We start from the raw sequence: 288,358 nt of genomic DNA on the forward strand, positions 1-288,358 counted from the left end.
GGTGCTCATGTTGGTAAAAGGGGGACATTATGAGGGAAAAGTACATTGGCAATGATTTTACTTTTTGGGTTCTGGTTAGCTTCAGAAGTGTGTTATTTATATCATTTTTGTATGACTATTTTAATACTCACTAAAATACCCTTTGTTAACAAATCCATCCACATAAATAGAACTAAATTAAAGTCAGGCCAATGCATGAACCAATGATCCCTGGGATTCGAGGAGGACACCAAGTATCTAATTTAACCAGGGAAAATCTAAATTGTTCTTGGTGCTTAAGATTCTTTTTTTTTTTTTTTTAATTTTTATTATTATTTTTTAAATTTCTTTTCAGTGTTCCAGAATTCAGTGCTTAAGATTCTTTTAATAAAAAGGAAGCTCAGTGTCTGAGGGGCCCTCCGCGATTGTGAGCAGCACCCCAGAACTGGACCTGAGTCGGGAGGGCTCAGGCAGTCTCTGCAGGACTGTCCCCAGGGCCCCGCAGGTGCCCGTCCTTTCCCCCGCAAAGCCCTTCCCAGTGTTGAACTGTATGTATGCATTTTCCAATGACTACTTTTATTTTAGAGAATATTGGGCACAGCTTAACACCTCCTGGTTACAATCCATTTACCTGTCATGATCCTGGTACTGTGACACCCAGCAGGTTCTCTGGGAGCCCTGGCGGCTGTCAGGATCCCCCAAACTCCCCCTAGAGGACAGGGGCACTGTGCAGATTGAACAACAACTGGACAGCCTTACAGAAGGCCAAGCCACAGCGGAGTACTGAGGGCATGCTTTTTATTTACAACTCTTGTCCAATTCCTTCTAAAGGACAGAAAAGAAAGAATTAACCCCAGGAATCCACAAAGATGGGGACGGGGAAGGCAGATGCCTCCTGAGAAGTAAATTGCCTTTCAGATTCTAGATTTGGTAGATTGTTATTTGGTCCAATATAAACACCACCATGAGAATAGCTTTTTTTTTTTTTTAAAGATTTTGTTTGACAGACAGAGATCACAAGTAGGCAGAGAGGCAGGCAGAGAGAGAGGAGGAAGCAGGCCCCCTGCCGAGCAGAGAGCCCGATGCGGGGCTCGGGGCATGACCCTGGGATCATGACCCAAGCTGAAGGCAGAGGCTTTAACCCACTGAGCCACCCAGGCACCCCGAGAATAGCTTTTGTTCTTGTAATTACACTGTTGCTGCCTGGTCCCCCTCGGTGGGGGACATCAGTGATTGAATGCATGTGTTGTAATTACCTCCGCATTCTAAAGTGAACACAGGCTTCAAGTAAATCACGTTTCCTTTTTGTTTACTTCTGTTAATATGTTAGTAGGAAAGAAAATTACTCTCTAATGACTTTTGAACTGAAAGTAATGAATAAACAAAATAAATAATAGTATTTGATTATGGAGCCATTGTGTGCTCAGACTTTTTGTACAGGCATCTGAAAAGTCATAATGAGACTTAAAATGCCTTTATTCGCTTATTTCAACAGATGTCAATTTACATTTTGGAATATACTTAACTATACTCAGAGTATGGCAGATATAATCACAAACACCAAGAATAATTTTGGAATTTTCCCAGAATAATTTATGGAAACATTAAGTCGTGCTTCTGCTGCCCACATTTCCCCTCCTCTCTTGTTATATTCTGGTAACCCAGCTCCGTCAGACGTAGCCTGGGGCCCCGCGCTGGCCTCCACAGGAGAAGCCTCAGACCCACTGTCTTCAGGAGCAACTCCAGTGTGTCTGAGGGTGAGGGGAGAGGGGAGCCATCGGGGCAGGGGACAGTGGTGGCCAAGGAGGTAACAAGGTCTCAGAAGGAATGTGGTGTGTGCACCTGCAGACAGGCACAGGGATGAGGCTCCCCGGATCTCAGCACGGGGGTTGGAGGGAACCCTGGTGTGGCTCTGGAGCTGGAAGGAATGGATTAGACAAGAAGGATAGGGGTTTCACCCTCCCACACTGGAGCCTGGAATCTCACCCAAGTGCGTTTATAGGGGGAAAAAACCCCCATAAAATGCTATAACATTTCCTATACCCTGAGCTTTGGAAGTTGAAGCCAACACCTGTGCCCCAGCCTGTGATACTCTGACTACTCCCATGCATAGTTGTCCCTCTTACTTGTCCTTGGCTTTGCTCACCTCTGCCAGCTTCCTGCATGTCACCACCTCAGAGTTGGGATCTCCAGCGCATGGGGCACCATTTCCAACATCCCCTCACTCAATATTCCAAATGTCAGCTACATTTTCTACCCTTCCAGCTCAGCTGCTCCAGTGCCCCTGCCTCAATGTCGTCTGTGTCACTGGGAAGCCAGACCCTGCATTTTGGGACTAGTTTCCAGTAGTTCTTTCCTCCTTGTTCAGGTGAGTCTCCACCATCGACAGACACTAGGATCCCTTTCTGGCATGTGCCCCCCACAGTTTAGATCCTTTCTGCCTCCCCATATTTGCCTCCCCGCTGGACTGAGCCCCACCTAGCACCAATGCAGACCTTCCTGTGAACAAAACAGGAGGAGCGAATCTAGGCACTGAGCTCACCAGACTCTCCCAAAGTGTTTTGTCCCTCACCAGCCATATTCCATCATGCTGGGATCCCAGCACACTTTCCAGCAGGCTCCTTGCTCCGTGTCTGTGACAGCTCCCTGCCAACAAGGCTCCTGCTCCCCTCCACTGGTGGCTTTACCTCCTAATTCATTTAGAAAATAGATGCACTTGGCAGATTCTCTCTCAACAGGTCCTTCTCTTACTGGCAACTGCCCACATCATCTGCCAACACTTTGAAGGATAAAGTTCCCCTCCACCTTCCCGCTCCTGCTCTGGGTCACTTAACCCCTCACCGCATCATGACCTCCTGTCTTCAATCACTTTTGCTCTGTCTGGCATCACCGGAAGTCCTCTCTAAACCAGCTTATACCCCACACAATATAGTCATGTTCTGGAATCTTCTAAAATGTCCGTTGAAAAACCACCCATTTTTAAGCCTCTACTTTCTGAATTCCCTTTCTTTTCCTCGGGAGAGTGTTTACAAAATCATCACCCATGTTTGCTTTGTCCACTCTCTCCAGCCCTTCCTAGTTCTTCACTTTACTCAGATCTGGCTGGTGTCCTGATGCTCCTGCAAAGTCATGGCTGCCCATGGCCTCTATATTGCCAGGCACAAGGGACACATTCCCGCCTCATTTCACTCAGCCAGTGCATGGGGACGCACCCAGCTAAACACTCCGGCCTTCTGAAAATGTTCACCTATCGTGCATGGAAGCAAATGAACACCAGCCAAATGAGGACAAGCTTATTATCCAGAGCTCGTGCCAGTGAGGGAGTCAGCCCCCATCGCTTGGGTCTAGCAGAGACTAAAAGGCAGATGGGCATATGGGGGAACTTTCTGGTGGAGCAAAAGGAAGGTTCAGGGTAGCCCCGAGCAGCAGCCGCTGGGGGCGGCTAACAAGCAGGTGCACATCAGGGGATGTAGGTTGGGGAGCATGGCTGGCTTTCTCTGGTTGGTCCTAAAGTGTACATGGGACCAAAAGTCAGGAAAGCTGCCAGTTACCAGTCAACTCTTGGCTGTTTTGGCTTCACCATTACAGAAGTAATTGTTGGGCTTCCTGCATTATTCATAGAGTTATGAGTCTGCCTTACAGTAGGCGGCCTTACTGGGCCAGGTAGAGAGAAGGGGCTGGCTTCCTTGGCAGGTCATGGAGGTTTGGAGTCAGTGCTTTTTGTCTACGGTCTGGCCATGGGCCATTTGAATATTTGGTCTCAGTGTCTTCAAGAGACTTGTGTGCTTCCAACTGCCTTCCCCATCTGCCCTTCTCTGTGGTCTTCCCTGCCCTTCTGTAAATAGTGAGATCTCATGTGTAGGAAGCTTTTGTCCTCCATTGATACCCCTTTCTTGGGGGCCCTCTACAATCCCATAACCTTTCACCTGAGTTTGAGAGGTTGGTGTCCTTTAAGACTGTGTTCTCTGAGGTGCCAGGGTTTATTCCTGCAGCGTCTCCCCAGAGCTCCAGACTCAGATGTGCCCCTGCCTGTATCACCTGCCTGGATGGCCTCATTTCACCTGGGAAACACCCCAGGTTACTGAGTCACTTGTCAAACTCGGACCTCGAGCTGCTTCTTTTGGTTCTTAGTCCTCTAGGTTCTCCATGACCTTTGGGATTTTCATTATTTATGAACAATGAGTGATTTTGGAAGCAATATGAGCAGATGAAAGACAATGCCAAATCATCCCAGTGTGTCTGAGAAGGACAGGCGCTCCTCCCCGCTTCCCTCGGTGCCTCCTCAGGGACACACAGCTGTGCCTCCTGCCTCAAGTCCTGGTGGCTCCTGGGTGTTCCAGGGTGATGCTTGCCCAGATGACAGCAGGCATGGCCTGGGAAGGGGCTAGGAGGGGATCCAAGGTTTCCTTGAAATCAGGGAAATCACTTTTTTTCTTTCCTGTGTATCTTTAAACTGGTGCACCTTTGGAAATATTCCTTTGAATTAAAATCACAAAGTCATACCTATTTTGAGGGAATCTCATTTAAATAGAGCTTCAGACTCCCCTTATTTTTTTTCTTTAGTAAAAATAAGTCTTTTGAGTCATCATACCTAAGTAATGACTGTCACTGGAGCTTATGCTATTGGGGGCATGGAAAAGAATCAGGCTCTTTGTTCTTTGACATGCTGCTTCCCCATTTGGCTACCCTTTCTCCCCACTTCGATTTTGACTTCCCTAATTTTAACTGAAAGCTGAGAGCCCAGTTAAAATTTCACACGCCTTGAAAATCTTTCTAGATCCTTTAAATCATGTGTTTCTCCCTAGTTATGCCCTAATTTCAGCTGTTTTGTACCTCTACAATGTTAATGAACACTATCTTCTATGTTCTGGTAGACAGCTGTCAACTCCGTTGCTCTGTGGCCTTCTTGAGGACTGGTGGGATGCCTTAGTCATCTTTGGCCCAAGTACAACACTTGTTCTGGTTCAAAATACTAAGTAGAATACATCCTTTGACTTGAATAACACTGAATCTTTGTTCGTTTAAAATTCATTTTTCCCTCATCTGAAAAAAAAAATAAAATTCATTTTTCCAGGTCTACAGGTACTAGGTGCTGGAGGGACACAATATTGTTTAGAAGTAAAAAATTGGTGAATATGCTTATGAAATCAGTCTCCTCCCAGCTTTCCCTCACTCAGAGTTGCAAATATCTCCATTTCAGGTATTTGGCTCATTCTTTATATATATATATATATATATATATATATATATATTATATAAATATCATATATATTTATATATAATATATATAATTTTATTTATTTTCAGCATAACAGTATTCATTATTTTTTTCACCGCACCTAGAGCTCCATGCACTCCGTGCCCTCTATAATACCCACCACCTTGTACCCCAACCTCCCACCACCACCCCCCCGCCACTTCAAACCATTCAGATTGTTTTTCAGAGTCCATAGTCTCTCATGGTTTTTGACGGTATCCACCAGTCAGTGCAGTTTCAATGAACTTGCTTGCAAGGGAAAGAACCCCTTTAAAGAAGATGCTGAGACTTGGAGGAGGACAGCTATGGGGAGGGGAGAGAAGAAGCAGAGGTGTCCAAGCAACCTCCCCAGGACCAGAGGGAAGAAAGGATGGTTCTCTTCCAGGAAAACAGTGGGAAGAGCCAGGGCGGGGAGGTGGTGCTGAGGGATGGTGTCCCAACATTCAGGAAAGATGGAGATCTATGCTCTAACTTTCTAGCTCACATCTCAGCTTCACACGAGAGCCCATTATCAGACCTGCACACAGAGTGCTGGGCCTTAACTACCCTAGGAGAAACAGGAGTTCGAAATTACAATGGCATACAACAAATATGGGTCTAAGAGTTTTTAACAGAGAAGCATAACAAATATGCTAGGTATTGTAAAATCCTGTCTCTTAGGAACACAGATAAAAGCAGGGAAGAGGTTGCAGAGCTCCTGCTTGAAAGTGACCAGTGATCCTGTTTGTGCATCCGTGCAGGTGACCCTCCCTTCATGCACCATAGTTTATTGACTGGCCCATGCAGTATGATTTACACTGGCTCTTTGTTAAAGTACAATTTTCAAAAATTAAACCCATGACTCTCATGCAAATATAAAATGAGTATATGTCATAGATTTAATTAGCTCATTAATAAGAACTGGCATGATGGTAATGCTGGCTGGAGAGAGCAGGTTGGAGTGGGAGCCTTTACAGGTACTGGAAGAAAGAATTCTTCTGTAAGATCATTAATTTTAGGTTAAAAAAAAACCACCTAATTTTCTGTAGTTAAAACTAGCTAAAATCCTGAACTTCGGGGGTTATTTTTTTTCTCTCTCAGAAAGGAATTTGTACCTACTGGACAAAGTTCCTTTGGATTGCAGCCAGACAAGAACCATTTCTCTGCAAGTGAGGACTGAGGCTTCCAGAGTTCTAAGATCACAGCACTGGCAATATTAAACAGCAAGACAACGAAGCAAAAGTGCATGCCTGCAGAGTCAGATAACCCTCAAGCAGACCTGGTGATCAAGTTTTAGCTTGGCCCCGAGAAACAGCAAACTGAAATCTTTTAGCTTCTCCCCAGGTGTTTGGATAGTTTTTCTTAATGCCAATTTACAAGGGGTTTTCTCTTGCTCATCTGACCCACAAGTATCTGGAGACTAAGTGTTCCTGGGGAGGGGATTCCCAGATGTATTCTCCAGCTGCCCCACAGTAACAGTGAATCTTGAAACTATTCACATGATTTAAAAAAAAAAAGCCAGACTAAGTAGGGTGTGACTCTGAGTGAGGGCAGAAACTTCTCTCAGAAAGCATGGTATTGATGAAATGTCACAGGCTCCAGGGAGCTGCATCATTGGAGAGAGTGAAGCATTTGCTGATACAAGGCAGTGCAGCACTTTCTGTCTTCTGATAATCCTGAGGCCCATGTTAACACCATACCCAAAATCCATAGGCACGATGTGCTTTCTCAAGGGTCTGCCATGTGTGCTGAGCAACCATCATGCTTAAAACATGAATTTAATGGCTTTACTTTGAACATGTTTAAAGGGAAGTATGGAAATAGTTTATTAAATAATATCTGTATATAGGACTCAGGTTGCACAAAGCAGATGATGTTCCTGGACACTGCAGCTCTCCAAGGTACCATAAAAGGCAGAGGCAAGACAAAGATACCAAGGGACCGTGCTCAGGAGAGAATACCCCTGTGACCAGTGTGATGATTTGACCAACTCCAAAGTTATTCTTATCTCACCACTAAAACACGTTTTCTCCTTTATTGCCAATGTTACAGAAGAAAACCTTTTTCTCCACCCTCTTAGACTCTGTCCCAAGGGTTGCAAATTAAGCTAACAAGATGCAGTTTAATGGGAGATAAGATGTACAATTTTTATTAATCTTTTATTATTATGAGAGTTCACAAAAAAGGAGTGAAACTCAAAGAACCAGTTAGACATGGGGGCTTATATCCATTTTTAACAAAGGAAAGGGGTTTGGGCTTTGAGGGATGACACGTGGTAGGAAAGTGCCTAGGAAATGGATGAGAGAAATATATGGCGGGTAAGAGTTGTCTTGGTAAGGTCTGTTTATGGACGTATCTCAGTGCAGACCCTCTCTTCTGCCTGGTATGGAAGCAGATATACTTTCTAAATGGAAGGTAAAGCTCTGATTTTAGGCAGAAAAGGGGAAGGAAGGTTCTTGCTGCCTCTGTTGATTTTCAACTGCTTTTAGCTCAGAACAGTCTTGATGTTAACAAGGTATATTTTGGGGGGGGTGGCATATCCTGATCCCCTTCCCTAATATTTCATCTCCTTCCAATACATGGGGAGGGAAGGATCTGTTTTCTGTCCTATGACAGGAAGGATCAGTTTTGCTCCCATTGTCAGGATTCCTTTCTGAGTGTTTATTAGTGAAGTCACATTATGTTCTTTAATTCCACCATGTGTCCGCAAAGAGAATAGGTTCCCAGATGCTGTCATTCTCAAGATATAATTCCAATGAGCTTCTTGTTTTCATTTTAGTGCTAGAATTCTACAAACTTTGTGTTTAGTGTGGTGGTTTGTTTTTCTAAGTGTAAGACAGACTCCACAGCCGCTTTTCCATTAGCACCCTGGGCTGGGTTGCTCAGGAGCCATGGGACAGACTGCTCCTTCTCTATGACACTGTTGGACGCCAGGTCTTCTCTCTCTCCTTTCATGCTATCGGTGTGTGTGTGGTGGTAGAACAACATAGCACAGAAAGAATAAGTGGGGTGTGTAACCTGGTGCCTTGAAATGTTTCTTAGGAAGTTGTTTTGTTTTCCTGCAACACAGAGGACACCTTGGAACACCTCACTGAAGAAGTACCATCTGACCATGTGCCTTTGGGAATTCCAACAGTAAAAATCATAATGCTCATTGGCTAATATTTTACATTCTCTTTTTTTCTGGTAAGAAAGTATTTCTTTTAAGCAACTTCAGTAAGGTATAATTGAAATGAACTAAGCCACATGTTTTGAAGTGTGTGATTTGACAATTTTTGATATATGTGTATATGTATAAGCATCATCTTCACAATCTAGAAAATGAATATATAACTATCTCCCCAAAGATATTTCTTGCTCCTTTATAAACATTTCTGCTCCCTGTCCTTGCCATGCTCATCAGTGGACCAGGACTGATCTACTTTCTGCGCTGTAGTTTGGTTTGTGTTGCATGGAGAATTTGACACCGAGTCACAAATACTTGTTATGTTTCACCTCATTTCTTCTACCGTGGGTGAGGATGTTGTGACTCCTCCTCTCCTTGTGCTTGTTTACACATGTATTTTTACTGTTGTGCATTCCACTGTACATACACCCCAATTTATGTACTGAGGAATACTTCGTCTATTGACAGATGTTTGTGTTGTTCCCAGGTTGGGCTAATTATAAAAAAACACAATCATTTGCTATCGTCTGAGAGAGAGAAAGCAAGAGCATGAGCAGGGGGAGGATGGCGGGAAGAGCAGGGTCCCCACTGAACAGGAACCCCGGGTTGGCTGATCCTATCATGACCTGAGCAGAAGGCAGACCCTTCAGCAATTGAGCCCTGGGCACCCCGTCATCTGCCTGTTTAGTTGTAGCTGGTACGCGTGTCTGTAAAGTAATTCCATTGTGAATGTTCTTTACATCTATCCAACATCTGTGACTCTGAGCATCTTTTCCTGTGCTAGTCAGCACTCTATCCATCTTGGGGGAAGGTTCTCTTCAAAGTTGTCCCCTTTTTTGAAAAGTTCAGCTGTTCAATTATGACTTTTTTAAAAGATTTTTATTTATTTATTTGACATACAGAAATCACAAGTAGGCAGAGAGGCAGGCAGAAAGAGAGAGAGGAGGAAGCAGGCTTCCTCTGAGCAGAGAACCCAATGCGAGGCTCGATCCCAGGACCCTGGGATCATGACCTGAGCCGAAGGCAGAGGCTTTAAGCCACTGAGCCACCCAGGTGCCCCTATTACTTTTTTTTAAAATATTTTATTTATTTATTTGACAGAGAGAGAGATCACAAGTAGGCAGAGAGTCAGGCAGAGAGAGAGAGAGGGAAGCAGGCTCTTTGCTCAGCAGGGATGCTGAGGCAGATATGGGGCTTGATCCCAGGACCCTGAGATCATAAACTGAGCCAAAGGCAGTGGCTTAATCCACTGAACCACCCAGGCACCCCGATTTTGCTTTTTTATTGAGACATAATTGATACACTTTGACCTTATATTAGCTTCAGATGTATACAAGAATGATTCAATATTTGTACTTATTGTAGAGTGGTCATCACACTAAGTCTAGTTTAAACCCACACCACACAGAGTGCACACAGTTTTCTTTTTCCTGGGAGGAGAACTTTAAAAATTTATTTACTTTTTTTTTTTTTGAGAGTTACTTATTTACTTTCCAGTGGGCGGAGGGGCAGAGGGGAAGGGAAAGAGAGAATCTCAAGCAGACTCCCTGCTGAGTGAGGAGCCCACACAGCCGCTCCACCGGGGCTGGATGCCGCAGCCCGTAAGATCAGGACCTGAGCTGCGGTCCCGAGTCAGGCGCCTGGCTGACTGAGCCACCCAGGCGCCCCTCATGAGTTGCTTTCTCAGCAACTTCCAAATCTATGACAGCATTATCGAGCAAAATCTACGTGCTGTACATCACGTGCCCGGGACTTAGTTATTTTGCACCTGGAAATTTGTGGGTCTTGACCCCTCTTTGCTCACTCCTCCCCCACAGTCCCTCACTCTGGCAGCCCCAATCTGTTCTCCGCATGCACGAGCTCCTGTTTTGGTGTCTGTTGCTTTCAGACTCCAAGGAAATGAGATCATTCATTTTTTTGCGTCTCTCTGTCGCATTTACTGTGACAGCATGGTGTCCTCAAGGTTCATCCTGTCTTTGTCAAGCTACGCTCCTTCCAGGCCCATTTTGCTGAGATGCTAATCACGAATGGATGTTGCACTGTCGCATGTTTCCGCTAGGTCTACTGGGAGGCCGTGTGATTGTCTGCCCATCACTTTGATAATGTGACGAAGCGCATGGATTGGTTTGCAGGTACTGTGCTGTCTTGCACCTTGAATAAGATCCGCTTGTCATGATGTATGATCCCTTTCATGTGTTGTTCCATTTGCTTTGTTAATTTTTTTCTGAGAATTTTTCTGTCCATATTCATCAGGGATATTGACTTCTATTTTTTTTTTTTTTTACATCCCTGTCTGGTTTTGGTATCAGGGGACTTTATTTTTTGTAAAATAAATTGAGAAGTGTTCCCTTCATTTCTGTTTTTTGAAGAGATTGAGGATTGGTATTATCCTTTGAATGTTCAGTATAATTCACCAATGAAACTGTCTGGTTCTGGACTTTGTTGTTGTTGTTGTTGGGAGGCTTTTGTATACTATTGTAGTCTCCTTACCAGAAATTGGTCTGTTCAGATTTTATTATTGAGTTTGAACAGTTATTTATGTATCAAGTTTTTAAAAAATCAAATCTGTTACTTGCGAGTATCTTTGACTGGTTCATGATTTCTGTTCCTATTTTCTTAACTGACCGCTTTTTTCGAAGAACAGACTTTTTCATCTTGGTAAAATCTAATTTATTGACTTTTCTTATATGTAATGATTTTGGTGTCATATCTAAGAAATATTTGCCTAATACCAAGGAACAGCAAATGTCAGACAAGTTGTGGAGAAAGGGGAACCCTCTTACACTGTTGGTGGAAATGCAAGTTGGTACAACTTTGGAAATCAGTGGCTTTTTAAAGGAGGTTCCTTAAAAAATTAAAATAGAGCTGCCTTATGACCCAGCAATTGCACTACTGGATATTTACCCCAAAGGTGGAGATGTGGTGAAAGGCAGAGCCATATGCACCCCAATGTTCATAGCAGAAATGTCTACAATAGCTAAAATGTGGAAAGAGCCAAGATGACCTTCAGCAGATGAATGGATAAAGAAGATGTGATCCATATACACAATGGAATATTACTCAGCCATCAGAAAGGATGAAAAAACAAATTAATCATGTACATGATGGGACTGGAGGAGATTATGTTGAGTGAAGTAAGTCAAGCAGAGAGAGTCAATTATCATAGGGTTTCACTTATTTGTGGAGCATAAGGAATAGCATGGAAGGCATTAGGAGAAGGAAGGGGAAAAAAAGGGGGAGAGGTTGAAGGGGGAAATGAACCATGAGAGACTATAGACTCTGGGAAACAAAATGAGTGTTTTGGAGGGGCAGGGGTAGGGAATGGGTTGGCCTGGTGGTGGGTATTAAGGAGGGCACAGATTGTGTGGAGCACTGGGTGTTCTATGCAAACAAGGAATCATGGAACACGACATCAAAAACCAATGGCACGGGACAAGATGGCGGGGTACTAGGAAGAGGCGTCTTTTCAGCTGGTACCCCAAAGTGAGCTGATTACCTACCAAAGAACTCCGATCACCCATGAAATCAGCCTGAGATCAGAATTATACACGTCTGGATCTCTACAGGGGCAGAAGATGCCAGTGAGCAGGTAAAGCGGAATGGGAACAGCGGACTGAGATCGGAAGATAAACAAAAGGGGGAGGGAGCCACCAGAGGCGACCGGTGCGAAAGTAATACCCCGATAGGAGCGAGAGTGCCCTGCCTCTGGGGACCAGCATTAACTTGGAGACTGGTTGAAAGCACTTCAAAAGAGCAAAGGATCGCGGGGGGGAAATTGGGGAATCGGGGCGGCTAAGGACAGGGGCTTAAGTCCCCGGTCCCAGACGGCCTCCCCGGCGCAGAGGCAGAGAGAATGCGGCGGTGAAACCAGCTCCTGGTCCCTAAGCAGCCAGCGCGCCCCAGAGCGCGTGGGTTCCGGCTCCTGTGAGGGGATGGGAGCTGCGCCGGTCTGCAGAACGCGCGCTAGCCCTACCACAAAGCTTGAGATGGGCGCGCACGTACCTCCAGCTCTCCTGGGTTTCTAAGGCCCGGGGGCGCTTCTTGACCCGCGCCATTGTTTCAAAGTCTAACCCACGCGCGCGCGAAACTCTTCCCCGGACAGAGGCGCGCAAAAGCCCAGCCTGCGGCTTACGGACCAGTGCCCTGTTCTCAGTGCCCCAGACTCGCGCCCGACCCACAGCCGCCTCTGAAAAGAGGTGCGCGCAAGCCGGGCACTCCCAGCCCGGGCCGGTGGCAAAATCTCAGTGTGCAATCGCAGCTTGGAACCTCTCTGGCGGTCAGGAGCTCCCAGACAGCTGCCACTGCCTTGGCTTTGGGGACGAGCAAAAGATCCTGCGCCCCCAGGGTCTTTAACTTGGAACCTGCACTGCCAGCGTCCAAGGGGGAATTTATTCAGCTTCTGCACCCAGACTGAGGCTTTTCTCTGAGACGGAGATCAGGAAGTGTTCCAGGGTGCACCTTGACTGCACCAGAGTTGATACATCCAGCTACATCTGTTCAGTCTTCTGCCACCAAAATGACTAGGAGGAGGAATGCCCAACAGAAGAAAAATACAGAGGATGGACCTTCTGCAATAGAGCTAATGGCTATCAACATAGACAATATGTCGGAAAGAGAATTCAGGCTAACAATTATCCAGGCAATAGCTAGGTTGGAGAAAGCCATGGATGACTAAACAGAATTGATTAGGGCCGAACTGAAAGCGACCAGACAGGATGTTCACAATGTTAGGGCGGAGCTCAAAGCTACCAGGGAGAAGGTCCACAATGCTCTCAATGAGTTCCAATCCAATCTAAACTCTCTCAAAGCTAGGGTAACTGAGACAGAAGATAGAATTAGTGATCTGGAAGACAAACAGATAGAGAGAAAGGATCAGGAGGAAGCCTGGAACAAACAGCTTAGATCCCACGAAAGCAGAATCAGGGAAATAAATGATGCCATGAAGCGTTCCAACGTCAGAATTATTGGAATTCCTGAAGGGGAGGAGAAAGAAAGAAATCTAGAAGATATCGTGGAACAAGTCCTTCATGAAAATTTTCCGAATCTCGCGAATGAAACCAGCGTTCATGTACTAGAGGCTGAACGGTCTCCACCCAAGATTATACACTCCAAAAAAACATCACGACATCTGATAGTCAAATTGAGAAATTATAATTGTAGGTATAATCTCTTGAAAGCCACCAGGGCAAAGAGGCTCCTTACTTACAGAGGGAAGCCCATCAGAATAACGTCACCTGTCCACAGAGACCTGGCAAGCCAGAAGAGGCTGGCAAGATATATTCAGGGCACTAAATGAGAAGAACATGCAGCCAAGAATACTTTGTCCAGCAAGACTGACATTCAAAATGGATGGAGAGATAAAGAGTTTCCAAGACCGGCAAGGCTTAAAAGACTATGCAACCACCAAGCCGACACTGCAGGAAATATTAAGGGGGGTTCTATAAAAGAGGAAAAATCCCAAGAATAGCATTGAACAGAAATATAGAGACATTCTACAGAAAGAAAGACTTCAAAGGTAACTCGATGTCAATAAAAACGTATCTATCAATAATCACTCTCAATGTGAATGGCCTAAATGCACCCATAAAATGGCACAGGGTTGCAGATTGGATAAAACGACAGGACCCATCCATATGCTGTCTACAAGAGACCCATTTTGAACCTAAAGATACACGCAGACTGAAAGTGAAGGGGTGGAGAAGCATCTTTCATGCCAATGGGACTCAAAAGAAGGCTGGGGTAGCGATTCTCATATCAGATAAATTAGACTTCAAACTAAAGGCTGTAGTCAGAGATACAGAAGGACACTACATAATCCTTAAAGGGACTATCCACCAAGATGATCTAACAATTGTAAATATCTATGCTCCCAATATGGGAACAGCCAATTACTTAAGAAAACTGTTAATCAAGATAAAGAGTCATATTGATATGAATACACTAATCGTAGGAGATCTTAACATGCCTCTTTCAGAACTAGACAGATCATCGAAGCAGAAAATCAATAAAGAAACAAGAGCATTGAATGATACATTGGACCAGATGGACCTCATAGATATATACAGAACATTCCACCCTAAAACAGCAGAATACTCATTCTTCTCAAGTACACACGGAACCTTCTCCAGAATAGACCACATACTGGGTCACAAATCAGGACTCAGCCCATACCAAAAGACTGAGATGATTCCCTGCATATTCTCAGATCACAATGCTTTGAAACTGGAGCTCAATCACAAGGAAAAGTTCCGAAGGAACTCAAACACCTGGAAGCTAAAGACCACCTTGCTTAAGAATGCTTGGATCAACCAGGAGATCAAAGAAGAACTGAAACAATTCATGGAAACCAATGAGAATGAAGACACTTCGGTCCAAAACCTATGGGATACAGCAAAGGCGGTCCTAAGGGGAAAATATATAGCCATCCAAGCCTTGCTCAAAAAAATTGAAAAATCCAGAACACACCAGCTGTCTCTACACCTTAAAGAACTGGAGGATCAACAACAAATCAAACCAACTCCACACATAAGAAGGGAAATCATCAAGATTAGAGCTGAGATCAATGAGGGAGAAACCAGAGATACAGTAGAACGTATCAATGAAACTAGAAGCTGGTTTTTTGAAAGAATCAATAAGATCGATAAGCCACTGGCTACACTAATCCGAAAGAAAAGAGAGAAATCCCAAATTCATAAAATTATGAATGAAAAGGGAGAGATCACAACTAACGCCAAGGAAGTAGAAACAATCATCAGAAGTTATTACGAACAGTTATATGCCAATAAGCTTAGCAACCTAGATGAAATGGATGCATTCCTGGAAAAATATAAACTACCAAAATTGAACCAGGAAGAAATCGACCACCTGAATAGACCGATATCTAATAACGAGATTGAAGCAGTGATCAAAAATCTCCCAAAAAACAAGAGCCTAGGACCTGACGGATTCCCTGGGGAATTCTACCAAACCTTCCAAGAAGAAATAACACCTATTCTCCTGAAGCTGTTTAAAAAAATTGAAGCAGAAGGAAAACTTCCAGACTCTTTCTATGAAGCCAGCATTACCCTGATCCCCAAACCAGGCAAGGACCATACCAAAAAGGAGAATTTCAGACCAATATCACTGATGAATATGGATGCTAAGATTCTCAACAATATCCTAGCCAACAGGATCCAACAGCACATTAAAAAGATTATCCACCATGATCAGGTGGGATTCATCCCTGGGCTACAAGGATGGTTCAACATTTGTAAATCAATCAATGTGATACAACAAATTAATAGGAGAAGAGAGAAGAACCACATGGTCCTCTCAATTGATGCAGAAAAAGCATTTGACAAAATCCAACATCCGTTCCTGATTAAAACGCTTCAAAGTATAGGGATAGAGGGAACATTCCTGAACCTCATCAAATCTATCTATGAAAGACCCACAGCAAATATCATCCTCAATGGGAAAAAGCTTGCAGCCTTCCCATTGAGATCAGGAACATGACAATGATGCCCACTTTCACCACTCTTGTTCAACATAGTATTAGAAGTCCTAGCAACAGCAATCAGACAACAGAGAGAAATAAAAGGTATCCAAATTGGTAATGAAGAAGTCAAACTCTCTCTCTTCGCAGATGACATGATTCTTTATATGGAAAACCCAAAAGACTCCACCCCCAAACTACTAGAACTCATACAGCAATTCAGCAGCGTGGCAGGATACAAAGTCAATGTGCAGAAATCAGTGGCTTTCTTATACACTAACAATGAAAATACAGAAAGGGAAATTAGAGAATCGATTCCATTTACTATAGCACCAAGAACCATAAGATACCTGGGAATAAACCTAACTAAAGAGGTAAAGGATCTGTACTTGAGGAACTATAGAACACTCATGAAAGAAATTGAAGAAGACACAAAAAGATGGAAGACCATTCCATGCTCTTGGATCGGAAGAATAAACATTGTTAAAATGTCTATACTGCCTAGAGCAATCTATACTTTTAATGCCATTCCGATCAAAATTCCACCGGCATTCTTCAAAGAGCTGGAGCAAATAATCCAAAAATTTGTATGGAATCAGAAGAGACCCCGAATCGCTAAGGAAATGTTGAAAAACAAAAATAAAGCTGGCGGCATCACCTTACCTGATTTCAAGCTTTATTACAAAGCTGTGATCACCAAGACAGCATGGTACTGGCATAAAAACAGACACATAGACCAGTGGAACAGAGTAGAGAGCCCTGATATGGACCCTCAACTCTATGGTCAATTAATCTTTGACAAAACAGGAAAAAATATACAGTGGAAAAAAGACAGTCTCTTCAATAAATGGTGCTGGGAAAACTGGACAGCTATATGTAGAAGAATGAAACTCGACCATTCTCTTACACCGTACACAAAGATCAACTCAAAATGGATAAAAGACCTCAACGTGAGACAGGAATCTATCAGAATCTTAGAGGAGAACATAGGCAGTAATCTCTTCGATATCAGCCACAGCAACTTCTTTCAAGATACGTCTCCAAAGGCAAAGGAAACAAAAGCGAAAATAAACTTCTGGGACTTCATCAAAATCAAAAGCTTCTGCACAGCAAAGGAAACAGTCAAAAAAAACAAAGAGGCAACCCACGGAATGGGAGAAGATATTTGCAAATGACAATACAGACAAAAGGTTGATATCCAGGATCTATAATGAACTCCTCAAACTCAACCCACACGAAACAGACAAACACATCAAAAAATGGGCAGAAGATATGAACAGACACTTCTCCAATCAAGAAATACAAATGGCTATCAGACACATGAAAAAATGCTCATCATCATTAGCCCTCAGGGAGATTCAAATTAAAACCACATTGAGATATCACCTTACACCAGTTAGAATGGCCAAAATTAACAAAACAGGAAACAACATGTGTTGGAGAGGATGTGGAGGAAGGGGAACCCTCTTCCCCTGTTGGTGGGAATGCAAGTTGGTGCAGCCTCTTTGGAGAACAGTGTGGAGATTCCTCAAGAAATTAAAAATAGAGCTTCCCTACGACCCTGCAATTGCACTCCTGGGTATTTACCCCAAAGATACAGATGTCGTGAAAAGAAGGGCCATCTGTACCCCAATGTTTATAGCAGCAATGGCCACAGTCGCCAAACTATGGAAAGAACCAAGATGCCCTTCAACGGATGAATGGATAAGGAAGATGTGGTCCATATACACTATGGAGTATTATGCCTCCATCAGAAAGGACGAATATCCAACTTTTGTAGCAACATGGACGGGACTGGAAGAGATTATGCTGAGTGAAATAAGTCAAGCAGAGAGAGTCAATTATCATATGGTTTCACTCATTTGTGGAGCATAACCAATAGCATGGAGGACAAGGGGCATTAGAGACAAGTAGGGAATTTGGGTAAATTGGAAGGGGAGGTGAACCATGAGAGACTATGGACTCTGAAAAACCGTCTGAGGGGTTTGAAGTGGCGGGGGGTGGGAGGTTGGGGTACCAGGTGGTGGGTATTATAGAGGGCACAGCTTACATGGAGCACTGGGTGTGGTGAAAAAATAATGAATACTGTTTTTCTGAAAATAAATAAATGGGGAAAAAAAACAAACCAATGGCACACTGTACGGTGACTAACATAACACAATATTAAATATATATATATATTTTTTTCTTAATTCAAGGTCATAAAATTTTTCTCCTATATTTTCTTCCAGGAGTTGTATTGTTTAACTTTTAAATTTAGGTCTATGATCCATTTTGAGCTAGTTTTTGTATAAAGTATGAAATATAAATGGAAGTTTATTTTTAAAAAGTTGACATAAGGATAAAATTGCTCCAGTACTAGTTCTTGAAAATTCCATCCCTTTTCTACTAAGTTGTCTTTATGCCTCATAATGAGCCTCCAAATCATTACTCTTATGTCATAAGATTTTCCCAAACGTAGCCAGATTCCCATCTTGAAAAATCCACCTTAAACCATTTGAGTTCACACTCCAAACCCTACAAATATACTCCCACATCCCTGCATCTGACTATGGCTAAGAGTCTGTCAAGATGGTCTTCTTGCTTGATGCTGGAGGTTTGATTAACTCAGGTGTGCTTCACTGAGAAATTACCAACTGACAAATTCCAGTCCCATCTGATAATTTCCCTATTCCATGCTGATGTAATTATTAAGGAATGTGTTTGGTTGGGAGATGTCATGTTTAGTTGCAGTTCTTTTTGTCAGGTGTTATTTCCATAGGGAATGTTTGTATCACAGCTTAGAATTTCCCATTGTGAAAAGGTCTTATAGTGGCTTCTGAAAAGTACCTTGGTCAAAATCTCACTTCTCTTTCATTTTTAAATTAGAATTCCTCACACTTTAGTAGTTAATCTACATTTCATAGGAATTTTTCTCACTTTTAATTGTTTATTCATACAAAAATACTCTTGAGGAACATCCATCTGTAACAACCAGAAACTATAGGACTGTAGGACCCAAACCCCTAACATTTTATCCTGCCGTGCCTAGGCAAGGGACACTACAGATTAGAAGCTATGGTAGGATAGATTAAATACTTGGGGTAGAAGTGGGTGACCCAAAATGTATTAGGTTATTAAATATGTTCTTAGGAGACTCTTGTGGTTATTTCTATTACTAATAACATGCATTTATGGAATTATCATTATCTTACTGGCCCTGGCCATTTTCCATGAAGAATTTTTATAAAAGACAGGTGGTTTTATTTTCACATTGGGCATGTGCCAACTGAGGTTTGCAGCACTCCAGTGAGGCCCAGAGCATGGCCCAAGGCACCATGTCAAGGCTTGTTGGACTCCGTACCATCTTTGTCCACAGAGCCCCCCTCAGGAACCTCACGTCTGCTGGAACTGATCTGGCCCTCTCTGCCCAGTGCTGACTGGCAGCTTTCTTTATTTCTTCTTGCTTCTTGTATACAATCTAGGTCATGGTCTGGAGGAGTTGCCCGAGGGGTTATTTACCATACACCTCAGGAAACCCCTCATGTGTGTTCTTCAGTCTGTGGCCATGGCACTGGCAGTGGTCTGGGCTCTCTCCTTCACTGTCACCTTGTAGCTGCTGTGTTGGGGAGCCCTGGCAGCTGCTGCACAGTCAGGCATGACAGTCTAGACTTGTTCTTGCTCTGGACACGTCACAATCTGAAAATTAAATGCACACCTCTTACAAGTCGAATAGAAATGGAATATTCTTCTCTACACACTTTATCTGCAATCTAGGTTCTCAAACCTGGGCTGCTGTGAGCCCTTTGTCTTGTTTCTGTCTGCCATCTGTACCCACGCTAGGGGGTGACTTTGGTCCCAGACTCTTCTCACATTATCCACCCACCAAGTGTCTTCAAAGATGTGTTGGTTCTGAGGAATAAAATCTGACTTCCCTGGTGGTGGGTACTAAGGAGGGAACCTATTGCATGGAGCACTAGGTGTGGTGCATAAATAGTGAATTCTGGAACACTGAAAAAAAATTAAATTTTAAAAAAAATTCACCTTTCCAAAAGTCCCAAGGAAGGAGTAGCTTCCTTTCAGCTACTCACTGGCACATTATAGACTTTGTGAGCCCAGCTTTTCTTCTCACTCTTTGGAGATTAATTCTGTAACTCCTTTATTCTTCAGAACCATAGTTATCCACGTGGGAATTCAACAATCTCTTCTTTAAGCCACTTTGAACCACATTGGGTAGGAAATATTCTTCTGAAGATTGGAAGACCTAGTTGGTGGGTGAATTGGATTTCCCTGAATCTTCCATAATATTCTCTGCTTCACTGTGCTGAGAAATAAGTTTGTGATGAGGCCATCTGGAGTTCTGAAACACAATTGTTGACATGTATAAAAATTTCTCAAAGCTGTTTTTCTTGAAGTAACCTGATTTTCTTATGATTAATTCCAATGAGTAAAACAGTATTATGTATTTAATAACCTAACAGATTTTCAGCTTCGAAGTCATGAGCATGCCTATGGAATGGAACATTTCATCAGAGATGAGAACGGTAAGTATTTAGGATGGCAGTTGTCATTTAGGGAATTTTTTCTGAGAAAAAAGTTTGGTTAACCTTTTCTGTAAAAGGCCAGATGGTAAATATTTTAGGCTCTGGAGGACATATTGTATCTGTTGTAACTACTGAATTCTGGCATTGTGGGACGAGAACAGCCCTAGACTATACCCAATGACTGCGTGTGAGTGCATCTCCAGTAAAACATCATTTTTTAATTTTTAATTTTACTTTTAATTTTTTTTATTTTTTAAAAGATTTTTTTTATTTATTTGACAGACAGAGAGATACAGTGAGAAAGGGAATAAAAGCAGGGGTATCAGGAGAGGGAGAAGCAGGCTTCCCAACAAACAGGGAGCCCAGTGTGCATATGGATCCCAGGACCCCAGGATCATGACCTGAGCTGAAGGCAGATGCCCCCAAACATCATTTTTTAAAAGATTTTATTACTTATTTATTTAGAGAGAGTGTGCGTGCAAGCAGGGGGGAGGAGCAGAAGAAGGAGAGGGAGAGCATCTCAAGCAGGCCCCCCACTGAGCAGAGAACCCAATGTGGGGCTCAATCTTAGGACCCTGGGGTCATGACCTGAGCCAAAGGCAGGTGCTCAACCATCTGAACCACTCAGGAGCTCCTCAGGAAAACATTATTAAGACAGAAGCAAACCAGATTTGGCCCTCGGGCCAGAGTTCACTGACCTTGGCCCTAGACAGAACTGTGAAGTATCCTGTTAATCTCTGATGCTCTCCATGACCTCTTTTTAAAAGATCATCTCCTCAGTACACCTGATGTAGAGTTGCCAGATTTGTGTCTAGCACACATATGTCCCCCAAACTATGTGATTCTCTGCAATTCAAATTTACATAGGTGTGCTGCATTTTCCCTGGCAGCCCTACTCCAGTGATCTTTCCTTTGCACGCATCACCCTTCCTTGGGGCTTGATGTCCTTCCCCAGACCAAAGCTAAGGATCCGAGGAGGGAGATTTTAAGGCAACACTGCCTACCTTTCAGTGAGTTGCCTTTGTTACGTGAGTTGCCTTTGTTATGTGTTCAAAACGATAACGAGGAAAAGGAAACCAGGTTTTTATCTTATGCTAAGTATTAGCAAGTCTGTGCTGAAACAAGAGATTCCAGGGTTCAGAAGTTCATTTCCATTCCCTGAAGAGAGCCCTGCTCACAGGTACCAATTATTTCTACGTAAGGTTAATCCCTTAATAATCCATGCAGTGGAGGCTGCATGGAGGGCAGTATTTCGGAGGAGAGGTCACAAAGGACAGCAATAAGATGCTTTACACATCAGCGGTGACAGCATCCCGTATGCTGCAGACGCCTTGGCAGATTCTGCCCATCACGGCCCTCTCGTCTTTAACATCCCAATTATTTTTGTTAATTCAGTATAAAAATTTCAGAGACACCCTACTTGCCTACTCTGGTTGATTAGTAACTAAGGCATTGTTGGAGACCATGTGTGGGAGAATGTAGAAGGCAGTTTGCTGATTTCACAAGATTAAGGGATTTCATAGCTCATCTTAAAGGACGTTCTGCTTTGTACTTGAGTTCAAATTCATTCCAGGCTGGCTCTGAAAGGGATAGAATTGTTTTCCAGAAAATGTTGGCAAAGTTCTGCTTGGCTGTGAGAAGTTAGTTCTCATGTTCTCTGGCGTGTGAGAGAACACTCTTGTCTTTCCCCATAAACACTGAGGGAAGGCAAAGAGGCTCGGGGGGCTTCTGACGCTGAAGGTAATGAAAGGAGCCTTCATACCTCTGTTGTTTGGCACCATTAACCTTCCTGGTAATTGAAACACGTGGAAGGGGGAGGGAAGTAAGAAGCAGAGCCTGGTGTATTTTCTGGCAGGAACAATTTCTTAAGCCCTACTTTGAGGCACCACTTTTAAATTACACCTTTCTAAATCAGCCACAGCCGCCACTTTAAAGAAAAAAAAAAAGACTCTAATGATATAATCATTTCTTTCTTCTGATATTGCCTGTGGTAGAAAGTGTGCCCAGTGCTATACAGGTGGCCATTTGTTACATAATTCATGTGACTGATATAGTCCACCATGCTGTAACAGTCCATCATGATGTAACAACAAAAAGGAGTGTATTAAAGACAGACCATGTGAGATCCATTTAGGATTCAAAGTCTTTTTAAACTGACAGGCCAGAAAAGGATTTCATTCTCCAAATATGAAGCCACTCTCTGGAAATAAGATGTGCAAACCCAGAACGAGATGCAGAGTAATGTCACAGGATAATTACAACACAAATAAAATGAACCCAGTCTTATAAGTGCGCACAAAGAAAGAGTTATCATCTGTTTCATCAGTGACCTGGTACTTTTCATCCACAGGCAAGAGCAGCGTGTGTGTGTGTGTGTGTGTGTGTGTGTGTGTGTGCGGGCTATGGGTCATTATTAACATTTTCCTATTCCAATTATTCTTTGTGCATACAGGCATGCATTTCAGTGATAAGAAGAATATTTAGAAAAGCACTTTAGCAAAAGTAGTTATCTTTGCAAAAGCTAAAATTTCCTATAATTAAAAGGCAAGTCATCAAGCTGGGCTCTCCGTAGTTTCGCCGGAAACATCTTGGCCATGAGCCTTTTTGCAGCAAACACTTCTGCCATGTTCCTAATTGGCCATGAGGCAATTTTGCCATAAAAGATAAAATCACAAAAAATCAAAGAGACACATTCATTGAAAAGGACAACACGAAACATGAAAAATCCATAGCAAAATTCAAAACACTTTGATGTGAAGTGCAAAATATTTGAATACACTTAAAATGTGTGTAGATTCATGGCAACACTGCATATAACTTACTTGATTTTCTGGATTGCACCTAAATACTTGTCTTTAACGTCTTTGTTCATACTTTTTTTTTCTTTTTTTTTTGCCTGTCATGTTGTCTCCTCATTGGGCATCACATTTTTTTTCCCACTAAAATTCTGTCCTTCATTAAGAGGAGTATCAGTTCCCAAAGACCAGGACACATATTTGTAACTGAGTTCTGTGGCATGTGTAAAAGCCTTCCACACTGTTGTTTGCTCTTGGCTTATTGCCAACGGGTCCATCGACAGACGTTCCAAAGCTCTAAGGACAATGTTGGTTCGGATTCGCGCCACTCCATGGATGGGCCACTGTGGGGGTTAAGATTTACATGCTGTGACGATGAGAGCAGCATGTCAACGGAGACATGAAACCAAACTGTCAAACCAAACTGTTATCCGACCTTTTTTTTTAGTCCTTTAAATTTTTTATGGCAAAATTGCTTCCCTGCTGGTTGTGCAGCAAAAATGCTTGCTGTGAACACACTTGCAGCCAGGACATCTGCTGCATGGATGACTTAAGGAGAAGGTACCAGACACAGTCGAGGCTCACGGCATGTACAGCATTGTCCAGGGGGCATTTCAGAGCTCGCTGTTGCAAATAGATTTGATTTGCTTTTCCATCTACCTGAATTATGTGGCTATTGTTCAAGCTGAATTATAAAAATGTTTTTTTTTTAATTTTTTTTAATTAATTTTATTTTAATGGTATGAAATACATTTTGGTTTTTAATCAGATATGTTTCATTACTTTTGAAAATAAGATTTAGCATTTTATGAGAAAGCATTTTGCAGATTTGGTTTGGTTTATTTTTTCTTTTTTTTTTTTATGTGTGTTCAGCACATATTTTCTTTTTTTTTTCTTTTTTTTTTTTAGTTTTTTTTCCCAATTTATTTATTTTCAGAAAAACAGTATTCATTATTTTTTCACCACACCCAGTGCTCCATGCAAGCCGTGCCCTCTATAATACCCACCACCTGGTACCCCAACCTCCCACCCCCCCCGCCACTTCAAACCCCTCAGATTGTTTTTCAGAGTCCATAGTCTCTCATGGTTCATCTCCCCTTCCAATTTACCCAAAAGCACATACCCTCCCCAATGTCCATAACCCTACCCCCCTTCTCCCAACCCCCCTCCCCCCAGCAACCCACAGTTTGTTTCGTGAGATTAAGAGTCACTTATGGTTTGTCTCCCTCCCTATCCCATCTTGTTTCATGGATTCTTCTCCTACCCACTTAAGCCCCCATGTTGCATCACCACTCCCTCATATCAGGGAGATCATATGACAGTTGTCTTTCTCCGCTTGACTTATTTCGCTAAGCATGATACGCTCTAGTTCCATCCATGTTGTCGCAAATGGCAAGATTTCGTTTCTTTTGATGGCTGCATAGTATTCCATTGTGTATATATACCACATCTTCTTGATCCATTCATCTGTTGATGGACATCTAGGTTCTCTCCATAGTTTGGCTATTGTGGACATTGCTGCTATAAACATTCGGGTGCACGTGCCCCTTTGGATCACTACGTTTGTATCTTTAGGGTAAATTCCCAGTAGTGCAATTGCTGGGTCATAGGGCAGTTCTATTTTCAACATTTTGAGGAACCTCCATACTGTTTTCCAGAGTGGTTGCACCAGCTTGCATTCCCACCAACAGTGTAGGAGGGTTCCCCTTTCTCCGCATCCTCGCCAGCATCTGTCATTTCCTGACTTGTTGATTTTAGCCATTCTGACTGGTGTGAGGTGATATCTCATTGTGGTTTTGATTTGTATTTCCCTGATGCCGAGTGATATGGAGCACTTTTTCATGTGCCTGTTGGCCATCTGGATGTCTTCTTTGCAGAAACGTCTGTTCATGTCCTCTGCCCATTTCTTGATTGGATTATTTGTTCTTTGGGTGTTGAGTTTGTTAAGTTCTTTATAGATTTTGGACACTAGTCCTTTATCTGATATGCCGTTTGCAAATATCTTCTCCCATTCCGTCAGTTGTCTTTTGGTTTTGTTAACTGTTTCCTTTGCTGTGCAAAAGCTTTTGATTTTGATGAAATCCCAAAAGTTCATTTTTGCCCTTGCTTCCCTTGCCTTTGGCGATGTTCCTAGGAAGATGTTGCTGCGGCTGAGGTCGAAGAGGTTGCTGCCTGTGTTCTCCTCAAGGATTTTGATGGATTCCTTTCTCACATTGAGGTCCTTAATCCATTTTGAATCTATTTTTGTGTGTGGTGTAAGGAAATGGTCCAATTTCATTTTTCTACATGTGGCTGTCCAATTTTCCCAACACCATTTATTGAAGAGGCTGTCTTTTTTCCATTGGACATTCTTTCCAGCTTTGTCGAAGATTAGTTGACCATAGAGTTGAGGGTCTATTTCTGGGCTCTCTATTCTGTTCCATTGGTCTATGTTAAATGCGACTAATATTTAAATTAAATGAGATGGAAAGAAAGCAAGACGTCTCAAAGTTCTGGATACAATTGTACGTAGAAATGGGGAGAACATGAAGGTGAACCTGGATCTGCCATCCTGGCTCTTGAATCTGCCTTTGGCTGTGAGATTTGCTTTGGTCAATGGAGTGCTTGCCAAGGTGCTGGAGGAAGGGCTTGGAGCAGACTTGCATCTTCTCCTGCATCTCCTCTTGCTTCCACATCCCATTGTAAGAGGTGCTGGGCTTGTTGGCTGGGCTTGTTGAAGCATCCCAGTTGGGGCCATTCTAGATCGGCCTACATCCGGCATCCCCAGCACCGGCGAGGTGAGACAGGAGCACCTGCTTGAGCCCACCGTGGCCTTGAGCCTGGGGAGCTCAGCCTGGCGGTGTCTCCTGCTGAGGTCTGAGGCTGTTCAACAGCATTACTAGGAGTAACGAACTGATGAGCATCTTATGGATGTTTTGTCAGTCACATTTCTGTCTGCAATCCCCTTAACTGTTATCCTCTTGTTCTTCTACTCCTTCTCCCCCCACCCAGCCCTAAGCAAGAGATAGTCTAGTTTCTGTCTCTATAGACTTGTCTTTTCTGAGAAACTCTTATCAATGGGCTTATATTACACGTGGTCCTTGGGACCGACCTTCACTTAGCATGTTTTCAGGGTTCCTCCAAACACTTCAGTAGTATTTCTTCCCCACTCAACATTTTAATGACTGAAATTCATCCAAATCAAGTTCTGTAAGTCTACTAAAGTTACAACTTTTATATCGATGAAGCTATATTTTCTTTCTTATTTTTTTTCTGGGATACAGTATGCATAACATGAAGTTCACCATTGTAATCATTTTTAGGCATGTAATTCAGGGGCATTTCATTCACGATGTTGTGCAACCCTCACCACCATACCTTCCAGAACTTTCTCATCTTCCCCAGCTGAAACTCTGTATGCATGAACCACTATATCTCTATGTTCCCTCCCCACAGCCTCTGGTGATCACTAATCTACTTTCTGTCTCTTCACTTGTCTCTTAGAGAAGTGGGATCATATCCTGTTTGGTTTCCTGGGACCGGCTTGTTTAACTCAGCATGATGCCTTCAGAGTTTTCACATGTTGGAACATACATCAGAAGTTCCTTCCCATTAAAGGTGAGATAGTATTTAATTGTCTGCATAGACCACATTTTGTTTATCCACTCATGTGTTGATGGGCGTCTGGGTTGTCTTCACCTTTTGGCTCTTGTGAGTAATGCTACTACAAACATTTGTGTTCAAGTTCGTGTGGGGGCACGTTTTCTTATCTCTCACATGTGTAGCTGGTAGTCACACTGTTATAGTCACTCCATATTTAATTACTGGAAGAACCCCCATACTGTGTCCCAAAGCAGCTGTGCCAGGTTACATTCCCACCAGGGGTGGGCAAGGACTCCTAGTTTACTTCTTCACCAGTGTTTATTATTCCCTGTCCTTCTACTATTATTATTATTATTATGGTGAGTCTCAGTATTCTTAAATTTGACACAGTTTGGAGCATGCTTTATTGTCAAAATAAGTTTCAAATACAAATTTATCAAAAATGGTAACATTTCATCACCAGTGATTACAGCAATATAAATTGCATTTATGAGCATCATTTCCTTAAAGCACATTAAAACTTTTAACAACAACAACAAAAAAGGATAGAACCAATACAATTTCTTGTCCAAGTATCAACCTAAAAGAGAAAAAAATGCAGCAATGTTCATGCTTCCTGACTTTCTGAAGAGCAAACTTTATGATTCTTGAGGGCAGGATACAAAACATGGTACAGAGGCACTATCAGGGCCTTCTGGTAGACGTCCCACTGAGACCAGAGCCAATTTTATTCTCAACTAAATTTAGAAGGTGTGTTTTATACCTGGAATTGGATGCTCAAGATGTCATTATTACTCGTCTTACCCTGTAATAAAACCAAGACTTCACACTGCCCACATTTTCTTTTCTCTTCTTTTTTCAAATTTTTTTTACATTAAAAAATATTTAATTTGTTTATTTGGGAGGGAGAGAGAGACAGTGAGGGACCATGAGAGGGGGAATGTCAGAGGGAGAAGCAGACATCCTGCTGAGTAGGAAGCCCCATGTGGGACTCAATCCTGACCTGAGCTGAAAGCAGTCACTCAATGGACTGAGCCACCCAGGCACTTTTTTTTTTTTTTTTACATTTTCTTAACTTGTTTGTGGTGACCATGATTTAGAGATTAAGTATGTGCTTCTGAAAAAAAGAATTTCTTAACTTTTCACCATTAAGCCTAACAATTTCAATAGCTAAACTCATAAAAATGTTAAACTCCCTTTTGGGTTCTATCCAAACTCTCCTCAAACTGCAGTATATTAACTGGCATCTGTTTTTGCCCTAAAAGCTCATTTAGCAATGAATCTCTCAACCCAAATGGATTCATTCATTCATGCATTCATTTATTTATTTTCACTCTCCATAATGAAAGATATGTAATTTAGAGTTTGAATATATAAAATTATATTTCAAAATCGGGCCCCCTTCAGTAGGAGGACTCTAAAAATTCTTATGCCAAGCTCAGATGTTGATTTTAATCTTAAGTGGGAAAAAAAATTTTTTTTAGATACATTCCAAGCTGCCTCCTTCCTCCTGGCCCCAGAGAAGTAAGGAAAAAAATTCAGAGGTAGCTTTCATGCCTTCTATAAAATTAGAAATTTGGTTGCAAATGTACAAATAGATCTCTGTAATTTTTTTAAAAAAGAAGAAGAGAACTGTTTGTGGAAACTCATGTCATTGACTCCGTGATTGTATCTGCCGGTGGGTTGTGATTGGAGGAAATCCTAGCATCTGCCTTCTTTCCCCAAGGGTGTGCTTTGGCTTTGCCATCCATTGGCACGTGAAGGATTGGTGTTGGGGAAGGTAGTGCCTGAACTGGGGGAGTGCTCGCTGCCTGACTCTGGGGGCCATCTTAATTTTAAGCTTCTCTGATTCCATCCAAGCCAGAACATCAGGGAAACTGTGTGTGATGATCTGGGAGTAGTCATGTGGAATGTTTCCTCACACACTCTGGGGAATACCACACAGTATTGTTTTTATACACCAAGTTCTTGGTGGGGGCTTATTTTAGGTTGTCTTAGACACCAGTGGTCGTCACAAAAGATCCTACTGGGTTGAAGCAGACTGAATTTGTAAGAAGTATGAGGTTGACTACTCTTGTAGCTGAGGTTTATGTAATCAGATGCACTTTGGCTGTTAAAACCCCGGCTTTCCAAGGACTAATTACATGGAACACAGCTCATCAGAGAGAAACTGGAAAGATACTGTGCAGTGTGCCCTATATCACATGTGGGACATTTATTCTCGCTGGAATCTGTTTCTCGATAATTGTTCTTCAGGATTTGTTGCTCAGGGGCTTATGGGAAAAATCACTCCTAATAGAAATACTATTATATTTTATTCACAGTATTCTAACTTTCAGAGGATTTAATGACAAATCTGTTCTCAATATGAGGGTAAAGTTAAATGTATTTCTAGACTTAAATAAAACATGCAGAAATAAGAATTTATAGGGAAGAAATTGCTGAATGGAGAGAGGAATTAATGGCATCATGTTTCAGTCTGTGGACAGCCTTCAGAAGAATCTTCACTGTGGTGGGCAAATTGGTCATTCCTCCGCTCAAAGACAGAGGGGACCCAGGTGTGCAGGGAGGACAGAGGACATTGGCAGGAAATGCTAGGGGTTCGGTTTCCCTTGGAGTATTTCCATAGACAGCCTGTGTGCAGTGACATACACGAGCGTCTACACCACTCCAAACGTGAGCAGTCATTTCTTATCTTCTGTTGTGACTCATGCTGAGATTAAGTTCTCTTTTGAGTTTGGTACAAACTCTGATGGCCGTGTGCATGCACAGGCTGTGGGTCTGAATCATCAGCTCTAGCAATGTGCCAGATTCCATCTCCACATTTTTTTTTCATCTTTCCTACTTAAAATAGCAAAGAGCTATGGAGAAGGGTCAGGGAATGGAATGCGTTAGCTCCCAGTTGTTGGTGGTCCCTGGGCTGGCATGCCCTCTTCTCCCAGCCCAGAGCTTCCAGCGACATGCCCGCCTGATCCAGTGCCCTCTGTGGAGAGGACCTTATGGAACAGACCAGGAGGCTGAGGCTCCCAGGTGTTGAGCAGCTGGCAAGGGCCAAGGCTGTTGCCGGGTCCCAAGGTGTCTCTGCAGCTGGTCTGCACTGTGGTCTCCAGACTTCTGTGGGGGCTTTAAACCCGAGATTCCCTCATGGTTCTAGGTCAGGCTGTGGTTCCCATGACACAAACCAAACAACTGAAAAACAAGCCACTCAGTCTCCTCCTGGAGGACACAGCCGGAGAGGGAGGAATGGACACACCGCACGGGTCACATGCTCGCAGGGCTCTGCTCTGGGCAGTGCACACCCTGGCTGCCCTTGTTCTGGGAGGTCATGCCGTGACCCCAGTGCTGATGTCCAGTCTGGCATTCTTTTATTTTTTTTAAGATTTTATTTATTTATTTGACAGAGAGAGAGAGAGAGAGAGGGCACAAGCAGAGGGAGTGGCAGAGGGAGAGGGAGAACCAGACTCTCTGCTGAGCAGGGATCCCCAGTTGGGACCTGATCCTAGGATTCTGGGATCATGACCTGAGACCAATGCAGACACTTAACCAACTGAGCTACCCAGGTGCCCTGGTCCAGCATCCTTTTAAAAAGAAAACCACAAGCCCCAAATGGAGTGATTTATGCTAGACCAAGCCACCAAACCAGGGCTTAATACCTAACCTAATCAAAGTTTCAACCTCCCCCAGAAATATAGTCTTAACTGATCAATCGGGCTTCTCTGGTCAACATAAAAAATGTATAAAGGTAATCTGTTACATGAGTTCTCTTCAACCCCCAAAGCAAGATGAAGTAACCCACCTAATAAGACCCCTTTTCCCTTAAGGAAGGTGATCCTACCCCAAATAATCCTTCTTTTTTTTTTCTTTTTCTGTTTATGACTCCCTCATCCTTAAAAAACCTTTCCCATTCTAGAGCCCTTTGGAATTCCCCTCTGGTTTGCTAGATGGGATGTTGCTGGATTCCTGAATCAATTAATAAAGTCAAATAGACTTTAAAATTTACTCAGTTGAATTTTTCTTAACAGCTCAATGCTGTGCTCTGCAGGGGGAAGGTCACCCAGGGGTCTCACTCCCTCCTGTTGCTGGGTCTCATCTGACTTGTAAAAACCCATCCTAATCCCTGCTCAAGTGATTTACCACCACTCTCCTTTCTGGATTTATTGGTATCAATTACTGAAGTTCTTACCAAGGCATTTTAAATGGGTTTCCTGTGAACCACTGAGTATAGGTTTGTTTGGTTTTTTAATTTAATTTTATTTTTTCAGTGTTCCAAATGAGTATAGTTTTCATAGGGTGACAACTTCTCCATTGCGGAGACATTGTCTCTGTGAGAAGGTGTTCTCAGAGTTGTGAACCTGGCTCCAATCCTGGCTTGCTGTGTGACTCTGGACACACCCCTAACCCTCTCTGAGGTCCAGTCTATCTGTCAACAGGGCTTAGTATTTACTTCAGAGGAACGCTGTGACCATTTATTTAGGCTAAGAATACACACAGTTACCATGCTTGGTTTATCGGTTGTTTAAAAAATGTATTAGACTCTTGATGTAAATCGTTAATTTGTATTTGCTTTACAAAGTTAGAAATAAAAAGTCCCAGTCCCAGGACTCCTGGCAGGCCCGGGGGGAAGTGTCTGATGAACGAATGAAGGTCATTGCAATGCTTGTGGCTTTTTTGCAAGGTTCTAAACACACCTTCTGAACAGGTTTTGTTGTCACCGCCTTTTGCTGGGGTCGGGAGAGGGGAGAGTGTTCCTGATTCCCAGGGTCCAAGTGAGGGTGGAGGAAGCCATAAAGTCGAGATCAGAATCTTTGTATTTGGTCTAATTCCCAGTCCTTCCAGCTGTTAATACTATTGGCAAAGCTATTTAAATTTTCCATTTCTGGTTTTGTCCTTCCCACCTCCCAGGCAAAATAACCATAAAAAACACCTTTTCTGCTTGCTGTGCTCTCAGGCAAGTGGGGGTCTGCTAAAGGTTAAAGTTCCTTTTGTATTCCAGCCACCTTGGGCGGCACAAGGATGCCTGGAGCCTGTTTCCCCATCTCAGCACATTTGTCACAAGTCGGATGTTTTAGGACCTTATTGATTTGTGACGTCAGGCTCGTAACTCCGGGATTTACACCTGCTAGGGGTCCTTTCAGGGAGGAGACAGGCCACTAAGTTGCCAACTGAGTTCCAGGTCACAGGTCTTGAAACGCTTCTCCCTCCATGGGCTTCTGTTTTTTTATCTTTATGCTGTGAAGCGCCTGCTCCCTTTGATATGCTTTTCCTTTAATACGCCATCATTAAAAAAAATATGCTCTTTGGGGAACTGTTATGAGAGAATCTGAGTGGAAAGCAACGCACATACAGTAGACAGGAGTTGTTTCAAAAGTTTTCATTCTTCAATTAAATCTATTCAGTGCACCTACTCGGTATAAATTCAGCTCGGCATGGCATTTGGAACAACATTCCCTCTGCCAAGGTGGAGTTTGTGGTTTTATCTGTCTGTCGGTCTTAGCCCTCAAATCTCCAAGCAGGGCTGTCCATAGTAAAATGCTGACCCATAGCTCAAGTGGGGAAGGGTTAAAAAAAAAAAAAAATATATATATATATATATATTCCCCCCCCCCCCCGACCTTATTGAGCTAGAAGTGGCCACAGATCCCCGCCAAAGCTTACAATGTCCATCACGGTCTGGCCTGTCTATGGAGATCGCGAGGTGTTTTTGCTTGAATCATTAAATGAGTTCAGAAGACAAGAAGTCTTCTTTACAACAGTTTTCCATACACGTAAACGTCCTCTTCCAACATGATTAGCTGTTTCTCTCTCAGCTTCACCTTTCCCACTATGGACACCCACACGCGCGCACAGGCACACCCGCGCACCCACCCCCAAGTCGCAGGAGACCCTTCCCTGGCGCTGGGGTGGACGCTCCTTGGACTCGGCGGGCCAGGCCGGGCCGCGCGGTGGCACATGAGCAAGCCGGGCTGGCGGCGGGGGCCCCAGGGTCCCTAGCGCCGCGGGGGCGTCAGGCAGGCCTGGGTCCGCGCGCACTTCCGCCCGCCGCCGCCAGGGGCGCCCGGGGCCGTGCCGGGCCGCAGCGTGGGCGCGGGTCGCGCCGGGGTGGGTGTGGCCGCAGATGGGGCTGCGGGCCGGCAGAGCGCGCGGGCCGGCAGAGCGCTCCAAGCAGGCGGTGCCACCCCGGCCAGGAGCTTGTGGGCTGGCCTGCGCGGAGCCGCCGGACGTCTCGGGAGCAGGGCGCGGGGCCATGGGGCCGGGCACGGCGGCCTTCCTCGGGATGCTCTTGGTCTGGGCGGCGCGGCCCTGGAGCCCGGCGGCGGCGGGGGAAGCTCGTGAGTACGCCTGTCCTCCGGGAACTTGCCCGGCTCTTGGGATTCGTGCTCTCCTGAGCGCGCGGGTTTGCAGAGGCACCGCTGCGGGGTGCGGGGAAGGGGCGTCCCGAGGCAGCGCGCCGCGTCCCAGCGCCCGCAGCGGGGCTCGCCGGGCTTTACCCTCCCGCCAAGTCTCAAGCACAGCTAACTGGGTATTTGCGGTGTTCCTGCAGGGAGCGGAGTCTTTTGGGGACAGCCCAAGTTCTGGCCGAGCCCAGGCCCGCTCGAGAACAGGCAGGGGGCTGGCGCCCGAGGCGGGGCAGGCCGGCGGGGCCGTGTCTCTCGGGCGCTGGAGGTGCGGGCTGTGGGAGCCAGGTCCGCGCGCTGCGGGTCCTGCATTAGCGCGTCTGCAGTGCGCGCCCTGCTGATTCCGCGCCCTGGAGCCCGCATCCCGCCCCGGACCGGCCCCGCAGCTCGGGGAGACCAGACCCCTGGCGCCCCCGGGGAGTGCAGCCTGCCTTCCGCGCTCGCGTCAGGTCCGGCTCCGCTCGGTGATGGGTGCAGAGCTCGTCGAGGCCAGAGCCTGCGGCCCCCGGAGAGCTCGGGCTGATCCCGTCCAAAGACGCCGCTGCACGTCCAGAGGCTTGGCCCTCCGTGGATTTCACTCTGAACGTCAGGAAAAGTTGGAAGACTGTTGCTCAGACTGAAATCGCCATCCGAGGCTTTTCTTCCGTTAAGGGGTTTTAAGAAAGTCCCTCTTGTCTTCTCTCCTGGCCCCTATTCCTTTCAAGAAAAAGAAAAGAAAAGAAAAAAACAAAAACAAAACAAAACAAAACAAAAACAAACAAACAGATCAGGTGTAGGTCAAGCTGGTGTGCGTTTCAAGAAAGCGCTAGCAGGCTCGTTCAGAAACTGACCTTGCTGGGGGTGTCCGGATTCAGCCCTTGCAAGGCGGCTGGCTCTGCTCTCACCGGGAAGTTGGCTAAAGTGAAAAAGCTTTGCACCTGAAGTTACTGTCCCACTCCTTCATCCGTGGATGCTGGAGGGCCGTGATGTTTTTGTGGTATCATCAGCTAGTATTAGCTCATTTAATGTCATATTGGGTATGAGTCACTCCTCAAAATGAGCCTTAATCTCTTTTCAGTAAATATTGCCCTGTGTTTCAGTCACAATTTTAATTTAGCTTGGTATGACAACTGCTCTGAATTAATTAAAATGGGGGAATTTAGGTAAAATCAGGTCCTCAGATCCTGCAATAGAGCTCTTGTCATTTTGCTAAGAAATTAAAAACGACCACTACGAATGATCCATTGATATTAGTAAATTGTAGGATGATTCACGTCCTACTCTGAAGTACCATTAAAAAGTCACTGGAGGTTACTCCTACTTAAAGGAAAAGATGCTTCAAAAATCCTTCCTGTGAGGGAGAGCAGAGTGCCGTGTTGACTTTCTCATCTCCGTGGTGCTGATTACAGCGTATTGGCAAGATCGGTTGTTGTGGTATTTATTTTCACTTAGTGTTTTACTCCCTGAAACTCACGGAGGTATCAGGCTCTATCACACTGAACATCCTTCTTCAGAATCTTGTGCTCTGGGATGTTCTGTGTCTGAATATCCATGCAGACACTTGGGTCAGAGATGAGCTGGGTGTCCAGGCTCAGCCCCCTGGGTCTCGGGCTGACTGTCCAGGTGCTGATGCTAGTCTGTGCTTTTCAGCCTGTGTGTTTAGGTATATTTAGTACTCTTATGAAAAGTTCAGTAAATTCAAGAGCGCATGTACATTTGCAATGGAAGGATGTCTTAGACACTCAGGTTAAAGTCCTTGATCAGATCACCACAGAGATGACACCTTCACGCATCGAGTATATGTTTCAATGACTTTGCAGATTTAAAGATTCATAGAGGCCATGCAGATGGCCTTTGATAATTTCTCAGTAATTTCATCTGGCCACATCATCTGTAAAAGTAGAAATAAATGGTCAATGAATCTCATGTCTAGATTCGCTAGTTTGACCAAATCAGTGTTTCTTTACTCCTGCATATTTGGGGCGTGTGTGTTGTAATGTGTGTACAAGCAAAATACATCAGCACGTATTTGCAATCCATTATTACGAAGTCAAGGTAGAGGGGTCTTTTTTGTTCTGCCCCAACATTTGAGAAATTCTCAAGGAGTTTTCCAGCAGTGTGGGGTTTAAGGTACAAACCAGAAATCTTGAAATGAATATTGCTGAAATCTTTTGTTGGCTATCCTCCTTGTTCCCCTCCCCACCCCGTTTTAGTGTTTTCAAAACTCAAATAATCCTGTCAGATAGAACTTTAAAATGAACAAACATGAAATATTCTTGAGCACTAGCTAGAAATTAATGAGAGTTGTATATGGGTAAAAAAAGACAAAGGTCTTTGCCCATGTAGACCCAAAGACAGAGTTACTCTCTTCAGAGCAAGTTGTCAGTAGTAAAGCAGCCAGCCAGGGGTCAGCCTTGGCAAGGTTCCAGCCAAACAGATCCTCTCAAGGAACAGGACTTGTTTAAAAGATTTGACATCTCAGAGATTACACATGTGCGGTACAAACATTTCTAATCAGTGAGAAATTTTATATCAGGAAGGTGATACATGGGAGGGAAAATATTTCTAATATCCATGACGTGGGCTTGTTTTGTTGCTCTGTATTCTCTGTCTTTTTGAAGATAAAACAAGCTGCATTCTGCAAAACAGGGCTTAGGACCTGAGTTTTTAAAAACGTGGACATCTCCATGGTCTGCCTTCTAGAACGCTCTGTCCTGAGATTAGTGTTCTAATACGGATCCGTCCTCTTAAATAACTCAAGAAGGAAGTTAGGATATAGATTCCAAGTTAGAGACCTGCTTTCTGGAAGTTGCTATGTAGGCTGTTGTTGGCTTCTTTACTTCCTATCAAGAGCCACAAATGGAAGAAGGTGATAGCTCTTTGCTTTAGAATTATGCTGGTGAGCCCACGATTCCTTTATGAATTCCAAGACCCTTTGGGAGGGAGAAGAGATATAATCTGAGTATGAAAACATCAACATTTGGGTTGTTGTTAACCAGTTTCTCAGATTGTGCTTCGCTCTGAAGGGTCATGTGTACGCCCTCCCCACTTGGGAACAATACAATTGGAAGGTAATTCACAGCTTAATTATTTTCCCCATGTAAGTAAAGTATAAGGTAGGGCTGACAGCTGTTGTCCCCTTTCCATCTCCACCAGAAAAGGACCCAAGCATATGTGAGAAACTTCAGTCGTTGATGGGATTATTTGACACATGTGATGACATTTTTACAGATCCAGGATTCTGTTTAGTGAGTATGACTGACTTGTTTTCACTTTGTTAAAGCTCGGTGCTTGTAATTTTCTCTAGAAGCTTCCTCTGAATCCTTCCTTTCCAAAGTGCCCTTCTTGTTGCAAGAAAGAAAGATATATTTCTGGTCCACTACAGGTGGGGTCCACACTTCTGTTCTAGGAGTGATCGTCTGAATTTGTTTTCATATACTGACACCTGTCCTCTTCCACAATAAATTCCTACATACATAGGAGAGATGTCTGACCATGACTGGGGGTGTGGACCAAGCCCATTTTAATGGCAGCCATGGGAAACCAAACCATGGTCTCCATGGGCCTCATAGTGTTGCCACCTCAGCTGGAAGATTTGTACCAGAATCCTTGGCTTCTTTATGTGCGGAAGCCGTACTGTGTCTTCCCTGATGCAGGTGTGTGAATATAATCCTGTAATAGAAATGATCACACAGTATTATCCCTTTAAAATATAAATGATCACACAGTATTATCCCTTTAAAATATAAATAATGTGTCTGATTTGGTATGATATTGAGGCCCTTGTAGTCTTCAAATCACCCTAACCTGGTGACACGATGAGCCTTTGTAATCTGGAATAAACCATATGGCTGCGGAACCTGGTAACTGGACATAATTCTACAATTACTAAGAGGTATAAAATCACAATCATGTGCTCACTTCGGCAGCACATATAATAAAATCACAATCATGTATTTATTTTTTAGAGAGAGTGAGCAGGCACACATGTGGGAGGGGCAGAGGGAGAAGCAAAGAATCCCATGCAGATCCCCCACTCAACACAGAGCCCCACGTGAGGCTCAATCCCCCAGCCCTGAGATCATGACCTGAGCCAAAATCAAGAGTTGGTCGCTCGACTGACTGCACCATGTGGGCGCCCCATGAGCTTTCATTTAAGTAAACATATTTGTCATGTATCTCTTCTCGAGGGTTTTGTTTTTCAGGAGCCTTGTTCTTTTAGTCGACATAGATTCTTGTAATTATTTGCTAAGTGTCGTTGACATTCTTTGTTACTGTCTGAGCATACATGATCTCTGGGCAGGCCGTGAGGGTAAGAGGCTCCATATGGTCTGTCAAGGCATTTCATCTTGACCAGTGTGGGCTAAACTCCTTCCAGGGTTTTCACTGGTTCTGGCTTCTCTTTGCCTCAGTAGCCTGCTCTGTGTTTGTCTGGAGGGAGCCCAGTCTTCTTCATTCATCAGCTGGGGCAGGAAGGGAGCCTGTCAGAGGGGTGCCCCTGGCGCGGTGAATGGGGCGTCCGTCCGCTCCTGCAGCAGTGAAGCGTGTTGGGCAAAATGAGCAGGGAATATATGGGGGCGTGCTGTAGCGCAGCGCAGTTCAAACAGTCTGGAAAGAGCCCGTGACAAACCAGTAAACAGACCCATATTTATAGCGTTTGAATGCACTTCCCAGAAATACTGAGGTGGTGAGGATGCTTTTGGGAAAACGGAGAAAACAAAGCAAAACCTCACACAGTCCGTGGTGATCCTCAACGCAGAGTGGTGGGCAAGAGCAGAGCCAGCTCTTCCAATTCTGGGAGACCCCCTATGCAGAACAGACAGAACGGCCTGAAGATACGTCATCAGGGATCCTCTGAGCCCTGGAAGGAGGTTTTGGGCAGAGGACTGGAGGTCATGAAAATCTGCTTTTTCAAGTTGATTTGGGGGGAAAAAACCCGAATCATTCAAAAATACTTCATAAAGGACCTATTCACTAACTGAAACCTTTCCATGAACTGAGCAAATTTCAAGTTGAATTTTCCCCATTAAATCAAAATTAGTCTTTGACTAAAAAAGTATACAATAGTTCCAACAATTTGAAAGTAGCAGAGCCAAGGGCCTCTCCCCACTAACTTTCTAGAGCCTTGAAGGCTTGGCTTCAACATACGAAATGCTTCAGAGTGACTTCTGCAGGATCCCACTCCCCCAGCCACCCATGGCCACTGTCGTGCTGCTGCTTTTGGCACAGGCTGGTTTGTGTTGAGTAACTTTTAAAGACTGAATTATTTATGTTAGCCTCTTTCTGAGAGGCATTAGACCATCCAAACAGACATACTTGTTATTCCTCGTTTGAATTCTATGGCATAGGATGACATGCTTTAAAGATGTCTTTTATCACATGTTGAGAAAAATTATACACAACTTGTAAATACTGTGGAAAGAGAGGACGACAGCATGGCCTTTGTACCGTCCCTCCGAGCATTGTTCCATAGACCCACACGATTGTCTAATTCTTCCAGATAAGGCAGCATGGCCAACTTGGTCATTTCCTGTTTGGTCAGAGCTTAGACACGAAGACCGTACATGTTACACTGATTTATTTTCAGATACAAGTGGTAACTATGAAGGTTTATTGCCCTGTCGCACTGCTGTAGGACAAGAAATGGTGTCATGTATCTCATCTGGGTGGGGTCTTTTACTACTGTTGAGTACTGTGGGTTAGACAGTTGTGGGGGATGTTTGGTATAGGTGCTGGGTTACTCATGCAGAGAAACGTGGAGAAGTCTGCTTCCTGAACTGGAGAATAAATTTGGCACTTGTTATTTTCAGGGACTATGACAAGCTGTAAGTTTTTAGCTTCCCGAGTAGGGCTTAGATGTGGCTTTCACAGAATCTATGGTTTGGGGTTCTGTCCCCGATTTAGTGGTTGTTGCCAGGGAGAAGGAATTTCCAGGCCATGCGTTCACAGGGCCACTGGGCCCGGGGCTGGTGGCCCTCATGTGGGGCTGGGGGTTGGTGACCTCCCGAAGGGCTGAGACCCAGCACTCCCCTGCTTGGTCACTGTCCTCCCCTTGTACCCTGGCTCGGTCTGCTCAGATGCCGCGGGCGTTTTCTCTGGGGCTTGTGAGCCCGCAGTTAAGTTGCCAGCTCAGATGACCGTGGGCGTGACCTGCTCCCTGGGGACATTAAATCAGGCCTTGCCTGCAGGACTGATGGCTCTAGTTAGTTCTTATTTTAACGTCTGCAAGTCCCCAGGACAACCAGAGAGCTCGACCCCGGAAGCTAAGCGCCTGGCGTGGGAGTGCTGCCCGGCCAGCAGGGGCAGCATGTCCTGCGTGTGGGTGTCGGCGTGTGTGCATGCCCGTGGGTGTGCCCATCAGCATGTGTGCATGTCCATGTGTGTGCGTGTCTGAGGGTGTGCACGTCCGAGCGTGTGCCTGTGTTGGTGTGTGTGTGACCACCCATGTGTGTGTCGGCACATGTGCACTTCGGTGTGTGTCTCCACACGTGTGCATGTGTCGGTGCATGTGCATGTCCACACGTGTGCATGTCAGTGCATGTGTGTGTCGGCATGTTTGCATGTGTCAGTGCTTGTGTGCATGTCGGTGCGTGTGCATGTCCGTACGTGTGCATGTCAGCGCGTTTGTGTGTGTCGGTGCATGTGTGTGTGTCGGTGCGTGCTTGTGTGCATGTCAGTGTGTGTGTGTGTCTGCACGTGTGCGCATCCGTGCATGTGCGTGTCCACGCATATGCGTGTCAGTATGCGCGCAGCCAACCCGAGGGTGCGGGTGGGCACGGAGCACTTCATAGCCGTCATGCGCAGAGCCTCTGTGAGCCTCATCCTCTCCCCGTGTCTGCCTGGACAGTGAGGCCAAGTGACCGCCTGGGCTGACGTGTGGGCTTGCGCTGGCCCTGGACTTCCTGTGTAGACCAGTGAGAAACGCAGCTGTCAGGACCAGGGCCCTGGCAAGCATCTTTCAGTTTCAAGTGGCAGAAAACCCCATCACATGGACTTACCCCAGGAGGGGAACTGTGGACACCCATCACTTCATTTTGGGCAGGGCTGGGGCCAGCGGATGAGGCTGTGCCTGGAGGCTTGGTCTCTGCTCCTCATCCCGCGGGGGCCCGGTGCTCTGGCGGTGCTCTTTCTGGCAGACCCACCGCCAAGGTCGGGCTGCCCAGCCACACCGCTAGGGACAACAACGCTCCACCCTGGCTGGACTCTGGCCCTCATTACTTCAGAGCAGTGTGTGCTTACTTACTTGTCCCTTGTTCCAAGCTCCAGGAAAGCAGGGACTTCTTGAGGGGACAGGGGGTAGTTCTGAGAGACAGCGGGCTGTTGAGTATGTAAACAGGCCAATGATTCACTTTCCCAAAACTTCTAGCCAAATCCCCAGATCTGACTCTCTGTATTGTCTCTGCTGGGCTGTGCCGTTCCTACCAGAGGACTGTGACAGGGAGGGGGTGGCCTTCTGACCCACCCAGGGCGGAACCAGGAAGGGATTGGGATTCAGTCCCTGACCCGGTGCTTTGCCTGTATCATCCTGTCAAGGAAGCAAAATGCACCATCCATTTAGGAAATTTGTTTAACATCTATGATGAAAGCATTGGCTTTCAGGCTCTTATCTGCTTCATATAGCAGATGGTCGCTTACATGTATGCCTCCTTCATTAGATTTTGAAATTCCTGAAAACAGAATCACATTTATTTGTCCCTACAGCTTGGCTGATGGTGCTAAGTATTTACCAAGAAAAGAAGAAATTAATACATTGAAAATATTCTATTTTGAAAGTATACAGAAGCCCTGCACCATCCTCATGGGTGCTTTATAATCATTCTTCAGGTAGCCTAGTAAAAAGTTAATTTTTACACGAGCATCTCTGAGCTCATCATTTGTCCATGGAAAGATCCCACTCACTGATTTTGAATGTTTCCTTTTCTTTTGGTTGAAAAATGCATGACAATTTCTGGCATGAGGCCAGGTATATGGTGCATGTTCTAAAAGCTGCTGGTACCCTAAGGAGACACTGAAAACGTGTCAGGGACACTACCCAAGACCAATGTGCAGGAACGAGGAGGCCTCTGGGCAGGGACCCTTGGATGAGATGTCTGTTTGTTTCTAGGGAGATCCTATATCAAGCCTGAGCTGGGCTCCATATTCGGGGTGTGAAATAGAGGTGCTTGGGAGCAGTGTGTCACTGGAGGGCCCCAGAGGCCTGGTTCACCCACTAGATGCTTGAAGCCATATGTCAGCCCAGTGGGAAAGGCTGACTATACAACACGGCAGAAGACAGGGAGGCCGACAGATGGCCCCTGCACCTTAGTGTGGCTGTCCACTGCCATCTGGGCAGCCAGGAGGCTGTGTTCATTTGAGGCACAGCTGTCTCTGGCTTGGCAGCCGTGGACTTGTGGCTAGGAACCCAGCACACCCAGAGCAAGCTCCTGTGGGGTCTCAGGCTTGACTCCCCTGGTCTGGGCTGGGGGATCTTCCCAGCCAAAAAATCCTGCTACTATTATAGAAAATGTTTATGACTCAGGGACTTGAGGGCTTGATGGTGCCTAGAGAATATCTCTACTTTCAAATGAAGATTGCTTTTGACCCTGTTTTCAGAATGACGTAGTGGGGGCACTGTTTCCGTGGAGCTGACTCCGGAAGCATCCTTTCAAGTAGCACAGAACTAAAACTTAACAGAGAGGTGTGTGGGGGGCGGTTAATTGAAGTGTGGTCGGTACCCATGCACAGCATAGTGACTGGATAGTGACTGGCTAGCTGTCTCCTTCATGCTGTGCTTACAGGGAGGGGGACGACCATCTGTCACCAGACAACCCAACTTCCATGCCACTCACTACTCCCAGGCTGTACCCTTCATGCCATGACTTACTCATTTTGGAACTGGAAGCCTCTATCTCCCCTTGCCCTGCTCCCATTTTTGCCCATCCCCTCTTGCCACCACCAATTTGTTCTTTGTATTCCTGGGTTTCTTTCTGCCTTTGTTCATTTTGTTTTTTTAGATTCCACCTAGAAAATGAAATAATATGGCATTTGTCTTTTCTGTCTGGCTTATTTCACTTAGCATAATATCTTCTAGGTCCATCCATGCTGTTGCAAATGGCATGATCTCATTCGTTTTTATGGTTTTTATAACCATAATGGATAAAGAAGAAGGGATATGATATATAGGCGTATCACCTCTTCTTTATCCATTCATCTATTGATGGACAGGAAGGTTGTTTCCATGTTTTGGCTTTTGTAAATAATGCTGGAATAAACTTGCAGGATACGTGTGTCTTTTCTTTTAGTGTTCTGATTTTCTTTAAGTAAATATCTAGTAATAGGATTACTGGATCATATGGCATTTCTATTTTTAATTTTTTAAGAAGACCTATTTATTTATTTTAGAGAGAGAAAGAAAGAGAACCCAAATAGGGGAAAAGGCAGAGGGAGAGGATCTACAAGCAGATTCCCTGGTGAGCATGGAGCCTGAGGTGGGGCTCCATCTCATAACCCAGGAGATCAAAACCTGACCTAAAAACCATGAGTCAGATGTTTAACCAACTGAGCCACCCAGACACCTCTATTTTTAAATTTTTTTTTTGTGGAGGAACTTAATACTGTTTCCATAGTGGATGCATGAATTTACATTCCCACCAACAAGGCATGAGGGTTCCTTTTTGTCTACATCCTCATGAACACTTGCTATTTCTTGTCTTTTTGAGTTTAACCATTCTGACAGGTACGAGGTGATATTTCACTGTGGTTTTGATTTGTGTTTCCCTGATGCTGAGTGACCTTGAGCATCTTTTCATGTGTCTGTTGGCCATCTGGATGTCTTCTTTGGAAAAATGTTTATTCAAATCTTCTGCCCATTTTTAATCACATTATTTATCTATTTATCTTATCTATTTAATCACATTATTTATCTTTTTATCTGGCTATTTTTTTCAGAAGTCTTCTAGGATACATAGTATCTGGCCACCAATACAGATGGTTCGACCTTTGTGATTGTTAAATGAGTGTTAGTCTCCAAGCCAGACATATCTATATGTACTTTAGGATGCAATCTCAGTTAAAGAGGGTATGAAGACACCGATGTGGACCCCTAGAGAGGGAGCATTCTGGCTTGATTCTGAAAGATTAGGGTTAATGCTCTCTCTTCAATTTGTTCCTGTTCCCTTTTCTTTAATTATTCCACTACTCACTTGTTCAAACCCTCCATGTCTCTAGAACTGATGAGCGATAGTTGTCTCCATGGTTTCCCTGTTGTCAATTTACCTCCTCCTAATCTGGTTTATTTTAGCCAGAGTAATCTTTCTAAAGATGGTCTTACTTTCCCTGGTAGAACTTCCAGTATTTTCTTATATCACACACACACACTCCTTGGAAGGTCCCTTCTCTTCACTCACTGCTTTCATCTCCTCCTTTAACTGACCTTGAACTACAGATACCTCACTGCACTGACATTCTCACCAGGGCACGAGCGCGCTCTCTCTCTCTCTCTCTCACATACACACACACACACACACACCAGTTTCCATTTCTGTATCCTGATGTCTTGTCTTCCTATTGAATGTGTTTTGCTCCTGCAATCATCTAGGCTCATGGATCCATGTCCAGGAAACACATACCTACAATAAAAATAAGAACAAAACAGCTAGAAGAAACAAAGCATCACGAGGGAGAATCAGAAGAAATGAGAAACTGCACAGATAAAAATAAATGTAGATACTGAGATCAATTTAGAATGTACAATTTGTTGTATAGGTGTAAGGAAATAAAAGATGGAGAGAATGGCGAGAATAAGGATGATCAAAATGATTGAGCAGAACTGAAAAAGAACAGTGTTGAAATGAAATTCTTTATCGTTGGTGTAAAGAATTCAGTGGCTGCTAACATGGCAAATTAGACACAGGTGGAGAGAGACTTAGCAAATTAGAAGACAGTCGTGGAATAAAGAACCAGCATATTCCATAGGGAGACAAGAAGGCAAGAAATATGAAAACCAGGCCAAGGGGCAGGGAGAACAAAAGATCTGTGTCAGATAGGAGTTCTGGAAGGAGGAGATGTGGAAAGAAGAAACACTTAAGATGTGTTTCTATGGAAAGGTGATCTATAGAGGCCATCTATAGAAATTGCCCAGAATTGAAGAGTCACCAATCTTTCGATTCAGGAAGACCTTCAAATCCCTAGTAATACAAAAATATTACCACCCACAGCTATACTTTATGTTGGAACTGTTGAACCCCAGAATAGAGAGAAGCTGGTAAAAGTGGTCTGAGAGATGAATGACAGACAATAAAAGCAGGAACATGAACTCTTAAGTTTGTGAGGGAATAATTGCCAGCCAGGAATTGTAGACTTATTGCTTTACAGTTCAAGAATGAAGGTGAGATAAAGACATGCATCAGGTGGTGGGTATTATAGAGGGCACAGATTGCATGGAGCACTGGGTGTTGTGAAAAAATAATGAATACTGTTTTTCTGAAAATAAATAAATTAATTAAAAAAAAGACATGCATAGAAAAAATGAAATCCAAAAGTATGAAAGACCAACAAAGCTTCACTAAAGAAATGTTGATGGGTAAGTTTAGCAAGAAAGGACATGATTACAGAGGGCAGTACAAGACGTGAAAATCTAGGAACTAGTGTGCAAATCTGATCACACATTTGAGTAACAATAAAGCCGTATGTACAACATCAATGTGCAGTTTTTGCAATTAAAAGAAAGAAGACAGGTCTACATGAGCAATGGAAAGCCAACATGGAAAGGAGTGATCAGACATAAGGCATTTTTATGATCCTTGCATTATTTTGTGGAGGGAATTAAAATCAGTTTGATTGTAAGCTTTGTTAAATTGTAAACTAGAGTGTAGTATAATATTTTAAGGAGGCCCACAAGAAGAATAGTAATAGGAAGTATACCTTTCAAGCCAATAGAATTTAAAAAATGGGCTAGGTGGGGGACAGATTTCAGACTATTCAAAAGAAAGCAAGAAAAGAGGGAAAGAAAAATAAGAAAGTTTTGGATAAAATAGGCAAACAAGTACATAAAATAAACTGTAATGAAGTGATAAGGATATAGAGATTTGAAGAAATTATTTCCAGCTTTTATATTTTGGGTATATAATATATTGGACAATATTATTCAGGCTTTCAACTATATATAGAATATTTACATTTTGGGGCACCTGGGTGTCTCAGTGGGTTAAAACCTCTGTCTTTGGCTTGGGTCATGTTCTCAGGGTCCTGGGATCGAGCCCCGCATCGGGCTGTCTCTGCTCAGCAGAGAGCCTGCTTCCCCACCTCTCTCTGCCTGCCTCTCTGCCTACTTGTGATCTGTTTGTCAAATAAATAAATACAATCTTTAAAAAATAAAGACTATTACATTTTTACTTGACAAAAAAAAACAACAAAAATCAAACCCAGTTTTAATAAATTTGAAAGAAAATCTTCTGCACAGCAAAGGAAACAGTCAAAAAAACAAAGAGGCAACCCACAGAATGGGAGAAGATATTTGCAAATGACAGTACAGACAAAAGGTTGATATCCAGGATCTATAATGAACTCCTCAAACTCAACCCACACGAAACAGACAAACACATCAAAAAATGGGCAGAAGATATGAACAGACACTTCTCCAATCAAGACATACAAATGGCTATCAGACACATGAAAAAATGCTCATCATCATTAGCCCTCAGGGAGATTCAAATTAAAACCACATTGAGATATCACCTTACACCAGTTAGAATGGCCAAAATTAACAAAACAGGAAACAACATGTGTTGGAGAGGATGTGGAGAAAGGGGAACCCTCTTCCCCTGTTGGTGGGAATGCAAGTTGGTGCAGCCTCTTTGGAGAACAGTGTGGAGATTCCTCAAGAAATTAAAAATAGAGCTTCCCTATGACCCTGCAATTGCACTCCTGGGTATTTACCCCAAAGACACAGATGTCGTGAAAAGAAGGGCCATCTGTACCCCAATGTTTATAGCAGCAATGGCCACAGTCGCCAAACTATGGAAAGAACCAAGATGCCCTTCAACGGATGAATGGATAAGGAAGATGTGGTCCATATACACTATGGAGTATTATGCCTCCATCAGAAAGGATGAATACCCAACTTTTGTAGCAACATGGACGGGACTGGAAGAGACTATGCTGAGTGAAATAATTCAAGCAGAGAGAGTCAATGATCATATGGTTTCACTTATTTGTGGAGCATAACAAATAGCATGGAGGACAAGGGGAGTTAGAGAGGAGTAGGGAATTTGTGTAAATTGGAAGGGGAAGGGAACCATGAGAGACTATGGACTCTGAAAAACAGTCTGAGGAGTTTGAAGTGGCGGGGGGGTGGGAGGTTGGGGTACCAGGTGGTGGGTATTATAGAGGGCACAGCTTACATGGAGCACTGGGTGTGGTGAAAAAATAATGAATAATGTTTTCCTGAAAATAAATAAATTGAAAAAAAAGTAGAAGAAATTTTCCTAAAACTGAAAAGGAATAATATTCGATTACAGAAGCTCTTGTTGTGCTGAGTTAAATAAATGGAAAACAATAATGGGAATTGTTGAATGAAGATAGTGGAAGTGGGAAAAACAGGGAAATATGGTCCTAGTTTTGGTCACCAAAGATAATGGTGTAAGCTGATTTGCTATAATGAAATGAGAGCTGGTTTGGCTTCATTGGAACAGTAAGATTAGAAGCAAAAGGAAAAGCAGAAATAAATACAAGTTATGAGGGAAAATAACTTTTTCATTGGAAATTTAGTCATGAGTAGGGAGAATGACAAGGGAGGGTAAACTTTTGCTAATGGTCTTTCGGAAATAAGTAAAATTTTGCTTGAGGCATTGTTCAAAAACTGAGAGTAAGCATTGTGTTAAAAATAGAAGGATAATCAGCAAAAAACGAATTAAATGAGATATTTTGCATGCTGTGCAACATCGTGAAATTTTTTCCTCTTTAGGAAAAAATGTTTTCTGTTTCATATTTTAATTTGGTTGTATGTCTATTCATTCATTTTTCTCTTATCTGATATTGAGAATATTCTTGATTAAACAATGAAAATGTGTTTTTGCTTGAAAGCAGGAGAATGGGATCATTTAAATGTGTGGGCTTTCATCTGATCTCCTTCACTTATGAACCGCTGTTAGGGTTACAGTGATAATCCTAAGTGTGGCTGTTGGCACCTTGGGTGGATTTGGGTGGCAGAATTTAATTCGTGCTCGTAGCACTTTACTCGTATACTTGCAATGTTATTAAGTTTCAACAATTACTGCTGATAAATTACAGAGGCATTTTTCTACAGGTGTCCGAAATCTTGAGCTATCTCTTATGTTTTAAAACAGAAAAAACATTGGATTTTATCATGCATTTTTCTGTTAGAATCTGGAGTTTTCTGAGATTAGCAGATTTGTATCTTTTATAAACTAATTTTAAGTTCTGTGATCTTATATAATGCCTAGATGATGCAGATAGAGAAGATTATAGAAGAAAAGGCAGTATATATACATAGTGTGTTTTGACACATGCTGTGAATTTTAAGTCTCTACTAGCTGCCGAACATTTCAGCATTTCCCCTTGTCTTTGACATGAGTGCTGTATCTCAGCATGGCTTGAAAGATTAGTAGAGGAGTGAAAAAAAACCCACCCTCTTCTGGTGAATTTTGAAAAGAAATGTTTGGTTGCACCCTTGGAAATAACACCAAATAGATATATTACCTTTGTAAATGTGTCTAGTGAGATACTGGAAAAAGTACCATTTTATTCAATGGTGATCTAGTTTGTATTTGCTTGATGCACACACACACACACACACACACACACACACTTCCTAAAAATGATTGGATTTTCCACTTGTGTAACAGCAGTGGTCTCTAGTTTTGAATAAACATGAACCATTAAACAAAATGATTGTTTTATGGAAATTTTTTGGGCAGAGACCCAAGTTTTTAGTGAACGGTTACTATTTAAATTCAAATAATTTTTAGTTAAACTTTACATTAAACAGCAATGCTGTCGTGTACCAGGACCTCAGTGGGCTATTCCAGAAAATATTTAGCTGTGAGTGGATTGTACTTAAACTTTCAGAATCATCAAATTCCATAATATAAGAACTTTCCTCCCCTCTATGTATCTTGTATACATTCTTGGAGCTCTACAAAGAAATTACTGCCTTGTGTTTTCCTCCCTCCAACAAAATGGGGAAAACCAGTATTTTGTGGAAGGGTCATGTACAAATATTCATGCTTGGGCTGCATTGATTGTACCTGCTGTCACCAACTGCAGACTCTTTTGAACAACTGTCCTTGTTGACTCTGTCAGAGGAAAGAAGAAGGGAGGGAGGGAGACAAGGAAGAAGGGAGGATGGGAGAGAAGCAGGAGAGAGAGCTAAAGGCAGGTGGATCTAAATGACAAAGCTTGTGACTAGATGTTCATCAGTGGTCACACCAGATTTTGAACCTCCCAGATGAGTATTTAAAGCACAAAATACATATTTCTTTGCAGTGGCATGTATTCTGTTTCTCATTCTCATGAAGCAGTGAGTCTTTAGCTTGGGAATATGCTAGTTATTTTGTATTTGTTGTTTTAAATACTTTCCAGTGAAAATGCCCAAATACTAAATATTCTTTCCAAGATAATCAGTTCGAGTCACCTAAGCCTTGTCCTAAAAAATTCAACTATTGGTGATAATATTTATGGCAAATAGGATAGGGTGGTGTTGGCTGTATTTAGTTAAAATTTGTCAGTCCTTAAAGTCATGTGGACTTGCAGGAGAAACATTCCTTAAAACATAAATGAACATCGAAATTCTTTCATGTGTCCTCATAAATTTTTTTTATCTATTTATTTATTTGACACAGAGAGAGAGATCACAAGTAGGCAGAGAGGCAGGCAGAGAGAGAAAGAGGAGGAAGCAGGCTCCCCGCCAAGCAGAGAGCCCGATGCGGGGCTCTATCCCAGGACCCTGAGACCATGACCTGAGCTGAAGGCAGAGGCTTTAACCCACTGAGCCACCCAGGTGCCCCTCCTCATAAATTTTTAAAAAATTTGTTCTGTCATTTTCGATGGTCTTACCATCAGATAGTAGAGAGGGAATGAAATAACTTTTTTTCCAAATTTTTGGTGGTGCAAATTGAGAAACTTAAAAAATTTGTCTAAAAGTTTCAAAATAAATTATGTATTCCCCCAAGAAATATTTATTAGCTGTTGCTCCATGAAGCAGCTTACGGAAGCACCATCTATAGAATGAAGCTACATGATTTAATGAGAATCACAGTATTTTGGTAACGTGTGTGAACAATGTCTGAACAAAACAATTAGGCACACTCCATTGTTCTGTGGCCATTTTAACAACATGAGTAGAGTCTGTGGGATATTAGACTCTGTCCCTCGAAATGGATAGTTCAGATTTACAGGTCACCAAGGCAGTTCTCCAGCTGGTGAGCTACAACTAGTTAAATTCTTTTTAAACTCAAGGTTTAGGGCCACATCAATACCAACATGAGTTGACAGCTGACTTTCTCAAGTGCGGCCCTCTGAGTAGGAGCAGGAGAGGGTTTCAGATTCTTGCAGTCGTGTTTCTTACCTGCTGATTCACCAGCCCTGGTTTAAACGCTACCCAGAGAACACAGCGGGGGTGCCCGGCTGCTCCGGTGACAGCAGGTGGCCCATGGAGCTGCTGTGTCCCGAAGTGAAGCCTGCAGGCTTTTCCTATGAGGACGAACTTGGTTGCTTGGGAGGCATGAGCTCAACACCTGTCAAGATGAGATATAACTTAGATATGGACTTCAGAAAGTCGCTCTCCACCTTGTGGCCCCGCTGAATTCAGCATGTTTATCAGATGCCTGCCCCGTGCTGGGCAGTGTGCTAGAAGCTGAGGAAATAAAGATAAATACTGGTTCTTTACAAGACCTGTGGATCCTCCATGAGAAGCAGGATGAGTCATTAAAAATGGTGCCAGTTGTAATGCTGAACCACAGTCACCATTGGGTGTCCATGCCTTTTGCTGACTATAAGTTCTTTGGAGACCATAGTGGATAATTATTGAGATCATTAAAATTCTGCCTTTCAAGTGGTGCAAATTGTTGGCTCTTTAGTGCGTGGAAGGAGGGCAACCCAAGGAAAACCTAGAACAGTTCTCCCCCAGGGCTGAGGTTCCTCTGAGGTTGGGAAGTCACACAGTTTTGCATGATTTTAAAACCAGGAAGGAAGAGATTTGAATTTTTCAGCAAAGCACTAGAGCAGAATTTCAGTCTTCTTGACATAGAGCTGGAATAAAATCAGTGTAAAAATGAACTGTTTGTGTCTTGTTGCAGGGAAGTTATTTGGATCACAGCCTTTATTCTTTTTTTTCTTTGAGTTTTTAAAAATTAAATTAATTTTTATTCAATTTTTACTCAAGTATAATTAATATACAGTATTCAAGTATAATAAATATGCTAACTTTAGGGGTACAATATAATCATTCAGCCCTTCCATGTATTACTCAGTGCTCATCACGATAAATATATTCTTTTTTTAAAATTTATTTTCAGCACAACATTATTCTTTATTTTTGCACCACATCCAGTGCTCCATGCATTCTGTGCCCTCTCTAAGACCCACCACCTGGTACCCCAACCTCCCAGCCCCCCACCAATTCAAACCTTTCAGATTGTTTTTCAGAGTCCATAGTCTCTCATGGTTCACCTCCCCTTCCAATTTACCCCAACTCCCTTCTCCTCTCTAGCTCCCCATGTCCTCCATGCTACTTGTTATGCTCCACAAATAAGTGAAACCATATGATCATTGACTCTCTCTGCTTGACTTATTTACTCAGCATAATCTCTTCCAGTCCCGTCCATGTTGCTACAAAAGTTGGGTATTCATCCTTTCTGATGGAGGCATAATACTCCATAGTGTATATGGACCACATCTTCCTTATCCATTCATCCGTTGAAGGGCATTTTGGTTCTTTCCACAGTTTGGCGACCATGGCCATTGCTGCTATAAACATTGGGGTACAGATGGCCCTTCTTTTCACTCCATCTGTATCTTTGGGATAAATACCCAGGAGTGCAATTGCAGGGTCATAGGGAAGTTCTATTTTTAATTTCTTGAGGAATCTCCACACTGTTCTCCAAAGTGGCTGCACCAACTTGCATTCCCACCAACAGTGTAAGAGGGTCCCCCTTTCTCCACATCCCCTTCAACACATGTTGTTTGCTGTCTTGCTAATTTTGGCCATTCTAACTGGTATAAGGTGACAGCATTTATTCTCAAGTAAATTCTCAGTTGTTGATAAAAAGAAAGCCTTTGCTTTTTAGGAAGCATTATTTTTGGAGCAATTTTAGGTTCTCAGTGAAATTATGCAATGTAAAGGGATTTCCCATATTCCCTCTCTCCCCACACATGCATGGCCTCCCCTATTACCAGTAGTCACCCCACAGTGCTTCCTTCCTTCAAACTGATGAACCTGTTATCACTCAGAGCTCATGCTTTATGTGAGGGGTCACTCTGAATGCTGTACACTCTATGGGACTTGCCAAATGTATAAATACCTATATCCACCATGACAGTGCCCTACAGAGTAGCTTCACTGCCCTAAGAGTCCTGGCGCTCCACCCTCCCATTCATTCCAGTCTACCTCTTAAACTCTGACAGCTACTGATCTTTTTACTGTCTCTATAATCTCGCTTTTTCAAAGTGTGTAGCCTCTTCAAATTGGCTTCTTTCACTTACTAATATGCACTTAAGGTTCCTTCATGTTTTTTCATGGCCTGATAGCTCACTTCTCTTTAATGCTGAAAAGATCCCCTTGTCTGGTTGTGCTACTGTTTTTTTAGCTATTTGCTGACTAAAGGACACTTTCTTTGACTTCAGGCTTTGGCCATCAGTGAGTAAAGCTGCTAGAAATGGCATGTGTGTGTTACTGTGTGGACATAAACTTTCAATTTCTTTGGGTAAATACCAAGGAGTGCAGTGGTTGGAATGCATGGAGGGAGTATACTTAGTTTTCTGAGAACCTGCCAAATTGTTTTCCAAGAAGACTGTACCATTTTGCACTCCCACCAGCAATGGATGAGGGTTCCTGCTGCCCTCTGTCCATGCGGGCATTTTATGTTGGCCCAGTTCCAGGTGTCAGCCATGCTGATGGGCTTATGGTGGTATCCCATTGTTTTAATTTCCATTTCCCAGATGACAGGTAATGTTGGGTCTCTTGTCATCTGCTTATTTGCCATCTGCACATCTTCTCTGTTGAGGTGCCAGGAAGTCTTTGGACCGATGTTTAAACGAAGTTTTTTTTTTCTTTTTAATTATTGAGTTTAAGAATTCTTTTTATATTTTGGAGAGTGGTTCTTTGCAGATGTATGTTTTGCAAATATTTTCTCCCAGTCTGTGACTTGTCTTTTCATTTTCTTGAAAGTGCCTTTTGCAGAGCAGAAAATTCTTCCATCAACACCAGCATGTCAATCCTTTCTATCATAGATCATGCCTTTGGTGTTGCATCTAGAAAGTCATTTGCAAACACAGGTCATCTGGATTTTCTCCTGTGCCATCTTTTGGGAATTTAATTGTTTTGTATTTTACAGTTAGAACTGTGATCTATCTGAGTCAATTTTTGTGAAAGGTGAGAGTCTGTGTCTAGACACTTGATGTCGCATGTAGATGCCCAGTTGTCCCCATGCCATTTGCCGAACAGCCCGTCTTTACTCCATTGGATGACTTTGCTCCTTTGTCAAAGATCGGTCGGCTCTATTGTGTGGGCCCACTTCTGGGCTTTATTCTGTTCCATTGACCCATTTGTCATTTCTTTTGCCAATACTGCATTGTCTTCACTGCCACAGCTCTGTAGTAGGTCTTGAGTTAGCTGGTGTCAGTCCTCCGATTTAATATTCTGTTGGCTGTTCTGGGTAGTTTTTCTCTCCATGTAAACTTTAGAATGGTTTGTTGATATCTACAAAATAACTTGCTGGGATTTTTATGGATTTGCCTTGAATTATAGACAAAATAGGAAGAGCTGACCTCTTGACAGTATTGAATGTTCCTGTCCTTAAATGTAGACTATCTCTCCATTTATGCAGTTCTTTGATTTATGCATCAGTTTTTTGTAGCTCTCCTCATACAGATTGTGTCCATGTTTTGTTAGATGTATGCCCAAGTATTTCATACTTTTGGATGCTCATGTAAATAGTGTTGTGTTGGGTTTTTAAAAAGATTTTATTTAAATATTTGATGTAGAGAGAGATCACAACTAGGCAGAGCAGCAGGCAGAGAGAAAGAAGGAAGCAGGCTCCCTGCTGAGCAGAGAGCCTGATTCGGGGCTTGATCCCAGGACCCTGAGATCATGACCTGAGCTGAAGGCAGAGGCTTTAACTCACTGAGCCATCCAGGTACCCCACGGTGTTGTGTTTTTAATTTCAAATTCAACCTGTTCATTGCTGGTATATAAGAAAGGATCAACTTTTGTATATTAATCTTATATCTCATATGCTGCTATAATCTCTTGCTAGTTCCAGGTTTTTGGTCAGTTCTTTTGGATTTTCTACATAGATGATCATGTCATTTGTGAACAAAGATTTCTTCCTTCCCAATCTGTATCTCTTTTATTTCCTCTTCCTGCCTAACTGCATTAATTAAGACATCTAGTCGGATATTGAAAAGGAAGGGGGAGAGGGAACAACCTTGTCTTGCTCCCAATCTCAGTCGGAAAGCTTCAAGTTTCTTACCTGTAGGTGTGATTAAACTTTAGGTTTTTGGAAGATACTCTTTTTCAAGATGAGAAAGTTCCCCTCTGTTCCTTGTTTAAGAGTGTTTACGACAAACAGGTATTGCATTTTGTCAAATACTTTCTTCTGCATCCCTTTATATGATTGTATGGTTTTCTTCTTTAGCTTCTTGATGTGGGTGATTATATTAATTGCTTTTTGAATGTTGAAGCAGCCTTGCATACCTGGGATGAATTACACCTGCTCTCTTTGTACATTGTTGGATTCAATTTGCTAATACTTTGTTGAGGACTTTGCTTCTATGTGTATAAGAGATTTTGGTCTATGGGTTTCTTGTAATATCTATGACTGCTTTTAGTATTAGAGTAATTCTGTTGTCATAAAACAAATTGAAAATTATTCCCTCTGCTTCTGGTTTCTGAAAATATTTGTAGGGAATTGGTAATATTTGTTCCTTAAATATTTGGTAGAATTTGTCACTGAAGCCATCTGGACATGGCACTTTTTGTTTTGGAAAGTTATTAATTATAGATTCAGATTCTTTAATAGATATAGGTCTATACAGATTGTCTTCCCTCTTGTGTGAATTTGGCAGATTGTTTCTTTTAAGGATTATTAGTCCATATTTGATAATTAGATTATCAAGTTTGTAGGTGTAGAATTGTCCATATTATTTTTTTTTTTTTATAATTCTTTTTTTTTTTTCCCAATTTATTTATTTTCAGAAAAACAGTATTCATTATTTTTTCACCACACCCAGTGCTCCATGCAAGCTGTGCCCTCTATAATACCCTCCATATTATTTTTTTATTACCCATTTAATGTCTGCGGGATCTGTAGTGATATTCTTTCTTTGATTTCTATTATTAGAAGGTCAGTAAATGATTTTGATTTGATTGATTTTGTCCATTGATTTCCTGTTTTCAATTTTATTGATTGGTACTCTAACAAGAAGACTTTTTCAAAAGTGATTTTGTGCTTTTGAGTTGCAGATTTTCTGGAAGATCAAAGCCAGACCATTAGTCAGGAAGTTATTTTTATTAACAAATATTTTCCCAGTTACATCTTCTCTACCATTTGGATTCAGCATTTGGAATATATTATTTTGTAGTTTAGAATTTTCTAAAAAATATATAAGACATTTTACAAATGCTTTGATCTAAAATAGGAAACACTAACAGTATGAGTTCACTCAGCCGGAGGGAACATGAGGTATTATTTAATTATAAGAACAATAATTATTTCAAATTCATACTTAATAATAGTTGCAATTAATGAGTATTAATTTGCTACATCATCCCACTAAAATTAATGGTAAATTGTTTTTGTAGTGTTACTGTTTGACTTACCAAAAAAAGTAAATCCTTTTATGCCAAGGAATAATTTTATAGACAGCATCTGGATCTAGAGCTAATCATTAAATAGCTCTCATTTAATGCAGTGAACATAAACCCAACCCGTGAAATAATTCACAACATAGGTTACGATAGGAAAGCCAGCCTAGAAGTAAAAACAAGAGTGCTTAACTTCGGACTATGCTAATGGGTAGGCAAGCACTCTCTGCATGGGTGAGATAAATAAATTAGCCAAGAACTTGGTGTAATTTGCCCTTTCTGACTTGGTTCTCACAGAGATATGACTGTATTCTATTATTGGCATGCACAACTTATTGGAACAGACAAGAAATCTGAAATCACCTCTGCTTTCCTTTAGCTGGGCTCCTAACAGTTTGGGCTTTGAGGATCATGAAACTAAGCAGCTCAAACTTGCAGTTGTTCAAACTCATGGGATGCCCAGTTGGTGCCAAGTGTATTCCCACAATGGATAATGGCCTGTCTGAGGACACAGAAGCACACATTTTCAGGGTAAGTGAGGGTGGGGGTGGCTGAGATGGGCTTGGAGAATTAGGCATGGGTCCCTAGAGCATCTTGTATGTGATGCTTACAGAATGTCCCGTCGCTTCTAGGGGGACATCACCATCACACACACATGCACGGGTGGGTGTGTGTACCTGAGGGTTGGAGACTGGCCAGTGCCCCTGAATCCTGGCCAAGGTCAGTACCACCATCCAAAGTGCTGACAGCATGCATTGGAGCCTGTACGGAGTGGGACTCTGTAAGCACACACCTTAGGAGGGGAGGCATGGGTGCCCCAGACGTTCACAGAGTTCTCAGTGGCCTTGATGGGCCACCAGGGATCGGGGAATATTGGAGCAGCAGCCTAGATCTGGACCTCATTCCTCCTGATGGAGAGAGATTCCCAGATATCTTCAGGCTTTTCTGAGTCCAGATGTCCTTGCTGGTCCAGTGGCCAAGGGGCACCCCTGTGTGGGCCTGGGCCTTGATTCCAGCTGCCCACCTGGGAGGAGCAAGTAGGGCCAGAGGTGGAAGGGAATTTAGGTCATACTCTCTGTTCCACTCCAGGGACTGGAGTCCATTGTGATATGCTAAAGGATGAAAAACAAGCAACAAACAAACAAACATGAATTTTCTGCGTTGAGGAATTTTTAATCTCATCCAGAAGATAAGGCATCTTGAAAAGACACCACTTACACATAATTGAGTACAAGCTGAATTTGTAGTGTCGAAGAAACCAGAACAAATGTATTACAGACAGCTGTGGCTAACTGACAGAGTCTGTCTGGGCTTCTTTTCTGTCTGTGGGGAAGGGTAGATTTAAGTAGTTTTAGAAGGAGATCAAGAGCTCAGCTAGAGTGGGAGGACTAAGTCAGCTCTATTTTCTCCAGTTGTGGGAAGTTCCAAATTTCTAAGATTTTACCTGGAAAAAATATATCTAATTTTAAAAAACAGAAGCTGGAATATTGTTTTATAATCTCAGTCTAAGGCTGTTCTGCTGGTAAGACATACAATAGGCTTTTTTTTTTTCCCAATTTATTTATTTTCAGAAAAACAGTATTCATTATTTTTTCACCACACCCAGTGCTCCATGCAAGCTGTGCCCTCTATAATACCCACCACCTGGTACCCCAACCTCCCACCCCCCCGCCACTTCAAACCCCTCAGACTGTTTTTCAGAGTCCATAGTCTCTCATGGTTCACCTCCCCTTCCAATTTACCCAAATTCCCTACTACTCTCTAACGCCCCTTGTCCTCCATGCTATTGGTTATGCTCCACAAATGAGTGAAACCATATGATAATTGACTCTCTCTGCTTGACTGATTTCACTCAGCATAATCTCTTCCAGTCCCGTCCATGTTGCTACAAAAGTTGGATATTCGTCCTTTCTGATGGAGGCATAATACTCCATAGTGTATATGGACCACATCTTCCTTATCCATTCATCCGTTGAAGGGCATCTTGGTTCTTTCCATAGTTTGGCGACTGTGGCCATTGCTGCTATAAACATTGGGGTACAGATGGCCCTTCTTTTCACGACATCTGTATCTTTGGGGTAAATACCCAGGAGTGCAATTGCAGGGTCGTAGGGAAGCTCTATTTTTAATTTCTTGAGGAATCTCCACACTGTTCTCCAAAGAGGCTGCACCAACTTGCATTCCCACCAACAGTGGAAGAGGGTTCCCCTTTCTCCACATCCTCTCCAACACATGTTGTTTCCTGTTTTGTTAATTTTGGCCATTCTAACTGGTGTAAGGTGATATCTCAATGTGGTTTTAATTTGAATCTCCCTGAGGGCTAATGATGATGAGCATTTTTTCATGTGTCTGATAGCCATTTGTATGTCTTGATTGGAGAAGTGTCTGTTCATATCTTCTGCCCATTTTTTGATGTGTTTGTCTGTTTCGTGTGGGTTGAGTTTGAGGAGTTCATTATAGATCCTGGATATCAACCTTTTGTCTGTACTGTCATTTGCAAATATCTTCTCCCATTCTGTGGGTTGCCTCTTTGTTTTTTTGACTGTTTCCTTTGCTGTGCAGAAGCTTTTGATTCTGATGAAGTCCCAGAAGTCTATTTTCGCTTTTGTTTCCTTTGCCTTTGGAGACGTATCTTGAAAGAAGTTGCTGTGGCTGATATCGAAGAGATTACTGCCTATGTTCTCCTCTAAGATTCTGATAGATTCCTGTCTCACGTTGAGGTCTTTTATCCATTTTGAGTTGATCTTTGTGTACGGTGTAAGAGAATGGTCGAGTTTCATTCTTCTACATATAGCTGTCCAGTTTTCCCAGCACCATTTATTGAAGAGACTGTCTTTTTTCCACTGTATATTTTTTCCTGTTTTGTCGAAGATTAATTGACCATAGAGTTGAGGGTCCATATCAGGGCTCTCTACTCTGTTCCACTGGTCTATGTGTCTGTTTTTATGCCAGTACCATGCTGTCTTGGTGATCACAGCTTTGTAATAAAGCTTGAAATCAGGTAAGGTGATGCCGCCAGCTTTATTTTTGTTTTTCAACGTTTCCTTAGCGATTCGGGGTCTCTTCTGATTCCATACAAATTTTTGGATTATTTGCTCCAGCTCTTTGAAGAATGCCGGTGGAATTTTGATCGGAATGGCATTAAAAGTATAGATTGCTCTAGGCAGTATAGACATTTTAACAATGTTTATTCTTCCGATCCAAGAGCATGGAATGGTCTTCCATCTTTTTGTGTCTTCTTCAATTTCTTTCATGAGTGTTCTATAGTTCCTCAAGTATAGATCCTTTACCTCTTTAGTTAGGTTTATTCCCAGGTATCTTATGGTTCTTGGTGCTATAGTAAATGGAATCGATTCTCTAATTTCCCTTTCTGTATTTTCCTTGTTAGTGTATAAGAAAGCCACTGATTTCTGCACATTGACTTTGTATCCTGCCACGCTGCTGAATTGCTGTATGAGTTCTAGTAGTTTGGGGGTGGAGTCTTTTGGGTTTTCCATATAAAGAATCATGTCATCTGCGAAGAGAGAGAGTTTGACTTCTTCATTACCAATTTGGATACCTTTTATTTCTCTCTGTTGTCTGATTGCTGTTGCTAGGACTTCTAATACTATGTTGAACAAGAGTGGTGAAAGTGGGCATCCTTGTCTTGTTCCTGATCTCAACGGGAAGGCTGCAAGCTTTTTCCCATTGAGGATGATATTTGCTGTGGGTCTTTCATAGATAGATTTGATGAGGTTCAGGAATGTTCCCTCTATCCCTATACTTTGAAGCATTTTAATCAGGAACGGATGTTGGATTTTGTCAAATGCTTTTTCTGCATCAATTGAGAGGACCATGTGGTTCTTCTCTCTTCTCCTATTAATTTGTTGTATCACATTGATTGATTTACGAATGTTGAACCATCCTTGTAGCCCAGGGATGAATCCCACCTGATCATGGTGGATAATCTTTTTAATGTGTTGTTGGATCCTGTTGGCTAGGATCTTGTTGAGTGAGAATCTTAGCATCCATATTCATCAGTGATATTGGTCTGAAATTCTCCTTTTTGGTATGGTCCTTGCCTGGTTTGGGGATCAGGGTAATGCTGGCTTCATAGAAAGAGTCTGGAAGTTTTCCTTCTGCTTCAATTTTTTGAAACAGCTTCAGGAGAATAGGTGTTATTTCTTCTTGGAAGGTTTGGTAGAATTCCCCAGGGAATCCGTCAGGTCCTGGGCTCTTGTTTTTTGGGAGATTTTTGATCACTGCTTCAATCTCGTTATTAGATATCGGTCTATTCAGGTTGTCGATTTCTTCCTGGTTCAATTTTGGTAGTTTATATTTTTCCAGGAATGCATCCATTTCATCAAGGTTGCTAAGCTTATTGGCATATAACTGTTCGTAGTAACTTCTGATGATTGTTTCTACTTCCTTGGTGTTAGTTGTGATCTCTCCCCTTTCATTCATAATTTTATGAATTTGGGATTTCTCTCTTTTCTTTTGGATTAGTGTAGCCAGTGGCTTATCGATCTTATTGATTCTTTCAAAAAACCAGCTTCTAGTTTCATTGATACGTTCTACTGTATCTCTGGTTTCTCCCTCATTGATCTCAGCTCTAATCTTGATGATTTCCCTTCTTATGTGTGGAGTTGGTTTGATTTGTTGTTGATCCTCCAGTTCTTTAAGGTGTAGAGACAGCTGGTACAATAGGCTTTTGATTAAAATGGCATTGGAATAGGTGCACCTAGTGAGACAAGGTTTGAGTATTTCATAAATATGGATTTATTATATCAGAATGCACATAAGGGCGTCTCTGGCACTCTGATCTGAGTCATACATAAAGCATGAACAATTGTGGTGTCTTTGTTTTTTCTCTAAAACCCATGACAATGGACCATCACTTTTCCTTTAGCATTCTTAAGCCTCTCTGAGAACCTCACTTGGAGTACATTTGAGCCACTGAAGGATGAGTGCATTTCAAAATTAAGATTATTCCATGGACTCACTCTCATTAATACGGGTGGTTATTATGAAGGGAAATAAAATTGCTTTATCTTACTTAACTGCAATACTCTCTATTTTCATATGGTAATTCTCATAAGCTTATTATTTGTACTGAACTTGCTTTTCCCTCTAAGTGATAAATAGTAGTTGTTTAAAATTGTTTTGCCATCTCACTTGTCAAAAACCACACTTTGTGAATAATTCTTGTACCTTTTTTAAAAATATTTTATTTATCTGTTTGACAGACAGAGATCATAATCAGGCAGAGAGGCAGGCGGGGGGTGGGGGGAAGCAGGCTCACCACTGAGCAGGGAGCCTGATGTGGGGCTCCATCCCATGACCCTGGGATCATGACCTGAGCCAAAGGCAGAGGCTTTCACCCACTGAGCCACCCAGGTGCCCCATAATTCTTGTACCTTTGAAAGATTTCAGGAATCATCTTTTTTTTTGATAGAAATAATATTTATCAGATTATTCATGAGAATGATACTCATTTAGTGGGATTCAAATGTTTTGTAATGCTGCGGAGAAAAAAGAAAATTAAATTGGGTCTTGACAATTTTTTCTTCAGGAATCGTGGTAGGAAACCTAAACATTTCAGGTTGAAAACAGTAGTTAATGGAGGTTTGGGATGGTTCTGGAGGCTTCACCTTACATGGATTAAATTCAGTTAGAAACATGCTGAATGCCTGGGAAACACTGTCCAAATCCTGAACCTCTCCTCTCCAGGTACCTTATAAGGATGTGACCACCTTGTTTTTGACCACACAAGTCCTTGACTTCTACTATGTTGGAGTAAATTGGAACACTGGTTTTGAAGCTTCTAAGTTAGAGTTATAAAAAATTTGTCATTTAAAAATAAGTTTTATAAATTGTTCTTCCAAAGAAAGATTATAGCACAAATGCTATTACTTCTTTTTTTTTTAATTTTAAAAGACTAAGCTTCATATGCCTTCTTTGAAGAAAGAATAAAAAAATGACAATATGGTTTGGAACGTGGAACACTGCCTTTTGCATCTCTCTATGGGGAACTTGTACTTATATCATCTTTTGAAGGAACTTAATAAGTTTTGACTTGTCTTAGCAGAGTGAGAATAATAAAAACAAATACTTTCAACCCTCAGCAGCCCTCTCAGTGTGTGAATCCCCATTGTACTCCCTGCCATGTTGCTGTGTGAGTTCCGTTGTATTATTGTGTAATGGCCCACTGTACAGTTGTGGGGGTTGACTCCCCATTGCATAATTGTGTGATATCATCACTGTCCAGTCGTGTGATTCCCCATTGAACTGAGGAGAAAACCGAGGCTTAGAGAAGAGTGAGTGACACCCAAGAGTCGGCAAGGCTGGTGAATGCCAGTCCCACCCAAGTCCATTTGCAAAATCTATGCTAGCTTCAGTGGTGAGATGACAACAGTGTGAGCAGAGGGGACTAGCATCAAGACAGAACCCTAAAGGAGACTGTGTGGGGCCAGGGCTGGGAAGAGAGCAGGTTTCCCTAGAAACACAATTAATGGGAATAGCCCTCTCTTGCCGTGAATCTGCTGTGTGATTTCAAGGTGGTGGTGAGGTCCCTGGGACCCCCTGCGTACAGGGAGACTAATGCAGGTCTGTTCTGCTCAGCGTGCTAGACTCTGAGAGACTTCTAGGCTAATACTAGAGTTAGCTCCATTGACTATGACCTGTAGATAACACCCCTCTTCTGGAATTTTCTGAAGTACTAACCATACCCCAGTCATAGGCCACCACTTCATGCTGCCTGTGCACACACCCATCATGGGGGCTTCCTAGGCCTACCTGTGCCACAGACCACTTTGGGGCTTTGCTGAAGTCTGTGTCCCCTTCTCATAGCAATGGTTATAAATGCATTATATTTTTATATATATGCCAGTTACAGTGAAGGGCTGATATCAATAAATCAGGAATTGTAATGTAATGTTTCCTTTGTTGTTAGCTCATTAAATAACAAAATCTAGTGCTGAGTCAAAAACGATTATTTGGAAGTAAGGAGGAACATAAATGATACTTCTAGATATTGTGACAATGATTGCTATAAGACGGTCTATAACTTATGATGGTAATAAACAAAAAAGCATGGGCACTACTGAGGATGCTGTGGTTTATCTATGCTCATGATTAAAGAAAATGCTGAATTTTAGCTGGAGGTTTAATGAAAATAAAGATGTAGTTTTTCTCTGTCTTCGCAGGCTCCTTAAATCATATCTGTACCCCATGTTATGAACTGCTGAGTCATGGTTCCCCAATTCAGTTTCTATGAAAAACCCTCTTGGGCCTTTGATTGGACTTCTAATGAGTCTTTAGCTCAAACTGGGGAGGACTGAGCATTTAAAAATGCTGTCTTCCTGTCTGTGATCACGGGAGTCTGTATTTTACTCAGTTTTTCTTTAATGTCATTCAGTACATTTTTTATAATAATTCCCATAAATGTTCTGCACAGCTTTGTAAGATTCATTCTTAGATACTTTGTGTATTTTGTTATTATTTGCTATTCTCGTTATCGTCGGACCCCAGCTAGAGTTTAAGATGAAGTCGGTTTTGGGGTGTTGAGCTATTAAACTGGTCACTTACTGACTTTTGGACTTTCTGCCTCTGCAGTCGTATCATCTGGAAGTGATGGCAGTTGTTTGTTTTTCTTTTTCTTTCCAAATTTTCTGCTTTTATTTCTTAAATGTTCTCTTATGTACTGATAGGACTTTGAGAGTGGCTTTCAGCAGAAGCTGTGATGCCTATGAAAGTATTCTTCCTGATTTTAAAGGAAATTCTTCTAACAGTTCTCCACTGAGGGGCAGTGGGCTGGAACCAACTTTTAGCAGCCAGCAAGAGCCATTCGTTCACTTTTCATGAATTTTGTAAGCCAGTTGTTAAAACACAGTCATTATTAAAGATTAAGTTGTATAAAGTTATAGTTAAGTAAATCATGTTAAAAACCAAGGTAAATTCTCCAAACTCACCACGTACTACTCTTTTGCGTGGCATCTCACTCTTGTCTGTGCTCTTGAGGTTATTTTAATCTCTTAATCTGCACGGTGGAAACACAGTATAATGAAGTGACATGTGTGACCCTCTTACCCTTGCGATGGTTGGTGATATCACACTGACAGCTGGGAATTGCCCGCGATGGGAGTATGTACACCCCAGAAGATGGTGAATGTTACCAATCAGGGGTTTTATTTTCTTTACCACCTACTAACACACCTCTGATCAAGACTGATGTTTGCTATAGGTTTTAGCATTTTCTTGGCCTCTTAACTAAAAGCAAGGAAAGGAGGGAAGAGAGGAGGGAGAGGAAGAAGGAAGCATGAAGGGATGGAGGGAAGAAGTCAGGAATGCCTGGAACAGGGGGTTAATCTGAATCTGGGATTTTCCACACAGATTGCTGTGATGCCCCGCTGGCGTCCACATTGCCACGAGAGTCCTTCAGCTGCTCGTCACAGCTGTCCAGGAGCCACGGCCCGGGGTTCGCAAGTCTTAATCGCAGAGATGGTGAGTCTGATGCTGTCTTGCTGTTAGCCCATGATGAGTCTTTCTCAGAGAGAGTAATGACCATTCTTACTTAATATTCATTTTGTGGCTCGAAGAGTAATTATATCGCAGTTGGATGGCAATGAAGAAGCAGGTTCAGCACTGTATTATTTCTAGCTTCCTACATCTGTAGCATTCTTCTTTTCTGTTGGTTCTGACGTTTCCCTTCCCTGCTGATGGTTGGCAAGTGGTCATAAATGAGATCCGAATCAGAAGGGAATTACTGGAGGCTCTGGATTATTGCCATCCCTTTTTAGTTTCAGAGCACCCCACAGATGGATGACTAGCAAATGTGCTTATTGTGGGTAACTAAAACAACAAACACGGGGCTCCTGGGTGGCTCAGTGATCTCGGGGTCCTGGAATCAAGCCCCATATCTGGCTCCCTGCTCAGTGGGGAGCCTGCTTCTCCCTCTCCTCCCAGCTCCTGCTCTTTCTTCTATCTCTCTTACTCTTTCTCTCAAATAAATAATCAGTCTTAAAAAAACAAAAACAAATGAAAGAGCCAATGTCACGGGCACTGGGAACACCCAGCAAGCCACTGGCTGGCACCAGTGAGATGGGAAACTGCCATGGGGTAGTGATGGGGAAACAGCCCCACCCCAGGACCTGGCCTGGAAGGAGCCGGGGCAAAGCCTTCTGTTGAAAATAGATTCCGATCGTACCCGTGGGAAGGAAGCTGAAGGCCTCCTTTCTTGAGTGGGAGGGGTGTTCGTTCATTCATTCTTGCTCCTTGACTATCATGGATGAAGTTGCTTTCACTTTTGCACAAATAATAGTTCAGCAGACTGAGTAATATAAGCACTGAAAATGCCAATGTTTTACTACCTTGGAAAGGGATAGATTAACTTTTTTGGTGAATGATCCATCCAGAAAGTAAAATTTTAAATTGACTGTGCCCCCCCCAAATTGACTGTGTCCCATGTAAATGTAAATTCTGAAGATTATTATGATGGAATGGAGCATTTGCCTCCCTTTGTTCAGTATTTCTAAGATCACAGTTTAAGTATAGCTTGAATTTTATTGTGTCCTCAAAAGTCATGTGCAGGAACCCCACAAGAGTCAAATAGACTGATAGGGCCCCTTAAGGAGACGGTGGAGGATTTTGGTGAGTTTGGGGGGTGGAGAGATCACACCGCTGAGGACCACCTTCATGACCTTTTACTATGAAGAACCATTTCTGGCCAGATATTTCCTCCTCTAGATAGTTATGAAGCATCAGTCATGATGACTTTCAGTCCTCTGGTGAAAATAGCCTCTCACTGAAGCCAGTTTTCAATTAATAATTAAATGATCAAATTTACTATTTTTGGTCTGGTGGTTCCTCTAATATCAGCTTAACATCTGAACTTTCCAATGGTTGCCCAAAGACTGTAAAAACCAAATAAGCACCATCCTTAATTAGTTTAAAGGATCCCAAGGGGCCTGTGTATTGTGTTTCTGATTTGCATATACAGAATATCTTTATGATTCAGGCCTCTGGTCCTGTCAGTGTGGTGGCACTGGGAAGTTTATAAGCATCAGAAGGGAAAATCCCAGTGTTTAAGATGAATTTATTTCCATTATACTTAATTAAAAAATTAATAACTTAGACTATCATAAGCAACCATTGTAAAATTATAAATTTCAAATGTATTTACTATAGTCAGATCACTCTTTGCAGATTTAACTTAAATTTTTAAGAGCATGGCAATCAACTGATGAGGTTCTTCCTTGTGGCTGTTGCTACTCTGATTGTATACAATACATCATTCATTAAATATTACTTCATTTTACTATCTGATTTCATACCCATTCCTAAGGCAGGATTCAGACAGCATGGCTTGTCAATGTTCCTTCTGAAGGATTATCTATGCATATTTTCTGTTGAAAGCTGGCATCCCAGAGGCATCTAGGTGGCTCAGTTGGTTGGGCCTCTGCCTTTGGTTGGGCGCATGATCCTGGGGTTCCTGGATTGAGCCCTGCACCAGGCTCCCTGCTCATAGAAGAGCCTGCTTCTCCCTCTGCCCCTCACTCCTCTTGTGTTCTCTCTGTCTCTCTTTTTCTCTCAAATAAGTAAATAAATAAAATCTAAAAAAAAAAAACAAAAAGCCAACATCTCAGATTCTTTCCTGGAATTTCTTTTGACTTTGTATATGCTGGAGAACAGATTAGTTCACTTCAGTTTAAGATATTATGATGTAAATTGTGGATTGTATAAAATATGGAGGATTATAATAATAATGATGACAATGATTCTTCCTATATAGTAGTTGTAGCTTTTTGAAAATTTGGTGCAAGATCTGGTGATGGAAGCCATGTTAGACAACTTGATTATATGATTAAAATGTCCTTGATCTATATTATGGTACCTGGAGGTTGAAAAGAAGGTGGTCTGTCTTACCTCCCTATTTTTCCCAGCAGTCTTTGAGCTTTCAATATTCTTATGGAAAAGTAGAACTATCTGAACCCTTATGGCTCCTACCAGGGATTTTGTATGTAGCTGATTGTTGCATCTACCTGATGTATAAGGTAGTAAGACAACAGTCAGTATATAAATTTTCTTTATTTTTATTATTTTTAAAGATTTGGTTTACTTATTTTAGAGAGACAGAGAATGTGAATGAGGCAAGGAGCAGAGGGAGAAGGACTAGCAGACTCTACAGTGAGCATGAAGCCCGACATGGGGCTTGATCTCACGCCCTCCAGATCATGACTTGAGTGGAGAGTAACACCTGAGAATTTGTTTAAGAAGAAAGACTGTGATTCAGATCACTTCCCTAAGAAAAGGCAGAAACACTTTATCTTTACATTGATTTTCCATCCAGCCATGTTCATCCGCATTGCCCCTCCTAGGAATTTCCTTTTTTTCTTTCCAGGGCCCCTGGCTAAGGATTCACCAGCTAAGGTGGCCTTCCTGTCTGCCAAAGTGGTGAGGTCCAGTTAGTAATCCGTCCTGAGGCACCTGGGATCCCTGATGGGTCACAGGCACCATATTGAAATTGACACGGGAGTCCTGAACTTCTCCTTTAACCTGTGACTCAGGAGGACCATAGCCAGGGACAAGGGCTGCTGGGACCTCTCCGGGCCCCCCGTGGTCAGCTGTTCTGCTGCCGTGAATGCGAAGGGAGACCTGCTTGGACTAGGCGCTGATGGGGGGATGGTGATCCCAGGGCCCCCTGTTCTCTTTCCTGCCATCCTTGCAGCCCAACTGTTGTCCCATTGCTGTGTTCCTCAGAGGAAATCGGGGGAGTGGGCTTTGCTCTGACATGTTCACGTGCCATCCTTTGAATGCACCCCCCCACTGTGCTGCTCATCACATCATGTGACGCTCAGGCCTCCCCTTTTTTGCATTCATTACGATACTCTGTTTCCTACATCAGGTAATCGGTCCACAACTCTTTTCATCAGAATCTCTCATGGCGTGATTACGAACAGTTAGGAATTAAGCCATACAGTGTCCTTCAAGAGAATGAAAATTTTAGCATCAATGGAATTTTCTTTCTTTTTCCCCAGAGGCATTTGGCTGACTGAGCAGTCACAAATGGGTGGCTAATTTAGTTGTCATGGTTTTGTCTTCTGAGTAGCTCCCCCTGCATTTCCTGACACGATCCTCCACCATACTGGATTTTTTAAAAAGGAGACATTGCATGGAGCACTGGGTGTGGTGAAAAAATAATGAATACTGTTTTTCTGAAAATAAATAAATTGGAAATAAAATAAAATAAATAGCAGAATTAAAAAAAAAAAAAGGAGACATTGCCTTGAGAGCGTGCAGCTGAGCTCCTGTCGGGAGCAGTGTACTGGACTTCCCACGGGTCTGCCACAGCAGAGGGAGGTGCTCCTGTTCCGAGGGCATTGGAGGTGATCTGATATCCTGTCTGTTCTGTGTGAGTCAGGAGGCCGCTGAGAGGATGTCCTTCTAGAATTAGGGCACGTCCCAGAGCCGCACTCCTTGTAAACACAGAGATTTCACAGGACATGAATGAGCTCAGTCACACATTTTATTCGGTCATAAATGAAGGATTTATGACCTGTTTGCATCGTGATAGGCTTGTTGGGAAATTCTTGTTCTGTTTCCACAGTGGGAAATCGGCAGAACCGTCTCATGTTTTGCCGGGGCAGAACTTCCAACGAGTTGGAGCTGAGAGCCTCCGGTCAGATCTCAGTGGGTCTCCACTACATGTTCAGGAGTCTGTGTGAGGACAGCAAAACAAAACACACAGGACTGACCCAATTTTGTCTGTTTTATGCAGACAGAGCTGCAGTCAGAACACTCTGTGCCTAAGGGCATGGAAATCTGTCCCTGGGGAGGTCACACGTGAATACCTGTAGGGCACTTTCTCTTCCTCAAGAACACTGGCACTTAAAGCAAACTCAGGGTGACAGGTGTGCATCGAGCACGTATTTTCATTTGACTTTCGAAGGGTTTACCAAGCCATTTCAGGCGTCTTTCCATTGCACGTAGGAACCTGGCTCGCACTGAGACAGCTGTGGTGAGCGTTCCCCTCCGGGTGCCCTTCGTGGGAAATTCCATCTTCTCCAGGCTGAGGCTCCTAGCGCAGTGCAGGAAGCACACAGGCAGGGGAGCTGAGGGCCCCGAGGCAGGGTTTCTGGGCCTACTCCATCCTGATCGCCGGAATGCTACTTGAACACAGCTGGTGCTACCTCTTGAGGAACCAGAGTTGCAGCAAATGCCTTAATGCCCTTGTTAACAGCAGTGTCTGACCCAGGCTTCAGCACGTTCAGCCCTAGAACCCCTGAGTGGGGAGGTCAGGAGGACCTCAACACCATCGCCAGAGCCTGTCTGCCTGCTGGCCCCTCTTTCCTGAGGATGCCCATCACCTACCTGGGAACACCTGTTGCCTTCCTGGGAACACCCATGACCTTCCTGGGGATGCCTGTCATCTTCCTGGGGCAGGCAGTGATAGGCTCCTGCTTCTCTCCTGCCCTTCCCGCTCCTGCTCGGCCCTGCTTAGAACTCAGAGTGAATGAGGAAAGAACACCATTGCTGGATGTGATCCCCTCCCAGACAATGGAGTATTGATTGCGGGGGGTGGGGGACACTCCCCTTGGCAACAATTGTAGCAGAGCCATTTACGTGCTCAGCATAGACACTCTGAAGATGGGTAGGTCTGTTCACTTTCAACTTACCCGCTTGACTTCTGCTCTGTGGGTACCTTTTCTCCCTCCAAAGTCAAGTTAGTTAACATGTAGTACAGTGTTAGTTTCAGGCTAAAGTTCAGTGATTCGTCATTGCGAATGACACCCAGGGCTCATCACATCACGTGACCCCCTTTGTTCCCATTACCCCGTTACCCCATCCCCTGCCCACCTCCCCTTCCAGCCACCCTGATTTCCTGGAGCGAAGAGTCTCTTGCAGCTGCTCTCATGCTTGCTGAAGTTTGAAGAAAGCATGAGGTTTGGTTCTTCGCCCCTGGGGTCATGTTCTCTGCATAAAGCCAACAGTTCACATGAGCATGTGTTCCGTGAGCACCAGGGGCTGTGGTCACTGTCCTCACCATTAGTGGACAGAGCAATTCAGGCCCCGCAGAGAGTTTCCTAGCCAACCTTTCCTCTCCCCAGGGAAGTGTCCCTGCCGCTGTCAGGGCCACCAAAGCGGGGGCAAGCAGTCACACAGGATTAACTAGAGACAAAAACATTCCAACAGATCAATTTAAATACAGTCTGACAGGTGGTCAGCAGACAATCTTGAATAAGTGAGGAACTGCAGGGAGATGTCTGTACAAGGGGTCGAGAGTGGAAGGGGGCCAAGCTTTCATCCAACACCCTCACAGGAACCTCAAGTGCTCTGTCTTCCTCATTGGCAGGGCAGGGACTGTCACGCTGATCCCTCTTGCTGGGTGTGGGGCTTGTGAGGTCCCACATGGGGTCCTGGGTGAGGTCCTTGGCCCATCACGCATGCGTGACAAGTTTGACTTTCTTTGCCATCTTACCTTTGTCTGGGAAGAAGTGCAGGCAACAGACCTTCAGTGATAAGGTCACTGGAAATCTCAGCACCAGGGCTGTGGCCCCTCATGCACCTGGAAGCTGCGGTGGGACGGTGGTTGTAACAGCGACTGTCATCTAGCACCTGGCAGCCCGTGGGAGGGACGACCCTGGGTGCTGCACATGTCCACCTGCCATGCCTCCCTCACTGCCACAACACACAGCTAGCACACTGTGTGGGGTGACCTTCCAGGCTCTGCAGTTTGCTCTATGCAGGTGGGGCCCCCAGATGGGTTTTCCTTGGTACACATTGTGACACTGTATTCAGGAAGGGGCAGAGGTAGGAGAGAGGCAGGTGGCGGGGGCAGGGGATGCACACTCCCCCTACACATTGGCCCTCAGCAGCGATCTGTGGCCATGGGGACCTTGTTATCCTGCTGGAGTGAACCGCCCCCAGCATAGCAGATTCTGCCGTTCCATGCCTGTCACCCCCCCAAGTTCATCAGATGGCTTGACGTGCATGCCAGAAGCATGTCCTCACCGGAGGTCAGGATGAGATGTTCAGGGTTGGTTACCTGTGGGTGGGGGAGGCTGGTTGGCAGGTAGGCAGCTGCACCTGTGGGAGAGGCTGGTCCCAGGGCAACATGCTGGTGGCATCATGATCTGTTTACTGATTTGCTTCCCCACATGAGTGACGCCATGCTGGTGATACTTCCTGGCCTCGAGAGAGGTTAAAATTCATGGGGAAAGATGGCAAATACCAGCAAGGGTATCACCAGTACCTTCTATGGAACTCTGCTATGAACTAGGATGAACCCAGATACAGAACATCAGTAGTCCCTCAGAGATCTAATGTGATCTGCAGGAAATTTCGAATGTGAAATCTCCATGTTAAAACGATCTGCTGAATGCCAACACCTAATTTTTAAGTTTATTTTTGTGACAATTATAAAAATCATGCCTGGCTGCCAGGAAATGTCCCTGGGACTGTGAGTGGCTCTCAGCTAGAATACAGAAGGACTTTCAGTCATCAGCTGCGAGAGGGGCCCTTGGACAAAGCAGCAGAACCAATCTTGTCACGAGAGGCAAGGGAAGGTGGCAGAACTGGTATGGGCTGAGGACACAGAGGAGACTCGATGTGTAAACAGCCTCGTGGTGCAGAGGAATGGGGTCAGTGGGGACACGGGAATCAAAATACCGTTTGTCATTGCATTAATACTGTACCCGTGTAAATACCTTCATCCTGATAAAAAGCCCCATGATGATGTAGGATGTTAACTTTGGGGGGTACCAGGTAAAAAGGAGACAAGAATCCCCTTTACTACATTTGTATTTCTTTGGGCAATTGGAAGTTATTTCAGAAGAAAAAGTTAAAAATGCATTATAGAACAACCCAAAATGCAGCACATATTGGATTCTGGGTCAAAAAAAAAAGCATTGTGCTTGTGGTACATTGAGAGAAAAATTTGGAATACTTGAATGAAGATTCAGTCTGGGAAATCTGGGTAGAAAGAAATGAGAAAGAATCTGGGTTCTCCTGAAGGCTGTGCTTGAACACGTGTGGTGAAGGGAGGACGTGGTGAAGAGACATCTGTGCCCACCCCCTGGGGACACCCCCAATCCTGATGCAAGTGCCCCACTTTCGTTTCCCTCCCATCCATCCTGGGACCATGTCACACACTTCCTGACATACATCCAGCCCTACAGGCCTTAGCAAACCCAGTGTGGGGGTCTGTGAGAGCCCCTCACGGGAAGACGGTCAATGCGGTCTAATGCTTTCGGCCTCATTATGAGAACCTCAAGCGAGGTGTCAGACAGTGGGGAAAATTGTTTTCCAAAACCCCTCTTATCATATTACAGGTGACTTCCATGATTTGTGTTTTCTGGACACAAATAATTGGCAAAATATCAGTTCCAGAAGGTGTTTCAAGCTTATTTTCCCATTTTTTAATTATTAATTTAAAAACCAGAAGCTTCAATGTAACGTCTAATTCCACTTTCAAAACCCACGTTTCTGGGACCTGGAAGAACAAAATATGTCCCAACACAGCCTCTGGGAGCCTACTCTGAGTCTGTGTCTCATCTGTTTCTCACTGGACATGACAAAGCCTTGTGATTTCTGCTCTGCTCCTGTTGTCTCAAAAACCTTAGAACATCCTTGTTATTTGCTCGCTCTGTGTTCTCCCTCAAGCTCCTTGCTGCCCCTCAGGCTCTCCCTTCTTGTTCAGGAAAACCTTCACGTCCACCCCTGTCACTCTGCATTTCAGATGGTTCTTCGAAATGCCTGTTTCTCACATGAACCTGTAAGCGTATTGAATGTCGGCTTTGCCATCACCACCCTTCCTATCCTGTCATTCGGTACGGTACTTCCTCATGCTGGGATTCCAGAATTAAGCTTTTCTAGTTCTACCACAGTCTGCTTGTTTTCCTTCAGGTCCAGCCAAAGGTATGTCATACATACAGGCCGGTGGAGACACTAGTCTCAAGCAGGGATGCGGTGACCTGGTGTTTGGTCAGCCACCTGTTGCCTGGGACCTCTGGACACCCGAGAGTCAGGGTTATGACCGAGAAATCAGAGCAATTCATGAGGAATGTAGGATTCGTCTCTTTACTTAACCCATGGTTTTAAGTGCGTGTGTGTCTGTTGTGATCATGGGGGGGTTATACGTTCTAGAATTTGGAACTTTGATTATTTTCGTAAGTTTTATTTATGATCTCTTTCTTCAAAGGATAATGTAGGTCTTAATGATTTCTTTCCCTTTACTATTTTCTCCTGTTTCTGTTTCCCCTCAAGGGGCCGGTGGCTGGTCTCCACTTGTGTCAGATAAATACCAGTGGCTGCAGGTCGACCTTGGAGAGAGAATGGAGGTAACAGCTGTGGCCACGCAAGGAGGGTACGGGAGCTCCGACTGGGTGAGCAGCTACATCCTCATGTTCAGTGACAGCGGGAGGAACTGGAAGCAGTACCGGCGAGAAGAAAGCATCTCGGTATGTTCCTTCCTGAGAGCCATCTCTTGGTATGATTGTGCCAGTTACTTCCTGTTGCTGCGGATCTGTCAGACTGAGCACAGAGACAGAGCTCCCCGAAGTGCTTGAGCGTGTTTCCAAGTGAATATAAGATGTGTGTGGCCCTGTATGATCTATGTGCCAAGTCAAACAGCCCTGTGCTGCAGTGAAACACTGAAAACATCTCCCCGTTGTTCCTGGACATAGTGTACAATCGAAGGGGTGAGGTCATGTGCAGCCTAGTGTAGTTTCCCTCCCAGAGCCCAGGAGTCGGTGTCAGTTGTTCAGCCAAGTAAATTCATTCTTCCAAGTCCTCCGGTTAAGAGAGATTTCTGAAAGTCTCCAGACACTGACACACAAGTCATGGGCAGTCTCTGTTTGGATGACGGCATGTTGAGGGACACATGTCTGGCTCCAGCAGGAACCTGGGCTCTTGTGTGGCCCCTTGTCATTCATGGGGGGTAGATTTCAGTGATTCTTTGGAGTCACAATGACTTAAACTCTCTTACACCAGGGACGTGCTTTCTGCTTCTGATTCCATACCCATGCTCCTTTGAGAAGAATTAAATTTCACTCACCTGACCTTCTGAATATTAAAACGTATGGACTTTACCAGATATGCAGAGTTTTAAGTCTTCAGATCATAGGGTGCTCTGAGGGAGGAGCTCTGAAGATAGAGTGGAATAAGCGTCTGCTGTGTTGCTGTTGGCCATTGGGGCAACAGAGGCAGGGCTGTGGCCTCAAGAAGATTTCTCAGGTAGAGAAAGAATTACTTTCTTCTTATTATTAAAAATATATTTGGGGCACCTGGGTGGCTCAGTTGGTTGAGCTTCCCACTGTTGATTTTGACTCAGGTTGTGATCTCAGGGTCCTGGGATCGAGCTCTCTGTTGGCTCCATGCTCAGTGGGGAGTCGGCTTGAGATTCTCTCTCTCCCTCTCATTCTGCTCTCCACTCTTCCCTGTTCCCACACACTCTGTCTCATAAATAAATAAATCTTTAAAAAAATACACTTTAGATGGTTGTCAGGAGCTAAGGGAAGGGATGAATAGAGAATTGCTGTTTAATGGGGACAACTTCAATTTAGAAGATGAGAAAGTTCTAGGGATGCATGACAGTGATGGTTGCCCAACCGTGTGATTGTTCGTGTTACACAATGGCATCCTTACAAGTGGCTGAATGGGTGAATTTTATATTAGGACAATTTCTTTTTTCCAATTTATTTATTTTCAGAAAAATAGTATTCATTATTTTTTCACCACACCCAGTGCTCTATGCAAGCCGTGCCCTCTATAATACCCACCACCTGGTACCCCAACCTCCCACCCCCCCGCCACTTCAAACCCCTCAGATTGTTTTTCAGAGTCCATAGTCTCTCATGATTCATCTCCCCTTCCAATTTACCCAAAAGCACATACCCTCCCCAATGTCCATAACCCTATCCCCCTTCTCCCAACCCCCCTCCCCCCAGCAACCCACAGTTTGTTTCGTGAGATTAAGAGTCACTTATGGTTTGTCTCCCTCCCTATCCCATCTTGTTTCATGGATTCTTCTCCTACCCACTTAAGCCCCCATGTTGCATCACCACTCCCTCATATCAGGGAGATCATATGATATTTGTCTTTCTCCGCTTGACTTATTTCGCTAAGGATGATACGCTCTAGTTCCATCCATGTTGTCGCAAATGGCAAGATTTCGTTTCTTTTGATGGCTGCATAGTATTCCATTGTGTATATATACCACATCTTCTTGATCCATTCATCTGTTGATGGACATCTAGGTTCTTTCCATAGTTTGGCTATTGTGGACATTGCTGCTATAAACATTCGGGTGCACGTGCCCCTTTGGATCACTACGTTTGTATCTTTAGGGTAAATTCCCAGTAGTGCAATTGCTGGGTCATAGGGCAGTTCTATTTTCAACATTTTGAGGAACCTCCATGCTGTTTTCCAGAGTGGTTGCACCAGCTTGCATTCCCACCAACAGTGTAGGAGGGTTCCCCTTTCTCTGCATCCTCGCCAGCATCTGTCATTTCCTGACTTGTTGATTTTAGCCATTCTGACTGGTGTGAGGTGATATCTCATTGTGGTTTTGATTTGTATTTCCCCGATGCCGAGTGATATGGAGCACTTTTTCATGTGTCTGTTGGCCATCTGGATGTCTTCTTTGCAGAAACGTCTGTTCATGTCCTCTGCCCATTTCTTGATTGGATTATTTGTTCTTTGGGTGTTGAGTTTGTTAAGTTCTTTATAGATTTTGGACACTAGTCCTTTATCTGATATGTCGTTTGCAAATATCTTCTCCCATTCCGTCAGTTGTCTTTTGGTTTTGTTAACTGTTTCCTTTGCTGTGCAAAACCTTTTGATTTTGATGAAATCCCAAAAGTTCATTTTTGCCCTTGCTTCCCTTGCCTTTGGCGATGTTCCTAGAAGATGTTGCTGCGGCTGAGGTCGAAGAGGTTGCTGCCTGTGTTCTCCTCAAGGATTTTGATGGATTCCTTTCTCACATTGAGGTCCTTAATCCATTTTGAATCTATTTTTGTGTGTGGTGTAAGGAAATGGTCCAATTTCATTTTTCTGCACATGGCTGTCCAATTTTCCCAACACCATTTATTGAAGAGGCTGTCTTTTTTCCATTGGACATTCTTTCCTGCTTTGTCGAAGATTAGTTGACCATAGAGTTGAGGGTCTATTTCTGGGCTCTCTATTCTGTTCCATTGGTCTATGTGTCTGTTTTTGTGCCAGTACCATGCTGTCTTGATGCTGACAGCTTTGTAATAAAGCTTGAAGTCCAGAATTGTGATGCCACCAACTTTGGCTTTGTTTTTCAATATCCCTTTGGCTATTCGAGGTCTTTTCTGGTTCCATATAAATTTTAAAATTATTTGTTCCATTTCTTTGAAAAAGATGGATGGTACTTTGATAGGAATTGCATTAAATGTGTAGATTGCTTTAGGTAGCATAGACATTTTCACAATATTTATTCTTCCAATCCAGGAACATGGAACATTTTTCCATTTCTTTGTGTCTTCCTTAATTTCTTTCATGAGTACTTTATAGTTTTCTGAGTATAGATTCTTAGCCTCTTTGGTTAGGTTTATTCCTAGGTATCTTATGGTTTGGGGTGCAATTGTAAATGGGATTGACTCCTTAATTTCTCTTTCTTCTGTGTTGTTGTTGGTGTAGAGAAATGCAACAGATTTCTGTGCATTGATCTTATATCCTGACACTTTACTAAATTCCTGTATAAGTTCTAGCAGTTTTGGAGTGGAGTCTTTTGGGTTTTCCACATAGAGTATCATATCATCTGCGAAGAGTGATAATTTGACTTCTTCTTTGCTGATTTGGATGCCTTTAATTTCCTTTTGTTGTCTGATTGCTGAGGCTAGGACTTCTAGTACTATGTTGAATAGCAGTGGTGATAATGGACATCCCTGCCGTGTTCCTGACCTTAGTGGAAAAGTTTTCAGTTTTTCTCCATTGAGAATGATATTTGCAGTGGGTTTTTCATAGATGGCTTTGATGATATTGAGGTATGTGCCCTCTATCCCTACACTTTGAAGGGTTTTGATCAGGAAGGGATGCTGTACTTTGTCAAATGCTTTTTCAGCATCTATTGAGAGTATCATATGGTTCTTGTTCTTTCTTTTATTGATGTGTTGTATCACATTGACTGATTTGCGGATGTTGAACCAACCTTGCAGCCCTGGGATAAATCCCACTTGGTCGTGGTGAATAATCCTTTTAATGTACTGTTGAATCCTATTGGCTAGTATTTTGGTGAGAATGTTTGCATCTGTGTTCATCAAGGATATTGGTCTATAGCTCTCTTTTTTGATGGGATCCTTGTCTGGTTTTGGGATCAAGGTGATGCTGGCCTCATAAAATGAGTTTGGGAGTTTCCCTTCCATTTCTATTTTTTGGAACAGTTTCAGGAGAATAGGAATTAGTTCTTCTTTAAATGTTTGGTAGAATTCCCCCGGGAAGCCGTCTGGACCTGGGCTTTTGTTTGTTTGGAGATTTTTAATGACTGTTTCAATCTCCTTACTGGTTATGGGTCTGTTCAGGCTTTCTATTTCTTCCTGGTTCAGTTGTGGTAGTTTATATGTTTCTAGGAATGCATCCATTTCTTCCAGATTGTCAAATTTGTTGGCGTAGAGTTGCTCATAGTATGTACTTATAATAGTTTGTATTTCTTTGGTGTTAGTTGTGATCTCTCCTCTTTCATTCAGGATTTTATTTATTTGGGTCCTTTCTCTTTTCTTTTTGATAAGTCTGGCCAAGGGTTTATCAATTTTATTAATTCTTTCAAAGAACCAGCTCCTAGTTTGGTTGATTTGTTCTATTGTTTTTTTGGTTTCTATTTCATTGATTTCTGCTCTGATCTTTATGATTTCTCTTCTCCTGCTGGGCTTAGGGTTTCTTTCTTGTTCTTTCTCCAGCTCCTTTAGGTGTAGGGTTAGGTTGTGTACCTGAGACCTTTCTTGTTTCTTGAGAAAAGCTTGTACTGCTATATATTTTCCTCTCAGGACTGCCTTTGTTGTGTCCCACAGATTTTGAACCGTTGTATTTTCATTATCATTTGTTTCCATGATTTTTTTCAATTCTTCTTTAATTTCCCAGTTGACCCATTCATTCTTTAGAAGGATGCTGTTTAGTCTCCATGTATTTGTGTTCTTTCCAAACTTCCTCTTGTGGTTGAGTTCTAGCTTCAGAGCATTGTGGTCTGAAAATATGCAGGGAATGATCCCAATCTTTTGATACCGGTTGAGTCCTGATTTAGGACCGAGGATGTGATCTATTCTGGAGAATGTTCCATGTGCACTAGAGAAGAATGTGTATTCTGTTGCTTTGGGATGAAATGTTCTGAATAGATCTGTGATGTCCATCTCATCCAGTGTATCATTTAAGGCCTTTATTTCCCTGTTGATCTTTTGCTTGGATGATCTGTCCATTTCCGTGAGGGGAGTGTTAAAGTCCCCTACTATTATTGTATTATTGTTGATGTGTTTCTTTGATTTTGTTATTAATTGATTTATATAGTTGGTGCTCCCACATTGGGGGCATAGATATTTAAAATTGTTAGATCTTCTTGTTGGACAGACCCTTTGAGTATGATATAGTGTCCTTCCTCATCTCTCCATATAGTCTTTGGCTTAAAATCTAAGTGATCTGATATAAGGATTGCCACTCCTGCTTTTTTCTGATGTCCATTAGCATGGTAAATTCTTTTCCACCCCCTCACTTTAAGTCTGGAGGTGTCTTCGGGTTTAAAATGGGTTTCTTGGAGGCAACATATAGATGGGTTTTGTTTTTTTATCCATTCTGATACCCTGTGTCTTTTGATTGGGGCATTTAGCCCATTAACATTCAGGGTAACTATTGAGAGATATGATTTTAGTGCCATTGTATTGCCTGTAAGGTGACTGTTACTGTATATTGTCTCTGTTCCTTTCTGATCTACCACTTGTAGGCTCTCTCTTTGCTTGGAGGACCCCTTTCAGTATTTCCTGTAGAGCTGGTGTGGTGTTTGCAAATTCTTTCAGTTTTTGTTTGTCCTGGAAGCTTTTAATCTCTCCTTCTATTTTCAATGATAGCCTAGCTGGATATAGTATTCTTGGCTGCATGTTTTTCTTGTTTAGTGCTCTGAAAATGTCATGCCAGCTCTTTCTGGCCTGCCAGGTCTCTGTGGATAAGTCAGCTGCCAATCTAATACTTTTACCATTGTATGTTACAGACTTCTTTTCCCGGGCTGCTTTCAGGATTTTCTCTTTGTCACTAAGGCTTGTAAATTTTACTATTAGGTGACGGGGTGTGGGCCTATTCTTATTGATTTTGAGGGGCGTTCTCTGAACCTCCTGAATTTTGATGTTCGTTCCCTTTGCCATATTGGGGAAATTCTCCCCAATAATTCTCTCCAGTATACCTTCTGCTCCCCTCTCTCTTTCTTCTTCTTCTGGAATCCCAATTATTCTAATGTTGTTTCGTCTGATGGTGTCACTTATCTCTTGAATTCTCCCCTCATGGTCCAGTAGCTGTTTGTCCCTCTTTTGCTCAGCTTCTTTATTCTCTGTCATTTGGTCTTCTATATCGCTAATTCTTTCTTCTGCCTCATTTATCCTAGCAGTGAGAGCCTCCATTTTTGATTGAACTTCATTAATAGCTTTTTTGATTTCAACTTGGTTAGATTTTAGTTCTTTTATTTCTCCAGAAAGGGCTTTTATATCTCTGGAGAGGGTTTCTCTAATATCTTCCATGCCTTTTTCAAGCCCGGCTATAACCTTGAGAATTGTCATTTTGAACTCTAGATCTGACATATTACCAATGTCTGTATTGATTAGGTCCATAGCCTTCGGTACTGCCTCTTGTTCTTTTTTTTGTTGTGAATTTTTCCGCCTTGTCATTTTGTCCAGCTAAGAGTATATGAAGGAGCAAGTATAATACTAAAAGGGTGGCAACAATCCCAGGAAAATATGCTTTAACCAAATCAGAAGAGATCCCAAATCGTGAGGGGGGATTTCTCCCCCCTCACGATTGGGTGAGGGATCTCCTCTGATTGGGATCTCCTTTGATTGGGATCTCCCAATCTCTTCTGATTGGGATCTCTTCTGATTTGGGGATAAAAAGAGGTTCAAAAAGAAAGAAAGACGAAAAATAAAAAAAGAATTAAAAAAAGAGATTGAATAAAAATTCAATCAAGAATTTAAAAAAGAATTAAGAAAAAAAAAGATTGAAGAGATTAGGATCTCTTCTGATTTGGGGATAAAATGATGTTCAAAAAGAAAGAAAGAAAAAAAAAGAAAAAAAAAGAATTAAAAAAAAGAAAATGAATAAAGAAAAGTATAAAAAAGAAAAAAATATATACATTAGATAATCTAGTTAAAAAACGTTAAAAAAGAAAAGGGTAAAAGTTATAAAAAATTTTAGCAGAAGAAGAGAAAAAAAAATGAAAAAGAAAAAAAATCAAATTAACTGCAAGACTAAAAAATCACAGGCAGAAAGCCATGAGTTCCGTGGTTTGTTTTCTCCTCCTCTGGAATTCTGCTGCTCTCTCCTTGGTATTGAAACTGCACTCCTTGGTAGGTGAACTTGGTCTTGCCTGGATTTCTTGTTGATCTTCTGGGGGAGGGGCCTGGTGTAGTGATTCTCAAGTGTCTTTGCCCCAGGCGGAATTACACCGCCCTTACCAGGGGCCGGGCTGAGTGATCTGCTCGGCTTTGCTTTCAGGAGCTTTTGTTCCCTGAGCGCTTTCCGTAGAGTTCCGGAGGACGGGAATACAAATGGCGGCCTCCTGGTCTCCAGCCCGGAGGAGCCAAGAGCCCAGGGCCCCGCTCCCCTGTGCGCCCTCAGCGAACCGCTCCTAGTAACTCCATCTGCCTAACCTCCGGCCGCGCTCCGAGCTCACCGAGCTTGCGACCGGTTCAAGGCAACTCCGAGCTGCGAGCTTACTGTCAGCTCTGTCTCTGCAGCCGGCTATCCCGTTCCAATAACCGCAAGCTCTGTGACACTCAGACACCCCCCGATCCTTCTGTGACCCCGCGGGACCTGAGGTCACGCCGATCCCGTGTGGGCTTCGCCCCGGTTTAGCCTCCAGAGCGATGTCCCTCAGCGGAACAGACTTTTAAAAGTCCTGATTTTGTGCTCCGTTGCTCCGCCGCTTGCCGGGAGCCGGCCCCTCCCCCCGGGGTCTATCTTCCCGTCGCTTTGGATTCACTTCTCCGCCAGTCCTACCTTTCAGAAAGTGGTTGTTTTTCTGTTTCTAGAATTGCTGTTCTTCTTCTCTTCGATCTGCCGATGGATTTGTAGGTGTTTGCAATCTTTAGATAAGCTCTCTAGCTGATCTCCTGCTAGCTGAGGTAGTCTCAGCCTGCTACTTCTCTGCCATCTTGACTCCTCCATATTAGGACAATTTACCCACAATAAAAAATGTACAGTTTAGGTTCCATTTAATTTAGGTAAGGATATTTCGGTTAGTCTTAAAAAAATTGTGTTGTCATGGTAAGAGGGGAAGTATCAGTGAAAAAGCCATTACTTATTAGGTGGTAGCTTGTTAGTGTATCTGTAACACTAACAAGCAACAAAATTATAATACTAGTTGGGTAACAAATTGGCCTCAGTTGAACTCCCTTAGATCTCTTTTACTTAGTATAACTTCATAGATTATGGCCTATTTAATTTTTTATCTCTGGACCTCTTTCTAGTTCATCAATAGATGCCTGGGTTGCTCAGTGGGTTGAGCCGCTGCCTTCGGCTCAGGTCATGATCTCAGGGTCCTGGGATCGAGTCCCGCATCAGGCTCTCTGCTCAGCAGGGAGCCTGCTTCCTCTCTCTTTCTCTCTCTGCCTGCCTCTCTGCCTACTTGTGATCTCTATCAAATAAATAAATAAAATCTTTAAAAAAAAGATGTTGATTTAAATTGAATTAGGAAGAACTAGTCAGTTGTCTAACACTGGATAAAAGAACAAAATAGGTGAGAATTTGTGTATAGGGGAGCAGATGACTTTAATACCCCAAACAAGCAGTTGCCAAGTATGTAATCGGAAGTACATTTCGACATTGAGCTAATTCTAGGAATGCCAGGTCCAAATCAGGGTTAAGACCAACATTAATTAAGAATGAATAACAGTTAAAAGTTAAGGAAGCATTTTCCTATATAGAGAGCATTTGTTCCAAATTAGATCTTGTTTTTCGAAATCAGGTAATGGATCGCTAATGCATGCTTATTCTTGGTTGTATTAACCAAGGTTCATATTTTTACCCCCATCCCACCCCAATACATGGATGCAACATTGTGACCATTCCGGTTTTTTAGTTAAGCGCTTTTGGGGGAACCCAAACCCAAGCCTCACCATGTGGCACCTTGTTTCAAGGAGCCCAGGGGAGTAAGGGCCAAGGATAGTGGTGTTACTGACCCTAGACCACGCAGGTGAGGATGGATGCTTGGACTCCTCGGTCCCACTGGCCGTCGCATGGTCATGACTGGTGTGGTGGCCTCCCTCCCACACCTGGGGAGCTCACTCACAGAGACCTGCCTTGGTAAATGTTTGCTGGATGAGTGCATGGGTGGAATCTACTTTCCCTTGAGGAAGGATGCTTCTCCTGCGCTCCCTGCTCTGCCCGCTTTGAGGCCTTGTCTCAGCTCAGGTCTTCTTGAAGCTCTCCAGGGCAGGAATCCCTTCTGCACTTTGGTCTCTCCTAGGAAAGGTGCTCCTCCTGGCACGTCCTTCAGCCATCCTCACAACACAAGTGGTGCTGTCTTAGCCCCAGACTGCAAACACAGCTGGCTCTGGCTGCAGTAAGTCCCACGAGCTGATAATTAAGATTTTACCCACAAAAAAAAAAAAAAAAAAACAAGGGACGCCTGGGTGGCTCAGTTGGTTAAGCAACTGCCTTCAGCTCAGGTCATGATTCCAGCATCCTGGGATCGAGTCCCACATGGGGCTCCTTGCTCGGCAGGGAGCCTGCTTCTCCCTCTGCCTCTGCCTGCCACTCTGTCTGCCTGTGCTCACTCTCTCTCTCTCTCTCTGACAAATAAATCAATAAATAAAATCTTTAAAAAAAAAAAAGATTTTACCCACAGTCTCTTGAAGATGATTGGGCAGATTTGGCTGCTCTCTGGCCCCTCTCACACAGAGGACCTGCTCTTAACCCAAAAGCACGTACCTTCCTGGAGGCCCTTTCCATTCTTCAGGTGCTATTTTTTTCATTTTGTTTTGTTTTTAAATTTCTTTTCAGTGTAACAGTACTCATTGTTTATGCACCACACCCAGTGTTCCATGCAATCTGTGCCCTCCCTAATACCCACCACCTGGTTCCCCCAACCTCCCACCCCCTGCCCCTTCAAAACCCTCAGATTGTTTTCCAGAGTCCATAGTCTCTCATGGTTCACCTCCCCTTCCAATTTCCCTCAACTCCCTTCTCCTCTCCATCTCCCATGTCCTCCATGTTATTTGTTATGCTCCACAAATAAGTGAAACCATATGATAATTGACTCTCTCTGCTTGACTTATTTCACTCAGCATAATCTCTTCCAGTCCCGTCCATGTTGCTACATAAGTTGGTTATTCATCCTTTCTGATGGAGGCATAATACTCCATAGTGTATATGGACCACATCTTCCGTATCCATTCGTCCATTGAAGGGCATCCTTGTTCTTTCCACAGTTTGGCGACCATGGCCATTGCTGCTATAAACATTGGGGTACAGATGGCCCTTCTTTTCACAACATCTGTATCTTTGGGGTAAATACCCAGAAGTGCAATTGCAGGGTCATAGGGAAGCTCTATTTTTAATTTCTTGAGGAATCTCCACACTGTTCTCCAAAGTGGCTGCACCAACTTGCATTCCCACCAACAGTGGAAGAGGGGGCTCCCCTTTCTCCACATCCTCTCCAACAAATGTTGTTTCCTGTCTTGCTAATTTTGGCCATTCTAACTGGTGTAAGGTGATATCTCAATGTGGTTTTAATTTGAATCTCCCTAATGGCTAGTGATGATGAACATTTTTTCATGTGCTGGTGCTGGTTTTTAATCTATGCTTCACTGCCATTAATTTGAGAGTGAATTTAAGATTCTAAAAACTTGGGACGCCTGGGTGGCGCAGTTGGTTGGACGACTGCCTTCGGCTCAGGGCGTGATCCTGGAGTCCCAGGATCGAGTCCCACATCAGGCTCCCAGCTCCATGGGGAGTCTGCTTCGCTCTCTGACCTTCTCCTCGCTCATGCTCTGTCTCACTGTCTCTCTCTCTCAAATAAATAAATAAAAATTCTTTAAAAAAAAAAGATTCTAAAAACTTTCCTTGAGATATTTACCCTCTTTATTAGCAGAAGAGATACTGTCATTTTCCTGGTTTTGTGCTACTCCTGTAAAAAGCGGCCAGGCTTTCAGTAGCCTAATACAAGAAAGAGCCGTTAGGTCATGATTTCTGTAGGTCTGAAGCCTGGTGCACCTGGCTGGGTCCTCTGGGTAAGCTGTTGGCTGAGCTGCATTTTCCCCCTCCTGTATGTCTGGAGATCCCTGGGATCCTTTTCAGGTTTTATGATTCCCTGGGGGGTTTCACAGGACCAACGCGTAATCATAAAAATATGATGTATCCAGGGTACAAAGCAAAAGGAGTAAAGGAAAAAGATAGATGGGATGAAGTCCGCAGGAAACCAGGCATGAGCCTCCAGGAGTCCTCTCCAAGCGGAGACATACAGTACTTGCTGAGTTCCCTCCAGAACAAATGAGAGCTGTCCTCACCAAGTGTTGTCAACCATGGAAGCTCATTAGAGACTCATCAGCCTGGACATTTATTGGAGGCCGGTCACACAGGCTCCCTCCTTGCAAGACTCTGACCAGGACGACGGGTACTGAGTGTAAATGAGCTGTTTGCACAAACATTAGGCACAGTGAGCCACTTGCATTATTAGGGTCTTGAGACTGCACCAGCCTTGAGATTTGAATCGGTCTAGGTGATTTAGGAGTCCAACCACTGTGAAGAGGAAGATTCAGGTGGTCTCGGGCTCAGCTGTACCCAGGAGGGAGGCCTGCCCCCCGCCTTCCCTAGGTCAACTACTGGCATGTTTTTCCCAGTGCAGATGGATGGGTTTGGAAGCCTGGGGAAGCGCTTGGACTTGTCTGGCTCCTGCAGAGGGGCCATCTGAGAACTCCCGTCTGTGGTTGTTGGAAGAGTCCTTGCCACAGGGTGGTTCCACCTGCCCCACACTAGGCACCAAGGGTCCTGGGCTGTGGGCAGATCCACATAAGGACATTTTAGCCACCCTAATGGGCTGCTGTGGACTAAAAAGGGAGGGATGCTGGGAGGTCCATATTTTCCAATCTCCTAGTCTTCATCTCTCTTTATGATCCTTTGCTTTTTTTTTTATATCTATCTGCTTTCCTCTGCCTGTACATTGCGTCTTTCTACTCCTGTTCTCCCCTTCTCTGCAAGAGAGAAGACCTGGATGACCATGGGCCTTACAACTCAACAGGAGGCCCACCGCCCATCAGCATCACCTGGGCTCCTGACAGAGATAATGGAGTTTCAACCCCCATCCTGGCCTCCTGGATCCCAGATCTGCATTTTTAAAAAATACTTTATTTATGTATTTGACAGACATCACAAGTAGACAGAGAGGCAGGCAGACAGAGAGGGGGAAGCAGGCTTCCTGCTGAGCAGACACCCTGACTCAGGGCTCAATCCCAGGACCCTGAGATCATGATCTGAGCCAAAGGCAGAGGCTTAACCCACTGAGCCACCCAGACAGCCAGCAGATCTGCATTTTAACAAGATTCCCAGAGGATCTCAGAAGTGCGGACTGAAAAGACCAATGTCCCATCTGCGGGAGAGGTGGTTCTGCTCCTTTAGTGACCTTACCTGCCTGGATTGCAGATTACAACCTTCCCGAGGACTCAGCTTGTCCCGGGCACCTGTTACCCTGAGCACGTGCTCCTCCCTTTAATGGGACCTTAGGACCCTCACTCCATTGTCCTTTGGCTGCAGGACACTCTCTTTCTCCCCAGTAGTCACCAACCTAGTGGAACAAAGCCCAGAGTATCTTCGCATTGCTTCTATCAACAACGACCAAATACTTAAAGTTAGTACTATCTTTGAGAAGTAGATTATTTCCTGAACCTGTATATTTTGCATTAATTAGGGCTTTTTTCTTAACTCATTAGAACTCAAGTTCAAAGATTATGTATCTCTTGGGAATTCAAGATTGGGCTATTAACCAGAACATACTGACAACTTAGAATTTAAGTGGCGTTTTCTTCCTCTGCAGGATGTTTGCATGAGAAAGGCTTAGTCTAAGGATAGACTGGTGAATGGATTTGGAGAAAACAAAACAACAACAACAACAACAAAAGAAATTATCTGAAATAAACATAGGATCTAGTATAATAGTTCTGTTAAACAGATGTCTTTTGCCTTGAGAAAATGTGTATCAGTAGGTCCTCGGGTGAAAATAAAAGAGAAATAGCAAAGAATTTGAAACTTTGTTCTACTTTGGATAATTTACAACCTGAACCAAGCAGAAAGTGTTGACTGATTAGCGAGGCTCAGTAACATGATGTGGAAAGAGATGATAACCTCGTAGTGCTCTCCAAAAGTGGCAGAGGTAACTCCAAAGGTTTGAGGTAGAAGAAATGACAGGAAAATGCTGGGAGCAACGCAGATGGGATGAGGCTGTCAGTTACTTCTGCACTGGTTCGTGTGTTTGAGGGAGGGGGTTGGCGCGCCTACAGGAAAATATTTGCTTGTGAAGTCCAGGTCACAGGCACATGTGTGTTTGTGGTTCAGGATATTTTTGAAACATGGTATCACCAGAAAAAAAATCCCAAAATATTGAATTCAGATTTAAATGAACCATGGTTACTTGGTGTAAGTAGAAAAATCATGAGACTGGTACATGATTTTAGAATAAAGAGGTATAAGAACCGTGTCCAATCATAATAAGAACAACTTGAATCAGAAATAAGGAAGTGTGTGTGTGTGAGGAAGTAGGCACTCTGCTGAGTAGGCAGCTTGGCTGGAAGCCGAAGGGAAATTCACTGGACGCAGCCCCTGGGAGTTCAGTCACTAAGTCCATGCCAGTTTATTTCAGGTCTGGGTGCACACATTTACTATTCAGTTGATGACCCGACCGAACCAAGTCCCACCTTGCGCAGGCAGTTGCAGGGTCTGCAAGGTCAGACTGGGGTCTGGGCCAATGCCAGACTCACCAGGTCCAAGTGCGGCTCTGAGACCAGTTGGTTTATAGCAGAATCGGAGCAGCACTTGACAATTCCATTATCGGTCACTTCCTTGTACTCAGCCTTGTGGGGACATGGGTATCTCCCGCTTAACTGTACTGCTGCTTACCTACAGTGTATCGATCACCATGGCAGCCCCCTCTACCCTTCTGTGTGGATGGCACTTAACCATTGTGGATGGCGATTGGATTTTCTACATGTTTCTTCCCTTCCTGGGCTCTGAGGGCCATTAGGTCAGGGACTGATCTCCAGGGAGGCCCAGGCCTATTATGCTTTCTCGATAAAGGGCTGTTGGGTTGCATTAAGGGAAAGTTGCTGTTCTCAAATAGGCCTCAACCAGATGAGTTGTTAACGATATGGAAACCTTAACCACCCGTGGGATGTGGCTTATGCAGTGGGAGGCTTTTGGTGCCAAATATGAGAGTGAGAAGTTTAACACTTCTTCCCCACAAAATTGTACAAGGGTGATGCCTATTGAGTCTAAGGTGGTCTCCCGTGTGCCCTTAAATGCAGGTCTCAGTAACAGCAGATAAATGCTGGATTCCATCCTGGAAAACTGTCCTTTTCCCTCCATCCCTCCCTCCTTGCCTCCCTCCCTTCCTACCTTCCTACCTTCTCTGTCAATGACAATCTTCCCCAACCCGAAAACCTTCACTCTATACTGAAATTGCTTGGACGCTCCGTGCATTCTCGCTCACTCCTCTCACATCTCTCATACTACTCTCGTGTCCCGCACACTACTCTCTCGTGTCTCACATACCACTCTCTCATGTTTCGCTCACTACTCTCTTTCACTCCACTCATTCATCTCATGACTATTTCACACTGGCTCTGGAGTCAGGGTCTCTGGCTTGTTTCTCTATCTTTTGTACCTACTTCATTAAAAGTACGATTTTTTAAAGTTCCTTGAAAGAGCACAAAAACAAAAATTAAAAAATCCTTTTTGTGTTAAGCAAGAAAAGTGAACAATAAAAAAATTAAGTTCTTACAGAAAAGTTTCTGCAGTAGCACAGTCATTGAATGGAAACGTCGTTGAGCCTAGTCTCAGGGAGGCAGAAGGCAGGGAAGCTCAGGGAATCTTCAGCAGAGTCTCCTGGAGATTCTTCCCAGCCCCTTAAAACTCAGGCAGTGGAGCTTCAGAGGATGTGGTAACAACAGTTGGTCTCAGATGGAGGGACCGTCAACTCTATACTTTCTACAAGTTGCAGATACTGTAAATATACAGAGTGCACAAGTGTGGTGTATACTTATGCATTCTGTATATGTACGGTATCTCTGCAAGTTGCAGAAATTGTGGCCGCCTACAGTTAGAACAGTTTTCCGCCTTTGATGCAGAGTACATTTTGTAAATTTGTATAGACAAAGGCAGCAATGAAATAAATAATAGTATTTTGCAAAAGAGGATGACAGATTTTTAGTATTTAAAAAAATGTTAATGTAGCTGGTCTTAAAACTCCCAGATGGTGAGAATTTCTGATTAGCAATCCTCAAATTTTCAGCCAGTACTGTTGGGGCATCAGTTGAGAAGCTGGAGGTCCTCTAAATACGTTCAGATTTCTCACACTAAGAGGACTGCTGGTGTGTCCCAGGGGTCTGCTAGCTTGTTCTGTAAAGGGGCAGATAACAAATGTTTTCAGTGTTGTAGACCATACAGTCTCTGTTGTAGCTCCACCCTTGTGTGAAAGCAGCCACAGGCATTGTGTAAGTGAACGAGCGTGGCTGTGTGCTAATAAAACTTTATTTAGAAAAACATGCACCAGTTGCATTTGTCTCTGGGCTACAGGTTTCTTGATCCCTGGTTTAGACCATTTTGTATCTGTCTAAGGCATGAGGTGGGGATCTGTGCTCATGGATTTTTCCAGATGGCTGCCTAGTTGTTACAGTATCATTTACTGAGCAGTGTTATGCAGGAAACAGGATTAACATGGCAATGTGAAGAAGACCAGTGTTTTTCACGTTTCTGTCATGAGGTCTTATGGGTGACTTACCTTCATAATGGGTCATCTTACTTAGGTAAAAAGTAGTCTTTCCCTTTATTGTTTGTTCATCTCCAGATTAAGTTTTAAACTTCTACATCTGTATTATTTTAGAACTTGTGTGAGAGATAATCAATCTGGGATTTCCTTTACTTTTGAGAATTTGAAGGGCTTTTTAAAAGCACTTATCCCACGTGACCTTAAAAGATGAACGTGATGGGGCGCCTGGGTGGCTCAGTGGATTAAAGCCTCTGCCTTCAGCTCAGGTCATGATCCCAGGGTCCTGGGATCGAGCCCTGCATCGGGCTCCCTGCTCAGCAGAGAGCCTGATTCCCTTCCTCTCTCTCTGCTTGCCTCTCTGTCCACTTGTGATCTCTGTCTCTCAAATAAATAAATAAAATCTTTTTAAAAAGATGAACTTATTAAGCCCTCCTTTCTAAGTCTCTAAACTTACATTCTCAAGTTATGAAGTACATTCAGATAGAGAGGGAAATAATATAAGAGGCATAAAAATTAGAAATGAAGATAAATTATCATTGTATGTTCTTGGAGAACCATAGAAAATCTCCTGGGAAATAAAAAAATAACAAAATAACTCAGCGATGTATCTCTTCATGAAAGTCATTTCCAAAATTAATTTTTCTTTGTGCCTATAAGTAACTAATTAAATGATAAAGGAACCATGGACTTCATTTATAATAGAATCACAATCAAAATTGACAAGAAATGTTCCAAAAAAATACTTAAAACACCATTAAAGGGCATCAAAGAAAAGTGAGATTAATCCTTGTTCTTGGGTATCAAGACTTGATAGTGTAATGATGTATGATATATGCTCATCCTTAACTAACCCTGAAATAAAATAAAATGAAGGCTGTCTTCCTTCCTCCCTTCCTCCCTCCCTCCCTTCCTCCTTTCCTTCCTTCCATCTTTCTTTCTATTTTATTTATTTGACAGAGAGAGAGAGAGAGAAAGAGAGAGAGACAGTGACAGAGGGAACACAACAAGCAGGGGGATAATGAGAGGGAGAGCAGGCTTCCCGCCGAGCAGGGAGCCTGATGTGGGCCTCGATCCCAGGACCCTGGGATCATGACCTGAGCTGAAGGCAGATGCTTAACCACTGAGCCACCCAGGTGACCCTAAAATGAGGTCTTTCTTTTATTTTAAAATGTTTGCATGCAGAAGTAGCCACAGCAATTGGTAAAAAGAATAGTATTAAAGGGAATTATTCCTATTAAGTTAGTAAAATGCCTTACAAAGCTTAAATGTAGCTATTTGAAACTATTTAATATTAATATTGTTTATATTAGCATATTAATGCAAAAATTAGTGAAGAAACATAATAGGGTTTGTTAATAAATATATTTACAGAATTAGCAAAAAATAAATGTGGCATTTCAAATTAGTGATGGAAAATGGATTATTCAATAGATGATACTGGGACAACCTGGAAAAAAAAATAAAGTTGGATCCCTATTTTATACCTTAAATAGATACAATTTAAAATAAGTCAGCCACAGAGAAAGGGCTAGATGCAATTAGAAAATGTTTTGTATGGCTTATTGGAAAGAGCATGCTAAGGAAAATGGGAAACCCAGATGCTACCAAAAAAAAAATTGATAAATCGGATTAATTTAAAAATGATGTGGGGAAATAAAATTGCTGTGAGAAGACACCAAACATAAATTGGGGAAAATTTAAATATATATGACAGAAAGCAAGTTTTCTTCATTTATAAAACATTCTTGTAAATAAATGAGTATGATTTAAAAAATCTTTTAAAAATGGGTAAAGAGGGACACCTGGGTGGCTCAGTCATGAAGCATCTGCCTTCAGCTCATGTCATGATCTCAGGGTCCTGGGATCTAGTCCCAAATCAGGATCCTGCTCAGTAAGGAGCCTGCCTCTCCCTCTGCCCTAGCCCCTGCTTGTGTACTTTATCTTTCTCTCTCAAATAAATAAATAAAATCTTTAAAAAAATTAAAAACTGGATAAAGATAGGGACGCCTGGGTGGCTCAGTTGGTTAAGCATCTTCCTTCAGCTCAGGTCATGATCCCAGGGTCCTGGGATACAGTCACACACAGGGCTCCTTGCTCCGTGGGGAGCCTGCTTCTCCCTTTGCCTGCTCTGCCTGTTCTGCCTGTTGCTCTCCATGCTTTGGCGCTCTCTCTCTCTCTCTCTCTCTTTCTCTCGTATATAAATAAATAAATAATCTTGAAAAGAATTGGGTAAAGATAGAAATAGGCTGTAAACAAAATGAAACAGAGAGTTTTATAAATGCATGAAAAGTTGTTCACTCTCACAATCCCTTGGAGGGCAATTTCCGTAAAATTAAGTAAAGGGGGTCCCAGACACCTGCCACGTATTTCTAAAGATGACAGTCCAGAAGGATCCTCACCTTAAGTCCCCTCAGTACACTGTCTACACCAAGTAGAAACTCCACTCCTGGGAACGAATGCCACAGGGACACATGAGCGGCACAGAATACGCCTGTGAGGACAGTCGTCACATCCTCACAGTCCGGTTCTCTGCTGCTGATGAGTGCAGAGATAAAGCATGCTACAGTGCAATATTGCGTAAAATGCCTTTCTCTGAAAAGAGGGAAGTGAATCTATTTATTGATAACAAGTTTTAGGAAATGCTGTTTTAAAATGAGGAGAAGTGATGCACACACTGTGCCCCCATCCGAAGTCCCGGAGATGAATGTGCACATACGCATGCATGTGTGCACATGCAGTAATTCTGAAAAGACACACAACAAATTAGTAATAGCATTTCTCACTCTGTGGAAGGGGCTGGGGGCTAAAAATACACAATAATTGTTATTTTTAAACTACATGTATATATTGCTATTCAATTAAATACTGGTGTTGAAAGAGCTTAAAAATACAAAAGTTAATTTCTATTGTGGAAAAAAGCACATAACATTAAATTTACTATTTTAATGGGTTTTAGGTGTTTAGTTAAGTATAATTACTGAAGATAATTATATTAAGTTTATATATTAAGTATATTCATGTTGTTGAGCAACACATCTCTAAAGGTTTCTCATCTTGTAAAATGGAAGGAGGTCTGAACACACTGAACACCAAGTTCCCCTTCCTCCTCTCCCAAGCCCTCAGAAACCACATTTTAGTAACTGTGTCTAGGACTCTGACTGCTTCAGTTGCTTCATGTAAGTGGAATCCTATAGCATGAGTCTAGCTGTGGCTGGCTTGCTTCACTCAGCATAAGGTCTTTGAGGTTCATCCACATTACAACGCAGGACATGTCTTTCCTTGTAATGGCTGCATAATATCCCATTGTTCTGATACACCATCTTTTCTTCATCTGTCGTGACGATCTGAATGTTTGTGTCCCACCTGAAGTCACTGCTCTAACCCAAACCCCTAATGGTGATGATGGTATTAGCAGGTGGGACCTTTGGGAGGTGTTTAGGTCATGGGAATGGAATCCTCTAGAAGCAGATGATGCCTTATCAAAGAGGCTTGGACACATGCCTACCCCCTTCTGCCCTGTGAGGATGCAGTGAACGTGTGTGGCCCAGAAAAGGGTCCTCACTGGTCATGTTGGCACATCATCCCCATACTTCCAGCCTCCATAACTGTGAGTGGTAATTTTCTGTCGTTTAGAAGATACCCAGTCTATGGTGTTTTGTTCTACCAGCCTGAATGGAATGAGATATCCCTTCATCCATCAGTGGCCCCTTGAGTAGCTTCTACCTCTTGGATAATATGAATAATACTGCATTGAACATGGGTGTACACCTGTCTCTTAGAGATCCTGCTTTGAAGTTTTTTGGACATATCCCCAGAAGTGTAATCACTGGATATGGTGATTCAATTTAAGTTTTTGAGGAAGCTCCAAACTCTTTTCCTTGAGGGCTGCACCATTTTGCATTCCCACCAACAGTGCACAAGGGTTTTAATTTCTCATCTACACAGTGTGTTTCTGTGGTTCTCTTACCCTTGAGCTTTGTAAGGACAGGTAATCCCCAGTGGACCCTGAGCAGCCCCACATGTCCTTGCTGGGTATGCCAGGAGCACAAGACCCTGGCTGTGGTTAATGGAGGCCATTCTCAGGCTGTATCAGAATAGCAACCCTGAGAGCTGAGGGGCTGCCTCCCCAGACCCAGTCCAGGTTTGCTTCTTCTCACTCTACATGGATCCCCCCAAGCTCTGTGCTCTTGTCCTCTAAAGTAGTAGGACACTTTGCATCTCTGTGGTTCTCAAGAAGGCATGATGAGGTGACCCCATATTCACAAAGCCATGTCTTCTCTGTTGGGTGAATGGCTTCCAAAATGGTGTCATTCCTGGCTGTTTTCCTGGATGATTGTGACTTCCATGATGCCAGTCTCTCCCTGATGGCATTTGGAAACTTCCAGTTGCTGACTTCTCTCTTCCATGGTGCTCTTCATTGGCCTTTCTCCCCAGATTACACCCTTGACATAAACTGTGTCGATTCTAAGGTCTACAGGCTAATGGCTACAAGGCATATCATATCATTTGTGCTGTTATTATTACACATAAAAAATAAAAATATGCTGGCTATTTATTTGAGATTTTCAGCTGAAATGAGGATTTAGGCTTGAGTGTCCTTTGTGTAAATAGAATCTTAAGTCATCTCCACTGTGACTATATTCCTAATATAGGCTTTTTGATACGATAGTATAGTAAAAATATTCTACTATATATATACTCTACTATAAATACTATTAGGTGATTTTCATCTTGCATGTAAAAGGGCAAGCTGACTCTGGAATTATGGTACAGAGGCCCTTGTGTATGGAGATGAGCGTGTCTGCCTGTCCACCAGCTGAGCTCCACACCCAAGACACCAGATCTCCTGCCATTCATAGTCACTGTGATGCTGTGCTGTGCTCAGAACTCTTTTTACTTTCTTAATGACATAATCTTTTTTCTCATGCCCTTGAGGAAAAATCAGTTAAAACTATCAAAACAGCCCAGTTTTGAAAAAGAGTCCAAGGTCAGACACCTTTTCCAGGAGGAGCGGTAGCAAGAAACAAGAAGGGTAGGCAGCGGATGTCCCCGAAATTTGCCTCGAGTCACGTCTGTGACCAAGAGACAGAAGTTTAAACTCCTCCCCTTTTGATGTGCATTAGGCAAAGGCACTTTATTTGGATTTGATCCCGTCTTCTATTGTGTATTTTTTAATGGTCTTAATCATTCAAACCCGAGTGGCTTATTTTTCTTTCAGAGCTTTGATCACTGTAACAATTCAATAGCCTTCTTTCTTAAAAGAGAGAAGAAAATTATCAGGACCATGGAAAGAGACCCTCGGGGAGCTCAGTGCCTTCTGCAGCAAGAGCTTCATTATTGGAAGTTCCTACTGAAGGAAGATTCAGACCCAGCACAAGCTCCTATTTCCTCAGAGGAAACTTGAGGGTTAGCAGAAAAGTGTCTCGAAATGGAAGGCGAAGTTACTGTGGTAGGAATTTTTTCTGTATGCCCCAAATAATAACAAGTGAAATGCTCAATGCATTCATCACCTTGTCAAAGATTTTCTACCCTTAAATTAATTAAATCCATTAATCGACTATTAAGGAGGCACACAGTGATCTCCTGGTTCTCTTGGAAAACCTGCCTCTCAGACCCTCCTGGGCACCTTGAGGTGGGAAGGAATTAAGTCTATCCCTGTAAGATTTTCCTAGGTACTCTTACTAAGTACCTCAGGCTCAACACAACAGAAATTTATTCTTGCATGAGTCTGGAGGCTAGAAGTAAAAACTCAATCTGTTGTCAGGACCCTGCTCCCCCCAAAGGTCTAGGGGAGAATCTTCCATGTCCTTCTAATACTTTGATGTTGTTGGTGATTCTTGGGCCCCTGGCTTGTAGATGAACCTCTGCAACATCTGCATCTATCATCACATGGCATCTTCCATGTGTCTTCTTGTTGTCTTGCTCTGCTCTCATCTCTCTTGTTATAAACCACCCAGTCGTACTGGATTAGGGCCCATCCCAGTGACCTTAACTTGACTGTTGCAAAGACCAGATAACAAATAAGGTCACATTCACAGGTCCCAGAGCTGGGATTCCAACACATCCCAACGTGACAATGGCCAGGAAGGACAAAGGCAGCTGTAGTCAAATGATAGTTATTGGACAGGAGGAGAGAGACTTTCTCATTTTGTCTGTTGTGAGCATTTTTTATAAGGCAGGAAGAGCAATAATCTGGAATTGATAGAGAATTGAAGAAAAATGCTTTTGAAGAACGTGAGAAGATGAGCAAAGAGCACCCCAAGTGCAACATGTAGTGGGGCCCAGAGAGGGAAGCCGGTGTGTAAGCCAAGGTGATGCCCGGGGGCTGGCGTCCAACATTTAGTGAGCGTTTACTATGAGCCAGGCATGGTTTCAAGCATCCCAGGTGCTTTATGTCATTTTGTCTTGTTCAGCAGGTGTCTTCATGTTGCAGAACATATAACAATGGTCAGTTTCAGTGCTACCCTTGAATAGTGTTAGATATGATCAACATAGTCCTTTATTTTCCTTTTCGCTCTTGTTCTTGTTACCTGATTTGAGATCCATTCCCGGCACATGCAGAAGAAAGCCTTACAAAACAGGGGGAGGAGGCATGAGAGGAAGGCCATGCCCTTTGCGAGGTAGAAGCAGATCTGTGTCCCCCAAGGCTTGGGTTTTGCAGGTGAAGGTGCACCCAAGGACAGTGGTCAGGAGACGTCTGGGCACTTGCTGCCCTCGGGATCCTCTGTGGCATTCCAGGATGATGTGTTTTGGCTGCCATCCCAGCCCTGCCTGGCTCGGTTCCTAGAGCTCTGCCATCTTGTTCAGAGTTCCCCCACAGTGCCTCTGCTAATGGTTTCTCTGGTGGGAGTGAGATGCAGAGCAGGCATGGCAGTTCCCTCCAGGTTTGGGTGCCAGCAAAGAGAGCTGCTCAGTGTTGGGAAAACCCATTGCCTGCCTCATCCCAGGCTGGGGACTTGCTCAGCATCTTGGGGCATCTTGGTTCAGGGAAATACAAGGCAGTGAAGACAGCCATCCTACAAGTCTCTGGTTTTCTGTGGCCCTTGTCTGGACACAGTGTCTCTGAGCTCAGTTCTCTCTGTCTTTCTGGCTTTCATATCCTTCCTCTCTGAAGCTGCTGTCTTAGGAGATCCTCCTTTCCAGCCCTTATACCTCTTGTTCTCTGGATCACTCCAAACCTAGAGCCTGATCCTGAGGAACTATGGTGGGCCAAGCATGAATCAGAAGGATCAAGAGATTAGGAAAGGGGACGTAGGGGAGAGGCAGCTGGAAGTTCCAGGCTCCATCACCACATGCAGAGCCTCAGATGCCTGCCACTTGACTGCCAGTCTCCCCGCAGCTCCCCAGGCAGAGGGCTGGACAGCACCCAGAGCCAAGGCTCTCCATTCATCAATTCCATGTCATTTTCAACTCTCATTTTAAGTTTCTCCTTCACACTTTGTGGATGAATGTGCTTCGGTTTTGCTTTCTGCTTCTTAATCCTGATGTTAGCATTGTGACTCCCAAGTTATACCTTTTTTTTTATTAGACATTTTATGTTGTTTGTGGAAGGTGGATTTTATTACCTCGGTCCTGCTTAGCTTATTGGGCAGCCTAGTGGGATTATCGGGAGATGATCCCACTCCTGCTTTGCAGTCCCCAAGAAGCCCAGTGGGGACAGGCTCACAGACAGCTTTCTGGGAGAGGCTGCTACCTGTTCTTGGGGCGGGGGTCAGTTTCAGTCAGACCTGGCTGCTCAGCTGTACGCCCTGCCCCCATGCAAATCATAAGGGCGTGGGAAGGGAAGTCTCTGCTTTTATCCTAATGGAGTCATGGAAAAAACTTCCTGTGTTTCACTACTCTGTTTGGATTAATGAGTCAGATTCATTACCCTGAAAATAAAAGGTGTTGGTGGCAGCTACATCTAGGTTAAGAGACTGGGCATTCTGAGCGCCTGAGGGGCTCAGGTGGTGAAGCATCTGCCTTCAGCTCAGTAATGATTCTGGGGTCCTGGGATCGAGCCCCGCCTCAGGCTCCCTGCTCAGCGGGGCGGCTGCTTCTCACTCTCTCCTGTCCTGGCTCATGTGCTCTCTTCTCAGTGTATGCATATGCATTCTCTCTCTCTCAAATAAATTAATAAAATCTTAAAAAGAAAGAAAGAAAGAAAGAAAGAAAGAAAAAAGAAACACCAGAGTGGGCATATTGGGGCCCTCACCATGTGGAGTTGGTGGTGTGTATATTCCCACTGTGTGAGAACAGGTGAGAAATTGTGCCAAGTGTCCTGCCACTCTGTGACTCCAAATAAGGCATGATGGCAAGTGGGTCCCATGTCACTGCCATGATGTTGGGGTGGGCATGGTGGCTGATGCACAGGGTGACCAGGAGATCTGCACTGGGGGGCGGGGTTGAATGGGGTTCCCCATCACCCCAGGGAGTGTATGTGCAGGAACTGGGTTTCTCACTGCATCACAAATCAGGCTTGGTCTCATTCACGTTAATGAAAGCGCACTTTTTGTTTAAATATTTCTTATTGTGGTAAAACAGACATAACATAGAAGTTAACTTTGTAACTATTTTTAAGTAGACGGATCAATGACATTAGCATTTTCACATTGTGGTCTCTCCAGAATCCTTGCCATCTTCCCGAACGGAAACTCATTGCCCTCTAGGTACAAATTCCCCATCCCTCCCTTTCTGTAGACCCTGGCAACCGCCCTTCCACTTTCTGTCTCCATGAATTTGAGTCATCTGGGTACTTCATCTAAGTGGTGTTGTAGCATTTTTGTCCTTTCGTATGGGCAGATCTCATGTAGCATAATGTCCTCCAGGTCCATCCATGCTGGGGTGTGTGTCTAATTCTGAAGAATGTTCTACGGCATGTATATGACACTTCTGCTCATCTCTTGAGGGATCCATGGACTTTAACACCTTTTGGCTGTAGTGAATAAAGTTGCTGTGAATTTGGGTGAACAAATATCTCTTTGAGACCTTGCTTTCAGTTCATTTGGGTGTATACCAACAAGTGGAATTCCTGGACTCTGTGGTAATTCTATTTTTAAGTTTTTGAGGAACTGTATGTTTTGCTGTGTTATATTCCCACCAGCGCACCATGGCTCCAACTCATGCTCATCAACACATCTTATATTCCATTAAAAAAATAGGCAGAGTGTGTGAGGTGGTGTCTCACTGTAGTTTTGATTTGCATTTCCCTGATGACTTCTGATGTTGTGCATTTTTTCATGTGCTCATTGGGAATTTGTATATTTTCTCTGGATAAATGTCTATTGAAGTACTTTGTGCATTTTAAGTCAAGGTGTTTGATTTTTTTTGTTGTTGGGATGTACAAAGTTCTTTATGTATTCTGGATATGAGCCCCTAATCAGATAGAGAATTTGCAGATATTTTCTGTCATTCATGGGTTGCCATTTCACTCTGATGATGGCATTTTTTGATGCACAAAAGTTTTAAATGTTGATGTATTTGAATTTATCTATTTTACCATATGTTTTCTGTGCTTTTAGTGTCCTAGCCAAGAAATCATCATCAAATTTAATGTGATAAAGCTTTTGTCCTGTTTTTCTTCCCTAAGAGTTTTTATAGACCTAGGTCTTATGCTGAGAACTTTGATTCATTTTGAGTTAATTTTTGTCCACAGTATAAGGTGAAGGACCATTTTTATTCCTTTGCATACTGTTATCCAATTTTCCTAGCCTCGGTTGTTGGAAAACCGTCCTTTCCCTGTTGAGCAATCCTGGCACCCATTTTGAAAATTATTTGTAGATCCCTTTGCAAAGCATTAACATCTTAAAAATATCAAGGTTTCCAAAACATGAACATGGTATAGCCTTCCAGTTATAAGTGTATTCTTTCATTTCTTTCAGCAGCATTTCATAGTTTCCAGTGTACAACTCTGCTACCTCTTGGTTAAGATTATTCCAATGTATTTTATTCTTTTTGATGCTGTTACACATGAAATTGTTTTCTTAGTTTCCTTTTTAAATTATTCATTGCTGGGGTATTGAATTGCAACAGATTTCTCTATGTTGATTTTGGTCAACTATCATTGATTAATTCTAAAAGTGTTGTTGTTTTCCTGGAATCTTCAGGGTTTTCTACATGTAAGATCATGCCATCTGCAAACAGAGATAATTTTACTTATCTCTTTCCAATTTGGATTCCCTTTCATGCCTAATGGTTCTGGCTTGTACTTCCAGTATTATGTTTAGTAGAAGTGACAAAATCTGGCATCCCTGAATTGCTCCTGATCTTAGTGGAAAAGCTTGTAACCTTTCCCTGTGGGGTATGATGCTCACTGTGTGTTTTTCATATAGCTCTTATTATGTTGACATAGTTTCTTCTCTTCATAGTCTGTTGATTGCTTTTATCATGAAAACATGCTGAATGTTGTCAAGTGCTTTTTCTGCATCAATTGAGATGATCATGTGACTTACCCTTCCTTTTGTAATGTGACCTATGACACTGAATGTTTCTTGTGTATCGACTCATTCTTGCATTCCAGGAATTAATTGCACTTGGGAATGGTGCATAATCCTTTTCATATGCTACCAAATTCAGTTTGCTAGTATTTTGTTGATGATTCTTGCACTGGTCTTAATCAGGGGTGTTGGTTGGTAGTTGTTTTTTCTTGTAGTATCTCTGGATTATGGAGTAATGCTGGCCTCATTGAATGAGTCAGGGAGTTCTCTCTCCTCTTCATATTTCTGGAAATGTTTAAGAGGATTGGTGTTGGCTCTTCTTTGAATATTTGGTAGACATCACCAGTGAGGCCATCAAGTCCGATGTTTTTCTTTGTAAGGAGACCCGATGACTGATTCAGTAGCCTTACTTGTTATGGATCTGTTCATATTTTCTATTTCTTTTTGGGTTAGTCTTGGTGAAATTTCTATTTCTAGGAATTAATCCATTTCATCTCAGTTATTTAATTTGTTACTATGCAGTGTTCACAGTATTCTCTTATAACCCTTCCCTATCTATAAAATCTGTCGTAATGACCAACTTTCATTGTTGCCTTTAGCTGTTTGAGTATTCTCTGTTTTTTTAATTAGTCGGTGTCACTAAGGGCTTGTCAGTTTTTTGATTTTTGAAGACTCAACTCTTGATTTTGTGGATTTTCTCTGTTTCTATTTTCTATTTTGCTTATCTTGTTTTGTTTATCTTATTTTATTCTCTATTTTGCAATCTCTATTTTTTCTAATTTTTATTATTTTTTCCTTCTGCTAGCTTTTGATTTCATTTGTTCTTTTTTTTTTCTAGTTCCTTAGAGTGTAAAGTTAGATTGCTGACTTTGAGATATTTCTTCTTTTTCAATGTAAGCATTGACAGTTATAAATTTCCCTATTAGCACTTCTTTTGCTACATCCCATAAGTTTTGCTAGGTTGTGGTTTCATTCCCATTTTTCTCAATAAACTTTCACATTTCCTTTGTGATTTATTCCTTTAAGGTAATGTTCAATTTCCACATATTTGTAGACTTTCCAGTTTTCCTTCTGAAACCTTTCTGGTTTCATTTCATTTTGATCAGAAAAGATATTTTTCATGATCCCCACCTTTCTAAATTTTTGAAGACTTGTTTTATGGGGTAACATCTGGTCTATACTGGAGAATGTGCCATGTCTTTTCGAGAAAAGATGTGTATTCTACTCTTGTTGGATGAAGTATTTTGTAAATCTCTGTTGTGACCAGTTGGCTTCTAGTCTTGTTGAGGTCCCCTAATTTTTACTGATCTTCTGTCTGATTATTCTGTTTGTTATTGAAAATGTGGTATTGAAGTCTCCTTCTTTTATTCTAGATCAGTCTATTTCTCCCTTCAGTTTTGTCAGTTTGATATGTAGGTGCTCTGATGTTAGTTGCACATTTATTTATAATTCTTATATCCTCTTGGTGAATTGACCTCTTATCATTGTATAATGTTCTTCTTCATTGCTTGAAACACTTCTTGCCTTAGTCTGTTTTATCTGATATTAGTATACCCAACCCTGGTCTTTTGGTTACTAATTGCATGAAATATCTAGTTCTACCCTTTTTACTTCCCAATCTATGTTTGTGTCCTTACATCTAAAATGAGAATGTTATAGAGAGAATAAAGTTGGATCCTGGGTTTTTTTGTTTTGTTTTCCGGTTTAGGTTTTTGGTATCATTCCACCAATACAGGCCTTTTGATTGGGGAACTTAATTCAATTACATTTAAAGTGGTTACTGGTAGGATTGCCTACTATTGGCATTTTGTTATTTGTTGTCTTTATGTCTTAACTGTTTTGTTCCTCCTTTATTGGCTTCTTTTGAATTTAACTTTTTTGCTTATTTTGATTTATACATTTTGATTTAACTTTCATTTTCTTTTCTGTAAATTCTATAAATATTTTCTTTGTGATTTCTATGGGGATTGGATATAATATCTTAAAGTTACAATAACCTGTTTTTACCTGATATTTAACTTTATTGCATACAAAAACCCTTCTTTTAGCTCTTCTACCCACATCTTATTTATTTGTTTATTTATTCCCCCACACTTTACCTTAATGATGTCACAGATTACATCTTTATATATTTTGTACTTAGTAACATAGATTTATAAGTATTGCATATACTTAAATATATACTTATGGCTATTTGTTGCTAATTTTGTAGAAGAATAAAAAGTGGAGTTATAATGGATGTCAGTAATTTCTCAGTAAGAGTGGAAAGGAGTAACAATCCAAAATTACAATAATACTTTGCTAGTTTTTGTATTTGTCCATGTACTTGTCTCTCCTGGAGAATCTGATATTTTCATGTGGTTTTGAGTTGCCATCTAGCATCCGTAACTCCAACTTGATAGACTTTCTTTAGCATTTCTTTTATTGCAATGTCTAGTGGTTATGGACATTCTCAGTTTCTGTTGTTGATCTGGGAATGTCTTTCTTTCTCACTCATTTTTGCAGGACATTTGCCTAATGTTGAATTCTCCCTGACCTGTCTTTTTGCCTGAGGAACCCACTGATAGTTTTACAGAGGTTGCCCTGTATATGATGAGCCACTCTTCTTTTGGTGTGGGTCTGTTTGTGTTTATGCTACTTGGCATTTGTTAAGCTTGTATTGCTATATCATGACTTTCCTCAGACTTGTGAAATGCATGGCCATTACTTCTCCACCTTTTTCTCGGTTATTTCTCCCCTGCATGTCCCATAATGTCTGTATTGGTCATCTTGATGTTCTCCCATCATAAGTCTCTCAGGTTTTGTTCACTGTCCTTTTTTTCTCCTTTTACTCTTCAGTCTCAATAGTTTCAAGGGACCTGTATTCAAGTTTGCTGAGCCTTTCTTTCTGTTTGCCTCTATATTTAACCCCTCAAATGATTTTTATTCAATTCAGTTCTGTATTTTTCATCTCCAAAATTTCCATTTGATTGTTTCTTTTTTTTAAGGGATTTTACTTATTTATTTGACAGACCAAGATCACAAGTAGGCAGAGAGGCAGGCAGAGATGGGTGGGGGGTCCAGGGGGAGGAAGCAGGCTTCCTGCTAAGCAGAGAGCTGGATGCACGGCTCCATCCCGGGACCCTGAGGTCATGACCTGAGCCGAAGTCAGAGGCTTTAACCCACTGAGCCACCCAGGTGCCCCTCCATTTGATTGTTTCTAATAATACCAAATTTTTTGTAAATATTCTCATTTTGCTCATATATTTTCTTAATTTCCTTTATTTCTTTTGTCCATGTTTTCCTTTAGCCGTTAGAGCATATTTAAGGCAATTGTTTTAAAGCCATTCTCTAGTAAGTCCAAAGTCAATGTTTCTTTTGGGATGGTTTCTGGAGATGTATTTTGTTCCTTTGAATGAGCCATATTTTACTTTTTCTTTGTATAGCTTGTGATCTCTTATTGAAAACTGGATATTTTTAAAAAACAGCCCCCTCTCCCAGGCTTTGCATGCTGGCTTCATGCAGGGGAGACCCTTGCTAATCAGCCTGGCATGCACTTTTCTCATACCTGAGTTGTCCCTACATCTGTGCACATGCTCTCTTCCCAGGTCTCCCATTGGTATGGCTGCTTTTAATGTCTCCCTCTTTGTAAGGCTCACACCCTTGCTCATTTTAGGGATGTTAGCTGTTCTATTGTATTCCTCAATCTATAATCACTTGCTCCAGATATCTGTGTCTGTAATTACCTTTAGGACAGTTTTCACAAGTCATACCTGCTGCTTCCAGTGTGTTCCCCCCTTCTGAGCCATGAGCCACTTTTGGTTGTCTGAACTCTGTGTTGGGTGTCCCAAGAACAGGCCCTCAGGTATCCCCTAGACAGGTTAGAAATCAAAGGGTCTCAGATTAGTCCACTTTGCTCTCTCTGGTTTGCAAAGGGGACTAGCTTGTGGTGACTACTGTGCTCAAGGTGTTCTGCCCAGCACGGTCACAGAATTTCCTGCCCTGCCACAGGTGGCTCCTTCTTGACCAAGCACTCACTTGGTTGCTGTGACTCTGTGGCCATTCCCATAGTTCCCAAAGGTTATTTTGGTCAGTGTCTAGTTGTGTTTTTGGTGTTTCTGTGGCGGGAACATGCCTGGAGTTTTCTTGTGTGTCATGTTGCTGACATTCACTCTCCTGAATTTTTTTTTTTTACTCTCCTGAATTTTTAAGTAAGTTTTTAAAATATCCAGTCTATTTCAAAATGTGCTGGTGCATACATGTTCGTGTTCTGTTATTTTCGTCTCCCAGTTTCCATATTTTTAAAATGAAAACACAGTGTGAGTGGGTTCCCTTCACTGCTGGAAGAAGTCTTTACCCTGCCAGCCTGATATGTGTGATGCCTAAGAGGACCTTTAAACCGATTGACCGTGTGTGAGTGGAGAGGCTCCTCCTTGCACACAAATGTGCTTCCTGCACTGAGGGCTGGTATCCGTCTCTCCAGATGCTGCTGGAAACACGACGTGTCTGGACACTCATAGCATGAAAGGGCACTGCCAAGGCTCTCGGGTACCAGGGACCATCCCACTGGTGCTCAGGCCATGATAGTTTCTGTAATAACACGCTGGCAACCAAAGCAGTCTTCCCTCCTCAGGGGAGGTTTGTGGGCAGTGTGTGACACTGACGGAGAGCTGGAACCCCACCTGGGACGCAGCACTCAGACAGGCTCTTCCCATGTCCCTGCTGACCCCCAGCCATGTCCTGTGTACCTCTATCACTGGCTCTGCAAAGCCCCTCTGCCCTTCCCTCCAGCCCATTTTCAGGTACCCACACTTCCTATAAGATGTTTCCTGAGGGCCAGCTGGATGTGACCATCACCCAGGGCGGGGAAGCGGTGCCATCTTGGGGACTCACTCAATTACCACTTCTGTGGGGCACATTCTCACAGCCCAGGGACCCCAACAAGTGCAGCAGGGAGGCCACTGGCAAAGAAGGGACAGGTCCACAGGCCCCCTCTCAGGGCCCTCTCCAGGGCACCCCCTCCAGAGGAAGGAAGGACAGTCCTCTCTCTGACCTCAGCCTGTGGAGGGTCAAGGACTCGGGATCTATGTGAGTCTCTCAGGATGCAGACCCTCCCCCTGGGAGCCCTGTGTGAGCTGCATCCACACGAGAAGATGGGGACCCTGCTTCACGTGGCCCCCACCCATGCCCAGCTAGTCACTGGAACTCTGCCAGATGCTGACTTCACGGCAGCTGGTTGTAAAAGAAGGGAAACACAACAACGACAAAAGCCAGTCTGGCAACCAGGAGGCAAACCACCTTCAACTTTCCAAGAACTGGTCTCACTCCATTTCACTCTGTCCTGATCACTAATTAGCTCCATTTCAGATACAGTCTGTAAAGATAGATTCCCAGCCCAGGTTCACAGCAGCCCCACTCCCCTCCCCCACTCCAGGCCCTGCTGGCTCATCCCACTGGAGCAGGTGCCGGTCTGCACCGCGAAGCCTCCCTGGGTTCCACTTGCCTGGGGACCATGTCACCCTTCCTGGCTCAGACACTCAGTACCCCTCACAGAGCAACGTCCTGACCTGGTTTGCAGGCCCGTCCCCTGGCCAGCCCGTGTCCTAAACATCCTCCTGTGTACTGGGGGCAGCCTGCCAGCCCCCTGTGTCCTCCTTCCAGCTCGGTTTCTTCCCTGCAAGTATTCCCTGCCCACGTCGTCGCTGCTCTGGTGGCCTCGGTCTAAACTCTGTGCTGTGGAAACCCCGCATCCACTGCCTCCTCCTCCAGGGAGCACTCCCTGACTTCGGACCAGTGCACCTACTGCATTTCGCTGTGGACCCCAGGCTCTGGGGCTCCCGATCTGGTGGTGCTGATTCCTGGCCCGCAGCCCTGAGAGCCTGGCTCTGGCCCCTTGCACTTGGTGTCTGGTATGTTTTCTCACCCGTCAGTCATTGGGATCTTGTAAGGAACGTATTTACTGCATTTTCAGGTGAAAGCAGCTGTCATCTCATAGAATCCCAGCTCCTAAAAATCCTTTTAAATGATTCTTTGTATATAGAGCATATAGTAGTTTTATCACTGGTGCGTGGGCAGGTCTGATGTAAAATGTTTTACAGGATTCCTAGTGCCCAATCACCAGAGTGATGTGGAGAGCAAGGACAGCTATGACAGCTTCTACAGAATAATTTTGAATTCACAAAACCCATTCATTATAAGACTGAAAAGTCGTGTATGACATAAGCTTATGGTGACATCTACAAGCACATTGTTCCAGGTCCCCTGCCCTTAGATCCTCTCTGCATGGGTTAGCCTTTCAGCTGCATTCGGAACTTCTGAATTGCTCATGCTACAATATCCCTTAGCTTTATGGTTCATCTCATTTAGTAAAATGAGGCTTAAAAGTCACACTTGAATAAATATGGAGCAAAGGTCAAACTAACTTTTTTCTTAATCATAAAAAGATAATATCAGGAACTCTGTCCTTTTTGTAAAGCATTCCAAAATTATATGTTAAATTATGTTTACTTAGCACACACTTTTTAAAATCAGTCGTAGATGGTGAGTGATCTGAGGGACTGGCCCGCTCAGACAGAGATGCATAGCCTCCTGTGCTAGGTATCCTGACATCTTCTGATTCAGGTTTTAAGAAGTTTCTTGGTGTTTTAAGAGACTGTGGCAGAAATATGACTTCTGTCTCAATCATTTGTCACGGAAGGTCCTCCTTCTAGTGTATTTTACACAATCAGAATTGACTAGTCACAAGCCCGGCTGATGGTCATGAGAACAGGGTCAGTCATGAGCAGGGAAGCAAGGATTTGGGGGGGAGAGGAACTGAGCTGTTGTGATCCACCACACAGGAAACGGGCTCTCTGAGTTCATTAGGCATCTGGATGCAGGACACCTTCTAGAAGTCTGGTTTAGTAAGTCGCTTAGCTTTCCCAGACCACATGTATTTGTAATGAAGATTCTGTTTTTGCCAATACCACTCTGTTGTGAGTGGGCGAGGTTAGTCCCCCTTGTGGGGTCTTTAAGGAACATTCCACGTGGTTGTGGAAGTCACACACAGGAAAGCTAAGAAATGACCGGACTTGTTACGCTCACAGGTGCTAGGGCAGGAGGCACAACCGGTACTCCTTGCTGGTGGCCGCATGGCAGGCGGGCCCAGGAGGTGACCGTATCCAGCAGGTACAGACCTGAACCACTGAGAAACCCTGGGCAGGTCCCTGTATTTCAGGTTGGGATGGCCACAAAGACTTGAGGGGATTTCACTGTTATGTTTGGAGACCCTGGGTCACAGACAGGGGAAGATAAGATGGGGACCTTGTGACGGGAGCCAGCCTGACCACCCTGGTGGGCCCAGGAGGGGGCTCACAGCCTCTGCCTGGCGATGTTGAGTCATCAGGGAGAGAGGAAATGCTAACAATTTACGATCAGTCTTCACTCTTTATTCTCATTTTCAACCTTACTTTCCTTCTCAGGTAAGAGAACCAAGACTCTGGTACTGCCCGGGACAGTTCCAAAATATATAAGCAGTCTTTCATCACCTGAAACTGACAGAGAGGAGACATTTCAGTTTAATGGTGATGTGGAACTGAGATTTGTGCGTTCTGCTGAGGCTCAGAGGCCCTGGACTCCATCTCCTGGCCACCTTTCAGATGCTGTTCATCTGTTACTCTCCAAAAGAAAAGGACACTGCACCTTTCTGTTTTCATTCCTCCTTTTACTTCTTCCAACCTGGACTGGTTCCACAAATCATTGTCCATGGGATTCCTGTGCTTTCCTCTCAGTCTATAAATCACAAGCACCCCTTCCCTTCTCCATGGTGGGGGGCTAGCCAGGGCATCACTGTCCCTTCAATTTTGCATGGAAAGCGTGGAAGTCCATGAAGAGTCAAAGATATAGGAACAGACAATGCAGGACAGCCGAACTCTGCATTAGAGCTACTTAACAGATACTGTTTTCTTCCCTGGTTCGTCACTGCCTCACTAAGATGACATGTATGTCACATGTGGGCAGAAGGCTTTTACAACCCTAGTTTGTAGCAGCCACCACTGCATCCTGGGAGTGGGTGGCCAGGGGCTGAGGTGGTGTGCTGTCCCAGCGAGGGGAGGGCAGGGAGCCCAGGGAAGCAGTGCTAAGCGTTCTCACAGCCCTTGATCTTCCCTGTTACTACCCTGGGCCATGGTAGGACTCTGTGGGCAGATCATGTGGTCTCCAGGGCTCTCCCAGTGGGTCCAGCTGAGAAGCCAGGATCCCAGAACACAGACCCCCAGCAGTTCTGTAAACTGTTGGCAACACAGAGCAAGGCAAGTAAGCCCAGTGATGGGACGTCAGGGCCTGAACAGGAGCAGCAGAACATGTCAGCAGCTCCTCTGGGCTGAAGTGAACCTTCGAGAAACAGGCATTGAATGGAAAACACCACCCTTGTATCAGGACACCCAAGCACACTTACATCACGTTCAGTGCACAGCGTTCTCAAAAACACAAACTAAATGGCTTCGAGGCATGAGAATGGAATGAGAGAATTATATTTTTTAATATTTCCACAATATTTGAAGTGGATTCATAGAGTGAAAAAAAATAGTCAAAGTACTTTTTCTCTAAATCACTGCTTAAGCAGCTATAAACATTTAGAAGTAAAACAACCCAGGACAGAAATCTAATAGAGACTGCAAACATTCATGAATCTGTCTGACCCCTAACAAGCTTAGCTTGGGAGGTATGGAGCATTTCTTACATTAGAAGTGTAATTATAAGTCGTTAAAATGCCCACTTGATCAGAGTACAGAACATTTTTATGGCTTCACTTGAATGCTCACTTAAGAATTTTCTCTGAGATCACCTTACAGTGGAGGAGTCAAGATGGCGGAGAAGTAGCAGGCTGAGACTACCTCAGCTAGCAGGAGATCAGCTAGAGAGCTTATCTAAAGATTGCAAACACCTGCAAATCCATCGGCAGATCGAAGAGAAGAAGAACAGCAATTCTAGAAACAGAAAAACAACCACTTTCTGAAAGGTAGGACTGGCGGAGAAGTGAATCCAAAGCGACAGGAAGATAGACCGCGGGGGGAGGGGCCGGCTCCCGGCAATCGGCGGAGCAACGGAGCACAAAATCAGGACTTTTAAAAGTCTGCTCTGCTGAGGGACATCGCTCCGGAGGCTAAACCGGGGCGAAGCCCACACGGGGTCGGCGTGACCTCAGGTCCCGTGGGGTCACAGAAGGATCGGGGGGTGTCTGAGTGTCGCAGAGCTTGCGGATATTGGAACGGGAAAGCCGGCTGCAGAGACAGAGCCGACAGTAAGCTCGCAGCTCGGAGTTGCCTTGAACCGGTCGCAGGCTCGGTGACCTCGGAGCGCGGCCGGAGGTTAGGCAGACGAGAGTTACTAGGAGCTGTTCGCTGAGGGCGCACAGGGGAGCGGGGCCCCGGGCTCTCGGCTCCTCCGGGCCAGAGACCAGGAGGCCGCCATTTGTGTTCCCGTCCTCCGGAACTCTACGGAAAGCGCTCAGGGAACAAAAGCTCCTGAAAGCAAAGCCAAGCAGATCACTCAGCCCGGCCCCTGGTAAGGGCGGTGTAATTCCGCCTGGGGCAAAGACACTTGAGAATCACTACACCAGGCCCCTCCCCCAGAAGATCAACAAGAAATCCAGGCAAGACCAAGTTCACCTACCAAGGAGTGCAGTTTCAATACCAAGGAGAGAGCAGCAGAATTCCAGAGGAGGAGAAAACAAACCACAGAACTCATGGCTTTCTGCCTGTGATTTTTTAGTCTTGCAGTTAATTTAATTTTTTTCTTTTTCATTTTTTTTTCACTTCTTCTGCTAAAAATTTTTATAACTTTTACCCTTTTCTTTTTTAACGTTTTTTAACTTGATTATCTAATATATATATATTTTTTCTTTTTTATACTTTTCTTTATTCATTTTCTTTTTTTTAATTCTTTTTTTTTCTTTTTTTTCTTTCTTTTTGAACCTCTTTTTATCCCCAAATCAGAAGAGATCCTAATCTCTTCAATCTTTTTTTATTCTTAATTCTTTTTTAAATTCTTGATTGAATTTTTAATTCAATCTCTTTTTTTTTAATTCTTTATTTTTTTTCTTTCTTTCTTTTTGAACCTCTTTTTATCCCCAAATCAGAAGAGATCCCAATCAGAAGAGATTGGGAGATCCCAATCAAAGGAGATCCCAATCAGAGGAGATCCCTCACCCAATCGTGAGGGGGGAGAAATCCCCCCTCACGATTTGGGATCTCTTCTGATTTGGTTAAAGCATATTTTCCTGGGATTGTTGCCACCCTTTTAGTATTTTACTTGCTCCTTCACATACTCTTAGCTGGACAAAATGACAAGGCGGAAAAATTCACAACAAAAAAAAGAACAAGAGGCAGTACCAAAGGCTAGGGACCTAATCAATACAGACATTGGTAATATGTCAGATCTAGAGTTCAAAATGACAGTTCTCAAGGTTATAGCCGGGCTTGAAAAAGGCATGGAAGATATTAGAGAAACCCTCTCCAGAGATATAAAAGCCCTTTCTGGAGAAATAAAAGAACTAAAATCCAACCAAGTTGAAATCAAAAAAGCTTAATGAAATCAAAAAAACTTAATGAAGTTCAATCAAAAATGGAGGCTCTCACTGCTAGGATAAATGAGGCAGAAGAAAGAATTAGTGATATAGAAGACCAAATGACAGAGAATAAAGAAGCTGAGCAAAAGAGGGACAAACAGCTACTGGGCCATGAGGAGAGAATTCGAGAGATAAGTGACACCATCAGACGAAACAACATTAGAATAATTGGGATTCCAGAAGAAGAAGAAAGAGAGAGGGGAGCAGAAGGTATACTGGAGAGAATTATTGGGGAGAATTTCCCCAATATGGCAAAGGGAACGAGCATCAAAATTCAGGAGGTTCAGAGAACGCCCCTCAAAATCAATAAGAATAGGCCCACACCCCGTCACCTAATAGTAAAATTTACAAGCCTTAGTGACAAAGAGAAAATCCTGAAAGCAGCCCGGGAAAAGAAGTCTGTAACATACAATGGTAAAAGTATTAGATTGGCAGCTGACTTATCCACAGAGACCTGGCAGGCCAGAAAGAGCTGGCATGACATTTTCAGAGCACTAAACGAGAAAAACATGCAGCCAAGAATACTATATCCAGCTAGGCTATCATTGAAAATAGAAGGAGAGATTAAAAGCTTCCAGGACAAACAAAAACTGAAAGAATTTGCAAACACCAAACCAGCTCTACAGGAAATACTGAAAGGGGTCCTCCAAGCAAAGAGAGAGCCTACAAGTGGTAGATCAGAAAGGAACAGAGACAATATACAGTAACAGTCACCTTACAGGCAATACAATGGCACTAAAATCATATCTCTCAATAGTTACCCTGAATGTTAATGGGCTAAATGCCCCAATCAAAAGACACAGGGTATCAGAATGGATAAAAAAACAAAACCCATCTATATGTTGCCTCCAAGAAACCCATTTTAAACCCGAAGACACCTCCAGACTTAAAGTGAGGGGGTGGAAAAGAATTTACCATGCTAATGGACATCAGAAAAAAGCAGGAGTGGCAATCCTTATATCAGATCACTTAGATTTTAAGCCAAAGACTATATGGAGAGATGAGGAAGGACACTATATCATACTCAAAGGGTCTGTCCAACAAGAAGATCTAACAATTTTAAATATCTATGCCCCCAATGTGGGAGCACCAACTATATAAATCAATTAATAACAAAATCAAAGAAACACATCAACAATAATACAATAATAGTAGGGGACTTTAACACTCCCCTCACGGAAATGGACAGATCATCCAAGCAAAAGATCAACAGGGAAATAAAGGCCTTAAATGATACACTGGATGAGATGGACATCACAGATCTATTCAGAACATTTCATCCCAAAGCAACAGAATACACATTCTTCTCTAGTGCACATGGAACATTCTCCAGAATAGATCACATCCTCGGTCCTAAATCAGGACTCAACCGGTATCAAAAGATTGGGATCATTCCCTGCATATTTTCAGACCACAATGCTCTGAAGCTAGAACTCAACCACAAGAGGAAGTTTGGAAAGAACACAAATACATGGAGACTAAACAGCATCCTTCTAAAGAATGAATGGGTCAACCGGGAAATTAAAGAAGAATTGAAAAAAATCATGGAAACAAATGATAATGAAAATACAACAGTTCAAAATCTGTGGGACACAACAAAGGCAGTCCTGAGAGGAAAATATATAGCGGTACAAGCTTTTCTCAAGAAACAAGAAAGGTCTCAGGTACACAACCTAACCCTACACCTAAAGGAGCTGGAGAAAGAACAAGAAAGAAACCCTAAGCCCAGCAGGAGAAGAGAAATCATAAAGATCAGAGCAGAAATCAATGAAATAGAAACAATGACATATCAGATAAAGGACTAGTGTCCAAAATCTATAAAGAACTTAACAAACTCAACCCCCAAAGAACAAATAATCCAATCAAGAAATGGGCAGAGGACATGAACAGACGTTTCTGCAGAGAAGACATCCAGATGGCCAACAGACACATGAAAAAGTGCTCCATATCACTCGGCATCAGGGAAATACAAATCAAAACCACAATGAGATATCACCTCACACCAGTCAGAATGGCTAAAATCAACAAGTCAGGAAATGACAGATGCTGGCGAGGATGCGGAGAAAGGGGAACCCTCCTACACTGTTGGTGGGAATGCAAGCTGGTGCAACCACTCTGGAAAACAGCATGGAGGTTCCTCAAAATGTTGAAAATAGAACTGCCCTATGACCCAGCAATTGCACTACTGGGAATTTACCCTAAAGATACAAACGTAGTGATCCAAAGGGGCACGTGCACCCGAATGTTTATAGCAGCAATGTCCACAATAGCCAAACTATGGAAAGAACCTAGATGTCCATCAACAGATGAATGGATCAAGAAGATGTGGTATATATACACAATGGAATACTATGCAGCCATCAAAAGAAACGAAATCTTGCCATTTGCGACAACATGGATGGAACTAGAGCGTATCATGCTTAGCGAAATAAGTCAAGCGGAGAAAGACAACTATCATATGATCTCCCTGATATGAGGGAGTGGTGATGCAACATGGGGGCTTAAGTGGGTAGGAGAAGAATCCATGAAACAAGATGGGATAGGGAGGGAGACAAACCATAAGTGACTCTTAATCTCACGAAACAAACTGTGGGTTGCTGGGGGGAGGGGGGTTGGGAGAAGGGGGGTAGGGTTATGGACATTGGGGAGGGTATGTGCTTTTGGGTAAATTGGAAGGGGAGATGAACCATGAGAGACTGTGGACTCTGAAAAACAATCTGAGGGGTTTGAAGTGGCGGGGGGGTGGGAGGTTGGGGTACCAGGTGGTGGGTATTATAGAGGGCACAGCTTGCATGGAGCACTGGGTGTGGTGAAAAAATAATGGATAGTGTTTTTCTGAAAATAAATAAATTGGAAAAAAAAAAAAAGAATTTTCTCTGAAGTGTACTCAGAGCAGAGACAGTTAAACAATAAAAGTGAGGTATTGTAAGACCATAATACTAACTCAGGAATAGTTGAGGTAGAAACCACTGCCCCGGCTCAGCCTTTCTGCATGTTACATTTGTTTATTTGTTCATTTGTTTGTTTGTTTTTTTTTGGGGGGGGTGGTAAGTTTTGAATGAAGGAAGGATGGTCTTTCAATGCTCACAGGAAGGAATGCCAGAATTTTCTGCCTTCTTTTTCATGCGAAGCAGGCCTGTGAGGGGCTAAGCTGCACCTTTCTCCTCCAGATGTCCCTGGCTTCTTCTGATGTGGAATCTTGGTTCTCTCTGCTGTCCTTTAAACTCCTGGGCATTGGTAAAATCTTGTCATGGGGTTTGTCTTATAATCAGAGTTTGTAGAGCTTCTGATCCCATCTGTCCAAACCCTCCACATGCTGACATGGGTAGTTGTGGCATGAGACAAAGGGTTGTTTGAAGGCATGAGACCGATGAAGAATTGACCTAAGACAGAAGGTCACTCAGCACCCTAGTCTCGATGTTTGTTTCTTGGCGTTTCCCCTGAGAATTCCTACTTTGTGATTCCATGACTCAGCAGCCCTATTTGGTAGGAAAACCAAGGAGTATGTCTAGATAAAACCTCCTGTCAGTAAGTGCATTCCTCCCAGCACATGCCCTAGTGTGGGGACATTTTTCCAGAAACCTCCCACCCTTGGTCTCAGGGGCAGGCCTCTCGGAGGAAGACCCCTTGGCTAAGAAACTTTCCAGACCTCAACCTCTGTTTTTCTTTCTTTCCGTAAAAAACAGCCTGATTAACCTTAACACACAGGGTCATGGCATGGATTTCTTGAGATCCTGCTTATGAAAAAATTCACATTTAGTGTCCTAGAAACAGATCTCACCACCGGTGAGCCCTTTTTTTTAGTTGTCTCTCTGTGTGGTTCAAGCCAGCAGAGAGACTGATCGGGGTCCTCTTCCAGGCTCCATGCAGACCCTGTTCAACCAATATGTTTGGATGAAGAAATGAAGGAAAGAACCTGACTTAAATGAATGCCACAAAAGGGTGTTTCCATTTCAGAAAGGGACTTCTCCAGATTGAAAAGCTTTTATGACTCATGGTAAATCAAAAGTTTGAGGCCTTGCCGGCCTCTCTGACTCTGTGGGGAAGAATAGGGGGATTTTTGAAAGGCAGTGACCATTTCTAGGACTTTACAAATCCTACATCTTAGTTTTCCCCGTGATTGCAAAGTCAAGGTCGCTTACGTGTTTCGTCCTTCTCTATAGCTGATCGACTGCAGGTCTCTGCACATCTGCTTAAGCCTCAGGTATGAGGCTTCAATCACTAATTCGCTGTCTTGCTTCCTTAGCATTTACATGAATGAGATAAATCTTTGCTTTTATTTATCTGTAGAAAATACTATGTATTATATTGGCATTTCTGAAATGTTTGTAGGAAAGGTTTGAGATAAAACGTGGGAAGAACCACTCTCCTAGATGAGGGAGAACTTTCTTCTAAAGCTTTGTCTAATGTCTGTGAAATAATCCAGAAGAGAGGTGGCAACAAGCAACCTTGCTTTACAAAGCAGACAACAGCAACAAACTTTCCTGCTCTTCATCAGTTACATGGATTGATTCATGGGAAGGTGGGAGTGGTTAGGGGAGTGGCTAGAGGAGGGGTTAGAGAAGTGGTTGGAAGAGAGGTTAGGGGAGGGGTTAGAGGAGGGGGTTAGGGTTGTGAGAGAGGTGCTCTAAGCCAAGGTCCTGACTCAGGGCTTCATGAGGAGGAAACCCTCCAGAAGCACAGAACATCACCATCATTACCATTTTGTGAATATTTTGGTAATGTATTTTCTCCTCTCTTGCGTACTTCGAAAGTTAGTTCCAGAATCTCAGGCGCACCAGCTGGCTCAGTCAATTAAGGCACCAACTCTTGGTTTCAACTCAGGTCAGGACCTCAGGTCCTGAGAACCGGTGGGCCCAGGCTCAGCGCTTAGTGTAGAATTTGCTTGTCCTTCTCCCTCCCTCCTCTACTCCTCCCCCTCTGCCCCTCCCTTCCCAATAGATAGAGTCTAGAAAACAAAATTTTCTGTTAATGTAAATTTCACGAAATTTTGGAAACTGATGGTCTTCCATTACATAAGTGGCCAAACACCATCGGAAATGGACTGCGAGGATGCGTAGCAAAGCTCCTCTGTCACGGGGAGAGGCGTGGTCCGTAGTGGTGTGCACACAAGCTTCCGGGGGAGATCCCCATCATAGGAGTCAGTGTGCAGGATGCCCGCCCTCAGGGCACCCTCCCCACTCCCTTGTTCACACCGGGTCATTCATGGCCCCTGCCATGGTGTTTGTCAGAGTCCAACAGCAACAGCTGCCGGGTATCACTCAGTATGGGATGGGCTTGGTCTCTGGGTGTTTCTGAGAAGGCCTTGCTGTCTACAACATGGATAATACTAAGTAATGGTATCATGATAAGCAGAAACTTAGCCCCTGCCCTTGTGAGTGTCTGGCAGAGATCTCTGTGTAGGGTCGTGATGCGGGTTCTCTGTGGAGTCTCTGTGTGGGTGTCCGTCAGAGGTCTCTGTTAGAGTTCTCTGTGCACTGTCTCTGTGTGGGTCTCTGTCAGAGGTCTCTGTGTTGGGTCTCTGTGTGGGTCTCCCATCAGAGCGATGTGTGGAGGACCCTGGAGGACAATGTTGGGCTGGGAGCGGGACACGCAGGGGGCGCCCTCCTAGACTCCACCCTCCTTCTGGGCACATCCCTTCCAGCCGGGGATAGGAGAAGCCCCACCTGAGGGTCTCCTGCCCCTCCAGGCTCTGGGGTAACCAAGACTAGGAGCCAGGCCAGTCTCTTGGCCTCTGAGTCCCCACCAGTCCCCTGGGAGCCATCTTTGGGCCACACGTGTACATAAAGGTCACAGACCACAAGTCCGTCTGGGGACCCCAGTCCTACAAGCTTATCAAATTGTGCAGAAATTCACTTCTCTGCCTGAAGGCCTTGCTGCCTCTGGGCACCTGACCGTCTGTGTGGGAGCTCAGGTGGCTTCTGTAAACCCCCACCCCACTACCCCTACCCCCCTCACCCCTGGAATTGGCAGCTGGAGTGGGGCACAGACCCTGTGGGGACAGCCCCAGGGCCTTTAGCTTCTCCCCTCTGGGCCCATAGGGGGCAGTGGGACACCAAGGGTCTTCAGTCGTCACCTCAGGCATGGGCACACTCTGTCACTTGGCCTCCTTCCTGGCGTCCCACCCTAAGTACAGGGACCCCTGCCCACAGCCACAATCCCTCAATCCCCCAAGAGGGGAAGGGGGTGCTGGTGGGCAGGCCCCTTCGGTGCCCTGAGCCTGCACAGGTGGGTCCCTGGGGATCTCTGTGGCACGCCCCACACCCCCTCAGCACCGGGTTCGAGTTTGTCCCTTGCAGCTCTGAGTGTGAGAAGAGGGGCTGAGGGAGCTAAGACGGGATTCCCTGGGGTGAGAAGGCTCCTGGGGTGGCCCTCCTCTACTCCCCACAGGAGACTGTGGGGGGTGGGACAGGATTTCTCACCTCTGTCCTCAAGGCCAGCCTTGTGTCTCCCAACTGCGGGCCCCACTCTGACCTAGGATTCCATCTTCCTAAAGCCTGCGCAGGATTTCTGCCTCGCAAACCCTCCCTAAAGCCACACAAGCTCCAAGTGGAGGGAAAGCAGGAGAGGATGGGCAGAGCGAGGTCCCAGTCTGGGCCTTGTTCACCTTGTCATGGTAACTGAAGGAGAGGGAGGAAGGGGGCGGGGGTGGACCCCGAGATGAACCGTCCTCCAAGGCCCCATTCATTCTGGAAGCCAAAGCAAGTCCTCGGGGAGAGCAGACCCTGATCCTTCCCTCCCACCACAGCAGGGCACACACAGAGGCCAGCACCACTCTTGAGGGGGGAAAAAAAAATCACATTTATTTTGGGGAAGCAAAGTAATTGTGGCATGAAGAAGCCATTAGCCCATAGATGATGTACTAATGTGAGAAAAACGCAGTTTGCGTTTTTTCTTGGGGGAAAGTTGTTCTGCCAGGAAAGGCATAAGAAGCACACAGTGGCTGGCCAGGTGAACTGTCTTTTTTAAGGAGGCAGCGCCTGGGGCAGTGGGCCTGCAGGGTGCGGCCTGAAGGGCCCGGCACCAGGGACCCGTTCTGGCAGGGTCTGCTCGGGCACTCTGGCACCCTGGTGGGGAAAGGCCACCCGATCCACTCGGTCTTGTTGGCATCGTTGTGGCCCCTGGGGGTGCCCTGTGGACTGGCTGTCTCCCTTATCACTCTCCTCTGCTCTTGGTAGGAGAGAACCCTGTGGTAGCAGACATTGGGGTCTGCTGAAGTCTGGAGATCCTTTTTGCCCCAGTGAACCTTCGGGACCCTGAGTCCCTGGTTGGGCAATATTTTCTCCTCTAGGATTTGCTCCACAGCCCTCACGACCACCTGAGCCTCGGCAGAAGCCCTGTCCATGGCTGACCTGTCCATGACTTGTCCCCAGCCCTGGGGTGATGAAGCCTTGCCCTTTTGAAGGGAATCTTCCAGTCCTCTTCCTCTACTGGGAAAGAACCACTGGAGCAAGTGTGTCATCCTTCTCCTGAAGTAGTTTTCCGGAGGCGCCTCCTCCTTCTTCAGCAAGATCTCACAGGCCTTGCTTCCCGAGGCCTCTCCTGACTCCTTGCTCTGGACTGGACATCTCACCTCACTGATCTGGAGGAGCTTCATTTCTGATAACTCCTTGGCAGGCTCTCTCAAGGGGGACCTCCTGGAGCTCTCGCTCTCCTCGGGGGCGACACATTGGTGCTGCAGTCCCAGGGGTCCTGGCTGCCTGTGGCGGCTCTGGCCACGGGATCTTTGGCCATGCAGCACCTCGGAAGTAGATGTGTCTTCACTGGACCTGCTCTGGAAGCTAGACAGAGATCCCTGAGAAGCCAAGATGTCAGCAGCGAGGAACATGTTGGACTGACAGTCTTGAAGGAGACTCTCCGTCCCACAGTCTTGAAGGAGGACCCCAGTTTCACAGTCTTGAAGGTGCACGGTGGGGGTGGCATCACGAAGCCAGTTCTCTGACTCCATCAACTTCCGGGGCTCCGATCCCCTGCGCTGTGCCTCAAGGCGTAGCTCTTTGAGGTCTCGGGTGACCAACTTTGTACGTTGCAAGGGACTGTCACTTTTCCCTGCAGACCCTGATCTCAGCTTGCCACGGAGGCCTTGGTTGTTGGCCAGGACAGGGGGATCTAAGGTGACTCCCCAGGCAGGGGCCTCCTTGAGCTCCCCCACCTCCCCGGGCTCTTTGGCACTCAAATTCTGGGGCTCTAAGTTGAGCTCTAGCATGGTCATGTCCCGTGAGGCCCGACCTCCATTCACCCTCCTTAGCTCCTTTGTGGCCATTGATGGACTTGGACTTGACTCCAAGCGGCTGTTCATAAGAGTCCTAGAGACAGTCTCACTGTGCCAGATTCTGCCCACAAAGTTGTATGTGAAGGTCCGAGAAGGTGACCTGGGCCCCTGTCCAGCTAGAGGGCCACCCCCAGGCGAGGTCCCTTCCAGAGCCTGCTGGATTTCCTCACATGTAGGCTGGGGAGCACCAAGGGGACCCCCCCAGGTGGGGTAAGACTCTTTCATCACCTCTCCTTGGTAGGGCTGAGAAGGATTTCCCACGAACTTGGTGCCCAAGTCAGCCTTGGATATGCAGGTGGCTGAGCGGGAAGGGAATGACTGGGAGAGGAGGAAGCCATTCTTCAACTTGAAGAGTTTTATAGTCTTGAGAACCTTGAGGGGGAGGCCCCAATGGTGCTTCACCCTGAGTCTTTTGATATGTGCTTCTAGCATCCGCTGAGCATATGGACTGAGGATGGAAAAGTCGTGGGAGGGCTCCCAGCATTTGGAAAGCGCTGGCTTTCCAGGTTTCCCGTGAGGGCTTGGCTTTCCGGGAAGGTCCGAGGCGTGGTGGGCAGCAAGCCTGGAAGGATGAACATCCAAAGGCATCTGACCCTCTCCGAACTGCCCCAACTTCCTGAAATGGGCTCTGAGGTCCTTCTCTTGGTGCTTCACGTCTGTGCAGCTTGTGGAGGGCTTCATGTCTGTGTCTGACTCCTCAAGATTTCTTCCTGGAGCCTTCTCTGGAGTGCTCGCTGAGTCCCTGTGTAGATCTTTCCGGATCCTCCCTGCACTGGACCTTGAATCCTTGCCCAGTCTTTTTCCTGGCACGGTCCCTTCTGGGTACCTGGACCCAGTCTTCTGTGTGGCCTGGCAGCTTCCATTCGTAGACTCAGACTCGGCCTTGGGACTGTGCCATCTGTGTACCTGGGGCACCCTCTGGAACTCTTGGTGAGGCTGTATCTGTAGGGATAGCTGGATCCTGCAGGACGGGCCCCTTCCTTGCTTCATGAGCCTCTTCCAAAGGTGCCAATCTGGTTGCTCCCTGAGCTCAGAGTCGATCAATTCTCCAGGAAGGACAGAGACTGACCCATGGCCCTCGGGAGACTGGCCACCCTGCAGAAGGTCAGGGGGACCTTGGCTAAAGACTTGCTGAGATCTTTTCATCACAGGGGGTACCTTGCCCCTTTCTGGTTGCTTCTCCACAAAGTGACATTCCAGGTTTTGAAAAGCAGTTGGCGTGTAAGACGGTGTCTTCTGGGCTACAGGGCAAGACACCTCGCACCTCCCCATCTCAGGTGGCAGAGACGAGGGTCCAACTGGGACAGAGGCTGCAAGGCCTGCCTGGGTCTGGGGCTCAGCTAGAGGTGGGAGCTGGGACTGATCCAGAGGGAGGGGCTGGGGCTGAGTCAGAGGGAGGGGCTTGCGCTGAGTCCGAGGGAGGGGCTGGGGCAGGGGTTGATCCAGAGGGAGGGTCTTGGGCTGAGTCCGAGGGAGGGGCTGGGGCCGGTGCTGAGTCCGAGGGAGGGGCTTAGGTTGAGTCAGAGGGAGGGGCTGGGGCTGAGTCAGATGGAGGGGCTGGGTCAGGGGCTGGTCCAGAGGTAGGGGCTGGGGCTGAGTCAGAGGGAGGAGCTGGGGAAGGGGCTGAGTCAGAGGGAGGGGCTGGGGCTGAGTCAGAGGGAGGGGCTTGGGCTGAGTCAGAGGGAGGGGCTGGGGAAGGGGCTGAGTCAGTGGGAGGGGCTGGGGCTGAGTCCGAGGGAGGGGCTGGGGCAGGGGTTGATCCAGAGGGAGGGTCTTGGGCTGAGTCCGAGGGAGGGGCTGGGGCAGGTGCTGAGTCCGAGGGAGGGGCTTAGGTTGAGTCAGAGGGAGGGGCTGGGGCTGAGTCAGAGGGAGGAGCTGGGGAAGGGGCTGAGTCAGAGGGAGGGGCTGGGGCTGAGTCAGAGGGAGGGGCTTGGGCTGAGTCAGAGGGAGGGGCTGGGGAAGGGGCTGAGTCAGTGGGAGGGGCTGGGGCTGAGTCAGAGGGAGGGGCTGGGGCAGGGGCTGAGTCAGAGGGAGGGGCTGGGGCTGAGTCAGAGGGAGGGGTTGGGGCTGAGATGGAAGAAGGGGCAGGGACTGGGACAACCTCAGGGTCAAGGGTTGGGGCCTGAGGGAAGGATCATCTAAGTCATGGGTCAGGGAGAGGCGTGGAACCACGTTGCCCTGAATCTGGAGTGGCAAGGCATGAGAGAGCTCATTGAATATGACAGACGGGAACTCCAATGGGGGATCAGTCACCCTGACAGTGGCCACCAGGGACTCGCTGTGCAGAAAGGGGAGACCCCAGAAGAGCTGGAGGCATTTCTGCTCTAAATTGTCCCTTGGAATCTTGGGACGTGGGGGTGCCTCAGGACTGAGCAGCTCTTTTGCTTTGCCCCTCATGCTCCAGAAGGACGGGCGGCCCATGGTGTCCTGCCCGTCACCTGGGGACTTGAACATTCTTCCGAAAGAGGTCAGCTGGTATTTTGACCTTTCTTTCTTGTCCTTCTCCCTCCAAGACATCAGTTCTTTTCTTTTGCCAATGAATATCTCCAGAAGATTCTGGACATCCGGGTTGATGAAAGGGGGGATCCTAGTCTCTTCCTGTCTGTGTGTGGGGTCTCCCCAGAGCAAGGCTTCTGGTGGGCCATGGGACAGAGGCACTTGATGGGATTCCAAGTGTGTTGAGTTGGACAGGTTCCAGGCATTGGCAGCTGCCTGCCACCAGGACAGGGCCGAAATGGGGCAGTGTGAGCGGCCCAGGCCCGAGATGGCTGGGACAGGAGAAGCTGACCTGTCAGCTGACCGAGTCGTGTGGGGAGCCGAGCTCTGTGGGATGGGGCATGGCAGGGGTGCCCTTGAGTCACACTGAGGGAGAGTGAAAGGAGAGTCCAGCCGCTCTGGGGCCAAGGAGGTGGTCAGAGGTCCAGGGCAGGCCTCTGAAGGAGGGAGACATGGCGGGGAAGGGGGAAGAGCAAGTGGCTGGTGTGGAAAGCCATCCGGGGGGAGGAAAGGCTCTACTAGCCAGGAAGTAGTCAGGGAGGAGTGTGAAGCAACGGAAATTGAGGAGGTCATTGGTCCTGCTGGCAGGGTGGAGGCCAGAGGCCGAGTGGACCCCGTCAGTGGAGTTAGGGCAGGTGATGGGGCCACAGCAGGAGCAGCATCTTGCAGAGGCTCCCTGCATGGCTGACGGGCTCCAGCTGGCACCCCTCGGCGCACCTGCCCAGGGGCTGCTTGACGTAAGAACTGGTGAAAGCCCCCCTGGTCAGAGAGCCTCTCCAGGTGGCTGTGGGAGACAGGAGGCATGAGCTGCTGCTGTAGCAGTTGGGTCCAGGAGGGGTCCCCACGGCCCTCCATGCCCCACACCCACATCACAATGCTCCTGCTGTCCCTCACCCCGGGTCTTTGTTCACAGTCTGTCCCCATGGCTCCTCCCAGCCCCCACAAACAGCCCCAGAGGCTGTGCCCTGCAGCCCAGGGGTCACACCATAGACTCGGGAAGGCCCACCCAGGGGAGAAGGGGGCAGATTCTTTACCTTTCCAGAAGGGAGAACAGGTCCTGAACCTCTTCCAGATTTTTCAGAAATTCTCTGAAACCTGGAAACAGGAGACCGGGTCACAGCAGAAGACAGGGTCCAGGGATCTTACGGGAGGCTGGGTACAATGTCCCATTAGGGGAGACCTTTGGGGGATTGGACTCGGGAGCCCCAAACAGCACTATCCAAGGCCACATGCCCACATGGTGACTACAGGATTCATGATGGGGATCGCTTTGTCTTTCCAAAGTGCTTCCCCATTCATGACCTTGCTGGGGGAGGAAGGACTACTGTAGCCTCCAGAGGAATCTAAGCAGAGTTGAACAGCTTGTCCACTGTGGGAGTGGGAGGTCCCGCCCCCAGTCCAGGCCCTGGGGCGCCTGGTTAGGGAATACCAGTTTCCAGCCCCTCAGGGCTTCGTTCTGGTGCAGAATCTGGGAAGCCTCCGGGTTCCCTCTCCCTCCTCACAGGCCCCAACCCCCACGCAGGGCTCTGTTTCCTGAGGGATGGGCTCAGGCCCTGGTGTCCTGGAGACAGTGGGACTGGGCCTTCAGAGCGGGGGGCACAGTGTAACTGGGGCACACAGGGGTGAGTGGCGGACACTCACCTTTCATTTTCTGATGTTTTTTGCTTCTGTTGCTCCTTCTCCGTGGCTCCACTTGGTACTGAGATAAGAGAACACGCGGATGCTGGGACCCCCACCCCAGCAGCAGATGACCCAGTGCTCAGGGGCCTGACCTCCGCTAGAGAGGCAGCTCTTAACTTCTGGTCCTTGGCCACCGGTCACTGTGTTTGGGACGCTGCCCTGGACCCCTCCACCACACCTGGACTCCGGCCCGAGATCTTCAGGGAGAAATCCTCATGTCCCTCTAACCCTTGCCTGGTCTGGCTTGTCCTGGATGGATGGTGGTCTACACTCTCCTAAGAATACCCATTCTATTCTTTCCCATTTCAGGGGTCTTTCCAGTGACTTGGAAAAGTGGAAAGAATAATAGAAGAGATGATCGAGTTACACTCTGCTGGGTCTTGGCCGAGGGTTCCTTACCTTCCCGCTCTTCCTGTGTTTCTTGCCTCGTGGTGAGGACGGATCAGGCTGGAAATAGGAAAGTAAAAAGACAAAGAGCCCCAGTCCACACACAAAGGCAAAGATGGCATTAACTGCCCAGAGAGTGGGACTGGGGCTCAGCCAACCATCAGTAAGGGATTCCTGAGGGAAGAGATAATCCTCCATCTCTTCCCTCTAGAAAGTATTAATGTCCAATCGCACTGCTGCCCTCAGGTAACTCAGCCCTGAGAGTTAGTGACCGATCGCACTGCTGCCCTCTGGCAACTGAGCCCTGGGTGTGTCCATACAGACACAAGCCCCATGCCCACATCACAGAGCTGTGGTCTGGTCACAAAGGGCCCTTGAGGACAGGTAAGGGACACAAGTAGCCGGACCACATCCCCTCTCCACCGCTAGCCCTGTAGCTCTGTCATCCCTCCGCCTTCCCAGGCCTGAGCTACCCGCTCACCATGCTAGAGACAGACCTATTGTCAATTTGCCTTTCATCCTGCGTGAAGCTCAGAGAATACTGTTTCCCCTTGAGGTCTCCAGTTGTGCTCCATCAGTTTCATAGCTTTTAAAACCTGTTGAGATACCACCTACACCAGTTAGAATGGCCAAAATTAGCAAGACAGGAAACAACGTGTGTTGTAGAGGATGTGGAGAAAGGGGGACCCTCTTCCACTGTTGGTGGGAATGCAAATCGGTGCAGCCACTTTGGAGAACAGTGTGGAGATTCCTCAAGAAATTAAAAATAGAGCTTCCCTATGACCCTGCAATTGCACTCCTGGGTATCTACTCCAAAGATACAGATGTAGTGAGAAGAAGGGCCATCTGTACCCCAATGTTTATAGCAGCAATGGCCACGGTTGCCAAACTGTGGAAAGAACCAAGATGCCCTTCAAGGGGCGAATGGATAAGGAAGATGTGATCCATATACACTATGGAGTATTATGTCTCCATCAGAAAGGATGAATACCCAACTTTTGTAGCAACATGGGTGGGACTGGAAGAGATTATGCTGAGTGAACTAAGTCAAGCAGAGAGAGTCAGTTATGTGGTTTCATTTATTTGTGGAGCATAACAACTAACATGGAGGACATGGAGAGATGGAGAGGAGAAGGGAGTTGAGGGACATTGGAAGGGGAGGTGAACCATGAGAGACTATGGACACTGAAAAACCACCTGAGGGTTTTGAAGGGGCAGGGGCTGGGAGGTTGGGGGAACCAGGCGGTGGGTATTGGGGAGGGCACGTATTGCATGGAGCACTGGGTGCAAAAACAATGAAAACTGTTACACTGAAAAGAAAGAAAAAGAAAAAAGAAAAAGAAATCTGGAGTTGTCCTTGGAATTTTGGCTAATTTATGAACTTTTGTCCTCTGTGTGCAGCTCCAGTCTCCCCACGTAATATGTTCTTTCCTTGCATCACCCTAGTACAAAAGAAACTCAAACTTCTTTTGCTTCTTTAGCCATGTACATTTTGAAAACATCTTAAGATGTTTTATTTCAATTAATCTTCACTAACTTCAGCTAGAGGGACTTAGAAAATTAACGATTACTCAAAATTTACAAAGCTGAGGATGTAGGTAAGGACTTCCAAATGAGTTCACATTTCTCCCAGGCTTGCAGAGAACTGCTACCCAACAGCCCAAGTTTCTCAACATTCACGGTGTTGTCTAGAAAGTAGCTTCAGTTCTGAGAATGTCTTGGGTCTGGATTATTTTGCTGACACCACGGAAAGCTGCCTGTGTGATGATGTCATGCCTCTGCCCATGGGTTCTGACTGTGGTAGGGCTGTGAGTTAGAGCCATCGCTTTTGAAAATGCTTCACCAGGACCTGGGCCAGGCTGAAGAGAGCACACCTTCTGTAAGAGTGATTCTGCTGCTAGAGCTAGAGAAGTCCTGCCACTTTGTAGTAATAAAAAATGGGGACCAACCCAGTCCTGTCGAGTGGAAGGATGTATGTGCTCTGCAGTATCATGCTCAAGTTACAGTGAACTACCGTGAAACATCGTAAGTGTACATTACTTAGACATGCTACTGAGGAAGAGATAAAAGCGACTTGCAGAAAATTTGTGCAGGATGGTTGCATTTGTTCTAGTTTTGAAACTATACAAAATCAAATACGATTTAGCGATGCATTTACTTTGGTAAAAATATAAGGTAAACATGGAGAATAGTGAACAGGACTGATGGACAGACAGGGGGAGGGATGTACAGATGACTCCAAAGATGTGGATGATACTGCATTTCTTAAAATGGTTGGGATGTGTACGGGTTTATTTCCTTATTCCTTACATCTTCTATATAATTCATAAATGTTAGCTTGTAGCTTTTAAACACTAAGATACACTCTAATGTTATCAACCCCTTTAGAAAATCAGACATAGCAAAAATAAAATGACCAATAGGAAGGGAGGAGAAAAACCAATTGTAAGATGCTTTGTGCGCTGCAGGGGTCTTTGTTGCCAAGACCTTAAAGATCCCAGTGTGACTTTCAGTTTTGAAACCTCCCCACTGCCCTGTTTATGACAAACTGAATCCAGCTAAGGTCACTTTCTGATGGTTCCCAAACCTAAAAGAACAAAATACAGGCTTTTGATTCTTAGTGGATGGTACTTGCTTCCTCCTGGCTGGAGATTTTCAGCAGTAAATGAAGGTATTGGGCTGTGGCTGTTAGCAGGCTGCATTCTTACTGTGCCAGGCAGCAGGGCCTGGGTCTGGCTGGCCCACGACCAGGGCTCGTGGAACAAGGTGACCGTGACTCAGATCAGACCAGGCCTCACACTTGGGGATGGATTTTATTAAAGCAAAGAAGAGGAGGGATAATGTGTTTGAATATAGGCCAGGGACGTTCAAGCTAACAAGCCCTGAGCTTGCCAAGTGATGGAAAAAAAGGAGCTTTTCATAAGTAAAACATAGGGAAAAGTAAACATTTGAGATATATAGCAGCTTTTGGAGAAATTTAGATGGGGCTTTCATGTTTGGAACATTTTGGTTGTTTAGTTATAAACACTGATCTACATATTTATGTGTAATAAATATATTTTTGTAAGAAAAGCAGTGCTTCCATGTATTTACGCTGGGCAGACATCTGAAGTGCACTATTACATGACACTGATGCTCACAGAGATGGATTCCACTCCTGTTTCCTCTTCCATGTGCTTCATCTGATACATAATAAAATCTCCAATGATAGAACACAGGGTGTACCACCCTGCCTTTTCTGTGATGAATGCCAAGGTTTGAGAAATGTTTTACCTGGGAGTGCTCACCCAACAGCCCAGGTTGTAGCACTGAGCACACCTGTGACTCTGTGTCATCTATTCAAATCCGGGAAGGTCAGTTGAGGTCCTCCTGCCCAAACGCTGGGCGGAAAGACACAAGCCCCAGATTATAGAACATTCCCTGAAATAGACAAGAACTCCCAAATGGTTCTGCATTTCTCCCAGGCTTACAATGAAACCTTATTAATATTCATGTTAGTATCTAGAGAAAAAGTTTAGCTTCCAATATAAATATTTTTGTAAATAAAGCCAGTTCAGTGAGATCTGAAGGATTTTTGTGGTCCCTTTCACTACACAGAGGATGCTCCTGCCTCTTATCCTCTCTAGCCTTTTAGCTTTCTAAGATTAGTGAAGTTGCAACTACTTTGCCTCCTACCTGAGTCTTCCATCGACAGAGCGAACAGCACACATCGGAGGATATGATAATGTGTTTCAATCATCAGATTGGCTTAGCTAAAAAATGATGCTGGGGAAGGAGCAGAATCACAGGTGCTCTCATATGTGCTGGTGAGGTGTGAGTGGTGGTCATCCACTCCAGAATATTCCAGGAGGAGCTATTGAATTTTAAAAATGGGCTCACATGCATGTTCTCAGAGCACTGAAAAGTATGGCGCACAGAAAAGGAAACCAGCAAGATTTTGAAGACAACCTACCAAATTATCCCAGGATCAGAGCGGGATATACACAAAAGTTTCAACAATTTGGGTTATTGTCATCTTTAATTGACAAGGAAGTGACAGTCCCTCCCCAGATATGATGTTGGGAGTTTTTTTTTTTTTGTAAGATTTTATTTATTCAATTGAGAGAGAGACAGAGAGACAGACACACACACACAGAGACACGGAGAGTACAAACAGGGGGACAGGCAGAGGGTGAGGGAGAAGCAGACTTCCCACTGAACTGGGATGCCAACACAGGGCTGGGTCCCAGGATCTGAAGATCAGACAGAGGCAGACCCTTAACCATCTGAGCCCTGACCCCGCATTTGGAAATTTTTATGAAATGGTACTAATTAGCTTCTTGGATCCCCAAAAGACCAAGCAGGTTGAAGTGAATCTGAAGCAGGCTGTACGAGGACATTGGATTGTGCTGAATGTCAAGTTAATAAGACCTGTTCTGTTACACAAAGGCACTTGTAGATTCTGATTCTGCCATTTACAAGAAACCAAATGATGCATGGCTCTTCCTTGACAGTGAGATAGTCATTGGTATTTGTAGGCAGGAGGAGGAGGAAGTCGCCAGGGCTCCCCTCTCTGCCAATGTTTACACCCCATTAGTGCAAGTTTCCTTTAAAATGCACTTCCGTGGGCCGACTTGACTCGGACTAACTCCCTGGCCCCAGCGACCCCAGCTAGAGTCACTCGCCCGTCTGGCTGGTCACGTGTGTTTCCACCTGCGCCATTGGTTACATGAAAGTATGGGAATGCTGTGTGCTCACGCTTTGTGGATCACAGTGGTGCTCGTCCTTCTCTGGAGAATACAGAATGCAGAGCGTGAGTTTCCCCAGGTCTGGTGTGGAAAAGGATAAATCTGTGCTGTGGCTACATTCCCTCTACCCCTTTTTAAAAATGGCCAGTGTGAGCCAGAAAGGGACTGAAAGTAGTTCCTAATACAGTCTCACTTAAAAAATTACTTTGAGCAAATGTGTGCTTCTCTGAAGCTCCTAGAGGTTCTTACAGCTTTATTCAACAGTCTAAACCCATGGGTCACCCCCAGTTTTCCCATGATGCTAAGTGCTGACTGTCCCTTCAGGTTGTACATAACATCCAAAATGGAAAATAGTACTTAAACTCTTCAAAGATTATTACTTTAATAAAAATGTACAATTTACTTAACAATTCTGAGCTCTAGCCCTCTCTCTAAACAGACCTGGGAAGATAAGCCATAGCCCATGGCTTGGCCCCTGAGCCGTGTCCATAAGTAGACAGCACCCCACAGATACCATCACAGTCAGAGCCAAATTGCCATCCAGCCCTGTTGCCCAGAAATCCTGAAGCACCAGAAATTGCCTTAGCAATGCATTTTCTGATGCCAGGTTCATGGCTCCTGCCTGTTTTCATGTTCATGCTCTATGTATCAGCATTCATTCCATACCTGTACCATAAATATTCATAAGAAGCCCAATGAGTGAGTAACAGAAGATGTCCTCGGACATAATTTCCAAGAGAACAAAGTCGACAGATTCTCCCCCTCCCCCCTCCCCGGAGTTTGTCATGTTTTGGAGGATGGGTTTTCTCCACTTTCTTCATTATCGTTTTGCAATCTGAGATGGCATGATGACTCACTGGCCTTTCACTTTGTTTAGCCCTTGCAGCCTTTCTTATCTTTCTTTTAAAAAAAAAAAGATTTATATATTTATTTGGGAGAGAGTGATAGAAAGCACAACAAGGGGGAGGAGCAGAGAGAGAGAGAGAGAGAGAGAGAATCTCCAGCCGACTCCCTGCTAAGTGCTGCTTAGCCCAGATGACCATGAGATCCTGACCTGAGCTGAAATCAGGAGTCAGGCCCTTAACCCACTGAGCCATCCAAGTTGAGTTTCAGCCAGCCACAGGTGTCCACATTTATTTCTTTGTTATGCATCTCCACCCTGCTCAATCTGACCCACTTCTAATGCTGATCAGGGAACTAGTCAGATCTCCCAATCTGTCCCGGGAACAGATGACTCCGGATCCATGCGCCCTGGATCTGGTGTGAATTCCCATGTGAGTTGCCTGGCTCTGAGCTTCCTAATCAGGCTCTTCTCCATGAGAGCATACTGCACTAGCTTGGGGGTGAGAGTCATTCTTAAGAATCACAATTGTGGCTGATGCTGCTATTCTTTTTTTTTTTTTTTAAAGATTTTATTTATTTATTTGACAGAGAGAAATCACAAGTATATGGAGAGGCAGGCAGAGAGAGAGAGAGGGAAGCAGGCTCCCTGCTGAGCAGAGAGCCCGATGCGGGACTTGATCCCAGGACCCTGAGATCATGACCTGAACCGAAGGCAGCGGCTTAACCCACTGAGCCACCCAGGCGCCCTGATGCTGCTATTCTTTATGCTCAGGCTCAGGCTGAGTGTGTGACAGATGGTCTGTCAGCAGTTCTCTGAAGGAAAGAAAACCATGCCTGAGTTCTTCAGTGGGTAGCTCTCTGCCAGAGGATCAAGCCCAGACTGGCCTGCTCAGAGTTTGGGGAAACCCAGCATCCTGGCTCCATTGCCTCCAAGAGAAGCAAATCCCATGCTCATGTTTTTTTGATGTCTGGCTATATGTCCCTTCTTAGTTGCAGTTATGTATGTTTCTTATTTGATTAATTTTATTCTTACAATCACTTTGCCTACTACTTCATGCAGTTAGTGGATTTTCATTTTGGCTTTTGCGGTTTTTTCTGGGTTTTGGTATATAGTCTAGTCCTTTTCTATGCTTTCTTTGAAGATGCCTGTTGAGAATTTACTAGAGACTTCTGTTAGAATTTTTATAATTAATAACCAAGGCACATGCTAATAATTTCTGAGTAAATATGCCCATCTTCCATTCTTGATTCATCATTTTCTTAATTACAAATGTGAAGTACTTTCTGTAGTAGGGTTCTAGAATGTGTATGTGTGTTTACTGAGAGAGAAAAAGACAAAGACAGAGACAGAGAAAGAGAGATTTATTTTAAAGAATTTGCTGACTTGAAAGCTGGCATGTTTGAATTCTGCAGATTGGTGGAAGACCACGCTGATGTGGCAATTTGAGTTTAATCCCTGCCTGGAGGCAGAACTCATTCACACTTGGGGTACCTCAATCTTTTCTTTTAAGGCCTTCAACTGATTAGATGAGGCTCACCCACGTTATGGAGCATAATTTACTTTTTTTTTTCCTCGAAATTTAAGTGAAAATCACATAAAAAAAATACATTTGCAGTTACATCCAGACATGTATTTGATCAACTATCTGGGTCCTCTGGCCTACACATGTAGTCACATAGAATTAACCATCACAATTAATCCTTGTCAATTTAGGACCCACACATGTCTCTTTAAGTCATGCTTAAGCTCCAAATAAAGACAATAACTAAGTTATACTTCTGTCTATCATGAAGCCACTATCTTACATACAACTTAAAATGCACTAATACATTCCCTAGCAGAGGATACAAAGTCCTTGGAGATGTTCTTTCTTCTCCCTGATACCCTCTAACTTCAATCCTATGGTGCAAACTCCACACATTGTATGTTCTCTGATAAGGGACCAAGAGAAGGAAGAAAACAGATGGGCCAGCACTAAAATACTCATAACAAAATAAGGAAGAAAAACTCATAAGAATTGGAGTCCTGGAATGCCCAGGTGGCTGAGTTGGTTAAGCATCCAACTCTTTTTTTTTGGCCCAGGTGATGATGTCAGGGTCATGGGATTGAGCCCCACCTCGGGCTCCATGCTCAGCATGGAATCCGCTGGAGATTCTCTCCCTCTACTTCTGTCCCACCCCCCACTTGCACTCTGAACAAAGAAACAAATGAACAAAATCTTACGAAAAATGAATTAGAGTCCTTATTTCTGTAACTGGTCACTTGGTCATAGCTGGTATTCTACCTGCTACTTTGGCTGCTCGTTCTACATTACATTTGCTGTGAACAAGCACCTCAGCGGGTCATGATTGATTCTTAATCTGGTGGAGTGACCCAACCCTTCATTCCTACCAGTAGTCCTGTCTGGATTGGGCAGTTGTCATTTTTCACTGACTTTTGTCCCAGGGCTTGGTGGTTCTAAGGAATCTCCTGTACTGTAGACATGCCCTCCATTTCCTCCACAGTGGATTAACAGTCTCATTTTTCTGCATAGTCAGGATCGTTAAACAACTTACCTCTCATCTTCATGTGTTTATTCAAAGGCATGGGGAGACCAAGGAGGCAGAGTAGCCGTCTTAAGTTCCACTTTAATGGAATCACAGTATGTCTCCTGGTGGTAGCATTCTTCCATTTGAACAAGGGTCTCTAGATCTGCAGGGCGTGAGGTCACAGAAACAAGGAGCAATGATTTCCTAGTGGCATCACTAGGATAGTGCAGGTAACTCTCCATTTCTAGCGCTAGCTTCCCGGACACATGAATCCTGACTATGGGAGAAAGAGCATCATATATGGATGCATTGATTCAGAGCATACCGAGCCCCCTGAAGAACGTTGCCCAGGGACAAATTTTGCCTGCAAATGATTGCCACCCAGCCAGCTCTGTAACTGAGTCTTCAAAAGGCCATTTCGTTGTTCTAGCAAGCCAGTTGCTTTGGATGGTAGAAAGCATGGTACGACCATGAATTCTACCATCATGGGCTGATTGCTGCCCTTCATTTGCTATGAAACACATTCCTTGACCAGGGGCAACATGGTGTGGGGCACCATACCAATGGGTAAAGTGTTTCATAAGTCCAAGGATAGTAGATTTAGCAGAGACTCTGCTTGCAGGGAAGGAAACTACATATCCAGAGCAGGTGTCTATTACTGATGTGGAGCTGAGATTTGTGCATTCTGCTGAGGCTCAGGGGTCCGTGGTGTCCGCTGGGCCACAGCTACTAACCACTTTTCAGACTCCTCACTACATCTGTTACTGTCTGAAAAAAAAAGACACTGCACCTTTCTGTTTTCATTTCTTTTCCTTCTTTCTTCCTACCTAGCCTCGTTCCACAAATCATCAGCTATGGGATTCATGAGCTTTCTCGCAGTTTATAAATCACAAGGACCCCTTCTCTCCTCCATGGTAGGGGCTAACTAGGGCGTCACTGTCCCCTTGACTTTGCATGGAAAGAGTGGAAGTTCATGAAGAATATAAAGATTTGTGCACGGACGCCATAGGACAGACGGGAACTCTGGGTTAGAGCTTCTTAACAGACACTGTTTTCTTCCCTGGTCCCTCACTGCCTCACTAAGATTACATGTATGTCATATGTGGGCAGAAGGCTGTTATAACCCTCATTTGCAGCAGCCACTACTGTGTCCTGGGAGTGGGGTGGCTGGAAGCTGAGGTGGGGTGCTGCCCGGCGAGGGGGGACAGGGAACCCAGGGGAAGCAGTGCTAAGCATTCTCACTGCCCTGGATCTTCCCTGTTACTATCCTGGGCCATGGTAGGACTCTGTGGGCAGATCATGTGGTCTCCAGGGCTCTCCCAGTGGGTCCAGCTGAGAAGCCAGGATCCCAGAACACAGACCCCCAGCAGTTGGGTAAACTGTTGGCAACACAGAGCAGGGCAAGTAAGCCCAGTGCTGCTCCTGTCCTGAACAAGAGCAGCAGAACATGTCAGCAGCTCCTCTGGGCTGAAGTGAACCTTCGAGAAACAGGCATCGAATGGAAAACACCACCCTTGTATCAGGACACCCAGCACACTTACATCACTTTCAATGCACAGCGTTCTCAAAAACACAAACTAAAAGGCTTTGGGGCAATGAGAACAGAATGGGAGAATTTTATCTTTTAATATTTCCACAATATTTGAAGTGGGTTCATAGAGTGAAAAAAAAAAGTTGTCAAAGTATTTTTTCTAAATCACTGCTTAGGCAGCTATAAACACTTAGAAGAAAAACAGCCCAGGATGGAAATATAACAGAGACTGCACACATTCATGAATCTGTCTGACCCCTAACAAGCTTAGCTTGGGAGGCATGGAGCATTTCCTATGTTAGAAGCATAATTATAAATCCTTAAAATACCCACTTGATCACAGTACAGAACATTTTTATGGCTTCACTTGAATGCGCACTTAAGAATTTTCTCTGAAATGTACTCAGAGCAGAGACAGTTAAACAATAAAAGTGAGGTATTGTAAGACCATAATACTAACTCAGGAATAGTTGGGATAGAAACCACTGCCTCTGGCTCAGCCTTTCCGCATGTTACCTTTGTTTATTTGTTCATTCGTTTGTTTTTTTTGGGGGGGGGATGGTAAGTTTTGAATGAAGGAAGGATGGTCTTTCAATGCTCACAGGAAGGAATGCCAGAATTTTCTGCCTTCTTTTCCATGTGAAGCAGGCCTGTGAGGAGCTAAGCTGCACCTTTCTCCTCCAGATGTCCCTGGCTTCTTCTGATGTGGAATCTTGGCTCTCTCTGCTGTCCTTTAAACTCCTGGGCATTGGTAAAATCTTGTCATGGGGTCTTTCTTATAACCAGAGTTTGTAGAGCTTCTGAGCCCTACACATGCTGTCCAAACCCTCCACATGCTGACATAGGTAGTTGTGGCATGAGACAAAGGGTAGTTTGAAGGCATGAGACAGATGAAGGATTGACCTAAGACAGACAGTCACTCAGCAGTCTCGATGTTTGTTTCTTGGCGTTTCCCCTGAGAATTCCTACTTTGTGTTTCCATGACTCAGCAGTCCTATTTGGTAGGAAAATCAAGGAGTTTGTGTAGATAAAACCTCCTGTCAGTAAGTGCATTCCTCCCAGCAAGTGCCCTAGTTTGGGGGACATTGTTCCAGAAACCTCCCACCCTCAGTCTCAGGGGCAGGCCTTTCAGGGGATGACCCCTTGGCCAAGAAACTTTCCAGACCTCAACCTCTGTTTTTCTTTCTTTCCGTAAAAAACAGCTTGATTAACCTTAACACACAGGGTCATGGCATGGATTTCTTGAGATCCTGCTTATGAAAAAAATCACGTTTAGTGTCCTGGAAACAGTCAGATCTCAGCACAGGTGAGACCTTTTCTTCAGATATCTGTCTGTCTATCTGGTTCAAGCCAACAGAGAGGCTGATGGGGGCTCCTCTTCCAGGCTCCGTGCTGACCCTGGCTGTTTGACAAATACGTTTGGATGAAGAAACGAAGGACAGAACCTGATTTAAAAGAATGCCACTAAAGTGTATTTCCATTTCAGAAAGGACCTTCTCCAGATTGAAAAGCCTTTACAACTCATGGTAAATCAAAAGTTTGAGTCCTCGTTGGCCCCTTGGGCTCTGTGGGAAAAATAGGAGGGATGTTTTGAAAGGCAGTGACCATTTCTAGGACTTTCAAATCCTACATCTTAGTTTTCCCCATGATTGCAAAGTCGATGTCGCTTATGTGTATCATCCTCTGTAGCTGATCGACTGCAGGTCTCTGCACGTCTGCTTAAGCCTCAGGTGTGAGGCTTCAATCACTAATTTGCTGTCTTGCTTTCTTTTTTTTTCCAATTTATTTATTTTCAGAAAAACAGTATTCATTATTTTTTCACCACACCCAGTGCTCCATGCAAGCCGTGCCCTCTATAATACCCACCACCTGGTACCCCAACCTCCCACCCCCCCGCCACTTCAAACCCCTCAGACTGTTTTTCAGAGTCCATAGTCTCTCATGGTTCACCTCCCCTTCCAATTTACCCAAATTCCCTACTCCTCTCTAACGCCCCTTGTCCTCCATGCTGTTTGTTATGCTCCACAAATAAATATGAAATATAAATATGAAATATAAATATGAAACCATATGATAATTGACTCTCTCTGCTTGACTTATTTCACTCAGCATAATCTCTTCCAGTCCCGTCCATGTTGCTACAAAAGTTGGGTATTCATGAATGAGATAAATCTTTGCTTTTATTTATTTGTAGAAAATATTATGTATTATATTGGCATTTCTGAAATGTTTGTAGTAAAGTTTTGTGATAAAACGTGGGAAGATCCACTCTCCTAGATGAGGGAGAAATTTCTTCTAAAGCTTTGTCTAATGTCTGTGAAATAATCCAAAAGAGAGATGGCAACAAGCAACCTTGCTTTACAAAGCAGACAACAGCAACAAACTTTCCTGCTCTTCATCAGTTACATGACTGATTCATGGGAAGGTGGGAGTGGTTGAGGTGTGGTTAGAGGAGGGGTTAGAGTGGTTGGAGGAGGGGTTAGGGAAGGGGTTAGGAGTGGGGATATTGGGCGTGGTTAGGGGAGTGAATAGAAGAGGGGTTAGGGGAGGGGCTAAAGGAGGGGTTAGGGCTGTGAGTGAGGTGCTCTAAGCCAAGGTCCTGACTCAGGGCTTCATGCAGAGGAAACCCTCCAGAAGCATAGAACATCACCATCATTACCATTTTGTGAATAATTTGGTAATGTATTTTCTCCTCTCTCCCGTACTTCGAAAGTTAGTTCAAAAATCTCAGGGGCACCCTGCTGGCTCAGCCAATTAAGGCACCAACTCTCGGTTTCAACTCAGGTCATGATCTCAGGTTCTGAATTCCAGTGGCCTGGGCTCACCGCTCAGTGGGGAGTCTGCTTGTCCTTCTCCCTCCCTCCTTTGCTCCTCCCCCTCTGCCCCTTCCCACCCATAGATAGAGTCTAAAAAACAAAAATTTTAGTTAATGTAAATATCATGAAATTTTAGAAACTGATGGTCTTCAGTTACAAAAGTGGCCAAACACCATCAGAAATGGATTGCGAGGATGTGTAGCAAAGCTCCTCCACCAAGGGGGAAGTGTGGTCCGTAGTGGTGTGCACACAAGCTTCTGGAGGAGATCCTCATCATAGGAGTCGGCAGTGCAGAATGCCTGCTCTCAGGGCGCCCTCCCCACTCCCCGTTCGCACCGGAATGTTCATGGCCCCTGCCACAGTGTTTGTTACAGCCCAACAAAAACAACTGCCTGGCGTCTCTCAGTACGGGATGGGCTTGGTCTCTGGGTATTTCTGAGAAGGCCTTGCTGTCTACAAAGTTGATGATAGTCAGTAGAGGTAACATGATTAGCAGTGAGTGCTGCTGTCCTTTTACAGGCACAGAGTGGCTAAAGAGATGGTCCAGGTAGTGGCTGACAGTGAGCCAAAGTGATTGAAGATTGCAAGGAGGGTTGGATCGAGGTGACTCTGAGATGTCTCCAGTGGTCGGATCTCAAAGGGCTTTGGAGTCCGACCGCCCTTGGAGGAACCCTGCTCTGTCTCTGGCCAGAAGACATTGGGGAAGCCAGTTTTGTCCTCTGTGCAGAGTAAAGAAAGGCATGGCCCCATGGGGTGAAGGGAGGGAGCCCATGGTGAGGACACAGGGGGAGGGGCTCCTAGTAGGGGGACCCTCTCTGAACCCTGAACTGGCATTAAGAAGATTTTAACCTGAAGGCATTGGGGAACAGCTGCAGAAAGAAGCCTTCAAGGTGCTAATCTGACTCAAAGCAGCTGCTTCTGAGAGGTGAGGCAGCTGTGAGTCCCCTCCTTCAGGCGGATCCACTCCCAGGAGAGAGACTGAGATAAACCCACCATAAATCCTTGCCACATCCTCGGCTCATGGTGCAGAAAAAGAAAAACCACTTTCACCTGCATAAACAAATCTTACCACAAACTCCCCCCATCTCTGGTTCATTCTCCTTAAAACCCATTTGTTTTTCCTAAAGCAACAATTTTGTTCTTCTCTTAGGAACCCTGCCTCCTCCCTCTTTCCCTGCTAAATGAGGTCTAATAAGCCTCCAGCTTCAGCCCTGAGCTAGCTTCTCCTCTCCCTTCTGTACGAACACACTTCTTCTCCTGTTCATCTGCCTCTCGTCGGTTTTGTCTAGGGCCCTCTCCAAGAGATGGGAAATATTTCCTCCCTGACACTAGCAGGAGCTCAGACCATAATATCATCACCCTCTGTGTCTCTGGAATCCCAGATTCTAGTTTAGTCTGCATATTTAAAGAGTCTAAAACATACCCTGAGATTATAAATGAGATCGTCAAGCATACTGAAATACAGAGATAAACATTTTGAAATGGAAAAGATCTGAGTTGTACACAGAACATAATGCAGATTTCTTCCAATTCTGTGAAAATTTTATGTAGGTGGACAAACTGTGGAGACCAAATACGTGAGTAGAATATAGCGTCACAAAACTTACCATTGAGCAAATGCAAGGTGTAGGTAATGAGAGGCATGCTTTCTTATCATGCCACATGTTGAATAAAAATAAGTGGTAAGCAGTTTACTAACGTGACTTCACTTGATCCGGCTTAAGTGATTAAACCAAACATGAGCTCCTGATCAGTCTTTCTGAAGATTGGGACCTGGGCAGATCTCTCCTCCCTGCTTCCCTTTTGGAGGAGAAGGGAGGAGGGATCTATCCAGGTGTCAGGGACTGGTGTTTTGTGGATCCAGCTTGCTTCCATGCTGGGGGGAGGCATGAGCAGTATTTACTAATATTTCCCCCAGTACCTGGGATATCGGCTGGAGCTTCTCTAGAACATGGGTAGTAATGGGAAGGATTCTGTGGTAGAGGGATGGCCCCTGTTGTGCCTTAGCCGGGGACTTCATGTCTGCCTGTCTCTAATCACGGGGATCCCTACTAGAAAATCTGGAAAAAACAATAAAAAGGTGGGAAGCAGTAAACGCAGAAGACAATTACAATAAACCATAAACAATGGCTAGCTGGGGACAGGGAGAGGGTAGGAAGAGTGGTTTCTGCATGTTAAGCTTTTCTGCACTACTTGACTTTTCTAGCCAAAGCCATCTGTATTTCTCATTTATTTTCCATGTCAACAGGGGTTTTCTTGCTAGTGAGAACACAGACCACATTTTGGTTTTTCTTGTTTTTTGTTTTTTTATTAAGAAACAGTATAACATTTAAAAATAAATTAAAAAATAATTTGGATTCATGCATTAATAAAATCAAACAAAAGAGAACAACATAACAGACCAATATAGTCAAATGTACAAATGTTTGCATAGTGGCTTGAATGAAGTAGAGTGTTTAGTCCTATGCCTTGTTCCCTACATGTTCTCAAAAGTCTGCAGGGAGATGAACCTCAAACTTTCCATCTAGAACTGTGAGGTGTTTGAGTTTTTGCTCTATTTGCAACAAGTTTGCCTGCCTGTTTCCTGGATGTGGGAGGAGATGTGGGAGGAGATGTGGGAGGAGCATGGGACTGACTTGGATACTGGCAGGCAGCATCGCATCCTGGCCTTGGTTCCCCTTGACCCTACGTCACATGTGTGTCATGTGAGTGTGTGTCATGCCCAGGTGGATGTCTGCATACTCAGGGGCTTATGTTACAAGAGCTCTGGGAACGTGAGTCTTCTGTGCAGGAAGTATGCCTGCCCTTTGCCTGGAAGGAAAAAAAAAAGATCTTACAGGGCTCTTTTCTATATAAATGTCCTTGCAAGACAGTTAAGAAGAAAAGACAGGGCTTCACTCTGTAATATGTGCAGAAATGGGAGAAACCCATAAAGAATTGTCTTCCCTCTGCTCTGGCCCCCACAGCCTTTTATCGTCCCTGGAAAATGATGAGTCAACGTGGCAAAGGACTTACTTCATATTCACTTCAACTTACTTCTCAGATATGTATTTCTTTTATCCTATTCTAAGCACAATTCTTGTGTCAGAATTAATTTCGAACTCATAGTGACCCTAATCATTTTAGTTTAACAGTATTGGTTACTCAAATTTAAAATGCTAAAAAAAGAGCTTTGGGGGGAGCAAGGGGTTTCTAAAATGACCAAAACAACTTTAGATAGACAATTAGTTGAAAAACAGCTATTTGATCTTGATACAATTTTTAACTTATTTGGCTAAATCCTATATAAATTAACACTTCCTTTGAATGCAAAGTTGTGCCTAACACTCAGACGTGACTCTGGTGATTTTTTGTATGTATGACAGCAGAATCTTGGGATTCTGCTTGGGAATCTTTGTTCTTTGGTGTCACTCTTCAAATACTGAAAACTATTTCGGTTTCCAGAAAATAAGCTTGTGCCACGTATCAATGAACCACACACCTTTTTTGCGATGTTCTGGTATTGTTTTCAATAACCATACATTGCTTTTAAAGTATAAATTTCTTCTATTGGAAATATTTTTTTCTGGCTTTTCTCTACTTTCAACCTCTTTGCCAACACCAGTGGGCCTTCCAGATAGCTTATAAAATGTATTTCTCCTGATCACGTAAGAAGATAGGGAAGAGAGGAGCGTTGCAAACCCCTACTGGTTTTTCTGCAGAGTCAAAAACCTGTCTTGTCTGCTGGGTTCATATTTCAAGCAGAAGGTAAAACTAAGCAGTAAAGGCCTACAACTTCTCAACTTGTTTTAAAAATACTTCATTTCAGTAATATTTTGGTAATGTTCACATTATCCTTTTATACAGCTGAGATTACAAAAGCACATTAATGAAGAGCAGCATTCGGGACCCTGTTTCCTGCACCTGCTTTGGCCTTGGGATGTGGATGAGTCCAGGGCCAGGTGCTATGGGTTTCTGGAAGGTGTAACTGTGCTCAGTCACAGGGCGGGTTCCCTCTCCAGGTAGGGGAAGGTGCTGGGACCCAGAGACATGGTCATCTCTTTTTGCTCAGTCACTGGTTTGACTTTGTAACTTGCTTCCACTGAGTCCATGAAAGAAACCAGGAAATGCTTACTAAGTGCACATTTTTTCCAACACACTGAGATCATCACATCAGAAGATGCTCATCAGGCATCAGTGAGAACAGAGATTATTCATTCACTTTCTAGGACACTGTTGAAGTCAACTCATCTTCGTGCTCACCTTGCATGAAGCGCCTGGCTGACTGACATCTAAGGGGTCAGGCCCTCCCTCCAGGTCATACTTCTGACATCCCAGTCCGGCTCACTCAGTAAAATGACAGGAAATAATTTTAGTATGTCCTTTCGTGGTCCGTGAGCCTCTGGAAATAATGGGGACAAAATATTATTTTTAATAGTAACAGTAATTATTATTCCCCCATTGCTCATGAAGAAGCTGAGATGTGGGGAGATTTAAGCATCTTACCCAAGCCCATCATGGTCCCATAATTAAAATGGCCAGAATTAGAGCTTGGGGATTCTTGCACACTCTCTTGATGCCGGCAACATCCTTCCTCCTACCTCAGAGGTCTTAAAATAAAATGAACAGCGGTGAGTGAATAATGAAGCTCAGATTTCCTAGGGGCTTGCAGTAGAGGCTTAATATTTATTTATTTTTAAAATCACCAAGACCTGTTTCTACAGGCAACACCACTTGTGTTTAGAAAGAAGGCATTTGTATAAGAGCCAACTTTAGGACACAGATATTTCAAACCTGAAATGACAAATACATAATAGGCATCTTGAGGTCATTTGTTGACTCCAATGCGGAATTGTGATGACTTAGTTTACAACTGAGACCATGGCTCCGCGGAAGTCTCCCAATGATCCCTTCTCTGGATTTAGAGTCTACTAACACAGACTGCTAACTAAATCAGTGCAGAGTTGGCAGCTTTTCAGAAATGTCACCAATTCCTAAAACAAATTATCTCAGAAACATGTTTCTAGCATGTGAACGGAGCCCAAGCCATGGACTCGGGTTACCTTCAACCTAACTAACGTGAAAATGGAAGACTTCATCAGACATTGTCTGCTCCTAATAGTGGACAAAGGATTCAATGTGATGCTTTTAAAGTGACCGGATATTGAGTCCATGTTCAGATGAAGTGTTCCTTGGGATCAGTCATAGGGAGAGTCTCATTGGTATGTTTCTTAAAGCTAGCGAGCCAAGAGGGATGCCAGAAAGATGGGCCCATGGAACTCCTCCCACTAACTCATCAAAACTGTAAGACAGGTTTTCTTGTTCGTTCTTTACACATGAAAATGCTGGCTTCCCCGAGGTCACTCCTATCATGAGAGATGGGGAAGATGGGATTTTCATCCTTCCACTTACTAGAACACAGAGCAGGCCTTCGTTCCTGCGAGTCTGTGTGGCCTATTCATCCAGATCTGTTCTGGAAAAACAAAGCAAAAATAAATATGGCAAGGAACAGATCACACCATCTCTTAAGAGATAAACACTAGCTTCACCAAAATATATGGGATCCTTTCAGTAAAGAGCCACGAAAATGAGAGTGACATGCTAGTAGGGATCTGTCTTGTGCCAAAGTCATTTCATTTAGCTTCTGTTTCTTTAAAGATATCTTTAAAGAAACGCATGATTGATTTCTACCCAAAGGGATTGGTAATAGTTCTTTGTAAGACAAAAATAATGTGGTTCCTTAAAATTAGAAGGAATTAACATGGTCACATGCACAGCTATGCACACATACATACATATGTTCCAATATCTGAATGTAATTAAAATTGTGTGTGACAAATGCTTCGTATACAGATTCAGATTCTCAGAAGTTTTAAAGAGTGCCTTCTGAATCTCCTCTTTTCATAGACTATTAAGATATTGTTGTCACTTGAAATAGTCCTTAAATAGTATTCTGTCTAAATTCCACTAAAACAACAGTAGAAATTCCTTTTGCTATATGGCGTTGCCATCACACAGTCTGAATGAAGGTGTCCAGAATTTACCTTCCATGGACAAAGTGCTTCAGAAGGAAGTAATTATATCCAAGGAAAATAAAACAATTTGTTCAAATACCTTTCCTAGTTTTTGTCAGTTACCCTCAGATAAACATGGACTTCAGTTCTGAAGTTGAATTATAACCTTGGCATCACAGTGAATGTGGCAGCTGATGGTGATCTGCATGTCTCGGGTCTTGAACCTGAGACAAAGTGTAAGGAACGGGATGCAGAATTGGACAGATGAGCAGCCTTTGCCAGATGCGCCCACCATAACCAAAATGGCAGCCAAGACCATGTCCATAGTGGCTGGTGCTTGTGAACCGCCTACCTCCAGGCAGGTGTGGGAACATGATTGTCAGGTATTATCTCATGTAATAGCTCCTCAACCTTCAGAGTTCACTGACCAACCTGGTTTTGTGGATGAAGGCCGTGGGTCTGGGAGCCTGTAATAACAGTCAGGAGCATGTGATGGACAGTGGTGATGTTGGTACAAAGCAACTCCTACCCACGCCAGCCTGCAGTTCCTGCAGGAAGCTGGGGGCAGGGAGGGCACATTCCTGACTTCCCATTCAGAGCACAGAGGCAATGGAGAGGGTTTGCCTGCTCTTGGTGTAATGGTTGCCAACCCTTGAAGAACAGGTGACATTGGACAAAGATGGCACTTCCACTGAGCAAGAGAGAGGCCAGAGGTCTTCTCAGATGATATTTCATTCACTAGCCAAGAGGAAGTGTTTTAGGGTCTGAGACTGGCCCCGATACTATATTTGAGTTTTCTGTGTTCTTGGTTCCATCTGTTCCTACCTGCTTGTCATGGCATATAAGCCTGAATAGTGATTGGGCTTGGTTTGGTTGGGTTTGGATGTTAAGCCAGGTTTATGGTTTCACAAAGCAAAACAACAAGATGGGCATGCTTTTTGGCCCAACTATGAGCTTTGCTCCCATGTGGCGTGAGTATGTATGACCCTTCTACCTGCAGTGGGAGGTAGAGTGTGTACTTCTGGTGTAAGGGAGCATAACAAAGGGTCAAGTCTTCTGTTCCCTCATTTTATTACTATTATATAAAGGAGTATTATGCAGATATCTTTGGCCCTCTGGGTGATAAAACTTGGAGATATCAAAGAATGTAGAACTTGAACTTTTGACAGGGGGTTCCAAAGAACTGATAGCATTGAGGTAGATGTACCAGTTGACATAGGTTTTTAGAAGAGACACACCATAGCTGGGGCTCTGTTTGTTTTCAGAGCGTAGACCAGTAAGGTCCTTGGATGGGGCAGCATTTTCTGCTAAGACGCTGTGTTACGATTCGAAAACCTTAGGCTGTTATGGCTTTGCTGTTGCATAGGTCCTCTGGGAAAACTGATGGACAATCTGAGGAAGAGTCGATGGAATCAGTTTTAAAAGGGTGTGTACAGTGTCAGGGGCAGACACCAAAATGCCCAGAGCAGGAAGAGCCCGTCGAAATCCTTGTGTGAAGGAGGCTAGTGGAGGTTCTGGGGCGCAGGTGGCAGGACAGAGGAGCCCAGTGTCTCAGGGAACTTCGTAGACACAAATTGTCTACACGAGAGCTGTTGTCCTGTGACTCACACACCAGCTTCTGGAAGATCACTGTTCAGGAGTTAATGCTAAGGTAGGAAGGACTGTGGGGATGAGGGGAGTGGATTCACCAACAGGGGTAACTAAGTCCATTTCATCGGAAGCCCACCCACCTTTTTCTTCCTGGACGCAAGTACGGAGCACTTCAGGGGCATTCAAGAGAGGTTGCGGGTCAGGGCAGAAAGGCTGCATGGGGTCGCACTTCCTGGTGTTGGAGTCTGTGCTTTGTTCTCTGATTCTTCTCACATATATGTGTTACCTTTGAAAAACTGAGCAAATCATTAGCAACAGAGCTGTCTAAAATAGATTAAATCATTAGTGGCATAGCTGTCCAAAATAGATTAAATCATTAGTGATATGATCGATGTGTGCATATGTGAGCATCACCCTTTTTTGGGTTTCCCCATATGCTGATCTGCATATGAAATCAACGCGGTGAGAAACGAGTCGCTCATCCCCTGTAACAACGTCCATTATACTCATGTTGGCCCCTTCAAGCCTGAGGCCAGGTGCCTGTGTCCGGGCAAGGGCACCCCTCTGTCTTGTGGGTCTCCCCAGTGCTCTGGAAATGTGGCTAACTTGGAGGCAACCTGACCGCACGCTAAGAACACTGCGATTGAAATCCAAAGCCCAGAATCTAGTTGTGGCCATGCTGGGCAGCTGCTGTCCTACGTCTCCAGAGTCTTTCTACTTTCTTGGACTTTGGTTTTGCCTTTATAAATGAAGGGTTTGGAACTAGAACCCTGTATAGGTCCCTCTCAGTGCTCATACCGAGTTGAGGGTTCTTCCTGCAGGGATGGCAAGTTAACATCGTGCTTGATTGCCTTGGATGTGGGGTTGCATGAGAGCCATCCTCGCTGCTTAGAGATGAGGGAAACACTTTAGGGGAAGAGCAAGCCTTCAAGGGTGGCAGGTTTCCAGCCAGCTTAATGGTGCCGCTGAAATGTAAATCACCCTGCAAATAAGGAAAGCTTAGAACAATGGTGACTAATCCAGGCCCTGAGAAAATGTTGTCACATCCCTCTTAAACATTAGCAGACTTTCTATAAAGCAGGCAGGCTTTTGCATAAGAACAGAATGAAGCTTCTGTCCCTAACCCGCAGGAGAAGAGCCAGGAGCTCTGAGTTCGGCAGACACACTGATCCTTTCTCTGTTCTCTCCCAGAGTTTTCCAGGAAATACAAACGCGGACAGCGTGGTGCATTACCGACTGCAGCCTCCCTTCGAAGCCAGGTTCCTGCGCTTCCTCCCCTTAGCCTGGAGCCCCAAGGGCAGGATTGGGATGAGGATAGAAGTGTATGGATGCACGTACCGTAAGTGCTGTTTACCCCGCCCCAAAATCAGTGACAAAGGGACATGCTCTCATGGCCAGACTGAAAACCGAACTTGACTTGTTTCTAACTTTTTAGGCATCTCTGTGTGTTTTTGTGGAAAGCCTGGATACTGCTGTCTTTAGTTACTTTAGGTAAACATAGAGGTGGGCCCGAACTGAGCCTCGGAATCTGAGATTCCCAGGAGAGAGGAGGGTACCTGTTTTAGAGTGAGTGTGTCATCCAAACAATGAGGTCCAAGTCAACCACAGCAATTCACTGTGGTGGATGGTGCCATTCTTGGGCACTGAGGTGACCCTGGTATGGGGACGCAGGTGACAGCCGGTGATCTTGTTTTCCCCATAATCCAAAATGACTCTGGGCTTCTCCCATATTCACTGCTCAAATCCCCACTTTCCTCGACGTGAACCCTTATTTGAACATCACTTATGTGTTGTGTCTTCCCTTTTTTCCCCACTGATGAGCAGAGGGACAAAAGTCACAGCCAATGTGAGCGTGAACACAAGCAGAAATGCATTCAGTGACGTCTGTGGGTAAATTGACTCTACCATTGCCATTTTGATGATTTGGAATATACTGGAATTTTTTAAATGAGTACAAAAAGAAAAAATATTAAAGAAAAATTTCTAGAAAACTGGAGAATAACCCAAAGAGTATGTTGGCTGGGAACATCGTGGGAGGCTTGGTTTTTGGTCACACTTCATTTCATACCTGATCAGAGCATTAGCTTTGCTGAAAAGTGTCAGTGAGATCTGTCACAGGCGGAATGTTTAATATGTCAGATCCTACCTAGCAGACATTTTCTCATTCAACAACCACACCAGCCAGATGGATCTGGTATGGCCTCGAGGGAGAAGAACTTGACCGTGAAGACATGGAGATGTGTGAGAGCTATTCCATACTGGACCTAGGATTTAAAAACTCTGTCTTCCCCCCAAATTTGTTTTCATAACTACTATATTATACAGGCTTTCATTTCTTTGTTCCCTCACGTGCCACGTCAGAATTTATCAGACACTTGCTATTTGCAAAGAACTGTGTTAAGGACTGGATGTAGGGGGCTCTTCTAAAATGATTGGTTTTCTTCATCAGGATTTTATGAGAAGTCATAAAATTGTACAAAACAAATGTGAAATATTGGAACATGGTCCTGGGGCCTAGGGAGGAGGGAGGTCAATCAGTTTTCTGAGTGAAGGGCTTGCGGAGTGAGCTGGGGTAGGGAGGCGCTTCTGGAGAGAGGAAGGCAGGAGCATGCACACAGTGGCTGTGGGACTCTGGGCTTCTGTGGTCTTGGGGTCTGGGAGGGGTGGGCACTGTTGGGCATAGGGAGCCACTGCAAAGCAAGGATACCATCCCCCCTTTGCTGATCCCACAGGCAGGGAGACCTTCTGGAGGTAGGGCTCACCGTCTCTGAAGCAACCCCAACCTAGATTCAAGGGTCCCCTTCAGCCTCAGCTCCATCGTCTTCCTGAGCTCAGACGGGTTCTGCTTTCCAAACCTGTTTCCGTGCTGGCCTTTCCATGCAACATTCACCGGAGATGGTTTCATGATGCTGCCCGCCCTTTCCGCCCTCTTTCCATGGGCCATCACCTTCCCTCCTTTTGTGTCTGAGACCCATGAACATGCTCAGTGAGGCAAGCGCCTGGGATACCCAATACTCCGTTTTCTCTTTGATGCCATAAAATCAGCTTCTCCTTCCTCCCATTACTCTTCGGGTTTACTGATTTTAAAGGAGAACAAGGTCTTTGATGGTGATTTGCTGTTAGCTTGATGTTCTTTGTGAGGCTGTACTACCTCCTTGGGAGAGAGGTCAGTCCCAGGGAGCTCAAACCTGCATGCACCCTAAAGTCAGCAAACATGAGCTGTGCACCACAGGGGGCTCCTAGCCTAAAACCATGGACTGATAACAGTCACAGCAACTCGCAAAACTATGCAGCATCCATGGCTTACTGGTGGAGCTTCTGTCTTGTCTTCATTCTTACTATTAATAAGAGCAATTGTTCAAGCGTAGAGCTTTGCACTTTTGTTTTTGACAGTAATTGTATATGATGTGATTTATAGCCCAAAGTACTAATTGTTGCCCCCCCATCTCTACTTTCACTGCTCTGTTGAAACTGAGAAAATGTCCAGATTGCTTATTGTGGCATATAATGTCTGGGAGCATTATAGATGCAGCTTCTCTCTTTGGTTTCACTTCTTTAAACTCTAATTACAATGATATTTGCTGTTCCTAAAAACACCAGGCATTCTTCATGGCTTCCTGGGGTGGCACACACACGTTCTCTACCTGGAAATCCCTCCTTTCCCCCAACTCCTAGACTGCACGTGGTGTGTACATGAGGTCTTCTTAGTGTCCCATGACCTCTCCAGCAGCCCCGAGGAAGGGGGGTGTCCAGGGCCATATTCCCCATGAACTTGTTCTAGGTTTTGTATCCCACTCTGAAAAGGTTTCCATTTGGGTGTCCTCCACTTTCTTAAATTTTCAGTAACATTTACACACTCTGATCAGTTTCACGTTGACATCCTCGACGTAGGTCTCTGTAAGCGACAGACACCGACACTGGCCACAGGTCCTCCTTCATTTCTTTCTTGACTGTTATTCTTCCCTGGGACATCTTCTGCTCCTTCTTTTCCACTTTGACCCCTGTGTTCATGGTCAGTGTCTTCTCAAGCATTCCCTTGAGCTTGTACTAGTCCCATCCTGTGGTGGTGTAATGTCGTCTTCTGTTCATTAGTGTGTTGTTTGTCTGAATAAGGGAAGAGAGAGAGAAGGAGGTAAGGACAGAAGGAGAGAAGAGGGAGGAAAGGAGTGCATGAGTCCTTGGGAATATGGACTATGTAGGCACAGAATGGCCAATACCATGGGGACCTATGAGTCATCCCCGTGGCACTCTGGTCCTGTGTCAAGTCAGGCATGAAAATAAATTTGGGAGTAAAATATGTAATTGGCCATTTTAAAACATTGTGTTTATCTGGGGCACCTGGGGGGCTTAGTCAGTTAAGCAACCAACTCTTGATCTCAGCTCAGGTCTCCATCTCAGGGTCATGAGTTCAAGTTTCATGTTGGGCTCCACACTGGGCATGGAGCCTATTTTTAAAAAATTCAAATATTGTGTTTATTTTAAAAATGTACTGACTGTTACAGCAAAAATTTATAGGTTTTGTTTAGCGACCTCAAAACATCCTTGATATTTATATATTTCTATAAATATAAATATATATGTAATATAATTACATATGTAATATAAATATAATAAAAATTTAAATGTCCATAATTAATACAAATAACCAACTCTAAAATATTTTTATTTATTTATTTATTTATTTTTTAATATTTTTATTTGAATAAAAACTCCAAAACAATGCATTAAATTATTCCTTAGCATCACACTTAACTTTTACAAGAAAGCTCGTGAAAAATGTGTTCGTATGTAATTCAATTAATTAAATTATTGGGGTACTTGAGATGGAGGTCCACTTATTATGAATCAAAATGGGAACCAGTAGTTTTGTCCATTGCAAGAATGCAGAACCTACATTCCAAAATAGAAAGTATGATATGATGCTTCATTGAAAATTCAAAGTGTTTTTCCAATTTATATGATTTTATTTTATAATTATTGGTTTTATTAACTGGGGCTATATTTTGATGGCTATCACCAGCATGGGCATGAAGGTGAGGGAACCTCTCCTACAGATGGGCTGTCCCCCATCTGTGGAGAGCTAGCCCCTGCAAACTCACTGAGCTAAGTCTTCTCTGTCCCACAATACAATGTTTTGGTTTAATTAAAAAAAAAATCTATTGCTTTGGGGCACCAGGGCAGCTCAGTGGGTTAAGCCTCTGCCTTCAGCTCACTTCATGATCCCAGGGTTCTGGGATCAAGCCCCACATCAGGCTCTCTGCTCAGCGGGGAGCCTGCTTCCTCCTCTCTCTCTGCCAGCCTCTCTGTCTGCTTGTGATCTCTGTCTGTCAAATAAATACAATCTTTGAAAAAAAATCTATTGCCTTTAAAAATGGTGTATGAGTGACACATGTTTAAAAATGTCATGTTATGTTTAGTGACATGTCCGTTTGTTTTCAGATATTCAGAATGACTCATGAACGTTTGTAAGTGAACAACATTCTGTAGAATTGATTCTCTTTGACGAGGCCTGAAACTGAGTTTCCAGTCCACACATTCCTGTTGTAAGTCGTCCTTGTGACAGAGTGCACTCTTACTTATCACATGGACTTCACATTTATCATGAGGGGGCTATAGCCCATTGTTTGAACCATGTTGGCTGCTTTTGGGTGCCTATCGGTAAATTCCGTGTGACACATGCCATATGATGGGTAAGGTCTTACCCTCTTTCTTTCCAGACACTTCCCCAGAGAAGACCTCCCCCATGCTCCACTTCCTCCTTCCTGACTGTGAGCTTCCTTGTCTCTAGTTTCCTAAGCAGACCACAGTAAGATGAGGCTATTCCTGGTGAAATGTGTTCTTTTCATGATAGCTGGAGTGAGAAGGTGAGGGGAGCACTGTCAGCTCTGGGAAGGCCAAGCCATGTCTGTCCTCTTGTGTTTCATCCCAGCACCTCGTGGGTGTTACACCCCTGTTAAATGAAAAGAAAGTGTACTTGTGGAAACAAATGGAAATTAAGTCAGGGCAGTGTGGGGGTAGGGGAGGAAGGGAATATGGGGGGAAATGGCCTTTTAATAACAAAACTGTATTTTCCAAAGCCAAATCACTGCCAAGGCAGGGTCTGAAGCTACGGAAGATGGTCCATATAAAACCAGTCTTCTGTGATATTCCACAGGAGCCATAATATTTACCTATTTTTTGACTTCATAAATATAGATTCAATGAAGACCACAAACAAAGTGTATTGAATTATGCAACAGGCAGATCAACAAAAATAATTAAATTTATGATTTCCCATCTAAAATAGTGTTTTTAATATTTAAATTGAAGAAGGATTGCCACATGTCTTGCGGTGAGCTGGTTCTTATCACGGCCACCTCTAAGCAGTCAGGAATCTGGCTCAGAAAGGATCACTGGCTAATGTTGCTGAGTGCAGGATGACAGGCTCTATAAAGGGCCAGACAGCACATATTTTAGGTCTGTGGGCACCTGTGCTCTCTGCTAAGATTCTTCATTTTTTTTTTTTTTAAATTAGCTCATGGGGCCATACAGGCTGCAGAGTGATGTGGGTCATTTCAGATGAAGAGAAAGCAGCCTCACATTCCAGACTTCTGAAAGAAATTCCTCATTTTTATCTGTGCTGTTTTAACTCCTCTCCACTGAGCTTTCGTTTGTTACCATTTAAGATTTTAATGAAACCACCAGGACTACTACAAGATATGTTGTTTGAAGTGGTTTTGTTTTACTCCATTGATGACATCTCTAGATTATAACTCAGTCTCCTTCTAGGCTTAGAGAACCTGTCAAAACACATGTTAAATGTGCCTCGTAAGATAGAATATGATGATTAGCTTGTGGTTGATTGTTCTAGGTACAAGTGTTAGGGATTTCACTGGAAAGGAAACGAAAACGTTACAACAAAAGGATTTTCAGCCCATTCTTTTGTGTTTCTATAAATCCAGTAAATTTTTCACTACTCCATTTTGCCTGAGGGAAATGTTCCAGGAAATATAATCTAGGTTCTGTAGAGCAGTGGATCTCATATGTAGTTACCAGACCAGCGGCATCGACATCGTCAACATCGCTAGGGGACACATTAGAAAAGCAGACTCTCAGGTCCCACCCCAGGCCAGCAGAGTCGCAGTTCTGGGATGGGGCCAGATCTGTGCTCACCCAAAATGCGAGGACAATTCATTCAAATTTGACAAAGGGATATATTTAACTATGCAATGGAGAGTAATTGCTTGTTTCCATGATTTTTAGACACACTGCTATGTTTACATATTTTCCACCATGTATGGGAACCGGAATCAAACTCCTGAATTTTCAAAAGGTGGCTGCATGAAATAAAGGATTCCTTAGAGTTGTGAATGTAAGGGATTTACTGTAAACATTTTAGTTCGTCAGAATGAAATGTAGGTCCTAGTGTACATTGGCCCCAGGCTTTTGTGAAGTTAAATAAACCCAATGTCGTATCATCGTCTCAGAAGACATCAGCTTCCTGTTTCTTTGTCTTCCTCCTGCACCTTCATTTATTGCACACACACATTTGAAAAAACCTCTTTTTCAAAAATTTGAGTGCAGCGTACACACAATGCTACATTAGCATCAGGTGTACAACATGGTGATTTAATGATTTTATGGGTTGTACGATGTTCACCACCAGCGTGGCTGCCGCACATCCCCATGCAACTTGATCAGAATATCGTTGACTAATTTCCTGGCCACACCTTTCACACCGTGACTTATTCACTCACTCCATGACTGGAAGCCCAAACTTGCTGCTCCACATCACCCACTTTACCCATCCCCCACCCCACCCCTTTGATAGCCACCAGTTGGTTCTCTGCATTTATAGGTCTGGTTCTGCTTTCTGTTTGTTTATTCATTTCTTTTGTTTATAGATTCCACGTATGAGTAAAATCATATGGTTTTTTACTTTTTAAGGACAGTAACATCTTGTCTTTTTACTTGTGAAATATGAGAAATACAAGAGATTCTTCTGGGTAGTATGAATCCCTTTGTATGTCTCCTGTTCTGTCTTTGGTTGCTTTGACCAGTGTTCTTTTTACATTAATGACAAAATATAACTTTTTCAATAAAGAGAATGCAAGTGACCTTGATAGTGGGAAAAATAAGACTATCAGAGACCTGAGGGACAATGGCAACTTTGTGGCCATGATGTGCCACTGTGGGGAGTGACTTCAACTGTTTTACCAATCTTTGTTGTCTACAGGATGAGAAGTGGCCAGTACAAAGCCAGAAGCAATTGGGCTTAGTCAACAGAGTTATTTCTAGTTGACATATGTTGGGAAAATGTCAGAAAAGGCAAAGAGTAGAGGTTAGGGATCTCAACTATGGGTATTGGGGTGGATGGGCAGCACCATTTTTTCCCCTCTGCACTAAACAGACCGGAGATATATTATGTGTCCATGTGTTTGTCTCAATTTGCTCAATTCAGTGCATGAGTGAAGATGCATTATATACTTAGATACTTTCTAATTTCTCCCGCTATAGGATCCGAGATGGTTAACTTTGATGGGAAAAGCTTCTTGCTATACACGTTTTATCAGAAATCCATGAGTCCAGCAAAAGATGTTATTTCTTTGAAATTTAAAACCAGGCAGACTGACGGGATTCTACTCCACAGAGAAGGACAAAACGGCAAACATGTCACCCTGCAGTTAGTTAGAGGAAAGCTCATCTTATTGCTTAATTCAGGTAAAAAGTTCCCAGTGGATGTTTTCAAAAATATACCTTTTTAGATGGAAGTATCTTTTTATGCTTAGTTTTTCTCCGTTAAGTAGCTAATTTATCCTGAAACCAGAACATTTTCAAGACAGAAAGAAGACCCTAGAAATAATTACTCTGGAGCAAGAGGCATGAAACAGAATGGTCTGGGCAAATGGAAGCGTGGTTGCTCCACAGTTGAGGTGTACTATAGAGAACACGCATGTATCCTGAATGTACTTTACTGTAACAAGTTTTGTAGCTCGATTAGTATGTAAGACCATTTGTGCATGTTCAGTAAACGACCTGATAATATTGTAAAGACAAGGGGTGGATCCCTGAAACTGTGAGGTGGTGCTCTCTGTGAGGTTCTCAGGAGCCATGAGGCTGTGTGCTTCATGAGGTTCTCGGAAGAAGATACTTCCCAGAAAACCAAAAATGCAATAATTAACAATAATAAACACAAGAAAGGTAGAAGAAATCATTCCTGAGTGAGAGAAGGTTGTACATGAGGCTGAGGAAAAGGCAGTTGACCAGTTCTCCGGATAGAAGTGTGCAAGGAAAGTGACTGGGGGACATGTTGACCTCGCACATGGCAGCCATGGTACTGAGTTGGCCTCCCACACAGCAGCCATGGTACCGGGTTGGATGGGGCAGTTCATTTGCTTCGCCTGTCCTTGTAGGCCATGCTAACCTGCCCTCCCCTGACGCCCATGTGACTCTCACCCTGGGCAGCCTGCTGGACGACGAGCACTGGCATTCTGTCCTTATCGAGCTCGGAAACACCCATGTCCACTTCACCGTGGACAGGCACAGTCAGCATTTCCAGGCCGAGGGCAAGTGCGACTACTTGGATCTTGATTATAAGGTGTGAACATTTCTTTTCAAGTATTACAGATTTTGTTATTTAAACACAACATAACCTTTTAAGAAAATATCTCTACACAGAGAAATTCCCATTGCTAGTAATTTGGAATTCTGGTGAAACATTTCCCACGGGTGATGTCAGCCCAGAAAGAGACCCATGTGCATTGTTGAGATGTTTTATCACTCATAGGTGTGAGTTCTCCCCTGAGAGGAAGTAGTTGTTGAATTCGGAAAGTGTGTGGATGAAGAGCTATCAGTGTGACAGGTGGCACAGTAAAATACATGTGTCCAGACGGCTTTCCATGTTATCTCTGGTGTTGGCTGTGACCCATTCCTTAGGAGATCTCTGTATTTTAGGGCAATTGTAAACAGAATTAACAATCTAGGGTGCTTGGAGAAGTAATCACCATACATTCCAAACTGCTTTTTCGAGGAATAAGAGAGTCAGAGTCAGGCAATTCAAAATACTGTTTCTAGGGACATTGAAAGGCTTAACGCATCCCTGGCGTGTTGCCCGCACGTATCTAACTGGCACTGGAGAACACCTTTTGTTCTGCCAGTTCTGCTCAGCACATTTATCAGAGCAAAGGGGATGATTTCAACATTCATTTAGTATAAGTGGCCTCAGCCAAGGAGGCCAGCTGCAGAGTCTGGTCCTGAATGAGATTATCGATGCCTTCATTATTCTAACCCAACAGCAGTGTCCTGGCAAAGACTTGGAGCCTGGAGCTGGGTTCTAGGAAGGTTTGTAAAGTAGAATGTTATCATGGTCAGCCGCCTTGTCACCCAGATCAAGAGTGACTGTGGAAATGAACATACAACATTCCCCATCAGCTGAAGTGACATAGCCCTTTGAGTAGCAAATTGTGAGAAGGGGTATTTGACTTACTTATCTAAATGTAATAAAGAAAGAATCGGTACATCTATGTCTAAAAATTCACCTGAAATTAACATGTTAATGTTAAAATAATGCCAGATAGATTGGAGGCAATTATCCTATAACTGCTGAGCTTACGTGTTTTAGGCAATCAGAAAATCATTAAACAATATTATTTATGTCATTTTTTTCTTTCTAAGATCAGCTTTGGGGGGATTCCTGGACACGGAAAATCAGTGGCATTCCCACAAAAAGACTTTCACGGTTGCTTTGAAAATCTCTACTATAATGGAGTGGATCTCATTGATTTGTCCAAGAAACACACACCGCAGATCCTCGTCATGGTAAGAGAGCTACACGCGAGGTCAACGGAGCAGGGAACTGCAGCTGGTCTGATGGACCCAGTCTAGAATGTGCCTCTCCTGAAGGCAGGGAAAGTGCCAATCACGCACACCTTTTAGTTTGTATTTGACTTATTTCACTAAATAATTAACTTGCTTTTTAAATTTAACTTTTTAAAAATTTAGTTCTAGTCACTCACATACAGTGTAGTATGAGCTTCCGGTGTGCAGTTCAGGGATTCAGCAATTCCCTGCGTCACCCGGGTACCTTACAAGTGCCCTCCTCCATCCCCATCACCGGCTTCTTAATTTTTACAGGTGTGTGGAAACAGATGCACGCTTTCGCAAATGTGTCATGGTGCATCTGAATAAAGACTTTTTGGGGCAGGGTCTCTGTTGGGATTGATTTCCTCTTGCTCCTTTCTCCTGTTACTGAACTCCTAGCTCAGTGCCTGTCACTCGCTCAAAAGGCCAGTACTTGAGAGATGAATTTGGATTGAAAAGGAATTTGAGCTTAATTTAATTTGAGGCCAGGAACCTGGGGAGAAGGTGGACTCTTGTGCAGAAGCCAACTGCTGGGTTTCTACCCGGGCCAGCGATTTGCAGAGGGGTTAGGAGTGGGTCGGTGAAGGGTGGGAGTGGTCTTCTGCGTCTCTCCATCCCAGGCAGACTCCGTGGTTGTGCCGGCCACAAACCCCATCTTCGTGCTCAGGGTCTGCGCCCCAGGGGTCTGTTGCCTGTTTGCTGATGTTCATGAGCACCCCATTGTTCTGCAAAGGGAGGCCAAGGCCCACAGATACACAAAGGGAGGTTAGTAAAATCAGTCCTGTGACCTAAGAAAGAAAAAGATTTGCCAGAAAACTTGCTTGACTCTTCAGAAGGCAGATGTGGCATCGAACAGGCGACTGGGCACATTTGGGACCTTCTTGCCCCAAGGCCAGGGGTCTGTCTGCTGTGGATCTGGGGACTTAGGTCAGCGAATAAGGAGCATGTTATCTCAAAGCAGGTGGACCCCTCAGACGGGTTGGACTGTTGTCAGGCTTCTGTCCCTCCACATGGCTGCAGCCCGTCCCCTGGACTAGCGTGTTACTGAGCTAGCGTCTGTCCTTCCACATTTGGTTCCTCAGACCCAAATCCTCTACAATCAGTGCACCCATCTTTGTGAATATCGATGCCTCCATATCGAGCATCGTTTATAGAAATAGAATTGTTTTATGTGACCTTTTCTCCATCTCCATTTTCCAACTTAGTGAAAACTGTGGGAATGCTTTTTTTTTTTAAAAGGTTTGTTTATTTTAGAGAGAGAGCATGAGGGAGAGAAAGAGAGAGGACCTCTCAAGCAAACCCCCTAATGAGCTCAGAGCCCTACATGGGACTCAATCCCGGGACCCTGAGACAATGACCTGAGCTGAAATCAAGAGTCGGTCACTCAGCTGACTGAGCCACCCAGGTGCCCCAATTTATAAGAGAGTTTTAAGTTTGATAGATCTCCCTATGTCATTCATGATCCAAATGTTTTCTCAGATTAACCAATTTTCTATGAAATATAAGATCATGTTATAATATAATTATATATCATATATCATATCTTTTATATCAAATGTTATGGGCCATGTTGAGTATACAAATGCCTTTATTGGTACATAGCCAATGTCTCAGTGTATTTTTTTAATAGCTTTGTAGTATTTGTTCCTGCTTTGAAATACTTCTGAAGCCCTAGACTCTAGATACAGTCTCAAGGATTTTCCTCTAAAAAGTTTTAAGGTAGTTTCATTTACTTATTTACTTTAAAATTAAAAAAAAAAGTCTTCAACTGTCTGGGCTTTACTCTGTGCAGATTAGTAGTTATTTTAGGTCTTGCGGGTACCCATTCCTGCCTGAGCTGTTTAGTGATCAGACCCAACCTCCGCACACAGGCTTAAATCTTACCTCCCACCATGTACCGGCTGTACCTGTGGTCTCAGATCTTTCTGTGGGTCAGTCACTGGGCTCCACTGCTGTGTTTACTCCATACCAATGCTGTATTGACTTGATTACAGTGCTTTTATGGTATATATTTTTGAGAGGAAGGGCAATGTTTGGGCACATATTCCTCTGGAATTTCTGAAAATATATCTAAAATGTTTTAAAAGAATTTATTTACTTGAGAGAGAGAACACATGCAGGGGGGAAACAGAGGGAGAGGGAGAAGCAGACTCCCTACTGAGTCCTTGATCCCAGGACCCCAAGATCATGACCTGAGGTGAAGGCAGAGGCTTAACGCACTGAGCTCCCCAGGTGCCCCACTTAATTGGAGTTCTTTTAAGAACTTAAGTTCCTTCCTCCCAAACACTATGATTAAAGGTAAGTTTGCTCCTGGAGCAGTAGATATAATGTAAAGCTCAAAGGTGTGTTTTTTAGTAAAATAGAATGAAATAAAAACAACAGGCAGCTGGCGGGTCAGAGGTCAGGCTAGGGAGAGTGTGCTGATTGACACGGCCCATGGGAGCCTCTAAGAGGTGGGCAGCCTGCTCAGGTCGGCCACACCCCTGCCTCAGATGGGCCAAAGCTCATGGCCTGCCTGAGCCAGATGTTCGTGTCCCCTGAGTAACAGGTGTATAAGCATTTACACAACCAAGCGGAGTGCAGGAAGGTTCCTGGAGCTGCTATCTGTGGTGCTGGGCTTCATGCTGCATGTAAAAAGCCAGTGCCTTGAGGTATAAGAAATCTGTCTCCTCTGTTGTGTCCTGTACCCAGCGCAAGGCCTGGGAAAGACATGTCTCCAGATTCCTTTGCCAATGCCTAGAAATAGAGGAGACAGAACTGCCCTAAAAGCCTCAGAAAGAGGTTTGCCCAGCCAGGGCATTGTCACAGTTTGAGGGACCTGTCAGGTAAATCTGGATTGCAGCTGGATGGGGAAGCCTAGTTCTTAAGTCCTCAATTGCTGGAAGGTTGATAGGAAACTGCACCTCTTGGAAAGCTCACTGTTCATGAAAGCATCCCTTCTGCCCCTTCCTAAATCCTTTTCCACTGTATTTACAGGGAAATGTGTCCTTCTCGTGCTCACACCCACAAATTGTGCCCGTGACTTTTCTGAGCTCCAGGAGTTACTTGGCTCTGCCGGGCACCATCGGAGAGGACAAGGTGTCGGTCGCTTTCCAATTCCGAACGTGGAACAGGGCAGGGCTGCTGCTGACCACTCAATTCCCACACGGGCCAGAAGCTCTCATCCTTGTTCTTAATGATGGAAAACTCGAGCTGAGTCTCTCCCAGCCGGGACACCCGGCGAGGGACATCACAGCAGGTAATAGGCATTTGCGGTGACCGCAGGGTCCTTCTGTCACCTATGCACTGAATGAGCGACTGAATCAGTAAGATACTCATAATCCTTCTAGAGGGAATTAGAGTTCATTTACCTTTGAACTAGATACCTCCAGGCTGTTGGTGTGTGAGTCAGTGTAAGCCGAAGTTAGCTGCAGATCACATATACCTCTCAAAAAGTTTAAAAAATAACCTTGCTATCAACTGATGATGGGGAGTTGGCAGTCCACTTGAAACACTGGAGAACAGTATCCTAAGTCAGAGTCCTGAGAAAAGAAGTTCCTTATACCGTCTTTTGAGCCTATACACACACACCAGTCATACTTGAAGTTACGATTTTTCCCGGATTTTCTGTTCCTTTGGGAATCCCTGTTTTGGATAAGGCTTCTTATAACTGTGGGGTGAATGTTCTGCTTGGCTTCCAAGAAGGACCCACGTTTCTAAACTCCCTTCCGGGGTTGTGTTATCCTCAGAGTCTGGGGGCTGTTTTGCGTTAGGGTGCTGGTGAAAATGTAAAGCCAGGTAGGTGTCATTCCACGAGGGTTGACGACAGAAGGAGCACTTTGCCTGACCCAGATTACCAGGTCAGGATGGAAAGCCAGGAATGAAACATAGCTCTTTGTTTCTCTTTACAAATAAAAGAAAAAATCTGACCTCTGGCATAGGGAGTTTCCTTGTGGACCTCAGCAGATGAGCCCAACCAAGTCAGATTTTGGAAATTGCTTCACTCTTGGTTTGTGTAGATTTACAAGCTGCGTGCCTTATTAACGAAGAGACGGTGCTTTGCTGTTGCTTCACGTGAGGACACACCATTCTCCCTTCCAACATACTGGGAGTAGTTATTTAAATTTTTTTTGAAGGCTGGCACTGAAATGTTATAGAAATATTTTATTGAATTGATTTTTTTAAGCTTTCACTGGGTAACACATTAATTTCTGGAAGCAAACCAGAGGTGCATTTTTCTTGCTGCTTTTTTAAGAAGCATCTGAGGGGTGGGGCACCTGGGTGGCTCAGTGGGTTGAAGCCTCTGCCTTTGGCTCCGGTCGTGGTCCCAGGATCCTGGGATCGAGCCCCACATAGGGCTTTCTGCTTAGCAGGGAGTCTGCTTCCCCCTCTCTCTGCCTGCCTCTCTGTCTACTTGTGATCTCTGTCAAATAAATAAATAAATAAAATCTTTAAAAAAAAAAAGAGAGAGAGAAGCATTTGAGGTGTTTTTTTTTTTTTTTACCTTTGAAATACTGGCCTGCCTCTGATATACTCAGGTCTCATTCCAGACCAACCCAGTACAACAAATATTGCAATAAAGTGAACAAAATGGATTTTTTTTGCTTCCCCACGCATATAAAAGTTATATCTGCAGTATACCATGGTCTTCTAAATGTGCAGGAGTTTTATGTCTGGAAAAACAATAAATATGCCTTAATAAAAAAAATACACTATTGCTAAGAAATGGTGTCCCATGAGCCTTCAGCGAGTTGTAATCACAGATCACAGATGAGCATCACAAATGTCACAGTGATAAAGAAGTCTGAAGGATCGTGACACAGAGACAGAGAATGAGCAGATGCTGTTGGAAAAATGTCCCTGAGAGACGCGGTCCGGGCAGGGGGCCACGAGCCTTCAGCTGGAGAAAGGCGGGGTGTCTGCAAAGCACAGAAAGTGAGCAAGAGGAGACAGATGGCGACTGGTTTTCACTCCAAGCCTTGGATGAAGTGCGAAAGCACCTACCAAACCAAGAACCAAAGTTTAAAGGCTGAGTGAGTCGTAATCATGCCGAATGCCAGGAAAGGACACCCAGTCACCATTCGTCGTGCTTCCAGCTTTTGGGTCCTTTTTCCAAATAGTTACCTCACTGTGTTTGTGAAGGGATCTAAAAAGGTCCAGAGTGTACAATCTAGTGTCCGTGTGCTTGTGGAACTGGGCCAGCGGAGCGTGGTGGGAACAGAAGTTCAGTGAGGGGAAGGGGAATATGCGTTCCATTTCTGCAGGAAAAGATACAGTCCACCCTTTCCTGAAGGGACTTGACTGCCCAGGGCAGTGTTCTCTGTGATCAGGTTGGATTTGACACAAGCTGGTGGGAGGGGTGTGTGAGAAGACTCGCCTCCCAGGTCATTTCCATACCCATCTCTGTGCTGCTAGGCCGGATGGGCTCAAAAAGCGCCACCCATGTTCTCCCCAAGCCTCGGGTCCTCGTTGTTGGTGTGACACTAGTGTGACCGATGGTAGAAACAATGATGTTGAGCCTACAGACCATGAGCCCAGTGCCTGCTAGTCAGCTGTCACTCCAAAACCTTTAGTTCTCATTATTCCAGAACTAGTCCCGAGACCATCACTGGCCCCCCAGACTGAAACTTTTGTGGAGTTGGGGGGTGGGTGGGAGAATAAGCATCGTGTTCCCAGTAGCACAAATCAAAACACCCCTGCCCCTCCCTTCTCTATCCATCCTTTGACTGTAGTGCTTCCTGGGAGACAGGCCATCCTGCTGTCACAGGTTGTAGAAGACACACAAAAAAACCACAAATGGTGAGAATTATAATCGGGAGAAACAGAATGATCATAAGAGCAGGCATTTCACTTTTAAATGAGAATGCCAAATTTTATTAAAAACAGTCTTTTATTATAGAGGTAAATAGCATCTATTACCCATTCAAGGAGATATTCTGGAGTGTTTTCTGCAAGTTCTCCTAGGAAAAAAACTCTATGTCCTAAATAGATGGGTAAATGGAGGGGGCAGGGAGAGGATAGAAGGGAATTTTAACATCAGATTTTATTTATTTATTTGGCAGACAGAGATCACAAGTAGGCAGAGAGGCAGGCTGGGGGTGGGGGGAAGTAGGCTCACCACTGAACAGAGAGCCCGATGTGGGGCTCAATCCCAGGACCCTGGGATCATGACCTGAGCCGAAGGCAGAGGCTTAACCCACTGAGCCACCCAGGCACCCCATTAACATCAGATTTTAAGTGGATGTGGTTCTGTCCTGACAGATAATGTTAGGTAAACTTTAAAATAAATATTGAATGACAAGAGTGGAAGGGACACTCCCAGATTCTTGTTTGTGGATTCCTTCAGCTCCAGGGCTGGAGGATTTCCTTTAGGACCAGTGTCATAATGTAGGTCTTGAGTAGTCTTGAGTATCTAACCGCAATCCTCTGGATTCTGTGTCAGCTTTCTCATCATTGCTCATGAACCTATCCTGTGTGGGGTCTTTGCAACAGTTTTGGATTCACAAATGTGACACAGAAAGTGAGAGATGGGTGTACACGGCAAAGAGCTAGAGTCCCTGAAAGGGAGTGCTGGGAAGTACCATCGCTCCTATTTCACAGTCTGAGAAAAGCGGAGGCATCGTGATTTTTACAGTAGGGTCTATGACCTTCTGGGTCAGGCCAGAAACATATTTCCCATGCACATAGGTCTTGAATCCATGTCAACATCACTGATGAGAAATGAAGCCAAGACAAAAAAAGATGTATTTTCATTTTGACATATTAACGAGCATTGGAGGGACATGGATTTACGGGGTTGATTGGGTTCCTTGGGCCAAACTCTGATACTAAATTAAATATGTCTGGTTAACTTTCCACCAGAAACATGGCCGTATTTTCTTTGGGGCTGATCCCCCATGAGCTAGAAAATAACTTCTGACCCTTGCAGGTTGACTTCCAAACTTGAGGGCTCTAAGCAGTCGGCACCTTTCTCATTTGCAAGAGGTTAGGCTAATCTATCAGGACAGTTCCCCAAGACGATCAAATTAGAGTCAGGCAGGGTCATGCGCAAGCTTGGGCACGACATCAAAGACATCAAAAGAGTCTCACTTTGTTGTTTTTCAATGGGCTGAAGTGTTTGTTTATGACCTGTTTCCCTGTTGGGCAAGACAATTTCTAAATATTCCAATTGTTCACTGTGCTCCTTCAGAGCAGCAGGTGTCTCTGGGGCCATGACCTCCCCGTGGAGGGGAGGAGTCCCTTGCTTTTGAATGAATGACTCAATTTGGCCAGTGGAATATGGGCATGAAGGCAAACACAATTCCCTCATCCAAAGTTAATGTTAACATTTAAAAATATTACCTACTGGTTTTTGTCCATTTTTAGACAGTGATTGAGTATGCACACACACACACACACACACACACACACTTTAATGTGATGCTTTCTAAACGTTATATTTTGTTCAATGAATTTTCATGTTTTAGTAATACTTAAGTTGCTGATACATTTTTTCTAAAGAGTTACATCAATATATATGATATATTTTTCCAAATAGTCTACCAAGATTATATATAATAATAATATGTGATAGTAGGGGCAAGAATTTATTTTTATAACAACAATTTTGGAAAATATTATCCTTCTCAACATCCTAAAATACTAACGAACTAGAAGATGGGGAAGTACCCCCTGTGCCAGGGGACTAGGATATTTGATCATTTCAAGCTCGTTCAGGATCCTGTTGTGTTAGTCTGTTAAAACCCTAGCACTGGGAGAAACTAAGATTGCGCTGTCCAAGGCAGAATGTTTAGACTGTCCACTCTTGATTCTTCCTCCCCCTCTCAATTCAGCTTTCTTTCTTTTCTCTTTTTTTTTCCCTGTACTTTTCTGATTTAACCAAGCAATGAGAAAGTGAAACACAGCCATGGCCGTGTGCACATATGTCTTAATACTCTTAACTGACCACAGTAATTTTTGCTAGAATATAATTTGTGTTAGAATGTGACTGGCCAGTCTATGACTGTGGCAGGTCAGAGGCAAGGGCCCTCCGGAACCACACATTTACTCAATGAGCCTCACTCCACAGGTAATCCCTTCCTCCTAGAGAAACATGACCAGGATACCACATGATCTCTTTGCCTGTTAAGAAACCCCCAAGCCCACATATGTCCCAAGCCTCTCCTTTTGTCTCTGAGAGGCCCAGCTGCCCTCTGTGGTCAGTCTCCATTGCCCAGCCAGCTAAATAACCTGGGAGGTTTCAGGTGAGTTCAAACGTCAGGTGAAGTTTGGTAGGGTGTCTAAGACTGTGATTGTATTGTTTTCAAGCATGGCTCTGCATAGCTGCATCTATAGAGTTTTTAGGAATTTCTTACCCAATTTTGTTTACTTCCAGGTGCCAGATTAAGTGATGGGCAGTGGCATTCAGTGTCCCTCTCGTTGGAAGAAAATCACCTGAGTGTGATGGTGGATGGTGAGGCAGCCTCTGTGTCTCACTCCCTGCGTGGGCAGATTGATTCAGGGGACACCTATTATTTGGGCGGTAAGTGAAAGGAACTGGTGGTGCTGGCAACCAAACCATCCTTGTCTTTCCAGGTCCTGCCGTCTGAGACAACTGGCAATTTTAAATGAAGGTTAATAGTGAAGAGTGAGGTTTCTCTTTCAGTTTAGTCAATGAAAATGTTGAGCAAAGACAGTAAATTTTTCTTAAGGATTTATTTACTTATTTTAGAGAGAGAGCATGAGTGGGAGTGACAGAGGGAGAGGGAGAGAGAATCCCAAGCAGATTCCCCATTGAGTGTGGAGCCCGACATGGGGCTCAATCTCATCACCCTAAGATCATGACCTGAGCCAAAACCAAGAATAGGGTGCTTAGTCTACTGTGCCACCCAGGCGCCCCAGACAAAGACGGTAAATTATGGCCTAAAATACAAGTCTCTGGGGGGGCTTGTTTTAATGTGCATTTGCTAAGATTGGTTTTGAATTTAGCACTTGTTTTCACTGCAGTCACCTAGAAAGCTTCCAGAATGCTAGGGCCTGTCTCCAACCCTAGAGATCTGCTTTCTCTGGCTCTGACACCCGGGGAATGGGCTCTCCAGGTGACTCTGAGCAGGCCACTCTGAGGGTCCTCACTCTCTGTCCTACCTTTTGTGCTTCGCTGTAGAGTATTTTCTGAAGGCCAGATAACCCTTAGAACCTTTCCCTCAGGTCTTTTTATGCAACAGTTTCCTTGTTGCACGTGGACGGTCTTTTTGTCAGTCGCTCTCCTCCCTGAGGGGCCCAGGTCCTCTGGTGTGGCCCGGGAGCCACCCGGGGTAGCACCACTTTCAAGCTTGTCACAGATGCAGATGTAACTCTCCTGACTTCCTGAGCCACAATCCACATTTCCCCAAGATTCCCAGCTGCTCTGTTGCCCTAAATGTTCAGGAAGGGTCCTGTTGCCCACTGTCTAGGCACAAGGACACCGTTACCTACACCAAAGCAAGAAAGGAACTTAATGGCTACTGACACTCACTCACTACCTCGTGGTGAACTTTACCAAGACAACACCAGGCCATCACCCCGACTGCAGGAGATGGCGGGTTTGCTTGTTTGGTAGAACTTTGACCGAGTCTGTCCAGAATTCGTGCATCCAGGGAGGGGGAGCTCCTGAGGGTAACCAATGTCCATTCTGAGGCATCTGTGTGAAAAGTCTGAGCCACCAGCACTTAGGCCTGTCAGTTGTGAGACTTCCTTCTAATCGTGGCTGGAAGCCATCCTTGCTCTTACTCCCGTTTTGCATTTTATGGTTGTTTCTTTCCAAAATAAGTTTGAGGCCATGGTGAAGATAACTTGATAACCCAAGAAGAAAGTATAAAATCCTCCCTAAGAATAGACAGTAAGCCCACAAACCGTGCATCAGGGTGTTCAATCTCTCAAGCCCCCTAAAACAAGCATCGCTGTGAGCATGGAGCAGCACCAGGAGCATTAGAACATTGGATTGCTCTCTCTCACCTGCCAAATATGGTACACCTCTGACCCAGGCCGGTTTTTAAACATTTATGCTTATGATGGATTTTAGAGCTCTGCAGAGGAACCAGTTCCCTTCAAAACTAAATAAAGAATTTACCTGGGAGCTGTAACTTAAAACATAAAAGATTTTGAAGCACTAAAAGGGACAGGAAGAGAAATCCTTGCTGTATTGTTTAATGGTGCAAAATGGAATGCTTGTTATTTTGTATTAAAAAGTTAAAAAAAAACTTTCTAAAACCACAGAGTCTTCTCTCATATTTGAGCATTGGGCATGTTCCAAATGTGCAATGCACAGCTGCATGAGAACAGGCACTTTCCATAAATACTTACACATTGATGTGATATGAAGTCACTATGTAATTCATGTATGTATTTTAAAATACTACTCATGTTTCTTGAAAGAGTGTTTGTGGGCTAACCCCCTAATGTACACAATTAAACACTACAAGGCTTTTAGTGTCTCCCTCGCTCCTCTAAATTCGTACTCCCCCAGTTAAGTATTACCCAGCCCCCCTTTTTACTAATCTTTGTATCGCCTTTTTATGTTTTAATCAATGTGTAGCACCATGTCCATTTCAGATGTAAGCATAAGACTCAGTGTTTGTATACATTAGGCAATAATCCCACAATAACTAGTTAATATCCACCACTATACTTAGTTATAATTTTTCTTGTCATGAAAATTTTAAGGTCTACTTTCTTAGCAACTTTTTAAATAGACAATAAGATATTATAGCTGTAATAACCATGCAGTACGTTGCATCCCTATGACTTACTTATTTTACAACTGAAAAGTTTTTAATGTATTGCTTTTCTTTAGAAGCTATATCCATGTAGGTGACTTCACACAGTAGTGTTTTGTGTTCCCAGGCTTTTCATTTTACAAATAGGGCACTACCGTGTGCCTTCTTCTGGGTTCTTTTTATTGTTATTGCTGTCACTGTTGTTCTAGATTAGTTTTGGAGATCCAGCCCTGTGAGTATTTATAGGTAAAGTTAATTAATTTTTACTGCCATGTGGTTTTGATGTGTATGATACCATGTTTCACTTATTAAATCTGCCATCCCGTTTTACTGTTGAGCAACAACTTGATGGTGCCCATTTTTTTCTATTACAAAAGATGTGATAAATATCCTACAGCTGCCAAGAATCATCTTGCCAGTGAATTTAAAATTTTCCTTATGTACAAACTATCAATCTTTCCTAATATGCATAGTCAATTTAATGAAACAGCCTTTGGTCTATGAAAGACCCTTAGAGATTTGGAGGCAATGTGTTGAAAAAAAAAAAGCATAATAGGCTTTTCTTACGTGCTTTCATAAAATTGTGTTGATGTGCAGAAAAACTATCTTGTTAGTATAGTTTCCAATAACAAATCATGTCTCTAAGATGAGCAGAATTGTAAAGTTTAAACATCCCATTAGAGAGTATAATGATTTTCTTCATTATCAGTTTACTATTTTTTGGTTGTAATTAAAATTTGGCACTGACTGGCAAAAATAGTGTATAAGATCTTGCAATCACAGCACATTGTCTGTAACTAATGTGTAAATTCAGAATGACTTGTACATACTCCGCTGTAAACACCCACTTGATTCCTACAGAGCGATTCCAGGCACTGATTCAAGCCAACGTATTCAACTCTCCTTTTTAGACCAACATAGCAGCATCTTTTTTCCTAGAGAAGGAATATATTCTTTCCAAACAACCCAGTTAATACTGTCACCAGGCTGCAGCAAACACACAAAGCCAAAACACCCCAATTTACTGATGTTAAATAAGGAGATGAGCATTATTTGTTGTGAAGGAAAAGCAGGAGAGGCAGGTCTAGGACCAGTGAACATGCATCCCGATTCTCAGTTGATGTGCTGTGTTCAAAGCTGTATGCACAGTGGAAGAATCCCTTGTTCAGAGCCCCTTGTCTATATGGTCCATTGGACTCCCCAGCTCTGTTCTGGGGAAAGGGGTGCAGGTCAGTTTCAAAATGAGTGGGAACTTTGAGACCCAAAGACGTCAATGTCAGAGATGTTTTATCCAGTCCCAAGAATGGTATATGCCAGTGTCTCTTTAATTATCTTCTTGATGGACGTCCATCGGGACTGGAATATGCATTGTGTTAACAGGGAAATCCACTTTATCCAGTCTATGCTCAGTAGCAGTATGCCGTATTCATGGCAGCCAGTGCCCCATGTTCTGAGACCCTCCTTAGCCCGCTCTCCTGATGGAGGTTCAGTGGCAAGTTCCCACTCACCATGTGGTCAGTGACTTTTTGTTGTCATGCTTTCCCATAAGGGCAGATTAGGGTGCCTTCCTATTACAGTTAGGGTGGCCATATAATTTATTGTCCAAACCAGGACACTTTAGTGAATGGAGGGGATGATCTTGATAATTATGGCAGGACAACAGGCATAAAGCAGGGCTCTGTGGCTTTCTTTCCATGACAAAATTCCTCTTGCAAATTCATAGCCTTTTTACATGTGGTGCAGGTTTCCCTTTTTCCTTTTCTATTTCTCCTCAGTGTGAGCTTTGTTTGTAAATTGTTCTTTTGACAACAGTTTTGCTCTACCCTCTACAGAGTTTGGTGCCTGCCGGGGAGGGTAGTGGGAAGCTGCTGTCCTCTGGATTCCTTTTGTGGAATTGTGATGCTGTCTACCAGCACACATGCTCTGCAGAGTTGGGAAACATCAAATTATGCTCTGATTCTCATGAAGGTCCTTGTGTGTGTGTGAGGCCTTAGCAGACCAGGGAACAATGATGGCTGTAATGAGGTCTCACCTCATAACCCATTCTGGGGTTGTGACATTCAGTGACAATTTCTCTGTCATCCTCAGAGGTACTTAAATTTCTGACTCTTTCCATGGTGATGGGTATGTGCCATTGACTTAGCAATAAATATCCCCTGTCCACTTTCACTGTCCATCCCAAATGAGGTCATGGATAAATGGCCCTCTGCCATCTTACCATTGGGACTTCAGCCAATCTGTGTGGATGAACAGACAGCTGGCAGTCTGGGCTTGTCTTGGGCTGTGGCACCCCTTGCTTCTTGACCTTTCTCTTATAACTGGAGCAAGGAAGGACTTTGTGGTTTGACCTTTCCTTCTTAATGTTCCACTTTGGGAAAATTTTCTTTGTGACTGCTGGATTCAGTTGAGTCTTCATAGGAACACTTAGGTATTGCACTGTATTATTTTTTCTTTTTCTTCTTCTTCTTCTCTCTCTCTCTTTTTTTTTTTTTTAAAGAGAGAGAGAGTGTGTGAATGGGGATGGGTGGGGAAGGACAGGGAATGAGAGAGAATCTTGCCCGGGGCAGAGCCCGACATGGGGCTTGATCCCATGACTCAGATCATGACCTGAGTGGTAATCAAGAGTTGCATGCCCAGCTGACTGAGCCACCCGGCACCCCAGATACTGCATTGTATTTTAGATGCGTCTGAAGTTTGTGATCTGGAGAAAGGGGTAGTTTTATTGGCTGAACATTTCTGATCCTGTATCCTATCGTCCTCAGTCCCTAAGCACTGTCGGTAGAAGCTGCCTATAAAGACACAAAGATACACCAGGTGTCTTCCAAATATATCCAACCTTCCAGAAATTCTTTTACAAACAGAAATGTGCATATTTTCACATAAAGCAGGGAAAAAGGAAAGGGAAATTGGACAGTTTGTCCATTCCTTGTGATGTAACACCACATATGAAGTGTCAACGTCTCCACGAAGCTAATTTACGGGGCTTCATTGTGTTCAACAGTGGGTTTCACCAAACGAAGGCCTTGGCTGGTTTTGGGGTATATTTCTCAGGAATGCAAAGTCGTAGTCACTGAAAGAAGAGGAGAGATGGATCATGTGCATCTTGTGGAAATTCTTAGGTGCCAGCTTGTGGCTGTTGAGTGGGAATGAGAGGAGGCTCCGTCTTCAGTCCCTGCCCTTTGAAGGTGCACCAGTGACCCTCATGACAAAAGTTCAGACAGAGGAGAATGAAAACCATGTAAGCATAATGAGTAAAATCTTTATGAAATTACTGATCCCAGGGGCACTTGGGCAGTGTAGTTAAATGTCTGATGCCTGATGTCGGCTCAGGGCATGATCTCAAAGTCGTGAGATCTGGCCCCATGTTGGGCTCCCGGCTTGAGTCTTCCACGCTCTGTCCCTTCTCTCCTCATGCCGTCACTGTCTCTCTCTCTCTCTCTTTTTCTCACATAAATAAATAAATCTTTCTAAAAAAATTACTGATTCCATTTCATTTAAAAAATAAGAGACTTATAAAATAACCTCAAACCCCACCTGTAAATATTACCAAAAACTTCCTTAATATTTAAATGCTTGGAAAATGATTTTTTAATGATTTTTTTTAGAAAGATGAATAGTTATGACTCTGTATCTAACAAGTTAAAAGAAAACATCCTCCTGGAAATTATGTAAATGAGACATAATTGTATAAGGCCCAGAAAGAATTAAATAGGTGAGTTTCTCAGGAAGCATAAAATTTGTTTCACAATTTCTTAGAATTAAAAGAATATTAAATTATTTAAAAATGTTGTGCTACTACTGTGTTTGTTTCTGAAAGTAAAATACTCAATTAAGTGAATGCTTTGAGATTTTATCCCACGTGGCTAAAGGTAGGTTCCCCAGGAAGCTGGCTCTCTGCTTGGGAGACTCGTGTGTAGGGTGGTTTAGTGAGGTTAGTTCTCAGGAATGACCCCCACCTGGTGGGGAGAGAGCAGCTGGGATGAGCAGAGACAAGGCCAGGCGTGATGCCATTGCATAGAAACCTCAAGAGAGCTCTGAAGAAGCATTGCCCCGCAGGGACGTCCCAGTTGAGGTTGTGGGTCACTGATCCATCCATTGCATCCGTGGGCACTGGCGTTCCTGGGGAGGGTACCACCCATGAGACTCAGCTCCCTGCAGCGAGGGCAGTTCCTGGGGAGAACCTCAGTCCCCCAAATGAGGGGTGTGTGTGAAATGGAGACGAAGCTGTGTCTGTAGATTTCTCCGCATGATGGCCTTTCACCAAAGTATTTGCAGTGAGTGTGTTTCTTTTTTCCTGTCCCCTGGGAATCTGGCGAGCTCACATCGAAGGACCTGTGATTGCTTTGAGGGCAGCTCCGCAAAGGGTGGGAGAGCACGCACCAGCCTGCTGACCCCACGAGGGGAAGAGGCAGCTCTGAACCCGGATCAGCTTTGACTTTGATTTCAAAGCTGTGTCCTTGCCCATCATGGGTAGAAAAGCCTTGTCTCCGTGGGAAACCAGGGGGATACAATAAAACCACCGCCTAGGCATTGTGGTTTGTAACGGCAGAAGATAACCTGAGGCGGATTCAAATTTTTAAGGGTGTTTTGGAGCAAAAACTGATCGGAATCACACAACACTGAAGTAGAAGTGGTCAGGAATGCTCCGTGGGCAGGAGCAGGGGAAGGGCTCCTGGAGAGGAGGGGCGGCAGCAGGGAGAGGAATTACTGATTGGGTCCGGCTGAAAGCGGGGGTGGCTGTCTGGGGTCGCTGTCCTTAGGTTCCGGTTTCAGAGCCTCGATGAGCCACACGAAGCCACACAGAAATCAAACTCATTTACAGCCTCAGACTCTGGTTTGCTGTCCTGGGCCACCAAAGCTTTTGGTGAGTCACCACGGTTGATGGCCTCTTTCCTTCATTAATTTAACAGTAATTTACAGCAAGCCAATTAGTGAATGCAGCCGAACTTGTAAAAATTTACTATTATTGAAAACAGTCAAAGCCCGTTTCTTTTTGCATGGGGTGCTCCAGGATGCTAACTTTTCTCCATTATTCTCAGGGCCGTATCGTTGAGATACTTGTTAATTGTGTGTGTGCGCGCACGCGCGCGTGTGTGTGTGTGTGTGTGCGTTAAAAGGTATTTGACTAAAATGCCTCATTCAGAAACAGTTGGAAACATAAGTCACTTACACTGTCGTTGGAGGTCTCTGAGTGTGTATAGTCAAACCTTGTTTTAACTGTGTTGTGCTTGTACACACACACACGCACGCCCAAAGTAGGAATCTCACATACATAGTTATTTCTCAAGCATTTTAAATTTCATAGGTCCTAGTAGGCCTGTGATTTTTTTCCTTCTGATTCTGTTATCCCATGGCCTCTACTTCATATAGTTTAATATGCTGAAACGACCGATTTCTTCAGGTGGTTTCAAAAGAGAAATCAAACTCAGCTTAGAGTAAATGGGCCTTGACTGTACTGGTAGAGTCTACTTTCAGCTAACTTCGGCTACCTTCGGCCAGCCAGAAATAACAACTAGAGCCAGGCTGGTGGCTGGCCGAAGGTAGCCGAAGTTAGCTGAAAGTTGTTATTTCTGTGCTTTAGCAAAACCAGTAGTGTCTGTTCTCAGCCGTCCACTGCCCCGTCCACGAGGAAGCATAATCTTCAGGCATCTGTGAGCAGAAGGCGGCAAACTTGCATGTACAAAATACTGACGGCTGTTTTGGTCACGACTGTTGACTTTCTCCTTTGTGTGTCTCTGCGTTCATTCAGGCTGTCCTGACAGCAGCTCTGGCCCTGGATGCGGAGGTCCCTTGGCCGGGTTTCGGGGCTGCCTGAGGCTCATCTCCATTGGCGACCAGGCTGTGGACCCCATCACGGTACAGCAGGGATCGCTGGGGACTTTCCGTGACCTCCAGATAGACACCTGTGGCCTCACTGACAGGTAAAGTCATCCCAGGTCATTTCGGCATTCCTGATTTCAATTTTTGGATAGTGGGTTAAGAACAAATGAGCTGCTGAGGGGGAGCACCTCCTTCTAGACCCTTCTCTCTTCCTGATAGCCAACCCGTATGGAAAACTATAATTAACTGAAAACTAGAAAACGACCCTGTTTAATTTCAAACTGTTTCTCCTTTCAGATGGTGTCTTCTTAGAAGAAGCACTGTTGTGAGTTTTCCTTGCGTGTGTCCCCAAGCCACTTCATTTTTACAGAATCCTGTACATGGTGCTATAATTTTTGATGAGTGTAAATACTGACAAGTAAAAATGCTTCTAAAAATTCTTTCATGGCACAAAACAGATTAGAATATTCTAGAAAGATGATGAATCGTTGAGGACCAGGAAGTTGAAAGCCACATGTGGTCAGCGGGATTCGCCCCACACTCCCTTCTCTATGTGGAGAATGAAAAGTAACTCTTCCCCTAGAAGGGTCTCAGCTTTGGGGATTCCTAGTCACACAAACAAAAAGAGGAATGGAAGGAACCCACTTACCGCACACTGAACACGGTACCAGTCCGTGAGGACATAGTGGGGGATGAATGCAAGAGGACAAAGGCACAAACTTCCCGCTCTAAAATAAGTTAAGTGTGGAGACGTAGTGAGCAGCATGATGACTGTAGTGAATACTGTTGTGCGTATTTGAAAGTCGCGGAGGATCTTGAGAGTCCTCGTCACAAGAAAAAATTTTTGTGACTGTGTGTGGTGCTGGATGTTAGTGAGACTTATTGTGGTGATCACATCACAAGATACAAATATTTACTCATTCTGTTGTACACCTGAAACTAATATAATGTTTTAATTCAATTGTACCTCAATTAAAAAAAGAAAGAAAGAAAGAAAGAAAACCCCCGAAACCATAGGACGTTAAAATCACGAAGTCTTGCAACTTTATTCAAACTGTCTTGTTTGTCACGCTCTTGGACTTTCAGGTTTTCTAGCTAAAAGGGATGGCTTAGCTTGATGACATTAAATTTTTTCTGTGCCTGGTATGTCTGCCCTTCCTGAAGTGGACTGCCTTATGTTCCTGTTGAATAAACGGGCATGCTCCAGACACCCTCCCACATCCGTGTATGGCCAGCCTCTTCCAAGTTCATGCTGTGCAAAGTGCTTCGTGCAGTAAATATGTTCCCAGTTTAATTGTACTAGTTGGAATCCCATGTCGTGTCCAATAAAGTACACGATGTGTTGCAATTTGGCAGTGTGTTAGAAAACCATAAGTTCCAGTAGCTTAAAATATTAACTCATAAGAACTTGCTTTCCTTAATTCAGAAGTTCATGGGTATCATCTACATTCTTTTCATTTGTAGGGGAAAAGGAGATTCAAAGAATTAGGCAAAGACTCTGAATCCTAATTCTCAGATTATGAAAGGTATGCTGGCGTAGACACTGGCTTCGTCTGTAAGTTATAGCTTCCACTAGCTCTGGAATCCTGAATCTTAGTATTGGGAGGGGGTTCAGAAACACTCTCTGGGAGGTAAGGTACAGCCCTCACTGATGGGAATGGCTGTCAGTGGCTCAGGAGGGCCAGGGGTCAGGGGTCAGGGGTCAGGTTGTTCAGTCATAGAGCTTGTGACGCTCACAGGAAGTTACTTCATTGCCCTGGGAATTCCCACACAAAGCACGATGCAAACACAGTGTTTCTCTTACATAAGAAATGCATGTTGCCCCTCTGTGCAGAAAGGTCTTTAGCCAAAAACACACAAAAAAAGACCAAAAACAAACAAACAACAACAAAGTATGCGTGACGTATGACTGTGTGTGTGTGTGTGTGTGTATCACCAAAATAGAAAGATTCCCATATCACACCCAAAAATTGTTATTAGAAGTATGTACCAGCAATGGATAGGGACCCCTGGGATCTGGGATATTAAGTTACCTTCCCTGCTCAAAGCAGAAGCTGAGGTTCATGGCAGCCCCGTAAGTGGGTCTGAAAAGAGCCATTGGCAATTTGGCTGATGTAGCCAATAATTGTACTTTTTTATGGTTTTTGTGGTTTAACATCAGAAAACACATCCTTACTCTTCACTGTTAGAAATGTTCACTCTGTCTTAGTGCTTCAGGCCACACCTCCACCTCCATGTTCAATGCATCATGAAAGAGATTCACATGGAAATATGACAGAGCAACCATCCATGCCAGGCTCGTGCCGGGCACTTGCTCCATGCCGAGCCCAGCCACCGCCAGCCCGCACTTTGCCTGTCCAGAGCCAGTCACGCTGTGTTCAGGTGAAGCTGAGATTTATGATTGAAATGCAGGCAATTTTGTAACTCTTATCTGTCAGGCAAAGGAGTTAATAATTCATGATGCATAACAGCATTCCTGTCCCAACGGCACAGCAGGTTATGAAAAGATGTTTGAAACCAGCTGGGGATACAGGAGACCTTCCTGAGCTGCACAAGGACTCATGCATATGGTGATCTGTGCACCCCAGGCTCCCATGAAACTGGGAAAGCTGTAGGTTCTTGGGGACAAGGCTTCAGGAACAAGGTTATCATGGTGAAGGATCATGTCTCACAGCAATTGTGTTTTGGACATTAGGATTTTGTGTCCTATAACTCGGGTTACACAGTCCTTTCCAGGTTTCTTTTAGGATCACAGGAATGCCACCTTGAACATCTCTAGGCATGGACTGTACTGATGGGACCACTTTGCCCACCTCTGTGGACTTTGGTCAGCATTTCATCTTCATCAAATGCAGCATCACGTGCTCTACGTGTTATTTTTTATTTTTTTATTTTTTTTTTTTTTTTTAAAGATTTTATTTATTTATTTGAGAGAGAGAGTGTGAGAGAGAGCATGAGCGAGGAGAAGGTCAGAGAGCGAAGCAGACTCCCCATGGAGCTGGGAGCCTGATGTGGGACTCGATCCCGGGACTCCAGGATCACGCCCTGAGCCGAAGGCAGTCGTCCAACCAACTGCGCCACCCAGGCGTCCCTCTACGTGTTATTTTTTAGAGATCAGTAGACTGAAGTGAAAGTTGTGGGGAGGTTGTGGAGACATGCGGGACGGGTGCCTAATTTGTGCTGGGACAAGGCAGGGCTATCAGAGAGGAGGGAGAGACACCTACCCTGGGGTGGAAGGTGGGTACATCAGTTGAGTGAGAGAGGCTGGACATCCAGAAAAGGTACAGCCATGAGCCCAAGCCAAAGTTCCACCATGAGTCTGCCTGTTTGAACATGGCTGCTGTAGAAATTGGGTATCTGAGGATGAGCAGCAGGGATGGTGAGAGATGGGGTTGTCTGGCTGGAAAGGGACTACGCTGCAGAGGCCTGGTGGCCAGCTCAAAATCCAGACACTGATCTAAGGCTCCCCAGGAAGTCACTGAAGGCTCTGTGCTAGGAAGCCACTTGCACAGCTAAGCAATACTGCCGACGGGGAAAGATGTTTTGGGTGTGGGCCACAGAGACAGGGTGTGTGGCCCGGAGGCCAGGTAAGGACCTGCCTACCCATAGGAGAAGGGATGATAGCCTGAGGTAGGGAAGAGAAAAATGTAGATGATGTACACAGTGTTTGTTCAACAGAAGCACAAGCTGATGAGTGCGTGACTATGGGGGGATGGAGAGGGACAGGTCAGGATGACCTTCGGGTTCTGGCTTGGACAGCTAGATAAAGGATGGTATCACCACTCAATGGAACACTGAAGAAGAAGCATGATTTTTGGAGGTAGAGTCAAGAGGCTTAGTTATTAAATTTGAAGATATTTAGGGAATCATAGAAGTACAAAATCCTAAAGTTGAGAAGAATCTTAAGCATGACATCTATTGAAGTTTCCATCTCAAAGCAGGGATCTCTTTCTCACCATAGAGAAGAGAATCTTGCTTCTATTCCATCTTTCAGGAATGAAACCCTTGCCCATTCACCAAATGCTTCACCAGTGTCCTCTTTTCCACCCAGATTTCTACAACGAATCTTCATATTTCCTGCTGTAAGTTTAGGCACACTTTATTCCCATAGTCCAATAAGTACTCAGTGAATTCCCTTCATTGGCTCTCCTCTAGGCTAATGTCTGTTCTCTTAGCAATTGTTTAGAGGTCAAGGCGTTAAGCACTATCTCAATCCCAATTGCCCTCCTCTGCACCAACTGTGGCCAACATCTTCCCTAAATATGGAAGGGACCTGGTCCATGCATGATATGTAGGATTCATAACCTCCCTCCCCAAAGAAACTGGTGCAGACCAAGCTCATCTCATCTGCGTGTAAGCATCACCAGCATCCTGGACTTGTGGTTTCCACCAATCACAAACGTGGGGGTGTGCCACCATTTTAGTTTTCTTACTACAGCTGGTGCCTCTCTCTGGTCTTCCTTGTTCATGCTGAGTCCTGCCAGGAAAGCTGGAGATTTGGGGTAAGGAAGCTGACCTCAGGTGTGTAACTGGCCTAAACAAACCAAGGACATGGGACAACAGTCACTAAGGAAAGGGCCCAGGTAAAAACAGACCTGCTCTATAATCATTGGAGGTGAAGAGACGTTCTTCCATTTTCCCAAGAAGCTCACCTTCTAGTTTTTGGCATAGAATCAGGTGTCTTCCATTCAAATGCCAGAAGACCTAGCAGGAGAGTGTTTATGTATGTCCTTTGAAAGACGTTGGGCTCATTTCCAGCACCTTCCTACCAAATAGCAAATGAGTGCTAACTGCATATAGAGTAGAAGGAACCCAAAGTTACCCATTCCTTTGACTCCTTGAGAGAAATAGGCATTGAGCTCCAGAGGATAACAAGTACTTACGTAAGTTCCTGCAAATGTATGAGACTTCTGAAGGACTATATCAAGAGCTTTAACTGTGTAACAAGAGAGGCCATGTGGCTTATCAGGACCCAAGTAATCTGCCTTTAAATTGATGCCGGTCTTCATTTCTACATCATTGAAAAGGTGTGATGCATAACATTCCTTTGTGAGGGTATTAACAAATTTTTTTTACCCATTCCTCATTTGATTGACATGTAGGTTCTTTCTACTTTTTGACTCTTATGAATAATGCTGATATAAACATGAATGTACAGGTTTTTGTACAGACCTGTGTTTTTGGTTCTCTTGGGCAGCTACCTAGGAGTGGAATTGCTGGGTCAGGGGTGAGTTTGTGTTTAACTGCTTGAGGAACTTCCAGATTGATTTCCAAAGTACCATTTTATATTCCCAGCAGTGACGTAGAAGGGTCCAAGTCATCTTGGCCCTGCCTACACCTGTTATGATGTCTTTTTGATGAGAACCATTCCAGTGGGTGAGAAGTGGCATCTCGTTGTGGTTTTGATTTGCGCTTTCCAAATGACTAATGATGTCGAGCATGCTTACATATGTGTATTTTCTGTCGGGTCATCTTTTGTAAGGCATCTGTTCATGATTACATATGTGTATTTTCCGTCTGGTCATCTTTTAGAAAGCATCTGTTCAGATCTTTTGACTCTTTGGACCCAGTTTTTAATTGGTTGTTCATTGCCCTTATTGTTGAATTTTTAAAAAGTTTTATCTATATTTTGGATATCCATCCTGTGTCAAATACAAATTTTGCAAACACTCTTCAAGTCTGTGGTCTCTATTCTCATTCCCTTAAGTTTTAAATTTTAATGAAGCCTGAATTATCAATTTTTTCTTTCATAGACCATATCTGAAAAGTCATTGCCATGCCCAAGGTCAGCTAGATTTTTGTCCTGCAATCTCTTCTGGGAATTTAATAGTTTGGCATTTTACAATTAGGTCTATGATCTAAGTTAGGTTAACTTTAAGTTCTTTTAATCTGTAACTGAAACACAGTTTACATATTGTATTAGTTTTAGGTGTAAAATAGAGTGAGTCAGCCATTATATACATTATGAAACACTCACCCTGAATGGTGTTGTTGCCATGTCACTGCACAAACTTATTACAATATTATTGACTATATTTGCTATGCTGTATTTTTCATCCTTGGCATTTATTTTATAACCAAAGTCTGTACCTCTCAATCCCATTCACATATTTTGCCCTTCTGCCCTCCCCCATTACCTGGCAACCACTAGTTTGTTCTCATATTTATGAGTCTGTTTCTCTTTTTTATTGTCTTTTGTTTGCTCACTTGTTTGTTTTTTTCAGATTCCAACATTCAAATGAAATCATATGGTATTTGTCTTTCTCCATCTGACTTATTTCACTGAGCATAATACCTTCTAGGTCCATCCATGTTCTATCAAATAACAAGATTTCATCTCTTTTATGGCCGAGCAGTCTACCATTGTGTGTTTATATACCACATCTTCCTTGCCCACCCATCTGTTATGACTACTCAGGTTGCTTCCATGTCTTGACTCTTGTAAATAATGCTTGCAATGAACATAGGGTGCATGTATCCTTTGGAATTCGTGTTTTTGTTTTTCTTGGATAAATACCCAGAAGTGGAATTACTGGATCATATGTCATTTCTATTCTTACTTTCTTGGGGAACTTTCATACTGCTTCCGTAGTTGATGCACCAGTTTACATTCCCACGAACAGTGCACAAAGCTTCCCTTTTCACCACATTCTCCCTAACACTTGCTATTTCCTGTCTTTTTGATACTAGCCATTCTGGGAAGAGTGAGATGAAATCTCATCGTGTTTCTGATCTGCCTTTCCCTGATGATGAGTCATGAACATCTTTTCATGCGTCTATTGGCCATCGGATGGCCTCTTGGGAAAACATCTGTCCAGATTCAGTGCTCATTTTTTTTGTTATTTGTTTTTCTGATGTTGCATTATATCCACTCTTTATATATTTTAATTAAGCTCTTATCAGATATATGATTTGCAAATATCCTCTCTCATTCGAAACGTTGCTTTTTTTATTGTTGATGGGACAAAACTTTCTTAGTTTGTTGTAGTCCCAATAGTTTATTTTTGCTTTTGTTTCCCTTGACTGATGAGGCATATCTAGAAAAATATTGCTAAGGCTGATGGGCAAGGGTTTACTGCTTATATTTGCTTCTAGGAGTTTTATGGTTTCAGGTCTCACATTTAGGTCTTTATACATTTTGAGTTTATTTTTGTGTGTGGTGTAACAAAGTGGTCCAGTTCTGTTCTTTTGCATGTGGCTGTCCATTTTTCCCAACATTCATTGAAGAGACTGTCTTTTCATCATCATATATTCTTGTCTCCTTTGCCATAGATTCATTAACTATACGATCATGGGTCTATTTCTGCACTCTCACTTCTATGCCATGGGTCTCTATTTTCATGCTAGTACCATACTGTTTTGGTTACTGTAGCTTGGCAGTAGTTTGAAATCTAGAATTATACCTCTAGCTTTGTTCTTCTTTCTCAAGATTGTTTTGACTATTCATGGTCTTTTGTCATTCCATATAAATTCTATGATTTTTTTTTTGTTCTAGTTCTGTAGAAAGTACTATTGATAGGGATAGGGAAAGTACTATTGATAGATGATAGGGACTGCATTCAATAGGTAGATTGCTTTGGGCAGCAGGATGTTTTAACAATACTAATTCTTCCAATCCATGAGCATAACATGTCTTTCTGTCGGTTTGTGTCATCTCTGGTTTCTCTCATCAATATATTATAGTTTTCCAGGTACAGGTCTTTCACCCCCAAACACTCTTCTAGCCCCTTATGTCTCAGTTTGCTAATGCCCCATTTGTCAGATCAAGTCCCATGCCCAACCCAGGTTGAAAAAGGCTAAGCCTCTTGGTGGGAGGATCTGCAGGTCCCACTGCAAGGACATGGAGGCCGGGAGGGGAACAGGTGCAGCTGGCCACCTTTGGCCTCTGCTAGCACTTTGACTCTGATCATGGATGAAACCAATCCTGCCTTATTTGTGAAAAAGCAAACACATTTTTTTGATAGAATGCAATGTGTAAAAAATTGATCTGCTGCCAATACAGAACAATTGGTAGCATCTAGTGGGTTTCTTATCTGTGGTGGGTGCTACATTAGGAAACCTTCTTGACAGACCCAGCAGGTTTTGTCCATGGTCTCATTTTTCTCCTGAAGGCCCTGTCGGTACCACGTTTTACTGTAGCAGATTAGCGCCAAGACACACATTTTCTCCTGACAGAACATGGGGGAAAGCCAGTGTATCTATTTTCTTGCAGGTGTTTGCCCAGCTACTGTGAACATGGGGGCGAATGTTCCCAGTCCTGGGACACCTTCAGCTGTGACTGCATGCACACTGGATACACGGGTGCGACCTGCCATTCCTGTAAGCCTTATACATCACTGTCTCAATTTCCGTGCAGTTACTTTTTCCTTTTCATGATTTGGTGTATATATGTCTGTATCTGTGCAATCATGTGGTGGAAAACAACAAAACCAGGGTATTTTAGAGACTAATTTGTGTCTGGTTTGGTTATTTATTTATTTTAGAAATGGGAGGGGTTGAGGGAGAGGGAGAGAGAGAATCCCAGCCCTGTATGGAGCCCGACATCAGACTCGATCTCATGACCCTGAGATCATGACCTGAGTTGAAATCAGGAGTCAGACACTTAACTAACTGAACCACCCAGGTGCCCTTGTCTGGTTTATTTTTAATCAATTTTATTTCCTAGTCATGTTACAACAGTTTACGGAAATTTGTAGTATCAAATAGGACAGGAAAAAAAAATAAAATAGGAGTCAAAGGAATATGTATAAGAAGATAAAATAAAACAAAAAGTGAAAAAACAAGCTCCCTCTCCCCCAATACAAAAAGCAATCTAGATGGCATGGTGGTGTTACTTGTTCCGTTCCTTGGGTTGGACCCAACTTTGGTTCTCAAGTCCTGTCTGCCAAAGAAAGAGGACAAAGTACTGATGGTCAGTATTTATAAAATTACACGGGGAGAGTCTCTGGAGGAGCACAGGATGGGAAATACCATGGGGGTTTTCTAGATGTCATCCAGAAGCCAGGCAAACGATCAGGTCCCTTGCAATCTTGATGCTCTTTGATGATGGTGGTGGTTTACACACTGGGGACTTACCGCATGCCTGTGGTACCCTCACTCTGTCTAGTTCTGCATGTTTCAACTCCTTTAACCCTCAGAACTGCTCTGGAGGTAAGTGCTTTATTTTCCACACTGTGCGCTTGCGGAAAGACAGAGGTCAGCACCTTTGACCGTGGTGACACCGCTGCGGGCGAGGGCTCTCAACCACCTCTCCATCCTATTTCTTCCACCTTGAATACGAGTCTCTTTCCTGAAGAATTATTTTCTCAATTTCACAGCTAAACACACTTTATTGACCTCTAATTCATAGAGAATTAGAGCCCCGAGATCCTCACTGCTTTCTAATTACTAGCTTTTGTTGTTTATGTTTTTATTCTACTTTTTCCTTTTTTGTGTGTATCAGTGACATTTTAAAAAATTTATTTATTTTTATTCCAATTCCATTCATTAACACATAGTGTATTATTAGTTTCACAGGGAGAGGTCAGTGATTCATCCATCTTCTATAACACCCAGTGCCCATTCCATCCCATGCCCTCCTTAAAGCCCATCACCTAGAGACCCCATCCCTTCACCCCTTCCCCTCTAGCAACCCTCGTTTGTTTTCATAAGGATCTCTTATGGTTTGTCTCCCTCTCTGATTTCATCTTATTTTATATTTCCCTCCCTTCCCTTATGCTCCTCTGTTTTGTTTCTTAAATTCCAATTTCGAGTGAGATGACATGATGACATGATGGTCTATCATGATGGTCTATCTCAGTCTATCTCTGATTGACTTACTTCACTGAGCATAATACCCTGTAGTTCCATCCATGTTGTTGCACATGGCAAGATGTCATCTGTTCTGATGGCTGAGTAATATTCTATTGTATTTTCACACCATTTTTTTTTGTCCATTCATCTATCAGTGGATGTCTGCGCTCTTTCCCTGGTTTGAATATGGTGGACATTGCTGCTATAAACATTGGGACACACGTGCCACTTTGGATCACGACATTTGTATCTTCCAGGCAAACACCCAGTAGTGGAAATGCTGTGTCATAGGGTAGCTCTATTTTCAACTTTTTGAGGAACCTCCATACTGTTTTCCAGAGTGGCTGCCACTATTTCTGAGTCCCTTCTTTTGTAGCATGTCTTCCCTCTCTGGGCCTTTAGAGAGATAGCATGACATGAAAATTCACTAAGCAAAGCATGGATTGTCCCATATCCAACCTTAAGTGAACTGAACCTCAGGGAAGCAGGCATCATTGTTGGGATGAGAAGGCCCGGTCCCCAGCCCGGTTCTGTAGAGGAGCCAGGAGGCTATGCAGACAAAGGGAGGTCACTCCCCACCTCAAATCCCATAAGTTCAACCAGAGCAATTCTACCTGCATCTCTATTTACTATTATGGTGCCAGGTAAGAACTTGCCGAGGTAACTATTTGGAAGGAGCTGGGCATCTGGGCAGTCTGAAGCTGAGTGACTGGTCTAGAGTTGCAGCTAGGAATGGGGTGGCCTCCTACTTACAGTGTCTGCCCATCACATCGAGCAAGGTGTCCTACACAGACTTAATGACTAAAGCACAGTTGCTAAAGCGTTATCAGTAACTCTGATTTAAACATTGCTCCAAACAACTCTGATTGAAAAAGTTCCAGGTGTTATAAAAAAGGGTCTTTCACTCGTGGCCTTCATAATTTGATTTGGCCAAATGACTGAACTGACTTTACTGTGATTCTCTGTCTACCGAAGTGAAGGTGGGATAGTTCCAAAGCCACAGGAAGGGATCAGAGATGACAAGATTTTGGTGTAAGGGTCCAGTGAATGTGTCTGCATTCACACGTACAGCAGGTGTCTTCCTAGTGTTTCCTTCATTACCTCTGGTCCCCAAGCAGGCCCAGCCCCAACCTGAATGTAACCACCATTAGCACTTTGCGTCTGTCCCTCTGGACACTCTCCTAGGTGGTTATGAGCATATTTATGTATTTGCAGAAACACAAACATGAGTGGGCAAACTGCCAGCATGTCTGGGAAAGCAATCCATGTTGTCTCTGTGGCCATGAGTGGATGGTGGTCTTAGGTGTGTGACAAATGGGGGCCAATCTAATTTGACAAACTGACACTCAGCCATAATTTATAAAAGAATGCCATATTTTGCAAAATCCTTGGGCAGGCAGACATGACTTTGATCTTCTTCTGTGAGAAAGGAGAAAATCCCTCTGCCATGGCTGCCCCACCTCTCCCGGACTCTCTTCACTGTTCAAAAGAGGCAGAGATTTAAAAGGTAGATAATTCAGCGAGCTTAGAATGTTGTCTGTTCTCACCCACTCTCAGCCTCCTCTGTCCCTGCTAGGATCACTCCGCTCTGTGGCTCTGGCCTGGCCACTTGCAGGTCTGTGTTCATGGATGCCAGGTCTCAGCCTTAGGGGGGCTGAGGGACCCAGTCCGCATTGTCCTTGACTGGCTGCCATTAGCCACTTCTCAGGTTTTCAAAGGGTCTTTCCTGTCAAGGAAATAAGTGAGACAAGTGGGAGCTATTACTCAGTTGATTAATCATTTAAACTTATTCTGAACATTGATTAAGTCCATCATCTACTGATGTTAGTCACTTGCCTTGTGATAGCAAAATACTTATTGCACGTATAAAAAATTTAAATAAGAATCAGGATATGTTGAAACTACTGAGAGATATTTCATATATTATATATATATTATATATATATATATTTGACTTTCAATTTGCTTGAATAATCATTTGTGAAGCATTTCAGGAAATTTCCTTTTAAAACACACATTATAAATGGAATGAAGGAGACTTGCTGATTTATAAATCTCCTCTGGAAAGTAATGCATTGCACAGGTAGATTGTTTTAAGTAAACAGAGGCTATAACTACTGAGTAATTTAATACATCGACGTGGTTATTAGGTAATAACAGATCACTTAAGGAGATGAAGCCAGTGTACTTCTGAGGCTTGGATATCATGGGGCACAATAGAAGGAGATAGCGTGAGGCCAGTTACCGTGGTCTTGGAATAAATCTTGTTGCTAGAGCAGGGAGGGTTCAGATACAAAAGGTGATAACCTCTTAAAATCTTTCGCTCCAAGTTTCAGGGTCTTCACGCTGCCTGACTGACACAGGGGAACAATCCCTGGAGAAACTGCTCCAGAGAGCAAGGCAAAATGAGTATCACTGGGGAAAGCATCCCATCACTAAGGACAGGGAGGGATCCATCCCATTACAGCCCTGTCTGAGACCCCTATCCTTTGCAGCTCTGTTCGAGCAGTCCTGTGATGCCCACAGGCACAGAGGGAACTCCTCAGGGTTCTACTATATTGATTCAGATGGAAGTGGCCCGCTGGGACCTGCTCTTGTATACTGCAACATGACAGGTATGCTAATGATACACTTTATTGTGCCCATTAAGCTCATGTGATTGGTTGCTGTGTGAAAAACCACCAGGTTTAGCTCTGTCGAGTAATGTGTGTGTTCCTGTGCAACTATGTATAAGCAATATTTCATTTTCCCTGGAAATCCAGTTATACATGGTGGATGGATACAGGTGTGTGTACCTGCAAAGGATCAGTGTGTGTACCATGGTAAATGGCTGCTGCCCATGAACTGATGCAATTTCGAACGCCTCCCGTGTGTTTGTGTGTGTGTGTGTGTGTGTTGGTGGCCACATCTTCTCTTCCGTGCTCACATCACATTTCACTAGCAGAAACAACCCTTCTTTACAAACTTCCCATGCTACTCTAGTGGTGTGGACCTGGTGGGAACTTTGGCAACCTTAGAGTTTGACCCTGCAAAAAAGTCAGAAAAAGTCAGCTGTAAATGGTTTTCAGGTACTCCTGACCTGGTTATAATTTGCTTTCTCTGCTCTGGTTACGTGTCACCCCAATAGGGTTGCAATTTCTAGATGGAAGGAGTCATTTATGGGGGAATTGACAATAGTGGTTTGTGACAAGCTGGAAGTTCGGCTGTGGTTTCCATACCTACTCTCACTGCATACATAAAATCTGAGAATTTTGGTGATGGTGAATCTAGTGTTGATCTGAATTGGATCAATTATATCTTCCAGCCCCAAAACTACTCCCAAATTAGCATTGGATGGATGTATGACTGTTGGGGGCTTTGGGGCAAGCCACTTATCATAGAAACTGACCAAAACATTGCAACGGGATAAGAGGTAAATATATTGACTTACTTTACTGAAAGGTATGTGATGTGTTAAGTACGTAAGGATCTTTCTAGATATCCTGGGCTCCAGTGGTTGTAACAGGCCTTCAACTTACTCAGTTTCTGCTTGGTTTTCATGGCTCAAGTGAATGCCAAGAACAGAGAAAGCTAAATAAAGATGCTGGCACCCCAGTTATACATTCTACTTTTATCAATCGCATGCCTAATTATCACAGAAGTCTAGGACCTATTAAAGATTTTCATATATTTTGTCCTATAAGCAAAGTTCCTTATACATTGAAAAATTTTGAGATCCAGAGAAAAGTGAAAATGATCCCAGCTGGCAAACTGCAAAGATGAGCAAGTTTTCAATGACTGAAGCTGGTTTCTTGATAATTAGCTGCTGGCAGGGTTAGTAAGGCTGAGGTCACATTTATTAAAAAAAAAAAAAAAAAGACGTTTGCTGCCAAAAGGCATGATAGATGGCTAATTGCCTGATTGTCTGCAGTGTATGGTAATAATAAAAGAAAAATAGTTTAATCATGCAAGTGGACTCATGGTCCAGGCTTCACCAGGTAGCTTTCATTGTGCGTATTTATAAAGTGCATTCGGAATGTACCGCTGGCTCATAGGCACTTGTTTTAATACAAATTTCATAACATCGCTGATGTGCTTTGATGGTCTGTCATTGCTGCTGTCTTTTCAGAGTGAGCCCACTAGCAGAGGGAAGAGTAGTTACAGTCAAAGTGCAGAGAAAGCAAGAACAGATCTCAGGTTTTGATTTTGGGTAACACAAGAAACTATCTGATGACCAATAAGCCAGGGTTTTGCTTGTTTGTTTTTTTTTTTTTTTTTTATCCTTGAGGCAAGAAGGAGCCTCTGAAAAGTAAAATCTCTTGGCCAATTATATAAGAGGAAGGCCTCACAGACTGTCTCCTGAGGATGCGAATCACTTTTCTCCCAGGCATGACTCCAAGGAATGTCCAAGTAATGCCCCACTCTGAAGAGTTGAAAAGGCAGTGCTCCCAAACATGGAGCTCCTGTGTCCTCAGTACCCACTCTGCGCTGGGCTCAGCGGTAACCACAGCAGGGAGCGGAGGAGAACACTCCCCGCCCCTGGTGTGCGGTAGGCAGGTCGGTGCACAGAACCAGAGCCCTGAGAGCTGCTGCTGGAGCAGGTGGCTGGTACGTGGCAGCAGGTGCTGTGACGCTGTATACAGTGGGGGCGGGGTGCACAGACCATGGATGGGGGAGGTGTCACAATTTTAAATAGAGTCATCCAGGGAAGCACTCAGTTTGAAAGTTAGGTTTGCTTCCAGAAAACCTGAGCAAGCCTTCAAGCAGAGGGAGTGTGCTCCCGGGATCCTAATGTGTTGGACAGATGCTTGTTGGGGGTAGGGGGACCCGAGGGGGACCCTCAAGTCACGCCGCTGGAAAGTGACAGGTGCAGGACTCCCACTGGCAGAGTATTTGGGGCCTTTGGCCACCATTCTGTGCCCTACAGGAGCAAGGAGACCCGTTAGTGGGGATGGGGTGGAGCAGATAGGAATGGAGGAGGGGAGGGAGTGGGGGGCGAACCCATGGACTGAATGTGGCTGGAGGAAGACAGGCATCTGGAATGTCCTCCATGTTTGCATCCGAGCCCTGGAAGGATGGTGCAGGTATTCGCAGCAGGGAAAAGGCAGGTCTGCGGAGGAAAGCAGGATTCCCACAGTGAATACCTGAGGTTGCATTGCCAGCTGTGTGAATAGTTAGTGGGGACCTGTTGGTCATAAAAACAAGTGTAATGTGTCATCTGAAAGCCTGCTGGGTAGTTAGAATCTCCTTGGCAATATGAACTTCTAAACATATATTTTAGAGAGTAACTTTACACATTAATTGAACAGACCAGCAGGCTCCCTTTTGCTTTGGGGTGGCTGGTGGATGCTATCCAGCACCCCACAGCAACATGGGGCATCTCTGGGTCCCCACACCCTTGTCCATTGTCCACAGAAGGGCAGCTCTGCTCTCAGCAGGATCGGGTTCTGCAGAAGCATCCCAGAAAAAGCTGTGTTTTTATAAAGCTCCCTGAGATTTTCTGATGTATATACAGATTCAGAAGCCATGGCCACGGGGCTTGGATCTTTGGTTTCATTGGCACAGCCTGCCCTGTGTCCACCAAAATTAAAATTGAAAGAGGGCAAAAGGATCACAGAAAGGAGAAATAGAGCCAATGCTGCTGTAAAATTCTGGTGCCGCTGTTCATTTCTTGGTCCAGGCCACGGTTCTGTTGCTCCGTTTGTAAAATTGGCTGTGGTGGAATTTAATGACCACCACATCCACAAAGGCAGCAGAATTGCTCACATGCATTAAGATAATATTGAAGGCATAGATTCTGTAAATTAAACGTCTTCCAAACTCTCTAACTTGATCTTGGAAAGTCTTAAAGCTTAAAAGCATGTGTGTGCATGTCTGTATGTATAGGAATTCATGAACTTTAGGGGTAATGATTTAATGGTTGATATTACTATATGTTTTTATCATCAGATAACACTTAACAACCATGTATGTCTTCATATTACTTTGAAAATGACCAAGCAAAGTAAAGATCATTGTGTCACAAAGACCTTTTAGGTAATTAAGTTTTTAGAAAAGTTTCTAGCTAGTTTTCATAAAAGAAAACCCCTAAGGTTAGTATATTTTTATTCTATGTGATGAATAAATGTTATCAAGTTCCATGAGTTAGGGTTGAGCTGGAGCATGGAACATGCACACGTGCACACACAAGCACACACATGTGCACATACGTGTGCATGCACACACACACACACATACACATACATCCTGCTTTGTTAGAAACACTGTGGAGAGGATTTCCAAATAATGTTAAATGCCAAGGGTTTTTATGAAACTCAAAGCCATAAGGAAAGTGCTGTGCTAAGACGATAAATATTTCCAGAAGCTATACTGCAAAGTTTTTAATCAAAAGTTTAAAACAATGCAAGGTGATCCAGGAAGGACCCAGAGTTACAGTCCCATGAGGTCCCCCAACAGACCTTGTGTGATGGTGGAAGAACTAAGATCTTGGCCTTCTTCTCCCAGGAAGGAAATATTTCCGCTGCAAGGTCATCTTCTCCAAGAAGCTACCATGCCCATGGACAATGAAGTATTCTTTAATTATTATAAACAAATACTCATACTTGGAGAAACATGCAAAAATCAAAATTCTAAAGCAATGGTTACCAAGTATATACTTGGTAACAGCCTTCCAAACTCTGGTGCCAGAATATATTCTGAATATACTCTGTATAAATTTTAATATCTTTAGTATAAAAGCAACCAAATCAAACAAACAAAAAGCTGTTTTGAAGGGACTGTTTATGCAATTTGTTAACAGATCAATCCCCTTCCTACGCAGAAGAGACAGAATCTAACTTTGTTGATGGCTGAATGAGAAATGTGAGCTCGATGGCTCTGCCTGCGGGAACAGTGGGGCCGTCTGTGCCCCCAGAAACCCCCTGCAGTTGTCCTCTGATGTGTTCCTAGTCGTGTTCCAAACACTGGTTCCCAGACATGGCACCGTGGGTACACTTGTCTCAGGGAGGAGATGGCATGAAGTCAGAGCTATGACTCCGCATCAGATTCGTAAGAGTCGGCAGAGGCTCGAGGAACATGCCGAGGACATGGTCAGCTGCACACCTGCCCGTTGCCCTGCTTCAATTCTGATTCATCGACTCAGCGTGTCAGTGACCCAGCACTTACCATGGACTCTGTCATACTTGTGCTAACTGAGCCACCGTGTTTCTTAAACAGCCTCCTTCTTCCCATGACAGAAATTGCGAGTGGCCTCCAGCCGGTGTCCTGGTAGAACAGAGGACAGCCAGTCAGCTGCTTTACATACTCTCCCATTAATTTCAAAAGGAAATTCTCTATGGAATGGGCACCTGTCAAGGCATCCTGCTGTGCTTTTTATGTTTGTGGATTTGTATGGCTTTTCTGTTTCTTTTGCCTCTGTCTTCTTGCAACAGCTTCTGTCTCGGCCCAGTCAAACACTTCCCTTTCCAGTCAGATATTCAATTCAGGCGTTTGGTCACTCATCCTCACCCCTGACCGCTGTGCTGCAGGCTTCCAGGGGCTACACCGCATTTGAGTAAGAAGAGGGATGAACATCTCTTGTTGACCTTCAGACTAGGGAGGGGGACAGATGTAATTCAGCTCACTGAACATCTTATGACTATTATATGTTGCATTTGCTATTTTAAATATAGGCATACCTCATTTTATTGCATTTTGCTTATTGAACTTGGATTCAGATCAAAGGGATTTGCTTTTTTTTTTAAACAATTTTTAAGTTTATGGCAGCCCTGGGTGAAACAAATCTACCAGCCCCATTTTCCAACAGCACCTGCACACTTGGCATCTCTGTGGCACATTTTGGTAACACTTACAATATTTCTAACTTTTTTGTTGCCATCATATTTGCTATGATGATCTCTGACCAGTGATCTTTACTATTAGGGTTGTTTTCAGGCACCATGAACTATGTGCATCCAAGACCATGAACTTCATTAGTAAATGGCTCTACCAACTGGCCATTTCCTCACGTAGGCCCCTCTCTGTCCTTGGGCTCCCTATTCCCAAGACACAGCAATATTGAATTTAAGCCAATTAATAGCCCTACAGTAGTTCTACATGTTCAACTGGAAGGAGAAGCTGCATGCCTCCCACTATCAACCAAAGGCTAGACATGACTAAAGCTCAGTGAGGAAGGCATGTTGAAAGCTGAGGCCTCTAATACCGGTTAGCCGAGTCATGAATCGAAGGAAAAGCTCCTGAAGGTAATTAAAAGTGCTACTTCAGTGAACACATGAATGATAGGAAAGTGAAACAGCTTTATTGCTGATACAGAGAACATTTAGTGGATAAGAGGTCCAGCCAGCCGCGACATTCTCCTCAGCCAAAGCGGAAGGCCCTGACTCTCTCAGGTTCTATGCAGGCAGAGAGAAGGGAGGAAGCTGCAGAGCAAAGCCTGAAACGAGCAGAGATCTGGGCTTGAGGTTTCAGGAAGGAGGCCACATCCGTGGCAAGAAAGCGCAAGGTGAAGCAGCACGTGCTGCCGTGGGAGCTGCAGCAAATGACTAAGAGATCCAGAAGATCCGGAAGATCGAGATCTTTCCCGAAGGTGGCTGCACTGACCAGCAGATTTTCAGGGTGGATGCAAGAGTCTCCCACGAAAAGAAGATGCCATCGAGGACTTCCCTGGCTAGACAGGAGGAGTCAGTGCTGCCTTCATAGCTTCCACAGACAGGCTCATCATCTGGTCGGGGCCAGTGCAATGGGTGACTCTTAATGTGTAGCAGGTGCTGATTTATCATTTCTCCAATCCTAGGGCCCTTAGGAACCATGGCAAATCTCCTCTACCTGTGCTCTCTGAATGGAACAGCAGAACCTAGAGGACAGGACATGTGATCACAGCATGGTGTACTGAGTGCTCTAAGCCCATTGTTGAGACCCGCCTAAGGAAAAAAGAAAAAAGATTCCTTTCACATTATCATCACTTACTGACTGTGCACCTGATCACCCCAGAGTTCTGATGGAGTCAGACAGTGAGATTTACGTTGTTTTCATGTCTGCTAACACAACATCCTGTCTGCAGCCCATGGATCAAGGAGTCATTTCAGCTGGCAGGTCGTCGTCATTAAGAAATAACATTTCAAAAATAAAAATAAAAATAAAAATAAAATAACACTTCCTAAGGGTATAGCTGCCCTGGATAGTGATTCCTCGGATGGATCTGGACAAGGTCAATTGAAAATCTTCTGGGAAAGATTCACTGTCCTAGATGCCATGGAGAGCATTCATGATTCATGGAGAGAGATCAACATATCAGCATTATTAGGAATTTGGAAGAAGTAGTTTCCAGTATTCGTGGATGACTTTGAGGGGTTCATGATTTCAGAGGAAGAGGTTACTACAGGAGTAGTGGAGATAGCAAGAGAGCCAGAATTAGAAGTGGAGCCTGAGGACAAGACAGACCCACTGCAGGATACAGCTTGGACAGATGAAGAGTTGCTACTGACAAATGAGCAGAGAAAGTGGTTTGTGGAGGTGGGATCTACTCCTGGTGAAGGTGCTTAACAGAACGAAGGGTTTAGAATATTGCGTCAGCTTAGTTGACAGTTTGGAAGAAATTCTACTGTGGGTAAAATGTGACCAGACGGCATCCCACACTATAGAGACATCACTCAGGAGAGGAGGAGTCAGTCTTGCTGCAGATGTCACCGTTGTCTTGTTTTCAGAAGTGACCACGGCCACCCTGACCTTCGGCATCACCACGCTGATCAGTCAGCAGCGCCAACAGCAAGGCAAGGCTCTCCAGCAGCGAAGATCGCGGCTCGCTGAGGGTGCCGGCGATGGCTGGCATTTGTTCAGCAAGAGGCACTCTTGATCGAGGTATGTACATTTGTTAGACATCATGTCATCGCACACTTCATACTGACTCCAGGAGGGCGGAGAGGTGACCTGTACCTGCAGCGGAAACCGAAACGTTCTTCTGACTCACTGTCTTGCCATATATATGTTATTCAGGTGGTCTGCACTGGGGCCTGCGTATCTCTGAGGTATGCCTGTAGATAGGGACACTTGCTGGGAATTTGTAAAAAATAAAAAGTAAAACAAAATAAAAAGGCTCTGCGTGTGGGTTGGAGAGTCTCCTTCGTGAACACACACACAGCTGCTGAGGAATATATTTTTCTCTGCTTGGGAAGAGTTGTGATTTCGTTGTTCTCTGCTTTGCCTTTGAAAACTGAGACAGACAATAAGCATGGCATCATCATGTCATGTATGGCAAGTTTTGCTTGAAAATAGCATCTCTTCCAGAAGATTCTATAATGCTGAAATGTTAGAATTTGCAAAAAAAAAAAAAAAAAAAAAACCAGAGAGAGAAAATCTGCTCTTTGATGATGGTCATGCACCACAACCCTGCATCTCTTTTTTACGGGCTTTTGCGTGGAAGGAATCCTTCCTGCTCCCAGAGAGGGGACATCATTCTGGCTGATCTCCTGCAGCTTCTAAAGGGAGTTGCCAAAGTAGGCGCACCCGGCGTGTGTGGGAACACACAACTTCTGGAGCAGGTCCTGTCCCTGCTCCCAAGAGAGTGGAAAGACGTGGGTTTGGGGAAAGTTCGTCTTCCTGCTTTCATCAGCACGGTCCTGCCTGTGGATGGACAGGAAGATGGTCTCAACAAGTAGTAAGAGCCCAGGCCTCAGATGGCGACTCGGCCAGCAGTGTGCCTGGTTAATGGCCTTTGAAGACGGCCAGACCCATGGTTTTCAGTCTTTTGATGTCACCTGGTTCACTCTCCCCATTTACCAAATGTGGCATTGAAGGCTTAGAGAATTTTTTGATGATTCCAAGAGCACCAATTAGAGCCCATATTCTCCCATTGACCATGACACAGTGCTCCGTCCGTATCTAATTTTGTAAGTGTCTACACAGTGTTCTCTCTGAGGAAACTTCTCTCTTGCCGTGTGGTGGGCTGAAACGCAGGGGGGGACACTAATGACATTTCATGGTACTGAGCACATGGGAGGTTGTGGGGGTGGGGGCCCGTGTCCCTCCATGTTAAACAGCAGGGTCCACACTAATGACTGAGCAGACACATAAATCTACATCTAGTGTGACCTGTTAAGTGACAAGATGACCCTCTGAAACCCCAGGAGAAGAAGGCTGTGAAGTGGCTGCACTTCTTGGGGGTGTCTAGTTGTGTCTCAGAGCATTGTCTTGTGTGGAAAATATTAAAGTAAATCATGGAAAGCTTAAGGCCTCCAAACTCTGACAAGAACAGCAGTCCTTATAAGGGCCCTAATGCAAATATTGATCCAGAGAGACCCAAAGTGGTGGGGCTGAGACAGGACGGCCTCTGGGCCTCTCCCAGGATCTAGGGGCTGCCTGCTTCGAGAAGCCATCCCTCTCCTTGGTGAAACACAAGCATCTGATCCTCCTTGGCTCTGGCACATGGACAACATGGCAGGACCGGTGCCTCCTAGGTCTAGGGCAGGGGCAGATCAGAGCCACCAGTTGTCTTCCTCTGGCCCCCACTGGATGTTCACAGCAGCTGCTTGGCCCTCCCAGCCCTGTGTGCACATAGGTGCCCATCAAAGCCCATGATCTGGTTCTGTTTTCCCTGGGAGTGTTTTCCTTTGAAATCCAGGATACAACCCAGGTGCTTGAGGCACTCTGGAAAGGTCATGGGCCTCAGTGCTTTTTGAGAACTTGAGCACCTCAGAAGGTCTGGTGACCACACTGCGTGGTGACATGGCAGTTTCCTGAAGTTGGGTGAGTGGGTGTTCCCAGGCTTCCCTTCCATTTTCTATGCAGCAGGAGGATTGGGCTGTGAGACAGATGGGAGCCACCTGCTGTGGTATTTCCCTCTGGATCATGACACTGCGGAGTCCTGAGAAGGGTTGGGGCTGTCCCGCCCAGAACACAGTGTTCTCATCATCTTGGTGACTCCAGGGATGCCTGCTAGTCTTCCCATCCCTCTGCCATCCTGTGTCACTGTGAGTGCCCGTCCTCCGCTGGTTCTTCTTCTGCACGTGGGAGGCAATGGGTCCCATCACCTCACATGTTGCCTTCCTCCTCGTCTTTGGACTCAAGCACCCACTTCCCATCAGAAGAGATGCAGGCAACTGGCTTCATTTCCAAAGAGGTGGTATTGGACCCAGCATGGACTTCATTTCAGGCATCTGCCAGAGAGGGGATTCTTGCCTTCCCTTTCCTGGAGATCAGTGTCCATCTTGTGAGGGACAGACCGACCATCTAGACAGGCATTGGGGTTTTTACAATCAAGTCTCTTTTCTTCTTTTCCTTTGGGGAGATGAAAATGAGCATAGCAGACCCACCTTGGATTCACATTTCCCCGACCTTGGAAAATACACATCCGTTTCCTTTTCCCCATTCGACCAACTGTTTTCCCTTAAAAGATGCCTTGTATAGTTCAGAGATACAATCCACAGTGTATGAAGTGTTGCAGGTTGCCAAGTAGATATAATATGGCAAAATAAAAAGAAAAACTAGGGGTGTCATATGATATGGCGAGTCAGTGTTATTTTTTTTCATATCCTGCTTACCAAACCAAAGCGTCACATTAATGTAGGTTGGTTTGCCCAAGCGAACAGTGGGCCAGGAGCCCCGGTTAGCCTCCCTGCTCGTGTGCAGACAAGAGGCTCCGCTGAGCTGGAGAACATGATATGGTGGGGCCTCATTCAACAGTTCGAAAGTCCTGTTTTAAGTTTTCTCCATTACAGTTAATTTCCTCTGATCTCATTTGTGCTCCGTACTACGGTGCGTAACAATGAAGTGTCTTTCCACCATGCTGGTCGCTTCAGTTCCTTGGTCTGTCTCCTCGTCCTCGAGAGCTTCCGTCACGTCACCTCTCCAGGGTGCCTTCCCAGCTACAGTCGGAAACCTATGAAAATCCCACGCTGTGCTACATCAAGGAAACATAACAAGCCCTCGCTGGGGCCTTACAAGTGATATTTCTAGAAAGGTCAAGCATTGAAATTTCTCTTTTTTTCAAAAGGCAGCTTTGAGATTCTGTTCACACTTTCCCTTCTCTCCACTCAAGAAAGAGTTCTCTGATTACACTGTAACCATGCACAACCGTGAGTCCGTCACACGCCCACCAGCCTGTGAGCGCCCCTCAGGCGCAGCGTTTCTCTTGGTGCTGTAAGCCATGGACATAAATGACCCTCCAGCATTAGAACCCATGAATCCCCGAGACAAGCCCCTGGCTTCTCCATCGGTGCTCTTACCCCCTTTCATCTGGTGGAAGAAACCCTGACTGTGAATTTGAGTAGGTAATTGCAAAAAATAACACCAGGTCCATTTAAGAAATTTTCCAGGAAAATGTTGAAGTGTAAAATGTCTGGTGAAAACATGACATTTGGTGGGGGGGGGGAGAAAAACCTGTAGGATTCAAATTGCTATAGGAACACTCAGAGCCCCTTAAATGAGCAGAGAGAGGGGATGATCTATGAAGCTTTTTCTCCGTGACTTACTGAATGACTACATTAGTCATGCTGATTCACAGTCGGCTCCTGTTCCTGCTGGATTTTGCATATTTGACGGTATTTTTTTTCATTTATTTATTTTCAGCATAACAGTATCATTATTTTTTCACCACACCCAGTGCTCCATGCAATCCGTGCCCTCTATGATACCCACCACCTGGTACCCCGATCTCCCACCCCCGCCCCTTCAAACCCCTCAGATTGTTTTTCAGAGTTCATAGTCTCTCATGATTCACCTCCCCTTCCAATTTACCCCATAAGCTTTGAGCTAGGGCCCCTGGGCTTTCTCTGCTCTGGATCTCTGACTGTATTCCATGGGTCCCTGAGCACCAATAGGGCTGTTAGGTTTTTCCTGGGGCAGGACGGGGAGGGTCTGGCGGGGAGGGCTCTGAGGGTTCCTGATAACATTGTTTTGATTTTTCAACCTTGTTTAGGTCTTAGCCATTAAAAGTAGTAAGAATAAACCTCATGTGACTGTTTCCAGCCCCTATAATTTGGAAATATGTCGACCGATCATGTCTGTACCCGATGCGTGTTCCAGACGAAGTTTTATGAGACTTGATGCTATAAATGAAGTTGAGTTAGGACAACATGAAGCCAGATTTTGGCCCCTGAACCATGGCCCTTTTACACTGTGGGAGGAGCTAGGTTTTGGGGGAAGGTAGAAGAAAGGGAGATCTTTTTCTTCTGTTTTAAACACCGTGGAGTGCTCATCCATTGTTTTTAAATCTCTTTTAAAAATCTCTTTAAATCTCTTTAAAAATCTCTTTAATAATATGGGTAATCAATGGAACAGAAACAGGTCAGAATTTGCCAGCAGACATTAGTGTGTCGTGTTCCTGACAGAAATGGTTATATTAGTGACTCCAGAGGGCGCCTCATTTGGGGCTGGGCACTGAATGAGATGCTGACACACGATCAATTTTGTCAAAAATACTGATTTCCTATCATTTTGCATGGTCATATGAACTGCTTATTTCCCTTCATGTGTCTCTTATACATTTCTTTGATTACCAGAGGAAAAAATGCTCAGTCCAATGAAGAATAATATGTATATTAATATAAAGGTGTATATACACACACAGTAACAACTTAGCTTTCTTCTTACAGTAATGGAAAGACATAAATTAAGGGACAAAATGTTTTATTTATAACTTCGAATATTATAGCACAGAATTTTAAGAATTGGTCACCTGACAATGTTGGCTGCATTCAGGGTAAGACGAATTCTAGTAAAGAGAGTCCCCATTCCTAACAGCTTAACAGTGTCCCTTATGCTGATTCCAACATCAAAGAGACCTGATAGCTACAAACACTAAAACCCTAATTCAGATAAAAGAGGCTTCTGACTTTCACATTATGTTTAACTGCTCCAACCTAGTCACAGACCCTGTCTCTCTCCCAACCCCGTTTCTGCCCAGAGGACACCACCTGGACCTTGGTACAGCACAATGGCTCCCAGCTGGCCAAGGTCAAAAGTTTGAACAGAGAAAGCCCCCAGCCCGTGTTTTTCAAGTACACGGTCAGCCTGGACCAGCTCCAAGCCATCATGGACGGTGCGGACGACTGCCGACAGGAGCTGGTCCTGCGATGCAAGAAGTCGAGGCTTTCAGCTGGCCCTGGTGAGTAGTGGGAGTCCCTCGCCATCGCGGGCTGCCATGCCCGCCGGTGGCAGGGGCCTGACCCAGGTGCCCATGTCGCGATGGGACGTTACAGAGATGCTTTTCCTTGGAGCGAAGAGCGAGGTCCGTATGTGTGGCTCCTTGCTCAAAGCAGAGAACGAGCTGGGACGTCTCTTCCCGACTCAAGTGGGTGACAGATCAATGAAAGCCCCTCACGAGGCCATGGGACGCCAGGTGCTCAGCCACCACGAAGGGCGGCCACGTCTCTGAAATGTTCAGTTTAAGACAGATGGGGGACAGCACGCAGGCTTAGTTATCTGGAGATTCTTCGTCACGGCCTGAGTGTGATTAGTCTCTCGGCCGTTATTAATAGGGATCCTTGTCGGTGTCACGCAGCGCCTCTCACACGGCACACCGGCTAGCGGCTTGTTCCTTATAGCGCTTCTGTTCTTGAAAATTCTATTTTTGGTTTCGTATTTTCTTCCTTTGAAATACCTCATTTTGTCAGAATGGTAGTCAGGGTCCTCTGAGCTCAGGGTCCGAGCCTGCCGTTCAGCAGCCCCGGGGGTTCATCTCCTCAAGACTTTTGCGCTCAGACACTGACCTCGCCAGGACCGAACTGCACAACGTCGATGAAACACGTGAAGCAAATGCTGTTCGTTGGCCTCGCTCCAGTGTGTGGAATGCGTAGTTAGTGCTGGGGGCTTAGTGCTTGTTGTGACTGGGTTCCTGCCAAACAGACGAGCGAGCTAAACTGGCTTGCTCCCAGGGGCGGAGAAAGTAGCCTCCTGGGGAGGAACTCAGGGCAGGTTGGGCTGCTGGAACAGGGAAAGAGGCAAAGGCAGAGCGGCGTAGATGCCAGCCGCCAGCAGGGTCGGAAAGCAAAACCCCCTTGAATCTGGGAGCAAACTCGTGCATGCTGGCATGTGGTCTGTGCCACAGCCCGGACATGCAGCCCGGGTCAGTAGAGAATTTCTGCATGGAGGGCGGGCCTCCCCCTACCTCATTCACAAGAGATTCCTCAGCTGTGCTCCCTCCCACAGCAGTAAATAACGCAGCCACAGCCTCGACCAAACCGAGGCTTTAACTGGGGTTGGGGTGGAGATGGAACGAGGGTCTTCGTAACTACACAGGCTGCACTTCCGTGGGCTGCTGCTGGAGAACTCGTACAAACCTCGTTTAGACGGACGCAGTCCAGCCCGTGATCCCAGCAGCCCTTCATTACGGTGCAGGTGAGGCCTAAACACTATCGCCTGACACGTAAAAGGGTCTCACTGCTTCACCGTGTGCCGTCCAGGACTCTAATGGGTGCAAGGAGCCTTCCCCGGGAGCCCTCAGTGGAATGTCGCCATGGAAAACCACCTTAGGCAGCTGCCGCATGTGGAGCAGCGAGCTTAAGAGTGTCATGGAGCAGACTGGGAACAGGAATGTCAGTCAGAATCGAGTTTTCCCCCAAAAAACTCCTGTGTTCAAATCCTCGGTTGTTATCAGGTCCCCGGGGTTTATTGTGAGAGGAGAGAAGGCGGAGCTGGGGCCTCAGTGTTGCAGGCCTTGGCTCCTGTGGTTTTCCGGGAGGGTTGCTGGGGAGCAGTGGGCCTCAGCTCTTGTTAGGGTCCTGCGGCCTTTGCCTGCAGCGGCTGGTAGGTCTCTATCCTGCAGGTTTCAGGGGCTGCGGTTCTGGGCGCCTAAGAGGGAGCTCAAGGATGGCAAGTGCTGATTCCAGGAGACTGTTCGGTCTCCATGCTGTGAGCATTAAGGTCCCTGAGGATTGCACTTGTGGCTGGAGCAGAGGACAGCCAGCCAGGGGCTCAGGTGCTGGAGGTGTGGGGAGCTCTGTTCCCTTCCCTTCAGTCTCTTCTTCCTCTTCGCCTTGTTCTTAATGATCCTTCTGCAAAATCTCTGGATTGCTCCAAGAAACCTTGAATGGAGCCAAATGCATTCTGTACCTTGAACAACACTTGCTGGCTCTTACTTGATAGAGTAAATGAGAGATTCGGATATAAACAAACAATTGTGCATCTGTGGGCAATGATTTCTTTGTTTCTCCATCTATGAAAAGGATGTTGAATAATCCCGTGTTTAAAATGGTGTTTTAAAAAATATCTGTTGAGTGGAAAAGATCTTCCACCCCCTACAGATAAGTTTCAACACACTGAGGGGGAAAAAACAAACGTTGCCGACATTGATTTCTTGGCACACATCTCACCCAGCGGTCCTGCGGTGGGCGGTAATGAGTGCAGGCGGTGTGCGCCCGCTGGGCGGCTGTGGGCAGCAGGTGAAGACTCATCGAACAGGGAGCCATAAGGAGCGGTGGCGACTGTAAGTTAGGGAGAAGGTGGGATGTGTTCCAGATTCCCAGTGGGGGCCGGGTGGACCACCTGAGGGTCTGAGGAAGGGAGCATGCCGAAAATGACAGGCATCTTCTTGGGCAGCTGATGGAGGTCCCTTTCATTTTTCCTGCTCTGACTCTGTTTATGAGGCACTGTTCCCCTCCACCCTCCCAAGGGCCCTCCTTCCCTGTCACCCTCACCCTGCACGTCTGTCCTGGGGCCTCAGCAGAGGACACAGCCCAGCAGAGCTGAGGTGGCCTCTGGGCCTGTTGGAGCATTTGAGCGTTGAACTAGACTGGCCTCAGTTGTCCAGAGCCCAGGACCCGCCTCAGGCATGAGGGAGGCTTGTCAGGCCATGTCTATGGTTTCCAGATACAAAGCCAACCTGTCAGTACAAGAAGCACGTTCCTCCAGCAGACTTTGAAGACATGACAGGAGAGTACCAGTGTTTTCATCCAATAGATAAGAAATCCGTATTTTTCCTCATATTACATCTTTCAATGGCATTTTAGGCTCTCGAACAGCATTTGGATGCAGTGTACAAATTACTCTGGTTTTCGTTCATTCCTTTTTTAAATGACAGTTCTTTCAATGTTGTGCCCAAATAAATGATGTCATTGGAGTCCTCAAGAGAAATGTGTAGATATCATGCCTGAATGAGTTAGGGACGACTTGCTCGTTTTCTAATAATAGTAAAACATATGGTGAGAACATACGTCCAGATGTGGAAATATGTCTTAAATCTTTGGAAATCCTCTTAGAAAGGACCCTGTTGTGGAGTTAACCTCTGCTCATCTGTGTTTTAGACAGAGGGGAATAAAGGACTATGCTGGGGAGGCAGGCAGTGGGGGGCAAAGTAGGTGTCACCTTTCTCATACTTGTCTTTCAGATGGAACCCCAGTGAGCTGGTGGGTTGGAAGAACCAATGAGACACACACTTACTGGGGAGGTTCTCTGCCTGGTGCTCAAAAATGTGCTTGTGGATTACAGGGGAACTGCCTTGATTCTCAATATCACTGCAACTGTGATGCTGCCCGGAATGAATGGTGATTTCCATATAATTTCCCTGTACAAACTGTAATTCTGTGTTGCTTAAATTGTGTAAGTTAGGCAGACATTGGACAAGACAGTTGTATAAAGAGAACAGATTAAAGTATTCCCTAGCCAGTTCAAGGTGTAAGCTTTGATGTGTACAGTGTAATTCATCTGAGGACTGAGGCATTAAGGTAGCTATTTCTGCTTACCTGTGAGTAACTAATCATGTCCATTTAATTTTTTTCCTAATAAGACAAGATATGAATACCAGATTAATGTTTCCCATTCACTGAAAGTACCATTATCAGAGTTCCTAGGGTTAAGTTTAACCCGATAGATATGACGACGGCCCCGTGGCCAGCCCCGGTGTGCTTGATCACCTCCCTTGCTACCAGCTGCATTTTTAAATGGCCTCATAGGGAAAATCAAACAGGGTCTAGAATGCATAAAAGGGGGTTATGGGACATAAACCTCTCCCTGTCGCTGGAGGTCTCAGAAGGCTTCCAAACCCAGAGAGAAGGTGGAAACGGACCGATCTTCCAGCTAACCCACCAGGTAGTAAGAAATAACTCCCTGAAAACACACATCCACAGACCTGCCCTCACACAGATCTGGAGTCCTTGGATTAAGTTAGTGTGTCCACAGGTCAGCAGTACCAATGGTTTCATCGTAGAAGTACATGACATTCTTGCTAGAGGCCCACCCTCCCCAAGGATTCCCGCAGATAAAAATGCCACCAAACATGAGCTCACAATCAGGGCTACACAGCCCCAGGGGACGGAAGTGGGAGGCAGAAGAAACAATGGAGTAAACGGATGCCTAAAAATCCCAGATCACAGATAACTTAAGAACATCAGATAAAATAAATGCGTGAGCTGTTGGAAAAATAAGGCCTGGGATTGACTGAGAAAGCAACCAGATACTATCGACAAAGGTGATCGCGATTTACAAAAGAACCGAATGAACGTTTAGAAATGAAAATATTCTCATTGAAATTTAAGACTTGTCAGATCAGATACTAGACACATGGGATCAGGACACTGGTGAAACGGAAAATGCGTGTAGATAAGTGGCAGGGACTCTAGTCCAGAGAGACTGGCACGGGAGGAAGGAAACCGGGGACAGGGAGGGGAGAGCTGGGGTTGGAGTCAAGTTTTAACAGAGGAGACTGGAGATAATGAAGGGCTAAAATAGCTAAGAATTGGCCAGACTTGAGAAAATACTAGGATACCAGGCAGGATAAATAAGAGTAAATCCACCTGTAGAAGCATCATGCTAAAATCAAGGAAGATGAAAGAGAATGTGAAAGGGAGCGGAGGTGACCAGAAGGTGTCAAAGCAAGGACTGTCGGAGCCAGGCAGAACCCCCTCTGTGTATCCAGCAAAGCCTGCGGGCGCCGACACTCCCCCTCGCTGTGCCTCAGTAAGTACGGTACTGTCCGATTCCAACTGTGTCCCTAGCCAAAATACAGGGACACCCAGACAGACACAGAAGAAATACACCACCAGCCAATTCCAAAAGACAGTTTCAAGAAGGGTTTTTGTTTTTTTAAATTTTTTAATTTCTTTTTTTTAAGACTTTACTTATTTATTTGACAGAGCTCACAAGTAGGCAGAGAGGCAGGCAGAGAAAGAGGAGGAAGCAGGCTCCCCGATGAGCAGAGAGCCCGACGCGGGGCTCGATCCCAGGACCCTGGGATCATGACCTGAGCTGAAGGCAGAGGCTTTAACCCACTGAGCCACCCAGACACACCCAAGAATGGTTTTTAGAATGAAAGTGGGTGATCTGGTAAGGAGAGTCTCAGACCCTAGAAGAAATACCGAGGAAAGAAATGTGTAAACTCAGAGGTTAACAGAAACATAAGAGGCAAATACAAGACACTAGTCATGTGTCAGGCATGTACCATACTGAAACAGGAGGGAGCGGTCCTGTCCAGGACTATAGCCAGGGTTAGAAGTAAGAATATGATTGAACTTAGAAACTTGTTTTGTAGAAGTTTGTCAGCATTAAATGGCTCATAGTGCACGCATTAAGATTTCAAGTGTAAGCACTGAAGAATAGAAACAGTGTAATATTCAAATCCAAAGAGGGAAGGAAGGAAAAACAGGATTTTAAGAACAGTTAATTCAAAAGAAAGTAGGAAATAAAATTTAAAAAGGAAAAGGAAACTACAAGCAACAAAATGACATAAGAATATTATGGGGGTACCTGGGTGGCTCAGTGGGTTAAACCTCTGTCTTTGGCTCAGGTCATGATCTCTGGGGTCCTGGGTTTGAGCCCCGCATCGGGCTCTCTGCTCAGCGGGGAGCCTGCTTAGCAGCCCCCTACCCTCTGCCTGCCTCTCTGCCTACTTGTGACCTCTTTCTTTCTGTCAAATAAATAAATGGAATCTTAAAAATAAGAATATTATGAGTAATGAGACACAATAAATGTGACAAAATAGCCATTTAAGTGCAGATAGGTCATTTTGAATTAAAAATAAGTATATCTTGTTTGTACACCTAGAAATGTTGAACGCAAAATCTTAAAACAACTTATGAAACAAATGTGCACAGAAGTAATTTAAGTTTAAAAGTCTTTTTTATTTTTTTAAAGATTTTTACTTATTTGACAGGGAGGAAGGGCGCCTGTGCCCATAAGTGGGGGAAGGGCAGAGGGAGAGGCAGACTCCCTGCTGAGTGGGGAGCTCAATGAATTGGGGTTCACCAAAGGACCATGAGATCATGCATGACCTGAGCCAAAGTCTGATGTTAAACCAACTGAGCCACCCAGGCACCTCAAAATTTTGAAGTCTTAATATAGAACGATTAGCATTACCATATAATGGTGCTTTTAAATTTCACCAAAAAACCCCTAGTAATCCTAAAGTTGTATGTTTCTAACATACATGACTCAAAATGTATATAGAAAATAATTGCCTGAATTGAAAGAAGGAATATACAAATCAACCATTGTAAGGAGAGGCTTAGATATCCATCTGTTAGCAACTGGTAAATCATACGGATGACAATTATAAAGGATATGGAATATTTTTATATGAAATCAATGGATTGATTTGGTAGGCCCTGAAAATTACAGAGTATATAGTTTTCTCAAGCACACATGGCACATTTTTGCAAACTGATTTTCCTAATGTTTCATAAAGCAAAACCCAAAAGATTTTACAGAAGTTGTTATGGTATGGACAAGTTCTCTGATTACAGGACACTGAGGTTAGAAATGATTAGCAGAGGGAAAAAAAATATAGGTGGCATTTCAAAGCCACAAATGATTAGAAACAAGGAAATGAAGACGACATTATTCACAGAAAATATAGTTGCCTACCAGGAAATAGACAGAAATACTATTGAAATTAATGAGAATTTAGTAGGGCTTCCCACTGAATCTTAGAATAACTGAATTCCTACAAAGAGCTTATTACCATAAGAAAATACCATGAAAACCACTTGCAAAATCAGCATGAAGACTGTAGATCCTGCAATAAAGATAACACAAATATGCAGAACTTTTATGTTTTATTATGAGATTATAAGAAGGTATATCTAAATGGAAATATCACATGACGGCCATGAGTGGGAAAAATTTCATTTTCTTGATTCCATTTCATTCCAATGCCAGTCATTTGCTGAGTGTTTGGGACGGTGAGGCACTGGGAAGATGCGCGTGGGAAAGCAGTGGTCCATGGCAGTCCTGAAGGTGGAAGCAAGGACGGGAGACTGGCCCCCCAGGACTTGGAGTGTCAGGGGACCGCAGGCTCTGGACGGAGGGCGTTTGCCGAAGGGATGAGAAGGGAACAGCACAGCCCGAGAGCGAGCCTGGAAGCTTTCAAAACAGGGAGCTCCGGGCGGCGATGGTTCCGTGGTGCCCAGGCTCGCTTTCTCCGGAACAATTAGGAAACGGGAAAGCCGACCCGGTGTTTGTTCCCTGCAGCCTTTCCCAGAACTCAGGAGTCGCGGTGGCTGTGCTGCACCTGCGAAAAGGTGTTCTGCGAAACAGCCCGCGCAAGAAGCGTCTAGAGCGCCGGGAACGGAAGACCAAGAGGAAGCGGCCTTGGAAGTCCCGTCACTGAGTGCTCGGAACATACCGTGAGAGCTGCCGGGCCTAGAGAGCAACACTCCGGCGTTCGGGGAAAAGAGAGAAACATGGAGAGGCAAGGAAAATCCAGAGATGTAACGAAGTTCGGCGATTTCGAATGAGTCTGGTGACCCTGGCAATGAATCTCGTCCTATGTGAAGTGTGGGCATTTGGGAATGACCTGTGCTGAGAAAGAATTGTCAGTTCTGAGCTGTTTAAAATTTCCTCTGGCTCAGGAAGTTACTTTGCAAACAACAGAATGAAAAAAAAGAACATATTATGATTATCTGCCTTCACACACACAATTACCCATTATGATTTTCCTTAAGTTTTTTTGCAGGGCTCTCTGTGCTTTGTCATTGCTAAAAACAATTAAAGTGTAGCTTTCCACGACATTATAAATATAGCTTTTAAATGGTTCTTTAAAATTCAGGGTTACTCAATGAGTAACTAATGCCCTTACATTTTCCCTCTAGATGTTCTACCAAAATAGCAATGACAGGAATGAAAATGCTTATTTGTAACATTTCCTGATACTTAACACCAGAAATTAATTTTGCTGTGTTAGGTGCTCGCTTCGGCAGCACATATACTAATTTTGCTGTGTTAGCCCCACATTTATAAGAAGTATTTATTCAGACTGACTCCCCCCACCATCCATGCCACCTTCTGGCTTGTGACCGACCACCTGTCCCGTTCCCAACAAAACCAGGAGTTCCGTGTTTGGGACAACCTGCCTGTGTGCTTCCAAGCACAGAAATTGCAGGGCCTTACAGATAAAGCCCTGGGGTTTTGTTCCATCTGATTTTTGGAAACCATCTGACTCCAAAAAAAAAAATGTTTCTGAACTTTCAGGATATTTAGTTCAAATTTTTGATATCTTGCCAATATGCACCAGCAGTCACCTTGTCAATTTTTAAAGCAAAATAAAAATGCTAATAATTTCAAACTTCTTACCTCGAAAGAATATTTTTGATGCCTCAACAGAATTGGAATGATTAATTATCAAGTGATGCAAGGTCTTTTTGAAGCAAAGCTATTAGCCTGAACCATTCGAACCATGCTGATTGTTTTGACTTGCAAAAATGTCAGTTTCAGTTGCTTCCATTTGTATACATCAGAGCAAGTGAGGGCTTTATAATTGTTAGAAACTGAAACTTCCTAGGTTCTACACAGATGCAGGGCACCTGAAGGATACATTAGACACACTGTTATTTGTTCTAAATCCAAAGTACATACATAATTGAAGCAGGACGTAAAAACATGAGCAGCTCACAAGGTGCAGGAGAATCTTCTTTCTTTGCCCAGAGCAGTGGTTGGTGGCACAGCTTGCCTCCTACTCAGGACCTCTGGCTCTAGTCTGGTTTTTGTTACATTGGAACTATAGATATTCAGTCCTAAATATTCACTTATGTGATTGTATTATATTACAAGTATATTTTTGTCATTATATATAATATCCACTAGATTCCTTGGTGATGCTGATGGTGGTTCTTATGCCCACACCCCCAACACGCAGGACCTGGCAAGGGGTCACTCTGCACCAAATGTTAGCTGAATGAATGGATATAGACAGTCACGATGAGCTCTTCCCCTGCATTACTCCAATTATTAATTTTAAGAGCACATTGTATCATACCTTCAGTTTGGTTTAATCAACCTTCTCTCTCTTTCTTTCTTTTAATGGATGGCATCAGTACATAAGGAAATGCTTAGTAACCACGATAGGAGTTTTGGAAAATTGAGTTAAAAAAGAAAAATCTGGGAATTGAAAACCTAAATCTTTTCAGTTGGGTGGTTTGGTTTTTGTTTTGTTTTGTTTTGTTTGTTTTTAACGATGCCAGGCAAATCTTGTATGTGTAAGTTTTGCATTTAAATCTCACAAGGTGGGCAAATGGGAAAGGGCTGCGAGCTGCTTCATTGCAGGGAAATATAATCTCGTGCTCGCACTGATGATTATGATTTCAGCCCTGCCCGTTTTTCTCTGTGGTCACGCAGAGGAACAAGGATCTTGGATCCTCAGACCTTATTAAGTACGTTACTATGTCAGAGTTCAGATGAGTCCTTTGATTTCCTTATTGTTACGCATTTACAAATTTAGCTTACCATGTCTTGCGCTGCAGTAAGAGAATATTTGCTCCTTCTCTGGATGTCATTCAGAATAACACTAAGGTGGTCGTTTTTGTTTTGTAGGACCAGCGACACAGTAGTCCTTTCCCATAAGGAGCACCTGCCAGTCACTCAGGTTGCGATGAGAGACACAGGCCGACCACATTCAGAAGCGGCTTATACGCTGGGGCCTCTGCTCTGCTCGGGGGACAGTAAGTAGTGGCAAGAGGAACTGCCTTGACCCCTGGAAATGCATGTCAGTGTTTTAGGAGACATGTAGCTGCCTGAGTCCGTAAGAACACTGTCTATGCTAATACTTTGCATCTCATTAGGAATGTGTTAACTTACAAAAGAAGTGTGTATCGGCGTTCTGCTTGAGAAAAAAAATAGGAATATTGTATTACCTTCGGAGTGTGTGTCCTCTGTGTGGTATTTGAGTCGGACTATTGCTGTGAATGTTGGTGGGATGATCTGAAACACTGATCACCCAGTCAGCAAAATCTAGTCATTTGATAATTAATTAATTGGAGTAAGTATTGGCTGAGTGCTGAGATGCCTCAAACTGGTAAGATACTGAGAAACGGGGTGACGGAAGCCATCATTTGCCTGTTCGTTGTCACCCTCTGACAGTTTGCGAACCCCAGTGGTCCTAACTGTTCTCACCCATCCCACTACATGTGGATTTCTTACCCACAACATTCTGGGTTTTCCCTCCTTCCTCCCCATGCCAGTGACATCCTATTGTGGTGCCCCCGGCCTGTGTGCTCAGCCCTCTGTCTCTCTGTTCTCCAGTGGTGAGCTGTTCCCAACAGGCTCATGGCTTTAAATCCCACATTGAGGTCAATGATTCTTTCATCGCTATACCCCAGGCTGTCTCCCTGCCCTCCCACCTCTGCCATCCAGCTGCTTAGGCTCGACAGGCATGTCAGAACAGTTTGTCCAAAAGAAGGAAAAAAAAAAAAAGTTTTTCCATGAGAACCTTCCCCAACTCAGGGCATGGCAACTCCATGCTTCCTTTCGCTTAGACGGAAAATGTAACAGCCACTCATAACTTCTTTCCTCTCTTAACACACATCGGACTCATCCACAAATAAAAATTGTATCACTTTGAATTTCAAAACTGGATCCAGCACCCCCCTCCCAGTGGCTTGACTGGCCTACTTGCAGCTGCTTCTGCCCACTTAGTAGAGACGCCACAGAACGGCCAGAGGGAAAAGTCAGGGCACGTCAGTTCTCTGGCCCAGACTCTCCAGTGGCACTCGTATCAGAGCAGAGGCCAAAACTGAACACCTACCAAGGCTTCGGTGGCCAACCCTTCCCAGGGCCGCATAGAAGATGTTGCCATGTGGAGAAATCCTGGCATTTCTGAGCTTTGCCATTCAGAAAAAGGAAGTTTCCTACTTCAGATGACAAAAATATTGAGAGGTGGATAGTCACAGTGTAAAGAACGTATGAACGTGCCTTGATGGATGATAGTACGAAGAATTGTTCTTCCCACTCATGACCCTACACAGCAGACCACACTCTGTGTCTGGATAGGACGAACTAAGCACGCCCACCTCATCTCTCCCATGAGTCCCCCTATGAAACCTGGGCAGCACGCCTGAAAGAATTATCTCAGGGCTCTAGCGAGCCAGCAGAGGCAAGGAGGAGAAACCAGAAGGCATCATTTACTTTTCCCTCCAGTATCTGTCGGTCAACCCAGACGTGGGCACTGGGTCATGGACAGAGAAGTTCCAGGAGAAGCCCTCGAGCCCTGGCTAGAGGCTGGAACAGAAAGTTCCGAACTTTCAGGGAAGGCAGGAATCCCATTTCCCTCTTTTTCTATCTAGGCAGACCCATAATGATAACAGCAAAAGCTGCCCAGGGAACGCACAAGAGCCAGGACTTCAGAAGGGGACTTTTGCCCTGAATGGGGCAGCTGTGGCTCAGAGATGGTGGAAAGACTCCTCTTATTTTTATTTTCTTCCTCCACTCATCCATCGCTTGGCAATGGACCAGGTACAGTTACATAGGAGAGCATTACAGAGCAGTCTCAGTAGAGCCTGTTTTCCAGTTCTGTGACTGTCAAGGGAGACCAGGGGACCAGAAAGTACCTAGAAGAGCAGAGGGAGGCAACCATTCAGGAAAGCATACTATATGTTGTTTATGAAGTCCTGGGCTCATCTCAGAGCGACACATGCATGGATCCGGTCCTAACTGTAGACCCAAGAAATTGAGAACTGAATGGAGAGTCAACCACCCAAGACCCAGGCTGGCCACTGGGGTGTGCACAAGTGAGGCAAAGCTGAGTCATGCTGCAAAGGCTTTGGAAACTGGACTGCCATTAAAGACAGCCCACCTTCTCCAACACACGTTGCCTGTCTTGCTAATTTTGGCCATTCTAACTGGTATAAGGTGGTATATTAATGTGGTTTTAATTTGAATCTCCCTAATGGCTAGTAATGATGAACATTTTTTCATGTGTCTGATAACCATTTGTATGTCTTCATTGGAGAAGTGTCTGTTCTTTTCTTCTGCTCATTTTTATATGAATATCAGTTTTGTGTGTGTTGAGTTTGAGAAGTTCTTTATAGATCCTAGATATCAACCTTTTGTCTGTACTGTCATTTACAAATATTTTCTTCCATTCCGTGGATTGCCTCCTTGTTTTCTTGACTGTTTCCTTTTCTGTAAAGAAGCTTTTGATCTTGATGAAGTCCCCAAAATTCATTTTTGCTTTTGTTTCCTTTGCCTTTGGAGACATATCTTGAAAGAAGTTGCTGTAGCTGATATCAAAGAGGTTACTGCCTATGTTCTCCTCTAAGATTCTGATTGATTCCTGTCTCATGTTGAGGTCTTTTATCCATTTCGGTTTATCTTTGTGTACGGTGTAAGAGCATGGTCTAGTTTCATTCTTCTACATATAGCTGTCCAATTTTCCCAGTACCATTCATTGAAGAGACTGTCTTTTTTCCACTATATATTTTTTCCTGTTTTGTTGAAGATTATTTGCCCACAGAGTTGAAGGTCCATATCTGGACTCTCTAATCTGTTCCACTGGTCTATGTGTCTGTTTTTATGCCAGTACCATGCTGTCTTGGTGATCACAGCTTTGTAGTAAAGCTTGAAATCAAGTAACATGATGCCGCCAGTTTTATTTTTGTTTTTCAACATTTCCTTAGTGATTCAGGGTCTCTTCTGATTCCCTACAAATTTTGGGATTATTTGCTCCAGCTCTTTGAAAAATGCAGGTGGAATTTTGATCAGAATGGCATTAAAAGTATAGATGGCTCTAGGCAGTATAGACATTTTAACAATGTTTATTCTTCCGATCCAAGAGCATGGAGTGGTCTTCCATCTTTTTGTGTCTTCTTCAATTTCTTTCATGAGTGTTCTGTAGTTCCTCAAGTACAGATCCTTTACCTCTTTGGTTAGGTTTATTCCCAGGTATCTTATGGTTCTTGGTGCTATAGTAAATGGAATCGATTCTCTAATTTCCCTTTTTGTATTTTCATTGTTAGTGTATAAGAAAGCCACTGATTTCTGCACATTGACTTTGTATCCTGCCACGTTGCTGAATTGCTGTATGAGTTCTAGTAGTTTGGGAGTGGAGTCTTTTGGGTTTTCCATATAAAGAATTATGTCATCTGCAAAGAGGGAGAGTTTGACTTCTTCATTGCCAATTTGGATATCTTTTATTTCTCTTTGTTGTCTGATTGCTGTTGCTAGGACTTCTAATACTATGTTGAACAAGAGTGGGGAGAATGGGCATCCTTGTCATGTTCCTGATCTCAACGGGAAGGCTGCAAGCTTTTTCCCATTGAGGATGATGATGATATTTGCTGTGGGTCTTTCATAGATATATTTTGGGAAGTTCAGGAATGTTCCCTCTATCCCTATACTTTGAAGTGTTTTAATCAGGAACAGATGCTGGATTTTGTCAAATGCTTTTTCTGCTTCAGTTGAGAGGACCATGTAGTTCTTCTCTCTTCTCTTATTGATTTGTTCTATCACATTGATTGATTTGTGAATGTTGAGCCATCTTTGTAACCCAGGGATGACTCCCACCTGGTCATGGTGGATAATCTTTTTAATATGCTTTTGGATCCTCTTTGCGATCTTGTTACGAATATTAACATCCATATTCATCAGGGATATTGGTCTGAAATTCTCCTTTTTGGTCAGTTCTTTGCCTGGTTTGGGGATCGGGGTAATGCTGGCTTCATAAAAAGAGTCTGGAAGTTTTCCTTCTGCTTCAATTTTTTGAAACAGCTTCAGGAGAATAGGTGTTATTTTTTTCTTTGAAAGTTTGGTAGAATTCCCCAGGGAATCTGTCAGGTCCTGGGCTGTTTTTTTTTGGGAGGTTTTTGATCACTGCTTTAATCTTGTTACTAGATATCAGTCTATTCAGGTTGTCGCCAAACTGTGGAAAGAACCAAGATGCCCTTCAACAGACAAATGGATAAGGAAGATGTGCTCCATATACACTATGAAGTATTATGCCTCCATCAGAAAGGATGAATACCCTGGGGTTATGGACATTGGGGAGGGTATGTGCTATGGTGAGTGCTGTGAAGTGTGTAAACATGGCGATTCACAGACCTGTACCCCTGGGGATAAAAATATATTATATGTTTATAAAAAATTAAAAAATAAAAAAAATCATAAAAAAAAGAAATAAAGGATGAATACCCAACTTTTGTAGCAACATGGAAAGGACTGGAAGAGATTATGCTGAGTGAAATAAGTCAAGCAGAGAGAGCCAATTATCATAGGGTTTCACTTATTTGTGGAGATGGAGAGGAGAAGGGAGTTGAGGGAAATTGGAAGGGGAGGTGAACAATGAGAGACTATGGACTCTGAAAAACAACCTGAGGGTTTTGAAGGGGCAGGGGGTGGGAGGTTGGGGGAACCAGGTGGTGGGAATTGGGGAGAGCCCATATTGCATGGAGCACTGGGTGTGGTGCAAAAACAATGAATACTGTTATGCTGAAAAGAAATTTTAAAAAAACAGTAAAAAAAAAAGACAATGGCTGAGCCTCTAGAAAATAAATACACTTTTAAAAATACCCTCTAACTTGAAAAACTTAGATGTTAAAAAAAATGAACTGAAAGCAGAAATACATGAGTCCTTTTGAAACCTAAAGGCATATGGTAATTTTCTAAAAATAATTTTAATTTTAGTCATATGATACGTAAGAAAAATAATCCCCCAATTGAATACAAAAACTACTTTGAGAACCTTGATCCTTTCATATTTGTCCTGAGAGCATAGACTATAGTGTATTAGAAGTTGAGAAAGCTTTTGAACATATAATGTAACTTTTACAGTATGTTCTAAATTGATACAAATTCCATAAAAAGATAATATATTAATACAACACATTTATTATTCACTTGTAATGTAAAGCCATGCCTACATTTATATAATATGATTCAGACCTCATGTGAAGCCATGCAAAAGTCTTTTGGAATGTTGTGACATTGTAAAAAGGACTGAGTCTCCTCTTGAAATGAGAAAACAGGTGACCTGACTTCCATTGGTCTGACATTTAACAAGGAAACCACAAAATATATACCATGCTTGAGTGACCTTGAGCTCCACAGGCATTAAGTGGAGTCTAAGCAGGAACACAAGTGAAGATGAACAGGAATGATCCAAAATTCTTGAAGATATAGATTGATATAGCTTTGTTGCTATACTACCTCCAAGCTGTTTTCTCAGACAGCTTTGCAGATGAGTCTCCAGATCAGGCACACATGAAGTGACAGGGTGTGGAGTTTCTCAGGATTTACTCCGGTCAATACATTTCATGCTCTTATCTAAGGTGCTCCAATATGATTGCATACTCTTATTATTTACGATAACTCTGAGATCTGTCCAGACATGGAAAATCATGAAAAATCCTCAACTTTTAAATATAGCATGTTTGTTACTTCTGCGATTTGTTGGTTTGTTCATTCATGCCAATTCTCTGCCATACCTAAGAATATATTTAGCATTTATTCTATTTTTATTTATATATATTTTATTTACCCTCTAGTCTAAAAGCTATTTGTTGTGAAAATAAACAACACTTTGTCTTACAAAAAGATAAATTAAATAAAATTTGTATATATGTATATGCATATATATATATATATATGAAATCAACATGCTCCACAACATTTAAACAAAGCCCAGAATTTATTAATATAATATTTAAAATATATAGGAAGTCATCCAAAATTACTTAGCACAAAGAACCAGAAAAATCTAAGCTGGCTTAGGAAAATATAGTCAATAGATATTAATGCAATTGTGACACAGTGGTTAGAACAAACTGATAAAGAGTTTAAAAGAGCTATTACACCAGAACTCTAACAAGTGATCATAAACACTTTTGTAAGAAATAGAAAAAGAACATTTCACCAAAGAAATAAGATATCCAAAGAGCTAAATGAAAACTTTAGAACTGAAAAATACGAAACTGAAATAAAAGCTGTCCTGGGTGGGCCAAATAGTGGATCTGAGATGAGACAGTCAGTTGCCTTAATGATGGGAATGACTCATCTGTTCAAAAGAAAGAAAAAATCTAAAAATGAACAGGGCCTCAGGGAACTCTGAGTCAACAACAAAAGATCTAACATTCATGTAATTAAGCATCCAGAAGCAGACAGAATAGTGTGGTGCAGAAAAAAAAAGGCAAGAAAAAAGGCTGAAAATTTTCCAAGTTTGGCAAAAAGCAGACTTGAGAAGCTGGATGAACTTGAAACATAAACTCAAATTCACCTCCAGACACATCAATATTAAACTGCTGAAAACAAAGGCAATGAATAATGTTTGAAATCAACCAGAAAGAAGAGTGATGCATCATCTATAGGTGAACTCCTACTCATATGTCCATGACTTTCTCAGTAGAAATGTGGAAGCCAGGAAGGAAGTGGCAAAACGTTTCTCAAGGGCTAAAAGTAAAGAACTGTCGGTCTGGAATGCTATATTCAGTGAAAATTTCCTTCAGGGATGAAGATAAAGAAATTCTCAGATGAAGGAAAGCTAAAAGCATTCCTTACCAGAAGATACTTTAAAAGACTTTCTAAAGGAAGACTCAGACAGAAGTGAAATGATATCAGAAGGAAATTTGGGATCTCAGGGGTATAAAATCAGCTTGAGAAATGGTAAATATTGGGGTACGTATAATAGACTATTCTCCTGTTGAGTTATTTTAAATATACCTTTGGTTGAAAGCAAAAAAATACAACATTATTTCATAGAGCTCTTAATTTGTACAGATGGAATACATTTGGCAGCAATAAATGAAGGGCACTTGGTAAACTGACAGAATTGTTGGCGAGGTTTTGACATATGAGTCCAAGTGGTTAAAATGCAGATTCTGAGCAGACTCTGAAAAGTTAAGTGTATATATTTTCACTCCTAAAATAACTAACCAAGGAACTGCTAGATACAAATAAAAATAGAATACTAAGAAATGTTTAACCCCAAAGGAGACGGAAAAGAACAACAAAGCCTAAGGAACAGGAAAAAAATAATAAAATGATAAAACTAAATTGAACTTGTCAACATTTATATTTAATATAAATGGTCCAAACAAACCAGTTAAAGGACAGATTGGTATGACTCAACTATGTACTTCGTACAAGAAACTCACTCCAAATATAATGATATCATAAGTTTCAAAAGAGGGACAGGGAAAGATATACTACACAAACACTAACTGAAAGAAAACTGGACATTCTGTATTAAATTTTTGCTTGAAAGCATAGAAAATTAATAGATACAAAAAGCAATTAAGAAGACATGAGAATCTTAAATGTGTACACTGATAACTGACCTTCAAAATACATAAAGCAACAACTGACAGGATGGAAAGGGAAAGTAGGCAAAGCACAATTATAATTAGAGAATCAAATACTCCTCTCTCATTAATCTTCGGAACTAAAACAGGGAAACAAGCAAAGTGTACATAAAACCAAATGTCACTACAAAGCAACAGAATTTAATTGACATTTATGTAACGCCCTACCAACAGTAAAATACACATTCTTTTAAATTGCACGTGGATACATCATATTCTGTGTCACAAAACAAGCACATATCAAATAAATCACACAAAAATACATTCCATGACATAAATGAATTAAACTAGAAACAAAGAACAAAGAGAGTAAGAAAGTCTCCAAATACTTAGAAATTAAACACCAAACTACTAAATATTAAATGAATCAAGGACGTCTCAACAGACATTATAAAACATATTGATCTGCATGAAAAGGAAAATACAACATATCAAAAATGGTGGGAGACAGTTATGTCAGTGCTGGGAGAGATAGTAATAGTATTGAATGTTTGTATTATGAAAGAAAAAAATCTCAACTGAATGATTTAAGCTTTTACCATAATAAATTAGAAAAAAAGAAAAAATAATTCAAAATAGCAGAAGGAAGGAAATAATAAAGTGAAGAGAAATTAATTAAAGGCAGAGATCTATAAAAACAAAATATTTGTAAAAGAACAATAAAATAGATAAATCTCTAGCAAAATTGTTGAGAGAGAGAGAGAGAGAGAGAAGAGAAATATTACCAATATGAGTAGTGAAAGCTGTAGTATCACTATAGACCCTACAGACATCAATAGGATAATAATGGCATACCACAAACAACTCTACACATATCAGTTCTCCAATGTAGATAAAACAGACTATTTCCTTGAGAACCACTAACTACTAAAACTCACTCAAGATAAATTGAACTAGTAGAGACCCAGAAGTATTGACAGAATTGAATTCAGTCAGAGATGACTTCACTGGTGAGTTCCACCAAAGAAGAAATAACACTGTGTTTACACAATCTCTTTCAGCAAATAGCAGAGGAAATTCTTTCCAACATTTTATGAGGGCCCAACATTGCCCCAATACCCAAACTAGACAAAGAAAATGCAAAAAACAATTAAGACAGGGATAACTATGAATAGCATCATCACAGATACATATGCAAAAATCCTCAACTACATTAGCAAAAAATCCAGGAACATTAAAAGAATAATACATCATCACCAACTGGGGTTTACCCCAGGACACAAGGCTGATTCAGTGCAGCTGACCCTGGAAAAACATGGGACTAAACTGGGTAGGTCCACTTATGTGCAGAGTTTTTTCAATAAATACAGTACCATCCTATAAATGTGTTTTCTCTTTCTTGTGATTTTCTTAATAATATTTTGTTTTCTCCAGTTCACTGTATTGTAAGAATACAGTATATAATACTATAACATGCAAAGTGTGTATTAATCAAATGTTGATGCTTCTTGGTAAGGTGTCCAGTCAACCTGTCCAGTAGGCTATTAGTAGTTAAGTTTTTGGAGGGTCCAAAGTTACATGTGAATGTCCAACTGTGCAAAGGTCAGTGCCCCAATCCCCTTGTTGTTCAAGGGTTGACCATATTTGGAAATCAATCAATGTCATCTACCATATTAACAGTTGAAAGAAGAAAAATCACATCAAATGCTTTTTTTGCATCAACTGATATGAATGCGATCGTTTGAATTACTATGATTATATCATGGACTAACATGATACGTTCATATCAGATACCACTCATGATAAAATTTTTAGGAAACTATGAATAACAGGAAACTTCTTGATCCTAATAAAGATTATCTACATACAGAACAGCTGGCAGCATGGTTACTGGTGAAAAACTGAACCCTTTCCTTACAGGAGTGGGCACGAGATAAGGATATTCAATCTCACCACTTCTGTTCTGTGACTTCAGTCGCACTGGACGTCCTAGCCAGTGCAGCAACCAAGGAAGGAAGGAAGGGCATCCAGGTTGGAAAGCAAGAAAGAGAACTATTTGCAGATACACGTGTGATCAGCAGACATGTTTAGAGCAGCTCTGTTTGTGAATGACCAAAGGTAGAAACCACACTGATATTCTCCAGGGACAAAGAAATGGTGGCCCGATCCACGCGATGAAGGACGATAGAGCAGCAATAAGTAGTGACATACTGAATGAATCTTGAATTTCACTGAGCGAGAGAAGCCAGTCTCAGAAGATTACCTACAGTGTGATTCCGTTTATATGACACTTGGAAAAGGCACAGCTGTAGATCACAATGACCAGGGCTTAGGGGCAGGAGGAGGGTGTGACTGTGAGAGAACAGCCTGAGGGAGGAGGGGGGATGGAGCTGTCCTTTATCCTGATTTTGGTGGTGGTTATACAACCCTACACGTGTATTAAAGTTCATCTAACTGTATGTCCCCCCAAAGTCAATTTGACTTAATGGTAATCTATAAATAATATCGTCTTCTAAAAAATGAAGGGTATTTCCAGTGATTATATGTCCACTCAGTTGCAGTCTTGTCCATCTTAATCCTTGAAAGAGTCACTATCTGGATATTCACATTGTGGCTGTATGTTTGGAAGAACCCCCAAATGAAGGCTTGCATAGATAATGAATGCATTTAATGATGGTAAAAATGGTCATAATGGTAAAAAAAATGCTAGAAATACAAAATATGGTTATTATTCTGTTTCCTTGCTATTGTCACTGTCTTTTTTTTTTTTTTTTGGAAACAGATTCATTTTGGAATTCCGCTTCCTTCAGCACCGACACCTCGTACCTTCACTTTCCTACGTTCCGTGGAGAGCTCAGTGCTGACGTGTCTTTCTTTTTTAAGACGACAGCGCCTTCTGGGGTGTTTGTAGAGAACCTGGGGATCACAGACTTCATCAGGCTAGAGTTGCGCAGTGAGTTGCCCCTGGGCGAAGCTACCAGGCCTCAGTATATAGCAATAACCCTTCTGGGAACCTAATTCCCAAAGTACTGCTATGCTTTCTTTGTCACTTGTATTCCTTTAGTACATACTAAAGTTCTAATACCTTTTTAAAAGAGATTTATTTATTTGAGAGAGAGAGAGAGTAGGATTGGGAGGGGGGAAGAGGGAGACAGTCTTAAGCAGACTCCACGCTGAGCGTGGAGCCCAGTGCAGGGCTTGATCCCATGACCCTGAGATCACAACCTGAGCTCACACCAAGAGTCAAATGCTTAACCAACCGTACCACTCAGGAATGCCTAAAGCTCCATTATTTTATTTATTTATTTATTTATTTAAAGATTTTTATTTATTTATTTATTTATTTGACAGACAGAGATCACAAGTAGGCAGAGAAGCAGGCAGATAGAGAGGAAGGGAAGCAGGCCCCCTGCTGAGCAGAGAGCCCGATGTGGGACTCGATCCCATGACCCTGAGATCATGACCTGAGCCGAAGGCAGCGGCTTAACCCACTGAGCCACCCAGGTGCCCCCTAAAGCTCCATTATTTTAAATCCTTATTTTTAATAGAGAGGAAAACAGTGATTCACAAAATACTCACAGTCTGTCCAATTTTGTGCTGCCCTGTGTGTGCAGTAAGGATCTTTTAAACCAAACTGGTCCGATAAATTGCAGAATCATTTCATGTAGTTGACTTACCACATTGTTCATGCATGTATGCAAGGCTTGGTTCCTTACTTTGAAATTTCCCAGAGGGCTTTTTAAATAAAGTACATGAGGATTCCACCCACCTTGAAATAAATTCTCTGATATATAAGAAGGCAGGCCACAGGCCAGTTTCCCTCCAGTGGGGACAGATCTCTACTCCTTAAGGTTTAGCAAGATGAGGAGCATTGTCTGAGGGGAATCAGGTAAGATGGCTTTGTTTTTCTTCCCTCAGGACACACATTTCTTTTGCCCTCCTAGCCAGCTCAGAATGACATTGGTCGGCAGCAGTGTCACCGTCTGCTTTCATAAGGAGCGTGTCGTGCCGCTGCCCTCCTGTCTCTTGAGGCTGAATTTCCTCCCTGGGGAATGAACCAAGCTACTCTCTTCTCTGTGTTTGCAGCTCCTGCAGAAGTGACCTTTTCCTTTGATGTGGGGAATGGGCGATGTGAGGTCACAGTGCGGTCTCCCACTCCCTTTAACGACAACCAGTGGCACCACGTGAGGGCCGAGAGGAATGTAAAGGAGGCGACCCTTCAAGTGGACCAGCTCCCCAGCAAGACGCAAGCTGCGCCCGCGGACGGACATGCCCGCCTGCAGCTCAACAGCCAGCTCTTCGTGGGTGAGTGTGGCTGCCCTCTGGCTGGGCCGTGCTGGTGGACACAGAGAAGACTCGAGCCATCCAGCCATGATGGCAGCAGGTGCACGCGACTCCTGCCAGCACCACAGACTGAGAGCTCTAGCAAGAGTCAGGCTCTCTTTCCACAGATGGTTGTTAATACAGTTTCCATAGTGTGTTTTTCGGGATCATGGTTTCCATAGATTTCCTAGGTCACAGATGAGATAATGAGGTCCAGAGAGAGTGAGTGATGTAGTCTAGAAACTGAAATAGAAGAGAAACCCAGTCCCCAGTGGGTGGATTCCCAGGCTGGACCTCAACAGTATTGATGACCTGTGTTTGCTTTAGTGACTTCTTATCAATGCTATTTATAAAATGATTAGCAAATTTCATCTAGAACTTCCGGCTTCACTTCTCAGTGCAGTCAGGGAATCTGCTGTGTGACTGTGCCTGAGTTCTCCTGTGCCCCCTCTAACACAGACTGAAGGAGGTCTCATGTGGCTGTGTCACCCTCCTCCGCTTCCCAGTCCTTGCAGACACCAGGTTCAAAACCGGGCTGGCTCCATTCTCACTGCTGGTGCTTCAGGGATGAAAGCTCTGGGTAGTGGAAGTATTCCTTTTCATTTACTTGCTTATTTTTTTTAAGAATGTTTTTTCTTTTTCTCAAAGGGAGAGATAAGTTTTGCTACCTTAGTTTTCAGATAACTCTATTCTAATTTGGAAAGCAAGCAAATCATTGAGGTAGCTCTTCCTTGGTAATTTCTCATGTGTTTTCAAGTAAATAAGGAGCTGGTCCAATTAGGAACTAATCTAAATCATGGATTAGCCTGCAGTCTACTTTGCCAGAGGACACCTACAGCTTCTGGGGGGCTGTACAATGCAGGTAGTTGTGTCTGTGTGTGTGTGTGTGTGTGTGTGTGTGTGTGCACAGCCCATGATACAGAAAACTTCAAGGCTTCACGTCAAGTCATCAAACTGTTACTCAAATTAAACAATTCTGTTTTCTGATTTGTAATCCTGAGGATCAAGGAATGGAATTTCTAGGAACAAAGTTGGCATGAACACCTACCTGGAATTGACATCCTCATGGAAACAATGTTTCCAGAGCATGGGACGCTGGCGGAAAATGCTGATCTATATGCCCCAGGTCCACCGAGTCAGAATCCCTGGGAATGAACCCCAGGAGTAGCAAGCATTCCAGGTGACTCCCGCACCCCCAGATTTGAGATTAGGCTCACGTGAGGCATGATAGAGAGCTACTCAGTGTTCAGTGACTGTTACCCTCCTGACCTCAGAGCCAGCAGGCTGGAGCAAGGCAGGCCTGGGTTTTAATGTCACCCCTACTTTCTCTTTCTTTGCCTGCTCCTCAATTCCCTTTTCATGGCATTGTTAATGGGAGCATTTCTAAGAAAGGATGGTATTACATATATAATTTGTTATTATATGTAATGTATGCATTATATTATATATAACAAGCGTATAACAAATACATAACAAAATATGTATGACAAATGCATATACGAATTATAATGTATACTACATATTAACCCTATACAATGTATATACAGTTGCATGTTACAAATTTGTAATATGTATTATATTGCAAAGATTTTCAACTATTTAACTTTATCATGCCCATCACAGTTTATACACTTAAACTTTAAAAAGGAGAGATGGTCTTTTCTTTTTTTTTTTTTTTTAATGAAGGAACCAACTTTATTTTATTTTATTTTATTTTTTTAAAGATTTTTTCTTTATTTCTCTGACAGAGATCACAAGTAGGCAGAGAGGCAGGCAGAGAGAGAGGAGGAAGCAGGCTCCCTGCAGAGCAGAGAGCCCGATGCGGGGCTCGATCCCAGGACCCTGGGATCATGACCTGAGCCGAAGGCAGAGGCTTAACCCACTGAGCCACCCAGGCGCTCCAGGAACCAACTTTAAACTGTAAAAATCTTTCTAAATAGAACTTGAAGAAGTACTTTTTAGAATGAATATTTACCAAGTTCAATTTTAAAAATATTTCCATCCGTGGTTTATTCGATACCATTTGATGATTCTTAGTATGAGATCACAGCCTAGGTTTTCAAAATCGCATGTTTGTAAAGCTTCCGGCGGGTCGCCTTTCTGAAGGGATCGGTCCGGCCACAGTTGGATGTGAGTTGGAAATGCCACTGAGACCCCCCAGGGCATGGCTGTAATTGTTCCCCTCGTAGGCGGGACAGCCACCAGACAGAGAGGCTTCCTGGGGTGCATTCGGTCACTGCGGTTGAACGGGCTGGCCCTGGACCTGGAAGAAAGGGCCATGATGACGCCAGGAGTGGACCCAGGCTGCCCGGGACACTGCAGCAGCTATGGACACCTGTGTCGCAATGGAGGGAGATGTAGGGAGAGACCCAGGGGCATTGCCTGCGACTGTGCCTTCTCTGCCTATGATGGGCCATTCTGCGAGAGCGGTGAGTGTGCCCTGGGCAGGATGGGGAGAGGGAGGCACCTTATTTGGGTCTTTGCCTCGTGTTTCTGGCATTTGACCCTTTCTCTACGAAAGGATAAGGTGGTTCTCTCTGATTGGCTAAAGGAGAGTTGTTTCTCTGCCAAATTTGTCCATTTATGATTCTGTTCTTGAGAAGCTCCTGATGATTTCTGTTGGATTCAGCATCATTCATGCGACACTGAGATGGACAATAATTCTAAGTATATGTTCACACTTGGCATTTAATGCTGTGTAACTCTGAGATGAAGCATTTTGTGGGCCATAATAAAATATTGTTACTCAGTTCAACATCATGCGAATATACACGGGGATAAGTTATCTTTTTATCCATACTTGATTACCTTTTAAATCAGAAATATTTCTAAATTTAAAAAAAAAACAGCAAAGTGTGACATTCTTGTTTTCTGTCTTGAGAGACTAAGGGATAGAGATAGTGTGTAAATACACATAGAGAAGAGCCTTGCCTTGACTTTGTGCTAACATAACAAAAATGAGTGTCATTCCAGAGATTTCTGCGTATTTTGGAATTGGCTCGTCTGTTATCTACGACTTTCAGGAACATTCTAACTACACCACCAGCAAGAATTCAAGCTCCTTTGCAACTTTACTTCATGGGGGTTTGACGCTGGCTGGAGAAATGGCCACACTGAGCTTCCGGACCACAGGGACACCCAGCTTACTCCTCTATGTGAGCTCCTTCTACGAGGAGTACCTGTCCGTGATCCTCACCCCCAATGGTGAGTGTCGAGACCGTAAGAACGAGGAGACTGAATTAGAAAATAAGGACCTGAAAATAAGGACCACAATGAGGGGGACCCTTTAGGTGTTTAACTATGAAAAGGAAACACAATTGCATGGCTTGCCATGCTTGTTACACTAGTTCATGATAACCCTCAAGTGTTTATTACTAAAGTTCACGTTTCCATGATTACATTTAAGATACATTTCCCCCATGGAAGTTTGATCATTTTAGGTATTTGATGTGCTGCTAGGCTTCTTGCTATTCTGGGAAGTCTTTCCTTCTGTATGTGAATAAATTAGTTCTGCAATTCACTCTGAAACAAGATAGCTCACTTTGTACATGGAAAATATTTCCTCCTCCTTCTTAGCAAAGTAAAGAAGTTTATTAAGCTATCCAAAACCCACGATTCCTACGCATCACATGAATAGCATTGTTCTTTACTCTTCAGTGGCTGAGAAGCATTCATGGCAATATCTACATATGAAGAAAAGTGGGATGAGAGGTACCCAACTCATGGCCACAAGTCTTTCCAAGATTGTTGCAGATGAAGCATTAGCCCAAGCTGTAACCTTGCTTCACAGGGCGGAAAGGCAGGGACCTACTTTCTGTAAGATCTTCTCCAGGCAGTACGGGGTTATGGGGCAGTGGGCATCCCTGTGAAGGACATTAGGAGATTGAGATGTTGTAGCAAATCACTGGTCTTTCTTCTGTTTCTTGATTATGGCAGAAACATAAGGAAAAAAATTCTAGTTGTGCAAAAAGATTCTTTATGCAAATATCAGCAATACATTAAAATGCATTAAAATAAGTCACATTAAAAGAAGTGATGCTTATAGAAACTGAATGTTAATGCAATATGGCTTGAGGTTTTGCTATTTGATACTATGAATACCACATGAATAATTAACTTCAAGCCTAGCTCTGAGTTCTCATATGCTTAACTTAGAATTTTTTCCTTTTGTTAAGGAAAATGGAAGAACTTGGGGAAAGACCATTTGGTCTTGACTTTTAAAATAGTGTAATCGGATTCTGAATTCAGCCCTGGAATAGCACATAAATGATCACTTTTCCAGGAATAGAGACTCTCAGTGTCCTTAAGCAAATGCTCAATAAATTCAAATTATAAATAAATAAAAACAAAATGTGCTTTAGAACCTGCATTGATGGTTTTTATAAAATTCCATTTTAGTTAAAAATGTCATTTTTTGGTCTTGTTTAGGAAGTTTGCAGATCAGGTATAAGCTGGACAGGCACCAAGAACCTGATGTTTTTAACTTTGGTTTTAAAAACTTTGCTGATGGGTGGCTTCACCAGGTGACGATTCACAGAGAAGCAGCGGTGGTCTCTGTAGAGGTAAGAGATAGATTCACAGCAGCCACAGTAACCAAACCTGTGGCATTCAGTGTATGACCTCCAGCAAGGCTTTGAGAATAAATCCTAGTAACAGAGATACACATTCATCAGTCTTCCCAGAAAGTCCTGGGGACAGAAAACGTAGTCAAAGTGTTTTCTTTAGCAGTGTCATTTGTTTGTTTAGCAAGGGGCTGACAGGGTTCTTGTTAATATCTGACTGCTGAAAATGCCAAGCTGTCCTCGTCGGTAGGGGAATATTGCCCAGTTTCTCCCAGCGATTACTGGAGATTTTCCGACGAGAATGAGAGCCTATTTCCATCTGAATACAAAAGAGCAAAGGCGGCAGAAATGTAAACACAAGGGGAAAAGCAAGATCTTGCTGAAAGTGGGAATACATTTTTTAAAAGCCTCCATGTTTCAATTATTCACTTAGTCACTGGGTTTTGAAGAATTACCTTTATATACTGAATCTGTGCTAGTAATACCTTTTGTGGCTTGTGTTACTAATTTCTGTTTGAAATAAGTAAAAGCTTTAAGGTTTGAAATAGCTTATTGCATTTCTTTGTGAATCGTACCAATTACGGATCCCTAAACCATGAAGACAAATAAAGGGGAAAGAATAGGCAATGGGGTGGTGTGAAATCCGAGGTATTAAAACAATTGCTATGAAACCATTTCACCTTTGTGACAGCACGAATGTATGGCTCGTTTTTACCATTTTCCTTGGTCTCTCTCAGACTCCCATTCTCTTATCCACCAAAATTACTCGCCATTTTGATGTTTGCTTCTCGTGGAATATTTAATAGGTTAACCAGAATGCAAGGAGACAAGTTGTCCTGTCGTCAGGGACAGAATTCAATGCTGTCAAATCCCTTATGTTGGGGACAATTTTAGGTAAGTGTCAGAAAGAGCATCGGACCCCCACACCCAACCCCCTGACATGGATCAGAAGTGTCAGGTTGCAAACAGGGGAAGGGTTCTTAAGGCTGAAGGAAGCTCCTTGTCATATTCATGGTTTCCCAGCAAGTGACAATCAAGGTAGAAGCAGCCCTTTTGTCCAAGTGTGCCTGTAATCACCAGGGAGGGCTGTCTGCTAGGTGAGCCACAGTGACCCCTGAGAAGTATCTCCACATGTGCCCTCTCACTTGGCAATCAAGCAGAATGAAACTTGGTATTTTTATAACAATTGAGGAAAGGCAAAATCAAAGCAGCTGTCACATTTACAATTGTATATTAATCAGGGGTTAAATGCAGAAATCACCCAACAGTAAATATAGATTTATATTTATAAGAAGAAAGGACTTACATTTTCTTTGGGCAAGTGAGTACGTGTTGGGTGGTAGGCTGGGCTCTGCTCTGAGATGTGTTCAGTGCTCCCAGCTACCCCTGGAAGGTCAAGATCTAAAGATCCCCCACACCCCCTTTAGGGCTGGTAAAAGAATACCAGACTACTTAAGCATCAAATTATTTATGCCTTTGTTTTCCCCCTTGTCACCAAGAATTAGATTGAAATAAAAATAAAATTTGAAAGGTATTTTTTTCCTTTTGATTGTTTATATTGTAAACTGTATGTGCTGTCAATATCTAAAGTTATTTGGGAGAAATCCTTTTGTAGTCTTGGGTAGAATTTCTGCTCTCGTACATGACACTCATCTGGCTGTGTTTGGTCCAAGATAATTCATGCACTTTTTACTACCTTTTCGGCCATTTGTACCTTGATTCTTTGATCATTTCTTCCATTCCCTGGCATATAAAACATCCTACAGATGCTGGAATCTACAGACAGCCCATGAGCCCATGTTCAAAATAGGGTGAGAAGCACAGTAACTGTTAAAATGGTGACATTTTTCTAAAAGATGATGAGCAATAAAATTATAAGTTTTTATTTTTCAGAGGAAATGGGGCAGATCGCAGCATGTCCTTGTAAATGATAAATGCAAATGCACATCATTTAGATGGTAGAGAGGACGGGAAGCTCTGTGTTGGTCCTGGGAGTTACAGGTGCAGGTTAAGCCAGTGAAGCAGGGTCCCAGGGTTCTTTGCTGTGAAAACAGTCTTGGCATCATGTAATGGATACCAACTTTGGGCCAAAGTGGTGCTCATGCTTTCTAACTGTGCCTTAGTGTGGATAAAGAGTCGGGCCCCATGATGTGTTGGCAGAAAGGCTTTGCTGTGACTTGCCGTTCCTGCCCCCTCTGCACGTGCAGAGTGGGCCTCCAGCAGCTGGCACAGAAATGCAGACAAGCACAGTTGTTCCCCTCAAGCGCTAGGAGAAGTCTGTAGCTCAAACAGCCCGTGGGAAAGAGAGGGGAATAGCTTAGTCTCTAATGCGTGAATTCAGGTGTGTTTTCTAGGCGTTTCTGGACATCCATGTTTTGTGATATTAGTAGATATTTTATTCTATTTTTTAAAGTTTTTATTTAAATTTTAGATGGCTGACATATAGTGTAATATTAATTTCAGGTGTAGAATTTAGACATTCATCATCTAGATACAATACCCAGTAAGGTTTGTTTTTGTTTTTGTTTTTGTTTTTCATTCTATTTAGAACAGTGGCATAAAAAAGCGGGGAGGGAGGGTGTTTGCGTGAGTGGCTCAGTCGTTAAGCATCTGCCTTCGGCTCAGGTCATGATCCCAGGGTCCTGGGTCGAGCCCCACATCAGACTCCCTGCTCAGTGGGAAGCCTGTTTCTCCTTCTCCTACTCCTCCTGCTTGTGTTCTGTCTCCCACTATTTCTCTCTCTGTCAAATAAATTTAAAAACCAAAACCAACACAAAACCAAACAAAACAAAAACAGTGACATAGTATAGAAAAAACACAAGAACTGGGAAAACAATAGAAAGAGATAAGATTCTCCTCTGGCTTTGACCCATGAGAATAACAGTATACAATTAGCGGGAAGAGGTTATGAAGTTCCTAAAAAGTCAGAGCCTACTTGAGTTTCACAGAACAGTGGGATGGAACCCCAGCCTCGGCTGTCAGCTGAATAGTATAATTTTTTATACAATCCAAGTGGAAAGGAATTTTTAATATCCAAGTGGAAAAGAATTTGCTCCCTTTTTATGTGCTACTGAGCTCCACTCTCTGGCCTGACAGTTACCATTCATGGCTTGAACAGAGTGAGGAATAGATCTTCTTAGGGGTGTGCAAGCCTCAGAGCTCAGCTTACTTACATGCAGGTGAGGTCTGTGAGTGCAGGGATGGCCCTGTCTGCCCGCAGTAGAGTCATGCCTCCTTTGTTGCTGGAGCAGGTTTCTGTGGGCACTCTTCCCAGCCAGGAGGACAGATAGGGTCAAGGGACAAAAGGAACATAACACACACAACTAACTGCCTGCCCTCAGTGACTCTGGCTCTGACAGGAGAGATGAGGCAGTTTCAGAAGTGACTGTGGCATAAGGTAGGAAGTTGCCAGCAGGAAGTGTGAAATTGATAAACATTTTTAAAGACAATTTAGCTTTGAATGTATTAACTGTAAAAAGATACGTCATGGATTATGGAAACTGATTTAATAACTAAACTACCTTATATAAAGGGAGTCATTTTAATAAAAAAGGAGAATAATACATTTTATCATATACATTTTTATTTTCCTGCAAGTTCATCTGTAGAGAGCAGTAGCATGGAATCAATGATGTTAATGTTTTTATTCAAGAATGGTCTAGTCAAAAAGCATCTCTCTCAGGCTGTAGAAATTGAAGTTGAAATTCAGCAATGAAATTTATTGCCTGAAGCAACCGAGTCTAATAAAATTATAAATATTCATTTCATCTGTACCTAGAGGTACACATCCTGATCAAAGGCTAATAACACTTATCGTGTTTTGGGTAACTTTATTTAGGATAGCTTCTCCTTAGCAGTAACTACGAGAAGATGACTATTTCATGTTCAGATTTGGGAAATAGAAGCTGAGCTTCTTTTCATAAAGTTGCATAAAATAGACCAACAGGCTGGCTAATGAAGAGCCATTCATTTTCCAAAGACAGTTGTCCCAAGCTATGGCAAGCTGTCCTCCACTTATTTTTGGTGAGCTCCCATTCTTCAGTGGTCTTATTAACAATGACACTCAGGTCAAGTGCTCCCGGTTACTATAAAATAATTTCAGTAAAATCCGAGTTTAAGTGCATATCGTTAGGTTTCTAATTTTCTGTCCAGTCTTGACTTGGATGTGGCCTGTAACCCTGAAGTATGAGAGCTTTAAAATACAACAACCCAGTAAAGTGTCCTGGCATTTTCATTAGGTTTTATCTCTCTAAAGACTTTTGTGTAAATGGTATTCTGTGGATTTTGTCTTTTGTGCATTAAAGAACAACAATAGCAAAGATCCCCAAAATACCAAAACAAAAATCTGTTTTGAAGGGTGCAGAGTAAAGATGTGCCTTTCTCTTTCCTCCTGGGAAAGAGTGCAATACGTTGAATGTAGTTCAAGTCAGTACAGTCATGCGGGTAAACCTTAGTGGGGAAAAGAAACCCACTGAAGGATCTTGTGTTGAAATGGAACTCCATATATTAGAATTGGGTTATAAATAATATGTGGGGGTTACTGATGCCCTCATGGACAGACTACAGTTTGGATATTAAAAGCTCCATTGACTTCTGTGACGTATGTTTTGTCTTTGCTCTGCTCTGCCTAAGAATTTATCTCATTTGGGAGGAAAGTCATAGGGTGGAAGACACAAAAGTTTATATAATTTCAGAATATGAATACAAATGAAAAGTTCCTCAACAAAATATTAGCAAATCTAATCCAGTAAAATCTAATCCAGTAACACAAACGAATTGTTATATGCGACCAGATAAGATTTATCCTAGGAATTTAAGGTTGGGTCAGCAGATAAAAACAATCAATGTAATACAGCATATTAATAGAATAAAGGACAAAAACCACATGGTTGTCTTAATAGGCACAGAAAAAGCATTTGAAAAAAATCCACTGTGCTTTAATAAAAACAAACAAACAAACAAACAAAAAAAACAAAGTAGGAATAGAAAGAAACCTCCTCGCATGAAAAAAGACAGCTACAAAAACCCCATGCCTAGCATCATTTAATGGAAAATAATGGAAACCTTTCCCCAAGATCAGGAATAAGATAAGGATGTCTACTCTCACCACCTTCCTTCAGGATTGTAGTACAGGTTTGAGTGAGGGCTACAAGGCAAGAAACAAAAAGTAAAAAGTATCCAGAATGAAAAGGAAGAAGTAAAACTATATCTATTTGTACAGAACGGGATCTTATAAGGAATCCATGAAAAAAGCTAATGGAGATAGTTCACAGTAGGAGCAAGGATATAAGATCAACATACAGAAATTTATTGTATTTTTATACTGGCAATGAATAATACAAAAACAAAATGAAGACCAAAATGTAAATTCCACTTAAAGTAGCATCAGAAAGAATAAAATACCTTGGAATAACTAGAACGGAAGAGGTGTGAGACACATACGCTGGAAACTATGAAGCAGTGCTGAAAGGAATTAAGGAAGATTCACACAAATGGAAAGACATCCGTGTCTGTAGACTGGAAGTGTTAACGTTGCTAAGGTGGTGGTGCTCTCCAAATTGATCTACAGGTTCAATACAATTCCGATCCAAGTCCAAGTGACAAGTCGATCCTAAATGCATATGGAAATTCAAGGGACTCCAATTAACCAAAACCATCTTGAAAAGAAGAGTGAAGCTGGAGTTTTTGCCCTGGATTTTTTTTTAATTTATTTTTTATTTTCAGCATAACAGTATTCATTACTTTTGCACCACACCCAGTGCTCCATGAATCCGTGCCCTCTATAATACCCACCACCTGGTACCCCAACCTCCCAACCCCCGCCCCTTCAAATCCCTCAGATTGTTTTTCAGAGTCCATAGTCTCTCATGGTTCACCTCCCCTTCCAATTTCTCCCAACTCCCTTCTCCTCTCTAACTCCCCATGTCCTCCATGCTATTTGTTATACTCCACAAATAAGTGAAACTGTATGATAATTGACTCTGTCTGCTTGACTTATTTCACTCAGCATAATCTGTTCCAGTCCCGTCCATGTTGCTACAAAAGTTGGGTATTCGTCCTTTCTGATGGAGGCATAATACTCCATATGTATATGGACCACATCTTCCTTATCCATTTGTCTGTTGAAGTGCATCTTGGTTCTTTCCACAGTTTGGTAACCTTGGTCATTGTTGCTATGAACATTGGGGTACCAATGACCCTTCTTTTTACTATGTCTGTATCTTTGGGGTAAATACCCAGTAGTGTGATTGCAGGGTCATAGGGTAGCTCTATTTTTAATTTCTTAAGGAATCTCCACACTGTTCTCCAAAGTGGCTGCACCAACTTGCATTCCCACCAACAGTGTAAGAGGGTCTCCTTTCTCCACATCCTCTCCAACACACATTATTTATGGTTTTGTTAATCTGGGCCGTTCTAACTGGTGTAAGGTGGTATCTCAATGTTGTTTTGATTTTAATCTCCCTGATGGCTAGTGATGATGAACATTTTTTCATGTGTCTGTTAGCCATTTGTATGTCTTCATTGGAGAAGTGCCTGTTCATGTCTTCTGTCCATTTTTTGACATGAATATCTGTTTTGCGTGTGTTGAGTTTGTGGAGTTCTTTATAGATCTTGGATATCAGCCTTTTGTCTGTACTGTCATTTACGAATATCTTCTCCCATTCCATAGGTTGCCTCTTTGTTTTGTTGACTGTTTCCTTTGCTGTGCAGAAGCTTTTGATCTTGATAAATCCCCAAAGTTCATTTTCACTTTTGTTTCCTTTGCCTTTGGAGACATATCTTAAAAGAAGTTGCTGTGGCTGATATCGAAGAGGTTACTGCTGATGTTCTCTTCTAGGACTTTGATAGATTCCTGCCTCATGTTGAGGTCTTTTATCCATTTAGAGTTTGTCTTTGCATGTGATGTAAGAGAATGGTTGAGTTTCATTCTTCTACACATAGCTGTCCAATTTTCCCAGCACCATTTATTGAAGAGACTGTCTTTTTTCCACTGTATATTTTTTCCTGTTTTGTCGAAGATTAATTGACCATAGAGTTGAGGGTCCACATCTGGGCTCTCTCCTCTGTTCCACTGGTCTATGTGTCTGTGTCTGTTTTTGTTCCAGTACCATGCTGTCCTGGTGATCACAGCTTTGTAGCAAAGCTTGAAATCAGGCAACATGATGCCCCCAGTTGTTTTTCTTATTCAACATTTCCTTAGCAATTCAGAGTCTCTTCTGATTCCATACAAATTTTAGGATTGTTGGCTCCAACTTCATAAGAAATTTTTTTACAGAGTGTATACAGAGCTCTCACAACCAAACAAAATGACAAATGACCCAATTTAAAAATGGTCAAAAGATCTGGTCAAAGGCTGAAATCAAAGACATTTCTTTGAAGATTTACCAAAAACTGATAGGAAATGATGCTCAAGATCATTAGCCAGCAAAGGAATGCAAATCTAAACCACAAGATATCACTAAAAAACCATAACAAGTGGAGGAGGTGGAGAAATTTGAGTGTTTGTGCATTAGTGATGGGAATGTAAAATGTGTGGCCACTGTGGAAAAACAGTTTGGCAGTTTATCTGGGGGTTAAACACAGAGTTACCATATGACCTCTCCTAGGTATATACCCAAGAGAACTGAAAACATATGTCCAGACACAAAAGGTGTACGTAAATCCCTGTAGCTGTGTTCTCCACTAATAACCCAGCATGGGAATAACCCCAGCCACTGACCACTAAGTGATATAGTGTTATGTTTCATGCCAGTGTTTCACTGTGTGCCACAAACAAAAGTGAAATATTGGCCATAAAAATGTAATGAAGTAACAACACAGGCTACAAATGGGTGAAAACATGATGTTAAATAAATGAGAATAAATACCTAAAGTGACTTACTGTGTGATTTATTTTGTATGAAATGTCCAGAATAGGTAAATTATAGAAACAGGAAGTTTAGGTTTGCCCAGGGCTGGAGAGGGGTAGGAATGGGATGTGGAGTCTAATGTGTACTAGGTTTCTTTAGGAGAGATAGAAAGATTCTGCGAGTGAATACTGGTAATGGTTTTACAACTGTGTAAATATACAAAATCCCCCCTGAATTGTATACTTTAAAAAGATCAGTCTTATGGTATGTGAATTGTATCTCAATATAAAAAAAAAAAGTATTACAGATTCATTTCTTTTGCCAATGCCTCTTCTGCACACGCAGCTGGGAGAAGTGATGGTGAGTAATGGTGAGTGATGAGTCGTAACCGGGTGTCTATTCTGAAGTGTGAATGAGTGTGTTCCAGGACAAGGTGTGATGGGAGGTGGGGGGAGAGAAGTGGAAGGGCTCAGGGTTCAGGACTGCTGAAACAGGCAGAGGCACATCGGGTGGGGCTGCACAACTGTGAAGACGACTAAGCAACTAAGAGCAGCGATTGTGTGGAGTTCTGATGTAATCACCTTGTTGGGTGAAAGAGTGGAAGGGATTGCCTACGTGTCATTACATGAAGAGTCTGTATTATGTACTAAGGACTAGTGCTCCAGGAAGCGCCTACTAGCATTGCTCACTTTGAGCGCATGGGGCACCAGATTACCCCTGATTTTTTCTCTGGTATTAGCTGCAAGCACTGGGAGAACCTGGTGCTCTGTGGGCCTGTGTTTCAGGGAGGAAGGAATAATTCACTCACTTCTTTCTCACTCTGAAAATCAGGGCCCCCTGTCTCTGAATTGTGGAAAGATGGACTGGAAAAGTCTGTCTTCTACTCGTTTTCTAATTATGTCATTTATCTTGAATTAAAAAAAAAAAACAAAAAGGTTTGACTTCCAGAGGGAAGGTCAGCATTGCTTAGCATGGTTATACCTATCCTCAGTGCCCCTCGTGGAGCAGGAGGTGGGCTGGATGTTTGGGCCATATTCCTTCTGCCATGGTAAGAGAGAGAGACTTCTTCCTACATTCTGTTTGGGGCCAGATCATGAACCTGCAGGTACGCTGCCGGGTATGGGACAGAAAAGATGCAGCCTCTAGCTTGCCAGGACCTCCATACCATCTAAGATCCTCAGCCACGGAGTTCTCACTAGCAGAACGATAAACCAATGGCTAAAAAGATGATGTTGCCCCTAAGAAGACAGGGAGGAGGACTGAAGACAACAACTACAATTCCCACATCAAAATAGAGCCATTAAAGAAGACAGAACACAACTGCAATGAGACTTGGCAGTCAAAGACACTTGAAAAACTCACACACCAACTCTGGGTATTAAAGTAAATACAGGTTTTCACAATTTCACAGGGTTATCTGAAGGAGAGAATCATCACTGGTTATCATTAGACAGTGGTCTGGAATATTACAGAGATGGGCTATCTCAAACCGCAAAGAAAAAAAGATTAAGAGAGAGAAATTAGAAGGGAAAATAAGAGAAAACCTAATGGGGATAATTAGAGATCCAGAAACAGAACTGGAAGCAAAGACAGTAATTATGCATGAAAAAGATTCTCTGAGCTAAAGGAAAACTTGAGTTGCAGATTGAAAGTACGCATCAATTCCGACGAGAAAAGACATACAACTGGGAAATTTTCCAAATTGCAAAACCCACAGAGAAAAGTCCTCCAAACTTTCCAGGCAGAAGTTACTACAATGAAAAAAATAATGATTATGGCATCAGCATCTAACTTCTCATATAAAAAAAAATGATGTGGATCATTGTTAGTATGGCTGAGGAATGAACCACAATGCAAGCATCTAATATATAATGTATTTGACAAGGTTAAAAAAAGATATTTTGGATAACAAGGAAGGATGGAGATTAAATATGAACCGTGCCTCCCATCTAAGGAAAATACTAGAGAATTATTCCAGTCAAAAAACGAATCACAAGCATGACCTTAGGATGGAAAATATGAAGGCAGCAGGTAGCAGTGAGCAGTAAACTTGCATGCATCTTGGTACCCCATAGGCATACAAAGTCATGGCTACAGCTATGGGGTTAATAACAGGCTATGGGTGCACATGGGCCCACCCACTCATGCCCATACCCACAATCCACAAGTACGTATAAATGTCAAGTACAAGTTCTTGACTGCAATACAGTGTTCTACCAGCGCTCCTTTCTTGAATAATAGCACTGCATATAGACATTTTTAAATTTACCTTTAAAATGAATTTCACAAAGTTAGTCCAATTAGTTAGTAAGATACATGTCTGCCCAGGATTGATTCTGTGACCCTAGCCTGGTAGCACTCACGTCAGACTTTGACCAGGAAAGCGAGTGTTGCCCAGTTCCTCTTTTGGCTCAGTGGCTGGGACTTTTAATTGGCCTGTGGTGTTCTGTTTTTGTTTTTAGTATTTTAGCATTGTGGTAGTCCTATGTTACTATCACAGCATTTTCCTGTTTTAGTTCTTCTTGATATTCTTTTAAGTATATTCAAGCAAGGATACTTTTCTTTATGGAATGAATATATATTGTCTGAATGCAAAAAAAAAAGTGACCTTTAAAGAACTCTATTTTTTATTTATTTTTATTTATTTTTTATTTGAGGGAGAGAGTGTGTGCATAAGGGCTAGAGGTGGCCGTAGGTCAGTTGGAGAGGGAAGAGCAGACTCCCTGCAGAGCAGGGAGCACAAAGGGGCTCAATCCCAGGACCCCTAGGTCATGACCTGAGCCAAAGGCCAACTCTTAACCGGCAGAGCCACCCGGGTGCCCCAGAAGAGCTCTTTAACCTAAAATGATCATTCAACTGTGTTGTCTCCAGCTCGCTTACTTCACTGTAAAAATCTACGTGGAATTCATCATACATAAGCCTCCTTGATGCCTCATATAATCAGCCTGGCCAAGAAAGCTGTGTGTTTCAGAGAGTTGTTTATTAGGATTGTAACAATGTAAACATGCCCCTCATTTTAGTTGCTTTTAGAGGTCTTTTACATAGCACTTAGAGCACCCCTCAAAAACTCAAAGGAAGTAAACACTATCCCCTAAGAGTTCATCCACAACATCAAGAGGGAGGGATGGCAGCTGAGATTCTCAGGGTGAACTTTAAGACCTGCTATGGCGCTAACCAAAAAGTCTTGTAGAGTCACGCATCTATTCTATGGAAGGTATAGCATTCATTCTAAAAATAGTGTAACGATCCCCATTTGCCCCTCTCTTATTGCCAGCAATTACGAACATGTCCAAAAGCTACTGGCAGGATAGAGAGAGAATATCCTGTTGAAAAGGGGGTTCCTGTGACCAGCCTGGATCCAGGTCACCCCATGTGAGAGACATTCAGATATTTCTGAAATCTAATGTGAACTGGCTTCCAGCAGGAATAAAAACACTGGCGATATTACATTGCGAACATTAAATTCTCAGTTTTGCAAATGACCCCACACGGTGGCCGGCCCGTGGAAGGCACCGGGTGAATTCTTGGTTGCTGTGTATGGTTGGTTGGAGAAGATGGGCACACTGGTGGACTAGTGGACACACTGAAGAAGGGAGGGAGTCAGACGCAGATGCCGCGGGTCCCCACACTGAGGCGGCTTCGCTGCGCATCCATGAAACGTCCGAAGCCTGCACGTAACTGGGCGCGGTCAGATTTGGGGCGCACTGAGCAAGTGCAGTGTAGGGGCTAATCGTCCTCGAGGTGAAGGGGTTGGTGTTCTGCTCTCATGGGTGCGTCGCGGCCCTTCTCCCACTAACCAACCTCGGTCAGATGCGAGCCAGGTCAGGGACTAGGACGGGGAGCCAGCCCAGACTTACGGGAAGGGGGCAGAGCCCACTGCTGCGACTGGGGAAAGGCAGCGGGAGGTGGGGTTCCCCGGTGGCAGCTGCAGCTGGGGCGGGGCCTCTGTGGGACTGAGAACAGGGGCCAGAGCCAAGTGTAAATGGGGAGGTTAGAACCGCCCTAGGGATTCCCAGAGTAGTGTTGTCCCCACGCGGGTGACATTTCACTGCGACCGCCTCGATAACCGGCCACAGATCCTGTTACAAAATACTGCCGTGATCTTTGAAACGCGCAACAGCAGACGGTGGAATCCTTTGTTGGGCGGGACTGCACCCGGGGTCGCTATGGCCTGCCCGCGGGCAGAGCTGGCGCCCGCCGGTCACTAACAGAGGCCGCAGGGACGGCCCTGCCTGTCATGCCCTACGAAAGGAAGGGCCAAGGATTCGGAGGGCGGGTCGGTTGGTGGCGGCCCTGCAGACGCGGGCCAGGCCTGCGCCCCCCGCACCCTAAGGCGTGCCCCGCTTGTCCGCCCGCAGAGCCCCCCCGCGCGGACCCGGACACGCTGCGGGCCGGAGCGCGCGGCTTCACCGGCTGCCTGTCTGCCGTGCGCTTTGGCCCCGCCACTCCGCTCAAGGCTGCGCTGCGCCCCAGCGGCCCCGTCGCGGTCACCGTGCGCGGACACGTGGCCGCCGCCTCCCAGTGCGCAGAGTCCAAGGGAACCAGAGCCCCAGCACGGGAGGCCAACCGCCCAATCTCAAGTGGCACAGGTGCGTGCCCCTCCGCCCGCAGTCGCGCTTGCCACCCGGGGTCTTCCACCCCGTCTGCACCCCGGGGTTTCCCAGGCCCTCCAGGCCCTCGGTGGGGTCGCCCGGTCCTGCTCTGGTCTGGGTTTCCTGCTCCTTCCCGCCCGCGCAGCGCGTTCTGCTCTCCTGTCAGATGTTTGCGAATGTCACCAAAGTCCTCTTCCCTCTGCCTCTGTCATTCTCCCTTTCTCTGCTGTAGGTGGCTCTGGACCCACAGACGGGGGTGAGGCCTTAGTTAGCGCTGACAGAAGGGACCCTGCTGTCATCGGAGGTAACAGGGCTGTGAACGACCTGGTCCTTGGCATTGCTTTCACCGCGGGCATAAACCCGTGTCCGGGAGTCCGAGCTGAGGGGCGAGGTCAATGGCGGGACACCCCTTTGCAGGCGTTCTTCACGGGCTTGCCCCCATGTCAGCCTCTGCCGGGGCTCAGGGGGACTGAGTGGAGAGAACCCATGGTAGGACCGAGACAGTTGCTGAACTACAGAGTAATAAGGTTTTTCATTTGAAAATACCCATTCATATCTCTCAGATCATATATACACATGTACATATATGACATATTCACCTTTACTTCTTTGATCCAAAATAGCCAAGACCTCTCAGTCCATTCGCCCAAAAATTTTAAAAATAATATTAAAAGTAAAACATTAGGTGAGTTTAGAACCACCTAAACTGCACAAGTTGTCATTTTCATAAACATAAAGATAGAAAAACCTAAAGATTTTTCTAAACATAAATATGCAGAACTGTTTTCTGGTGTCAATCTTATCTTAGATTTACATATATTTATTTGTATTTCTAAAGTAACTATTCACATATATTTGCATTATATATACACGTTCAGTGTCCCATGTATTCTATACCTGTGACAGTAAAACTGGATATAACACAGCTCTTTAAAGCAAAGTCCTATAGATAAACTATGTATGTATTTACATATATATTCACATATAATGTATATTAGTATTTTCTATGTACTTACATATATTTAAAAAGGTACAACTAATTCCATCTTAAATATCTCCCTCTGTATTCTCTGAAACAGAATTTATTTAGGCCTGCTTTAAAAAATGAATATTCAAGTCTCCTCCTTATGATTCAGAGAATGCTTACATTTATTAGACTACTGGAATGTGTCATTTGTAAACTCTACGGACTGAGAGGGAGCGAGCTGCTCTCGGTTTCATGGCTATTCCAGATAAGGGAGGTCATCCCCAAGCTGGGGGATACAGGTGGGTGTCCACTTTTCAGGCAGACCAGACTGCATCTGCCCATTGGGTTTCTGTTCATCAAGATGCCAGTTTTCTCCAGACTATTAGGAAGGTATTCAGATATTTTCACGTGCTGACCAAATCTGTGTAAGAATGTGAACTTGCCCATTCCTATCGTAACCGCTTCTGTTTTTCTAATGAATGAGGTATATGCTGTCCTGATTTCACAACTCCAGGAACAAAGAAACATGTGTGTTATTTATAATGTATACCTAAAAGGATTACTTTTGTGTTAAAATATAAATCAAGTCTTCATCCTGAACTGTTCTCATTTATTTTGAGTGAGAAGACTTCAGTATAAAGCAAAAAGCTGATTTAAAATAAATCAACTTAAATGTGATTCATGTTTTCAAAATAGGAATCAAAGTCCAAACATGCAAAATGTCATGATTGGTGCCATGTTTCGAGAGAGCAACGATGATAGGTTGGTGCTAGAATAGAAGGCGTGGTCTCTGGAGCTGTATTGCCTTTGGTTAAATATCACTGGCAAGTTGTACAAAGTAAGTAAGTTGCACCAGTATTTTTCCCCTTGAGAAATCCTGCTTGGCTCCTTGCCACTTCCAGTCCATGAACGGGAGAAGAATGAGGCACAAACAAGTCAGCTACAAGAGAAAGGGAGCAGGGGACAACAGTAGAAAAGACTGTTGCCCCCAACAACTCCTCGGTCCTGCTTTCATTAGATAGAAACAGTAACCAACAGAAGAGCCGAAGAAGGCCAAACATTAGTCATAGGCCTTGTAGATAAAAAAGAAGGAAGGCAAAATATGTCTAGACAAGCAGTATATAGTTGAACAAGCACATTCAAAGGACTTATCTAAGTAACCACAGGTGCTTTCTGGGGGAAAGGGGAGATAACGGAAAAATGAAGCAGGTGGCATTCCACCCTGAGCGGACCGGGCATTCCCAGCTGCTCAGCTTCAAGGCCGTATATCGTCCTCTACCCTACAGCCTGTTACCAGTATGTGTTTTTCTTAAGGCCATGTCTAAATGTGCTTGGTAACTAGTAAAATTTCCCATGGGTTATATTTTAAGTAATACATCGTTCTGAGGTTCAGCTGCAGCTCCTGACAGACGGGAGGGAGAATCAGAGCACATGGGGTGTTAGGGAGGTAACAACTCAGGTTGTGGCCCCTGCAACTCACGTGGCTCTGCCTTTGATCTGTGTGGTGGCTGTGTGCTGCGTGGTTTGTCCACTGCCAAGTATATTGAGCTGCAGTGTAGAATCCTGGGTGGAATCCTCAGCCCTGTGTCCAAATGACCCCAGACCACACCACATGTAAAATACTTAGTCCGGTTAAAGAACCACCCCAGCAGGTGGATTTCTCCACATGCTGCGCTCCATCACCTCTCCTCTTGCAAACAAAGGGAACAATACAGGAAGGGGAAGTAACCTAAATCATGTTCACACCTGGTACACCGGAGATCATGGAGTGTTTCTTGCCACGGGATCCATCGTGTCAATGAACAGGCAGAGAAGGACACAGATGTGTAGATGGATGGAGAGACAGACAGACCTAAGTGATTGTCACAAAAGCATTCACAGTTGGATTGCTGAAAGGAAGGTTATGGAAGGCATCGGATGCATTAGTCACATCATCCCCGTCTCTTCAGAGAGCCGATGAAGACAGAGGTTGCTCTAGAACCCTACCAAGTCTCACAGAATGAGCAAGCTAGTACTCAGTTACATGCACAATAACATCCTGGGTGTTTGAGGATAACAGTGACAGTGATTGGATAACCAAGTGGCCTGATTACTGTTATTGAGTTCCTGTCCCTGACACTAAAATTGGATACAATGTAGCTTTTCAAAGCGAAGTCCTGTAACAAAATTTAAGAGTAATTAAAGTGACAACTGTTTGTTGTCAGGTGAGGTTCAAGGTGTAGTGAACGTGTTGACTGTTGTACTTGTTAGTATTTAAGAACCTTTCCAGAGGTTCTGAGCATCTGATCAGGAATCCCTATGACCAGAGGCACCCACCGAGCTGCGAGTCTGTTGGGCTCCATTATGCTCTTTATCTCTGTCCAAGAGCATAGTGAAGAATCTTCATTTAACAACACGAATTTGGATTCAGTTAACTAAACAGTAATGCATTTTCTAACATTTGCTAACTGCAATATCAATGCCTGTGTCAGCCATCTTAAAAGTGTTTGGCTGATGGACGCTGTTTTGGTACCTCCCTGCTTCGGTATGGATTAACATTCATTCTTTAATGAATATGGCAGCTTGAGCAAACCCCTCTAGGCCTCATCTGACCGTCCCAACCCTGAGAGCCCTTGAAAAAAATCAGAGGAAATTTAAAAAAAATACTGGTGTTCAAGCCTCCCACTGAAGATTCTGAACTATCATCTGCTGTGCAGCCAAAGTTGAGACACACTGACACAGCTAACACTTCAGTACTTAAAGCATTACCAGCAAAAGATGCCAAATAATCTACTTTCCCTGTTGCTGAACATTGTCTCTCTTTCTATAAATTTTTAATACAGTGGTATATCAATTATCTACTGCTGCCTGACAGATCACCACCCACTTAGAGCTTAACCCAATTCCTTTTTAGTATGTCCCAGTTTCTGTGCGTCAGGAGTCTGGGCATAGCTTAGCTGGGTCCTCTGCTCAGTGTTCACAGAAGCCTGCAGTGAAGGTGTCAGTCAGCATTGAGGTCTTATCTAGAGATTGCTCTGGGAAAGGATCCACTTCCTCCTCCTCATGGGTGTTGATGGCATCCAGAGTCTTGTAGCTGTAGGACCAAGAGCATCTCGATTTTTGCTGGCTGCCCTTAGCACCTAGAGTTTACCTTTAGTTCCGTGCCATGTAGGGATTCCCATATGGACTCCCACCATGACTGCCTGCCCCCTTACCGCCAGCAGGAAGAGGGATGGTTCCATAAGACAGGTGCTACCGTCTCACATACCATAATCACCTAACCTAGGTACAGCACATCACCTCTGTTGTTTCCATTGGTTAAAAACAAGCCACAGGCCCTACACACAGCAACTGAAGGGGATCATGCACAAGGCATGGCCCCCAGCAGCAGAGATCAGGAAACTTTTTTAGCCTCATAGAAGGAACTGGTGTACTCACCACAGAACATAAATCAGCAGAACATCAGCAGCAGATCTTCTTAATGTGCTTCTACATAAGTACTTAATTACTCTATGACAAGTCTATACACTCCATCCTTTTAAAATAATGGAAACATGCCCGCTTGTTAGCATGAAGTGAGGGCATGACCTAGAGGCCATGCTGTGGTTCTGAATTTTAACAGGCACCAAGTGAAAGCTAGGCCAATAGATCTTTAACCTAAAGGCAAAAAACTGCTGTATCCAAAGGACGTGTGGACTTAGAACTCAGTGTTCCAGTAGGCCAGTGCCCACTTTCCTGACGATGCACATGTGATGTACGTGAGCTTACTATCAGCTACGTGAGTCCTGCATGTTACAAGTCTGTGTTCTGACTGCGCCTCCCCCTTCTCTCACCAGGTGTGATAGCGGTGGTGGTATTTGTCTTGCTCTGTCTCACCACCGTGGCCGCACGCATTTATCAGCAGAGATGGCTGTACAAAAAAAATGAGTCAACTGTTCCCCCGGCTGGAGACAGTGCTGAGACGGCTCTGAAGAGTGAGGTCAACATGCAAAGTTCAGTCAGTGAGAGCCAGAGAGAGTACTTCTTCTGAAGGGCAGCTGCACCTCACTTCAGGCTCTGGTGATGGGACTTTCTTGCTAAGCAGGGGGACTCCCGGCAGATGAAGCCCCCCACGTCCCCGTTCCCCGGACAGGTGGCCATCCTGCAGCACCGTCAGCTTGCTCAAGTGCGGTCCTGGGAGACTCTGCTCCGTGATGCTTCATGACCTGTGTGTGTAGAAGGACTCGGCAGTGCCCATTAACCCCTGTGCGGTGGTGTCTGACTGTCTGGCCCGATTGTTGAAAATTCACACGTGGTTTGCATAATGACTTTGGGTTTGAAGTGAGAACAAGGATGTGATCTGTGGTCCTACTCTCTTAAATATGAGACCTGGAAGTTTATAAAAGTCAAAGTTGGACCCTAGTGTTGTGTGTTGCGTGCAAATCTGTGTTTTGCCTTCTCTATCAATCACCTGCGGATGCTTCTAAGCCGGGAAGTGCTTCTCTGACGGTCTGGGAGTGCGTTTCTATCTCCATTTGAACCAAAGTCCATAGGCCAAAAATGCACTAGCAACCTAGAAAAAAACATTTTTTTTTGGCCGATTGTTTTTATGATCTGTCTCTTTAAAGTCACTTTGCATACATTTTTAGTGATGAAATGAATATTGAATGCCAGCTATGAAATTGTAGTACTCTATTCATTTACAGAACAGAAAAATTCATAGGTAGCAAAGTGCGTAAAGCATTCTAGTCTGCGCTACTTTGCTTTTTTCCTTTGTAATTCATCATTTTAATCTTTGTAATTTATGATAAAGATCAGCTGATGATCTCCCCAACATGTATATTTTCTAACTGAAATAGTGCCCAGGTATAAACTGGCCTGAACACTGCAAATGTATCCTTCCTCCCTTTCATCAGAATGAACTTAATCCTTTTTTTTTAAAGATTTTATTTATTTATTTTACAGAGAGAGAGAGAGATCACAAGTAGGCAGAGAGGCAGGCAGAGAGAGGGGGAAGCAGGCTTCTCGCTGAGCAAAGAGCCCAATGGGGGCCTCAATCCCAGGACCCTGAGATCATGACCTGAGCTGAAGGCAGAGGCTTAACCCACTGAGCCACCCAGGCACCCTTGAACTTAATCCTAAATTTGTTTCTTTCAAATATGGGGTGCTATGGTCACAATTCTTTGCAGTCTTGTGGTTCTCTTGTTCTGAAGGTTGTCACAACAACTGGATATCTTGCAACTGTCTTTTCATTTACTTGGGAAAGTCCCGTTTTGAACAAAAGCTCTCCATTTCTTTTTTCTAAATTCCGAGTGATCTAGGCCAACCATTCTCTGAAATACCATCTCAGTCAAGTCACTGTATGGAATGTCGGGGGAAGGGTGCTGATGCCAGGGAAAATGCAGGTTGTAGGATCTGGACCCAATCTGTCATGCTGGTCAGGAATCTAGGATCTCGGAGTCAGAGTCATCCACCAGAGCACCCAGAATCAACCAGTTCATTTCATATTCGGGGATATTTGCATACTCGGGCATAAAGAATTTGTATTAACCACAGGAATTTTTCCAGTAACGACTTTTGTGGTAGGGGTCAGAGGATAATTGTATGGAGTTGACCATTTGCACTCACTAGCCATTTCTAAGTGAAATGTCTTGATAAGCCACTTGCCACGTGCCTGCCAGGAATCACGTTGCTTCTTTTGACCACAACAGGACCACCCAGAACTCTATACACTGAGCCTTGCTATGACCTTTGAGTGTATGCCTATTTTTCTGTGATTTTTTTTAAACAATAGAAAAAGATACCCTCTGTACTAAGCCTTTTCTCAAAAAACAAAACAAAGCAAAACAAAAACCCTTTTTTCTTATGGTTTCATATTAGTTTTCTATGAGGTTTAACAAGTCACCATAATATATTATCTCATAGTTTCTGTGGATCAGGAGCTGGGCACGGGTTTACCATGTTTTCTGCAAGGCTGCTTTGAGGCATCAGCCAGAACTGTGTCCTCATCCAGAGGCTCAGCTGGGGAAGTCCTCGGTCTTAACGGTTATGAGCAGCATTCCATTCCTTACTGCTGGGAGATTCCTGGAAGCCTGCTTCTGCTCGAGACCAGCAAGACAGAGAGAGAGAGAAAGAGAGAGGCAGAGACTCTAGAGCAAGTCTGCTAACAAGAGGGAGTTTTAAATACTGTAACATGATGATGGGAGTGAAAGCCCATCCCCACAGCCAAATTCAGTTGGTGAGAAGCAAGTCCTAGGTCCTGCTTACACTGAAGAGGAGGGCATCACAGAAGGATTCGAACCAGCAGGCTGAGATCATGGGAGTCAGGTGAAAGTTAATGTACCAAAGTGAAGAATGAAGGATTTTCAGGGTCTGAATAGAGTAGTATATGAAGAACCTACTTTGGTGAATGATATATACTCCCCCCGCCCCAAAAGTGAAGAAGGATTCAGCACAAAAGTGATAGGTTCTAGTTAATGCACAGCTGACTGTTAACACCCTGAAATCACAACAACTTAACAAATCATCAAAATAAGTTCCGGAAATGTTCATCACTTTGGTAGCTGGCATTTTGCAGATTTATAGATAGTGAAATTCATTGTTTTCTGCTCTCTTTTTAAAAGAGAAAACAAAATATTTGTACCAAACTGCAGTGACATATCACCCAGTTTACTGATTTGTAAATTTTACCTGCTTTTTGTTAATGAAATAATCTTTTTGAATTAAATTAGGAAAATATTTTTAAGAGAAATTGAATGAAATTTGAATTATGAAATTATATTGATTTCCCCCTAAAATATTAAAAATTGTGCAAACGCATATATTCTGTTGTGGGGTGTGTGTGTTATTTTATCTCTGCTATATATAGAGAGTACTATGCTCTGTTAATATGATTTGCTAAGGTGTTTAAATTGTCAAACACAAAGTAAAACATAAAGTGCCTAGTATTTACTGATTACTATGACTTAAAATACCTATGAATGTAGGTATTTATACCTTTGCCAGAGAACAATAATTTAGCATTCAGTAAGTTATTTGTTGAATGTTTACTATGTACTCAAAACAGGTTACACAAGATTTCCCCCCGGAGCTGGGTTTCTAGAGCACTATAAATATACAAATCCCAGTTTGCAAATAACACCTTTCTATGAAATAAATGTTCAAAGATAATAATTCCCCAAGTTTTATTTCCAAATGGGAAAGGAAAATAGCACATAATTAACACTTATTATTGGGACTAGAACTTCAGAACCCCTGTTTACTCCCTGATGAAGTAAAGCCCCCTTCACTACCACCCCAGGATTATGTAGCTGTAGAGAAAAACATATTGGGGCATTCTGTGCATCTAGAATAATCACCATTTCTGGAATTTTTGTTTGTTTGTTTTCTTTCCTTATAGAATATCTCATAGATAATTATTTTCCATGGATTTTTTTTAAGAATAAAATATAAAGTTCATGATTCATACTCTGAAGGAGGACAAACACGATGGAGGTACTTTCCTGGATAGGCACAAACTGACGGTGACGATGTGACTGGGATGTTGAAATAGTCTTCCCACACAGGGTCCGTGGACCATGTTCCCACCAGGGGGGCATGGAGCGCCTTCCAACACCGAGGGCTGTGGACCCATAATGAATGAACACGTTTATTGCGTTGCTTAATCTGTTCACAGTGAATGTAACTAACATGTTAAGGAGTCCCTGGGTGCTCTCCGTGGTCCTGGCGGTCTCCTACGCCAGCCAGGCTTATCAGGCATGGCAACATGGGAGGAAGAATTAGGAAGATAGTGAAAAACATGAAGTGGTCTGCCTTCAAAATGAGGAAATGGACTTGGTGCATATGTGTGTCCACAGCTCCCCTGGAGACCATGGGTTCGTTTTCAAGCTCTAGGGCATTGGAAGGTTCTCTACATGTTGAAAATACTAAAGCTGAACAAAAATGTTATTAGTGTTAGATCTTCGGGCTACTTAAATCCACATACGAGTATTACGACGTTTTGTGGGGGACAAACGTATTCATAAGCACTGACCTAACCCTTGGGAGGGCTTAGCGCAGCCCCTAACCTATAGTGAGTCTGTTAGTTTACTGCTTCTGTTGAGTCAGCTGAGGCTTTGGAGATCTCATACATATAAAGTAAACTGAAAGTGGTTATTCGGGTATCTTTTTTAGATATAAACAGTTGACTGATAGTTCAGGCCCCATGGGAAAGATTCATTAACTGAAAGTAACTCATTAATAACCATCTCACATCCAAGCTAATGATGTGGAAACCACTTTATCCACGCTTACAGGGGAGTAACAGGAGCTGCAGATGCGGTCGTCCAGGTCATGGGACACTCGCAGTCACAGGAGCAGGAACCAGCCAGGCCAGGCCCCGATTTCCAGCCTCATCTGGGGCTGCACACAGTGGTCAGACTTAGGAAGAAGGACCCCGACCTAGGGTTTCTCAGCTGCAGGATTACTACCCTTGTTATATGCAAATTCAGGGATTCAACCCAGAATCCTATACTCAGGAGAAGATTTGTGAAAAGGCACTGCGAAGAGAAGACACTTTGGATAACTAAAAGTGAGTACATCTTTACGTGAAGATCTTCATTAATGACATTTTAAAGCAACACGGCTCAGTAGAAATTTCTACGAGGATAGAAAATTAGCCACCAGCCACATGTGGTTATCAATAAGCATGCAAAATATGGCTACTCTGACTGGGGAACCCCATGTAAATGTTAATGTTAATGTTAATGTTAATCACCTTAAATTTTTTTTTTTTTAAAGATTTATTTATTTATTTATATTCGAAGAGAGAGGGAGAGCGAGCAAGCACAAGCAGACAGAATGGCAGGCAGAGGCAGAAGGAGAAGCAGGCTCCCTGCCGAGCAAAGAGCCCTATGTGGGACTCGATCCCAGGGCGCTGGGATCATGACCCGAGCCGAAGGCAGCTGCCCAACCAACTGAGCCACCCAGGCGTTAATCACCTTAAATTTGGGGCGCCTGGGTGGCTCAGTGGGTTAAAGCCTCCAGGCCATGATTTTAGGGTCCTGGGATCGAACCCCACATTGGGCTCTCGGCTCTGCGAGGAGCCTGCTTCCTCCTCTCTCTCTACCTGCCTCTCTGCCTACTTGTGATTTCTGTCAAATAAATATATAAAATCTTTTAAAAAATTACCTTAAATTTAAATAACCACATGTGACTAACAGCTACTATGTGGGTCAACAGGGATCAAAGGATGTATCCTGAGCACAAAAACAGCAATTGTAGGAACAGCAGGGTCTGAGATGCAGGAAGGAAGGAAGGGCACAGAGTATAATATGTGGATAAACTGCAAGAAAATTGTTCAAAATAATAATACTGATACCTTCGTAGGATTTTTAAAAAGAATTAACTTGTGGATAAGCTGGTGAATCTAGAAACTATAATACTAATGACATTGTAATGGCATATGGCTCCACTTCATTTGTTCTAGGTTCTTACGCTGGTAGCAAGAGTCCAGATAGGGGCGTAACTGAAAAAGAGAGATTCCACTCTAAGAAGACCAGTAGTGAACCAAAAGGGCACACATGGCAGGGGAGATTATCTCGGGTGTTCTGGGCTGAGCTCAGACAGCTAGTGAGCGACACCTCTGATGACCCAGCAATCCTTCCCTTTACAGGGTCCAAAGTGCTCAGGGGACAGAGAGGTGTTCAAAGGCTATCCTCTGTGTCTGTTTCTTCCTCACAACCTCAGCAGTGAGTGGTGTGGAGTATATTGGACTGGGTGGCCCTTTCCTCTCTGGGGGAAGCATCCCAGCCAGGACCCCAGACATCAGTAGTCAAAACTCCTCTCACGGGGGCGCCTGGGTGGCTCAGTGGGTTAGGCCGCTGCCTTCGGCTCAGGTCATGATCTCAGTGTCCTGGGATCGAGTCCCGCATCGGGCTCTCTGCTCAGCAGGGAGTCTTCTTCCTCCTCTCTCTCTCTCTCTCTCTGCCTGCCTCTCTGCCTACTTGTGATCTCTCCCTGTCAAATAAAAAAAATAAAAATAAAAATAAAAAACTCCTCTCACGAAGTCCAAGTTCTGGTGGACTCAAGTTCTATCCTTACTCAAGGACTAAGTACTTCCAATGTAATCCCACATATTTAGGGGGGAAAACAAACAAACAAACAAACAAAAGGCACATTCTTGATAATAAAGCCAGACAAAGGTAATAAAAAGACGAGGTTCAAAGGTTGCTGGTTCAAGGCTATACACCAAGAACATCTGTGGAATCTTGTCAAATGCCTTTTCTGCCCCAACCAGGGTGGCCGTGTGGTTTTGACCTTCTCTCTGTGAGTGTGGTGATCTGATTGATTTTCATGTGTTGAATCACGCTTCTATTCCAGGAATAAACCCCACTTGGTTGTGGTGTATAATCCCTTTAATATGCCATTGAATTCAGTTTCCTTGTATTTGCTGAGGGCTTTTGTACCAATATTGATCAGAGATACTGGGCTGTAATTTTCTTTTCTTGCAGTTTATTTGTCTCGCTTTGGTCTAAAGGTGATACTGACCTCCGAGGATGAGCTTCAAAGTGGTCTCTCCTTTTCAATTTTTTGGAAGGCTTTCAAGAGAATTGGTGTTAATTCTTCTTTAATTGGTAGAATTCTTTAGTGAAGCCATCTGGTCCTGGGCTTTTCCTTGTGGGAAGGTTTTTGATCACAGATTCAATCTCCTTAATACTTATTGGTCTGTCCAGATTTTCCAGTTCATGATTCAGCCCTAGTAGGTTGTGAGTTTTCAGGAATTTTTCCATTTCTTTTCATTACCCAATTTCTGGGCATACCATTTTTCACAGCATGCTCTTATAACCCTCTTTACTTCTGTGGCACTGGTTATAATGTCCCCTCTTTCTTTTTCTTTTCTGATTTTATTTATTTGAATGTTCTCTGTTTTTTTTTTCTTACTTAACCTAGCTAAGAATTTGTCAAATTTGTCGATCTTTTCAAAAACAACCCTCAGTTTTATTGAAGAATGCTGTCATTTGGTACAGTTCAGGTGCGCCTTGAGGACAAAGTGGGATAAGCCAGTCACAAAAATAAAAATACTGTGTGATTCCATTGGTATGAGGAACCTAGAGTAACCAAATTTATAGAAACAGATACTAGGGATTATGTTTACCATGAGATGAGGGGAAGGGGAATTGTTTAGTGAGGACAGAGATTCAGTTTGCAGGATGGAAACGTTCTGGAGATCCGTTTCATGACAAGGTAAATATATTTAACATGACTGATCTGAACAGCACTCTTAAAAGTGGTTACAGTAGAAAATTTTATGTGGTGTGTTGTTTTTTTTATTACAATTGACACACACACAGCGCGCGCACACACACACAGACACACACACCCCCCTAACGGAATCCTGCTTTCTCTCTAACCAAAGGAACAGGGAAGGGGCAGCCCATCGAGGAAGAAAACTTTTCAGGTAACTATTCCACTCTCGATCACAGCACAGGGAAAGCTGTAGTCCCACTCTCAACATGCCAGCAGAGTCAGGTGCAGATCCTAGACTTCCCTCGTGAGGCTTTTGCACACTGTCCCAACACATGCTCATGACCAGGGTAGTGTCAAAGAAGGTCTGCTGAGCGGTCAGGACTTCCATCCCCCAAAGTCCTATTGCGGATAGCACATGGAAGGCTGGATTCCCTCCTTTACCCAGCAGCAGCAAGGTCCCCTCACAGGGACGCTGGGGGAGGAGGCCTGGTGGATGGCTGGGTTTCCACTAAGTGCCTAGGAAAATCCAACAAGGCCAACCCTCCTCCCAGGCTAAAAGTAATGAGGACCCTGTCACGGGGTGGGGGCTAAAGGGGGCCAAATAGGGAAACTGCCCTTCTGCCCCTACCTGGGAGACGTAAGCTGGCATTCCCCTCTTCCTCTACAGATGAGTGTCAAAGTAAGCCAGCTCACACAGTAGCTTTCAATAAGATCCAGAGTCTTACCATGTAATGCTCAAGATGTCCAGGCTTCAGAAGAAGACCATTTGTCACACAAAGAATCAGGAGAGATCTCTGAATGAGGAAAGGTGGTCAAGGATGTGAAGACTGAGGTGACAGCACTGTTAGAATTATCCAACAAATATGTTAAGTGAGCTAGCATATGAGAACCTCAACAAGCAATTATGAACCCCCTTGAAACAAAATAGAAAATGGTTATTTCTCATAGTTCAGTCTTGGCAGAGAAATAGACCACTTATAGAGGAACCAAATGAGACACGTAGAAGTGCAGAATATAACAACCAAAATAAAAAGCTCAGGGCATGGCACAATAACAGAGGGGAGGGTGAAGGAACAGGAAGATAGAGAAATAGAAATTAGCCAGTTTGAACAAGAGACTGAGAGCAGTCTGAAAAAATGCATGCAGCCTCAGGACCCCATGGGACTGTAACAGAAGCTCCAGTGTACGTGTCCTCGGAACCTCAGGATGACAGAGGGACGTTGGGCTGAAAATGTATTCAAAGAAGTACCAGCCTCACAGCAGCATAGATGGACCTGGATGGTATCATGTGAAGTAACACGCTAAGTCAGCTGAGAAAGACAAAGGCCACGTGGTTTCATTTACACGCGAAATCTAGAAAACAAAACAAATGAACCAACAAATAAACAAAAAGCAGAATTGGTACTATAAATTCAGAGAACAAACTTATGGTGGCCAGAGCGGAGGGGTGGGGGCTGGGTAAAAAGGGGATCAAGAGGTACAAACCTCCAGTTAGAAAGGGAAGAATTCGTGGGTGGGAAGTGCAGCTCAGGGAGTGTAGTCGGTAACTTCGTAATGACTGTAGGGTGACAGATGGTGAGGGCATCCTCGCAACTGTCAGATCACTCTGTTGTATCCCCGAGACCAACACGAGTCTATGTGTCAACTGCACTTCAGCAAGGAAAAAGAAACAGTGGCTTGCAGAAAACTTCCGAAATTTGGCAAAAGACATAAACTTGTAGAGACAAGATTGCCAGCAAAACGCAAAGAGTTCTAACCCACCTGTTGTCGTCAATCTCCCCCAAACAGAAGACACAACCTCAGAAGAGCCTCAAGAGCCTCAAGAGAGAACCATCACCTCACCTCAGGGCAACACCACTTCAAATGTAGGGGGGTTTCCTACAGCAACCATGGGGTCCAGAAGGAAGTTGCATAGTATTGCTCGGTACTGGAAGAAAAGGCTTGTCCACTCAGAGTTCTTTGTCTACCCAAAACGTCCTTCAGGAGTGAAGGGGAAATCAGGACATTTTCAGATGGAGAAAGGGATGGCAGAAGAAAGTGCTCTACACAGAGTGGATGACAAAAAAATCTTGAAACACCAAGAAGGAAAAAAAAAGGACACAGTAGACAGAAATATGGGGGATCAAGGGATTTTGTTCTCCCATGAAACTATTTAAATTATGTTGGACGGTGAAAGTAAAAATCACAACACAGTGTGATGAAGTTCCAAAAGCGTGACTAGGAAATTGGATTCTCTTTATTCCTGGTCCTTATGTTCTACACAGTCACAGTGAACACTGAATTAGTGAATACTGAAACATCTCCCCTAGGGAAAAATGTGGATGTGCGCACGTGCACACAAACACCCCCCCCCATAGATTAAAACCTTAGATCCTAAGAGCAATGCATTGATTTTCTTTATTTTACGAAAGAGAAAGGAGGGTTCAGAAGTGTTAAGGAGTTGCCTGAGGCCACTCCCCCACCCCAAGCAGGTGTCAGAGTGGATGGTGCTTCCTTTACACTGCGCTTTCCCTGCTGTCTGTGTCTTCTGTCCATCTCTGTCTGAAAGCCAAGACAAGAAAGCTGTCCATGCCCCACTGTCACTCAGCAGGAAACATGTGTGCTGGGTGAAGAATTTTTCAACACCCTGTGCATGTCCGTGAATGAATGGCTTGAAAGCAGCTAAGTATTGACTTTGGAGGATGAGTCCATTTTAGTGAATAGGTAAATTTTAAATACAGAATCGTTGAATTACGTGATTTTTCTTTTTTTTAATTAAAAAAAATTTTTATAAACATATAATGTATCATTAGCCCCAGGGGTACAGGTCTGTGAATCGCCAGGTTTACACACTTCACAGCACTAACCATAGCACATGCCCTCCCCAATGCCCATCACCCAACCACCCTCTCCCGACCCCCTACCCCAAGCAACCCTCAGTTTGTTTTGTAAGATTAAGAGTCTCTTATGGTTTATCTCCCTCCCAATCCCATCTTGCTTCATTTATTCTTTCCCTAGCCCCCAAACCCCCCACGTTGCATCTCCACTTCCTCATATCATATCATATCATATGATAGTTGTCTTTCTCCGATTGACTTATTTCAATAAGCATAATACCCTCTAGTTCCACCCGTGTTGTCACAAATGGCAAGATCTCATTTCTTTTTGATGGCCGCATAGTATTCCATCATATATATATACCACATCTTCTTTATCCATTCTTCTGTTGATGGACATCTAGGCTCTTTCCATAGTTTGGCTATTGTGGACATTGCTGCTATAAACATTGTTTGTTTCTCATTACCACCCCTTCAGATCACTATTACGTGCTTTTTCTTATAGAGATAATTCAAGTGCCATGAATGTTACCTGTGTCAGGTGTATACAAGAGTTGTGCACTTGTTACCACTCTCTAAATCTGGAACATTCCATCACCCGCCCTTCAGCAAAGAAACCACAGACAGATTAGCAGTCTCTCGCCACATGCCTCCTTCCCCTAGCCCCTGGCAATGGCTGATTTATTGCCTTTCTCTATGAGTTTCTTTTCCTGGACATCTCATAGAAGCTGCAGTTCACAATATGTGGCTTCTGACGTCTGGCTTCATTCACTTACCATCATGCATTTTGGGTTGAATCTGTGTTGTGGCATGAGTCAGTAGTTCATTCTGTCCTACAGCTTGTGTAGTAAAGAATTTCACTGCCCTTTGTCCCCAGCTGCCGGGAGACAACCTCCCAATCTTTAGAATTTCCCAAGCATTAGAAGGTCCTTGTGGGTCACCTCACACCACAGCTGCTAGAGTTTGCTCCCGGATAGCTTGTGGTAGGGCTAGCCACACTGACAATCTCAGGGCAGGCTCACCTAATGAGCCAGATGATGTCAGCCTGACCTCTGAGAATGAACTGGGGCTGAAGAATGAGGTCAGTTACATGGGCAGTGGTTCAGTCAATCACATCCATGTGATAAAGCCCCAGGAAGCCCTCGGAACAGCAATGCTTGAGTGTCTCCCGGCAGACTGTCCTCCATGTGTACATTGCCCACATGCCAGGAGGGTAGCGCCTCTCAGAGGACTTGATGCTGGGACAACCCTCCCTGTCCCAGACCCACTGTGCTTTTTTCTTCCTTTGTCTGGTTCTGATTTACCTTTTTGCTATAATAAAACTGGAAGTAGAGTGCTTTCCTGAGTTCTGTGGGTCATTGCAGCAGAGTGGCCAGACCTGAATGCATCTGTAGGGATACCCAAGCGCGTAGCCACTCTGACGTGAAGAGGGTCTCAGAGATTTCCAGACTCAGGCTGGTGTCTGCTGTCTTGGGCAGACGGGGCAGTCTAGACGACTGTGCCTGTGACCTCCAGTTTTGTGGCCCCTGGGTAAGCTGAAAGAGAGCCCATGGGATGGGTGCAAGATTCGTGTATCCATTTACCCACCTACGAACTTGAGGAGTTTCCACTCTTTGGGTGTTGGGAATGAAGCTGCTGGGAACACTGGTGCACAGACACCACACCACAGTGTGTGGACGTAGGTTTTCAGTGAGCTTGGATGTACATCTGGAAGTGCATTTGCGGGAGTCCATGATAAGTCTATGCTCAACTTTCCAAGAAACTGCCCGTCATTGCCTAAGCCAAGTCCATGAAGATTTACTTTGTTTTTTTTTTCTGGAAGGCTAAAGTCTCAGTTCCTGCGTGTCACTCTGTGGCCCACTATCAGTGGGTCTCTGTGCATGCTGCGAGGGGGATACGGGCCGCACTCTTCTGCACGAGGATATTCAGTTCTCCCCGCACTGCTTGTTAAGGAAGCTATTCTTTCCTCATTAAGTGGTCCTGGCACTCTTGTCAAAATCAATTGATAAATGGGAGGGTTTCTCTCTGAATTCTCAGTTCTGTGCCCTTGGTCTTTGTCTCTGTCCCTACCTACGTTCTGCATTCTCTTGGTCACTGTACTTTTGTAGCTGGTTTTGAGATCAGGAAATACAAGACCTTTACATTTTCCTTTTTTGTTTGTTTGTTTGTTTTCAAGATTAATTCCTCCTTTCTGGGTCTTTTGCATTTCATGTGAATTTTGGGATCATCCTTGTCTATTTATGCATGAAAGGCAGCTGGAATTTCGCTGGGGTGTGGAGTGAAGATGCACCTCCGTTTGGGAGACAGCCGCCTTGATGATGCTGCCTTCCAGTCCACGAACAGGGGTGTCTTTCTGCTTCCTGACACCTGCTTTAACTTCTTCCAACACTGCTTCATAGCTTGTGGTATACGAGTATCACACCTCTTTTGCTGAAATTATTCCTAGGTATTTTATTCTCAATTATTCTATTTGAAATGTAACTGTTTCCTTAATTTCATGTTGGACCATTTGTAGGTAATGCATTTTGTCAAATTCTTTTAATGCATTTATTGAGGTTATCATGTTTCTTCTGTTTGTCTTTTCCTTCTATCAGTCTGGTATATGGTATTGATCGACGTTCAGTACAAGGCCAGCCTTGTTAAGATGTTAACATGTCCGGCTAACTTTGCATTGTTCCGCTGAGCAGGGTGTGGGATGAAGGGGTGTGCAAGGAGGCGGGGGTTAGAGAACATTCCAGATGCCGCTCTCTCACCAAGGGTTAGTGGCTTCTGTTGGACAGACGGCTGTTAGTTTGTTCTGTGACTGGGTTCATATCCAGAATTCAAAACTAGTTACTCTGAATTGTTTGCTTGGCATTTGTTGTTTTGTTTTGTTTTCCTGGAAGACCAGCGTGCTGAGGTCCTCACTCTGCCATTGAAGAAACTACACCTCAGTGTGTTTTGGAGTCAGACGAGATTAACGGCTCTCCTCCAATGTTCCAGAAATCGCCCTGGTTCTCTCAGTTTCTAACTTTTTGTGATGTGCACAGAAGTGCTCTGCTAACTAACTTTGAGGAGACTGGCATTTCCCTAAATAATAGGGAAAAAACACATTTCCTCTCTATTCAGTTAAATTTCTTCACACTTGTGACCCCACTGTTTCATGTCAGCTGACATTCGATTCAGCACAACTCACCTGGGAAGAGCTGCTGGAGGTTGTCCCTGTTGATGATTCAGGTGCCCTTCAACAGGTCTCTGGAGGTGGCTGAGCTGATCCTGTGCAATGCCATTCATTGTTTCACACCCTCAAGCACGTATCTTAATAATTTGTATTTAGCAGAAGTTGAATTCATGAGGAGCTATACATAGAAACAGAAATAAGCAACTATAATTCATGGTCGTTGGCAGATGAAGCAGATTCTTAGGGGGCTAAGCCAAGTGTGTAGACAGTGGCCGTGCTTGGCATTCAAGGCATCATAGCAGGCATGACTTTAGAAAATAGCAATTCTGTGCATTCATAAATATGAATTGTTTGGTTGGCGTTTTGTTGTTTGTTGGTATTTTGTTGTTTTGGTGGTTTTCTTTTCTTTTTTTTTTTTTCCCCACCCGGAAGAGTGGTTTGCTGAGATCCTCACTCTCAGTGCGTTTAGGGGTCAGACAAGATTAACAGCCCTGCGGTGAAGACTTCCAGCAGTGGAAATGTTCCTGAGACGTGCAGTGTAGTTGTGGCGGAGGAAGATCTAGAGGGATTCCAGGGCTTACCAGGTGACTGAGAATTGACTAAAGAGACATGGGACCCGCCCCGCCCTGCCCTGCCTCCATGATAGCAAATGTAATATAGCAGGATGAGCAGACATAGGGAACCAGAAAGGAGACTGAGGACAAGCCTGAGAACTTCCAACGAACACTTCCATCTTTGTTCATCCACTCGTTTCTGAATACCTGCCATCTTTCTTTTACAAGAAGCCATTGTGCACTGGCCTCCAGAATCATTACCCTGCGGCTGGTTCTCAGAATCTACACCCCACTGAAGGAGAGAGGGGGATCCTTCCCAGAGCCAAGAAGCCACTAGATCTTAGCAACAGGCAAAGTGGGGCAGGAACATGGTAATAAGATGCTGCCCATCCATGGTACAAAAAGGTGTCCTGCCCCTTGCTTTGCAAAGTATATCAATTCATGGAGCTTTCAGGGGAAACCTGCTGCATTTCCCCTCTTTCTGACCCAGTATCTCCCAAACATTGCTAGGGAATTGGCATTTTACATTTGTCTGTAAAATAGGGCTCATAATAACCATTTTGTCTCACAAATCAAATTGTATCCATGTGGCCATGACCCCAGCCACAGTCAAAGGAATGGCCACCACAGTTCTAGACCTCAATATTATTACTGACTTTGCCTTATCTACATAATGGGTTTCACAGCACTTAAACATAGGCTTGTGTAATCAGTTTCCTGGTCACACACATTGCTTATTGAGAACAAAGCTTTTCTGTTAGAAGGCTTTCTGAAAATTTTCCAGTTGTCGGTTGAATATATAATTTTTTTTCTTTTAAAAACACAGTAGGTGTCCAGGAAAAGCCATGCTCTAATGCATCTCTTCTATTACTTGGTTTTAACAGGTGAAGAATGATTAGAACATCAGAACGAGAAATAGTAAAGCGTAACTTTAACGCTAGTACCCCCAGCCCTCGACTCCTGGAACTTATGTGTTAATGATTCTCATTTTTTAAAGAAATCTTACAATCTGCCTTCCGAACATGTGACCTAGGAGTCAGCAATAATCCCTTGGGGAGTGAGGGGGCTCACAGTGAGGACAACACTCGGTCTGCCCATGGGTGACTGCTTCCCACCCCATCATCTGTAGAGTCCACAGCTGTGCTATGCGTGCCCAATGGTATGTGGCTGTTACAAGCAGACCCTCTTCTGATGTGCCATCTGGAACTCTTCAAACATCTGCCATCTAAGGGACCCCAGGAGCTCCTGGCAGGTTTTGGAGGGTCTCCGTGGAAATCTTCACAGTCTGCAGGCACCAGGCTGTCATGGTTAATGCACGGTAGGCAGGAAGACAAGACCTTTGCAGAATCACACCTGCTCACTGCCGCATTGGCCTCCTTCTTATCCCTCAACCAAGGTTGGCCGGGCAGGAAGCACGTGCCACAGGGTCTCCTGTTAGTTTCTTCATGAGCATTCCTGCGATGTGGTCCATGTGGAGAAGATGTGCACCTCAATGAGAAACTGTGCATTCAATGTGGAGCACTCTTTCTGGGTAATCAGATGCCGACTTTGTAGGGGCTTACAGCTCTGCAAGCTGTAAGTACGAGCCGCCGTGCAGAATAATTCTTGTCTAGAGATGTGCAGGTGAATTCAGTCCTGAGGGAGAACCCCCACCCCCAATGCAAAACAAAGAAACAAACAAAAACCCATGTTGCCTTCATGTGTACATTATGCTTGGTTATTCCATTTATCCAATGAGTTAAATAAATCTTTAACACAGGTTTATTTTATTTGGTTATGAGAGTCATGATTTTCTCCTTTTTGGAAAATTATTTCTAATAACTGCCAGGAAAGTAATGCCACCAAGATAGGATCATATGTTATGCCTGACTTTGCTCCTGCTCATAAGAAGAATGCCTAGCAACTGTTTATGATCAAGACACCGCTGAGAAAATCCAAGAACAAAGGCGTGAGGCCGAAATTTCCCCTGTACCACAGAGATGAAGGCAGATTGCATCAGATGAAGGCCGATGGCAGAGGGGCAGCTACACGTTGTCCTCATTGCCGCTCCTCCAGGGCCCACCCCTTGGCGAGGACCTCCTGAGGGGAGAAGAGAAGGAAGATGCCTTCCCAGCATTGTGGGTCACTTTGTGGGAATCCTTGCTCTGACATCACACCACAGGGACTGCAGGAGAATCTGCAGGGCTCAGGCACTGAGAATCTGACTGATAAGGAAGGAGCTAATTTATACCATTTACTACTGATTCTAGTACCCAGTGTTGACAAAATACTTCAAGAACTCATACAACTCAACAGAAAAAAAAATCCAATTAAAAACTGGGCAAAAGACCAGAATAGACATTTTTCCAAAGAAGACATCAGGTGGCTACGTTACATAGAAAGATGGTCATCACCACTAGTCTCTAGGAAAATGCAGATTAAACCACATGGGATATTATCCCACGCTGGTGACAGTGTCCATCATCACAGACACAGGAGATGTGTGTGCTGGCGTGGACGTGGAGAACAGGGGACCCTCGGGCACTGCGGGGATTGTGAATTGGAACAGCCACCATTGAAATCATTACACCTGTACAGTTTCCTCAAAAAATTAAAAGTAGGGTTGTCATATGATCCAGCAACTCCACTTCTGGGAATATAGACAAAAGAATGAAAACACTAGCTTGAAAAGTCATCTGCATACTTACGTTCACTGTGGCAGTATTTGTAAGAGCCAAGGCATGAGAACAGCCTAAGTGTCCATCAGTGAGTGAATGGATAAAGCAGTTCTCTCTCTCTCTCTCTCTCACACACACACACACATGCCCTACCATTGGCCACCACACGGATGGAACTGGGAAGTGTCATGCTAAGGAAAATAAGTGGGACAAATATCACACGATCTTACTTATGTGTGAAATCTAGAGGAAAAAGTACAGAATAAAACAGAAAAATCCTGTTAAACTCGTACAGAAAAAGGTCAAATGTGTGGTTTCTGAGGACAGGTGGCTGGGAAGAGACCTGGGGAAAGATGGCTAGAAGGTACAAACTAAAAGCGGCGAGATGCATCAGTACGAGGGATACAGTGTACAACGTGATGACCAGGGCTCGCACTACTGTGTGATAACATTCCAAAGTCAGTATAATAGATCCTAAAAACTGATCACAGAGAGAATTTTTGTCTTTTCTTTTTACTATATCCATATGAGATGATGGATGTTAACCAAACCTACAGTGACGATCACTTTACAATGTACATAAATCTAACCCTCACACTGTATACCTTAAACAGACATAGTGATGTATGTCAATTGTTTGTCGATAAGACAGGAAAAAAATAACCATCAGGAGAGACTGCTAAATCTGATGTAGATGTGGTTATTCCCCCTGAATATTTCTCTATGTACGGATTTACCTACTTACTTAAAGTAGTAATAATAAAATATAATTTGTTACTTAATGCAACAAATGTATCTTAAATTATTTATTTTGATAGGTTATATGGCCTAAATTCAGTGGGTAAGTACCAAACCTCTGAGTCACTTTGTGCTATAGAGAAGCTTATTTCCAAATGCATGGAGACGAATTGTGATTTCCTGGGTCATTTTATCATTTCCATTATAGACCAAAACCTAAAATCAGAGATTCATTTTTGTATAGCACAAAAATTATGTTAAATTAAATGTAAAATTATATGTAATTTCTGAAACACCAGAGACTTTATGATTGTATCTTTTTTGAGGCAGTCTTTTTTTTTTTAAGACTTTGTTTATTTATTCAAGAGAGAGAGAGCCCAAGCAGGGGGAGCAGCAGAGGGAGAGGGAGAAGCAGGTTCCCCACTGAGCAGGGAGCCCAACATGGGGCTCGATCCCAGGACCCCAGGATCGTGACCTGAGCCCCAGGCAGATGCTTCACCAACTGAGCCCCCTAGGAGCCCCTCCATGTTTGTTTGTTTGTTTGTTTTTGAATACAATAAATAAAATACATTTTTGGTTGTATGCTCCCTCTTTGTATAGATATAACGAATCTTTACATATTTCCATATTAGTCAGGTTTCCAAAAATCTTGGAATTTGTGAATTAACAAGCAGATCATTTACAGTTTCTATTCAGGTCTACTTCCCTGCCCACATAGCTCTGTAAGATTCGTGTTACTGGGGTCAGAGGAAGCAGCGTCTGAACAACAAGGTCCAGTGAGCCCCCCACAGAGTGCGACCAGCCTCCTGGGCTCTTGAACTGGGTCATGTGGTATGGGCAACACTCCCTGCCCATGCTGATTGCAGCTGGGCCTACTTTATTTTTTTTTAATGCATGGTTTCTATTCCAATATCTTAGATGCTTTCTCTACTCCTGGATGTGAGTAGTGAAGGCTTACAATTTCTAATTAAACTCCCACATCTTAACTGCTCTAATACATTATTTATAATGTGCCTCTTAGATGCAATGTGGATGAATGAGGTTTTAGGGACACTCTTGAGGCTCTTGAATAATATTCTCACTGGTCCTCTGAAATCTGGATTAGGGCAGCAGGGATGCCAATTCCCAGTGATGATAACTCATGTCATCTGAACCCAGCATGTCCAGAAGAACTTGCCCACTGGAATATGGTTTCTATTCTCAACTGCCGGCTCCTGCCAAGGCTCCTTTGTTCCTTTGCTGACTCCCCGTCACCTGACTGCAGGCTGTCAAAGGCTCTTGGCAGCACTCCGGGGTCTTCTCTTATAGCTCCATTGTGTCTGCGGGTAGCTCATCTAGGGCTCTGCCTCTCAGTAAATTCCACTGGAGCCTCCTCAGACATGCGTGTTCATTTGTAGGTCAGAGATTACAGCTTGAATCCTAGACGTATCAATATGGAATTCTTAGTTCCCTCTTCCTCCGGTAAGTTCTATGTTGGTCCAGAGCACTGCCATCTGCAGAGCTACTGCAATCCAAGGCTGCCATCACCCTTCCCTTGCCCCCAGCGTCTGGCTTGCTGCTGACCTCAGGTCCTACAGAGTACATGGTCTGTGGGAGATTCTCCTGCCCCTGAAGCAGGGGGTGGGACTGAGTCCCCAGACAAGGCGGGAGAGTTGAGAGTCCTGTTCCTTCTTTGATCTGAGATGGGATGTTCCTTTTTATGATAAAAGTCAGAAAAAGAGGGAAGATAAGGACACATGGAGAGGTATTATTGTACCACCGGAAAGATGACAATGTTTCTGAGAGTGTTTTTCCCATGGGAAGCACGACTCTGGGCTGAGATCATTGAAAAAATTCGACAATATGTCACAGCATCTTCTTTATGGAAAGGAGACAGAGCTAACTACAGAAGCACAGTAGGACTGATGGCAACTCCTCAGTTCCCATTTGGGACCATTGTGAACTAACTACAGCAGCATCGCGGAGCCCTTGTGACCTCTCCAGTGAGATTCAGCTGCTTGGCGCCAGCACAAGGTAGGAAGCAGAGCTTCTTTTGGCAGAAATTTGCAGAATACATTTGAAGGAGGAACGGGGGGTGAGGAGCAAACTTGCCCATTGTTGTCTTAGAATAAATTAATTGATTATATGAATTGATTATATTTAATATATGACCAGTCAGTCACTGTGTTTTTGAGTCTATATTTTTACTAATTTATGATCGTGCATCACATGTCTTTACTTCACCCTCTAGAGTGGAAACTCTTCCAGAAATGCCCATGATTGAGACATAAACAGTCCATCATATATGGCCACAGAATATTTGATAATCACTGATTAGGGGTCATAACGGGCTCATGCTGGTCATTAGGACTGTAGGGCTGAACCCTGACTTGCTCTTGACCTGGTGATGGTCTTCTGCTTACAAGTGGGTACCAGAGTAAGAGTCTGTGCATGTTAAGGAGTACCAGCCAGCTTTGCTGTTGTGAGGAGCCGGTCGCAAGGATCAGGTGTCCGATTTTTATTTCTCGCTCATGCTGCCTGGCAGTGGCAGCTCTCCTTCCTTTGTGTTCCCTCTGACTTCTGCTTCAGGACCCAGGAGTGCTCACATCCACCAGCCACGGCACAGGAAGATTCCCAGGGCCCCACCTCCCTTCTGTTTAGCCGTGCACAGATCTGGAAGATAGTTGGTGTTGGCCACACATGGCCAACGAGGTAGGTTTAGACCAGCCCCTCTCCATTCCCAGGACAACAGGGAAGACGATGCTGATGCACATTTCCCAGGAAAGGGCCCTGGGGCCAATGTACAAGAATCTTGCAGTCTCCATGAACTGTCCCCCTGGACATTTGGTGAGGCAGCCCCCAGACTGTGGACATGTCCCTTGACCTCACCAGGGCTCTCTGCCACATTTGAACATTAGGTGGCTTGTCTTTCTCCGCCCATTTCCCTTATGACATGGCTTTCCATGACAGCACTTTGCACCCCCAGATTCTCTCTTCTCCTCCAGCCGCTCCATTTTAGGACGCCTCTAGCCTTCTTTCTCCTCTGTCTTCAGCCTTCAGAGGCGCTCTGAGTGGCCAGTTATGCAGTGATAGTCAACTACTGTTTCTTCGTTAATGATAATGAAATTATCTCTCTCTATATATATCATCTCCAAGGACTCAGGTCTCTTTCTGGAGCTCCAGAGCTACATCCACTGCTCTTTCATTCAATAGGGGATTTTGAAATGATAACCACTGAAAACTGTCCTGAGCATCGGGGACAGAGCTGGATCCAGACCAAGCCTCCTCCTCACAGAGCTCACATTCCACTGCAGGGAATCACAGAAATTCAAACACACAAACAAACAAATTAAAGGTCAGGGGTTGTAAATGTTTGGGGGGGAAATTAAGCAGGATAAGGTGGGGACCAGAGGAAGGAGGAAGTGAGGTTGCTATCCCATCTTGGGGGGCAGCCGAAACTTGATCCCTAGAGAGCATCGTACAATGGTAGGAAGGACCTTAGGAATCAGGACTGTCCTTGCCTTTGTTGGGCTGCTCAGAATCCCAGATTCCAGTATGGCAGTTTTAGGACAATGGGGTAAATAAAATCACAAAATGGCAAAAACTCATGCTGTAATGAGTACAAATGGTGGCTGTTTGCTTAAATGTTAAGATACTTGGGGAATCATCATTTTGCCATGAAATGTAAGTGGGTTAGACCAGCGTCGACGCACACACCAAAGCTGAATAAAGCTGAGGACACACAGGATACCGTCCACAGCTGTGCCAACCGAAGGGCCTGTCATTACTCAATGAATGGGACGCACCTATCACCCAGCCAGTCCTAAAGGCGTGGAGTTCTCCTTGTGCAGAAAATTGTATTTTTTAATTCTGCACTGGTCTGCTGTATCAGTCAGATGCACAATAGGAAACAGATGGTGTGCACCAGGGAGGTTCCTCAAGAAGCTTTTATTTACCAAAGAGCCTAATTATAAAGTAGGTGCAGGTCTCAGGGAAGGACAGTGCAGGGGCCCAGGGCTAGCTGCAGCACCCCAGGTTTGAAGGCACATGGAGGGAGATCACCAGAACTTGGAAGGAGGAAGATTCTGTAGAACAGGCCACCTTGGCAGCAGCAGTGACCTTTGTCAGGGACAGAGCCGGGGATGGGACTAGGGAAATAAAGAGCTTGGCCACTTTCTCCCTCTCTCTGTTCTCCTGCCAGAGTCCGTGCTGGCCAGAGGGCATGGGACTCCCAGCTGTCATCCACAGAGGGTGGCCTCGGGCAGAGAGTGGGGCACAAGAAATGAGGCAGGTGGCACAGAGGCTACGGGCCTCCAGCATTAATCACAGAGACAGGCCTGCATGGAGCTGCAGACCCTTATCAACACACAGGCTTTGGAAAGTGTGAACTTGGGAATTCAGGGTTAGAAAAACACTAACTGATATCTTCAAACACAAACATAAGTTTATCTCTTTAGAGTCCAAATACTATCTGGCTTGTGGAAAGTTTGCAAACTCCAGGGCCATCACGGAATAAGTTGGTGGAAAATGGTAGCAGACATGTACGGGTCCTCCCTTTCGGAGCCCACCTAGTCCCATGGCAGACGAGCTGTTCCAGAGGAGTGTAACCTGCACAGAGATCACTGTGTGATGGGCTTGTCCATTGGGGGGATGCCCGGAGTTCCTGGGAACGTGGGAATGATAGGGCCTGGGAGGGTGGCCACCCCAGAACTGGCAGCAAAGTGGTCATGGACGCTTGCTCCTGAAAGGTCAGAGGCTGTTCAGGGAGCTTGGGTTCGCTGCAGCTTTGGTCCCTGCAGTTGAGCTTCTTGGGACAATGTCAGTGAAGACGGGAAGAGCGAAGTCATGTTAACGTGAACAGTCGGCCGGACTGGGTGGGCGACTTTGATTTCCAGGGCCAGGGCTTCTGAAGAAGCGGTGGCTCAGCCATAGAATTTAAAACAAAGCCTGGACCCGTCCACGGGGTTTCCAGGCAGACTTCTAACCTGGGGAGGGAATTCTTCGAAAACACCTTCCTTCAGCACAGACACCAGAGCTGCCTCCCTTAAAATCACTCAGAGGCAACAGTGAGATGGGGATCTCAGGGGCCATGTGTCCCCCCATGACCTGCATCAACTTTTTCCCCATCCCACTTCAATCTCACAACATGCTGGGCAAAGGCAACCTAAAGCCCTCTCTTTCATTTTGATTGCTAATCCTTGTTTTAAAAATAAATGTGCAGACAGAGATCACCAGATCTAAGCAGAAAAGATGTAAGAGAAATTGTAAGGTAAGGAAAGTGGAGCTGGAACCATGGGGAAGGATCCTGGGGAAGGATCAGTAATTCAGGTAACAGAAGTAATGGTTTTATTTAAAACTCTAATTAACATCCTCAGAGGGATTCAAGAAAATTATATGTATATAAAATTCCTTTCCAAGAAAAGATAAGAAAATGAAAAAGAAATTAGGAAATTGAAGTTACCCCTGGAAATATTTTAAAATATGAATTCAATAGTTGAGCTTCAAGGTAAGTTGAATGACTTGTTCAGGTTCTCTCATGGTCAACAAAAACAATAAAAGGCCAAACCTGGAAAATAGGAGATCGAGTTAACAGGTGACAATGTTCAAATTGTCCAAGCCCTGCACTCCGCATACCAATTACAGTCAAGGGGTCCCCGGGCTCCTTGTGTTCAGTTTTTGGAGCTTCTTCTGTGTCTGCCATTTCTTTAAAATAATCAGTTCAAGATAAAATTTATGTCAAAGAAGCGTGTTTGGGGATGGTATATTTTTCTCCGCTCCCCAGAATGAGGGAATCTGTGGACTCCCACCGGAAAGAATGTATCTGAGTGTCTGTAGACAAGAATCACTCAGCATAGCCTCAGTGGTCAGAAACTTTTTTAGTTGTTAAATCATTCAGGGGCAGTAAAAGGCTCAGAGCAAGCACAGGGTCTGCATCAGATGACCTGAAGGGTGTGCTTCCCATAAACACGGTGCCATTTTCCATAGAAGCTCATGTATTGCAATGATGGGTACATCTGACTGGACAGGCTGAGAACAGGAGCTTAGGAGCTTGGAGCCTTAGCTTTTCATTATAAGCAGATCAGTTCTATTTCATGGTTTACGTGTCATTCTGAAAAGACTTGATGTGAACAGCCTTAATGTCAAACATAGGATAGGATGGAAACCTTGCCTTAGTCTTTGCATCCAAAAGGTCTGGCACAGGAACAGCTGTACATAACTCCTCCCACTCCCCTAGATCCTAGTTTTCATATTTGTTCCTTAGCAATTAAGAATAGAGATAAACTCTTCAGCAAAAACAATGGCATTTTAAAAATATCTCCTTGGGTTCCCTTGCTTCCTGCACATCTCTTTACTATACTGAAGAATTGTGTTTTGTGAACTTGGTGCCTAAGTAATTAAACAACCCAGTGGACACCAAGGAAAACAAACATCTCCCAGAACAACGACATCCTCACTGCTGAGTTCTGGACTCGTTATTATCAACAGCGAGGAAGCAGGAAAGCGCAGCCCAAACACTTGTGAGGTTAGGATGTGCAGGAGTTCAGTGTCATTTCCCACTGCCTGGCATCCCTCCCTAGGCCACAGATGAATAATCTGTTGTTGGAGGTAGCGCCAGGACACTTTTGAATATTCCCTGCAAAACATTTTGTAAAAGTATAAGGAGCAAAAAAAAAAAAAAAAGTATAAGGAGCAGTCTAGGTTAGGGAATAAGTGCTGTGGGAATTTGACTCTAAACAGGGCCTCACCAAGGGAGTTAGGTGACCTCAACAGGGCACGAGCCACCTTCAGTTTACAGTAGCCTTCCTCCCCTTATACCCTAGACATTTTCCATAGGGTCCCAGGTTGACCTGCAGTAGTCTGTGAAAAATAAGACTACAGGCCCAGGACGGGTGGTTTATTCTAAGTCTGATGTCCCTGAACCAAGCCTTGGAAGTTTGTCTCTCCCAGAAATGGAATCTTAAACCAGCCAAGCAGGAATCACCTGATTAGCGTTAGTCGGGTCCTCAGCCTGGTGGACGTCCAGTCATCCCCCAAAGGAAAGTCAGCTAACAATGATCAATCTGCTTTTCTGCCTCGTTCCCATTCCCTTCTGCCTGCAAAGGTCTTTCATTCTGTATGACTCCTTGAAGCTCCTCTCTTCCTGCTACACTGCGTGCTTTCCGACTGGAATCAATTTTTGCTCAGATAAACTCTTACTAGTTTTATATGCCTCTGTTTAACTTTTTTTTTAAAGCTTTCTCTGTTGAACTTTTAATGGTTCTTAACGTCAAAGCTAAGTCAGCCACAAGGGACGTGTCAGTTTCACAAAACTTAACCTTTGCCATCCACAGATCCTGGAGACAGATTCACATGGAAGCTAAGGCGGCTTGAGTTTGAGGCACCCATTTGCACCAGCCTCTTCCAATGCTTGTACCTAAATTTCTATTGTTTGCCTTACAGAAGTGCCTAAGCTTCTGGACCTACCTCACTCAGAGCCCAGCTAGCAGCTCATAGTCACATCAACTTCCCCCTCCCATCCCTTCCATCCCCAGAACAGATCTTTCACTTCTCTGCTTTTTTCTTCCTTTTCTCTTCTTCTCACCTCAATTGGGAGAACAGGCCACTGGTCTCTTAAGTCCTAGCTCAGGAACTAAAGGACTGGAAAATGCAGAGTTCTGGACTTTCAGGGATGTACGCCATCACTCAGCAAATTGTATTTGGTGGTGACTTGGCAAGTGTTAAATATTAATGATGCCAAGGTAAATGGCACATAGCACCAGGGCGGAAGGGGCAAGTCATCTGGCAAAAAGGAACAGACACGGGGGTGCCTGGGGGCTCAGTGGATTAAAGCCTCTTCCTTCAGCTCAGGTCATGATCCCAGGGTTCTGGGATCAAGCCCCACATCGGGATCTCTGCTCAGCGGGGAACCTGCTTCCCTTCCTCTCTCTCTGCCTGCCTCTCTGACTACTTGTAATATCTGTCTGTCAAATAAATAAATAAAATCTTAAAAAAAAAATAAAGCCTCTGCCTTTGGCTCAGGTCCTGATCTCAGGGTCCTGGGATCAAGCCCTGAATTGGGCTTTCTGCTCAGTGGGGAGCCTGCTCCCCCCCCCCCGCCTACTTGTGATCTCTCTCTCTCTCTCCCTCTGTCAAAACATAAATACACTCTTTAAAAAAAAAAAAAGAGCAGACACCAACAAATTCATCTGAGATCCATCACCCCAATGAGAAAACCAAAGGCCATTGGGCCTCCCTAGAGGCAGAAGGTCAGCCACCATCATCTGTGCCTGCAGACACTTAAAGGAGGTAAGAGAATGGGAAAACTTGGTAGTGGAAACAAGTCAGGTTCTAGGTAAGCTGTCATTGGAGCTTGTTAGCACGGAGAAGCTAGAGGCAAGCTAAGTAGAAGAAAGCCTGTTATGTAGGTGTTTGGGAAAGCGTTTGAGAGATAGAAGTGGGCACGTGGTACCAAGTTAGGGGTCAGAGTTCTCTTGCCCTATACGACCTGGTCACTGGTGGTTTGTATATTCAGTCTCTCAGCTGAGGACAATAGTGATAAAAATGACAATAACAATACATAAGCGATTAATGTCAAATCCTTTGAAGACCTCTGTTTAGGTGGAAAAGACTCTTTACTCTATCCTTCTAGGTTCTTAGGATAATTTATAGGCAAAATAACAGAGGACAGGTGAAAAGGAGAAAAACAAATTTAATCATATGTGAACTACTCCACAAAGACAATGTGACCTAAGGACACTTGGGCAGTCAAAGGTCATGTGCCATCAGGAGCTGAGGAATGGGAGGGGCCCTGACGCTTCAAAGCGGAGGGAGGTGATTCACAGGTTGATAAAAAAAGACCAGATGCTGGGTACTTAGGTATTTGTTCTGCCATATATATAGATCTTTCAGATAGAAAATTTATCTTTTAGTCATAGTTCTCTTTCTGGACCAAGTTTTAATTCTTTCAGGTAGTTTAAGGGAGAGGTAAATGTTCTTCTTTTTTTTTTTTTTTTCTTTAAAGATTTTATTTATTCACTTGACAGAGAGAGATCACAAGTAGGCAGAGAGGCAGGCAGAGAGAGAGAGGAGGAAGCAGGCTCCCTGCTGAGCAGAGAGCCCGATGCGGGACTCGATCCCAGGACCCCGAGACCATGACCTGAGCCGAAGGCAGCGGCCCAACCCACTGAGCCACACAGGCGCCCAGTAAATGTTCTTCTTGAATCTGCTGGGTGCTGATTGCCTTCAGTCCTAAGCAATTCACATGACAAAGTGGCACATTTGGGGGACACTTGTTCTAAACCCCTTCACCTTTTAACGTGGGTGATCTCATTTAATGACACAGCAGTCCAGAGGGTGCATCCATAATCGAATCCATTTCAAACGTGAATTAGCGGGGACTCGGAGACATTCATCAACCCCACGGCTTTGGAGAACCCACACAGAAGACTCTGCTGTCCCATTACGGGCTGCAGTTAAGGGGATTTTCAGAGCTTGAAAAGATGTATCACGTTAAAGGTAACTGGATGAGGGTATGGTTCATCATATCCAGTTCACCGCATAACTGGAGGGTCACTTAGGGTCCACAGAGGGAGCAGGTCTAGGAGATGGTTTGCATCCCACAGACAGACCAACAAAAGCAGGTGCATTTCAATGTGTGTGAATTAACATGATCTAATCCAATCAGAAGAGTGAGACTTACTTGCATGTTGCCTGTAACTTTCCTAAGTATGTATTAGTGTAAACTCTCCATCTTTGAACTAGAAAATTCATCATGTAAAATAGTTTCCCTTTGCCTCACCATTCTGCCTAAGGATAGGCTTCATGGTTTGGGGTTACTGTTCCACCTGATGGTAATTTTCACTTAGTAACAAAAGTGTTTGTAAAAGAGAATGCAATAGAGAGAAATGCCAACTTGAAATCGTGCGATGCATTGAAGCTGTATTTCTTCCGAGGGTCAGTTTGCACTTGAACTTCTGGCAGGGCTTTTAAGCACACATGCACTCAGTTATTTGAATGAGACTTACCTTCGGGTCAGACCCCCCCGTTTATGCAGCCAAACAATGTAATTTGTGTTTGTCTACGTGATAATTAATAGTTAAAGAGACACAATACGGACTTCAAACTGAGCGTTCTCAGTGCCCGTCCTTTAGCTCTCCCTCCGACTTTTCAATACTTTCGAGCTGTTCTGCAATTCTGTGAGTTGTAGATAACTGCAGAGCCATGCAAATGGCCCTGGTGCTGAGATGGCGGGCGAAGGACGGTGGGTGAAGGAGTGTCATGTGGAAATGCCACTGATTTCCCTCCCCTGGCGTGAAAGCCACCCTGTCCACATCTCTTAAGCAAATTCTTTCAGCATTCTTAGTAGCCTTTTTTTTTTTAAGATTTTATTTATTTACCTGACAGACAGAGATCACAAGTAAACAGAGAGGCAGGCAGAGAGAGAGAGAGAGAGAGAGGAGGAAGCAGGCTCCCCACTGAGCAGAGAGCCTGACGCGGGGCTCATTCCCAGGACCCTGACACCATGACCTGAGCCGAAAGCAGAGGCTTTAACCAACTGAGCCACCCAGGTGCCCCTCTTAGTAGCCTTTTGTATGTCCTGTCCTTCTGATTCTTTTTCATATTGGTCATTACACCTTGCAGGCTCCCTTATTAACTAACGTGATGAATAAAAACTCTGCCACCTGTTCGCTTTGTATTTCTATGAGAACTATACCTTACTTAAAAAAATAATTACCTTTCAAGGAAGGTAATGTCATAGAAAGGGAGATAAAATACTTCTTTTTGATAGAATTCCTTTTTTTTTCAAGATTTTATTTATTTAGTTGAGAGAGCACAGGGGAGAGGCAAGGTCATTGGAAGAAGCAAGCTCCCTGCTGAGCAGGAGCCCTGACTTGGGGTTCACTCCAGGACCGCAGATCATGATCTGAGCCGAAGACAGATGCTTAACCCACTGAGACCCCTGGGGGACCCTGGGATTCCTTTCTAAGTCTGTGCATTCTAAGGGTGTAAACACTGGACCTGAGTCTGGATAATCACAGGGAGTGAAAATAGCTGTGTTCATCAGTCAATGCATAAACAGACAAATGGGGTTTAAGGCAAGAAGATAAAGAGCCTTCCTTTCATTAGGAATGCACGCCGTGTGATGAATGAATGGGAAACACAGCTAGAACCGCCCCCCGCCACCACAATGCGTCAATATCAGCTGCCTCTGGGACCTCAACACTCCTCGTCCACGTTCTGTTTATGACACGTTCCTTTCAGTGACCAGAGTTGTTAAGCAGCATGATACACCTCAAGCTTGTGATACTGTTTTTGGAAATTCAAGTCTTAAGGAAAATACTTTTTTTTAAAGTACCAGCCATATATCTAGATGGGTTTTGATTTTATTATGAAGTGACTTATTTTAAACAGATGTTATAAGCTTGTGAGTATGCATTGCTTTATGCAACTTGTGTCAATACTGATGTGTCATCTAAGTTATGGGAAAATGAGGAAAGACACCAGTTTTAGCTTTTTGGTCAGAAACTTATTAGTGAGTACTTTTTCTACAGATAATAGAAATAGAAATATTTGTTTCTGTGGTTAAGATTTCTTTCAAGGTAGACTATTTTCAGCTGTATGACATCTAAGAATGTATACTTCTTTAAAATAACATGGCAATTATTGAACATGAACAGAAATAAGAGTAAATTTCAAGTGAACCTCCCCCAGTGTGATTTCGACTATTTACGAGTTCAGGCATAACTGGGACTTGATGGGTCGTATCCTTACATAAAAAAGGATAAACAAAGATGCACAAGAGTGAAAACTTCCTGCTGGTTGATCCAACCATAGGCAGACACATGGGCCCAGTCTTGCCACCACAGATTACTTGCCACTCTTATTACTGCCGTATAAGCCACGTTTTGCAAATACGGAACCAGTCTGCATGGAAGATGATAATGTTGATAGACATTTATATTTTCCAAGAAACCACTGACCTTGGCACGAGCCCCTAATGGCTTAACAGTTTCGTGGAAATGTGCACATTGCCTCATTGAGCAGGTGATAATGTGTAGGGAAGGGCAGTATGGGGTACGGGTTTCCACTTCATTATTTTTATAATTTTTAATATAATTTTCAGAGCATCTTCACAATTTCATTATATCACATAAAGCTAAATAACACCTCTCAAAAACTTTTTTCCCCTCTCAAATTCCAAGAAGCATCTTGGCCAAGAAACTCAACAAGAAAGAAAATATCAAGGTCAACAGTTTAAAAAACATGCCTCTGCCTATCGGTGACTTCCTGTGGGATAGAAAAGACAGTTTTAACTTCCAACTAGGCGTATAATCTGCATGAAAGTCATTTACTGTGATTCAGTCATCACAAATTCATTTAAATGTTCATGGCCTGGACTTGGAAGGAAACAGGGCAATTCTAAAATGCAACAATAGAAGCACCAGGAAAGACAATAATTCATCTTCTGATTCCAGAAACTTCTCTCATGTTTAGAGGACTGCATGACATCATGGAGACAGCAGACTGGTTTCCAGATGAGCTTGTGTGGTCGAGTCACTGAATGAACTCATTACTCTGTCTCCTACTGATGGGTCATCTTAGCCTCCACCAGGGAGTTTGGCAGCAAACACAAAAGTTAGTGCCTTCGAAAAGCCCAATAAAAAAAATCAGAAACTGAATGGTCAGAGTCTGTAGCTGAAAGGCCAAAGCAAGCCACCTCTGGTCTGCTCCTGATTACAGAGAGCCAAGGGCCATGCTGTAATGTTTGGACTCAAGACAGTTTCCTTCCCTCTTCTCATGTGGATGTTTGAGGCAGGAAGGTGGATCTTCTCTGGATTACTGGGGTTGTGAATATGGGGAGGGGCCTCCAGGGTCACTGTATCCTTGGATGTGCCCTGGACATGGCCTGTCACTGGATGCCTTGGTGGTCAGGGGCTTCACCACAGTTTGGGCCCACTCTTGGACTCAGGAACATCCCTGGGCTATGCCTGCTCTAGATCCTTCCTGATTCCGCTTGCTTCTTCCTCTTGCTGATTTCAGACCCCTGACACCTAGCCACTTCTCCATCTGGCCAACTGTCCCTGGGTGCTTCAGGGTCATCTCTTCCAGCCCTGGGAGGTCCTGCAGCAATAGGTCCCACATGCTCATACCCAGGCCAGCAGACAAAACCAGGTCACCATGGGGTCAATCTGTTGAATGATTCTTTGGCAGAATGTGTTTCTTTTTGTTATTTGGGGTTGACTTATTTTCAGGTTAAGAGCACATTAAAGAATGTCCACTTTATTTGTAGTGGGTCCCTGCTGCTGTAGCTGGAGGCCAAAACGAGGCAAGCTGATGGGAGGAAGAGAAATGCATTCACATGAATGTGTTTGTGAATAAGAGGATTTCTTCTCAGTAGAATTTTCCCATGGATATATTCTTCTCACTAATGAATGCTTGTTATAGGCCTTACTCACAGATAATGTATACATTAGGAATGTATTCTCAAAGAACACTTTCTTTTATGTATATATGTATCCTCAGTATGCTCTTGAGTGGGAAAAACATCATATAAGTGCATTCTGATGAAAAAGAATATATTAACAAAAAGAGAGTCTTAAGCATTCATCCTATTCAATAATCTTATGAATATATTTCAGGGGTCTAGCTCTCTTTCTATTCTTAAGTCTCCAGAATCAGGGTCAGGGAAGCAGTGACAAATCAAATGTTTCTTAAAATACTATTAAGAAGGAAAAATGGAAACCAGTTAAAACTATAGGTGAAAGGACTTGGTGAAGTTTGGCACTGAGCTTGTTTGACAAGCTGCCATCTGGCTCTGCTCAGGAGCCGAGCTCTCCTAGTCCCCAGGAGCAAGGTGCCCAGGAGTGCCCTGTGGGCTTTTCTGTTGGATTCCATAGAGCAAGAGCTGGGAGTTTCCCTACTCTCACTCTTCCTTTCCTCTGGAGACATTCCTGGTGTTCTTACTCTTCCAAGCAAACTGAGACCTCAGACCAACTGGGTGAAGTTCCATGGTAGGCAGTTAGAGGTGACGGGAGATGACAGATCTACCTTTCATCTCTCCAGGTACCTACCTACCATTGTCTCTCTGTCTATCCATCTGTCATCTATCATATCTATTATCTGTCTATCTATCATCTATCTATCTGTATCTACCATTGTCTTCCATCTATCCATCCATCCATCCAACATCTATCATCTATCTCTATCAATCAGTTGTCTCTATCACCTATCTCTATCATCTACCAATTTCTCTAGCTAATCAAAGTTGCAGAAATTTCAACAACTGCATATTAAGCAACTAAGAAAAAAGCAAAAGAAAAAAAAATTGTTACAAGTAAAAACACATTTTATTGGGTTCTGGGTTGATTTATTCTGAAAATAAATCCATAACTCCTAATGGGTTATTTCCAATCTTAAGCTGTATATTTTAATTGAAAAGTAGTTGCATATATAGGGAACTCAGTTCCAGGAAAATAAAAATATGGAAAATGCCAACTTATTAACACAGTTTCCTTAAATTTACATTCCTGTGTCAGGAGACATTTGTGGAATAAAGTCCATTCTCTATGACAACATACATAATACATTTAATGTCAGGCCCAGATATTAAACTTAAGCCCTCACTTGCTTTTTATTCAAGAATTGTTTAAGGAAAGCACCTGGGCTTTCGTACTGGATATAAGTAGATGACCATTGTGTGCAATTTTAGATAAACATCTATAGTGTCCTATAACACAGTTTCATAACAAGCATTTCAACTTTGGAAAAACAAATAGTCTTAGAAAGCCATTACCACGATGCGTTCAGTGCTCCCAGAGGGCATGCTCTGATTTCCAAGCTTAGCAGTGATGTCAAAAGGAATTGCGTGGACCGGTTGGCTGCCTAGGAAATAAATATCCAGATGTGCTGTGAAAAATGGACTTCGTGTGATGAATTTTCTGGTTTGATAAGCAAAGCATTATGAGTATATCACTCTAATATAAAACAGTGATTTGATATAAGGCAAACATACCACCTAACCTATTCATGTAATGAATGATAACACATGGATTGTATAAACAGATATCAGATGCTGGCTTGCATGCTGGTGCCCAATGGTCAGGATTTGGAATAAATATACAACTTCTTTCTTCTATTTAGCAAAGCTCTAGCTTTCTTACATTTCCTCTTTCATCGCATCTGATGGCCAGCACCCAGCTGAGCTAAACTCTTGCCTGTTAGGAATACATACACCTGCCCTAATGCAGACGCAGCTCAAGAGCTATCTTTGGCCAATGAGACCCTGGTTTGACTGTGCACTGGAGCCTGGTTCAGTGCTTCTCCAGACCCCTGATTTGACATCCCAGTCTAATGGGCCACCTGCCATATTCAGTTGTTCCCTGCTCCCTCCCCCTACAAGGACTATGCTCTGCGAACTCTTCTGTTTAAGATTTTTCACCAGCTGCCTGCCATTCACTCCTTGATGCTGATTCAAGCCTCCTTGCCTTTGAGATTGTCTGTGTAGTCAATTCTCCGAGCAGGCTCTTTGAACATTTCGATCCTGCTCATTTATGAAACCATCTTGTAGACATGTGATCTTTCCATCAGAATGAGGGGCTCAGATACCCAGAATGAAAAATGTGACTTAGGTCAGTCTGTGTGAAGGGCAATTCATGAGTCAGTGAACCAAAAGATTCTTGAGGTTTCTTTAAGCATTTAAGAGCAATGTGAAGACTAGCACTAGGGTTTCTGGTTTGGGGACAGATATAGTCACAAATAATAACAACACATTTTTAAAAAGATTTTATTTATTTATTGGACAGAGAGATAGAGAGAGATCACAAGTAAGAAGAGCGGCAGGCAGAGGGAAAGGGAGAAGCGGGACCCGATCTCAGGATCCAGGGATCATGATCTGAGCTGAAGGTAGACGCCCAACCATCTGAGCCCCCCAGGAGCCCCAATAAAACAAATCTTGATAGGTTGCTTAAAATAGCCTAGGTGCTGCTTTGAGCATACTCAATATTTTGATTCACTTCACTCACATGAACGACTCTATGGGGTGGGGTCTTATTATTTTTATTAATTATTAGTATTATGTAAGTAAGGAATCTGAGGCCAAGAGAGGCTAAATAAGCTGTCCTAAGTCAGTCATTTTGAGGTTGAACATTACAAATTGATTAGCAGGCTCTATCACCATATAACCGATGGTCAGTTCAAGTCGGATCACTCACTCTGTAGTTGACTCCGGTGATGATTTACGTCACTTTACATGGATGAGCATTTATGTGTGGTTGTGAGTAGTCCTACATATTCTTATTTTAGGCAAACACAAGATACACATTGTATCAGGATAGTTTCTAGGGCAAAACCACAAATCATGAGCTAGTGTTAGGTTTCTCTAATGCATTTTTTTCCCTAGATGTTTTGTGCGTGATGGAATGAGGAACTTATTAAAAATATCTGATTCTTCAAGACCAGTTGTCAAAAAAGTGACATTATACATTAGCCTCTTCCCTGATAACAGAGCTTCTCTGCTAATGTTTTCTTTTTAAATTATCTTTCAAGCCATTTCCTTCTTATGCTTTGCTTTACAGTCAATTATGAGGTATGCCAAGGCAAGTGAATATTTGAGAGATAAATATTCATTGTGGATTTTTTCTAAAGGACCGCATTATGATTCTGACCCTTTACATTGGTATTCATTGAACAACAACCTCTTTATCTTGCTGAATACAGCCCATCACAAACTTCGTGCAAGTTATGGAGGATACTGGGTTTATTTAGGAGGAGGCTTGACAACACGTCTGCTGGGTCTGTGTGTGGGTCTGCTGTGTGCGGGTCTGCTGTGTGCGTGCACGGCGAGGTTTCGTTCACATATTAGAGTTGAGATTCCTTCTAGAATCCCCCCATGTCCCATGTGAAAGAGAAGCGACTACAGTGCAGATATTTTCTGAGGAGAAGAACATTAAGCTACTAGCAACGCTGACATGAATTCAGTTGATTTGGTGTCATTAGCACATTAATTATATTCTGGGGCTGCAAGAAAGTGGGACACAGGAATTTTGCGAGGAGGAGAAGGAAGGGCTCCCATGCCCAGAAGCCAGCCAGGTGGAACAGCACGTGGGACCTCAGGCTTTGGCTGGCTATGACACGGGCCACTGGCCACAGTGGGAAGGTTGGATGTACTAAACATACTGAAGAGAAGGGAGAGTGGAAGAAAGAGAGAGGCTTTACACGTAATTTTCACATTTACACTAGGAAACATTTTTGGTGTCTTATACATAAAAAGCACACACTCACGCATCACACTGGGCAACTCGGAAAATGTCTGGTTGGTGATGGGAACTGTGTTAACACACATCCTTACCCTGTCCTTGGGTCTGAAACACAAAGTATGAAAACATGACGTGATCAGAGTCTGTGAAGTGGACCTAGGAGGTTCCTCTGTGAGCTCCGTGAACTCATGGCTGTCAGCAATGGGAAACACCTCTCCAGGGCACACTCGCCTCCCACTGCTGCACTCGGCAGGAGGAATGGAGTCCCATCTACTCAGAACAGGTCATAGCTGGCGGATCTGGACACATGAAGGCCACAGAATGGTGGGGACAAGTGGCCAAGATGGAGGAGGTCTCAGAATGGAGGCGGATGGAGGCAGTTGAAAAACGAGAGGGAAGGGACAGATGGGTGGAGGCAACAAGATCCGAATGAAGAAACCGGCCATGAGCAAAATGAACAGAACTCATTTACATCAGTGGCAGGTCATGTATTAAAAGTGTAAATTCCTTTATGATTACAATTTTACTGTATTGCTTCCGTTTTGATTTTCAGTCCCTTTCTCGCACAGTCACAGAAAAGATAACAATTCCATCATCTAAAATCACAAGGTCAAAAATGTTTTTTGTGTAGTGTGGGGGGTTGAACAGGGTCTCCTCACCATTCATGGCCACCCAGAGCCTCAGAACGAGACCTCATTTGGGTACAGTCCTTGTTAATGTAATTAAGATAAGGACCGAGATGAGATCATATCGGCTTAAGTTACAGTCTAAATCCAATGAGTGTGTCCTATAAGAGACAGAAAAATGACACATGAAGATGGGAAGGAAAGCCCTGTGAAAACAGAGGCAGAGATGAGGATGATGTGCTGGAAATCGAGGAGCCACCAGGAGCCACCAGGAATCACCAGGAGCCTTGAGGAGGCACCAGGAGCTAAAAAAAAAAAAAGCAAAGGACCCTCCCCTGGAGGCTTTGGAGGAGGCAGGGGCTTACCAACACCCTGATTTCAGACTTCTCATATGCAAATGAATTTCTGATGTTTGAAGCCTCCGACTTTGTACTACTGATTTTTCACAGCAGCCCAAAGAATCTGGTAGAGACAACTTCTGTGGAAAATTGACAAATAAACAGATATTCATGGAAAATAAAAGTAATTCAGGCTCGATTACATAAACCCTTAAATCCATATAATCGCAAAATATAAACTTTAGTATCTCTTGTGGAGGAAGGGGCCCACAAAAGCAAAAGTTCTTAGGACCAGCAGAGGTCACAATGAGGCACCCAGGAGAAATGTCACCTACATGCCAGCAACCAACAGACATTCCTACTAAATGCTCCAAGCACCAGCTAATGCTATCTGGTTATTCAGTTTCAGCCCCCTCTCCCCCCATCGTTTTTTGCCTTCTGTCAACCGAGCCTCTTCAAACTAGGAAGCATGCAGCTGCTCACTTTTTCCATAAGACATATCTCCCGCACCTGCCGTCTTCTGCCGCTGGAGAATCTGAGCCTCCTCACACGGGGGAGTTTTTCTTCTGACAGGTCTCCGCAGATGGATGAAAGGCTCCGAAAGGTCTCAACAGACATCTGAACATGTGGGATACCCTCGGTCCTTTACTGGGGTCATTCAAGCCTCTGCGTGTGCCACACAGCTTGCTCCTCCCGCTTCATGAGGTGTGTGCCAGTCTCCTAGGAGGGAGGATGCACCTAACTGCGGCTGGGTCTGTCATACAGGAGGGCAGGCAGAGCTAACAGAGGGGCCACTGTGTACAGTCAGAGAACAGAGCATTCTAACTGGGGAGCTTGCATCTGTAACAGAAGGTCGAACTGGTCTGGCGGAGGACATGCATATTCAATAGGCAGATACAGGTGTCTAGCTGGAGGGCTCACACGTCTGCCTGCAGGGCATGCTCGTCTGATTGATTGGCACACACATATGATTGGGGGCCATGGAGACATACTTGAAAGAAGTTGCTATGGCTGATATCATAGAGATTACTGCCTAAGTTCTCCTCTAGGATTCTGATGGATTCCTGTCTCACGTTGAGGTCTTTTATCCATTTTGAGTTCATCTTTGTGTATGGTGTAAGAGAATGGTCAAGTTTCATTCTTCTGCGTATAGCTGTCCAGTTTTCCCAGCACCATTTGTTGAAGAGACTGTCTTTTTTCCACTGTATAGTTTTTCCTGTTTTGTCGAAATTAATTGACCATAGAGTTGAGGGTCCATATCTGGGCTCTCTACTCTGTTCCACTGGTCTATGTGTCTGTTTTTATGCCAGTACCATGCTGTCCTGGTCGCAGAAAGAATCAATTACCATATGGTTTCACTTATTTGTGGAGCATAACAAATAGCATGGAGGACTTGGGGAGTTAGAGAGGAGAAGGGAGTTGGGGGAAATTGAAATTGGAAGGGGAGGTGAACCATGAGAGACTATGGACTCTGAAAAACAGTCTGAGGGGTTTGAAGTGGCGGGTGGGTGGGAGGTTGGGGTACCAGGTGGTGGGTATTATACAGGGCACGGCTTGCATGGAGAACTGGGTGTGGTGAAAAAATAATGAATAATGTTTTTCTGAAAATAAATAATTTGGAAAAAAAAAAACAATCTGAGGGGTTTGAAGTGGTGGGGGGGTGTGAGGTTAGGGTACCAGGTGGTGGGTATTATAGAGGGCACGGATTGCATGGAGCACTGGGTGTGGTGCAAAAATAATGAATACTGTTATGCTTAAAATAAATAAAAAATAAATAAATAAAAAGATATGTCTCCAAAGGCAAAGGAAACAAAAGCGAAAATAAACTTTTGGGACTTCATCAAAATCAAAAGCTTCTGCACAGCAAGGGAAACAGTCAAAAAAACAAAGAGGCAACCCACAGAATGGGAGAAGATATTTGCAAATGACAGTACAGGCAAAAGGTTGATAACCAGGATCTATAATAATTTCACGTATTTTTAATAAATTTATATTACAATGTCACCAGAAAAAAAATAACTGAACTGACAATATACTTTGGAATACTCCTGGTAATTATAGCAATGTGAGGGACTGACTGCTAATAGGCTTTGTGCAACTCTCAATGATCGTTCAGATCTGAAGTTAGGGACATGATGGTGAAGTTGGAAAACTTTGACATCATTGACTTTGTGAGATGTTCCAGCTTGAGAAATCGATTCTCTTTAGGTGTTACCTCATTTTTGTTTATTTCTTTGCTTGTTTTCACTGGGGTTTTTTTCTGCTTGTTTATAATAAGTACAACATTAGAAATGAGGTTTAACTGTGCCCTAGGAGTCTCTCCAGTTGGGCAAGGCCAGGCAGCATCAAGAAGAGGCTGGAAAAGTTCCTCCCATGTGTGAGAACGTGCCTATCTGGAAGCTGAAAAGGACATAGGCAAAGGAACTCTGCTCCATTTTCTTTGCTTGTTTACCATCATAATCTTGTAGGGAAGAGATTGAGTTTCAGAAAATATTTTACTCACTATTAGAATGCACATTTTGTTCTCTGATGTGTCTCAAGCTGCAACAGAGCTTGGCTTATGGTAGGTCTTGCATAAATATTTTTGTAGGGGTGGAGGGAAGGCAAAAAGAAGAGAAGAAAGGGAGGGACGGAGGGAAGGAAGGAAATATTTGAATATGTGTTTATGTATGTTTGTAATACTGATGGGAAATTGAGGGAATTCAACTTTATCTACTTGGAATTACAATATTACAGAATTTAAAATCCTTCTACCCATATATGCTAATAGTGCACAGCTGGTAGTGTTTTATTATTTTAAAAAATTCATATTTTTATTTATTCTTATTATTTTACATATTTAAATTGGATAGAAAATTTCATTGTGAATTATATGTCAAAAAACAACTGTCTAGAGAGATCTAACACAAGATATAAGATATAAAGAATCTTCATAATTTGTGAAAAACAGTGTCGTCTGTCCAGAACTGTAAACAAAAGACCAACTTGAAAGTCACTCTAGATAAATGGTTCCCATAGAATTTGCTGAGATGATGGAAATATTTTGTCACCTGGGCTGCTGAATACATTAACCACTACTCCCTGTGGCTATTGAGTCCTTGAACTGTGACTGGTGTGATCAGATAACCAAGCTTTTAATTCCAGCTAAATTAAATTTAAATTTAGATATTCACATGTGGCTTGTGGCTGCAGTATTGGACAAGAAACTCCAGATACTGGCCCATGGAACTCTAGATGATGGACAAGCCCATTGTGATTATTGTGTTCACCCTTAAGGAAAAGACACTGTTAGCAGAGGCAGACAGACTCTAAGGGTGTGTCCTACACCCCCCACCCTTGCGTCCTGTTGTTGGCATCCCTCTGGGATTCCTTGCCCACTTCCCCGAGGTTGGGACCTGTCACTTGCTAATAATCCACAGTATACGGCAAAGGTGATGGGAATGTGTGACTCCCCGTTGCGATATCCATACATAGGATTGTGACTCATCTCATTCAGGGACTCACATTCCTTCTGCTCTGGGTTCCGATGAAGCAGACAGCATTATTTCGGAACCCACAGAGCAAAGAACTGGCCGTGGCCTTGAGGAAAAGAGGCAAACTCTAGCCATCAGCCTGCCAGGGTTCTGGCTTACAGCCACCTAGAAAATGGGATCCCATTCCTACAACTGCAAAGGAATGAATTCTGCCTGCAGACAGACTGAGCCTGGACACAGACCCTTCCTATCTCGGCCCAGAGTCCCAGAGAGAGCACTAGCCCCGCTGGTGTCTTGCAGCCTTGCAGAGAGCCTAGCTCAGCTGGGTTTGGGCTCCCCCAGAAATTGTGACCTAAATACACGTGTGCTGCTTTAAGCCCCCAAGTCTGGCAATTCACTGCAGGGCAGCAGGTAATGAATACAAATGTTCTTCGACATACTAACCCGTGGGATTACAATATTACAGAATTTAAAATCCTGCAATCATTTTTGCTATGGCTTTGTTAACACACATAATGAGCTGCCTTTAGGCTTACCTCCCAAAACTTTATTAGCTTCATTGGTCTTTCCATCTGGGTTTCGGCCTGTGCTCATGGGAAGGGGGGTGGTTCATAACCCTTCACCCTTAGCTGTTGACAGAGCAGTTGTCAGCCTCTGCTCAGCTGAGGCTAAGGGGGCACGCCAGTCACACTGCCCCGGTGCTCCCGTCCTGCCATGGGCCCGACACTTGTTAACCCAAAGCTATTCAAAATGCATCTGAAAGATTTCAAGTCAGCCGAGCTTTTCTAGCAACAACTGAACTGCAGTAAAGGGAAGGGGGACGTCTCCTTCTACACGCATCTAAACTTTTTATGATTTAATCAGCAGTAAGCCAGGCTGTCCGAAAAACTTCCTGTCATCCTTCAGGAGATTGCTTGATACACTTTCCTGTTTATTATAATTAATTGTCATTATAATATGCTTTCCTGCTTATGTTATCAAATGGAAGCGTTTTTTTGAAATGTATTAAGAAAATCTAAAAACTTTTAAAAAAAGTTATTCATGTCTATGGGGGCACACTGACCCCCTCGCCCTTTCCTGTATGAGCACAGCACATGGCAGGACACGACACATCTGGCCCCCATTGAAGGGAGTGCCTCAGACTCCTCCTGGACAGTCTGAAGGGAATTAACCTCCGGTCCCTTCACATGTCATCTGTCACCAGCTACAGCTTCCGATTCTTCCTTGAAGTTTGTTTTATTTTATGTTTTGGAATGAAGAGATGGTACTTCCTTTGCAGAACTGATGTGAGAACAACTCAAGAATCAAATGAGCCTGAGACATCTGAAAAGAAGTATGCAGCTGGTGAGCTGTGAACAGAAGCGGTTATAAGAAGCCTTCGACGTGTTCATAAACCAGAGAATGACTTTGAGATTACTGGGAAGGAGTAATGTAGATTCAAAATCCTCCACAATGTGGTTCTGGAAATTCATTAAGGCTCAACTACCTGGTTACAAGACACTTATCTTTAGTGCTTCTTCATTATCTTCTTTTTTTTAAAAGCTTTTTCTTATTTAATTGACAGAGAGAAATCATAAGTAAGCAGAGGAAGGCAGAAACAGGGTCCCTGTGGAGCAGAGAGCCCAATGTGGGGCTTGATCCCAAGACCCTGGGATCATGACCTGAGCCGAAGGCAGAGGCTGAACCCACTGAGACACCCAGGCGCCCCTAAAATTTATTATTGATTTTGAAACATTAGATAATTTTAAACACCCAAAATTTTCAAGCTAAAATAAGTTTAAATACTATCAAAATGCTTCAGTGATATTTATTGACTCAGCATGAAAGGTCTAAATGTCTTTCCCATTGAATTCTGAGAATAAAAGAGCTGCCTAATATGTAGAAATAATTGTGGTACATGTGGTTCTAAATACATGAAATTTCAATCAAATCACAAAATGTTCCAATTATTTTAATCTATGAACAAAGCCATAAACTAGTCAGAAATGTTATGTTCTCTCTATGAACCCAAATACTACAGGTGACTTAATAGAACAGAGCTTCATTTCTGACAGTCTCATTGAGGTTGAATTGATATATAATAACACACAATGCACTACACTTGATCGTTATTGATTAACGATGTGTGTTAAACGATGTGTGTTAATAATGGTGTGTATGCAGCACACACCACAGTGGCAGTCAGGATAGCCCTCGAATTCCTATTGGTAGTAAATGCTTTCTTTTGAACCCAAATTCCTCCCAGAGTCTAATAAAGATATAATTTTATTGTGTGTAGCCCAGTTTCCAGACGGTTCTATCTGGCCCCTTTTAATGAGGGAGGGGCTTTCCTGTGGTGTCCCAGCATCTTACAACGTGGGTTGTCATAGTCTGCTCTCCAAGGGGCACAGATCACCATCCCCATCCTGCGCTGGGCTGTGTATCAGTAAATGTGGCAGCGATGGGACCCTGGCGAGTCTCCAGGCTCCTCTAACAGTCACGCCCGATCGGAAGCTCTTTAGCTGATGGGCGGTGGGGTGGTGACTTTCACTGGCAGCAGGGAGGGCGCCCTGGGTGTTCGCTCTTCCCACCCATTCCAGGGACTGTCAGCAGACGGCTCTTGCCCACAGTTTTGTGCCCCCAGGCCACCCTTTATGAACCTTTCAGGGGGCCGTCCCGGTCCAGGACCTTCAGGAGCCTGTATTCTGATCACCTGCCATCTCCCACTTCCACAACTCAAGTCCAGAACTCGTGTTTGGGTGCTGTCTTTTAAATTTTATTTATTTGTGCTTATGGAGCACTCGAGTTAAAAGCAATGCTCAGCACAGAGCTGGGATCCAGTAACTGATCCAAGAATGAATGAATTAGTGAGTCTTTAAAATATTCAGACCTCTTAAAGTCCACAAAGATTTCCTTCTGGAGTTCTCCATCGTCAGACCCTTGCTGATGCTTTATGTGGTAGCATGAAAACGTGCAGTCCTCAGCACTTGGGGGTCTCAAATCTGCCCCTGGGAGCACGCTTTGTCTTGAGCACGTGAGGGGGCTCCTTCCTTTGATTCTTCACAACCGCTCTGTGGGGCAGGTGTGGTGACAATCACCAGGAGGCGGAGGTCAGTGACTTGCCAGAGTCATGAATCTAGTAAACCCCAGAATACAATCCAGTCTCAAACCCAGGCAGTCTGAGTTTACAGATGAAACTCTTAGGCTCTGTTTAATAACACCTCGGGCTTTTTCACTTTCCCACTTTTTTTTTTTAAGATTTTATTTATTTATTTGACAGACAGAGATCACAAGTAGGCAGAAAGGCAGGCAGAGAGAGAGAGAGAGGAGGAAGCAAGCTCCCTGCTAAGCAGAGAGCCCGATGCGGGGCTTGATCCCTGGACTCTGGGATCATGACCTGAGCTGAAGGGCCACCCAGGCACCCCTTCACTTTCCCACTTTTAAGACAGCAAATAATCTTTTCCTTTGATAAATATCAAAGACTCTTCAACCAAAAAACAAAAATTGTCATGTTTTCATTCACAAACATTGCCCTTTAGGACTTTTGAGAGACTGGTGTAGGAAAGAACGGAGTTTCTATAAATGCTCCCACCTAGCATAGGGAAGCCCTGGAGATTAGTAAGAACAATATTAATGGCTAAAGAAGAGAAAATACTTCTTGGGGCGCCTGGGTGGCTCAGTCTGTTGGACCTCCAAGTCTGTTTCAGCCCAGGTCATGATCTTGGGGTCGTGAGATGGAGCCCTGCGTCACACTCCATGCTCAGTGGGAGTATGCTTGCAGTTCTCTCCCTCTCCCATTACCCCTCCGCACTGCTCACCCTTCCTCACTCTCTCTAAAAATAAATAAATAAATCCTCAAAGAAATGCTTCCTGGAACAGCAAACATGGACAGGGAAGAAATGATATGCTGAGGCCTCATCGTTTAAGGCAAATAGCACACTTGCCTTCAGAGACACTCAGAGAGCCCCAAGAGAGTGCCCAGGAGCAGGTTCCACCAGCCATATCTTCACCGAGTCCCTCAGGGGCTTTCATCTCTGGTCCCAGCATTCCTCTCCAGTCACTGTGAACAGAAATGGAGACAAAGGGATGATCCTGTCACTTCCAGAACCCAGGCACGGAGTCACTAGAAGTCAATGCCCGACAAACTGTACGGTGGGTGAAACCCTGAGCCTTCCTGCCATGACTGAGCTGTCAGTGTGCTCCCCAGAGTCTGCCCCTGGGGAGGATGGGGCACTGGAGAGGAGCTGAATGGGGCACAGGGAGCACACCGTGCTCCGCCAGGGTCAGGAGCTCATTGACCTGGGATGATTTGAGAACGATGTAATGTGCATCATTTCTTCATCTTTCATTTGCTTTGGGGCATGCAAATCTAGTATTTACTGAAAATTAAAATACTATTATTTACTATTTAAATTCTGTATGTATTAGAAATTATTTTTATGGAAAAGGTGATGCAAGTTATGAAAATTAACTTTGGAAGGTCAGCTGCAGAAACAGTTCAGCTCGAAGCTGGAAAGTTGTTTCCAACAACACAGACTGTGGTCTTTCCCACACCGTCAGGACGATCACCGCGTAGCCAGACTTCGCATACCTGTGGCGGTTACACCCCATCAAACACCTGGTATACGCATGGTCTGAGCTACTCATTTCAAGTTTCTTTCTTTGTCTGTTTGGCAACTGGAAGCCAGAGAATTCACGTTGTGGGGAATGAGACTCAGAGTTGCTTGCCTTCATGGAAACCAGAGAGCTTCATGACTAAGACCTGGGCAATAGTTTCTCTGGAATAGCATCTCTGAGTTCACAAGTTATTAAAGTTCATTTGAGAGAAGTGACTTTTTATGTCCAGTAGGTTATGTTTGTGCCTGGGAGCTACATGTTTAGTTTTCATTAGAGGACTCCATAGAGTTTTTTTTTTTTTTTTAAGTGTTAAATATTGTTCAGCTGTTTTGTTTTGGCTCCTGGGGAAGAAGGGCTGGTTATCACAGACACAGTCCATATCCTGCTGGAGCTTATTATGCCTGGGTGATATGGTATAGGAGCACATATACTATACATGAGCCAAAGTTACCCGACTCATCTGGTTTGAGCCACAGATGGACTTACAGTCTGACGTGATGCATGGAGGAAGGAGACTAGGGGGAGGGAGAGTGCCCTCCATGAAACAGGTCATTGTCTCTATCGCTCTGGGAGGCATGGGAGATCAATGCTGTCCACTTCTGAGCCACAACCAAGAAGTCAGACTTCATGTCTTCAAAGTGTTCAGACTACAGACCCATCACCGAATTCAACTTCTCAGTTTGAGAGTCTACCAAGATGAGAACAATTCATCGAGATAAGGATTTTGGTGAGCTTCTGAATTTAGGGAATCGTTGTTATTTTTATCCAGACGTAGTAGGCAGCAGGAAAATTTGTGGCTATTTTAAGAAAATGAAACTTTATTGAAAATGAAATATCTTTTCATGAAACGGTTTGAATGGAAATCCAGTACGAAAGCCTGTCATTACATGATCATATATCTGAAGAATCTGGTTCCATTAAGCACATAATTTGGGGAAATCCTCGAACAAAATGGCAGTTTCACCGCAGGCATCTAACTCACCTTCCCCAGGGCTTATCACACTCCGATACAGTGACAAAAAGAAGATCAAAATATGAAATAAATTTCATCTATAGAAAAATGAGAAAAAAGAAGACTGTCACAACAGGGTATTTTCCACTTTAAAGACTCCTCTGTTTTTACTCTTCTGTCTGTTCTGTATTTTACAACTGCTGAGGTACTTTTCATTGTGAAATAGCTGGGATCACAGTAAGGGGAAATCTGTTTGTGTCTAACGGCCTTTTCTGCCCCTGTCTGGCCGGACACTCGGGCAACACTAGATTCTCCTGCATGTGCCTGCTCTTTATGTTTCTGTGCTTATGTGGGCTTTATGATCCCCAAAATCCGAAGTCTGATGCAGGCAACGATTACATGCATTTAATTCTGGATAAAACAGAGAGTTTTATTGCTTCCATAAAGTTTTATAGAAAAAAGCCTCATAAGTATACATTTGTTCTCCCACATGTCTGGGAGCACTGGCCCTAGGGACTAGGCCCCAGGACACATGACTGTGATTCTGCTCTGATGAAACTCTACCTGCAGGTTCCCAGGGGACGACCCATGCACAGATCTGAGCCCTTCCCTGGTGGACACCTCTCATAAGAGGACCTCGTCCTTCCCTGAGCTTGGCCACCTGCTGAGTCATATGGTCACATCCCCCCCCGCTGTAGGACAGAGCACCAGTATGCCATGTTCTTCCCAGGGTCCTTGACTATGGAGTCACTCTTGTTCTGAACAAAATGAAATTTTTTTTTCTTTTTTCCAATTTATTTATTTTCAGAAAAACAGTATTCATTATTTTTTCACCACACCCAGTGCTCCATGCAAGCTGTGCCCTCTATAATATCCATCACCTGGTACCCCAACCTCCCACTCCCCCGCCACTTCAAACCCCTCAGATCTGAACAAAATGAAATTTGATTGAAAAGAATAATTAATTGCTCAGGATAGTCTAGAGGATGTAAAATTCAAGTACTTCTCTGCATCTGATCATTTGTTTTCCATTAAGCAGGGTGAAGGGCGAGCTTAAACGGGAACCTGTTACTTTGGCCCCATAGAGATCTGCTTTTTCTGGAATACAGCTTTGCATTATTATTGCCATCTCCTGACTTGGAGGGATGTTTTATGAACCTCATGAACACAAAGCAGATTTGTCCAATGACAAAAGGAAAGAGAAAAAGAGGAAAGGAAAGAATAGGAAAGGCAAGGAAAGGAAACAACCCCATGAATACACTTAATTGTTTAAAATGTTGCTCAGTATCATACTCAGGGTCCATTCTGTGAGGTTCCCACAGAGGGCATTTACTTGAGAGCCCACCAAACGCCCAGCACCTGAGGACGTGGTCACATCACAGGTAGCTGTACTGCTGAGACTCCTCTTTGCCATAAATTCCGGAAAATTGAAAGGAAAATTGACCAGTTCTGCACCCATCGTAGAGCAGACACCATCTTATGTTTTATACGCCTGCCTTACTTTTGTCAGATTATCATCCTTTGTGTGAGGGTTGTTGCTTAAATACAAAACAGGACATGAATAAGAGGACATTCAAAGGAGATCAAGGACCCGAGTGGGCATATTTTACCCAGAAAAGCAGGAAATATAAATGCCGAGACAGGAAGAAAGCCTCTCACTGCACAGCTGAAGTAGAGACAGGTTTCAAAGGAACTGAATACAGAAAAGTCACGTATTTTCAATACAGGAAATAGGAAATTTTTGTTAAAAAATCATGGTATGAGAGGAAATATGAGAATTTTACTACAATATCTTTTCTGCTTCTACCCCTGTCATTTAGCCAGTAAACAGAAACTTTATTGAAGGGCATTATTGTTTCTGAAATGTGTTTAATGGGCCCTTCTATTCAAGGAAGGGCCATTCTGTTTTAGACATCTCCTGCAGACCCTTTACCTGCTGCCAGGTGCCGGGCAGCAGAGTCTGAGGGGACCAGTGTCCTGGAAGCCAGTCTCTGTATGTCTCTGAGTGCTGGATCCTTAGGACAAGGATTCCTGAATTGGAAAAGGGAAACAGAAAGGCCACCTGTCCCTCAGAGCACTGGGATACAGGGCTCTCTCCCGAGAAGCGATGCACATCCCACGAGGGAAAACTAGGGCCTTGAGGTCATGTTGTCTTGGAACAGTTCCACTACGAACAGGTGCTGTCCCTAGAAGCAGTGCTCTGGGGAGCACTGGCCCTCCCCATCCCTGTGAGTCCTTCTGGGGGCAGGACATGAGCCTCTCAGGCTGGGTTACTCCCAACATGCAAACTGTTGAAAGGGTAGCTGTGGCATTTACCCTCATTTTTAACTAGAAAATCAAGAGCTGAAAGAGCTACTCTTATGTCTTATAACATAAATTGGTATTCCACAGTGATGTGGTAAAAATATTTTTGAGTTGCACTCTAATTAGTTTCAGAAAGGACTGTCTATATTTTGTCTTTACAGCAACTGATGGCATGGACAGATCAAATGAACTGAATTATTCTGCTGTGGCTGGATGCACAGGGCTGTCCTCTACACTTAGCTCCTATAAGATATTTAATATAAAATACAGAAATAAATATATGCAGTTTGAATAGATTTAGTAAGGACCTACATGCCTGGGCTCTATATTAGGAAAAGTGTCAGTCATGAAAGATTAAGAAATCTCATGGCCAAGGGAAAATTACAATTTATGAAAACTTGGCTTGAGCCATAAACTTGAGTCCCCAAACGTAGATGTCAAGACAGTTTAAACTTAATTAACATGAGTTAGGGAAAGAAAAATTGAGAACATGAGTTTGTGCCCAGTTCCTGGGCATCTAGTACAAGTAAAATGCATTGTTTACAGCAGTTGTCACACTGAAAGATCTGATCCTTAAATTAAGAATTGGTTTGTTTTCTCTTTGAGTCACAGTTTTTACAAGACACATTTGTAATTGGGGCATAAAATTAAGGTTACAAATGAAAAATTCATTTGAGATCAAATAACCATTGATGTTATTTTTAACAACCTGACATTAGCCTGTTGTCAATACATTTTTAAGCAAACTGAGCTGGATTTTTCATGGGAGTCTGTTTATTTCAGTGGATTCCGTTCGCTAGTTGTGTTTCCGTTGAATGTCCTTGCATGTTCTAACACCAGCACAAGCCCCAGTGTGCTCACACATCTTGGATTTTCTAGAAAGTCAAATAGGGCTCCTCTGAGGACCCACAGAGGTTTCTGAGGCCACCCTGCTCAGGCCTCTGGGATCACTGATTTCAGTGAAGTTACCATGGCTCCATGAATCCAAAATTCTGTATGAATTAGCTATTGCTGCAACAACAACAAAGCACTCCAAACCCAAGGCTTGAACCTGCATCCCTTAGTGTGTCTTGAGCCAGAAGACTGAGGATTAGCTCATCTTTTCTGGGCTTGGCTCATTTCTTACCCGGCTGTCTATAGGTTGGCTTGCTTTCTGGGTTTCTTGTAAATACCTCTGTTGACATTTATGCCAGGATTGAAGGGAGCAAAAGTCGTGATGCAATGACCTTCTAAAATCAGTCTTCTAATACTGTCATGGTTCCTTCCCTTCCCCATTAGCACAATCCACCCCCATTGTTCAGGCATGGGGGGTGTGTTAGGGTTAGGGGAAGAGGACGGGGTCTGCCTCCTGTGTTCTGTGTCTTCCAACCATCTGGCTACAAAACCCAGGGGGTACCAGGAATTCATAAGTACCACAATTGTCATCCCAGATACAGACTGGGTCCCTCTGTCCATCATCTCTATCATTTCAATAGGAAACTGAGAAGAAAATGAGGGGGGAAAACCACATAGACACATATGTGTTTAATTCACCATTTTGAATTGGGAAGCCAAGGTTGAACTTCAAAAAGAAGTTCACTGTTTATCACTTGGATTTAATAAGTTTTAAATTATAACAATCAGTATCTTTGTACCCAAGCTTTCAGGCAATGTTTTTACTAGGTCACATCTGTTATTTCTGTTTTCACTAAGTTTATAAAAAAATGGTTTTTCAATTATTTATAAGATGTAGTCACCACATTCTCTGCTTAATCAAATGAGGTATTCAATAAGCTTCTCATTCCAGGGCTTTCCACTAAAAAGATTTTGTGTGTGCAAAATGATACAGAGAAGAAACTGAATTTAAAAGAGAAGAGTTTGTCATTCATAAAAGCACACTAGGGAAAGTGGATCTCTTTGTAACATTCAAAGCACCATTTCCATACTTCTGCCTTTGTAATATCTTCTTGAGCCTGTCTTGGAATCTTACCAAGGTTTAATCTGATTGTAACTGTTGCCAAGGTAATATCCTCTCAATCAAATGTTCAAGTCTATTTCAGCATCTCTTTATATAATTAACAATTCCTTGCAGCTATCCAGAATTCTCAGCCCAATTTTTTAAAAAGTGGTTTGCGGGCCCACACACACATACACTTACAACACACTCACTCATGCACATGTTTTTAAAATGAGTCATGCATGATGGTATTTAGCAATTTGCTAATACCAGTTAAAATACAACTGTCCTTAAGAAAATATGGCTCTCTACAGAACACTCATGAAAGAAATTGAAGAAAACACAAAAAGATGGAAGACCATTCCATGCTCTTGGATTGGAAGAATAAACATTGTTAAAATGTCTATACTTCCTAAAGCAATCTATACTTTTAATGCTATTCCAATCAAAATTCCACTGGTATTCTTCAAAGAGCTGGAGCAAATAATCCAAAAATTTGTATGGAATCAGAAGAGACCCTGAATCGCTAAGGAAATGTTGAAAAACAAAAATAAAACGGGGGACATCATGTTACCTGATTTCAAGCTTTACTACAAAGCTGTCATCACCAAGACAGCATGGTACTGGCATAAAAACAGACACATAGACCAGTGGAACAGAGTAGAGAGCCCAGATATGGACCCTCAACTCTATGGGCAAATAATCTTCGACAAAACAGGAAAAAATATACAGTGGAAAAAAGTCTCTTCAATAAATGGTGCTGGGAAAACTGGACAGCTATATGTAGAAGAATGAAACTCGACCATTCTCTTACACCATACACAAAGATAAACTCAAAATGGATAAAAGACCTCAATGTGAGACAGGAATCCATCAGACTCCTAGAGGAGAACACAGGCAGTAACCTCTTCGATATCAGCCACAGCAACTTCTTTCAAGATATGTCTCCAAAGGCAAAGGAAACAAAAGCGAAGATGAACTTTTGGGACTTCATCAAAATCAAAAGCTTCTGCACAGCAAAGGAAACAGCCAAGAAAACAAAGAGGCAACCCACGGAACGGGAGAAGATATTTGCAAATGACAGTACAGACAAAAGGTTGATATCCAGGATCTATAATGAACTCCTCAAACTCAACACACACAAAACAGACAATCATATCAAAAAATGGGCAGAAGATATGGACACTTCTCCAATAAAGACATACAAATGGCTATCAGACACATGAAAACATGTTCATCATCACTAGCCATCAGGGAGATTCAAATTAAAACTACATTGAGATATCACCTTACACCAGTTAGAATGGCCAAAATTAACAAGACAGAAAACAACATGTGTTGGAGAGGATGTGGAGAAAGGGGAACCCTCTTACACTGTTGGTGGGAATGCAAGTTGGTGCAGCCTCTTTGGAGAACTGTGTGGGGATTCATCAAGAAATTAAAAATAGAACTTCCCTATGACCCTCCCATTGCACTCCTAGGTATTTACCCCAAAGATACAGATGTCGTGAAAAGAAAGGCCATCTGTACCCCAATGTTTATAGCAGCAATGGCCACGGTTGCCAAACAGTGGAAAGAACCAAGATGCCCTTCAACGGACGAATTGATAAGGAAGATGTGGTCCATATACACTATGGAGTATTATGCCTCCATCAGAAAGGACAAATACCCAACTTTTGTAGCAACATGGATGGGACTGGAAGAGATTATGCTGAGTGAAATAAGTCAAGCAGAGAGAGTCAATTATCATATGGTTTCACTTATTTGTGGAGCATAAC

The 288,358-nt window shown here is 43.8% G+C and overlaps 1 protein-coding gene and 1 long non-coding RNA gene across 4 annotated transcripts; one reads left to right on the forward strand and one right to left on the reverse strand.

Annotated features, from left to right (window-relative positions):
- Positions 1-32,999: 32,999 nt before the first annotated feature.
- LOC122900625 (contactin-associated protein-like 3) lies at positions 33,000-238,182 on the forward strand. Of its 3 annotated transcripts, XM_044239395.1 has the most exons (24): positions 33,000-33,084; positions 63,521-63,631; positions 72,392-72,585; positions 143,366-143,513; positions 150,671-150,874; positions 151,567-151,751; positions 152,828-152,971; positions 155,990-156,251; positions 161,367-161,513; positions 169,475-169,646; positions 177,758-177,864; positions 181,833-181,952; positions 194,213-194,413; positions 197,633-197,789; positions 204,046-204,173; positions 214,522-214,692; positions 215,826-216,044; positions 218,252-218,491; positions 219,036-219,266; positions 220,491-220,624; positions 221,431-221,518; positions 232,833-233,063; positions 233,299-233,370; positions 237,849-238,182. In XM_044239395.1, exons 1-24 carry the CDS (start codon positions 33,000-33,002, stop codon positions 238,040-238,042), a joined length of 3,945 nt encoding a protein of 1,314 aa, XP_044095330.1. In that variant the 3' UTR covers positions 238,043-238,182. The 3 variants fall into 3 exon arrangements, with proteins under 3 accessions (XP_044095330.1, XP_044095331.1, XP_044095332.1); XM_044239396.1 differs by lacking the exon at positions 33,000-33,084 and having other exon boundaries at positions 63,514-63,631; positions 232,833-233,054; XM_044239397.1 differs by lacking the exons at positions 33,000-33,084; positions 218,252-218,491 and having other exon boundaries at positions 63,514-63,631; positions 232,833-233,054.
- On the reverse strand, positions 120,775-121,757 carry LOC122900626. The gene is made up of 3 exons (XR_006383279.1): positions 121,720-121,757; positions 121,113-121,173; positions 120,775-120,862 (listed from the first exon to the last, which is right to left on the reverse strand). It is a non-coding gene; the product is annotated as an uncharacterized LOC122900626 (long non-coding RNA).
- Positions 238,183-288,358: the final 50,176 nt, after the last annotated feature.

Source organism: Neovison vison, chromosome 2 (assembly GCF_020171115.1).
Source record: "Neovison vison isolate M4711 chromosome 2, ASM_NN_V1, whole genome shotgun sequence".
In the NCBI taxonomy this organism is placed as follows: domain Eukaryota; kingdom Metazoa; phylum Chordata; class Mammalia; order Carnivora; family Mustelidae; genus Neogale; species Neogale vison.

Coding starts and splice junctions, on each gene's coding strand:
- LOC122900625 (XM_044239395.1), top strand. CDS start 33,000: ATGGGGCCGGGCACGGCGGCCTTCCTCGGGATGCTCTTGGTCTGGGCG. Junction 72,586..143,365: donor GGCGAGAAGAAAGCATCTCG/GTATGTTCCTTC, acceptor GTTCTCTCCCAG/AGTTTTCCAGGAAATACAAA. Junction 220,625..221,430: donor CAGCGGTGGTCTCTGTAGAG/GTAAGAGATAGA, acceptor AATATTTAATAG/GTTAACCAGAATGCAAGGAG.